The following is a 288358-nucleotide window of genomic DNA, read 5'->3' as shown; positions in this document are numbered from 1 at the left end:
TACAATTAGTCAAGCCAACCACAAAACTATAATAGAAATAAAGCTTTCTATCTTATTTTTTTTTTCTTCCTCTTGTTTTTTTGAAATGGTGTGTTGGGCAGGCTTAATAGAAGGGCCATGGATGCCTGGTGGTTTATCAAGAGGTTGTCTTTTCCTTTTTCTGATTTTTTCTTCTCAAAACCATCCTTACTGTCCTCCCTTCAGTTGAAGTGGCTATCCTGGAGGGTATTTAGCCTTGCATGGTGTATCGGCTCCTCCATGTTGACCAGTTTTTCCGTCTTTTTACTATAGTCTATGGATATCATCAATCACTTTTATTATTATTCTGTACATATTGTTTTTGTTTTAATTCTTGTTAATCTAGTTTTTAAGTATGATGTCTCTTTTTTATTTCTATTAATTCTTATGCTGTCTGGAGACATTGAGCAAAATCCGGGACCAGTACGTCCTAGATTTCGTCAATGTCGTCTTCTGTATTGCAATATTCGTGGTCTTCATGCAAATATCCGAGACCTTACAGTTGCGTCCAGACAGTATGATATTCTTTTGTGCTCAGAAACTTTGGTTTCTAATATGAGGCACTCATCTGAGCTCCTTATAACTGGTTTTAAGAAGCCAATAATGCTGAAACGTGATTCCATTCCTAGGGCCAGGGGAATGGCGGTGTATATTAGGACCGTGTACCCTGCTTCTCATAAGTCCTGCTATCAATGTGGATGTCATGAGATTCAGGTAATAAAAGTTTGTGGCAGGCATAACAACTTTTATTTGTGTTCAATCTACCGGAATCCAGACATGGATGATTCTATCTTTGATTGTCTTCTTACCATTATGGCTAAGATACAAGAAGATGATAGAAAGGCTTCGTTTGTCTTTGTTGGTGATTTTAATGCTCACCATAGGGAGTGGTTGAGTTCTATCTCTCCTACCGATCGTCATGGCTTAAGAGCTTTAGACTTTGCCTCAGAATCAGGCTGTGAGCAAATCATAAATGAAGCTACTCACAGGTCTGGTAATTGCTTGGACCTCGTATACACTGACTCCCCTGGCGTTATAACTAGTAAGGTTGGTTCTCCAGTCGGGACTTCTGATCATGCCTTGATTTCATTATTAGTGAAGACTGAGCAGCCTGTCCCTGATATATCATATTCTTGTAAAATTTATATGAAATCTCAAGCAGACTGGAATGGGATTTTGCATGATCTTTTGTGCTTGAATTGGTCACAATTATATAATAGTGTAGATCCTGTTGTCCCTTTGAATGAGAATCTAGTCAACATAATTGATAGGCGTATCCCTTCTCGTGTGCTAAGGTACCGAATGAAGGACAAACCGTGGTTCAATGATGATTGTAGACGTGCTTATTTGGAGAAGCAGGAGGCCTATCACCTTTGGAAGGGTAACAGATCAGATTTGAACTGGAACAACTATACTCAGCTTCGAGCTTTTGCTCAGAGAGTTTATGCCTCAACTGAAAAGGAGTACAATTTAATCATAAAAGAAACCCTCTCTGGTACAACTCAGGAACATAAATGGTGGTCTACCCTTAAATCTGCACTCTTTGGTGTAGATGCAACAGTTCCTCCTTTACTTAAACCAGATGGCTCAGTCACTCACTGTCCAAAGGAAAAGGCAACCCTTTTGGCTGATGTTTTTGACAGAAAACAGAGTAATGAAAAACTTGAACTTCCTCATTCCTGTTTTCCTGAGGCTAAACTAACTAGTTTAGCTTTTCGATCTCGTGAGATTAAAGCTCTGTTGATGGACCTTGATGCTTATGGAGGTGTAGACCCTAATGGTATTTTTCCTTTGTTTTTTATAAAGACAGCAGATTTCTTAGCTCCAAAGTTATCTGTTATTTTACGCAAGTTAGCAAGAAGAGGAGCTTTTAGCACTTGTTGGAGAATTGGTAATGTTACTCCTCTATGTAAATGTGTTTGTGGTAGCTCAAGTCCCACTGATTACCGCCCAATTTCCATAACTCCCATATTATCTAAAGTTTTTGAACGTCTTCTGGCAAAACGTCTTAATAGGTTTGCTGAAGGTAATCATCTATTCCCTAGTTTGCAATTTGGTTTTCGGAAAGGCCTTGGAGCATGTGATGCCCTTCTTACAATCTCCAATGCAGTACAGAAATCCCTTGATTGTGGTCGGGAAGTTCGTATGATTGGCCTTGATTTTAGTGCTGCCTTTGACCGTGTTAATCATGAGGCCCTTGTTTTCAAACTGAAACAGTTGGGAGTGGGTGGGTCGTTTCTTAGCATTATTATTGATTTTTTAAGTAGTAGATCTCAAAGAGTTGTTGTTGATGGGCACCATAGTGAGTATAGGAATGTGATATCCGGTGTTCCACAGGGTAGTGTTCTTGGCCCATTACTTTTCATACTATATACACATGACATGTGGTTCGGCCTAGAAAATAAGCTTGTTGCATATGCAGATGATGCTACTCTCTTTGCATCAATTCCATCCCCTGAATGTAGATCTGGGGTTGGTGAATCCCTTAATAGAGATTTAGCTAAAATTAGTGCATGGTGCAAATTATGGGGTATGAAGTTGAATCCTAACAAAACTCAAAGTATGATTGTAAGTAGGTCAAGGACGGTGGCTCCTCAACATCCGGATCTCAGTATTGATAATGTTTCTTTAAATTTGTATGACTCTTTCAAAATTTTAGGCGTGATTCTTGACAGCAAATTTATTTTTGAGAAACATATAAGGTCTGTGTCTTCTTCAATTGCACAAAAAATTGGCTTATTGAGAAAGTCTTTTAAGATATTCGGTGATCAATCTATTCTGAAGAAGTGTTTTAATTCTTTTATTCTACCTTGTTTTGAGTATTGTTCTCCTGTCTGGTCTTCAGCTGCTGATTCTCATCTTAATTTGTTGGACAGAAACTTACGGTCTATTAAATTTCTTATTCCTGATCTAGATATTAATCTCTGGCACCGTCGATCAATTAGTTCATTATGCATGTTGCATAAGATTTTTCATAACTCTGACCATCCTTTACATTCAGATCTCCCTGGACAATTCTATCCTGTTCGTAATACTAGGCAGGCAGTTAATTCTAATAGCCAGGCCTTCTCCATCATAAGACTCAATACTACGCAGTACTCTAGAAGTTTTATTCCAGCTGTTACCAAGTTGTGGAATGATCTTCCTAATCGGGTTGTTGAATCAGTAGTACTTCAAAAGTTCAAAGTTGGAGCAAATGCTTTTTTGTTGACCAGACGGACATGAGTCTTTTTATAGTTTATATATGACATTTTTGTTGTTGACGTTGTTAATAGTTTATATATGATATATCTCTTTTGACATTACTTTTTTAGAATGATTTATTGTTAATTTGTTCTCTTCAGTTATTTATTTCCTTATTTCCTTTCCTCACTGGGCTATTTTTCCCTATTGGAGCCCCTGGGCTTATAGCATCTTGCTTTTCCAATTAGGGTTGTAGCTTGGATAGTAATAATAATAATAATAATAAAACAATAAATTAACTGCAAAAGAAGTTATTTCAAGAAGCTATGAGTAAATTAGCTTCTAAATCCTCCATTGAAAGGTTTTTTTATTAGGTGTAACAATGAGCACAAAAGAGGCCATTATAGTCTATAACAGTGGTTCTCAAACTTTTTCATGAGCGACCCTATTTGAAACATTTCATTCCTTCGCGACCCAGAGTAAAGTGAAGAGAAAGAAAACATGCAATGATATATACACTTTATTTTGGAAAAAAAATAATGTGTACAGCTTTTGATACAGGAGTCTTTCCTGTCAGAGACACCATTACATGGGGCCCAGGAGGAGGGAGGTGGGGGGAAGATGAACATACATAACAAAAGTAATTTGTGGTTAAAGAAGAATAATTCAATTAAGCAACTGAAATACACTGAAACACTGAAAGCATGATAATGTTCCTGTGTCCCTGCGACCCATCAAAATTGATCTCGCGACCCAACTTTGGGTCGCGACCCATAGTTTGAGAACCACTGGTCTATAACAAGGTTAGGTGACTGATTAGTCTTTTACAAGTCAAAACATCCTGAGGTATTGAAGACTTAAGGACTAAACGAAACTAGAATTTACAATTGAACAGATTTAGCAAATCTTTATACCAAGCACCCATTCTTAGTAATAGTGATAACCATTTAAAAACTCTTATCCTCAACGAAACGAAGATACAATACCTTGCCTTAAAAAAATTATAAGTTAGGTTTATCATAAGATTTTAGGCACGCATAACACACTTATTGTTTACAAGTGGGTATGTCAGTGTCACGTTAGTGCTGAGCATATGTTGAGGCTCATGGAAAAAAGGCATAGCCTATGTAACAGCACGTCCAAAGTAATGGCAATGTATTATTTGTGAAGTAAGTTTTTAACTACTGTATAGTTCTTCACTTAACACAAATAACTAGCTAAAATATTTAATTCTCATTTATTACCTGATTCGTAAGGGTAATAAAACACTTGTTAAAATTTACTCCACTAAAGTAAACCCATGATGAGCTAGTGACCGAGCTTACAAGCGAAAGACAACACAGTCCTCCAGAACAGGATACAATAGACTAGCTTTAACTGATACATCATCAACAATAAAATAAGATATGAGCATCTACAATATGAAACCCCATCACCGTAATTAGAAATTATGTTTATAAATGCTTTAACAAGAGGAGGAATATAAGCATTTTCAGCCTTGCAATCTATGTGAAATGAATGTCTAAAAAGAGTGATTCGGGATATGGAACTGCAAGGGTTTAGCTGCTGGACTAATGTAATTAAGAGATTTCAAGACCCTACAAGAGGAACTCGACTCTGTAAGGAATAATGAATGTTTAGAAGCCTTACTAAAGGAATACTTTAATTATGACCACTAGATCCAACTATGGAAGTTGGTTTAGTGTAAGCAACCGGCCAGGTAAGTCAGATTTACCGCCTATAAGAGAAGGCTTGCTGGCCTTCTGAGATTAACAATGGAAGTTAAATAAGTTAGGAACTATAAAAGCTCATCACTTCCATGCAATTCCCCATTGAACTAAATATCACTTTCTCTCCCTGGCCGTATTGAGAATCAAACAGCAGTCATTCTGTTTACTATGTAGGAGCTTTAAACCTGAGCAGTGTATACTCCCCAGTTCCATAACACTAACTTGAAACATATTTTCCATGAGAGGAACCGTAAGAAATCATACTTCTCATAATAGTTGTTTAAAACTGCGCTTTCCCTTTGCAGAAATGCTGACATTTCAGCAGGTAACATAACTTGAAACCCAATGAGCACTTATCACAATCTGGAAGGCTGATATGTCTTGGCGAAACCTCTGTGACTGGAAACTAAAGAACGGGAAATTACTGGCTTCTTACTTACCATTAACTGTTAGAATGTTTTATTACTCTATTGGGGCTATTATCTCTTGAAAGGAAAAAAAAAAGAATTTTTTTTTTTTTTTTTTATAAATTTTGTGGGTAAAGGTTGATAAACCAAGCTTCTGAAGAAGAAGTAATATGAACATCAGGGTTGGTTCGTAGAAATAACGAGGGTATAATACTTCGGAGAAAGGGTTTAACCAACAGTGAACTGGAGAATCATGTCATTTTACGATATTTTACTGCTCCTGTAACTTAATGGTTGCAAAAATAAATTTCTCTTATGTTGAATTTAATTTTAATATTTTTATTAGTGTTTCTTCTTATTCAAATATTACTTTCTTATTTTTTGGTAATGATACTCTATAATTTACAGTAAAGGAAATTACTGTACTCATTTTGATAAAAATATATTGGAACAAATTTTCATTTCACATTTCTTATCTTTCAGATTTCTTGTATCAAGAAGCCTTTTTAACAACGTACCGTACTTTCATTTCACCTGGACTCCTTATTGAAACACTTTTAACTCGTTATCACAAATTTATAAAGACTTCAGACATGGAAAGACAAAAAGCTGCCCGTAATGCATTTTCCCTTTTGGTACGAGTTGTGGATGATTTGGCTATAACAGATTTAAGTATGGAAACATTGGAAACCCTAACAAATTTTGAATACAACTTGCTGTGTCGTGGTGAATTACTTCTTGCAAGAGCCCTCAGGAAAAAAATTGTAGAAAAACTGGAAGCCAGGAAAAGATATCATGCTCCAAAGGAAAGCCTTTGTATAGCATCTTTAGGTATTACAACGAAACAAGCAAATTTGTTAGACTTCAAGTCCCGAGAAATTGCAGAACAAATGACTTTACTCGATGCAGAACTGTTTGATGTCATGGAAATACCTGAAGTTTTGCTCTGGGCACAGGAGCAGAATGAAGAAAAGTCTCCAAATCTCACTACCTTCACAGAACACTTCAATAAAATGTCATACTGGGCACGTTCTCGAATCCTGCAGCAGGAAGATGCTAGAGAGCGAGAAAAATGTGTCATGAAGTTCATAAAGATTATGAAACACTTACGTAATGTGAATAATTTCAACTCTTATTTAGCCATCCTATCTGCATTAGATTCTGCCCCTATCAGAAGACTGGAGTGGCAGAAAAACATTACTGATGGTTTAAAGGAATACTGTGCTTTGATAGATTCTTCTTGTGCATTCAGAGCTTATAGACAGGCACTTTCAGAAACTTCACCTCCATGCATTCCTTATATGTAAGTTTCTTTTGGTTTTAAAAGTAGTTTTAACAATAAGGAGTAATTTCAGAGGATTTTTAAGTCTTCAAGGGATAATTTTAGAGGATAGAATTATATATTTTTTTTATTTTTACTTTACTTGAAGTCTTTTAGTGTACAGTAGAGGAAAAGCTTGGGGGAATGTAAAATGATGTGCTTCTAAAACATTTTGCAAGCCTTTATACTATTTACAGTTTGTAATATAGGATACCAATATGACATTTAAAGTCTAGTTTTAGCATTATAGTTGAAGTTGTCACTAAGATTTACAAGACCTTCAGGCCAAACCCATAAAAGTAGAAACGAGACTCATAGCTTTAGTTGAATAACTTTTTAAAATAGCAATAGTAAAGTTGAATTGTATTAGCTATCAGTATACAGTAATAATTTGTTTGTACACACTTCATGAATCTGTTTATCGACCTCCTAAATGCTCAAGATAATTTTGTAATAATGTTAGTTCGATGTACAAGTGAGAAACCTGAAAATTCATTTTGGGTAAAAAAAATTTATTGTACCATTGAGATTGCTGGTCTCCTCTGTTTATTACTTGATGAATTTAGTTATAAATCAAGTATTTTCACCCATAAGAAATCACAATAAAGAAGTTTCATTTTACAAGTACTGTACACTTTTTTTTTTTAATTATTAAGATGTTTGGCTAGTTAGGGAGTCCATTAAAATTTCCATAAATTTACATACTGTTCATTTCAAGTAATTATGGTGACAGATACTTCATTACCAACTTTGATTTCTTGTAACTAAATCATTTTATTAACAGAACAACTTGCAATATCACTGACTTCAAAGTATAGTTTGGAATTAATATGAATTCATTTATGCCTATACTTTTACAGTGGGCTGATTCTGCAAGACTTGACATTTGTTAATATAGGAAACACCCAGTTTATGCAAGATGGGAATGTTAACTTCTCAAAACGGTGGCAGCAGTACAATATTCTGGACAATATGAAACGTTTCAAGAAATGGTATGTATCACAAATTCATTCTTATGTATTTCAATCTTTTTACACTATATACCCTACATTTTTCTTATGTTACAGTACTCCTCTTCTCTTTCCATTGGTTATTATTGTTTTAAGTCAATTATTTATCTTTCACTTACATCGTTCTTTTTTCTTTTTTTTTCTTTTTCTTTTTTTATGCAAGTTGCTCAAAATTTTGCGTAACATTGTAATTCCTGTTTTATCTACCCAATATTTTTTCAAAAGAGGAAACTCAAAGTAAATTAACAGATTCATGTACAAAAATTAATTTGAAGAGGTAAGTACTCAAACATAAATACCAAGGATTAAGTTTGTGTACCTGACTACTTTTAAGGGGTTGCTAGACAAATGAAAATTTTTTCATAACATTTAATATTGTTCAAAGACTTAATAAATTGGGGGAAAATTGAAGGCTTCCTTCATATTATTAATGTCAGAAATATTGCACGTCTATTATCTTCTGTGATGACAAATTTAATTGGAATATAACCGAAATACAGTATTCCTGGAAAGCTGTCATGGAGTAAAGTAGATATGATGTGGATGTGGTTTGAATAATTACTGTACATAGTAAGTTTATAAGTATTTTATGAATATTGAGATAAAACTTTAATGAATAACCCATAAATGTTCAGGGGTTACAGGACTCTCTCTACCTCTATTCCACCTTATTTATCAACAATTTGAACTAATTTGAAGATAGTAATTTTGTTTTATTAATTGTATGCTAGTACATTTTGCCGAGTCTCTTATATCATCTTGCTTTTACAACTAGGGTTGTAGCTTGGCTAATAGTAATAATAATAATAATAATAATAATAATAATAATAGTAATAATAATAATAATAATTGAGGAAATGTAGATGGTATTGCTGTGAAATAAGTTTCATTTTCCATGTCAGATAAGTTGGCTAACTTTATTCTACTTCTTTAAGGGTAAATAGATTTTCAAAATGCCTTTTATTCAAAATTGTTTATCATGTCCTATGGAAAATATATAAAATTTTAAATGTAGAAGCAACAAAAATAAAAATATTAAGCTCTCAGACAAATTATGAGGGATTTTAAGTTATAATTCTTTTTTGGAGGTAGCCATGTTTACATCTTTTGAGATAAAATATAAACAAATAATATTTGTTTCTACATGAATGAAAACTCTCATCCTTTAATACGAATATGCTTTTAGCTTGGCTGGAATTTCGGTTGTCGAAATTTGTAACGCGGTGTTGATAGGTGCTAGAGGATGGTGGAATGCCCTGTTCACAGCCATTACACTGAAGTAGCCACTTTTTTTTAGCCGCTGGAGAATAACAGACATACTCCAGGCACCTTAACTGGCCGTGTAAATTTTGTTAATTTGTTAGTAGCTAGTTTTGTGCGAGTGAATGTAAGGAAGGTTAAAGGATTTGCAGTTTTCTCTATGACTGTAACTGACTGAGTTTGTGTAACCTGCCGATATACACTGTTCGTTCCTGTTAGCAGCATTCCTGATGCTGGAGATTCCCTCACTAGTGAGTACTAGTGACAACGATATCATTGTGAAACGTCATTGTATACCAACGATAGAAGAACATTTCAATTTATCCCTTCACCTGTGCTGCACCTTCGTCTATTAGCGCTAACAGTGAATCCTTGTATTCTTTGTACTTATAACTTACTGCTGGTTGGAAGAAAAATAGGCACCACCCTTTCTCCCCCCTCCCTAACATTTTTGGACAATAAACTTTCAAGACAGAATGATAGGAGCTACTTATAAATGACTCCTACAGTTTCTCTCCCCATGGGAAAAAGTGTGTGTTATCTAATCTTTCACCAAGAACAAAGAGATGACGAGATCACTTGCTTTGCGCGTAGCCATTATTGCTCTACTATGGATTAGCACGTTACTAAATGCTCGTGTGCTTATAAGGGAGAACCACCTTATCTGTTCATGATACTGCACTCCTATGGGAGAGTCATCTTACCTATTTGCAATTGCATGCTCATACAGGAGCGCCATCTTACCTTTTCAAGCATCCATGAGAGCGCTACTATGCGTTAGCATGCTTCTGTGTGCTTGCATGATTATAGGAGAGGTCTACCTCATATATTACAGTGAACCTTCGTTTATCGCGGTAGATAGGTTCCAAACCCGGCCGCGATAGCTGAAAATCCGCGAAGTAGGGACACCATATTTACGTATTTATTTAACATGTATATTCAGACTTTTAAAACTTTCCCTTTACATAGTACTGTTAACAAACTACCCTTTAATGTACAGAACACTTAATGCATGTACTACAGTACCCTAAACTAAAACAGGCACAAATATAAAGATTTTATATCATGCGTTTCCTAAACACGCCAAAAAGCACGATAAAAAATGACAACCAATGTTTTGTTTACGTTTATCTCTGATCATAATGAAGAAACAGACGCATTTACACATCTGTGTATAGGTTATTTTTTGCATCGACAGCAATCTTACCAAGTATTGATTATATGTTGATTTTGTTATTACCAATGTTTTACTTAATTTTTCTTAGGACTTCCAAATAAATTAAATGAATGCCATTTATATAATGTTTCTCTTTATGATACCGCCTGAAACGGAAACCTTCCATTCCTTTACTGTACGCTCCATCTTCGATCGTAATAAACAAACGAAGGCATTAAACGCGCATGATGAAAGTGATAAATAATGATATTAAAAGCTTTTAGTAAATATGTTATTACAAATATTATTTACCATATCCATATAAAATCCTACATACGTAGCAAAGCAGGAAAACCATTTTTTTTCTTTTTTTTTCTGGCGTTTAATCAACAATAACAAACTGCCGCTAATGACCGAATGATAATTTACGATAATTCTAAACTGTTACTAAAGATGATTCTCCATTCCATATCCGAAATACTTTTCCTAACTTCAGTTATAAGTAAACTTGTACCCTCCTCAATTATGAAACCATCTAAAAAAAAAAAAAGTAAGAGAAGAAGCAAGTACTAGGCCGATTTTTAAAGTTGTCGAACAATTAAGTTACCGCTATAACGTTCGATGTGACATAGTGCGAGATTGGAGAAAGTAAGGAAAATTGAATCATTATTGATTTTCAATATAAATGAAACTTTGTGAAGCAACAAAGATTTCATTTGTTAGTGAGATAGAGGTAAGGAATGAGAGTGAGTGAGTGAGTGAGTTCGAGTTCTTTTAGAGGTCGCAGCGTGAAGAATTGAATGAAAAAGAGGGAGATGAGGAGGAACTTAAAGTTTGCCTTTTAAAGGGGTCATTCAAGCCAATGATGACACTCCCACAGGGAAGAGGTGACAAGGGCTCTATGAAGACACAGCAATAGCAGTTGATATGCTTTTTAGCATGTATTCAGGGTTGGGAAGAACCTAAAAGCAGAAGGATGGCACCCCTCCCCGTGACACTCTGTGGCAGTAAACTTCCTACTTCCGATAGAGCAATTGAAATGTCTAGGAAATGCCAACGTCTTTAGATTGTCGTCGTTGTAAAGCCACAGTTGGGAGAGATGGCAGCAACAGACATGCTGGCCAACAGGAAGAAGTATATTGTGAATAACAGCAGGTTTGCACAGAAAACAGTCACACATTTACAGTTTGTCTGGAAAAGTGCAGCCTATCCTTGTCTTCTTCCTTTAATACACAATGATCAACTTTCACATTTATTCAATCTAAAGAAAACCAAAAGATTAAAATTGCCAGACATGGCAGAAAACAGTATGTCTGTACTAGCTTGCAGCCAAAAGTAAAGTGAAGGCGGCAATTATTGTCAGGCGGGAGGGGCTACCCCTCTATCCTTCACCAACTACAATTACCTTGTTAAAAATTAAAATGGCAGATTCCAGCTTCGCTGAAATCTTACTCTTATTAAAGGCAATGGTTTGTATTTGTGTAGGAACAAATATAAAGTTATGTTTGTTGAATGATTAAGGAAAAACTTTCAGATAAGAAATTGAAAATTATTATAATACAAAATTGACAGTTCTCAGTATGATACATTAGCTTATTTACATGGAAAGTCTTGCTATGTTGATCAGTGTAACTATAAAATAAATATATCAACAGACCAAATTAAATATTTATGCTAACATAAAAACCATACTAAAATTAATAGATCAGGAATTCTAAAGGTTAGTTAAACCAAATGGAAGTTGTTGCCTTTCTGTATTATTTTTGGCCAGCATTTAATACTAATTCTCAATATTTTATTGAGAAATTTGAATGTGTTTTAATTGGATTTTCCAAGTACTGTATTATCATAATTTCAAGCAACATTGGTTATGTTTGATCAAAGTTATTCTAAGTTGCAGTATAGACCACACAATCTTTCTTTTATAATATTATGTAGTGAATATGGTTAATGTTTTTTTTTTCAATTTCAGTCAATATCAATTCAAGAAAAATGAAAAAATTATCGCCTTCTTCAATAACTTTGATGACTATCTAAACGAAGAAGCACTCTGGCACATCTCTGAATCCATAAAACCACGAGGTGGTAAGAAAAAGTGAATTAAAGTTTATTTGATATTTATGTTTAGATTTCATCAAACTTTCAAGATGATAATCAGTAGTTTCCTGTTTGCAAAGTCAATGCAAAATTTATAGGAATGATTACCATACTGGAAGATGGTACCATAGGAAAACTATGTTATAAATAGTAAGCCTGTGGTAACGATACATGGTCGTCCTAGGCAAAGTCTTTTTATGTAAAGAATTGCAGTTGGATCAAGGTTTATTTTCTGACGATTTCAGAATCGGTCTTTAAAGAAAGTTTCTGTATAACATAGCATATTCCCTATACTACTAGCCATTTGTATTATGTCTGTGTAGTTCAGTCAGATATAAAGGTGCTTAAAGTGAAGCCTCATCAGCTTCTCATAAACTTTGTGACCACAGTGTGTGTATGTGTGTGTGCGTGGAAAGTGCCAATAGTACTTGTACAGGCACTCAAGTTTGTATTTCTCTTTCTTGCCAGTATGAGCAATAATAAATACTTTATGCAAATATATTACCACCTTAGAAATCAAGAGAAACAAGATTTTAGCATGTATGAAATTTTTGAAAAGCTACTTCCTGTATAGGTTTCAAAGCTGTCATCAAGAGATTTGAGATCTTGATTTCAAAATAAGCAGTGTAATATTTAATTTTTTAAATGAGCTTAGTAGATTGGGTGTCTGTTAAAGTACTGGAGCACTTCCTAATGTACAGTAATTATGTAGTAGTACATTTTTGACTGTGTAGGAACTTTTTAATTGGTACTACAGAGTATGCTGCAGATTTTTATGATACAAGATGCAAATAAAAAATCAAATAGTTTTTTTTTTTTTGGGTAGGCCAACATTGTAAATATTTGTACAGTATATTCATATGAATTATGTTGCATTTTTTTTGCATTATGCTAAGGTTTACAGTCAAAAGATAGCCAACTTGTGTTCTCAGTCAAGCAATTATGTTCAACTGATGTGATTCCATCTGTAATAATGAAAGCTTGTTCCATGTAGGTCACAGGTAGTTACAGATTTCACATTTGTTCTCTTTTTAGATATTAATGGTGTAATGGAGTTCATGTAGGCTAGTCAAAGCACAACGCATAAACATTTATGTTGCAGTACGATATGTTTTCAATTCCAATGGCTATGACTGCCATATAATCATCTGCTTTTAGTATTGTATGGCTTGTCTATGTTCTTATGGCAATACTAGACATTAGATTTCAGAGGTAGTATCATGATACATTATCATGACTACTAGTTTATTTCCCTTTGATGAGGTATTCATGAAATATTATTCAAGCTGGATTTATTTGTTAAAAGTTAAAAATTTTGTATGTACTATTAAGGTGAAAAATAGTTAAATAGGGTCAACATTTATAAGCCACCCTTCTCAATAGAGAAGTGTATGTAGTCTACCTGTGCTCTAAATTACACCATTGTAAGCCAAAGACGTAGCCCCAAGGCTACACTTAAGAGTATCAGTCCAAAGATTATTCCTGATTACTTGTTCATTTGGTGATGGTAGGAAGTACTTTTGTATTGGGGTACTAACTGAAATGTGAGTTCGATACTGACAAGACTTGATCATCCCTGGGGTTGTTACTGTTTAGTCACAATGTAAGCAAAGGTCACAAGTCAATTCATCCATATGTTTTGGATTATTATTTAATAGTTTAACACAAGTCAAGGTTTTAAACCCTCATATTCTTCAAGTTTTAGGATGTCCCATTCACTAATTCCCACCCAGTGCTTTATGATTGGTGCATCAGCATTTGGATGAGACCATGGGATTATCTTGAAGATTAATCGTCATTTTATATTTCATTTTGTGTCGTACTGATTTATTTTGTAATCAGTTTTTTTAATCCAAATCGAAAGTATTTTGGTAATGATAATTTTATTCCTTGTATAGTACTGTCTTTCTTATGTTATACTCTATTGCAAACCAGTAGCTTTTTGCTATTATTAAGTAGTTTAACCTGACCACTAAGTTTATGAAACTATTTTAAGTTTTGCTTTTGGTTTTTACGTACTTTATTTTTTAGCCATGATATTGTAATCTCCCAGAGCAGGAAATTGGTTCCTGGTATTGTTTAGCTCAAATCCCCCATATGGGAAATACACCACTTAGTATAGATACATTAACTTGTACACTATATATTTGTATATTGCCTGGTTTGTCCTGTCAGCTTGACTGAAAATGATTTTGTACATGTCAGTTGTCAAAAGCTGATGGAGGAAGTTTGCATGGAAGAAGAATGCGTTTAATATATTGTGCATTTGTACATACAATATAATCTATATATACAGAAGTTTATTTTTACATAAAAATTTTACCATTTTGGGTAATTGCAATATTTTGCACACAATACATTGAAAGTTTTCAGCCTTTTTTGTAATTTTGATGTAAATGTTTAGTTTCCTAATTGCTAATAATAATGGACACTCGCCAGAGAACTATTGCCTTCCTTATGTGTCGCAACACTAGTGCTAATTATATACTGGTACTATTATGCATATCAAAATGAAGTCTCATGATATAGGTGAAGTCTGAATTGACTACATTTTTTATTGAATTTGACTCAACCTAAATTCAGTATAAACTCTTCTATATTCAAAACATGCTTTTCTTTTTGTAAAAATTTTTCAAGGTCAGATTATGCATAGTGAGTGTTGAATGTAACAACTTTGTGCATAGAATTGTTCTTAATATTGAGTTTATATATGGGCTGGTTTGTATTGCTATCTTTTATTAGTGTGCACACTAAGTAAGTGGAATATTTTGAAAGGAGATAAAGTAAACAGTGATGCGAAGAGCTGAAGTTTAGGGGACAAAATTTTATCTTCAGACACTAGATTTCCCAAGGATATTGTAACTTATTTGAATGTGCAATATTTTTTTGTTAAGGAAATTATAATAATCATTCATAAAAGAAAACAGATGGAGTAGACTGAACAAAATAGAATATATGTCAATTCTACATTTCAGAGTCAAAACATAAAAAGAGGTGAACAGTTTCCATCTCTTTGATACAGCTGGGATACTCTGTTGTTGCAATATAAAGTTTCATTTCTTCCCAGTGTAATGCTGATCATAATTTTCTTTATTCATGGAATAATGATAAAGCCAAGCTGCTATGCTGTACAGATTTTAATTGCCTTTTATTAATGCTTGTACATAATTGTAAAAATTAATTCCTCTAAGTGTATCCGTGCTCATTAACTCCCTTACAGTATGGAGACGCTTAAGTTTCTCTCTTTTTATACTATGGTAAGGAATGTGAAAACTAAGTGTTAATGGTAATTTATGCAAGAATGCCCAACTTTTTTCAATCAGGTGACATATTGTCTTATAATAAGATTTATCAAATGAAAATTTAAAATTTCTGATAACCGATGACAGAGCAAAAGTGAAAACCTTATTTTTCTCTTTGATTCTTATTTAGAAGTGGTAATGGATTTTTTTTGTGTGATTATCCGTGCCATCACTTTATTTTATAAGAATGAATGATTTGCCTTGAACAGAACAGTATACATTTAAAATGAGAGGGAAACCCAGAGCTTACATTTCTGAAATTGTACACAGGTACCCTTAGACTTTTAAAATGTGATAAATTTTAACCCTTCCGGCACCAACCTGTCGCCAAATTATTTACGAGCCTTGGGCTCTTTTTATGAACATTTAATTTAACAACGAAAAATATACAAAGTTGACTTAATTATGTTTGTATAGTTAATTAAATTTCCTTCCCAACATTTTGTAAAATTTTCATATACGTAAATATTAAGAGAAAAAAACTGGTAATTACTGGACATAAAGTACGTCCAGTAGCGCTGAAGGTAATGAAAATATTGTACATAAAATACATTCAATGGCAAGGATTAATTACATTTTGAGGAAATTGCATTGAATACCATATAGTTAAAAAGAACATTTGTGGAAATAATTTAAAAGATTAACCTAAATAACACTATGGTAACAGTGACAATGTATAAAGTTACTTTTAAAGTCTGGAAAGTCAGGTGTCGATAGGTTTCAACCTCTGGATAGTAAAGTACCTTTGATTTATAATAGCAGTTATAACATTCATGTTCATAGAACTGACATACATGCATCATAAAGAAATTAATTTGAAAAGTTTTCTCTTGTATGTATTTTCTTTCTATGGGATGAATGGTTCCAGGTATGGGTTTGGTTGTGTAATAACTGCAAGCTTAGTTAGGATTATTTTGGTACAAATAGCTGATGTCTTTAGATACATGTGTGATGTAGTTCACACCCATCCTCCCGTCACAAACATTTTCATGCATTTCCTACTATTTAAGATTCTTCTTGTTTTGCCAATTATCTATTATCTTTCACTATTTTTATGTGCACCTCACCCATGTGACCATAAGTAATATGCTTGCTGTTGTTGATGAAGTGAATAAATTTTCCTCAAATGTACAGTCTATTGTAATATAGAAAATATACAGAAAATATGTAAAATAGTTTTCAAGGTAGAGAAAAAGGTAACTAGTAAGGTTATTATGTCAGGAATCCTCTCACTTGAGGTACAAACAAGGAATCAGAGGCTATGTTAAAGTACTTGGCCCCTTTTTCTAGTCATTCATATAAGTCAGTTTGCACCAAGAGATTTATTTACTTTTTGGACTGTTAAATATAGAATGAATAGGACTATTTTAATGCAGTACATGTGTAAGTTGCTATAATGTAATGGTTTGTATTGTGTCATGTAATTTTGTAATAAAAAAGAAAACTATGTCTCAAATGCACTTTGTTATAACCTAATTCATGTCAGCTGACTTGATATTTTAATTTTATAATATGCTAAGTTTGCAGCGGAGTACAATGAGAGATTCATATGAATAAGGAAGTAGAGGATATACGTGCTGTTCAAAGGCTGAAAATAGACAGGGTCTCAAAATTCGAGATGGTTTGAACCTTTGTTGAGAAGGGATTAAAAGCAGTTAGTCATAAAAGCTGTAAATGATATTCATTGACAAGAAAATTGGGGCATAGTTCCAGAAAATCATAGGAAAGGGATATAAGTTATGACCTAGACCTGACTGGAATTGTAGTATAAATAGAACAGGAGAGGGAAGTTCGAGTTCATGTCTAACTGGAGTTAAAACCGGATAAAAACAAATATGTTTTGTATTTTTCTTGCTATACAAACTCATAATAGGAGATGAGTTCTGAGTGTTAGCCGGAACAGCTGTTGAATTGTTAACAAGGTAGCCTATTAATATTAATGACAGGCATGCAAGGGGGACGCCAAACCCAAAAGACACTTGTTTGTATAGCTAGGATAACTAAAAATTACTTCTAAGATTTGATTTTTTTTGTGCAAATATAAACCCTCCATCCTATAATAGGAGACTCGCTTTTTGGTAGAAGGCAACCCGCTAAAATTAAATTAAAAAATCCTTTTATTGTTTTTTTTATTCATGGATATGTCATTCTCCTTTCTTCCATACACGAGCAAGGAAGACGACTCAAAAACAACCCCCTACCAGTTCCACATAAGAGATGTAGATGCTCTTAGGGCCTTGGCCAGTACTAGGTCACAGAAAACCAATCTCCTTAAAAGAGAGACAAACTCAGTTGTCAACCCAGGCATGTCTAGACGTAGTCAACAAGAAAGCCACTTCATATGGTAATCACAAGCATCAGACATCCAATCCAACCAGTGTGGGAAGGTTGTAGTAACTGCATCCCCTTGAGAGGGGAACAAGAAAGAGGTAGAACAGCTAGTCATTCAACCTTTCCTCGATACAGTACTTACGAAGAACACATTATCTTAGATAAATTGCATACTTGTCCCATGAGAGAGCTAGGAGAGTGACTCAACTAATGAGCAGCCAACTGAGGTAAAGAGAGCCGAAGGTGGACCGAAACCTTCTCACACAACCAGCTCCAAGTACACCAACATGTAAACTGGAAAGCTACTGATAAAGCTAATCTTGTGAGTTCTTCTCTGAAATACCAAAGGTTCACACTAAATACAATCTGCCCTTCACTAAAGAACACAACAAAATACCTAGCAATTCACATTTAAACCATTTAAAATCTTTTTAAAGTACTTCCACTGCACAAGAGAGAACTTGCTAAAATAAACTTGAAAACCCAATGAAAGAAAGATCTAACGGGGAAAATTTTAAAAATAATTTGTATTTCTCCCAAATATACAAACCTGAGTTTTAATAAGAGTATGAATTCAGCAAAGCTTGAAGTCATTTAAGCTATTAATGAGGTAAATTATTTGGTGGAGTAGGTAAGCCCCTGCCCACTCACCAGGAAGAGAAACATTCCCCTTGTTAACCTAAGACTTGTGAGGTAGTTGAGGCAAGCAATGTAATTGGAAGGACTAGGAAAAACTTAAATCACCTTTAGGTAGCGGTCGTAAAAGATTTTATGTCTGTAAGGATATGTTGCCTTGAATGTATTGTCATTATGAGAAATGGGTTTGCATACATTTCGTTCACGCTCCCCCCCCCCCCTCCCCCTCATCTAAGAGGGAGAGAAGATACATCTATACCAGTCTAATACACTGGGAAAGATGGACGGAACAAAGTAGATGCTAGAAGTTCTTTGACAAGAAAGTCATTGAAGAACAAGAGTAAGGAATCCAATTACGAAGTGTTTGATTGGGTGGTGCCCGATTGCACTGTGACCAAAAGCCTTACATGTGGTAGATAGCTCCTCTAGTGACTGGTCACACCAAGACCACAAAAGTGGTGACTAAGAAAAAGGAGACCTGGAGCATGGAAACCGATCAGGTGACGACAGATTGCGGGGAGACCAGGCGCTATGGAGAGTCACTCAAGACTCGGGGCTGCCATCGTCTTAAAAGAGATCTTCTCTTGTACCTTGAACGCGCAGGAGAACAGCTGAAAAAGCATTAAGTCTTCCCCGACTGACGGACTGGTGTGTTCTGTTCCCCATGACTAATGATTATTAATATTATTACAAGCGAGGCTATATCCTTAGCTGGAAAAGCAAGATGCTATAAGCCCAAGGGCTCCAACAGGAAAAAATAACCCAGTGAGGAAAGAAAAGAAGGAAATATATAAACTACAAGAGAAGTAAAAACATTCAAATTATAAAATATTTCAAGAACAGTAAGAACATTAAACTAGATCCTTCACAAAAAAAAGGAAAAAGAAAAAAAAGAGGAAGAGAAATACAATAGAACAGCATGACCTAGTGTACACCGAGGCAAGAGAACTCTAATCCATGACAATAAAGGCTATGTTACAGAGGCTATGGCACTACTCGAGACACGAGAACAATTGTTTAATTTTGGAGTGTCCTTCTCCTTAGAGGAGCTTCTTGCCATATATATTCTCTCTTCTACTCTCAGGAAGAGGAAAGTAGCTACTGAACAATTACATTGCAGTAGTTAACTCCTTGAGCAAAGAAGAATTGATTGGCAATCTCAGTGTTGTCAGATGTATGAGGACAGAGGAGAATGTGGTAAGAATAGGCGAGACTATTTGGTATATGAGTTGGCAAAGACAAAATGAGCCCTAACTAGAGAGAGGGATTCAATGTAGTACTGTTTGGCCAGTCAAAGGAGCCAATAAGTCTCTAGCAGTAGTACCTCAACGGGTGGCTGGTACCCTGGCCAACCTACTACCTAGAAACCTAGTAGTAAACAGGCTAATGCCTGTATCATGTATTGGAATGTAATCTCAAGGATGGAACGTTCCTAACACGTAACATCTCGCCTCCTAGGATAGTCTTCATGAGTGGAAACGTTCTTGGCATGCACTGTTCCTCGCATTCGAGTAAACGTTCTCGGCAGGTAATGTTCCTCACGCACGTAAGCGGGTAGAGATAGATCAGTCTTCATGGACTTCAAACACTCGCTTGTCGTCTCTGGAACTCTAAAGAAGGAAAGGGATGAGGGCAGCGTCTTATATTTTGCACGAGGGTTTACAATGCACATGCTCCGAGCACTGGTACCAGGCATGTGAACACCTTTACAGTGTACCAAAACGTATACTTGAGGATGGAAACATTTCAGATACTGTACGTAACCCCCCACCTCGAGTACTAGGTGAGAACATACCAGGATCACCCTCCTAAATTGATGCGTTGTGTGTGTACACTCAACAACTTCTTTGCCAGAGGTAGCAGAGTTTGTAGATGTGGCCAAGGACAAGGTACCTGGTACGAAACCATGTTATGCATGCTGACATTTCTTCCCGCTGCAGCAGTGGGATAATTTTCAGCACTTACATCCCTAAGCACACTACTACTAAATAATGTACAGCAATCCTTCACCATATCGCGGTTCTCCTATTGCGCCCTTAGTACATTATGGATTTATAAAAATATTACATATAATATACATCTCCGAATCATCTTTGTATAGCGGGGTTTCTGTGGGCAGGTAAGCCTTATATTTTTTCTAATTTTGATTAATTTTTAAGAAATTTTTGGGCCTAAATTCTAATAAAGTACACTATACAGTATATCATTTAGTTTTTAGAATAGGCATTTGTCAAAAAAATATTAGGCATGGGTCCTTGGTAAATTTTTTTTTAACCTATTGTCCTACATATGGACAGGCAAAAGCCGTTAGGGACTTTGTAGAAAGGAAAATGGTTGAAAGCTTTCAAGTTAAGAAAATGAAAAAGGACAATGTTAGGGTAATTATGGTTTGAAGTTCAGAAAAAACTTGTCTGTACAGGTAGGTTACACTACACAAGCTGGCGAGACCAGCTAAAATATGTACAATGGGCAGCCCATCACTTGGGTACACTGGCAGTTGGGATTACTGCATTCTCAATGGTTGTCCATAGGGCAATTATCTCCTGACAATGTGCCAAGCTAGGAATCTCAACAAACAGGGTGGCCTTAATTCAGTCACCTATCACCACAGCCACAACAGCACATATGTGGATCATCATGCAAGTACGAGAAACGACTCTTGACGCCCTTCATGGGTTTGCACATGACCAGGAGGGATTGTTGCCGTGTATGTACAGTACTATATACAGTTGCTTTAGTTTGTCAGCAAGAAAATTAGTTTCACCAGTGCTTCATCCCTGACGTCAAGCTTATCTTGCTGAGAAAGGCATTGATTTTAAAGTGCTTCTTCTAATGGACAATACTGGAGGCCAAATAATCAACATGTATTGAGGGCACACAGGTAGAATTCTTACCAATGAACAATAAACCGCGGAGTCAGCCCATGAAACAGGAGTTAAATGTGCATTCAAGGCACTTCATGTGCAAAACTCCCTGCAATATCTGGTCAAATCTATGGATGCAGATGATAACTTCTCGCTCAAGGAGTACTGGTGTAGATACACCATTGCAAATTGTCTCCAAAATGTCCATTAGGCCATAAAGGGTATGAAGAAAGAAACACTTGATGATTGCTGGAAGAAATTGTGACCATAAGTGGTCAAGGACTACAAAGGATTCTATCCTGACCAAATCCACCACTCGGCAGCAGATAAGGCGTTGAGGCAGGCAAAATTGCTATGAGGAGATGGGAGATGGCTTCAAAAATATGGCTATCAACAACATAAATGATGTTATCGAGGCCCACTCCGATCCGTTAACAGATGAAGATCTAACAGAGCTGATGAAGTCTGCAAGTGAGGACGAAGATGTAAAGCAAGATCCCAGGGAAGAAGAGGAAGTTGGCCTAACACTAGAATGCCTCTCAACTTTAGCAAAACATTTTAAACATCTAGACAAGTTTCCTGAGTAACTTCTTGGTCTCCCTTATGCTGCATCTCCTCCAGCTCCATCAAATCTTCATTTGCCAGCTCCTCAAAGAACTCTTCCCCTAGACCCAGATGAAGTTTCTCACAAAGGCCAATTAAAATGGTGATAATGATATTTGGATCCTCCTCTTCTGAGTACTGTATAACGATAAGTGGTGCCCATCTCTGCCTCGTTTTTAATTAACATCACCTGTATCAGATTTACCCCTTTCTAGCTAATTACTATATTGTGGTTTGCATAGGTATTGTAGCATTACAATAATCCATAATACAGTCTTTGTTTTTGTAGTTCGTATCAAACGAAGGATTCATATTGTACGAACGGGCCACATTCACCATGTTTTCACTACTATCTAATTTCTTAATCAGAGATTACTTGGCGATTCTTAGCACTGCCATAATCATCACTTGCCATATGCTATCCAATAGCCATTAGGGATAGGATAATTTTATAAAAAAAAATCACAAATTTTATAAGCAATTTGTATTTTTCCTAGCTATACAAACCCGAGTCCTTCAATAAGAGAAAGATTTAGGCGCAGCTGGAACTCGGTAGTCAAAGACTTATAATGAGGTGTCAGCAGTAGCCAGCAATTACAGACAGGTGGCGTGGAAGCCCCACCCCTCTTGCCAGTACACTGAAGAGTTATTTTGATTATGTCTGGGACTTATGGGGGAGGTGAGGGTAAGAAGTAGAGTTAAAGGACTCAGTTTTTTTAAAATTCCGGGATTGCTAATCTCTGACCTGATAAGAAGCAGAGAATTGCATCCTTGACACCTTGCAAACCTAGGTCAAAAGTAACATTAGGTTCACGAGTCAGGTAACCAAGGCTGTTGTGAAAGTAAATTGCTTTCATAGAGTAAGTCGTCTGTCAAATAAGCCAAAAACATGTAAATATCCGTCCTCCAATTCGTATGAACGATGTGGAATGAACACTTCTATTTAACAGTAATAGAAAAACTCATATTTAAAGGAGAGCTTAACCAGTATCTATGTCTGCCCAGCTACACAGATTTCTAACAGTCCTATCCCAAGAAAAGGGGAAGAAGAGAGAAAAAGGGCCAGACATTCACTCTCAACCCAGAGTAACGAGATATTTTCAGTCCTGTAAAGGAGCTAAGGTCACTACACCATATGCTGGGCAACAATCACAGGTCCGAGTGAAAATGTCTTAAGACTTGAAAGTGCATTCCTGCAAATAATGCGCAGTATAGGTAGTCTGATGCCTCCATACTCCAGCATATAAACTTGAGCAACCAATTTTTTCTTAAAGGCTAGATTAGCACAAACTCCTCTGATTTCATGGGCACACATCTAAACTTGATCTGATGTGCTGGGGTATCTAGGGTGTAACCCTCTGTTGATACTGTAGTCTCCGGCTACCAAAGGGGAAATGCATTTTTGGTGACTGGTTTTCACCCTATCAGAGCTTATGAACAGTTTATGTAACCTGGGTCTGGCACTCTGGATTTTCCTAAGGTATAACCAAGTACTGTACCCATACAGGACACAAAAGTAACTAATCCGGATCATCGATTACTTCCCTAAGCGATGAAACTGTTAAGAATGAAAACCTGGAATCAAGGTTTGACAGATTTTAAGTTTCCTCTACAAAATCAAGACCAAGAGATAGAAAGACCTACCTCCAGTGCTCCGAATGAGAGAAAAAATGCAGGAGTCAAAGCTAAAGCAAGTAGAAAATTGTTTTCAGGGTAAGGTCTTTATCTGAGGCTTGCCTCAACGGTTTGAAAGCTCTCCTCAAACACCGCAAACCCTAGTTAATCCCAAGAGGAATGTCGCATCTTACGGGGAGGACAAGTCTGCTACATACTCCTCACAAGGATACATAGTTCCCAGGAAGAGGGTAATAATTTTTTACATCAATTAATTGAAAAATGATAAAAATGATAAAAAACAAATAAAAACAATTGTAAAAATGTATTATGAAGAAAAAGCATGATGGAAAATGCCATAGGCCGTAGGCTGACGCTGCACCGAGACTGTGTATATTGTTTGTGTTGCTTACATGAGATCGTACACCACACACTATTGGTTAACAGATGAGTCAACCAATCAAGGCAAAGTAATCTGTATTCTGGCAGGTGATTGGTCCACAGAGTGAAGCATCATCCAAGAAAATGATGCTAGGCCTGGCAGCATCTCCCATTGTCATGTTCCACTTTGCGTTTCGTGAGCCGTACGTCTACAAGCGTTACTTTATAATCTTGTATTTTGCCATAGTTTCGTTAAAGTTTTTACTTTAATCACTTTCAATCAAAGCCTATGATGGCACTTACGATTGTCTATGCAGTGAATATCATCATCATCATCATTTACTGTACAGCTAATTCATTGTCATCATTCAAGTTTTATTGGAGTGAGTGCCTTAGGCAAGTACCCCATACAGAATTAATTAAAATTATTAAATTATTTAAGAATAAGATTAGATATGTATAGTTAAATATTTTTATTTAAACACAAGAATTTCAGAGAAATGTTCCATGTACCGCAGCCTTTCATTACGTACTAACGTTTTAGAGAAATTCTCCGTGTCCTGTAGCCTTAAAATATTCTACAGTAAATAGTGCTGTACGTATATAGTAGTGAACATGCATAGCACAACGTATTCCAGTCTCATACCCATAAGCTAGGCTAGACTAGTCTAACCTAACATGTATTGTATACGGCAGTACAATTATATATAAAGAAAAAATTGTGTACAGTATAACTAAAGTGTTTATCAGAGTGTGGGAAAGGTTTTTAACAGTGAGGGGAGGGTTTATAAAGGCTTAAAATGCCTGTAAACAGTGAAAATTAGGATTCTCAACTTCGTGAAATTTTGCTATTTGCAGGATGGAGGCACCTGGAACTTATTCCTTACACAAAGTGGGGAATGACTGTACCCGGCTCAAGGTCAAACAATACCCTTTTACCCTTTCTTTCTTAGGTAAGCTAAAAAGTCTGCTACTAGTGGAAAAGAAGCTCTGGAGAGTAGAAAAATTCTGCCAACAGCAGTCACCACAAAGGATAGCCTACTTTCCCTGGTACGTCAGTGGAGAATTTCCCGAGTTATTGAGATGTCTTGCGAGAAAAGCCTCTCTCCTGGAACAGGCACTGGACAACCTCAACCTATGAAGTAAAAGGGATTTCACAAGTTGTGAAACTTCTGCGGGTCCAAGAACCATTCTGCTTGAGGCTATTTCTAAGCTACTAGAGTCAAGTTTGGGTTTTGGGATGAAAACACCTTGTTAGTCACCCTTCAAAGAAGGTATAAGGGTGGAAAAGCATAGAAGTCATGACCATCCCAGGGATAATGGAATGCGTTCCTGAGCACTGCTGGCTGATCTGGTACTGGTAAACAATAGACTGGCAGCTTTCTATTAAAGCTTGTAGCAAACAAAGCCATTATCAGGGAACCTCACAAAGTCAATAGCGTCGTTGCTGCTTAGGGATGTAAAAACCCTTCTGATACAATTACAGTATCTGACCCTTCTGACTCTACTTGTTCACTATAACATTCTTCTTGCTGAGAATGAATCAAGCTAAGAGGACTACCACGTTGCGAACTACCCATTCGTGTACCAACGCAGCTAGCTAACAGACAAGCTGAGAGACTTCCTTGCTGACACATGCCACTAGGGTTGCATTGTTGTTCAGTTCATCAATGCAACCAAGTGACTGTCGAACTCCAAAACATTGATATGATGAGACTTGTCCTTGTGTGACCATTGTCCTGATGCCCGATGGCACAGGAGATGGACACCCCACCCTCTCCTTGATGCATCTATAAAAATAAAATCTAGAGGGGAACATTCTAAACGAGGCCCCCAAAACCGATTCACCTCCTCTAACCACCAAAGTAGGTCGGGTTTTATCTTGCTCAATTGGTAGCAGAGCAACAGGAGAGTTAGTGGTCTGTAACCAGTCTCTCTTTAGATATCATTGCAACAATCGTAAGTGGACACAACCGTGAAGAACAAATCTCTCTAATGAGCTCAAGTGGCTTAGTAGCAGTGACCATTGTTGGGTTGGTAACTGTGATTGAGGAAGGAGAGGATAAGCTACCTTTCCAAACCAGGTTATTCTGTCTTGGGATGGATAAATTTCCTTATTACTGTACCTGTGATCCCTGCACAGGTATACAATCTTTGTGTGGGAGAGCTTGGACTTCTCCACATTTGTCATCATCCCCAGCTCGTGACCAAACGTGAGTGACGGAGTATTAGCAGTCATCTACATACTAGATTAGACAAATCCCACTGGCATGAGACCACTATGAACCAATTTTAGCTAGTCATTTAGATACTGGATTAAATTTTGTTGGTATGAGCCTAAGCTGAAACGTAAACAATCAATGACTACTTGGGGAGCCATGGGCAGCCCGAAACATAAAAACGAACTGAAAGACTTTGCTCTCAAAGACAAATAATAGATATTTCTATGCAGGTATCTACTGGAACTTAGAAAGTTATTCATAGAATTCAGGCCATATGGCTCAGCACTGGATGTGGAGGCTGCTCAGCACTGAAGTGCAACATATGCAAAATCCCTATGTTTCACTGTTGAAATAAAAGTTGAGATGTTGGACAGCCTGCTGGAAGAAGCAAAGTGGGAATAGAGATAAAATAAGAGAGTAAATGGCCAAAGGGATGCTACTGATGGTACTACCACCACCCCCAACCAGGGCACTGGACACGGGTAAGAACTAGTTAAAGTACGCAGCTAATACTCAAGCTTGAACCCAAGCAGGCAGGGGCTGGCAAGAGCGTGGAACTCTTCCTAGTGCTGACTGGTTTTGAAGACTTAAGACTTAAAGGCCTGAAACAGGATTTTAAGAGAAATTTGTTGGGACACATCTAGAGTAGGAGGCAAGCAAAAATTAGGAAACAAAACTTGTCCAAGCAAGGAAAACAATGTTGCTTGGAAATGGAAGCAGATAAAATTTGTAAATATGTAACTTCAACGGCTTTGCAATTAGGTTTGCTGTAGCTTTTAAGAAACCTTACTTTACACAGCTTTGTCACATTGCTGTAGTTGCCCCTCCTTGTTCGTGGGGAAGTATCAGTGACAGACGGGAAAAGCAGGAATCCGCAAATGGTTGCTGCCCTAGGGTGGGTCAAATCATAACTTACCAACTCACCGACCATTACCTACCTCCGGTTGACTAACACACTATAGTCTATTTTTTTTAGTGTTGCATATCTGCACTGATTCACACGGGTGCCCTTTTAGCTCGGAAAGGTTCCTGATACCTGATTGGTCGGAAGTATTTATATCCGAACACCTTCATTGTTCTCAAATAATTACCTAGTAATGTGAATAGAAACTTATTTACTAACCTATATTTCTCCATCATATATATGTTTTGTCAATAAACAATGTGAAAGAATTAATATATTACAAGGTATCGTCATGTTAAGTCTCAATTCAATAACACAATCCGCCGAAGTCAACGACAGCAGCTTATTTTCGGATGCATGCTTTGTAATTTTGTAATTTTTCACATATTCTAACACAAATTGGGATAAATTACACTCAGTATTAGTTAAACATGTTATTATAAACTTTCCTTGAATACCATGCCTTCAAGTGCTTTATTAATATCTGCATCCATTGTCAGTTAGATGAAGGGAGGCTTGACCTGTACCTGGGGCACAACCGCGTTGGATTGGGCCTTAGGGAACAGAAGGCACCTCATAGCTTCATTAGGTAGGTAAGGTCCCGGAGAGTTCTTCTGGAACCCTCTTACCCACCTGCCTCCGAAGAGTTTCTCTTGCTGTATCCCTTGACTCTGTAGTGTCAGGGATATCTTCTCCAAATCCCTCGGTCATCAGAGCCGAGGAGATGGCCCAATCCTTCGGGTCCCATTACTTCAGGGACTCAGATACGATGAAGCAGGGGCATGAGACCTGCACATCGTATGCCCACAAAAGTCCTTACTCTTATGGTTGCAGAACACGACTGCACACTTCACCGTTAGCTCCTCCTCTAAGGAAAAAAAAAGGTGAAATGAGTACAGGGTTATTTATCTCATTGATATAAATGCATATATTTAAAAATAGTATTGCTTACTATTATATTTAATAACTTAGGATAGTAAGCTAGAAAGGAAATACGAAAGACACATACAGTATCTGTGTTTCCTCTCCAGGCAATTGCTGTGACCTCCGTCAATATTAATATTTTAATTTTCCTACGAGGGAAAATACAGAGTACAGTAGAATAACTCCCGTACGTAGAGCTGGAGTCGGTGAATATTTACACTAACTCCTCCACTTGTAGAATATTACTACTGAATCGGTGATTTATAAGTCCCGATGATCCAAGGATTCATCAGAATATTGAAGGAATACTTCACCTCAACATTTTATTAGGTCCCAACAATAGACTGTGAAAGGATACACGGAGTATGTTAGAATTACTGTACTTGTACTACTGTATCATTATACACTGTAGTTTTCTAACTGCTGTATTATTATACTGCAGAAATACTGATTACTATATTGTCATATACTGTAGTTTTACCGGTATAATACCGGGGTTAGGCTATTGCCTGGCGGCACTAACTGATAGGGAGAGAGAAAGAATGGAAAGGAGGATTCCGTATTATTATAGTTTAGTACAATAATTGGAAGTGTGGGGGTGCTAGTGCCTCCTACAGCCTCCTTCCCAGAATGAGATTTCTAATGGAAGGGAAGGAATGCATTTGATTCTAGCTTCCATCCAGCCACAAATTCTGCTGCCGGCTGTATTGCCGGTTGGGAGGTTTTGTGGATGGCAGTCCAAGAAAGGACTGAAGAATTCTCAACAGTATAATGGGTTTCCCACTGGTGGCCGTCAGGGCCAGCTCAGCCTTTCCCCAGGGGCATTCGCTTCCGTTAGGGAAGGACATAAGGGGGAGCTGGTGAAGGTGGTAACCTAACTGCAGCTTGTAGGAACCCGGCTGGCAACTCAGTCAGCCCGGCAAGCGGGGATGATTGTAGAATACCAGCCAAAGGAAATTTGTGACTGCTAGGCCAACACTAAAAGACAGAAGGGAGAGGGAAAAGGGTATTATAGTTTACACGGGAGAAAGGCGACGGCAAGTATGCCGTCCACTTTCGGCTGTAAACCAAGGAGGCATGGCTTCCTGAGTCAACGCCGTCGTGGGCGGCAGGGGAATAAGAATTCCCCTGCCGGCGACATTGTCGGTTATAAGACATGTCTTATAGTCTACAAGGGAGAAAGGCGACGGCAATTATGCCGCCTACTTTCGGTTGTAAACTAGAGAAGCATAGCTTCCTTTGCCGACAACGTCATGGCCGGCAGAGGAATCACGATTCCCCTGTCGATGACATTGTTGGCTGCAAGATAATACACCCTAAGTTACTGTCATACTTCAAAGCCGGGATACTCGGCGGCAAAGAAGATCAACGGTAAAACACTATCCAAGTCAAGCCAGAGTTAACTACTTGTTGGCGATGACGGAAGATAGGGTTGCCGCTTAGGATAGCGGCATTCAAAGGGGGAAGAAGGGTTTATCCTCTTTTCTCTAAAAGAGAAGCGTATCGAATTATACCAATAATTCTAGGGGATATATATATCCCCGACCGAATTAATAGAAATGATACTAGAGGTTTAACAATGGGATTAACATTACTAACGTACTGTATACCAAACGGTTTAGGCTAGCCTAACTCGAGTGGGGACCGTGGCTACAAGTGATACCACATGGGTCCTATCATATACGAAAGAAACATATTTTTGAAGAGGAAATATTATATATGTACAGTATATATGATCTTCACTAGTATAATTTTGCCTAACTAGCTAGAAACTTTCTTTATAGCTAAATACCGAGAACGTCGCACTACAGTACCACTAAATAATTGCCTTTATGATGTGCGACAGCGGTCTCAAAATGGCCGCCCCAGGAGATGGCAGTGTTCCACTCAATACACCTAGATTATGTTAATTTTACTGGGAGAAGGGAGCTGTAAATTATACACAGGAAAGATTAAATACAGTACTCAACTTTCCAGAGGCAGAAGATGTTGGAGATTGCATGATAATATTCCAGAAAACAGTAACAAAACCGAGAGAAACGTGGGAGGGCACCTAGCTTAGATGCTGCGTTCAAAGGAATAATGGGCCGTAGTAGTACAGGGAGGGGGTCCACCGGGTACCTTGATAATGGCTGCCCTTCATTCGCCACTCTTCCCCCTCAAAGAGTAATATCTATTCGGGATAAGACTGCTATGTGTCATATCAAAAAGTACGTCCCCTGATATTATGCGATATCCTTAAAGATGTATTAAGGATACTTGCGCCAGGAGTTAGAATTCTGGAGACCTATGGTTAATTCTCTGGGAGTATCACTGTAGCAAAATATCCCTCAGAAAACTACTTTAAGGAACCTTCCATCAGGACGACATGGCTGAGCCAAAAAATTTCATTTTCAAATAAGAAAGTTACTAATAATTTTATATAAACTTCAATCTACTTATTTTTCTTAATTTAAATAACAATCCTTCTAACAGAAAATTATTCATGTGTAGGCTCCTTAATTAAATAAAAATAATCCAATTTAAAAATCTTTGCATTTTTGAGAGAGAGAGAGAGAGAGAGAGAGAGAGAGAGAGAGAGAGAGAGAGAGAGAGAGAGAGAATCTTTTTTTTAACAGTAATGTATATTTATATTTTTCATTAGCATCATATTTTACATATACAGCACAAGAAATATTATAGTACAATACTTGAACAAAATTCATGTATGAACTTACTTGATAAAAAATTGTACAAGAAATATACAAAGGGTTTATCACTGAATAGGTTACATGTGTTACCTATAAAGTTGGACAGTTCTGCTTTACGTGGTTGGTTTAAAAATGCCAGCCTTCGAGTGTTATTGCGAAACCGCAAATGTGATTTTTATTTAATGTTATGCAGTTTTCTGTATCACGAATGACTGAATCCACGAGGATCGAACCAGCGAATACGGTGGGCCAATTGTATGCTATATGTAGTTAGGAAATATGTTATTTTTATTAGTAAAATAAATTTTTGAATATACTTACCCGATAATCATGTAGCTGTCAACTCTGTTGCCCGACAGAATTCTATGGAGGGATACGCCAGCTATCACAATACTAGAAGGGGGTGTACTTACCAGCGCCACCTGTGGCCAGGTACTCAAGTACTTCTTGTTGACACCTCCTCAATTATTCCTCGGTCCCACTGGTTCTCTATGGGGAGGAAGGGAGGGTCAATTAAATCATGATTATCGGGTAAGTATATTCAAAAATTTATTTTACTAATAAAAATAACATTTTTCAATATTAAACTTACCCGATAATCATGTAGCTGATTCACACCCAGGGGGGTGGGTGAAAACCAGTGTACAAGATTAAAGGATAGCTAAGTATCCCATATTTCATATAACAGTTATCTCAAATAACAATGAAATAATAAGTACCTGGTAAGGAAGTCGAATTGAACCGTTACTCTGTCTCTTTTTTAAGTTCGTCTTCCTTACTGAGCGCAGCGTTCCTCTTGGAGGCTGAATCAACCCAAAGGTGCTAAAGTATACAGGGCTGCAACCCATACTAAAGGACCTCATCACAACCTTTAACCTCGGCGCTTCTCAAGAAAGAATTGACCACCCGCCAAATCAACAAGGATGTGGAAGGCTTCTTAGCCGACCGAACAACCCATAAAAAGTATTCAAGAGAAAGGTTAAAAAGTTATGGAATTATGGGAATGTAGTGGCTGAGCCCTCGCCTACTACTGCATTCGTTGCTACGAATGGACCCAGGGTGTAGCAGTACTCGTAAAGAGACTGGACATCTTTGAGATGGAATGATGCGAACACTGACTTGTTTCTCCAATAGGTTGCATCCATAACACTCTGCAGAGAACGGTTCTGTTTGAAGGCCACTGAAGTAGCCACAGCTCTCACTTCATGTGTCCTTACCTTCAGCAAAGCAAGGTCTTCTTCCTTCAGATGAGAATTTGCTTCTCTAATCAGAAGCCTGATGTAGTAAGAAACTGAGTTCTTAGACATTGGTAGAGAAGGCTTCTTGATAGCACACCATAAGGCTTCTGATTGTCCTCGTAATGGTTTTGACCTTCTTAGATAGTACTTAAGAGCTCTAACAGGGCAAAGTACTCTCTCTAGTTCGTTCCCCACCATGTTGGACAGGCTTGGGATCTCGAACGACTTAGGGCAAGGACGGGAAGGAAGCTCGTTTTAGCCAAAAAAACCGAGCCGCAAGGAACATGTAGCCGTTTCAGATGTGAAACCTATGTTCCTGCTGAAGGCGTGGATCTCACTTACTCTTTTACCTGTTGCTAAGCACACGAGGAAAAGAGTTTCTAATGTGAGGTCCTTAAAAGAGGCTGATTGGAACGGTTCAAATCCTGATGACATTAGGAACCTTAGGACCACGTCTAGATTCCAGCCTGGAGTGGACAACCGACGTTCCTTTGAGGTCTCAAAAGACCTAAGGAGGTCCTGTAGATCTTTGTTGGAGGAAAGATCCAAGCCTCTGTGGCGGAAAACCGCTGCCAACATACTTCTGTAACCCTTGATCGAAGGAGCTGATAGGGATTTTACGTTCCTTAGATGTAACAGGAAGTCAGCAATCTGGGTTACAGTGGTACTGGTTGAGGAAAACTGCATTGGCCTTGCACCAGCTTCGGAAGACTTCCCATTAAGACTGATAGACTCTGAGAGTGGATGTCGTCCTTGCTCTGGCAATCGTTCTGGCTGCCTCCTTCGAAAAGCCTCTAGTTCTTGAGAGACTTTCGATAGTCTGAAGGCAGTCAGACGAAGAGCGTGGAGGTTTGGGTGTACCTTCTTTACGTGAGGTTGACGCAGAAGGTCCACTCTAGGAGGAAGAGTCCTGGGAACGTCGACCAGCCATTGCAGTACCTCGGTGAACCCTTCTCTCGCGGGTCAGAGGGGAGCAACCAACGTCAACCGTGTCCCTTTGTGAGAGGCGAACTTCTGAAGTACCCTGTTGACAATCTTGAACGGCGGGAATGCATACAGGTTGAGATGGGACCAATCCAGCAGAAAGGCATCCACGCGAACTGCTGCTGGGTCTGGAATCGGAGAACAATACAAGAGGAGCTTCTTGGTCATCGAGGTAGCGAATAGAACTATGGTTGGCTGACCCCACAGGGCCCAAAGTCTGCTGCAAACATTCTTGTGAAGGGTCCACTCTGTGGGGAAGACCTGACCCTTACGGCTGAGGCGATCTGCCATGACATTCATATCGCCCTGAATGAGCCTCGTTACCAGCGTGAGCTTTCGATCTTTGACCAAATGAGGAGGTCCCTTGCGATCTTGAACAACTTCCTCGAATGAGTCCCTCTCTGCTTGGAGATGTAAGCCAAGGCTGTGGTGTAGTCGGAGTTCACCTCCACCACCTTGTTAAGCTGGAGGGACTTGAAGTTTATCAAGGCCAGATGAACTGCCAACAACTCCTTGCAATAGATGTGAAGTGTCCTTTGCCCCTGATTCCATGTTCCCGAGCATTCCTGTCCGTCCAGTGTCGCACCCCAGCCCGTGTCCGATGCGTCCGAGAAGAGACGGTGGTCGGGGGTCTGAACAGCCAAAGGTAGACCTTCCTTGAGAAGAATGCTGTTCTTCCACCACGTTAGAGTAGACCTCATCTCTTCGGAGACAGGAACTGAGCCCGTCTCTAGCGTCATGTCCTTTATCCAGTGAGCAGCTAGATGATACTGAAGGGGGCGGAGGTGGAGTCTCCCTAACTCGATGAACAGGGCCAGCGATGAAAGTGTCCCTGTTAGACTCATCCCCTGCCTGACTAAGCATCGGTTCCTTCTCAGCATGCTCTGGATGCATTCTAGGGCTTGGAAGATCCTTGGGGCCGACGGACAAGTCCGAAAAGCTCGACTCTGAAGATCCATACCCAAGGAAACAATAGTCTGGGATGGAACGAGCTGAGACTCCTCAAAATTGACCAGGAGGCCCAGTTCCTTGGTCAGAACCATAGTCCATTTGAAAATCTCCAGACAGCGACGACTTGTGGGAGCTCTTAAAAGCCAGTCGTCTGACGGAGCCGGACACAAGATCATGATACTGCTGCACAGTCTGTAAACTGTCAATCATGGGCAAGCGAGGAAGTACAGTGACAACCCGAATCTGTCTAGACTATCTGGGTCGTACAGACAACTCCTTAACGGGTTGCTGAGGTTGCCGCACTGCGTCACAACAAGTCCCTTCTGTTGGTTGTTGAACGTCTTCCCCGTGACACATTGACTCCGTAAACAAAAAATCCTCTAACAAGGACTAAGCTTGGACTGCATGTCATGCAACACAGCTCAAGGTCTATGGGAGCAGGTGTGGTAACAGACGGGATTAGCGGCTGAAGTGGAACCATTACCTTCCCTGTAAGCATGATATGCTTAAATAAAAGTCCATAAGAGGTTATGCAGCTAAAGGCTCCCTCCAAATGACAGAGTCCTCAAGGGAATATCAGAAGGAGGGAGAAAAGAACTTTCTCATCTACAGGGACCTTATCCTAGAAAAGCTAAGTTCTCTGAGTGAGGGTTCACTGGTGCAAAAGCAGCAGACTAGAAGGCAACGTTATGAAACTGCTTGACAGTCTAGTGAGTTGGCAACAACCCAAGATATGTTGAGAAGCATGCGGTAAGGTATGCAGAGTATGATGAATGCAGAGTATGCTGTATGCAGAGCATGCTGTATGTAGAGCATGTTGTATGCAGAGCATGCTGAATGCAGAGCATGCTGTATGCAGAGCATGTTGTATGCAGAGCATGCTGAATGCAGAGCATGCTGAATGCTGAGCATGTAGTAAGCAGAGCCTGCTGTAAGCAGAGCCTGCTGTAAGGAAAGCAGAGCGTGTGCATGGCGTTTAACATTCTCAGAAATTCCATGACCAGTGCTAGAGTGCTTTATGCATGCTTGCATGAGGTTTAAAAATCAACATAATGTTTACCTTACATTCATAACTCATGATTCATATTTTTGCCATGGTTTGAAAATGGAGGTAAGGTATGCTGAACAGCAGAGTCAGAACGAGCTGGAACAACAACAGTGGAAGGTGCAGAAAGTTCCTGTTCCTGTGGTATGAGTGGAGCGTGAAGAGACCGAGGTTGCGCAGAACAAGGTAAAGTTCCCGCAAGCAGAGGTGTCTGAGGCGCAGGATCAGGGTGCACGGGTTGAGCTCGGTGCAGCAGCTGAGGAGACTGACTCACAGGTGGAAGAGGTTGTACCTCCACCGAGAGTTGCACCACCGGTGGAGCAGCCAGGGGAGGAGGAGGAAGAGTGGAGTAATCCTCCTGATCCCAAACCAAAGGTTGCCTTAAAGAAGGCTGAGGCTGAACAACACTGGGAACAGCGAACACAGAAAGAGGTTCAACATCGTACGCCTGGCAGATGGTGCTGCGACTGGGTGCAGCGAGTGCAGGCGGGTTGAGCACAGGCTGAACGGGTGCAGGTGGAGGTGCAACACTCTCAGCCCGACACTCACGCAACAGGTCCGGAAGCTGTGCTTGCATGGACTGTAGTAGAGTCCACAACATCGTACGCCTGGCAGATGGTGCTGCGACTGGGTGCAGCGAGTGCAGGCGGGTTGAGCACAGGCTGAAAGGGTGCAGGTGGAGGTGCAACACTCTCAGCCCGACACTCACGCAACAGGTCCGAAAGCTGTGCTTGCATGGACTGTAGTAGAGTCCACAACATCGTACGCCTGGCAGATGGTGCTGCGACTGGGTGCAGCGAGTGCAGGCGGGTGCAGCACAGGCTGAACGGGTGCAGCCGGTTGGTGCACCACCGGTGCAGGCGGGTGCAGCACAGGCTGAACGGGTGCAGGCGGTTGGTGCACCACCGGTGCAGGAGGAGGAGGAGGTGCAACACTCTCAGCACGACACTCACGCATCAGGTCCGAAAGCTGTGCTTGCATGGACTGTAGTAGAGTCCACAACATCGTACGCCTGGCAGGTGGTACAAAATTAAGAAAGAGAGTCTATACTCTCTTAGACACCAACACTTCCGTCTAAGGGAAGGGTCGGCCATTGAAAGGTGAACGAGAGTTCATACTCTCTTCGTCACCAAAATTAATCAAATTAATTCCAAAAGCTAACTAAGCTAAAATAGAAGTTTCCAGTAAAGCGACAGCCGAAATCAAAGAGAAATACTTCACCAAAGTCGTGAAAATACTCCAAGAACATAAGCGTATCCCAGAACGTCTTGTCAGAAGCACGACAGAGGAATAATTGAGGAGGTGTCAACAAGAAGTACTTGAGTACCTGGCCACAGGTGGCGCTGGTAAGTACACCCCCTTCTAGTATTGTGATAGCTGGCGTATCCCTCCATAGAATTCTGTCGGGCAACAGAGTTGACAGCTACATGATTATCGGGTAAGTTTAATATTGAAAATCTTCATTTTCTTAATTACTTTCTTATTCTACCTAAACCATTAAGAAATTTTTCTGGACTCCCTTTTATTATAAAGAGCAATGTGGGACAGCAGTGTCCCATCAGCCAACTGATTCACTGTATGTGCTGTCAACTGGTGATGCAGGCATCAACTTGTTACCAAATGTCCAAGGATCTACAAAATATGGTTGTATCTTTATAAATGAAAATGCCTATTTTTCAGAATCAAATCTCATTACAGATTAGGAACAATTTACAATTGAACATATAGAATATTGTAGATTACTTGACATTGTAAAATGACAAATTTAAAAATAATTTGTATTTTACTAACAATACAAACCTTGAGCTCTTTATCAGGGATATACTTTCGGTGAAGTTGGAAGACTAGCCATAAGACTATTAGCAAGGTGGAACTACCCAACTGCTAGTTAGTGGGGGTAGGGGGCTACCCCGCTCATACACAACGGTGTTGTCTCGTCACTTTTGATTGCAGGCAGAACTTACACGGGGATAGATAATAGCAGCCAAATGTGCATACAGTAGAGGTCAAGGGTTGTATCGTTAGGAAAAAATAAAAATATTTTTAAATTTGTCATTTGTTCTAACACTAAATGCAAAACCTTTCGCTCTTTATTAGGGATGGCTCCCCTGTCAGGTGGGTGGATGTTACGATCTTAAAATCGTTACAGGTTCTTTTAATAAGTAAAATAAATGTCAACAACCAATGGGAAATGAATATAAAAAGAAACTCACGAAAAAACACAACACGTTTATTCACAAACTTGTATAAAGAAAACCAACGATACTAATTCCTTTACTTTAACTGACAAATCAAATCAATCAAACACCAATAGAATAGGGGAACAGTCAGTAAGGTAGAAATACTTAAGGAATAGTTTTCTGCAGCTGCTGAGACGATACTGGTACGGAGACTTCAGGCTTGAGAACGTTGCAGAAGGGGGCTGAAGTTCAGATGACATTGGCACGATGACCGGATTTGAAGACGTCACAAAAAGGTTGGCATCAAGAAGGGACATCACAGGTCTTCTTCCAAGAACTTGATGATACTGTTGAAGTAAGGCTTGAGAACGTTGCAAAAGGGCGGCCTGAAGTTTAGATGAAACTGGCACGATGACCAGATTCGAAGACGTCACAAAAAGGGACATCACAGGTCTTCTTCCAAGAATTTGGTGATAGTGTTGAACTAAGGCAGGCTGCAGGCAGTGTTGGCTACTTCTCATCACAAACAGGGATGGCTGGTTGCTTCAATTTGTCTCTTCTTCTCGACCATAACAGGATCTTTTGGAGATATGTCTTTGTTGTCTGAAGGGAAGGTTAGAATCTGGCTCTCTCAGACTTCTCATCTTCTGTTTCTTATCTCGTTAGGACTTGGACTCATCTTCTGCTTCTTATCTCGTTAGGACTTGGATCTTATCTGCTTCAGACATAGTTCCTCTCTTGTCTTATGTCCTGTCCTATCTCTCTTGGACAATCTCTTCTTGAAGTTTATATACCCACGTATGGGCGGAGTTAATTACAGCGGAGAGTGGTCATTTCCATAGAAGGCAATCTTTTTAACAATTCTGCATCTCTATTGGTTTCCTCAAAAACGCCCACTTCGATCACACATTGGAAGCTTCTAGGAAGAAGTTTCTGATACAATCTGGACCACATGTTAAGTCGTAACAAAAGGGCAGCACATGTCCTTCCATGATATCATATATCATAAACACAGATTTCCTTCAGGCTCAGTTTCTCAAAATATGCTGACTCCACTAATAAAGACAATGACATCTTGGTCAAAACAGGACAGTTCCCTTATCACGGCAGGCGCTCCCGGCAAGGCTTGGTTTACTTCCAAAATGCTGACTATAGTGAAGTGATGACAGGTTTCACCAAACAGGGTCGTCGTCGAATCTCATCTCGCCTCGCTGCTCACACTGTGGGAATAGATATTTTTGTCTTTTAACACATATCCCTTTAAAAGTATTGTATCTACCCATGACAGTGGATGTCCGAACCAATAGGCTGGTTTTTGACCCAGGTTTTCCCGGAGAAACCCTGACACTCCGGTAACTGTACAAGCACGGCATGGTACAGCAGCCTGAGTAATTTTTGTGAATACTAGCAATGTGACTTATCTAGGGAAGAATTCTCAGAAGCATAGGAATCTTAGAATCAACCATAAACTTTACCCAATCCCACCTCACCATGGGGTAAGGGGATGCAACAAATATTATTTCTATATCAGGTTACACAAGGGAAATGGTTTTACCTGCAGACAGAGGAGGCTAGCTGGCAGAGGATTGTAGGTGCTGTTCCCCAATACAAAAGAAGATGAAGGAAATAGCCAGTCATTCTTAAACATTTATCCCAGACTAATCCTGGGTAACCTCTACCCTCAACCATCTGCTACTTGGTCATCAAGGAGCCTGAGGTATTTAAACCCCTTGTTGTGCAGTCACCACAGGATCAATGGAGAATGTGTCCATGTTCCTGTGGGTCACGTCCTAAAGGTAGTAGGCAGTAAAGGTTGTCTGACACTTCCACACACCCGCTTGTAAGACCTACACCACAAAGTAGTTTTTCTTGAACGTTAGGGACATGCTTATACCCCTAACGTCATGAGATCTGGGTCGTCATGTCTGTGGAGAGGGATCGGGATTCAATGCTTGGTCTATGACCTTGTGAATCCAAGCAGGGATGGTGTTCTTCGTGATCCTTCTCTTGACCTTTCCCGTGCTGACACTCATTGGCGAGCTGCTACTGTTCTTTCGAGATGGTACCTCAAACTCCTCACTAGACACAGTAAAAGTTGATCTGGAGTATCGGTTGCATTACGAAAATTCCCAATACGGATGGGCCTGAATCTAGGATCCCCTACTCCTGGATTTTGAGTCTTGGCGATAAACTCAGGGATGAAGCCCTCATCCCCTTGAAAGGGAGACGTCATAGGAAAACCATGGAGTTCAATAACACTCTTGGCCAAAGCCAAAGCAAGTAGGAAAACCATCTTCAAAGTTAGGTGAAGATTGGATGCCTGGTGTACTGGTTCGTAGGGAGTACCATTCACGGATCTTTACAACCTGCTGCGAAAAGCCTCTATGAGAGAAGAGATACTGGAATAGTCTCCAGGCGTGAAGTCGTAGGGATTCCACGACTTTTTGAAAGATGTCCACATGTGGTTGTCTGAATAGATTGTCACGGAGGTAATTCTCTTGTAACTTCCGCCAGGAGCTGAAAAAGGTTCAGAAATCATTCTGCATAATGCAACAGCAGAGCAATGGGGGTCATTGACTGGTTTACAGATGATCTTGTCTTGCTAAGCCCCCTTCTCATCAGACAATATGGGATGTTGTCCCACCATTGTTGGAATGCCTCTTACTAGAGAGCCTGGGGATCCGGGACTGGTGAACAGTAGAGCGGAAGCTAGCCTTTTGTTCAGGGACGTTGTGAAACGATCCACTGTCGGGGATCCTCCCAGAGTCAGGACTCGGTTGGCTACTAGATGATTCAAAGACCACTCGGAGCCTACTATCTGAGTCGCTCTGCTCAGATTGACCATGGGCACATTCCTTTTGTCTGGAATGAAGTGAGCTGATAGGGACACCAATTTGTCTCCTGACCATCTTAGCATCTTCACTGCTAAATGGCAAAGGGGATGTGAAAAGGTACCACCTTGCTTGTAAGCCACTACCGTGGTGTTGTCACTCATCAACACCGAGTGACCTGCCAGGAACTATTGAAGGGCTATGAAAGCTGCCCTCATCTCTAGGTTTAATTGCTGGTACCTTTCGGACTCTGACCAGGGCCCAGAGGCCATATGGTGCAGCATGTGGTGCCCTCCTTCATATGACGCTTCTGAAAAGAGCATCAATTAGGGGGGGAGACGAGAAGATCGAACCCTTGGTGGAGATTCTTGTCGGCCACCAACCATCATATGTCTGCCTGCTGCTCAGGTCCTATTGAGACCAGTGTATCCAGAGAGTCCTCATGCTGGACCCATCTGGATTTCAGCTGCCACTGTAGAGATCAAATTTGTAGATGGCTGTTGCGAACTAAATGGACCAGGGATGTTAGATGACCTATGAGACTTAACCACCTCTGGGTCGCGAGAGCTTCTCGTATGAGGAAGGGATATGTCACCTTCTCCCGCCTCTCAATTCTGTCGTCCGATGGAAAGACTTTCTGCTGGAGTGTCGATGATCATTACCAGGTATACCAGTCTCTGTGATGGAAGCAGGGATGACTTCTTGAGATCTACAGTACTACGATCGCCGGATCGCGGCAAAATTTGAGGAGTCTGTCTTGGTGTTTAAGAAGGGTCACCACCAAGTCTGCAAGAATCAGCCAGTTGTCCAGGTATCTTAGGAGACAGATGCCGATTCTGTGGGCCAAGGTCGACATTAAGATAAAAACTTTCAAAAAGACCTGAGGTGCTGTTGAAAGACCAAAACACAGAGCCTTGAACTGGTATTTCATGTTGTCATGGATGACCCTTAGATACTTTCTTGAGACCGGATGGGCATCTTTAAAGTCCTGTGGTCTTACAGCTTGTCTGCCGTCTCCATTCTGAACGGAGTATTCAGACAAACTTGTTCAGAGCCGAGAGATCTATGACTGATCTTCAGCCTCCAGACGTCTTCTTTACAAGAAAGAGTCGACTGCAGAAACCTGGGGACCTGTTGAGGACCTCCTGGAGAGCATCCTTCTCCAATATAGTCTAGACTTCAGACCGGAAGGCCAACTCCTTCACATATCCCTTCATGTAGGAGCTTGATAGAAGTGGCCTCTGAGTCCACGGGGGGGGAGAGATTGCCTGAATGGGACGCGATACCCCGAATGAATCACAGAGATTGTCCAGGGATCAGTCGCTGCAGCTACCTCTACCACCTGTGTTGGAGGCATTCCCCCACAGGTGGACAAGAGGGAGGATTGCCCTTCGTAGAAAAATCGGTCTCAACAGATACGTCTACCTCAGTTGCCTCCTCGACTCAACTGGTTGCTCTTCTGGTCTCCGGCAAGAAAGGGCTTCTTTGACGAGCTTTTGGAAGAGCTTGTGTTCTTGCTGGATTGCGGTCGGGACATTTACGGCTTCCGTAGAGAGGAGCTGTCCCACAGGAACTAGACGTCACGGCCCTCTGGAGCAGAGAATCTTGGTTGGATTTCCTCCATCGCTCCAATGTTAGTTCAACATCATCCCTGTTGAACAGGGAGGGTCCTTCTACTGTAGCGTCTCGTAGCCTGGTCACTTCCGTCTTAGGAACCTGATGATGGAATTTCTCAGTTACCAAATCGCATCGTCTAAGGATCAGATTTGCCCACAGTTTAATAACCTGGTAGGCGAGGAACTCTACGGTTCGGGTACCCGATAATAGTAAAGTCGCTATCGACTTCCTCGTGCTCTCATTGAACCAGTCCTCAGTCTTAATGAGGTGTCCAACTGAATCCAATCATAGATGCAACCATGAGGTTGCCTGCATTGCTAACTTCACGACCTCCTCCATGTTGAGAGTCTCTGCAGATAAGAAGGTGACCAGAAGGCTTGAAAGCCTGTTACAAGAGACCTCTCATGTCAGGGCCTCGATAGCATGATCTAGAGGTAACACCGAGGGTGTTTTGTCTAAAACCTTATACAGTAGTAATTCCTCTGTTGTACAAAAAGTGGTGGGAGAAGTTTCGAGGATGAGCCTGCGTGAAGAGAGCGCGTCATACCTGCTATCTGGGCAAAAGCCATCTTCCTGGCCCCATTCAACCCTTGGGATCAGGGCAAAGCTGCTCTGGCCTTCGGGGGTCTCTGGGTGCTGTAAATGTGGTTGAGGACCGTGTCCTTGCCCTCTTAAGGGGCAACCGCTGTATCACCAAGGCCATTAATAGCTCTTATACAGTCCAAGACTTGCCAAAAGGCATAGTCAGACTCTCTCTCCTCGGCTTCGAAGTACTTGGGACTAGCCGCCCTCAGAAGATAGTACTCGTTGCCGGAGTCCTGATCCTCAGCCACCCAGGAGCTCTGGGTCGTAGTTAGAATCATACTTGAAGAGACATCGGAACGTCTCTTGTTGACGACACTGCTGTCAAAGTCCCTACATCATGCGTCTTCTCCTGGGCCTACTGGGAAGAAGGCTGCACTGTTTTTTTGAACCGTTTTGGAGTCCTTGCTCTTCCATTCAGGAGGAAGTAACTCCTCAAGCAGGGAAGGTCTTCAGTACTCCCTGCACCTGCTAGACTACAGAATCTTTTTTGGAGAGGAAGTTGACCCTGGCTGGTCCGAAGACGAAGAGATGGGCCTCTGCTCAGGTGGAACACCCTCTATTGGGGAGAGATCTCCCTAGGAGACCGTGAACCCCTGCTTGTACGAGGGTGAAGGTTATCCACCGGGGGAGGAGTCAGGTTCTGCTGTCTCCTCTTTGTGGGCATGACTGAAGTCCTTTGGAGCACTCTGCTCTCAGCCGATGAAGTCGCGATCTTCTGGTTTCCCCTAGGGGAACAGCGAGCACTCCTGGACTATGGAAAAGGTTAGGCAAGGGCGGGTGATGAACTCTTAGGGAGCGAGGAACCTCCACAGGCAAACCACGCTCTAACAGACTGGAGAAAAGTGGAGGAGAAGCAGGACGTCATCTAGAAGACCCTTGTGGTGGAGACAATTCCGGGGAGGACCTAACCCACGAACGGGGAAGGTGACCACTCAATGGAACAGGAACGTATCTTGGACTTCACCCCACCCCCCCAGCTGAGTAAACTCAGGAGAAAGAGAAGCTCGGTCGTCAGCGGCAGGTGAAGGTAGCGAAATCGGGACTAGCAACACAGCACTGGCAGCAGAAGCAAGGAAGCTTTCAGAGAAGGATCCAACTCGACCTCTGATTAAGCTGGTGTTCGCTTCCTCTCTGCTCCCAACTGCAGCAACTCGACAAGAATTTCCTTTGACAGGGTACCAGCAACACCCAGAGAAGGCCAAATATGTAATAGATCATTCATAGAAAAGGACTCCCCTAATGAGAAGGGCGGCGAAGCTTCGCTAGGGGAAGCGGCAGCGTCCTTTGAACCTAAGGGTTGCCCTGGTATTAAACGGTCAATAATCCTGTTCAATCGATCTGCTGGGGAGATAGAGTAAGTAGGAACTTCAGAAAGAGATCGAGGGGTTCAAGAAGTCCAAGGTTTCTTAAACTTAGAGGATGACCCCAAAGGAGAAGAGTCCATCTTAAGACTTCTTGTGCTGCCATGGATGACCCCAAAGGAGAAGAATCCATCTTAAGACTTCTTGTGCTGCCATGGATGACCCCAAAGGAGAAGAATCCATCTTAAGACTTCTTGTGCTGCCGTCCAAATCTCTCCCACTGGGAGGAAGACCACTCCAGTGTCATCCTGCATATAGGGTTGTCCTGGACAAATCTGCATGATGACTGGAAGAAGTCACACTCACACCTGAAAAGGAGAAAAGAAACAATTACCGTATATTTCCGCGTATAAGACGACCCTATATTCCAAAATTTAACTATCAAAAATGGGGGGTCGTCTTATACTACCGTTATAAAAATCACACCTTGAATTCTATGTCAGGTTTATAAGTAGGCTAGCCCAGGTTGAGGTGCGATAACCACCGACACACATGAAATGATTTACATTAAGATATAAATGTATAATAAAAGTAATAAAACCATTTTTTACCGTATATATTATTGGCATATCTACAAAAATGGCATAAATAATAAATTCGAGGAATAATTCCATATCAGAAACCAACTTTTAACCATACGAGCACAGTTGAAAAAATGTAAACATCGAGTATTGGTTGCATTGTTAGTAACGTTTCCTCTCGCTATCTTTCAGTAATTTTAATGTTAGTGATAATTACGATAGTAATAAAATATAGGATATTATATTTATTCATTTAAAAATTATTATTTCTAGCTCTAAATAACAATTTTGGATTACAAACGGTACAACCTTTAATTCTCAATAAAAATTACGGCACATTACAGTATTGCATTTTAAACTTAAAAATTTTAAAAACTTTATTTCCAATCAATATTAAACATCAAACCTGCAACATGTATATTAACCCTTCCATCCCCAAAGGACGTACCAGTACGTTCTTGCAAACCACTCGAAATTTAACCTTATGGTGGGGGTAAAAGGGTTAATACATCAGGTTTCTAATTGTTCAGAACTGTGACGGTGCCGAGTGAGGGTTGTGAACTCAAAGGCAGGATGCAATCAACTGAGTTATATTATTATAGAACACTCTCCTTTATATACAAAACCTCAAGGCAACAGGACATAACATGTTCACAAGACAGACAATGTTACAGAGGAAACCGGAGACATGAATTTTCATGTTCGTTTTAGTGTGAGGGAAGAGCGAAGATACAAGCATAATATACAACAGAAATTATGTACAATTGTGTGACACACGGTTGGTACATGGCTCCCCCTCTAAAAATGACATACTGAACATGATAAATAGGTGCCCTGAATCTGGAGAGGTAGTAAAAACTGCGCCGATTAGCGGCAGTGAGTGGCTGTAGAAGTCGTTGGTTGGGGTGCGAGCGAGTGGTGGATAATGGTTGGCTGTGTCAAGGTCTTAATCTATAGACCTTGGGCTGTGTTGCCGCTCCGGCTCGTCACGGGGTAGGCGAGTGTGTCCTACAGCATTCATAGGCGTGTGTGTCCTACGGTATTCATAGGCGTGTGTCCTACGGCATTCACGTCAGCTTCAGTTGAAGTTGAATAGGTGTCCTCTTCGTCACGAGTGGAGGCGTTGATGGAGGTTTGAAAGTCATGAAGTTGGTTCACATCACGAGGAGAGCCGTCTGCGGCAGGTTGCAGGCGAGTGATACTGGTCATTTTCCCGAGGGTGAGCGAAGCCCTTTGGTCCCCCCAACGGTTGTTGAGAGAGCTGAAAAGGCATTGCTATACGGGCGGCTGGCGACGGCGAGTACTGCTGCAGAAGGTATGCGTTGACGGCGTCATAGTAACGGTGAGAGGTGTAGGGGGGATGGGGAGGCGGGAGGAGCGAGTCACTCCGGGGTCACCAATGTGACGGTGCCGAGTGAGGGTTGTGAACTCAAAGGCAGGATGCAATCAACTGAGTTATATTATTATAGAACACTCTCCTTTATATACAAAACCTCAAGGCAACAGGACATAACATATTCACAAGACAGACAATGTTACAGAGGAAACCGGAGACATGAATTTTCATGTTCGTTTTAGTGCGAGGGAAGAGCGAAGATACAAGCATAATATATACAACAGGAATTATGTACAATTGTGTGATACACGGTTGGTACAGAACAATTCAGTCATACAAACATAACATAATAAGTCATTATCGTATTATTGGCGGTTGTTTTAAGAAAGAAGAAGAATCAGTAAAAGAAGAAGAAAAAGAGGAGGAACGGGCATTTCGTACGTGAGCAGCTGATAAGCGTAACCAAAACAATGCAGGCTAGGTGACGTGTGTTCTAGGAAAACAATGATAAAGGATTTGCTTTATTTCATTTATTTTGAATTTATAAGGATACAGTGAGTAATATTATCATCTTTACAAAACCTATATTTCATAAGACACCTGGTGTTGCAAAAGCTAGCCTGGGCTATACACAGATGGTTTTATGATTGAGCAGTTGTCTTATACTACCGATATGAGATAAATTCATAAAAATTTGCTCTAATTTTTTACTTTGTCTTATATAAAGGTCGCCTTATACGCGGAAATATACGGTAGTCAATATTGGGGTCATATGGGGGTCAAGTTGAAAGGCAAAGAGAGACAAACGTCCGCTCTTGGACAAGCCAAAGGAAAAAGTGATGAGACAACGAGGGTGTGTGTACCCCTTAACTAGTGATGGGGTAGTTACACCTCACTAAAAGTCTCATGGCTAGTCATTCAGCTTCACCGAAGTATAGCCCTAATAAACAGTGAAAGGGTTTATATTCAGTGTCAGAACAATTGCAGTTTCAGATTTTGTAAAAGAAAAATATTTCCTTCAATAACAACATTGATATTTACATGAACCAACTGCTCCAGATATATTATTTAAATCAGAAATTCTTTTCAAGGATTAAAAGAGAAAAAACATTAAACATATTTTATTACATATCATCATAAAGTATTATCACAGTACTGTGATTATGTTAAATGGTGTCAAAAAAGGTGTTTAAACATAAACACCACACCAAGAACTGTAACTACCATAGGTTAACATATAAAAAACTCTTGGCTAATTTTGGTGTCAACTCTATTTCTGAGATTTTAAGGAAGATCATTTTATGAAGGAAAGCTATGTTGCTGGCTAATCTTCCATAATTCATTAGCAAGGTGGATTACCAATACTACAAATTGGCAAAACAAGGTAATCTTCATAACTAATAAGTAAAATGGCAAACAATCAGTCCCTCATAACAGGTTTTTTCTCCATGCTACAAATATGCACTGAACACTTTCTTCAGAACATAAGTATTCAGAAAAATTGTAGACTCCTTAAACATTGTTATCAACATTCATTAAGCCACAATAAGTTAGTAATGAAAATTATGTAACAGTTCATCACCAAAAATAATCTGCGAATTTTTTACATAAAAGAGTAACTTCCTTTTTACCTTTTTTACTCCCTGAGTATTATGAAAAGAACCAATACTCAAAAAAATAAGCAATAAAAAGTTACCAAGTTATAAAAATGAGAACATATTTAAGTAGATATATTATTAATTCCCAAAGAAACCGTTAAGTGCAACTAATATCATCATCACGGAAATCCTCCTAGTTTACTTTATTTGAGCAACAGTAATAAATAATGGAAAGTTGAAAGTTCAAATAGAATGAACAGCAAAGAGCGCCTAAAAAAAGCAGTGCACATATCATACCATAAACCATTTTAGAGCAAATACAAACTACTCAACAAAATGTCCTATCTCTTTTAGCAACAGCAACACAAGATAATACTGTTATTCAAGAATAAAAGGACAAGAAGTCGTAGAGGAACGAAAAAAGTTTCAATAAGAATAGCCATTTAAAGATCATATACCATAACCTCTTATATTAAGCAATTCATCCACCTGCATAAACTGCACAGCTACTTTTCAGAATCTACCAGATCTGAATTAGTTGTACATTAATCATTATACTTGATTATCTTGATATTTGTTAAAATAGGATATCCAAGCATTGTTCCATTTGAATTAAAAATTGGATTTAATAGTTTAGTACCACACTACGTCAGTACAATAACTTTATCACAATATTTTCTATAAGCAGTTTACCGTTCACTGCAAATTATAAATAATATTGCGTAATTGTAATTATGCAAAATCAGTGATGCAAAATTATTCAAAATATATCAAAATATTGAATTAAGTATACAGTTCATGTTTTAATAATGATGAAACCAAGATGTAATCATTAATGTTTCTCGCTGCTAAATTCAATGTTTACTGTTACAGTGGCATGAAAACTTTTGTTTTGAATGCAATAATTCACAACAAAATTTCCTACCAGAAAAAAAAAGTTATGGTAAATCACCTCCATTACTTTTAGGTAGACAGACCTTGAACCAAAGGTAGCACCATAATAACTACTACGTACACTATCATAAGCAACCCAACTTGCTGAAAATGTTACAAAAGATTCCTAATTTACAAATTCTTCAAAGAATTAATTTCTCCAAATATGTGAGGGATAAACATTATTAATTCCATAAATCTCACAGGAAAATAAAAATCAATCCTCATCTAGGTTCTAAACATCAGTTTACCAAAATAATACTGACTAATGATGTCCTCAATCCTACTTTTACCTGTATATTATTTCATGTGTTGGAAATAAAACTAAAATGTTCTCCATTATCTTAAAAACTCTGGAAACTGCTTTTGTTGTTGTTTTCCTAAAATGTTCTTTAAAGAAATGCTACATTAAATCTACCAAGAGAATCCTTGAAAACACCAATAAAAGACATGGTTAAACTTGAAAAAAATCTAAGTAATTGTTGAGATACTAGAAAAAGACTCAAAACCAAACAAAAAATAAAACTTATAAACATGGAAAAATGTCCAATAAATAAAGGCCTATCATATTATTCTAATAAAGTATGTTTCATGCTAAAGCAAGGAAATGATAAGATAATGATAAGCATTTGTGAAAGATTAACTAATAAAATATGACGTGATACTGTAAAATTCTGAAATAACACAATGAACTCTAAATGAAGATGACTGACATAATGACAAAAGCCCTATTGTAGCTAAACTATGGTAATAAATTAAAAAAAATTATTGACTGATGGTTTGAATTTGCTAATAAACTTCAGTTATAGCATAAATACTCGGTACCTTTCCTTGAATCAGTATCTGCATATTGTACAGAACTTTTCACCAATGATTCAACAAATTGCACTGGATTTAACAATCCATTGAATGATAAATGCACTGTAGAGAATAATAAATCTTTTTATTTAAAAAATCAAACATGAAAAATTTCCCAGTTGCAAACAATGATACATGATCTTGAAAACTCATCTACTGCATAAAATCACTTTGAACTTCCACTTAATGCAATGAACACATAAATTTCTAGTACCCTTTCCTATACAGTACTGTACTTAAAATTTACAGTTCTGAAGGAAATGTCTTAATTTTGGCTAGCCAACAAAAAGTTAAGTTTCAAATTATCTGTATTTTCTTCTAAAGTAATACAGCTGAAAGATGTTTTTTCTCTTATTAAAAACATAAGCATGGGCACTACAGTAAACAGTATTTCTTTGTAAATGCATCATTAGTCAAGCCATCTTTGAAAGGTAACTTCAGCAAATGATCTGGAAACTAGTAAAAAAATGATCCCATCCAGTAAATAAGACTGTTGTTATGGATTAATAGGTGTAAGGTTGCCAGCTATGTGTAATTTTTTAAAAATATAACACATGGAAATGTTGCTACACTTCCCAAAACCTGAATAAATAAATGGTTTGTGGTTAAAATTATGGATTACAAGGCAAAAATACAGAAAACTTTACTCTTTAATTTGTGAGTAAAGTATACTGCATCTTGATATGGTCCTCAACAAGAGGAACTAATTACCCATGAAAAGGGTTTTGACACCAAAAGCTATATAAATATTGTTTGACTTCTACAGTGCATAAAATAGTGTAAATCAAAACAGGAATGTGTTTAAACAACTGACAGTGTTACTCTAAAACAACAAACTTTTGAACGAGGGTGAAAGATAAAACACTGTAAACAAATCAACACATTGTGCTAATAAAATATCAATAAGGGGAGCTAAAATATTCAGTCATCTTACTTCTTATTCCTTAGTTCGTGTACTCCCCTATGAATCCTAACAACAACTAAAGAAAATAGTTTCTGCATTAACGACACCACAACTGTATGATCACCACTTAAAAACAAAGTATCCAAAACAAGAATGATACATAGCTATTACTCTCCACTAGTCAAGATTTGTATCTCCTAAAAATTTCATCTCTCTCTCTCTCTCTGCAAAGAGATGAGGTGCAAACCTTATGCAATTTTTATGTAGCAAATATAACTTTTATTTTCAAGAATCTTGAAGAAAACTGAGGAATGATAAGTCACATTCCTTTCACTGCCATTAAAATTCTTTTCTAAATTATAACAAGATATGCAATTTTAAATATCTCTGCAAAATTCAGTTCAACAACTCTATGAGTCTTTAATCGTATCTTGGTACTATTTCTTCACTAATATAATTTTTGTATAAAAATATAAAATCTGTAAATTTAAAAATAAATAATGCATTATGAAACATAATGTAACAGACATTAAAAAAGTCTGCACTTTAGCTACTATACAAAGTACAAAATATTTCCAAGTCCCTAAATATATGTGGAAGGGAATTTCAAAGGATTCTGACACAAGAGTTTTGGGAAGAATTTCATTCAATCCTCATCAGTTAACAATTTTCTTGCAAAAGGAAACTAGACATATGATTTTTGTAATTACTAATCTGCATTTCGAACTTCAATTCTCACAACAAATTAAAAGACATACAAGCATTGGCACTTCTTAAGGTTTCTTTTCAGGTATTTTCATGTTCTGATGTTTTACTTCTTCATATAAACAAGAGTTATTAACGCCATCTTCCCCCAGGAAAAACAAAAAACAAAAAAACAGATCTTCAAAACACATTCAGGTATTATAAAAAATAAATTTCCCTCCAAAATGTTCATCACTAATGCTAATGTTTAATGTTATTTAACAGTTTCTGATCCACCGTACAACATACTTAGCAAATAATATATTACCTAATTACAGAGTATATAAAGTACTACTACTTATGGGTCTACACTTTGAGAGTAGTTTTGGGGTATACTTTCCAAAGTATAGTACTATAAATCAGCCCAAAGTGACATAGGATTCCTCAACTAAGCCTATCAACAGACTAGTTGAGGTTTCTGTAACTGTTGAAATGGGCAGAGACAATGCCAAAAGTACTACACTACACTCCCGCTCTGCAATGAGCCAAAGCTTAATCAAACACAAGATGTTAATGTTCATGACCCATCTCTTCTAGATGAGCAATGACCATCATGAGAGCAACACCTCCAAGAAGAGCCAGAATTTCAAATACAGACTGCCATACCCGGGAACTTTCTAAAAGTTCAGGGATTACAGATACGGTAGCAATGTAGATGAATCCACCAGCAGTAAATGGGAGGATCCAAGCAATTGAGGAGTCATCTGTAAATAAAGGAGAAATCACAACCCTACAAATTGCAAATTCTGCATCTTCCTTAAAATATGTGTCCAAGTCTTTCATATGGATTAGCTTTCACATAGAAAGTAACCTATATAAAATACCAGGGTTTGTATACTTGTCAGAGCAACTGCATAATGTACTAGAAGTTGAAGCAATAAAAAATCTTCAATTCCTAATTCAGTTCCAGAAGGAAATTTAATCAAAAGCCCTTATTCATTAAATTTGAAATTCTTACCATCATTAATTTACCAGACTAATGATATCAAACCATACACAGGGTTGGCCAAATTAATAATACCTTAAATATCTATTTAGAATATATTCCTAAACCTCAAATATATATTTTTCTAAACTTATTTTTTTTTTTTCATAACAAACCCATTACAGGACTTATAAATAGTATTTTTGTTTATCAAAATAGTATCAGGTGCATCAGTTCATTCAAAGGAAAAGAGAGAATGGAAGTAAACCAGATAACTGACATATGAAGGCCATTCATCTGAGTATGCGGGAGAATATCATCCTGTGAGTGAGCTAAAAAATGCTGGAATGACAGCCTATAACCGAACTCTTCACATGTATTGTACTTATCAATTGGCCAGAACCTCCATTCAAATAGGAAAGATCCAAGATAATGAACAGCATAAAATTGTTTAATTTGGACTTCAGGATTCAAATTGTTCATCAAAATTGAAATTTAAATATTAAAACTAGGGCATTTCTCTGGAAATGAGAAGCTATGGTAAGTAAATGTAACTAAAAAAAAAAAACCATGTAATCTTGAGTCATTATGTATACTATACACACATCAAGGAATGTTTGGCCTAAAAAACAAGCTTGTTACATATGCTACTCTCTTTGCATCAATTCCATCTCCTGAATGTATATCTGGGGATGCTGAATTAGCTAAAATTAGTGCATGGCACAAATTATGGGGTATGAGGTTAAAACCTAACAAAACTCAAAGTATGATTGTAAGTAGGTCAAGGACAGTGGCTCCTCAACATCCGGATCTCTGCATTGATAATGCTTCTAGAACTCTGTATGACTTAAAATTTTAGGTGTGATTTTCGACAGCAAATTTACTTTTGAGAAACATTAGATCTGTGTCTTCTTCAATTGCACAAAAAATTGGCATATTAATTAAGTCTTTGAAGATTTTTGGTGATCAATCTATTCTGAAGAAGTGATTTAATTCTTTCATTTTACATTGTTTTAAGTATTGTTGTCCTGTCTGGTCTTCAGCTACTGACTCTCATCTTAATTTGTTGGACAGGAACTTCCGGTCTATTAAATTTCTTATTCCTAGTCTAGATGTTAATCTCTAGCACCGTCGTTCAATTAGTTCATTATGCATGTTGCATAAGTTTTTATAATTCTGACCATCCTTCACATTCAGATCTTCCCGGACAGTTCCATCCTGTTCATAATACTAGGCATGCAGTTATTTCTAATAGTCAGGCACTCTCCATCATGAGGTTCAATAGCTGAAATTTAGCCCTGAATTTTTAGGCGAGGTGTTAACAACCCTCCACTAGTTAGTTGGGGTAATGAGTGGTAAACCGGCCACCCAGTTACATATGCAACTTTTTATTAAAGGCTGGACTTTTTGGGGAACAGATGATGGCAGGACAGGTATGAGTAAAGAGCTCAGGGAGGTATAGCCAAGAAAAATACAAATTACTTCAAGTTTTGTAATTTTTTCCTAAATAAATACAGTAGGATCCTTGGCTCTTTACCATGGAGACTCACCCTTAGGTGGGTGGCAGTCCGAACCCCAAATGGCTGGGAAACTTGACCTGGGGTACAGCGCTGAGCTAGTTAGAGCATAAGCGAGGTATCCTGACACTTCGTGAATGAGTGAAAAATAAGCACTGTGACTTGACCAGGTAAGAATAAAGAGTGATAAACACTTCTTCATACTTGAACCTATGCATTGCCTGACTCCCCCTCGCAGGGAAATCGGGGACATAACAAAATATATAAAATATTTGGACCACACCATGGAAATGGTTGTTACCTGCAGTTGAAGGTAGGCTAGCTTGCAAAGTTCTCCGGATGTTGTGCACCCAGTGAGGGGAAGATGAAGGAAGAAAACGAGAGACAATCTGTCCATTCATCTCAGATTAACACCGAGTAACATCTGCCCTCAACCAACTTCTTGTCTTGTAAGGGAGCTGAGGTAACTTACACCACTTGTTAAGCAGCCACCACTGGTCCCAGAGAGAATGTATCCAGGTTTCTGTGGGTTCATCTTCCAGGTAGTGGGCAGTGAATGATGTCTGTCGTTGCCAGACGTCCCCTTATAGAAACTGCGCCACAGAGAAATTTCCCTTACGCCCCTAACATCATAAGATCTAGGTCTATGATCTCGTTGAGGAGAGCCAGAATTCAGGGCACTATTAATGACCTGCTGAATCCATGCAGAGATCGTATTCTTCTTGACTCAATGCTTGACCCTCCTCATGCTTACAAACAAACGTTTGACGTGTGGGCGAGCTCCAAATGAAAGAAGACTTCTTGAAATTTATGCCAAGCCTCAGATCGTGACAAAAAGTGAGAGGTCTGTCCCAGTGTAGGATAAGGGTTTCCACTGAGTCTACAAGAATCAACCGATCGTCCAAATAATGCCATATAACGAAGGAGACAAATGCTGTTGGCATCGGCTCAGGTTGAGACTAACGTGAACACACTAGTGAACACTTGAGGTGCCGAGGACAGACCAAAGCAGAGAACCTGAAACTGGTAAATTACCTTATGTAGAATAAATCATAAGAACTCCCTTCACACTGGATGGATAGGGAGCTGGAAGTAAGCATCTTTGAGATCCAGTGTGATCAGGAAGTTCTTTGGTCTGACAGCTGTCTGACTGTTTCTGCGGTCCCCATCTTGAACAGAGTCTGATGGACAAACTCGTTCCGAGTCGAGAGGTTGATGACTGGTCTCCAGCCTCCACACGCCTTCTCAACAAGAAAGAGACAACTGTAGAAGCCTGGGGACCTGCTGAGGACCTCTCGGAGGGTGCCCTTCTCCATCATGGTCTGGACTTCTTCCTGAAAGGGAAGGTCCTTCGCTGATCCCTTCGCAATGGAATACATCATCCCTGAACGCTTGAATAAAACGAGGGTGAGAGAGTGAACGGGATGTGACACCCCACTCAGGGGATTGAGACTGTTCAAGGTTTGGCCCTGAGGATCTCCCATCTATGCTACATGTGCTTCAGGCATCCTTCCACCAGTAGTCAGGCAGAGAAATGGGCTCCCTAGTGGGAGTGCTCATGTGTTCCAGTTCTACCTCCTTTACCCCTAGCACCTTTGCCAGGAATGGGTTGCTTGGAATTCTGATTCTTGGTATTGGACTGCATCAAAGCTACTAACAACTTTTTGTGACCTTGCCTGTGAAAAGGGGACAACTTATGTGCAGAAGGCACCAAAGATTGGGGGCGAGTATCACCACCCTGTGGAGAAGCAAGTCATGACTTGCTTTCCTCCAGCACTCCACAATTGCATTGAATTTCTTATGAGCAAAATAAGGAAAGACCCTCCTCCATTGATGAGTTACGTAACTTCCACCAATGAATGACGGTTAGATAACCAATGGAGCAAAACTGGTAGTCTATCCAAGAAGTGGCCTGTAAAGTAGCCTTTGAAACCCACTCCATGTTCGCAGCTTCTGCAGCCAAGAATGTCACCTGCTCTACCACCAATTTGACCTTAGGCATATTGTGTGCCAAAGCCGAGACTGCTGGGGCCAGTGGCAATGGATCATCGTGAAGGATGTCATAATACGTCCTTTCCAGAACAAACAACACAAGAAGTAAACAGGATGAGTTGCTAGCCCTCAGAGCATTACTTTTACCAGCAATTTGGGATCCCCCTTCACCATCCTAGAACAAGGATACTAGAATCAGGTTTCTCTAGCTGTGGGACCTGACAAAAGAAGTTCAGGACCTAAAGGGAGTGCCCAATCCACTGATTTTCCTTATGCAAGCCAACACCTGCAGAAAGAAACGGTATGACTCTCTTTGGTTGATGGCAGTCGTCTTAGGGCTAGCTGACACGGGCAGCACACCAACAAGAGTTGTCCGATTTGTCGTATTTTGACTCGTCAAACTCTATACTCACATCCATAGAAGCCTGGGGTGGATTAGGTTTGTCAACTGCTACCCCTACAGGGGAATGAGACCTAAAGGGGAGGCTCTGCACCACGGATAATGACGAGGCAGGTACCGTACCATGAGAGCCCTTTTATCACTCTGGGTCATCGAGTACTTTTGAAGCCCCGTACTTCTGAAGAGTTTTTGCATCCTACTGCTTCCATGGCTTAGCCACAAAGGAGGCTAGGAGACTGGCTGTCTCCTCCTGAGGGTGCCCCACTGGCAGCAAAGCCTGCGGAGGCACCACAGGAGCAGCTCCAGGCTCCAGGGGCAAAGCGGTTGGCACGGTACAAATGAACTCGACCGGCGATAGCCAATAGCTGTCCCTAAACAAGATCTCCCTTGCAGACCTCAAATCCTTGCTGGTTCTCGGGCGAAAGGTATCCCCTGTGGAAGGCGTTCCTACCTCTGTCTCCTACGTCTCTTGGTCACTTTAACTGGGATAATATACAGTTTCTCCTACAGGGGATCAGGCTTCTCATGGGCAGCCTTGAAGTCTAGAAATCGCTGATATCTAAACGAGTGACCTTCAACTGAAGGTCACTCCAATAATGGAGGAGGAGCATGCTTGGAAGCAGAACTCCTGCACCTGAGGTTCACAGGTGGACTGGAACTTCTAAGGGATCCTGACACCAATAGAGGGATGGCTACGGGTTGGTTAAAAGCCCCTGACGATCAAGCTAGAGCAGGGCCGGTGACAGTGTGTTTTACAGCCTTCATAATCTCTTTGAAGCATGGCACATCCTTCGTGAACTAAAGAGACTAGCATGGTTACAAACACAATCAGGTCGACAGGTACACGCAGCACTCTATTTGAATTGGGTAACTCCCTCCAAAGGCAGAGAAACTACCACAGAGAGAGATGACTCATCCTCTTCCAGACCAAAAGAGGAAGAGCAACACTCAAAAGGGGAGGGGTGCTGCTTACAATCACCCCTTCACAAAGATACACAACACATGAGATTTCAAAAGTTTGTATCCATGTAGACACAACCTTTAGATGCCCTTCTGCTTACAACAGAGAACGCTCACAAAAAATAAAAAACCAACACATGTCACAAGGGATATAACAGTTGATTGATTGATTGATTGATTTAAATTTTTCAGGCATCCTGACATCTAAGGTCATTGATGCCAATATCTTTTATTCTATATAAAAAATAAAAGAATACTCAATTAAAACCATAAAAGTTGAATGTCATTATAGAAGTTAAATAGTTTTCAGAGGACCTGCTTCTGAGTTGAATCTAAAAAATGCCACTCGCATAGTAGGATTTATTTCAGAAGCCGGGCCTCTGAAAACTATCTAACTTCTATAATGACATTCAACTTTTATGGTTTTAATTGAATATTCTTTTTATTTTCTATATAAAATAAATGATATTGGCGTCAATGACCTTAGATGTCAGGATGCCTGAAAACTTTAAATCAATCAATCAACTACTTCTTTGTAAACATCGACTTCACATAAAGGTGGGAAAAGATGCAGACAAAGAAGAAGATAGTAGGCCACATTATGTCCAAGAATCTTGGCAAGGATGAACCTGCCATCCTCACGTCGAGCCTCAAACAGGTATCTATTTCTTAAGTTATTATAATTAAGACATTCAGCAAACTCGTGTGTCAACCGAGTATGACCAATACGGAGACGGCAAAGAGACGTCTCTCATTTTCAGGGCTTCATGTTATACCTCCAAGGAGATATGACATTTGTTACTTCTCTCATTTCATTGCTATCTAGACTATCCCAGTGCTGTTGCCATTTATTGCAAAACAATTTCTTGATATTTGGTAGGAAATCATTACAGGGAATTGGATACCTTCTCGGCAGCAACTTGAATGCAGCATTCTTTGCCAGTGAATCTGCATTCTCATTACCAGACACATCTACATGTGCTGGAACCCAACAAAATAGAACCATTATACCTCTAAGTCCAATAATAAAAAGCCATTCTAAAATCTTTAAAACTAGAGGGTTACTAAAATTAAAAACTTCTAAAGCTTGAAGGACACTCCTTACATCACTAAAAATGGTAAAATTACCCTCCTTTTCCAATGTTTTTTTTTCTCAGCAGCGGTTAGTATGTCATACAGTTCAGCAGTAAATATGGAAGCTGTTAGAGGAAGTGCACCTCTACAATTAAAACAATTACTATGTACTCCAAATCCAACGCCAGCATCAGAATTGGAGCCATCAGTATATATAAAAGTTGATCCCCTATGTTCTACAACATGTTCCATAAAAAGAGACCTGGATTTTAAGTCAGTCATATTCTTAACTCCAATAAAGTACAGTATTTACAAAAAGATACCTCTGGTAATTTCCATGGAGGCGTTGATGATACCTTAAATGGAAGCCCCTTAATTCTAATTATATCAAGACTGTTTAATAATTGTTTCCCCCAAAAGCCATAAGGTTGAGGAGATTTTGGGTGCAACTCAAAGTATGTTGAGTGCCTTACAGGGCTTGCAGTCTGAAAGGCTAAAGAATTAGGGAGTCTTTGCAATCTAAACCAATACCAAATAATAGAAGACATTCAGTAAAGGTATAGAGGTAACTCTCCAACATCAACAAGGAGACTTGGGATAGGTGAGGTTCTAAACACTCCTGTGGACAATCTAATACCAGCACGATGTATTGAATCCAATATCTTTAACCGGCTTGGGGTAGCTGAGGAGTATATTTCACATCCATAACTAATTTTGGAAAAAATCAAGGCCTTGTATAATTTTAAAATAATATAGCGGTCTGGACCCCATGATGTATGGGACAATACTTTTAAAATATTCAGAGCCTTGAGACATTTAGCTTTTAATGCTCTTAAGTGAGAAACCCATGTAAGCCTACAATCAAATATCAAACCTAAAAATTTAGCTTCACTTATACATGGGATCCGTTGACCTTTAATGCATATATCCTGGTCTGGATGTACTCCCCGGATACAACAAAAATGGACAATAGTAGTTTTACTTGTTGAGAACTTGAATCCATTCATATTGGCCCACTGGATAATTTTGTCAATAGAGTTGTATTTTTCTCCCAACCATTGCAATTCTAGCCCCAGCAAATGATATTGAGAGATCATCCACAAATAATGTTGAGAGAACATCCCGGGGTGAGTGACAGTACATGTGTACCCATTGTAGCATAAGGAAAAATGAGGCAGGGCTTCCTCTTATGCCACCTGTTGTTAACCTACAACCTCAACTAACGTTTCAATGTCGCTAAACACATCCATGTTTCAAAGGACAAAAGGTTTGTATGTGCCTAGGAACAACTCTACATTTAAAACTATACTGCATCATCATTAGGAAAGGCCTTTTATACCCAAAAAAGCATATGATTAAGTTTAAATCATTAACCATATCTATAGTATATAACCTATGTGCATATATGCATTCATGAGAAGATTATCATGTTTGGATTAAACAATAATCATAACACAACTCATAAAAGAAATTCAGCCAGACTATCAAGTCATTTCTAGAACTTTGCACAATTGGTTCATAGACCTTGCTTTGATGCACATTGAAAATCAATAATAGACAAAAGATAAAGAGGTTGAGCAGCTATGTATGCAAAGAACAAGAAGAAAAAGAATGATAATTTCACAAGTAGCCAACACTAGATATAGTAGTAATAGTGCCCTTCAAGAAATAAGCTGCTTGAGTCTACTGGACGCTAACAGTACATTGCACAGTAATATGTAATAAAGATTAACATTGCACAGTAATATGTAATAAAGATTAACATTGCACAGTAATATGTAATAAAGATTAACACTCACCTGCACCCTCTGCTAGCAGGGATATCAATGTACCTGTCAATGCACCCAAAGCTGTAACTAGCTGAAGCATCATTGCCTGAAGGATAAAACAAGCAGTATGGTAGCTATTTATTTAATTATGAAGATATTTTGTCTGTAACAAAACCAGATCAATATTACTTAAATACTAAACTGTAGAAATTACTGCTGACTTTGAAAATCTATTAAATACATTATGACTTACCAGGACAAGGACCTACACTACATAGCATACCACCACATCTTTTGACAGATACATTTTTTGACATAAAACACATGACAAAAACTGAGTGTAGTACAGACAAGCCACTTGTGCATACCATATAGGGGATATATTCCAGGAAACATTTACAGTACATTGATTTCTATACCACTTTAACATGAATTTTGTAACTTTTGTGCATACCTTGGAGGAAAATTGGTTGTAGTAAATAGGATGAATTTCATAAAAAGAAATACTACTCTTGGTGCCGAAGCGCACCCACTGCACCTCGTTCCAGGACTCGCACTCCGGACACGTGGCTGTAGGAGAACATAAGCTGCCCCTACACGACGAACAGAGGAGAAGGGTAGGAAAGGGTATAGAATGAACACAATGGGTCCACGTGGGGACCGCGTGAGACACAAAGGGTCGCACTGGGTAAGGAGAGAGCGTCGAGATGTTATCTCAACGCGACCAGAGAACTTACTGGAGATCGAGACCTGAGCAAGCATGCTCTCTGACCCGGGGTTAGCCTCAGGGCGCGTATCACTCCCCCTGAGGTTACCCCTCATAGAAAACGGGACTAGGGTAAACTACACAAAACTCTGGTCGGTTGGGAGGAGATCCCAGATACTCCTAAGAAAGTAGTTCGAGGTAAGTACTCCGTGTTGGAACAAACTACAATTTTACTGTTACACAGCAAGCAAACCAATTATTTTATATAGATAAGAACACCATTTACAACCATCTTTATCATCATTACATTTTGCTAGGTTGCATCCCCAGGCGCATACAAGTTACAAAGAAAATTCGTACAAGAGTATAGAAAAACCTTGGCTCCTTGGAAGGATAAGACTGCATTTTAAAGTATCCTGCCATAGCTGATATGAAGCAATGAAATTGGTAGACACTTGTCCATCTTTTCCCTTGTTATAAGGAGGGTGGAGTAGTTTATAAAACAGGCTCGGACTGTTAGAACTAGTACTCAGGAATGTACAGTAGCTTACTTGCATTAGTAAAACGGTTCAACACTTAATAGTAAAACGCTACTTAAGACCAAAGATGAGATGCTTCTGTCCTTGGGGGAGCTGGGAGAATTACACAGCCTGTTGTGCAACCCCCAGAAGAAAAAAATTTGTGAGCCACCCCCTGAAGATAAAAGACAGTGAAGGTGGTGAATGTTGTTTGACGCTTCCACATGTCCACTTGTAGGACCTGCGTCACAGTGGAGTTTTTCTTAAACCCTAGGGATATTCTCATACCACTAAAGTCATGAGCTCTAGGTCTCCTCCGCTGAGGAGAAGGACCAGGATTCAATGCCCGGTCCATGACCTTGCGAATTCATGCATAAAACGTGTTCTTGGTGATCCTTCTCTTGACCTTTCCCAAGCTGACGAAGAGTGCTGTCACTCGGGGGTGAGCTCCTGTAGTTCTCTTGAGGTAGCATCTCTTGATCCTCCCTGGCAAAGTAGTGGTTGATCTGGATTACTGGTTAAGCTACGAGGACTCCCAATCCGGAAGGGTTCAAGTCTAGGATCCATTGCTGCTGGGTTGTTAGGTCTGGAGATATAACCAGGAATGAAATTGAGTATTACCTCTCCCCATCGCCTTGAGAGGGAGACGTCATAGAAAAGATCATGGAGTTCACCGACTTTCTTGGCCGAAGCCAGCATGAGCGGGAAAAACGTCTTCAAGGTTAGATAAGGTCTGATGCTTAAGAGTCCTGGATCGTAGTGGGCACCCTTCAGGAAACAAAGGACGCGAACCATTCTCCATGGAGGGGGTCTAACTTCTGACTGACGATGAGTAGGCTCGAAACTCCGAATGAGGAGAAACAATACCAACGAAGAGGAAATGATAACTTCTCTAGCCTAAAGTTGAGACTCAAGGACGAACAGTAGTTTTTCACCACCGAGACCAAGAGGTGTTTCCCTCCCGAAGGTATCCAAGGAATTCTGCAATAGCTGGAAAGTGGCATCAAGGGAGAGAGATCCCATCCATGACGCCAACCACCAAAGGCAGTCCACTTAGCCAGGTAAACAGCAGCTGACAATTTTAGGAGGTATCCGGAACATCCTATGTGCAACTTGCTGCAAAAAGCCTCTCCATGTAAGGAGATGCTGGATAACCTCTAGTAAGGATCCTATGGCTTTGTGAAAGATGTTCATGGGTGGTTGTCTGAGTAGATTGTATCATGGAGATAGTTCTCTCGGGACTTCTATAAGCAGCTGTAGAAGGTTCAGGAACCATTCTGCATGATGCCATAGCAGAGCTATGTAGGTCATTGCTAGATTGCAGATGATCTTGCCTTATTTAGCACACTTCTCATCAGGCAGAAGGGGGGGAGGGTAAATGTCAATGTCATCCCACCGTTGCTGGAATTCAACCAGCCATAGGGCCTGGGGATCCGGGACTGATGAACAGTATAGCAGGAGCCCATTGTTCAGGGTGTTGTGAACAGGTCCACTATTAGGGAACCCCTACAAAATCAGGACTTTGTTGGCAACTGGATGATTCAAAGACCACCTTTTGTGAGTTTGAAGACCCACAAGATGGAGAAGGGAGAGGCAGGTAATCCTCCCCTGTCTAAGCTACAACAGTGACAGTTGATGCTCATAATCCCTTAACCTACAGTAGCCCCTGGTGGCAGATCTTAAACCTTAGAGGGAATGAGGACAAAGCCATGTCTCTAGTAGACTAAGCTACGGTATTGGTCACCAGTTGAGCACCTTTAATACTCCAAGAGGAGGAAGATTGCTAAAAGGGTGATGATCTTCTTTGACTTCTCTTTCTTCTTTCAATGAGAAGAGTCAAAAGAATAAGAGAAAGAGTATGGAAAGCTAGAACCAGAAAAGGACAACTAAAAGGAGTGAGTCTGCTGCTTCTTTCCCATGCTAGACAAACGCTTCACTACCATCCAAGTTGTTAAGGTTAGAAGAGTAAATGACATCAGTGCTCCCTCAAAGGGGGAAGCAGCAAGGAAATCACACAAGGAACCATAATAACAGGGATCACACATACAGGAGGAGTGTTGGGAACACTCACTAGAGGCACTGATACTGGGAAAGTCCTCAACAAAGCTAGAGCTTCTATCAAAGAACTCAAAGGTGTTCCTGAAATGCCCAAAGGGGCCCACAAACTCGATAAACATACATCATCAATGGCAACAGACAAATTGGGTAAAGACATATCTTGCCAAAGCAAGAAGATATTCACACCAAAGCAACCATAACCATATGCTGAGCAACGGTTACAGTCTTCTTAATCCCCTTGCTTACTCCCAGAGTATCAAACCCGAGAGGTAACCTCAGGAGATAGTGGATTAAAGTTGGTAGGATGAGATTAAAGAACCAAAATGTTCTTTAGCACCAACAGGGGAATACTCCCAAATGAGAATGCCATGAAAAGCTTCTTAACCTTCCTCTTCTTCCTGCCAGATCTTTCCCACACTGCAAGAAAACACTCATCCCGAGGGAACTCTACACAGAGGAGTGCCACCAACAAAATGAAGAGAGAGAGAGTGAGAATATACAGACACGTCTGATATAAATCTAAACATACACTTCAGCTTCTTTACCAAGACACTTCTTCATATCAGCAGCCTTACATTCAGTCCTCAAGAAGATGTCTAAAACAAGCAATCAATAGTCAAAGGGAAACTTTTAACCGACAAGGCGTTGAATGAAGAGCAGTGCATATCCTCACTTCATCAGCCCAGAAAAAAGAGGCTAGGTTCAATCAGACAGGGCATTAGTGGATCCCCTCACCCATCTATCATAACTGAACTACCTGTACCATGTTAATGATCCAATAGTGATTACAGTCTGGGCAGGACAACACTCCTAATTAAAAAACTATGTATTAGTGTAATAAAAAATAAAGTACAGAAAACAAAAAGTACAGCAAGGTAGGTTGGAGCATGTGCCCAGAATTCCTCAGATACCAACGGTTAAGTCACTCTAGTGTGTCTGCTTACTAACCACAGTTCCCAAAGTTTCTCAATCTTTTGTAAGCATTCAGAAAAAAAAGATGGTTAAGTGATTCATAGTCCTGGCAGTTTGTATCTAAGCTATATAATCTAAGGCAATTTCCTTCCCATTTTTCAAGTGAATGACCAGCTTGTATGTCTGAATCTTGCTGACTCAGTGAGCAGCAACAAAATCTAAAGGATTACTATCTTCAAGGAAAAATGATATTTTGATTATAAAATAAATTTTTGAATATACTTACCCGGTGAATATATAATAGCCGACGTCTCCGGCGGCTCGACAGAAAAACACAAAAACTCGCGAGCGATCGCCATGAAGGTTGCGGGTGTGCCCACCAGCGCCAACTATCGGCCAGATACCGCATATACATGTAAACAGCTCCAGTTCTTCTCATCCCGCTGGGTCTCTATCGGGGAGGAAGGGGGGGCCTTTAATTTATATATTCACCGGGTAAGTATATTCAAAAATTTATTTTATAATCAAAATATCATTTTTAAATATTAAACTTAGCCGGTGAATATATAATAGCTGATTCACACCCATGGTGGTGGGTAGAGACCAGTATTAATACAGTTTACAGCGTATATGCTTAGAGTTTTTGACAGTTATATCATAACAAAACCCAAATATATATAGGTACCTGGTAAGGAAGATGACTTTGACGATTACTCTGCCTTGTTAGTCTTGTCTTCCTCACGAAGCCCAGCCATCCTCTTAGGATGCTGAAAGACTCCCAGGAGCTGAAGTATCAAGGGCGGCAACCCATACAACAGGACCTCATCAAACCCCTAATCAGGGCGCTCTCAAGAAATGACATTTGACTACCCGCCAAATCAACCAGGATGCGAAAGGCTTCTAACATTCCGTACAACCCAAAAACAAGATTAAAAACATTTCAAGAGACAGATTAAAAGGATATTGGAATTAAGGGAATGTAGTGGTAGAACCCTCACCCACTACTGCACTCGCTGCAACGAATGGACCCAGTGTGTAGCAGTCCTCATAAAGAGTCTGGACATCTTTTAAGTAAAATGACGCGAATACCGACTTGCTTCTCCAAAAGGTCGCGTCCATAATACTTCGCAGAGATCTATTTTGCTTAAAGGCCACGGAAGTTGCTATAGCTCTTACTTCGTGTGTCTTAACTTTAAGCAAGCATCAGTCTGTTTCATTCAAGTGAGAATGAGCCTCTCGGATTAAATATCTGATAAAATATGACAAAGCATTCTTTGACATAGGTAATGATGGCTTCTTAACTGAGCACCATAAGGCCTCAGATCCACCTCGTAAGGGCTTAGTACGAGCTAAGTAGAACTTAAGAGCTCTAACTGGACACAGTACTCTTTCAAGTTCGTTGCCTACGATCTCTGACAGGCAAGGTATATCAAATGACTTAGGCCAAGGACGAGAAGGCAGTTCATTTTTGGCCAGGAAACCAAGTTGAAGTGAACATGTGGCCTTATCTGTGGAAAAGCCGATGTTCTTACTGAAGGCATGAATTTCACTGACCCTTTTAGCCGAAGCCAAGCACACTAGGAAAAGCGTCTTGAGGGTGAGATCCTTCAGGGAGGCTGAATGTAATGGCTCAAACCTGTCTGACATCAGGAACCTTAGGACCACGTCTAAGTTCCATCCAGGAGTTGCCATACGACGTTCCTTAGAGGTCTCGAAAGACTTAAGGAGATCTTGGAGATCTTTATTGTTGGAAAGATCTAAGCCTCTATGTCGAAAGACCAAAGCCAACATGCTCCTGTAGCCCTTAATAGTGGGTGCTGAGAGGGAGCGAACATTTCTCAGATGTAAAAGAAAATCTGCGATTTGGGCTACAGAGGTACTGGAAGAGGACACAGATGCTGACTTGCACCAGTCTCGAAAGACTTCCCACTTCGACTGGTATACTTTGATGGTAGAAGCTCTCCTAGCTCTCGCAATCGCACTGGCTGCCTCCTTCGAAAAGCCTCGAGCTCTTGAGAGTCTTTCGATAGTCTGAAGGCAGTCAGACGAAGCGCGGGGAGACTTTGATGAACATCCTTTACGTGGGGCTGACGTAAGAGATCTACCCTTAGAGGAAGACTCCTTGGAATGTCTACCAGCCATTGAAGTACCTCGGTGAACCACTCTCTCGTGGGCCAGAGGGGAGCAACCAACGTCAACCTTGTCCCTTCGTGAGAGGAGAACTTCTGCAGTACCTTGTTGACTATCTTGAATGGTGGGAATGCATACAAATCCTGGTGAGACCAGTCCAGTAGAAACGCGTCTATGTGGATCGCCTCTGGATCTGGGACTGGTGAGCAATAGATTGGGAGCCTTTTGGTCAACGAGGTGGCAAAGAGGTCTATGGTGGGTTGACCCCAAGTCGCCCAAAGACTCTTGCACACGTCCTTGTGGAGGGTCCATTCCGTGGGTATCACCTGACCCCTCCGACTGAGACAGTCTGCCAAGACGTTCAAGTCCCCCTGGATGAACCTTGTCAACAGGGAGATGCCTCGATTTTTTGACCATATGAGGAGGTCCCTTGCGATCACGTACAGCGTGTGGGAGTGGTGAGTGCCTCCTTGCTTGGAGATGTATGCCAAAGCTGTGGTGTTGTCTGAATTGACCTCTACCACTTTGTTTCGAAGAATGTTCTCGAAATTCATCAAGGCCAAGTGGACTGCCAATAGCTCCTTGCCGTTGATGTGCATGCTCTTCTGAACTGAGGTCCACAGACCCGAACATTCCCAACCGTCCAGGGTCGCACCCCAACCCAAATCCGACGCGTCTGAGAACAACACGTGGTTTGGGTTCTTGACTGCTAGGGACAGGCCCTCTCTCAGACTGATATTGCTGTCCCACCAGTTCAGGCATGCTTTTACTGGTTCGGAGACCGGGATTGATACCGTCTCTAAAGTTTTGCCCTTGTTCCAGTGAGAGGCTAAATGGAACTGGAGAGGCCGAAGGTGCAGTCTCCCTAGCGAGACAAACTGCTCCAGGGATGAGAGAGTCCCTACGAGACTCATCCAACTCCTTACTGAACAACGTTCTCTTTTCAGTATTAGTTGGACTTTGAGCAGGGCTTGTTCTATTCGGGTGGCAGACGGAAAAGCCCGAAAAACTAGACTGCGAATCTCCATCCCCAAATATAGAATAGTCTGGGATGGGATCAGTTGGGACTTTTCTAAGTTGACCAAAAGTCCCAACTCCTTGGCCAGACCCAACGTCCAATGTAGATCCTGCAGACAGCGATGACTGGACGATGCTCTGAGAAGCCAGTCGTCCAAGTACAGGGAGGCTCGGATTCCCGATAGATGAAGGAATTTTGCCACATTCCTCATGAGCCTCGTAAACACGAGAGGAGCAGGACTGAGGCCAAAGCACAGTGCTCGAAACTGGTACACCACATTCCTGTAAACAAACCTCAGAAACGGTTGGGAATCCGGGTGTATAGGAATGTGGAAGTACGCATCTCGCAGGTCGAGAGAGACCATCCAGTCTCCCTCTCTGACCGCTGCTAAGACGGACTTCGTGGTCTCCATCGAAAATTTTGTTTTCGTAACAAAAACGTTGAGCGCACTGACGTCTAGCACTGGCCTCCAACCTCCTGTATGCTTTGGGACTAGGAAGAGACGGTTGTAAAACCCCGGTGATTGAAGGTCCGAGACTTTCACCACCGCTCCCTTCTCTAGCAACAGACACACTTCTTGATTTAGGGCTTGTCTCTTTGACTCCTCTCGATACCTGGGAGAGAGGTCTATGGGAGTTGTTACTAGAGGAGGTTTGCGTACAAACGGTATTTTGTACCCCTCTTTGAGCAACAGAACAGACTCTTGGTCTGCACCCCTCTTCTCCCAGGCCTGCCAGAAGCTGTTCAATCTGGCCCCTACCGCTGTCTGAGGCTGTGGGCAGTCAGACTCTGCCACGGGAGGACTTGGCTCCTCTCTTCTTACCTCTCTTTCCCTCGGCACGAGAGCCTCCCCTGCTGGGAGCTCTGCCACGAAAGGGCGGGATAAATCTAGACGCAGGAGTCTCGATCCTGGGTCTCGCTACAAAGGATGAAGAAGGAGCTCCCTTGCGAGCAGAGGACGCCATCAGGTCATGTGTGTCCTTCTGCACAAGCGAAGCAGCTATATCCTTAACCAGCTGTTGTGGAAACAAGGCAGCCGATAAGGGAGCAAAGAGCAGTTCCGATCTCTGACAGGGAGTAACTCCTGCTGAAAGGAAAGAGCAAAGGGTTTCTCTCTTCTTCAAGACTCCCGACGTAAAGGTGGAGGCGAGCTCATTGGAGCCATCGCGGATGGCTTTGTCCATACAGGACATGATAAGTAAGGATACATCTTGGTCAGCAGACGAGATCTTCCTACTTAATGCTCCTAAAGACCAATCAAGAAAGTTAAAAACTTCAAAGGCCCTGTATACGCCTTTAAGTAGATGGTCAAGGTCCGAGGAGGACCAACAAATCTTCGAGCGTCTCATGGCCAGGCGACGGGGAGAGTCTACGAGGCTTGAGAAGTCACCCTGGGCAGAGGCAGGGACTCCCAAGCCGAGAACTTCTCCCGTGTCATACCAGACGCTCGATCTAGAAGCAAGCTTAGAAGGTGGGAAGGCAAAGGCCGTCTTCCCCAAACTCCTCCTGGTATCCAACCAGTCGCCTAGAAGACGTAAAGCCCTCTTAGAAGAGCGAGAAAGCACTAGCTTAGTAAAGGCAGGCTTGGTAGCAGCTAAGCCTAGAGCAAACTCAGACGGAGGCGAACGAGGAGCAACAGCAACAAAATGATCTGGAAAAAGATCCTTGAAAATCATCATGATCTTTTTAAAATCCATCGAAGGTTGAACAGCCTTAGGTTCTTCTACATCTGACAAAACGTCCAAAGGATTATCATCAGGATGAGGATCAGCAACGTCCTCATCTGAAGGAACCTCGTCCGACAACTGATAAGTCTCAAGCAAGGGAGAGACCTGCCTTGGTGGCAATGCTTGACAAGCAGAGTCCACACGCACAGGAGCATCAGTAGCAGTCCAGGACGCTACGTCATGTAACTGCTTAACGGACTGACTAGCAACAACAACAGGAGCGGGAGGACGCTCGACGTCAACTCGAGACTGCCTTGACTGCCTAGACTGAGCAGTTAAAACAACTCTTGACTGCGGTGCTTGACGCTCAACGTCAAAACAAGTCAACTTAGCTGGTTGGCGAACGTCCTGAACGTCAACACGAGCATGCGGCAGCGGCTGAACGTCCACAAGCGGCTGAAAATCAACACGGGACTGCATCGAGTGAGGCTCTACGTCACGTGACTGACGTGACTTTGTAACGTCAACGTCAACAGGACGAGCAAAGGCTCGTTTGGGCGGCTGACGGCCAGGATCTCGATCAGCTAAACGGCGAGGATCATCGTGAACCTGCTCAGCAGTATACTCCTCCATAAGAGAGGCAAGCTTATTCTGCATATCCTGCAGTACAACCCATTTAGGATCAACGGGAGTGGGTGCGGTTCAAGACGAGGGTAACGTCTGTGACTGCAAAACATTGCCTACACTAAGACTCTCGGAGCCTGTGTTACGCTTCTGTTTAGGCGGCGAGCAGTCTTCCGATGACTGCACAGGGTCAGAGCTGTCCCAATGGCTACAACCAGGACGCTGGACCTGTCCTGAAGGGACTGACTTCCGCTTTAAGGGTCTCGAAACCTTGCTCCACGGTTTCTTACGCGAGAAGCCTTCGGATGACGAGGAGAAAACCGCCTCGCTCGTCTTATGGTAGGGGCGGTCTTGACGAGACACGCCCGAAACCACAGAGGGAACGTCTGTTCGTTGGTTAAAGCCTCTCGTACCCATAAGTCCTACGACATTACTTCTCCCTGGTGCATGGGAGCTTGCAAGAGGTCTCGGACTAGGCGAACGACAGGCATGAACAGACGAACCCTCGGTCGCAACACTGATAACACTTTGCGCACTAATCACTTTATCCCCACGATTTTCTAATGTGGCACTCTGACACTTTAACTCTTTTACATCCGCCATGAGTTGATTACGGTCCGTAGCTAAAGATTCAACTCTCGCCCAAAGCTTGAATGGCACGTAACATATCCCGCATTGATGGTTCATGAGTGCTAGTAGAAGGTTCAGGCACAACTACTACTGGGGAAGGATTAGGTTCAGGGGCATGGGAGGAGGAAAATTCTAATGATCTAGAGGAACTTCTCCTCACCCTATCTCTCTCTAGCTTACGAGAATACTTATCAAACGCTAGCCAGTCGAATTCCGAAAGTAACACGCACTCATCACACCGATCTCCTAATTGACAGGTTTTACCCCGACAATTAGAACACACAGTATGTGGGTCGAGAGAGGCCTTTGGAAGACGTTTGTTACAATCCCTAGCATTACATTTACGAAATTTAGGAATTGGAGAAGGGTCAGCCATTTTGAAAAGTCAAAGAAAGTCCAAAAACAATCCAAAGTCATCAACAATTAAATCTATCCAAAAAAGAGTTCAAGAGTTTAAATTGAAGATAAAAACACCTGCACTGCGAAAGTTCAAAACCAAAAAGAAGTACTTCACCAAGACTTGAAAAACTCCAGGTTAACAGCGAGTAATGGAATCAACTTGTCGACAAGACCGACAGAGAAGAACTGGAGCTGTTTACATGTATATGCGGTATCTGGCCGATAGTTGGCGCTGGTGGGCACACCCGCAACCTTCATGGCGATCGCTCGCGAGTTTTTGTGTTTTTCTGTCGAGCCGCCGGAGACGTCAGCTATTATATATTCACCGGCTAAGTTTAATATTTAAAAATCATCTAATAGACTTGATCCAGAAGCTTAAAAGGAGACCCAGTCGTATTCTTCAAAAAGAAAAATATTCCATAAGGGCAATTCATAGCCCTCAGAGGAACTTCCAGCATTAATTCGGAAAAAAGAATCATGAGAAATAGCTATAATTTACCAATGTCAGGTAGGGTCAAAGTTTACCCTACACTATTCATCAAAACAATATACTGTAGCTTCTATTTCATCTTCATTCTTATATCTATACAAATGTGTGTTTTCAAGTAAAGTTATTGGCACTTGATATCTGGAAAGTGTCTTCAACAGCCTATATCTCAAGAATAAGCTCTTGGGAACTATACTCCTAGCTTTCAGCGAATTGTGAAGGTAAAATAATACATCATTGGAAATGAGCAGAAAGGTATTTATATTGTTTAATGAGTAGTTTCTAATTTTACAGATAATTTATAAATTAACTTACACCCTTGACAATGATAAATTTATGTTATATAGCTGTAAACAAGAAACCATAGCCAATAAAATTTACTTAAGTTATAAGGATTATCTAGATATAAATATCTTCCAAACCCTAATTACCTTTACAAATAAATACTTCCTAGTTATGAGATTTTGGAGGACATTCTGAAAAGAATACTTACTAGTGATTTAAAATCATAAAATGTTGAAACTAAATGAAGCCCTGCATTTTTTTAAACCATGCCAGTATAGTAGAATAGTATACAGAATGTTATGCCTTACCTTTCTACGACTACATCCAGACTGTAGAAGTATTGCGAAATCACCTATTTCATGTGGAATTTCATGAAGAAATATAGTTACAGTTGTTACAATTCCAACATTCTTTCCAGCTAAGAATGAAGCACCAATGGCAAGGCCATCAGTTAAGTTATGAGTAAAATCAGCTGCCAAATTCAGATAGCCTGCTACCTTAATATCACCTGTAAAAGAAACAGAAAAAACATAATAGAATTTCCTCAATATAATCTTTAAAAAAAACTAAGAATAATGCAAACCTCAAAAGATTAAAGAAAATTTACAGAGAAAGGAATGTTCACAAAATTATTTATCAAAATGCTTGAATTACAACTATTGTACTTGTATATACAGTATGACAAAATTTTGAATACTGTACTATAATTTTTATTTTTCACAGATACAAAAGCTTGTCTTTAATCTGGAAGTGTATCTTAACAAGAGATGGAAATGGTTGTTGATGCTTGGTAACAAAGAGGATTAACAGCTGTCAGGCAAGGGTACCAGGAAGGAAAGCCTACCTGCCTGACATAACCTTGCTTCTTTTTCTTTTGACCTGGGATTATGGACAGGTTAATGGGATGGATTTGTAACAAATCTAAGGAAAATCAACAGTGTTATTAATAGGTTTGTCTTAAAGCTAAGGTAGTGCAATCAACCTGACATTGTGAGCTCTCACAAGTCCCATGATCATCAATATTACCTGAAGAATCATAGTCATTTCTTTGTCTCAAATACCCAAAGGATAATGCCTATGTCTTCTTTAACATCTACCTGTGCAAGCCAGCTTAAATGAAATGGGGCCAGTACTCAGGCATGAGACTTCAGGTCTAATCCAAAGGCTTTCATGAGGCACAGAAGCCTATCATGATCCCCATCTATAAAGTCCCAGAATGCAGGAAACAAAAGGCGCTCGAATCTCTCGTCACACCACAAACTCTGACATGAATGAGACTAAGTGAGACCCCCACCTTTCTAAGTAGTGAGCCATTATTTCTAGCTAAGATACAACCCTGGTTAGAAAAAAATATTACAGGCCCTAGGTCGCCAACACAGAAACCGGCCCAGTGCGGAAAGAAAACAAGGAAATGGCAAATAAACTTAAGGAATTCTCTACAGCCGAGATCTGCTTATTACTAAAGTCCTAAGTGTCTTTAGCCTGGTCCAATAACAGGACATCAAACTTGTAGTGAGCATTTTGTGGTCCTGGGAAGAAATCGGGCAAGGTCTTCCCATTACTTGGTGATGAGGTGGTTCACCCAATCCATCGATACAGTGTATAAGACTCATGATTTTTAGGAAGTGAGATAACTTCCCTGGTTCTGATGATGGTACCTCTAGAGGAGCGATATACGCTTCTGATGCCGTTTCGGCTCTGTTTGGGGAGTCCTCAATAACAATCAGATCAAGATTTTGGGATCTGGGTGTAGAACAGGCCTCTTGTTTTGGAAAAGGTCTAGAGCTATTAACTTTCTCTTGAATGTCTTTCTTCTCTCGCCTTGCTCCTAATACACGCGTGGGAGCTAAGGTGAAAGAACAGCTATAAACTCTCTTATGAGCTAGTGACTTGTGTCTATAATGTGGAGATGGGAGGAAAGGCTTCATCTACCTCTCTGATATCAAATACTGTGGTGATAATCCATATCTCTCATGCGTACCACACCATTCCCTATACCTGTAGGCAGAATATTAGGGGGGAATCGGATCTCTGTTTGTTAAAGGATTTTTGATCCTGATATGCAGGGGGGGGGGGGCTTCCACGAGCAAATGGCAGATATGGTTCTGCAGCCCTTTTTCTATTACAGGTATTTAGAATTGATGGTTTTACCTGTAAATGGGAGAAATCCTTAGTAATTCAAGGATTAGACCTAAACATTGATTTACCATTTTCTTCTCTAGGCATATCTGAAATATGTTATTTTGATAATAAAATAAATTTTTGAATATACTTACCCGGTGATTATAATAGCTGCAACTCTGTTGCTCGACAGAAAACTCTAAGGTAAAATTCGCCAGTGATCGCTACACAGGTTGCGGGTGTGCCTAACAGCGCCATCTGTCGTACAGATACCCAGTACTCAATGTAAACAAAGAACTCAATTTTCTCCTCGCTCCACTGCGTCTCTATTGGGGAGGAAGGGAGGGTCCTTTAATTTATAATCACCGGGTAAGTATATTCAAAAATTTATTTTATTATCAAAATAACATTTTTCAATATTTAACTTAGCCGGTGATTATAATAGCTGATTCACACCCAGGGGGGTGGGTAGAGACCAGCACTATATGTTTACATTATTATGAGCTAAGAATTTTTATTTCATTTTAGAAGTTATCAAAATAACAAAAACAAAATAAATAGGTACCTGGTAAGGAAGTCGACTTGAACAATTACTCTGCCTTTTTAAGTACGTCTTCCTTACGGAGCCTCGCGATCCTCTCAGGATGCTGATCGACCCCTAGGATCTGAAGTATCAAGGGTTGCAACCCATACAACAGGACCTCATCAAAACCTCTAATCTAGGCGCTTCTCAAGAAATGACTCTGACCACCCGCTAAATCAACCAGGATGCGAAAGGCTTCTTAGCCTTCCGGACAACCCAAAAACAACAATAAAAACATTTCAAGAGAAAGATTAAAAAGGTTATGGAATTAGGGAATTGTAGTGGTTGAGCCCTCACCCACTACTGCACTCGCTGCTACGAATGGTCCCAGAGTGTGGCAGTCCTCGTAAAGAGACTGGACATCCTTAAGATAAAAAGACGCGAACACTGACTTGCTTCTCCAATAGGTTGCGTCCATTATACTTCGCAGAGATCTATTTTGTTTAAAGGCCACGGAAGTTGCGACAGCTCTAACTTCGTGTGTCCTTACCTTCAGCAAAGCTTGGTCTTCCTCACTCAGATGGGAATGAGCTTCTCGTATTAACAGTCTGATAAAATAGGATAAAGCATTCTTTGACATAGGCAAAGATGGTTTCTTAACTGAACACCATAAAGCTTCAGACGGGCCTCGTAAAGGTTTAGTTCGTTTTAAATAGAACTTAAGAGCTCTTACAGGGCATAAGACTCTTTCTAGTTCATTTTCACCCATATTCGATAAGCTTGGAATATCGAACGATTTTGGCCAAGGTCGAGAAGGCAGCTCGTTTTTGGCTAGAAAACCAAGTTGTAGAGAACATGTAGCAGTTTCTGATGAGAATCCGATGTTCTTGCTGAAGGCATGAATCTCACTGACTCTTTTAGCTGTGGCTAAGCATACCAGGAAAAGAGTCTTTAAGGTGAGATCTTTCAGGGAGGCTGATTGTAGCGGCTCGAACCTGTCTGACATAAGGAATCTTAGTACCACGTCTAAATTCCAACCAGGTGTAACCAAACGACGCTCCTTCGTGGTCTCAAAAGACTTAAGGAGGTCCTGTAGATCTTTATTGTTGGAAAGATCTAAGCCTCTGTGACGGCAGACTGATGCCAACATGCTTCTGTAACCCTTGATAGTGGGAGCTGAAAGAGATCGTTCTTTCCTCAGATATAAGAGGAAGTCAGCTATTTGAGTTACAGAGGTACTGGTCGAGGATACGGATACTGACTTGCACCAGTTTCGGAAGATTTCCCACTTCGATTGGTAGACTCTAAGGGTGGATGTTCTCCTTGCTCTAGCAATCGCTCTGGCTGCCTCCTTCGAAAAGCCTCTAGCTCTCGAGAGTCTTTCGATAGTCTGAAGGCAGTCAGACGAAGAGCGTGGAGGCCTTGGTGTACCTTCTTTACGTGTGGCTGACGTAGAAGGTCCACCCTTAGGGGAAGTGTTCTGGGAACGTCTACTAGCCATTGCAGTACCTCGGTGAACCATTCTCTCGCGGGCCAGAGGGGAGCAACTAGCGTCAACCTTGTCCCTTCGTGAGAGGCGAACTTCTGCAGTACCTTGTTGACAATCTTGAACGGAGGGAATGCATATAGATCTAGATGTGACCAATCTAGGAGAAAGGCATCTATATGAACTGCTGCTGGGTCCGGGATTGGTGAGCAATAGATTGGGAGCCTCTTGGTCATCGAGGTTGCGAAGAGATCTATGGTTGGCTGGCCCCAGGTGGCCCAAAGTCTCTTGCATACATCCTTGTGGAGGGTCCATTCTGTTGGAATTATTTGTCCCTTCCGACTGAGACAATCTGCCATGACATTCAAGTTGCCTTGGATGAACCTCGTTACTAGTGATATGTTTAGACCTTTTGACCAGGTGAGGAGGTCCCTTGCGATCTCGTACAACGTCAGAGAGTAGGTCCCTCCTTGCTTGGAGATGTACGCCAAAGCCGTGGTGTTGTCCAAGTTCACCTCCACCACTTTGCCTTGAAGGAGAGACCTGAAGCTTTTCAAGGCCAGATGTACTGCCAGTAGCTCCTTGCAGTTGATATGCATTGTCCTTTGACTCGAGTTCCATATTCCCGAGCATTCCCGACCGTCTAATGTCGCACCCCAGCCTACGTCCGATGCGTCCGAGAAGAGAACGTGGTTGGGAGTCTGAACAGCCAGGGGAAGACCCTCTCTTAGGTTGATATTGTCCTTCCACCAAGTCAGACAAGACTTTATCTTTTCGGAAACCGGAATCGAGACCGCTTCTAGCGTCTTGTCCTTTTTCCAGTGAAAAGCTAGATGGTATTGAAGAGGACGGAGGTGTAGTCTTCCTAGTGACACAAATTGTTTCACGGATGACAGCGTCCCTACCAGACTCATCCACAGCCTGACTGAGCAGCGTTCCTTCTTCAGCATCTTCTGGATGGATAGCAGGGCTTGATCTATTCTGGGGGCTGATCGTCTTGTTGTTCAGCAACGTCCTCATCAGAGGGTTCCTCATCCGAAAACTGATGAGGAAACGGCAACGGAGTGGGCAACGTCTGGCTCGCTGAGTCCGGTCGCACTGGTGGATGCGTGACGGAGCCGGACGCAATATCATGGAACTGCTGCACAGTCTGTGAACTGTCAACAACCATGGGTGCGCGAGGAAGCACAGCGTCAACCCGAGACTGTCTAGACCGTCTGGGTTGTGCAGTCAACACCCTACCGGGTTGCTGAGGTTGACGCACTGCGTCAAAACAAGTCACCTCTGCTGGTTGTTGAACGTCCTGAACGTCAACAACCACCTCCGAGCGTCGCTTAACGTCAACGTGTGGCTGGCAACCCACACTAGGTCGCATCGGTGGAGGAACCACCTCAACTGGCAGACGCGAGTAGGTTACCTCAGCGTCAACAGGGCGCACAACCGACCGGTTGGAAGGTTGTTGGCCAGAAGGTTCGGTAGCAACCTTCTCCGCATCAAAGTCCTCTATCAAGGACGCAAGCTTGGACTGCATGTCTTGCAGCAAAGCCCATTTAGGGTCTACGGGAGCAGGTGTGGCAACAGACGGGGTTAGCGACTGAGGCGGTACCGTTTACCATCCCTGAAAGCCTTGTTATGCGTGACATAATTGTACAGCAAAACTTCAAAGGCTCGAAAACAGCTGTGAAGTTGACCTGTAAACAACTTGGAGCGTCTCCTGGCTAGGCGCCAGGGAGAGTCTACGAGAATTGAGAAGTCTACCTGGGCAGAGGCATGAACTCCCAAGCCGAGAACTTCTCTCGTGTCATATCAGACTCTCGCTCTATAAACCAGTTTAAAAGAAGGGAAAGCAAAGGCTGTATCCCCCAAACTCCTCCTGGTGAAAAACTAGTCGCCTAGCCAACGTAACGCTCTCTAGGAGAGCGAGAGAGCACTAGCTTAAAAACAACGGCTTCGAAGTAGCTAGGCCTAGTGTAAGCTCTGACGTTTAGGCGAACGAGGAGCAGCAGTTACAAAAAGATCCGGACAAAGATCCTTAAAAAAAAAAATCATCATGATTTAATTAAAGTCCATAGGAGGCTAAGCAGCTTTAGGCTCCTCTCCATCTGACAGAGTCCTCAAGGGAATATCAGTAGGAGGGAGAACAGCAACTTCCTCATCTACAGGAACCTTGTCCGATAAAAGCTGAGTCTCAAGCAAGGGAGAGACCTACCGTGGTGGCAATGCTTTACAAGCAGAGTCCACACTCACTGGTGCATTAGTAGCGGACCAGAACGCAACGTCATGTAACTGCTTGACAGTCTGTGAACTGTCAACAACAACAGGTGCGTGAGGACGCACAGCGTCCACTCGAGACTGCTTTGACTGCCTAGACTGAGCAGTCAAAACAACTCTAGAATGCGGAGGTTGACGCACAGCGTCAAAACAAGTCAACTCCGATTGTTAGTGAACGTCTTGAACGTCAACAGGAGCATCAGCAAGTGGCCTAACGTCCAAATGCGGCTGAAAAACCACACGAGACCGCATCGAGTGTGGTTCTAAACAACCTGACTGACGTGACTAAGCTACGCCAACGTCAACAGTAAGCACAAAGGAACGTTAGGTTGGCTGAAAGCCAGGATATCGATGAGATAAACGGCTAGACTCAACGGACTAATCGGTAGAATAGTCTTCCATAAGGGAGGCAAGCATATACTGCATGTCTTGCCATACAACCCATTAAGGATCAACGGAAATGGTTGTGGTAAGAGACGAGGGTAACGTCTGTGACCGCAACACTTTGCCTACAAAAAAAGACTCTCGGAGTCTGTGTTACGCTTTTGTTAGGCGGCGAGCAGTTATCCGATGACTGCATAGGGTCAGAGCTGTCCTAATGGTTGTAACCAGGACGCTGGACCTGTCCTGAAAGGACTGACTTTCGCTTAAGGGCTTCGAAACCTTGTGACAGGTTTCTTATGCGAAAAGCCTTCGGATGACGAGGAGAAACAACGTCTCTCTCGTCTTATGGTAGGGGAGATCTTGGTAAGATACACCCGATACCATAGAGGGAAAAACGTCTGTTCGTTGGTCAAGGCCTCTCGAACCCATAAGTCGTTTGACATTACTTCTCCCCTGGGCTTGGGAGCATGTAAGAGGTCCCGGACTAGGTGAACGACAGGCACGAACAGACGAACACTCGGACGCAACACTGTAACACTTTGCGCCTCAGACGCAACACTGTAACACTTTGCGCATATCACTTTATCACTTCGATTTTCTGTTTTGCACTTATTCTACCTGAAACACGCAATTCTACCCTTCATTAAAAGTTAGTAATTGCGAAATCAGTCGTATAATGCAAGCTCATTAATACCAGCAAAAAACAGAAAACATATTTTAAGATAAAAAAATCAGTGGCTGGGAAAGAGACTAAACACTAGTTCATATAAACTACGTTTTCAATCTCTCACCGCACATAGCCTGGGGACGAGAATAAAAACCTAAAAACGTTTTATCCTTCCTCCCCGTACAGCGACCAGGGACGCGAGTAACACGAGAACAACGTTACCCGCTTGAACGGAACGTTTTCTCTCCTCTCTCTCCCTCCGTCTCTATCTCTCTCTCTCTTTCTCTCTTGATTTTGCACCTAAGAGAAGAGCCCAATTATATTTCGTCAAAAAAAACAAAAAAAAAAACATGTTATTTGACTAAAGGAAAAAACAAAGGTTTTTCAAATAAAAAGTTCCTTTAAATTAGAATTTAAAACATTTAAGCTAAGAAAGAATGAACAAAACGTCAGAATCGATTTACTCTTACTGCAAAGTGAAACCGTGATACAGTCTCTCTCAATCGTAACGATAGAGCGCATGTTGAACGTCCTGAACGTCAAACTGCGTAGCATAAAAAACTAAACGTTAGTTCATCTTTGAAAACAGTACGAAGACTATCAAAGAAATTCTTTCATAAAATATTACATTTAAAAAGTTTTAAATCCTTAGCTCTTTAAAAGCTAATTATGATATAAAGGGCTCAACGTTGATTAACTTCGGTTTCCAAGTTAGGACCGCCTACTCTCAGGAAAGGTCTATATAAACAAAACATTAATCGAAGAGGCCTAATAAAGGCGGAGAGATATAAAATATATAGAGGAAAATCTATAACGTGATAAGATATTTACTAAAAGCCTAAACACACTTCCGTCTAAGGGAAGGGTCGGCCATTTAAAAGTGAAAGAAAGTCCATACTCTCTTTGTCACCATAATTAAATCTATCCAAAACGAGTTCAAGATTTAAGATGAAGATAAAACACCTGCATAGCGAAAGCTCAAAACTAGAATAAAGTACTTCACCAATTAGTTGTGAAAAAACTCCAGTTTAGCAACAGCGAGTAAGAGCGTCTTGTCGATAGCTCGACAGAGAGAAAATTGAGTTCTTTGTTTACATTGAGTACTGGGTATCTGTACGACAGATGGCGCTGTTAGGCACACCCGCAACCTGTGTAGCGATCGCTGGCGAATTTTACCTTAGAGTTTTCTGTCGAGCAACAGAGTTGCAGCTATTATAATCACCGGCTAAGTTAAATATTGAAAAAGAAAACATTGATCTAGTCGATTGATGGGGAGTTTGTCACATACATGTTTGCATGTGCTATTGACATTCTTGGAATGGTGGCCCCGTATTTGACGTGCAGGTGCAAATTGTTAGAGGAACGTTCTGCTGCCACGTTAATTGTGGGACAAGTGCTTGTAGTAGCATCTTCATACACAGCATATGACCCTGCTTGTGCATTTCTGTTTAGTGCCATAATTGGTGGATGCAGGGAAAGATTTGCACTGGCCATGTAAGACTAACATTTCTATTCCTTTTGAACTTTAGGCGAAGCTGAAATGACTAGCCATTAAAATTTAGCGAGGGTTAACTACCCACACGGCTAGTTAGCGGGAGTAGCTTGCTACCACTCCCACTCACACACCAATGATTTAGCTCACTTTGCTTGGAGGTATGACTTCAAAGGGGGATAGAGCTGGCTGGCAAGTTTGTATAAATAGCTAAGGTTTGTACAGTTAAGAAAAATGTTATTTTTATTAATAAAATAAATTTTTGAATATACTTACCCGGTGATCATATAAGCTGTCAGCTCTGCTGCCCGACAGAAAAACCTAAGGACAAAATACGCCAGCGATCGCTATACAGGTGGGGGTGTACATCAACAGCGCCATCTGTCGAGCAGGTACTCAAGTACTCCATGTAAACACAGAACCAATTTTCTCCTCGGTCCACTGGGTCTCTATTGGGGAGGAAGGGAGGGTCCTTTAATATATGATCACCGGGTAAGTATATTCAAAAATTTATTTTATTATCAAAATAACATTTTTCAATATTTAACTTAGCCGGTGATCATATAAGCTGATTCACACCCAGGGGGGTGGGTAGAGACCAGCATTACATGTTTACATTATTAAGAGCTAAGTATTTTGTATTTCATTTTAGCAGTTATTCAAAATAACAAACATAAAATAAATAAGTACCTGGTAAGGAAGTCGACTTGAACAATTACTCTGCCTTTTTAAGTACGTCTTCCTTACTGAGCCTCGCGATCCTCATAGGATGCTGTGCGACTCCTAGGAGCTGAAGTATCAAGGGTTGCAACCCATACTAAAGGACCTCATCAAAACCTCTAATCTAGGCGCTTCTCAAGAAAAGAATTTGACCACCCGCCAAATCAACCAGGATGCGAAAGGCTTCTTAGCCTTCCGGACAACCCAAAAACAACAATAAAAAACATTTCAAGAGAAAGATTAAAAAGGTTATGGAATTAGGGGAATGTAGTGGTTGAGCCCTCACCCACTACTGCACTCGCTGCTACGAATGGTCCCAGGGTGTAGCAGTTCTCGTAAAGAGACTGGACATCTTTAAGATAAAAAGACGCGAACACTGACTTGCTTCTCCAATAGGTTGCGTCCATTATACTCTGCAGAGATCTGTTTTGTTTGAAGGCCACTGAAGTTGCGACAGCTCTAACTTCATGTGTCCTTACCTTCAGCAAAGTATGGTCTTCCTCATTCAGATGGGAATGAGCTTCTCGTATCAACAGTCTAATATAATAGGAAACTGCATTCTTCGACATAGGTAAAGAAGGTTTCTTAATAGCACACCATAAAGCTTCTGACTGTCCTCGTAAAGGTTTAGTTCGTTTTAAATAGAACTTAAGAGCTCTAACAGGGCACAAGGCTCTTTCTAGTTCATTTCCAACCAAATTAGAAAGGCTTGGAATATCGAACGATTTCGGCCAAGGACGAGAAGGTAGTTCGTTTTTGGCTAGAAAACCAAGCTGCAAAGAACATGTAGCCGTCTCAGATGAAAATCCGATGTTCCTGCTGAAGGCGTGTATCTCACTGACTCTTTTAGCTGTAGCTAAGCAGACGAGGAAAAGAGTCTTTAAAGTGAGATCTTTAAAGGAGGCTGATTGTAGCGGCTCGAACCTTTCTGACATAAGGAATCTTAGTACCACGTCTAAATTCCAACCTGGTGTGGCCAAATGACGCTCCTTCGAGGTCTCAAAAGACTTAAGGAGGTCCTGTAGATCTTTGTTGTTGGAAAGATCTAAGCCTCTGTGACTGAAGACTGCTGCCAACATGCTTCTGTAACCCTTGATCGTGGGAGCTGAAAGAGATCTTTCCTTCCTCAGATATAAAAGGAAGTCAGCTATTTGAGTTACAGAGGTACTGGTTGAGGATACTGATACCGACTTGCACCAGCTTCGGAAGACTTCCCACTTCGACTGGTAGACTCTAAGAGTGGATGTCCTCCTTGCTCTAGCAATCGCCCTGGCTGCCTCCTTCGAAAAGCCTCTAGCTCTCGAGAGTCTTTCGATAGTCTGAAGGCAGTCAGACGAAGAGCGTGGAGGCTTGGGTGTACCTTCTTTACGTGTGGCTGACGTAGAAGGTCCACTCTTAGCGGAAGAGTTCTGGGAACGTCCACTAGCCATTGCAGTACCTCGGTGAACCATTCTCTCGCGGGCCAGAGGGGAGCAACCAACGTCAACCTTGTCCCTTCGTGAGAGGCGAACTTCTGCAGTACCTTGTTGACAATCTTGAACGGGGGGAATGCATAAAGGTCTAGATGGGACCAATCCAGTAGAAAGGCATCTATATGAACTGCTGCTGGGTCCGGGATTGGCGAGCAATAATTTGGGAGTCTCTTGGTCATTGAGGTTGCAAAGAGATCTATGGTAGGTTGGCCCCATGTGGCCCAAAGTCTCTTGCATACATTCTTGTGAAGGGTCCATTCTGTTGGGATGATTTGACCCTTCCGACTGAGGCGGTCCGCCATGACATTCATGTTGCCTTGAATGAACCTCGTTACTAGAGACAGGTTTAGATCTCTTGACCAGGTGAGGAGGTCCCTTGCGATCTCGTACAACTTCAGAGAATGGGTCCCTCCTTGCTTGGAGATGTACGCCAAGGCCGTGGTGTTGTCGGAGTTCACCTCCACCACCTTGCCTAGAAGGAGGGACTTGAAGCTTTTCAAGGCCAGATGAACTGCCAGTAGCTCCTTGCAGTTGATATGTAACGCTCTTTGCTCCGAGTTCCAGGTGCCCGAGCATTCCCGACCGTCTAATGTCGCACCCCAGCCTACGTCCGATGCGTCCGAGAAGAGAACGTGGTTGGGGGTCTGAACAGTCAGTGGCAGACCCTCTCTGAGGTTGATGTTGTCCTTCCACCAGGTCAGTGATGACTTCATCTTCTCGGAAATAGGGATCGAGACCGCTTCTAGCGTCTTGTCCTTTCTCCAGTGAACAACCAGGTGAAATTGAAGGGGACGGAGGTGGTCTCCCTAACGCAATGAACTGGTCCAGTGATGAAAGCGTCCCTATCAGACTCATCCACTGTCTGACTGAACATCGGTCCTTCATTAGCATGTTCTGGATGCATCCTTGGGCTTGACTTATTCTGGGGGCCGACGGAAAAGCCCGAAAAGCTTGACTGTGAATCTCCATCCCTAGGTACACTATAGTTTGGGATGGGACCAGTTGGGACTTTTCCATATTGACCAGGAGACCCAATTCCTTGGTCAGATCTAGAGTCCACTTTAGATTCTCCAGACAGCGACGACTGGACGAAGCTCTTAAAAGCCAGTCGTCCAAATAGAGGGAGGCTCTGATGTCTGCTAAATGCAGGAATTTGGCAATATTCCTCATCAGTTTCGTAAAGACAAGAGGCGCCGTGCTTAGGCCAAAGCACAGGGCTTGAAATTGGTAGACAACCTTCCCGTAAACGAACCTTAGAAGAGGTTGGGAATCTGGGTGGATGGGGACGTGAAAGTAAGCGTCCTTGAGGTCTAAAGAGACCATCCAGTCTTCCTTCCTGACCGCTGCTAGAACAGACTTTGTCGTCTCCATGGCGAACGTCTGCTTGGTGACAAAGACATTCAGAGCACTGACGTCTAGCACCGGTCTCCACCCTCCTGTCTTCTTTACCACTAAGAAGAGACGGTTGTAGAAGCCCGGGGATTGATGGTCCCGGACTTTGACTACCGCTCCCTTTTCTAGTAAGAGAGACACCTCTTGCTTCAATGCTAGTCGCTTGTCCTCCTCTCTGTACCTGGGAGAGAGGTCGATGGGAGTCGTTGCTAGAGGGGGCTTGCGCAAGAATGGGATCTTGTACCCCTCTCTGAGCAACTTCACAGATTGTGCATATGCGCCCCTGTTCTCCCAGGACTGCCAGTAGTTCTTGAGTCTGGCTCCCACTGCTGTCTGAAGAAGGTGGCAGTCAGACTCTGCCTCTAAAGGACTTGGTACCTTTCTTCTTGCTCCCACGTTTCCCTTCGGCACGAGCACTTCCTCTGCTGGAGGCTCTGCCACGAAAGGGCGGAATAAATCTTGACGCTGGAGTATCCATCCTGGGTCTAGACACGGAAGGCAAAGGGGTGGCTTTGCGTGCAGATGACGCAACTAGGTCATGCGTGTCTTTTTGAATCAAGGAGGCAGCAATCTCCTTGATCAACTCCTCTGGGAAAAGGCACTTCGAGAGAGGAGCAAACATAAGCTCCGACCTCTGACATTGTGTTACTCCAGCTGACAAGAAGGAGCAAAGGTTTTCTCGTTTCTTGAGGACCCCGGAAACGAACGAAGCCGCAAGCTCACTGGAACCGTCCCGTATGGCCTTGTCCATGCAGGACATAATGAGCATGGAAGTTTCCTTGTCAGAAGGGGAGGTCTTCCTGCTCAACGCTCCCAAACACCAATCCAAAAAGTTAAACACTTCGAACGCTCTGAACACTCCTTTCATCAGATGATCTAAATCTGAAGGAGTCCAACAAATCTTGGAGCGTCTCATGGCCAGCCTGCGGGGAGAGTCTACTAGACTTGAGAAGTCGCCCTGGGCAGAGGCAGGAACTCCCAAGCCGAGAACTTCTCCCGTGGCATACCAGACGCTCGATCTGGAAGCGAGTTTCGCAGGGGGAAACAAGAATGCTGTCTTCCCCAGGTGCTTTTTGGACTGCGTCCAATCTCCCAACACCCTTAAAGCTCTCTTGGACGAGCGGGCGAGGACGAGCTTCGTAAAGGCAGGCGCGGATGACTGCGTGCCTAAAGCGAACTCAGATGGAGGTGAGCGTGGGGCCGCAGAAACAAACTGATCGGGATACAAATCCTTGAACAGTGCAAGAACTTTTCTAAAGTCCAAGGAGGGAGGCGTGGTCTTGGGTTCGTCGATGTCCGTGTGCGGGTCGTCAAGGTGTGCAGCGTCGTCATCATCAGAGAGTCCATCGTCTGAATGCTGAAGAGGAAGCGGCAAAGGAGTAGGCATTGGCTGGTCAGCTGAGTCATGGAACTGTTGGTCAGTCTGTGAGCAGGCAACAACCATAGCTGCGCGGGAGCGCAAAGCGTCTACTCCCGACTGTCTAGTCTGCTGTGGGCGAGTAGGGGTAACCACAGTGGGTTGCGGAGGTTGACGCACCGCGTCAAAACAAAACAACTTAGGTTGTTGTTGTTGTAACTCGCGAACGTCAACGGAGGGTTCCGTGCGTCGGCGAACGTCAACATGCGGCTGGCAGGGTACAGTGCGCATGGGTGGCGGGACTCTCACAGCTGGAGTGCGGGAGAAGGTAGCCTCAGCGTCAACTGGACGCACAACCGTGGTTGGTTGTAGGCTAACGGGTGCAGCGTCAACCTTCTCCGCACGAAAGTCCTGCATTAAAGATGACAACTGTGTCTGCATGGTCTGCAGCAAAGCCCACTTAGGGTCTACAGTAGCAGGTGCGGCAACAGACTGTGTTACTGCCTGTTGCGGTACCGCTTTGCCTCTCTTAGGAGGTGTGCAGTCATCTGAAGACTGCAGCGAGTCCGAACTGACCCAGTGGCTACAACTGGGCCGTTGGACTTGCGCGGAAGGGACCTTGCGTTTGAGAGGTCGTGAGACCTTGGTCCATTGTTTCTTCCGAGAAACATCTTCCGCAGAAGAGGAATAAATGGGCTCTCTCGTCTTCTTGTGGGTGGGGCGATCTTGGCAAGATACGTCCGAAACCACGGAGGGAACGTCTGTCCGCTGATTAAAGCCTGTCGAACCCTTTGGTCGTACGACATTGCTTCTCCCCTGGGCTTGGGAGCTTGCAAGAGGTCCCGGACTGGGAGGACGACAGGCCCGAACAGACGCACCCTCAAGCGCAACACTAACACTTTTCACAACACTTCCACTCACTAGATCACTACCCACTGCACTCTTACCCTTCAACTCCCTGACGTCTGCCATGAGTTGGTTACGGTCACTCGCCAATGACTCGACTCTCTCACCCAGAGCCTGGATGGCACGCATCATATCTGCCATCGAAGGTTGTTGAGTGCTAGAAGGGGGATCAGGAGCAACCACTACAGGGGAAGGAATAGGTTGTGGGGCATGGGGAGAGGAAAAATCAACTGAGCGAGATGAACTCCTCCTGACTCTATCTCTCTCTAGCCTACGTGAATATTTAAGGAATTCGAGAAAATCGAATTCCGAAAGCCCAACGCATTCCTCACATCGATCTTCCAATTGACAGGTTTTACCCCGACAATTGGAACAAATGGTGTGCGGATCGATAGAGGCCTTCGGAAGACGCCTTGAACAGTCCCTAGCACTACACTTCCTGTATTTAGGGACTTGAGAAGGGTCAGCCATCTTGAATTAGTCAAAGGGGAATTCAAAATCTATCCAAGTCGTCAACAAATAATCCAAAATTCAATCAAAGAATGCAAGGAAGTATTGAAGATAACCTCTGCAAAGCGAAAGCTAATAACTAGAAATGAGTACTTCACCAAAATCTGTGAAAATCAATCCAGTAAGCAACAGCGTATTTAGTAGGTCTTGCCGGTGGCACGACAGAGAGAAAATTGGTTCTGTGTTTACATGGAGTACTTGAGTACCTGCTCGACAGATGGCGCTGTTGATGTACACCCCCACCTGTATAGCGATCGCTGGCGTATTTTGTCCTTAGGTTTTTCTGTCGGGCAGCAGAGCTGACAGCTTATATGATCACCGGCTAAGTTTAATATTGAAAAATACAAATTATCTATGAATTTGTCATTTGTTCTGTAACTGGAATACAAACCTATGCTATTTATTTAGGGGTGACTCACCTATTAGGATGGGTGGACGCCCCTGCCAATCTGGCTTTTGGCTTTTACCCGAGGTCTCCTTATCTGAGTATGTTAGTACTCAAAAATAAGGGGTCCCTGCGCCTCGCTAAAACCTTGCTACGCAAGCTGTGTGTTGAAATATTTAGAAGTGTGATCGTCCAGATAAAGTTATTCCAAGACTTTTAGTAGGAACAACTGTTGTAATCAAGACTTTCCAAATAACACCTTGCCACGGTATGGGGACGCAACAGTATTAGCTTGATACTAGGTACACAAGGGAGCATGGTCTACCTGCAGTGGTTTAAGGTCAGCCTGTGCAGAGAACCCACAAGAAGGGAGGATGAAGAAAAGAATAAGAGCCAGTCAAACCTTTGAATTCACACAGACTAAAACAGGGTAACAGTGCCCCAACCTTCTGCTACTTGTCCAATAAGGAGTTTGAGGTATCATAATAGCTGTTGTGCAGCCACCACAGGACCGATAGAAAACGCATCGAGCCTCCTGTGGGTCACGTCTTACAGGTAGTGGGATGTGAAAGTAGTTTGTCGTTTCCACACCCCAGCCTGAAGAACCTGTGTCATTGAGAAGTTCCTCTTGAATGCCAGGGACGTAGTTACACCCGACATCATGAACTCTGGGGCGGCGTGAAGGAGGAGGGTTTGGATTCAGTGTATGATCTATGACCTTGCGAATCCATGATGAGATTGTGTTCTTGGTGACCCTCCTCCTGGTCCTTCTATGCTGACGAAGAGTGCAAATACACGAGGATGGGCTGCGGCTGTTCTCTTAACGTACAGCCTCAAACTCCTCACTGGGCACAGTAAGAGATGATCAAGGTCATCTGTTACAGAACGAAGACTCGAATTGAGGATCCGCTACTTCCGGGTTCTGAATCTTGGCAATTAACTCAGGGACGAAGCTGAACGTTACCTCTCCCCATCCCCTTGAATGGACAATGTCGTATGAGCGACCATGAAGTTCACTAACTTGCTTGGCCGAAGCCAAAGCTAGCAGGAACATCGTCTTCCAAGTTAGGTGGCGATCTGTTGCCTGGCTTAATGGTTCATGGAGAGGTCTCTTAAGAGACCTGAGAACATTCCATGGGGGGGGAGGTCTCTAGACTGAGGACAGGTAAGGTCTTAACTCCATAAGAGTAAGGAAAGTTCTAGCGACGAAGAAATGTCCATTCCGTTTAGTCTAAAGGAGAGGCTTAAGGCTGAGCGATAGCCTTTTACCGCCGAGTCTGACAGACACATTTCTTCCCACAAATACACAAGTTTGTATAGGAGATATTTATTCTGATGTTGTTACTGTTCTTAGAGTTTTATATTTTTTTTGTTTCCTTTCCCCTCTGAGGTATTTTCCCTGTTGGCGCCCCTGGGCTTGTAACATCCTGCTTTTCCAACTAGGGTTGTAGCTTGGCAATAAATAATAATAATAATAATAATAATAATAATAATAATAATAATATTGCTGGAATAGTGGTAACGAAAGGAGAGATACCCCTTCCACGACACCAACCACAGAAGACCTTCCACTTTGCCTGGTAGACTGCTGCTGATGACTTTCACAGGTATCCATACATCCTGATTGCAACTTGTTACGAAAATCCCCTCTAAGGCTGCGTTTACATCAAGCGAATCGAATCGATTCAATTCATGGAGAATCATCCCAATTCATGATTCGTCATGATTCGCCACGTTAAATTCAATGGAATCGTTTACACCAAGCGAATCGAGTCAATTCAAATCATGGAGATTCATGGCGATTCAGAATCACTGATGCGCGTGGTCCCATTTTTTCATCAGTCAAGGCGAGTCAGGTCGAATTGCAAGACGGTAATTGGTATTCTGCTTCTTGATGGAGGGTCCCATCAACTCAACCAACATCTTAAATTGTTCTGTGGTCATCCTAAAGAAGTCAAAACTTCTCCGGATTATTGACCAAATCTGGGAACAAATGTCCAAAGCTCCCAAATTCAGGTCTTGTGGAATTTATTGGATGCACCCATATTCGTTGCCTCCGCCTCCGTCTACGCTTTCTCAGCCACAGCAACAATGCTATTTCTGCAACAGCAAAGACGTCCATACTCCTCGAAGGCTGCCTTGGTACTGAATGATGTGTTAATCAGATTCGGTAGGTTGGAACTATACCGATTCAAAATGACTCGAGTCAAATGATTCTCCATGAATTGAATCGATTCGATTCGCTTGGTGTAAACGCAGCCTAAGAGAGATGCTGGATAGTCTCCAGGCGTGAAGTCATAGTGAAGCTACGGCTTTGTGGAATATGTTGACGTGGCTGTTTGAGTAGATCGTGTCGTGGAGGGAGTTCTCTTGAAGACTCCGTCAGGAATTGCAGAAGGTCTGGAAACCATTCTGAGTGATGCCATAGCAGAGCTTTGAGGGTCCTTGAGAGGTTGACCAATGTTCTGGCTTTGTTGAGTACCCTCATCATCAGACAGAATGTGGGAAAGGAGTAAACATCGATGTTGTCCCATTGTTGTTGGAATGAATCTTGCCAGAGAGCCTTGGGGTCTGGGACTGGGGAACAGTACAACGGGAGCCTGAAGTTCAGGGGTGTTGCGAAGAGGTTCACAGTCGGAGAACCCTACAAAGTCAGGACTCTAACCACTCAGTACTCACTATCTGAGATGCTCTGCTCAGGTTGTCGGCGAGCACATTCCTCTGGCCAGGAATGAAGCGTGCCGATAGTGGTATCGAGTGAATCTCGGCCCATCTTATTATTTCTACTGCTAGATGGGATAGGGGCTCCGAAAATGTACCTCCTTGCTTGTTAATGTATGCCACTACTGTGGTGTTGTCACTCATCACCACAACTGAGTGGCCCACCAGGAACTGGGGGAACTGTTGATGGGCCAGAAAGATGGCCTTCATCTCTAAGAAATTTATGTGGAGGTATTCTTCTGACTCTGACCAGAGGCCTGAAGTTGTGTAGTGCAGGAGGTGGGTCCCAACCCTTATTTTGAAGCGTCTGAGAACAGCATCAAATCTGGGGGGAGGACGAGAATATCCACTCCCTTTCGTAGGTTCTTGTCTAACACCCATCATTCAAGGTCCGTCTGTTCTGCTGATCCCATGAGGATCCAAATGTCCGGGGAATCGATGGTCTGATTCCACCTGGACTTGAGTCGTCACTGGAGAGATCGAATCCGGAGGCGACCGTTGGAAACTAGACGGGCTAGTGATGAAAGGTGACCGAAGAGACGTAACCTGATCTGAGCTGAAGTTCTTCTCATCTGAGAAAGGTTCTTGCGACCTTTCTCAGCCTTGCTAATCTTCCGTCTGATGGGAAGGCTTTGTATACCAGTCTATGCGTAGGAAGCAGGGAGGACTTCTAATGGTTTACCATGATCCCCAGATCTTAGCAAAGCCTCAGAAGTTTGTCTCGATGTTGAAGAAGGATTGACACCGAGTCTGCTATGATTAGCCACGCGTCTAGATAACGAAGGATACAGATACCAATCCTGTGTGCAAGATAACACAAGAGCATACGCTCTGGTGAAGACTTGAGGTGCTGTGGAAAGACCGAAGCACAGCACCTTGAACTGGTATTTCCTGTTGTCTAGGTTGAATCATAAGTACTTCCTTGAAGACGGATGGATTGGGATCTGGAAGTACGCGTCCTTTAGGTCCAGTGTGCATAACATGAAGTCCTGTGGTCTTACCGCTAGTCTGACCGTGTCTGCCGTCTCCATGGTGAAAGGAGATTGTTTGACAAACTTGTTCAGAGCTGAGGTCAATGACTGGTTTCTAGCCTACAGACGCCTTTTTCACAAGAAAAAGTCGACTGAAACCATCAAGGACTTCCTGGAGAGCGCCCTTCTTCAACAGGGTCTGGACTTCTGCCCGGAGGGCTAGCCCCTTTGCTGACCCCATAGCAAAGGAGTTTGTTGGCACTGGATTCCTGGTCAGGGGAGGGAGAGATGTTATGAACGGGACGCAATACCCTAGACGAATCACAGAGATTGTCCATTATTGCTTCCACCTGTCCCAGCAACTTTGTAGGCATCCCCCTACTGGTGGACAAGCAGGGGGAGTGACTATCCTAGCATTTGCTGCCTTGGCCGCTCCCTCTAGGATATTTTCCTCTCCAGGATATCTTAGTGCCTTTCCTGTTCTTGGCAGGAAAGGGCTTCTTAGACACAATGGTCTTTGCTGCTGACTTGTTTTTCATGGCCTTGGCTGGACTGGCCTGCTGAGGAGCTGGTGGTTTATAGGGCTTGGAAGTCAAAGCCCTATGGAGGAGGAAGTCCTGATGGGACTTCCTCCATCTCTCAGCAGCATGTTCCATGTCCTTAGGCTCAAATAGATGGGCTCCCTCTAGAGAGGAATACCTGAGCCTAGCGATCTCGCCATTTGGGACTTTTTGGAGGAATCACTCAGACACCGCGTCAGGACGTTTCAGGATGGTATTCGCCCACAACTTCAAAACTTGGTGAACAAGAAACTTGATCGTGTGAGTACCTGAGAGCAGGAAAGTCACCATTGACTTTCTGGTACGTTCTTTGAAAATATCCTCAGTCCATACCAGGATTCCCAAGGTCCCTAACCAGACATTAAGCCATGAAGTAGCATGCATGGCGTACTTCATGACCTTTTTCTGGTTAAGGATCTCAGTTGCCGAGAAAGAGACCTGTCGACTGGAGTTTCTCTCTATAGAGACTCCCTTGGTGAGCTCTTCCAAGAAGTGACGGAGAGGAATAGCTGGACAATGGTCATCCAAAATGACAAATTCGTAGATATGTATTTTTCCTAACTATACAAACCTTAGCTATTTACACGGGGTAATTACTTCGGCGTAGCTGAATGACGAGCCATAAGAGTTTTAACGAGGGTTTACTACCCCGCCGCTAGTTAGCGGGGGGTAGCTAGGTAACCCCCCCTCACACACACGTGAATGCTTCACTTTGCTTAGAGGTAGGACTTATCCCGGGGGACAGGGCTGCCGGGCAAATATGTGTAAATAGCTAAGGTTTGTAGAGTTAGGAAAAATACAAATTATCTACGAATTTGTCATTTGTTCCATAACTGAAATACAAACCACGCTATTTACATGGGGCGACTCAACCCTTAGGGAGGTAAGTCCCTGCCATACTGGCTTTGGCTTGCCCAGGGACTCCAAATTTGAGTGTGTAAGTACTCAAGAAATAAGGGGTCCCTGCTCCTCGCTGGCATGCTGTGAAACTGCTGCGGCCTACATAAGCTGTGTGTGAAGGTGAGAAGTGACTCGTCCTAGGATGCTAACCTGGAGTTCTTCAGATGGAAATCTAGGCTAGGACTCTCCCAAAACCACCTCGTCAGGGTATGGGGACGTGACAGTATTACACTTAATACTAGGAACACAAAGGAGCATGGCTTACCTGAAGAGGTTCGAGGTCAGCTGTGCAGAGAACCCAGGATGCTGCTTTCTCCAAGGGAGGAGAGGATGAAAAGAATAAGGGCCAGACAGATCTTTTCATTCATGCAGACTAAAACCGGGTAACAATGCCCTCAACCTTCTGCTACTTGTCCATTAAGGAGCCTGAGGTTAGACCAGCTGTTGTGCAGCCACCACAGGGCCGATAGAGAACGTATCGAGCCTCCTGTGTGTCATGTCTTGCAGGTAGTGGGCCTTGAAGGTGGTCTGACGCTTCCACACCCCAGCTTGAAGGACCTGCGTCACTGAATAATTTTTCTTGAAGGCCAGGGACGTAGCTATGCCCCTGACATCATGCGCTCTAGGGCGACATGACGGAGAAGGGTCAGGACTCAAGGCCAGATGTATCACCTTGCGAATCCAGCCCGAGATGGTATTCCTGGTGACCCTCCTCTTCGTCTTCCCGGTGCTCACGAACAGGGCTCGCACCTGGGGACGAACTGCAGCTGTTCTTTTAAGATACAACCTCAGACTCCTCACTGGGCACAGTAGGAGATGGTCTGGGTCATCTGTTACAGAACGGAGACTCGAAACCTGGAAAGAGTCGAACCTAGGGTCCGGCACTCCCGGATTCTGAGTCTTGGCAACAAACTCAGGGACGAACCTGAACGTTACCTCCCACCATCCCCTTGAATGGGCGATGTCGTACGAGAGACCATATAGCTCACTGACTCGCTTGGCCGAGGCCAAAGCTAGCATGAAAACCGTCTTCCAGGTAAGGTGGCGATCTAAAGCCTGGCGTAATGGTTCGTAGGGAGGTCTCTTCAGAGACCTGAGAACTCGAACCACGTTCCATGGAGGAGGTCTCACTTCCGACTGAGGGCAGGTAAGTTCATAACTCCGTATGAGAAGGGAAAGTTCCAGCGAGGAAGAAATGTCCATTCCTTTAAGCCTGAAGGCAAGACTTAAGGCTGAGCTGCCGAGATTGAAAGGCGCATTTCCTCCCGCAAATACACGAGGAACTCCGCTATTGCTGGAATAGTGGCATCGAGGGGAGAGATACCCCTCCCACGACACCAACCACAGAAGACTCGCCACTTCGCCTGGTAGACCCCTGCGGATGACTTGCGCAGGTGACCAGACATCCTGTTCGAAAATCCTCTCTCCGTGAGGAGATGCTGGATAGTCTCCAGGCGTGAAGTCGAAGCAAAGCTACGGCTTTGTGGAAGATGTTGGCGTGTGGTTGTTTGAGTAGCTCGTGACGTGGAGGGAGTTCTCTCGGAACCTCCGTGAGGAGTTGCAGAAGGTCCGGGAACCATTCTGCGTGATGCCACAGCGGAGCTATCAGGGTCATCGACAGGTTGACCGATATTCTGGTCTTGTTGAGCACCCTCCTCATCAGACAGATCAGGGGAAAGATGTACACATCGACGTTGTCCCACCGTTGTTGGAAGGCATCCTGCCAGAGAGCCTTGGGGTCTGGGACCGGGGAGCAGTACAGCGGGAGCTTGAAATTCAGCGCTGTAGCGAACAGATCCACAGTCGGGGAACCCCACAATGTCAGAACTTTGTTGGCTACTTGAGGATCCAAAGACCACTCGGTACTCACTATCTGCGTCGCTCTGCTCAGACTGTCGGCGAGCACATTCCTTTTGCCTGGAATGAAGCGAGCCGCTAGCGAGATTGAGTGGACTTCAGACCATCTCAGAATCTCTACTGCAAGATGGGATAGCTGTTCTCAAAAGGTACCTCCCTGCTTGTTGATATAAGCCACCACTGTGGTGTTGTCGCTCATCACCACCACAGAGTGGCCCGCCAGGACTTGGTGGAACTTCTGAAGTGCCAGGAACACGGCCTTCATCTCTAGCAGGTTTATGTGAAGGTACTTTTCTGATTCTGACCACAGGCCTGAGGTCCTGTGGTTCAGAACGTGGGCCCCCCACCCTTTCTTTGATGCGTCCGAGAACATCATCAAATCGGGGGAAAGGACGAGAAGATCCACTCCCTTTCGTAGTCGTCCGCCACCCACCACTGGAGGTCCGTCCGTTCCGCAGGACCCACAGGGACCAAAGTGTCCGGGAATCGTGACCTTGATTCCACCGCGACTTGAGTCGCCACTGGAGGGATCTCATTCTGAGGCGACCGTTGGGAACGAGACGGGCCAGGGTGGAGAGGTGGCCTAGGAGACGCAGCCACGATTGGGCTGGGAGTTCTTCTCGATTGAGGAAAGGCCTCGCGGCCTTCCTCAGCCTTGCTATCCTGTCGTCTGATGGGAAGGCTTTGTGGAGATTGGTGTCTATGACCATGCCTAGATATCAGTTTCTGAGAGGGCTGCAGACAGGACTTCTCGAGATTTACCATGATCCCTAGATCCTGGCAAACTTTGAGGAGCTTGTCTCGGTGGCGAAGAAAGGTTGCCTCCGAGTCCGCTAGGATCAGCCAGACGTCCAGATAACGAAGGAGACGGATGCCGATCCTGTGAGCCCACGAAGAGATCAGGGTGAACACTCTGGTGAACACCTGAGGGGCTGTGGAGAGACCGAAACACAGCACCTGAACTGGTAGATCTTGTTGTCTAGGCAAAATCTTAGGTACTTCCTTGAAGACGGATGGACTGGGATCTGGAAGTACGCGTCCTTCAGGTCCAGTGTACACATGAAGTCTTGTGTTCTCACTGCGAGTCTGACCGTGTCTGCCGTCTCCATACTGAACGGAGTCTGTTTGACAAACCCGTTCAGGGTTGAGAGGTCGATGACTGGTCTCTGTGTGTGATACTGCCACATACATCCATGCAATAAATGGAATGGAGGGTGACAAGTTAAACCAGTAGGTTCTTTAAAATCTTGTATAGTGAAGATAAACGGACATAAATGTGACAAGCAGCGGGAAGCAGGTCCATGCTTGTCGATACAGTGACCACTGAACGACAACTGACTACTATATGCACATGGCGGAAAGAAAAGCAGTGTTGACACATATAATTACATTGTTGCCACGATGCATAATGAAAAACTGGTCTTACAGTATATGTAATGAAAAGATAAATGGAAATAAATATCATTCTTCTACAAAATAGTAATAAAGCAAATGTACATAAATGTTCATAAACTGTACGTAATGTAAATAATATACAGCATAATATTAGATATCTATACAGTGTCCAGCCTCCAGACGCCTTTCTCACAAGAAAGTCGACTGTAGAAGCCTGGGGACCCGTCTACGACCTCCTGGAGAGCGTCCTTCTTCAACATGGTCTGGACTTCTGCCCAAAGGGCTTGCCCTCTTGCCGATCCCATGGCAAGAGAGCTCAACGACACTGGATTCGGTGTCAGGGGAGGTAGAGAAGCTGTGAACGGGACGCGATAACCCTGACCGATCACGGAAATCGTCCAGGTATCTGCCCCGAGTTGCTGCCACCTTGTCGCGCAACTTTGTAGGCATCCCCCCACTGGTGGACATGCAGGGGGACTGCCAACCCTAGCGTTTACGGCCTCGGCCGTTTCCTCTGGGGTTCTTGCCTCTCCTGGAGGACTTCTTGCTCCTGCTCTTGGCAGGAAAGGGCTTAGACACCTTCGGCTTTGCTGCAGTGGTCTTCTTCGTGTCCTTAGCCGGACGGGGCTGTTGAGCCGCTGGAGGTTTGTAGGGCCTCGATGTCAGGGCCCTACGGATGAGGGAATCCTTGTTGGACTTCCTCCACCTCTCAGCGGTAAGCTCCACGTCCTTAGGCTCAAACAAACTCTTACCGAACACGGAAGAGTGTCTGAGCCTGCTAACCTCCGAACTGGAAACCTTCTGGTGGAACCTTTCAGCCACAGCATCCTGTCGTTTGAGAATCGTATTGGCCCACAAGCTCGAGACTTGGTGGGCCAGAAACTCAATGGTCCGCGTGCCTGAGACCAAGAAAGTCTCCAGTGCCTTCCTGGTGCTTTCTTTGGAGAGGTCCTCAGACCGCACCAGGATGCCCAGAGACCCCAGCCAGATGTCAAGCCACGAAGTTGCCTGCATGGCACACTTAGCGACCTTCTCCTGGCTTAGGATCTCAGTAGCTGAGTAGGACACGTGCCGGTTGGAGTCTCTCTCTAGAGGGACTCCCCCGGTGAGTTCTTCCACGGAGTGGTGAATCGGAAGACCCAAACAAGACTCCTCAAGGATCTCAAAGTACCTCCTCTGATGGACTCGAGGAGGAGGGAGGAGCTTGTTACCGGCGCTGGATCTGCTGGAGGAGGCAAGCTGAGAGAGCTGGCCCTCGACCTTGTTCCTGGCACTCTTCATCCCCTGAGACCAGGGCAAAGCTGCACTGGCCCTAGAGGGTTTCTGGGTGCCGTAGACGTGGTCCAAGACCGTGTCCTTACCTTCACGAGGAGGAATCTCAGGGTCTGGGATCCCGTTGAGGTTCCTCATGAGGGTCAGGACTTGACAGAACGTGTGTTCTAACTCTTGGTGCTCTCCTCCTGAAGGACTGGCAGCAAAGTCTCCCGTCCCCAGTGGCTCTTCCTGGGGGGACACGTGGACATCCTCGGAAGGTCTAGATGGCTCCTGCCTGATCCTTGTTGACAATTTAAGGATCGTCTTAGAGTCCTTCGGTTCCCTCCTGGGCGGGATACAGGACTCGAGTAACGGTGGGTGCAGGCTCTTTTCCACCCCTGGGCGAGAAGACTTCTCAGGGAGAGGCGGAGTTTCCCCCATTGGTGCTATGGGGGAACGGTCCGGCTCGTCCGACTCTCCTGAGGATGGGTAATCCTCATCCGCAGGTGAGGGAGAGAAAGTCTGGGGGGGGGGAGGAGCCTTGTGCAAGGATTTGCGAGGAGACAAAATAGGCCTTGGAGGTGTTTCCACGGGAGAGACTCCTCTCTTCCTCTTCAGGGGGGAGGAAGCTGCCACTGATTTGTGACCCAAGTCAGAGAGGGCGGGCTTCATCGCCTGCACCAGAGCTCTGACCAGGGTCCCGAACCAGGGCTGCTGGCTGACAGTCGCACTGTCAGACACTCCCTCTGGAGGGAAGGGGATCGTTCGATCCCTTGGAGGAGTCGACAAATGCGGGTTCGCCTGAGAAGCTGAAACGAAAGAGTCCTTAGACCTGTCCGGGAATCGCCCCTCCTCCGGCGAGCGCGCTTTTCTGTGCTTGCCGGGAGGGGAACGAGACGAAGAACTATCCGCCTGGCGACGCTCGCGCTGGAGGTCGCGTGATGGGCCCTGATCAGGGTCGCGCGCGAAAGGATCGCGTGATACAGGAATCTTGCGCGGGCGCGCGGACATGGGCGTGGCCGAGAGAGGTTGGTGGAGCGGGCGTGAGGGCGCGGTGGCGCGTAGGCGAGGCCACAGGCGCGTAGGCGATGGTGTGGGCGCGTGGGAGCGCAGGAGCTGGAGAGGGCGCGCGTAGATGGCGAGGGCGTGTGGCGCGCAGGAGCCGGAACAGGAGGAGGCCGGATACGAGGACGCGCAGCATCCTGATGCGGCACTGGTGGGCGCGAGAGGGCAGTGGCGCATGGGCGCCTATCTGGAAGAACCGGGCGAGGGCGCGAGAGCGCAGGTTCAGGATAGCGCGAGGGATGGTTGACGCATTGGAGCGTAGGTAGGTGCTGGTCCGAAAGAACTTGCATACTGGCCTGTGGGTGTGCTGGGCTCGCAGGTGATCGTGGGCGCGCATCAGGATGTGGACGCACTGGGGTGCGCTGCTGCGGTGGGCGAGCAGGATGCGCGGTTGGATTAGGGGGCACAGGTGTGCGCTGGAAGGTTGCATGGGGCGCCTTGAGAACTGGAAATGGGCGAGCAACCGGAGCGTCGCGCGCTGCTGGAACGCGTGCAGGATCGCGCGGTCTGGAAGGAGAGCCCTGGGGTGCCTGTGAGCGCCCGTGCGCTAGCTTAGGCGCCTCCTGGGTAGCGCGCTGCGATGTGGAAGCGCGCTGGCGCATTGGCAAGCACGTGAGCGCTGTAACTGGAACTGCGTGTGGGCGCGCTTCGCGCATAACTCCAGACAGGCGCTGCGAGTCCAGAGGAACCTGTGAGCGCCTGTGTGCTAACGTAGGAACCTCTCGAACTGCGCGCGACGAGGCAGGAACCGGGGATTGCTGGGGTGCAGGTGGGCGCTGGCGCGCTGGAACAGGAACTGCTGGCGGGCGCCGGGGCGCAGAAGGATGTGGGCGCGCAGTGGAACCCTGGCGCGTAACAGGAACAGGGGCGCGCAGGTGAGCGCTGTGGCACTAAGACAGGAACAGCAGCAGCAGCAGGAGGGCGCACAGGAAGAACTTGGCGCTTAAGGGCAAGAGGCGCGGATTTGCGTTCAAGGCCCTTCAGCCCCGGAAGCCCCGGTGCCTGCGCAGTGGCAGGATCAGGTGGCACGTAACGCGCATCCGCAACGTCGAAAGGTGACGGCAGGTCAGCAGGTCTGGAAGGAGACTGGTCACAGAGTCCCGAAGGAAGACCATCATCCGAAGGGGATCGCGAACGATCCCCGGAGAGGTCTAAGGTGGTAGCTGGCAGGATCGGCGAACGGCGAGTCGTCTCCTCTGCAGAGGACTGTGGTGACGACGAGCCGAAGAGGCACCTCCTAACTCCCTTATGAGGCGAAGGAAGGCCTCTACGGCAAAGGGGAGGACGAGCCTTCCGCCTTATATGCCCACGAGGGGCCGTGGGATCAGCAGGCTGACCATCATAGGGCCTCCGCAGAGGAGTCTCTGTAAGTGAACTCCCCCGTGGGGGAGAATCACCGGCAGGAGAGACCGTGGGACTTAGATCCTCCCTCGAAAGGTGTTCGGAGGGGGAATCTAAGCCTTCAGCTACCTCAGCAACAGGAACGGGGGTTTGACTAGACCCACGAGATGTCTCCGTCACAACAACGTCAACCACAGACAGAGGATCTATCCCTGCTGTAGTTGGCGATTGTTTGACAGCTGCACCAAATTTGATCATGTCAAACAGGGCTTCCTTGGAGGGCGAACCCTGCAGCCCCAAGGAAGCCCAAAGCTGCAACAAATCATGATTAGACATATTCAAATCCTCCTCCGGGGGAGGAGGAGCAGCCGCCTCGCTATGAGAGGCGACTACCTCTCCCACACCCCTGGATCGGTCAACAGCTGTACGGTCTACGCTACCACTCGCCGGCCTCTCGGAAGAGACCGCTCGAGGGGGAGCTTCGGAGGAGGAAAGGGCTATGGAAGAAGTCCTGGAATTTTCTCTCTTCAAAGAAGCCTCTGAAGGAGAAAGATCCCTTTTAGACTTTTTCTTCCGGCGCCGGGCAAACCTCTCCCACTGGGAGGTAGACCACTCCCTACATTCAATACAAACATTACCACTATAACACCGCTGGCCCCTACAGTGAGGACATAAGGTGTGGGGATCGGTGTCGACCGCCGACATAAAGGTCCCACAAGGGCGGCCGGGAAGTCCAGGGCATGTACGCATAGTCAGTAGAGGCCAACTTCAAACACACTGGAAAAGAAAAACCAAAAACAGATTAAATATGGCAGTCAAAGCGAGGGAGAGAGCAGACAGGTCTGTTCTCTGCTCGAGCCAAAAGTAAAGTGAAGCAATCACCGGTGTGTGTGAGGGGGGGGATAGCTAGCCACCCTTCCCTACCCCCCGCTAACTGGCGGCGGGGTAGTAAACCCTCGTTAAAACTCTTTTGGCTCGTCATTCAGCTACGCCGAAGTAATTACCCCATGTAAATAGCGCGGTTTGTATTTCAGTTACGGAACAAATCTCAAAATACCTCCTCTGTTGGACACGAGGAGGTGGAAGAAGCTTGTTGGTAGAGCCGGAACGTTGGGAGGAGGCATGTTCGGAGAGCTGTAAGGTAATCTTAGCCCTGGCACCTTTCAGGTATTTGAGGGGTTCTGGTTGCCAAAGACACTGTCTAAGACCGTGTCTTTTCCCTCTCGTGGGGGTATCATGGGGTCGATAAACTCATCAAGAACCCTTATGAGAGTCAAAACCTGCCAGAATGCATGTTCTGACTCTTTTTGCTCTCCTTACGACGTTGGACTTGCAGCCAAGTCTCCTTCTTCCATCCCCGAGAGCCTTCTCGGGGTAGGTCGCGGGCATCCCTCGAGTGACCGGCTGTTTCTGTAGACTTAGAAGTCCTAGAAGAGGGCTTTGGAAAAGTCTTGGAGTCCTTGGACTCCTTCTGAGGAAGGAGATAGGACTCCAGCATCGAAGGCCGAGATGTCGTGAGCCTCTTGAATTCCGTTGGTGGTGGAGAACTTTCCGCGTGATAGGAGGCTTCCTCCGAAGGTGGAAGGGAGGAGGTCCTTTCCTCACACAACTCCCTTGGCAGAGGTGAGGTACAAGAGTATCTAGAGGAAGATGCAGGAGGAACAGGCCTTGATGGTTGAACAGGAGTCAACTTTACCCTCTGGGAAAGTGACCGCGTCTACGACTCCTCTCTTCCTCTTCAGGGGAGAAGAAACCATGGTTCCTTGCATAAGGTCTGATGGAACTGTAGGATGCTCCGAAGAGCAGCCAGATAGAGCAGGATTGAAGGCCTGTACCACTACCCTGAACCATGGCTGCTGAATAACCGATGCACAGTTAGACGGATCCCCTGAAAGGAAAGGCACCGAAGGTTTCCTAGTTAATATAGGAGATAGTTATTTCAAAGTTACTCTTCTTAATATACTTGATTTTTCCTAGTTTCCTTTCCTCACTGGGCTATTTTCCCTGTTAGAGCCCCTGGGCTTATATAGCATCCTACTTTTCCAACTAGGGTTGTAGCTTAGGAAGTAATAATAATAATAATAATAATACAGTAATATGACAAATTCGGAGATAATTTGTATTTTTCCTAACCATACAAACATTAGCTACTTACATGGGGTATTACTTTCGGCGTAGCTGAAATGACGAGCCATTAGATTTTTAACGAGGGTTAACTACCCTCTCGCTAGTTAGCGAGGGGGTAGGGGAAGGGTAGCTAGCTACCCCTCCCCCCTCACACACCGGTGAACTGATTCACTTCGCTTAGAGGTAGGACTTCACGAGGGACAGGGCTGGCGGGCAAATATGTGTAAATAGCTAAGGTTTGTATGGTTAGGAAAAATACAAATCATCTCCGAATTTGTCATTTGTTCCGTAACCGAAATACAAACCACGCTATTTACATGGGGTGACTTAACCCTTAGGTAGTGTGGAAAGTCCCAGCCTTACTGGCTTTGGCTTTGCCCGGGGACTCAGAATCCGAGTGAGCAGCACTCGAGAAAAAGTCCCTGCACCTCGCAAATTCCTTGCTCCGCAAGGAACGTGCGGCCTATATAAGCTTGTGTGTGAAGGAAAGAAGTGTGACTCATCCTAGGAAGTTGACCTGAAGTCCTTTAGATGGAAATCTAGGTTAGGACGTTCCCAGTACCACCTCGTCAGGGTACGGGGGATGCGACAGTATTATACTTAATACTAGGAGCACAAGGAAGCATGGTTTACCTGCAGTGGTTTGAGGTCAGCTATGCAGGGAACCCAGGATGCTGCTTTCCCAAAGAGAGGAGGATTAAGAAAAGAGTAAGGGCCAGACATACTTTTTCATTCATGCAGTCTAAAACCGGGTAACAATGCCCTCAACCTTCTGCTACCTGTCCATTAAGGAGCCTGAGGTTAGACCAGCTGTTTTGCAGCCACCACAGGGCCGATAGAGAACGTATCGAGGCTCCTGTGGGTCACGTCCTGCAGGTAGTGGGCTGTGAAGGTCGTTTGACGCTTCCAGACCCCAGCTTGTAGCACCTGCGTCACAGAGAAGTTTCTCTTGAATGCCAGGGACGTTGCGATGCCTCTGGCATCGTGTGCTCTAGGGCGACGTGACAGAGGAGGGTCTGGATTCAGGGAATGATGGATGACCCTTCGAATCCAAGCTGAAATGGTATTCTTGGTGACCCTCCTCTTCGTCCTTCCCGTGCTCACAAACAGGGCTTGCACGCGAGGACAGACTGCAGCTGTTCTTTTAAGATAACGACTCAGACTCCTTACTAGGCATAGTAGGAGATGGTCTGGGTCATCTGTTACAGAACGAAGACTCGAAACCCTGAAGGAGTCGAACCGTGGGTCCGGAACCCCAGGATTTTGAGTCTTGGCAACAAACGTTACCTCCCCCCCATCCCCTTGAATGGGCAATGTCGTACGAGAGACCATGAAGTTCACTGACACGCTTGGCAGAAGCTAGAGCGAGCAGGAACACCGTCTTCCAAATCAGGTGACGATCAGAAGCCTGGCGTAATTGTTCGAACGGAGGTCTCTTAAGAGCCCTCAGAACCCGAACCACATTCCATGGAGGAGGACTCACTTCTGACTGAGGGCAGGTAAGTTCGTAGCTTCGTATGAGCAAAGAAAGTTCCAGCGAAGAAGAAATGTCCAATCCTTTCAGCCTGAAGGCCAGGCTTAAGGCTGAGCGATAGCCTTTCACCGCCGAGACCGAAAGGCCCATTTCCTCCCGCAGATAAACAAGAAACTCCGCTATTGTTGGAATAGTGGCATCGAGGGGAGATATACCCCTCCCACGACACCAACCACTTCGCCTGGTAGACCCCTGCAGATGACTTTCGCAGGTGTCGAAGCCGAAGCGAAGCTACGGCCTTGTGGAAGATGTTGCAGTGTCGTGGGGGAAGTTCTTTCGGGAGTTCCGTCAGGAGCTGCAGAAGCTCCGGGAACAACTCTGCATGATGCCATAGCAGAGCTATCAAGGTCATCGACAGGTTGACCAATAGTCTGGTCTTGTTGAGCACCCTTCTCATCAGACAGAACGGTGGGAAGGCGTAGACGTCGATGTTGTCCCACCGTTGTTGGAAGGCATCTTGCCAGATTGCCTTGGGGTCCGGGACTGGGGAGCAGTACAGCGGCAGCTTGAAATTCAAGGCTGTCGCGAAGAAGTCCACTGTCGGGGAACCCCACAAAGTCAGGACTTTGTTGGCTACTTGAGGATCCAAAGACCACTCGGTACTCACTATCTGCGAAGCTCTGCTCAGACTGTCGGCGAGCACATTCCTTTTGCCTGGAATGAAGCGAGCTGATAGTGGTATCGAGCGGACTTCGGCCCATCTCAAAATCTACTGCAAGATGGGATAGCTGTTGTGAAAAGATACCTCCCTGCTTGTTGATATAAGCCACTACAGTGAACCCTCGCTACTTCGCGGTTCGACCATCGCGGATTCACCACTTCGCGGATTTTTTCCATAACCCATATATATACAGTAACATATATACATATATATGTATGCATGTATTTATGTATATATGTATGTATGTATATATGTAGGTATGTATATGTGTATACATATACATATAAATATATATATATATATATATATATATATATATATATATATATATATATATATGTATATATATATATATATATATATATATATATATATATATATATATATATATATATATATATATATATATATATATATATATATATATATATACACACACATATATATATATATATATATATATCTAAAGTAGGAAGATGTGATGTAGTTCTAAGGGAATAGTATGGGAAATATGTCTGGGTGATAAGCAAAGCTCTACCTCCAGTTTGTTTCTTCATTATGATCAGAGATAAATGTAAACAAAACATTGGTTGCCATTTTTTAACGTGCTTTTTAGCGTGTTTAGGAAACGCATGATATAAAATTGCCTTTAATATTTGTGCCTGTTTTAGTTTAGGGTACTGTAGTACATGCATTAAGTGTTCTGTACATTAAAGGGTAGTTTGTTAACAGTACTACGTACAAGGGAAGGTTTTAAAAGTCTGAATATACATGTTGAATAAATAGGTAAATATGGTGTCACTACTTCGCGGATTTTCACCTATCGCGGCCGCGTCTGGAACCTATCTACCGCGATAAACGAGGGTTCACTGTACTGTGGTGTTGTCGCTCATCACCACCACAGAGTGCCCCACCAGGGTCTGTTGGAACTGTTGAAGGGCCAGATATACGGCCTTCATCTCTAGCAGATTGATGTGGAGGTACTTTCCTGATTCTGACCACCGGCCTGAGGCCCTCTGGTTCAGAACGTGGGCCCCCCACCCTTCTTTTGACGCGTCCGAGAACAGCATCAAATCCGGGGGGAGGACGAGAAGATTCACTCCCTTTCGAAAGTTTCCGTCAGTCAACCACCACTGGAGGTCCGTCCGTTCCGCAGGCCCTATGGGGACCAGAAAGTCCGGGGAATCGTGGCCTTGACTCCACCGGGACTTGAGCCGCCATTGTAGGGATCTCATCCTGAGGCGGCCATTTGGAACTAGACGGGCCAGGGAGGACAGGTGACCTAGAAGACGTAACCAAGATTGGGCTGGAAGCTCTTCCCGTCTGAGGAAAGGTTCTACGACCCTCCTCAGCCTTGCTATCCTGTCGTCTGATGGAAAGGCTTTGTGGAGATCGGTGTCCAATATCATGCCTAGATACAGTATACCAGTCGTTGAGATGGAAGCAGAGAAGACTTCTCCAGATTTACCATGATCCCTAGATCTTGGCAAAGTCCCAGAAGCTTGTCTCGGTGTCGAAGAAGGGTCGACTCCGAGTCTGCCAGGATCAGCCAGTCGTCCAGATAGCGAAGGAGACGGATGCCGATCCTGTGTGCCCATAAAGATATAAGGGTGAACACTCTGGTGAACACCTGTGGTGCTGTGGAGAGACCGAAACACAGCACCTTGAACTGGTAGATCTTGTTGTTTAGGCTGAATCTCAAGTACTTCCTGGAAGACGGATGGATTGGGATCTGGAAGTACGCGTCCTTTAGATCCAGTGTGCACATGAAGTCTTGCGGTCTCACTGCAAGTCTGACCGTCTCTGCTGTCTCCATGCTGAACGGAGTTTGTTTGACAAACTTGTTCAGGGCTGATAGGTCGATGACGGGTCTCCAGCCTCCAGACGCCTTCTTTACAAGAAAGAGTCAACTGAAGAAGCCTGGGGAGCCGTCGACGACCTCTTGGAGAGCATCCTTCTTGAGCATGGTCTCGACTTCTGGCCGAAGGGCTAGCCCCTTTGCCGATCCCATGGCATAGGAGCTCAACGACACTGGATTTGCTGTCAGGGGAGGAAGAGATGTCGTGAACGGGACGCGATATCCTTGGCTGCTCACAGAGATCGTCCAGGAATCGGCCCCGAGTTGCTGCCACCTGAACGCGCAACTCTGCAGGCATCCCCCCACTGGTGGACACGCAGGGGGATTGCCAATCCTAGTGTTTGCGGGCTCGGCCGCTCCCTCTAGGATTCTTGCCTCCCCTGGAGGACTTCCCGCCCTTCCTGTCCTTGACGGGAAAGGGCTGCTGTTTGGACACCTTTGCCTTTGCTGCCGGAGCCGGTTTCGATGTCCTAGACAGACGAGGCTGTTGTTGTTGAGGTGCTGGAGCCTTGTAGGGTCTGGATGTAAGAGCCCTTTGGAGGAGAGAATCGTGATTCGACTTCCTCCACCTCTCAGCTGTCCGTTCCACATCCTTGGGCTCAAACAGGCTCTTTCCAAAGATGGAAGAGTGGAACCTCTCGGTCACCGCATCATGACGCTTCAAGATCGAGTTTGCCCACAAGTTCGAAACTTGGTGAGCCAGAAACTCGATGGTGCGCGTGCCCGAGAGGAGAAAAGTCTCCAAGGCCTTCCTGGTGCTCTCCTTGGACAAGTCCTCGGATCGCAACAGAATGCCCAGAGACCCCAGCCAGACATCCAGCCACGAAGTGGCCTGCATGGCACACTTTGCAACCTTCTCCTGGCTCAAGATCTCTGTAGCCGAGAATGTCACCTGCCGGGCGGAGAGTTTCTCGAGAGAAATTCCCCTGGAGAGCTCTTCCACAGAATGGTGGAGAGGAAGAGCTAAACAAGACTCCCCCATGATCTCGAAGTACCTCCTTTGCTGCACGCGAGGAGGTGGGAGGAGTTTGTTGCCGGCAGGGGAACGGCTGGCGGAGGCGAGTTTGGAGAGCTGGCTCTCAACCTTGTCTCTGACGCTCTTAACCCCCTGGAACCAGGGCAGAGCCGCACTGGCCTTCGGAGGTGTTTGAGTGCCATAGACTTGGTCCAGAACCGTATCCTTGCCTTCGCGAGGGGCGGTCTCCGGGTCCTAGAACCTGTTGAGTTGCCTCTCAGACTCAGGACCTGCCGAAAGGCATGCTCCGACTCGTGCAGCTCTCCTCCTTGTGGACTGGCAGCAAAGTCTCCTGTCCCCAGCTGCTCTACTTGGGGGGACACGCGGATGTTCTCCTGGGGTCTAGCTGGCTCTGGTCGAATCCGAGATGAAGACTTAGGGACAGTCTTTGAGTCCTTGGGCTCCCTCCTAGGAAAGATACAGGACTCCAGTAAAGAAGTCTGAGGGCTCCTCGCTGCTCCCACACGAGACTATTCTCCTACTCGAGGTGGGGTTCCTCCCATTGGTGCCATGGGAGAATGTCCCACCTCGCTGAACTCTCCTGAGGACGGATAGGCTTTGTCCACAGGGGAAGGAGAAACCGTCTGAGGGGGGGGAAGGGGCCTTCCTGACGGACTTCTTGGGAGCCAGTTTGACCCTAGGAGAAGTTACCACTCCTCTCCTTCTCTTCAGCGGGGACGAGGCTGCCGTTGGTTTGAGGCCTAGATCAACGAGGGCCGGCTTAACAGCCTGCACGACCGCTTTGATCAGAGACCCGAACCAAGGCTGACGGCTGACAGACTCGGTGTCAGCGACTCCCGCTGGAGGGAAGGGGATCGGGCAATCCTTATAAGTGGATACCACAGGGCCTGCCTGAAAAGAAGAAGGGTGTTGCCTAGACCTCTCTGAAGAATCTTCCTCCTCCTGCAAGAGTGCTGCTCTGCGCTTACGCGGTGGAGGTCGTGACGATGATCTGGAAGTACGCGGGCGAACGTTGGCGCGTGGAGATGAAAGCACGTGGCCGAGGGGGCGCGGGCGAGAGCGCGCGTGGGCGAGTGAGCGCGTGGGCGAGTGAGCGCGTGGGCGCGCAGGTGAAGGTGCGCGTGGGCGCGCAGGTGAGGGTGCGCGCGGTTGTAGGGGAGAGCGCTGGCGGTTGGGAGAACGACGGCGTGCAGGGGAGCGATGGCGCGTTGGCGAGCAATGGCGCGTAGGCCGAGAAGGCGATCGGCTGCGCACAGGCGAGTTAGCGCGTGGGCGCGCAGGAGACCTTCGCGCAGGCGAAGGATCGCACGGGCGCGCGGGAGATTGCTGACGCATAGTGGCGTGGTCGGGAGCTATCAGATGGGCTGCAGAACCAGAAGGTGAAGTGGCGGTAGGGGCGAACGCTCGCGGGCTTGCACCGGAGACTTCTCGTGGGCGCACGGGCGTGCAGGAGCTCGACCAGGTCTAGAAGAGCGCACAGGAGAGTGCACGCGATGGCGCACAGGCAAAGGCTGGCGCGTGGGCGGGGTCTGCGGGCGCGTAGGAGATCGACGGCGAGGGGGCAAAGGAGCAGCCTCCTTGCCTGCACCCAGATCCGGAGATCGTGGGCACGCGGGCGAACGTTGGCGCGCATCTGGACCAGGGCGCGCAGATGTGCGCTGGCGAGCAGGTGATCGTGGGCGCTCAGGAGTACGTGGGCGCGCAGCAGGAACGGGGCGCGCAGATGTGCGCTGGCGAGCAGGAGAGAGCTGGCGCACAAGAGATCCCTGACGAGCAGGCGAGCAGGAGATCTACGGAGAGATGTGGGGCGTGAAGAGTCTGAAGGGTCCACAGCAGGCGAGCGCTTGCGTGCTACAACGCGCGAGCGCGCGCGCAGGTAACACCTGGCGCTTAAAGGACTTAGTCTCAGTGGGAGACAAGCCCCTGTGCCCCAAAGGGACCGGTGCCCGCTGGAAAACGGGGTGCGTAGGCGCCCACAGCGCATCTGCATCCTCAAACGGAGAAGGAAGGCTAGCAGGTCTGGCAGGCGTCGGTGATCGCGAACGATCAGCCGAGAGGTCTAGCGATGCAGCTGTAAAGGTCTGCTCACGTCGAGGAGGCTCCTCTGCGGGAGACGTCGAAGGCGAAGAACCAAAGAGGAGCCTCCTAACCCCCTTGTAAGGGGAAAGAAGGCCTCGACGGCGAAGAGGAGGGCGAGCCTTACGGCGAAGACGACCTCGAGGGGCAGCAACACCATCGTCGGTCCTCCGAATAGGAGTCCCCGTCACTGAACTCCCCCGGGGGGGAGAATCATCCGCAGGAGAGACCGTTGGACCCAGCTCCTCCCTCGAAGGATGTACGGAGGGGGGAACTGAGCCTTCAGCAACATCAGCAACAATGGCAGGGGTTTGGCCCGACCCGTCGGAAGCCTCTGCCACAACGTCGATAATAGACAGAGTAACTACCACTGCTATTACCGGCGACTGTTTGACAGCTGCACCCAACTGGATCAGGTCAAACAGGGCTTCCCTGGAGGGCGAGCCCTTAAGCCCCAAGGAAGCCCAAAGCTGCAAAAGATCATTGCTAGACACAGAATCATCAAAATCCTCCCCCGGAGGTGGAGGAGGAGGAGCTGCCTCGCTATGGGAGGCAACTCCCTCCCCCGAACCCCGAGGTTGGTCAACAACAGAAAGGCCTACGCTACCACTCGACGGCCCCTCGTGAGAGACCGATCGAGTGGGAGCTTTGGAGGAAGTTCGGGCAACAGAAGAAGTGTCTGGAACCTTCCTTCTTCAAGGCAGCCCTTGAAGGAGAAAGGTCACGCTTAGACTTCTTACGTCGCCTGGAAAACCTCTCCCACTGGGAGGTAGACCACTCCCTGCACTCACTACAAGTTTTGTTCATTTCACACCGTTGACCTCGGCAGTATGGACATAAGGAGTGAGGGTCGGTCTCGACCGCCGACATGAACGTTCCACAAGGGCGGTCGGGAAATCCAGGGCACTTCCGCATGATGGATGGAGGCCAACTTCCAAGAACACAAGCTGTAAGAAAAAGCAAACAAATTAAGGCTGTCAAAAATGCGAGGGTGAGACAGACAGGTCTGATCATCACCCGGGCCAAAAGTGAAGTGAATCAGTTCACCGGTGTGTGAGGGGGGAGGCCCCTACCCCCTCGCTAATTAGCGAGAGGGTAATTAACCCTCATTAAAAATCCAATGGCTCGTCATTTCAGCTACGCCGAAAGTAATACACCATGTAAATAGCGTGGTTTGTAATTCGGTTACGGAACAAAACAATAATATGAGGGCCTCTGCTGTAGGTGGGTCCGCCTTAAAGGAAGGCAGTTTCGGAATCCTAAACCCTTCTGTAAAAGCCCGTTTCCCTTTCCCCGGCGGACGCGTAAAAAGGCGTTTGCGGGGAGGGGAACGAGGCGATGGTGACCTGACAATATGATGTTCCTTAGCCTGGAGAATCTGTTGCTGGTCACTGCGCGAGTCTGCAGGTGAGTGCTGGTGCATTGGCGAGCGCTGAAACCGTGAGCGCAAGTGCGCAGTAAGGCAGTGTGCAGAGAGTTGCACAGTTTCTCTAGAATGCGCAGTAGGGCTCGGGAGCGCAGGAGAGCGTTGGCGCACAGCAAGCCGCTGCACAGGGTGATACGCAGTTCCTTTAGAATGTGCAGAAGAACACGGGCACGCAGGAGACTTGACGCGCGGTAAGATCATAAGCAGGGTGTTGTGCAGTCCCCTTAGACTGCGCAGGAGAGCAGCTATAAGAGAGCGTTGGCGAGCCGGAGACTGAAGTTGCATGCTGAGGTTTCGGTGAGTGCTGGCGAGCGTGGGGTGGAGAGCGCGGTTACGCTGGCGAGTACTGGCTAGCTGGTAAACGTTGCTCTCTATGGTGAGGTTGCGCTGGAGAGCACCGGCGATCTGGAAAGCGCCAGCGATCGGGAGATTGCTGGGCCATTGGAAGGTGCTGAGAACGAGTAGGCGAAGGCTGTGTGCCCAACGAACACCGAAGTGTTGTAGAGCGCTGACGAAATGTTGGTGAGCGCTGGTGCACTGCAGGGCGCTGGTGAACTAGAGAGCGTTGGCGCACAGCTGCACGCTTAGGTAGGGCCTCAGGAGGCTCTACCGGAGACAAGAACGATGATAGTAGGTCGGCAGGTAGGAAGCACAGGAACAGGGATGTTCCCTTTGGAAGGGCGAAAACCCACCGATGGAGACCACAAACGATCTACAGAAGAGTCCAGGATCGAAGTCCGTGGAGTAGCAGCAGCGTCATCGGGAGAAGGTCCAGGAACAGGCGAAGGTCAAGGGCCAGGAGACGACTGAAGCGGCAATGACGAGGCGCCTTTTCACCGATGGTGAAGGACGACCTATGCAACGGAGACGCCCTCTAGGGGCTGGGGGATCAACAAGCTGACCATGAGCAGCAGCAGTCCTCAGAAGAGGAGTCTCCATGACAGAACTCCCCCGAGGGGGAGGAACACTTGCAGGAGAGATAGACGTAGGACTAAGTTTCACCTTTGGGGTCTCGGACTGGGGAGCAGTACAACAGGAGCCTGAAGTTCAGGGCCGTTACGAACAGATCCACAGTCGGAGAATCCCAGAAAGTCAGGACTTTGCTAGCAACTAGATGATTCAGAGACCACTCAGTACTTACTATACAAGATGCTCTGCTCAGGTTGTCGGCGAGCACATTCATCTTGCCCGGAATGAAGCGTGCCGAAAGTGGTATCGAGTGAATCTTGGCCCATCTCAGTATCCCTACAACTAGATGGGATAAGGGCAGCAAAAAAGTACCTCTAGTTTGTTGATGTAAGCCACTACTATGGTGTTGTCGTTCATCACCACCACTGAGTAGCCCGCCAGGAAAGGGGCCTTCATCTCTAGAAGATTTATGTGGAGGTATTCTTCTGGCTCTGACCAGAGGCCTGAGGTCATGTGGTGCAGCACGTGGGGCCCCCACCCTTTTTTTTGAAGCATCTGAGAACAGCATCAAATCTGGGGATGGGCGAAAAGATCCACTCCATTTCGTAGATTCTCGTTTCACACCCACAATTCCAGGTTCGTCTGTTACGCTGGTCCTATGGAAATCAGGATGTCCGGGGAGTCGAAGGCCTGATTCCAACTGGACTTGAGTCGTCATTCAAGAGATCCAATCCTGGGGCAACCGTTGGGACCTAGATGGGCCAGAGATGAAAGGTGCCAAGAGACGTAGCCATGTCTAGGCTAGAAGATCTTCTCGTCCGAGAAATTTGTGCGACCTTTTTCACCCTCATTATTCTGTCATCTGATGGGAAGGCTTTGTGGAGATTGGTGTCTATGATCATGACTAAGTATACCAGTCTCTGAGTAGGAAGCAGAGAGGACTTCTCGAGATTTACTATGATCCCCAGATCCTGGCAAAGTCTCAAAAGTTTGTCTCGGTGTTGAAGAAGAGTTCTGCTAGGATTAGCCAGTTGTCCAAATAACGGAGGAGACGGATGCCAATCCTGTGTGCCCAAGATGACACAAGGGTAAACACTGGTGAAGACTTGTGGTGCTGTGGAAAGACCGAAGCACAGCACCTTGAACTGGTACTTTCTGTTGTCTAAGCTGAATCTTACGTACTTCCTTGAAGACGGATGGACTGGGATCTGGAAGTACGCATCCTTTATGTCCAGTGTATGCATGAAGTCTTGCAGTCTTACTGCTAGTCTGACCATGTCTGCCGTCTCCATGCTGAACGGAGTTTGGTTGACAAACTTGTTCAGGGCTGAGAGGTTGATGACTGGTCTCCAGCCTCCAGACGCCTTTCTTACAAGAAAGAGTCGACTTAAGAAGCCTGGGGATCCGTTGAGGACCTCTTGGAGAGCGCCCTTCTTTAACAGGGTCTGGACTTCTGCCCGAAAGGCTCGCCCCTTGCCGATCCCATGGCAAGGGAGTTCAATGACACTGGATTCCTGGTCAGGGGCGGTAGAGATGTTATGAAAGGGACGCGATATCCTAGACGGATCACAGAGATTGTCCAGGAATCGGCCCCGAGTTGCTTCTACCTGTCTGAGCACTTTTTGTCTTTCCTGTCTTTGACAAGAAAGGGCTTAGGCACCACTGTCTTCGCTGCTGATTTCGTCGTCATTGCAGTCTTGGTCGGACGGGACTGCTGGGATGCTGGAGGTTTATAGAGTTTAGATTTACAGCCCTATGGAGGAGGGAGTCTTGATGAGACATCCTCCACCTCTCAGCAGCAAGTTCCACATCCTTAAGCTCAAACAGATGGGACCCCTCTAGGGAGGAATGTCTGAGCCTGTTTATCTCGACGCTAGGGACCTTCCGGTGGAACCTCTCAGACACTGCATCTCGACGTTTCAAGATGCTGTTTGACCACAAGTTCAAGACTTGGTGGGCTCGATCGTACGAGTGCCTCACAGTAGGAAGGTTTCCATAGCTTTTCTGGTACGTTTCTTGGAAAAATCCTTGGATCGTATCAGGATACCTAAGGTCCCTAACCAGATGTCCAGCCAAGAAGTAGCTTGCATAGCATACTTGGTGACCTCCTGATTAAGGATCTCGGTTGCCGAGAACGAGACCTGCCGGTTGGAGTGTCTCTCAAGAGGGATTCCCCTGGTTAGCTCTTCCAGAGAGTGGTGAAAAGGAAGAGCTGAACTGGGTTCCTCCAGGATCTCGAAGTACCTCCTCTGCTGTACGCAAGGAGGTGGGAGGAGCTTGTTCGTGGTACCGGCTGGAGGAGGCAAAGTCAGAGAGCTGCTGGGAGATCTTGTCCCTGGGAGATCTTCACCCCTTGAGACCAGGGCAGGGCTGCACTGGTCTTTGAGGGTTTCTATGTACCAAAGACGCGGTCTAAGACCGTGTCTTTGCCCTCTCGAGGAGATATCTCTGGGTGGGAAAACCCACTGAGAACCCTCATTAGAGTTAGAACCTGCCAGAATGCATGCTCTGACTCTTGCTGGTCTCCTGCTGTAGGACTTGCAGCGAAGTCTCCTTCTATCCCCAAAGGCTCTTCTTGGGATGAGTCGCGGACATTGCGAGTGGCTGGCTGTTTCCATTCTAGCCCTAGTGGAGGACTTTGGCAGTGTTTTGGAGTCTTTGGATTCCTTCCGAGGAAGGAGGTAAGACTCCAACATCGATGACCTGTGTAGTATGTCCCTCCTGATCTCAGATTGCGGCGAACTCTCGGCATGAAGAGAGGTTTCCTCCATTGGTGCGATGGAGGAGTCTCTCCTCGCACGGTTCCCTTGGTGTCGGAAGGTCTTTGTCCGACTGGGATGGAGAATCTCTCTGAGAAACAGGAGGAACTTGTCTCGATGGTCTGCATGGAGTCAGCTTCGCCTTAGGGGAAGTGACCGCGTCAGTAACTCCTCTTTTCCTCTTCAAAGGGGTAGAGGAAGCCATGGTTCTGTGCCTTAGGTCTAGAGCTATAGGTCGCTCTGATGAGGGATCAGACAGGACAGGCTTGAAAGCCTGTGTTACAGCTCTAACTAAGGCACTGAACCAGGGCTGCTGGCTGACGGATGCACTGTCAGACAGATCCCCTAAAGAGAAAGGGACCGAAGGTTCCCTACGAGGAGTCACTGTGATGGGTGGGCCTGCCTTAGAAGGCAGTTTAGGGATCCTGAATCCCTCTGCTAGAAAGTGTTTCCCTTTTCCCGCAGTGTGCGTTTGCAGGGAGGGGAATGAGGCGATGGTGACTTTGCTGGATGGCGCATCTGTGCTCGTGCCTGTTGGTGAGCGTGCTCGCACGCAGGAGAATACTGGCACTCGCACGAGGGAGAATATTGGCGCTCGCGCGTGGGATAATATTGGCGCTCACGCGCAGGAGAATCTTGGCGCGTGAGCGCGTTGGCGCGCGGGCACATGGTGGCGCGTGCGCACAGGAGATAGTTGGCGCGCAGGTGAGCGCTGGCGAAAGTTGGCACATAAGTGAGGGCGGCAGCGTGGTTGTCGTCTCACCTACAGACTTGGGCGCTGGAGAGTGATGGTGCGCAGGTATTTGGCGCGAGGGCAATGAAGGGCGCACATATTGGCGTGAAGGAGAGTGCTGGCACGTAGGAGAGTATTGGCGCGCAGGTGAACTCTGGCGAGCAGGAGAGTCCTGACGCATAAGCCAGCGTTGGCGCGCAGGTGGGCACTAGCGAGTAAGAGATCGTGGGCGCGCAGGAGAACGCAAGTGCACTGTGGTGTGGTGGCGCGTAGGCGACCCTGGGCGTGTGCGCAGGTGATCGTGGGTGCGTGGCGCGCAGGAGAGCGCTGACGTGTAGGTGAATGTTGGCGCGCAAGCACGTGAGGGTGCTGCCGTCTGTGAGGGCTAGCAGGTTGAGGGGCGCGCCAAAGTGCTGTAGAGTGACGAGTTGCTGGTGAGCGCTGAAGGTCTGGGCGCGTGGCGCACAGGGCGAGCGTGTTGGCGTGCAGCTGCGCACTTTCGTGGAGCTACGGTGGGCTCTACAGGTGACAGGAATGGTGATGGAAGGTCGACAGGTCTGGAGGATGGATGGTCGGTGTGTCCTTTGTAAGGATGACCATCCACCGAAGGAGATCGTGAACGATCTGCAGAGAGGTCCAGGACCGAAGTCACAAGACTGGTTGCAGGTGCAGTGATGAATGATGTAAGGAGGTCTGACGGGGCCTCCTCTGCAGGGGACTGCAATGATGACGTTGAACCAAAGAGGCCCCTCTTCACCGCTGGTGAAGGGAAACCTCTAAGGTGAAGAGGATGGCGAGCCTTCCGACGGATGCACCTTCTGGGGGCCGTTGGATCAGCAAGCTGACCGTCAGCAGTCCTCCAAAGAAGTCTCTCTATAAGTGAACTCCCCCGAGGGGGAGAAACACTAGCAGGAGAGACAGACGTTGAACTTAGCTTTCCCCTCGGAGGATGGTCAGGAACGGGGGAAACTAAGTCGGCAACAACAGCTGTAGAGTCTGGAGTGGCTGAGTAGATGGATGAAACCGCATGAGACACCTCTGACACAACAACGTCGACAAGGGCCAGAAAATCTACCTCTGACGGCGACGATGATTGCTTAACAGAAACACCCACGTGCATGAATTGCAGCAGGGCTTCCTTGGAGGGCGGACCCGTAAGCCCCAAGGAAGACCAAATCTGTAAGAGGGGAGTTAGTGACAAGGCCTCACCCGGCGGAGGAGGTGGGGCTGCTTCGCTAGGGGAAGCAACATCATCTCTCGAGACCCGGGGGGGGAGAGGTGGGGTTGCTTCGCTAAGGGGAAGCAAAATCATCTCTCGAGACCCAGGGTTGGTCGATAATAACTTGGTCTATGCTACTACTCGACGGTCTCTCGTAAGAGACCGAACGAGTAGGAGCTTCAGAGGAGGGTTGGGCGACGGAAGAAGAGGCCTTGGGTTTTTCTCCATTTAAAGCAACCTTTAAAGGAGAAATATCCCGCTTGGACTTCTTCTTCCGCCGTCGCGCAAACCTCTCCCACTGGGAGGAAGACCACTCCCTGCACTCACTACACTTATTAACACTATCATACCATTGACCTCTGCAGTAAGGACAAAGGGGATGAGGATCAGTCTCGACCGCCGACATATATGTTCCACAAGGGCGGCCGGAGAGTCCAGGGCAGGTGCGCATGGTCGCAGAAGTCAACTTCACACACACTAAGAGAAAGAGAGAAAACAAAATGACGTTAATGGCTGCCAATAGTCGGCGAGGATGAAGAGCGGCAACGTTCATTCTCCATCCGAGCCGAAAGCAAAGTGAGCTCAATCACAGGTGTGTGAGGGGGAGAGGTAGCAAGCTACCCTCCCTATCCCCCACTAACTAGCGGTGTGGGTAGTAGTTAACCCTCGTTAAAAATTAATGGCTCGTCATTTCAGCTACGCCGAAAGTAATACCCCTATTAAATAGCATGGTTTGTATTCCAGTTACGGAATAATTAAACAATAACTTTGTTCACAAAATCATGGGTAATTGTTTACAACACCAGGCTCTCCATTTACTTCAAAATAATTCTGGGAAAGCAATAATTATTAAGATATGTTGACGAAGGGGGAAGGGGTTATAAAAAGAAAATAGCTCAGTTTCCTCACTAAATGACTTGGAACTGACATGTCAACATAGTCAAGTCAACCAAACAGAATTCGTGATGCCAGCGTACATAAACAGAAGTTCGAGATGTCAGCGTACATTTGATATACTGTATATTCAAAATTTACTGGCTTACCAGTAATCAAAAATTGAGTGATTACTCAAAAGTGTCACTACTGTATTTGTAAATTGCATATTTTATGGATACTTTCGAGTAACATGATATTTTCATTAATAAAATAAATTTTTGAACATACTTACCCGGTAGTTATATATATAGCTTACGTCCTGACGTCAACGGCAGAAAATTCGAAACTCGCGCCAACCGCCAGTTGGATAGCCAGGTGTACCACCCCTGCACCCTAGCGAGGTACCTGGGAACCATTCCAGTGACCCTCATATATTCCATGCCTCTAGTCTCTAGAGGGGAGGAGGGTGGGACTAAAATTATATATAACTACCGGGTAAGTATGTTCAAAAATTTATTTTATTAATGAAAATATAATTTTTAAACAAGACTTACCCGGTAGTTATATATATAGCTGATTAACACCTTTGGTGTAGGGTTAGAGACAGCTAGCATAACTGGAATTCTACTTAAGAGTTAATTAAAACAAAACTTAAGGGTTCGTACCTGATAAGGAAGCTGACTTCTATGATACTCTGCCTCATTATGTCTGCTAGCCTTATGAGATCCAGCGATCCTCCCAGGGGGCTGAAGATCTCGAAGGGACTGTCAAACCGGTGTCAAAACATCATCATGACAGAACCTCCTCCAATAACCAAATCCGGGTGCTCTCATGGCACAAACATGACCACCTGACAAAATCAATGATTGTGGAAGACTGACACAATCTCCACAAACAACCATAAAAACAATTAAAAGTACCAAGAGAAAAAAAGGTTATTGGGATTATGGGAACATAGTGGTGGATCCTTCACCCACTATTGCACTCGCTGCTACGAATGGACCCAGAGTGAAACAGTCCTCGTAACAAGTCTGAACACCTTTCAAATAATACGACGCGAACACGGATTTGCTTCTCCAGAAGGTCGTGTCCATTATGCTTTGCAGAGATCTGTTCTGCCTGAAAGCAGCCGACGTTGCCACCGCTCTGACCTCATGCGACTTGACCTTTAAAAGCCCAAGGTCTGATTCATTACAATGAATATGAGCTTCCCTAATTAAAAGCCTGACAAAATAAGACAGGGCGTTTTTAGACATCTATAAAGAGGGCTTCCTGACTGAACACCACAAAGATTCAGACTTGCCTCGTAAATCTCTTGTTCTCTCCAAGTAGCATCTTAGAGCTCTCACTGGGCACAAGACTCTTTCTACCTCATCTCCAACCAGATCCGTAAGATTTGGAATCTCGAACGCTTTAGGCCAAGGTTGAGAAGGGCGTTCGTTTTTGGCAAGAAAGCCTAACTGCAAGGAACAGACAGCTTTGCCATTACGAAATCCGACGTTTTTGCTAAACGCATGGATCTCGCTCACTCTTTTGGCCGTCGCAAGACTGACCAAAAATAAAGTCTTCATAGAGAGGTCTTTCAAGGAAGTTGAACCCAGTGGCTCAAACCTGTCGCTCATGAGAAATTTCAAAACAATATCCAGATTCCAGGCTGGAGAATCTTGGATCCGACGTTTTGAAGTCTCGAAAGACTTGAGAAGCTCTTGTAGATCCTTATTGTCAGAGAGGTCAAGGCTTCTATGCCTAAACACAGTAGCTAACATACTCCTATAGCCTTTGATAGTAGAGGAGGAGAAATTGCATTTCCTTCGAAGGTAAAGCAGAAAATCTGCAATTTGAGCTACAGAGGTACTGGATGAGGAAAGAGAGTTGACTCTACACCACTCTCTGAAAACCTTCCACTTAGATTGATAGACCTTGATGGTCGAAGTCCTTCTTGCTCTCGCAATAGCTTGAGCTGCCTCCTTCGAAAAGCTTCTAGATCTAGCGAGTCTCTCGATAGTCTGAAGGCAGTCAGCTGTAGAGCATGGAGATTTTGATGCAATCTTTCCAAGTGGGGTTGTCTGAGAAGATCTGCTCTTAGAGGAAGAATTCTTGGGGTGTCTATCACCCATTCCAGTACCTCTGTGAACCATACTCTTGACGGCCAATAGGGAGCCACAAGGGTCATCCTGGTTCCTTTGGATGTCACAAATTTCTGTATTACCCTGTACAGGATCTTGTAAGGAGGGAATGCATAGAGATCTAGATTGGACCAGTCCAAAAGAAACGCGTCTATGTGGACTGCTTCTGGATCTGGAACAGGGGAGCAATAAGCCTCTAGCCTCTTCGTCTTTGAGGTTGCGAAGAGGTCTATGCAAGGACGACCCCAAAGACGCCACAGGCTCTTGCACACCTGAAGGTTGAGGGTCCACTCTGTTGGAAGGATCTGATTCCGTCTGCTGAGACTGTCTGCCATAACGTTTTTCTCCCCTTGAATGAAACGCGTGAGAAGAATAATATTTCTCTCCCTTGCCCACATCAGGAGAGTTCTTGACGTCTCGTACAGAGAAATCGAGTGCGTTCCCCCTTGTTTCGAGATGTACGCCAATGCTGTCGTGTTGTCCGAATTGACCTGAACTACTTTGTTGGTGACTAAAGCCTCGAAACCTCTGAGGGCTAAAAGCACTGCCAATAACTCCTTGTGGTTGATATACAAAGATTTCTGGGGTTCTGTCCAAAGACCCAAGACTTCTAATTTGTCTAGAGTCGCTCCCCATCCCATGTCCGAGGCGTCGGAGCATAACACAAGATCTGGGCTTTTCATTGACAAATCGAGGCCCTCCTGGAACTTGTCTGATTCCTCCCACCACCGAAGGCAGACTTTGATGGGGTTCGTGATAGGAATGGGAATGGAATCTAAGTCCCTCTCCTTGTCCCAATGGCTGTTGAGATGGAACTGGAGAGGACGAAGGTTCAGCCTTCCCAGTGGAACGAACTGCTCCAAGGAGGAGAGGGTTCCAATCAGACTCATCCATTTCCTTGCTGAGCAAACTTGCTTGCTTTGAAACGAACTCAATTTCAACTTGGCTTGCTCTATCCTTGAGGGAGACGGAAAAGCCCGAAAAATCTGACTCCGTATCGTCATCCCCAAATATAGAATCTCTTGAGATGGAACCAAGAGAGACTTTTCCTTGTTTACCAGGAGACCAAGTTCTTCCGCAAGGTCCAAGGTCGTCTGAAGATCCTTCAGGCAGTGATCGTAAGAGTGCGCTCAGAGAAGCCAGTCGTCGAGATACAGAGAGGCTCTTATGCCCCTTGAATGTAAGATCTTTGCTACATTCAGCATGAGCTTCGTAAAGATCTGAGGTGCTGTGCAAAGACCGAAGCATAGAGCTCTGAATTGGAAGACGTCTCCCATGAAAGCGAACCTGAGGTAGGGTCTGAAGTTCGGATGGATGGGGATGTGGAAGTAGGCGTCCCGAAGGTCCAATGAGACTATCCAGTCGTCCCTCCTTACTGCTGCTAACACTGACTTTGAAGTCTCCATGGTGAACTTCGTTTTGATGATGAACCTGTTCAGCGCACTCACGTCCAGAACTGGACGCCATCCCCCCGAGTTCTTGGGTACCAGGAATAGCCGATTGTAGAAACCAGGTGAACGGATATCCTGAACCTTCTCTATGGCCCCTTTCTCTAACATAAGCAACACTTGGTTCGAAAGAGCTTGTCTCTTTGCCTCCTCCCTGTATCTGGGAGAAAGATCCACGGGCACTGAGACCAGGGGAGGGCTCCCTAGAAAGGGGATCTTGTAACCCTCCCTCAAGATCTGAATAGACCATTGGTCTGCCCCTCTCTTCTCCCACGCTTGCCAGAATTTGAGGAGTCTGGCACCCACTGCCTGAAGGCGAAAGCAGTCAGACTCTGCTTCGCCCTGCCCTGAAACCTCTTCTCTTACTCCTTCTAGCATCAGGTCTGGAGCTACCCCTACTAGAAGATCTTCCTCGAAAGGGCTGGGAAAACTTAGGAAAAGTATCTTCCTTAGACTTGCGGCTGACAAAAGAGGAAGGTAAAGCCTTTCTAGCGGACTTGGGGACAAGATCCTGAGTGGCCTTCTGAGCTAAAGCTGCAGAGATCTCCCTGATAAGCTCTTGCGGGAACAGTAACGGAGAAAGAGGAGCATATAAGAGTTCGGACTTCTGGAAGGGAGTCACCCCCGGCTAAAGAAAAGAGCAAAGTTGGTCTCTTTTCTTAAGGATGCCAGCGGAAAACAGAGCTACAAGCTCATTAGCGCCATCCCTTAAGGCCTTGTCCATGCACGACATCAAATGGACCAGGGCAGAGGTATCCCCCTCTTTAAAAGCCTCAACTTTCTTACCCAAGGCCCCCAGCGTCCAGTCTAGGAAGTTAAAAACCTCAAAGGCCCTAAAAACTCCTTTGAGAAGGTGGTCCATCTCTGAAGTGGACCAAAAAATTTTGGTCTTCCTCATGGCCGACCGACGAGGAGCGTCTACGAGGCTTGAGAAATCTCCCTGGGCAGAGGCAGGAATCCCCAAGCCGAGAACTTCTCCCGTCTCGTACCAGATGCTCGACCTCGAAGCCAGTCTAGCTGGAGGAAAGGAAAAAGACGTCTTTCCTAAGGCCTTCTTAGACTGTAACCAGTCACCAATTAATTTCAGAGCTCTCTTGGACGAACGTGACAGAACCATCTTCGTAAAACGGGCTTTCTTAGAGGCTTTCCCTAAAGTAAACTCAGAAGGAGGAGAGCGCTGAGCTATAGGCACAAAAAAGTCCGAAAACTCTTCCGTAAAAACTTTCATAAGTTTTTTAAGATCAGCCGAATGACGGAAAGAAACAGAGTCCTCGTCTTCTGAAACGTCATCAAACTCCAAAGGAGAAAGCTGCGCTTCTACTTCCTTCTCCAGCGACGTTCCTCCGGGAGCAGAAGGGTTAAGAGCGGTATCAATATCAGAAAAAATCTGAGTGCCAACCGCAACAGAAACAGTTTCATTGCGAACAGTAACAGGCGGCAGAGTCGCGTGTCGCTCAACCGAACGCTCGCGATCAGTCCGATCGGAGGCGAGAAGTTCCTGTACATGAACCGCATCAATGTCTTGAAAAGGATAAGGCTCCTCCTCGTAGTCCAAACTAACGTCCGAGATATGACCAGGGAAAGGACGTTCAGGATCATATTCAGAAACACGCTTGCCGTCAACCACTGGCAAGCAATCGGAACTACGAATCGCTTGTTGTTCAGCGACTCGTTCAACTGTAACCATCCCAGAAAAGCAACCTGAAGGACGCTCACTAAAGTAATTGGCAGAGAGGGAAACTTCCTGAAGGACAGGACGCTTGGCAGCCTGTTTACAAGGACGTTCGGTAGCCTGTTTGCAAGGACGTTCGGCAGTCTGAACCTGAGGATCGGCAGCCTGTTCAGGAGGAAGTTCAGGAGCCTGAGTCGAAGGGCGATCAAAAACCTGTTTAACAGGACGTCCGACATCCTTCTTAGAAGAACGCACAGGCACACAGTCTCGAACACGTTCAATAGAAGAACCGTGGACCGCGGACTTAGGAAAACGATCACGATCGCTTCCTAAAGGCAGTTCGAAGCGGCTAGCAGGAAGCTTCGAACCCCGAGTACGAGGCCGCTCGGAAACACGACCTGGCTCACTTCTCCGATCACGATCGCTGATACAAGATTTGTCGTTACGCTGGTATGATTGCATAAAGGAAGAGAGCCTGCTTTGCATGTCTTGAAGAAAAACAAAGTCAGGATCCGAACGTTGTGAAATCGGCGATGAGGTCATAACGTTCTCCTCACCTCTAAACGGAATAGAGCCAGAAGGATCCTTGGAAACGTCCAGAGTCCTAAAAGGACGTTTGATCGGGGGGCTTTCAAAAGGCTCTGGAGAATCCCAATGACTGCATCCAGGCTTAGAACTAACAGGACGTCGATAGGCCGTATCATAGGATCTCTTAAGAGGCCCGGAAGCGAGCTTCCGACCTCTTTTAGGCAAGGGGTCATCCGAAGACGACAAAAAACACTTAACCTCACCTTTCCGATGGTAAGGGCGAACGTCCTGGGAGGCGCCCACAGGTACGTTCGAGGGGACGTCTGCTCGTTTGTTAAAGCCTCTCGACTCCTTTCGCCTTTCGACATTCCTTCTCCCAGGGGTTGGGGAGCTTGGAAGAGGTCTAGGACTAGGAGGACGACAGACACGAGCAGGCGCACCCTCCACTGCACTTAACTTCACAGCACTTGCACCTTCACCTTTCAAAAGACGCACATTGGACATCAACTGTGTCCTGTCCGCAGCCAAAGATTCAACTTCAGCGCCAAGAGCTTGAATGGCCACTAACATATCCTTAAGGGAAGGTTCATTAGCAATTGCAATAGTGGGATCAGGATCTACCACTACAGGTGAAGGAATAGGATCAATGACATGGGAGGAGGAAATATCCCTAGAAGAGCGAGAAGAACTACGCCTCAATCTATCCCTTTTAAGTTTACGCCTGTATTTATCAAAATTAATCCATTCATGCTCTGACAACAAAACACATTCGTCACAGCGATCACACTCTTTACCCCTACAAGCAACACAGAGAGAATGGGGGTCAAGAGAGGCTTTAGCTAAATGGGTATTACACCCACTAGTCACACATAACCTAAAAGTAATAGGGGGGGTGGCCATTTTGAAAATTTAAAGAGAATTAAGACAAGCAAAGGTCAAAAATCATCTAATTCCACAAAACCAAGAAATATCCAAAGCGAGATAAAAAACAAGCGGGAGTCAATAACCAAAGATTTGTACTTCACCAAAAAACCGATCAGTAATGACGGAGTAGAATTCACGTGTCGCCGCTAGCGATGGCAGGGAATATATCAGGGTCACTGGAATGGTTCCCAGGTACCTCGCTAGGGTGCAGGGGTGGTACACCTGTCTATCCAACTGGCGGTTGGCGCGAGTTTCGAATTTTCTGCCGTTGACGTCAGGACGTAAGCTATACATATAACTACCGGGTAAGTCTTGTGTTTAAAATAATCCATTTTTAATTAAGTATATTTTGAATATACAGTATATCAAATGTACGCTGGCATCACGAACTTCTGTTTATGTACGCTGGCATCATGAATTCTGTTTGGTTGACATGTCAGTTCCAAGTCGCTTAGTGAGGAAACCGAGCTATTTTCTTTTTATAACCCCTTCCCCCTTCCTCATTATATCTTACTAATTATTGCTTTCCCAGAATTTAAATAACCACCTAATTACTGTGCAAGAAGATGAGAACTGCAGTATTACATTATTTTGGAGTAAATGGAGAGCGTGGTGTTGTAAACAATTACCAAATCATGATCATAAAAATACGTAAATTACATTATGAGGCTTTTGATACTTTGTAAAAAATCTTTCCTGACTATTAAGAAGAATTTGAACAGTTTTTATTCCATACAAGTTTCCGATAGAGTTGAAAATATGGGGACCGTCATCATACATACAGGTGGCAGCTTTTATACATACATCCCCTTACCTGTGCCATCTGTTGTTGCAACCTCTTGAGTCTTCTCATCCTTTTTGACATCTATATCTTTTTTCTCTTCTGAATCATCCTTTTCGTCAGATTTACTTTCTTCCTTTGCATTTGCTTCATCCTCCGTCACTGGGACAACATGCGAGTGGGAATGAGAATGACCTCCCTTGAAGACCCGAACAAATTTCTCTACGACGAGGAATGCAATAATACCTGCTAGAACAGCGAGGCCGATAGTCATATCATGACCGTGACCACCTCCATTTTCAGTGTCATGGGAATGGTCATGGGAATGGGCATGGGAATGTGAATGGGAATGGCTTCCTCCATTTTTGAGAGCTTCTTGAGCCATTAAGGCGTGTGGGATTAAATGCAGGAAGGCATCTCCTAACAAACCACCTGACGCAAAAGCCAAAAGGATCTTGAGGTAAGGCTGGTGTTCGACACTGTTCGTGACAGGTATAACGAAGAGGATTAAGTAAGGTGCGATACTTATGCCCAAAGTGGCCACAATGGCCTCGAACCACACGCTCGACTTAGGTGAAGGGGGAACTGCTTTCGCTTCTTCATGGTGATGGGCAGCTTCTACTTCCTCTTCTACGTAAGGTTCATTCGCTTGTTTACTCCACTTAAATGCTGGAGGTTCTTCGTGCACATGACCGTCGTGGCTATGACCGTGGTGGTGATGTCCATGTCCATGGTGGTCATGACTATGTCCATGATGGTCATGACTATGTCCGTGTCCACAAACTAACGGAAGAGACAGAAATATGCATACTACAAACACAATAGGTATCACTACATTCGTTATGAAACGCGTTACAGAATTGGTCGCCATCTGTGTTTGTTTGGGTTATGCTCCTGACGAAGGGCCGCAACAACTTCTTCTGCTGGGCTGCCACGTCGTCGTAGATGACATCCATAACAATGAATTTACAACCTGTCAAAGGGTGACCTGGAATAATTTTGAAGGGTTTCTTAGAATTTCACCGGGTTATACAAAGAGTACTGTTTCTCACTAACGCAATTGATTTCAATTTCTTTTTCTTATTGATAAAATTACTATAGAATACAGTTGTAATTATATGATAATAATTTAATGGCTCTAAGTTTTGCGTTTGAAATTATATAAAAACTCCTAAATACCACTGAACAAAGCAATCGCAAATTGACTAACATTTTTGGTGAGAATAAAATAATTTGGCTTTTACCAGTTGTCTTTGTTAAAATGATGTTCGTGTTTCATATGAAGTATACAATTTAGAAAACACATATCTATAATAACAAGTTATCGTATGTTGTCAAAATCTTAGCGTATTGATTATCATTTTACTTTACTATCTATTTTCCGCAAAAAAAAAAAAAATTATAAGCGTATAATAATTTTAAGATCATTGAAATATAATTGTGCCATAGTTTCACATATAAAGCAGCAGTATTCACGTTATTCTTATTTACATAAAGTACTTAAAGGACGAATAATGACTCACTTTCTATGAATAAATTACTTTCGAACCCTAATAAAAATAACCATGTACTCATGACAAGAACTCCTACAAGTTCCAACGTCTATAATAGCACTAAAAGATTTATCATTCACTTGTTATTGCAAACACATCACGTTGTAACTTTGCTCGGATCACGCATTTTCCAAAGCACATTCACTAAGATAATCACTAGAATTGATTGTATATCTCTGAAGTGGATTTTCGTCACAAGTGTTCATCTATTTTGGTCATCAGGTGTTTGTGACAGTTACAGGTTTAATCTCACTTATAAATGATGTTATGAAATTTCCATTCGATGACAAATTACTCCCTTAATGAATTTCGAGCAATATATTTATATATTATATATATATATATATATATATATATATATATATATATATATATATATATATATATATATATATATATATATATATATATATATATATATATATATATACTGTATATATATCATCACCAGCTCCTACTACGTCTATTAACGCAAAGGGCCTCGGTTAGATTTCGCCAGTCGTCTGTATCTTGAGCTTTTAATTCAATTCTTCTCCATTCATCATCTCCTACTTCGCGCTTCATAGTCCTCAGCCATGAAGGTCTGGGTCTTCCAGTTCTTCTAGTGCCTCGTGGAGTAAAACTGAATGTTTGGTAAACTAATCTCTCTTGGGGAGTACGAAGAGAATGCCCAAACCATCTCCATCTACCCCTCACCATGATCTTATCCACTTATGGCACTCGAATAATCTATCTTATAGTTTCATTTCTTATCTTGTCCTGCCATTTAACTCCCATTATCCTTCTGAGAGCTTTGTTCTCAAATCTACTAAATCTATTGGAGATTGTTTCATTGTCATACCATGACTCATGCCCATACAGTAACACCGATCTCACTAAACTGATATATAGCCTGATTTTTTTATGTGTAATTTCAGGCGATTTGATTTCCAAATTTTACTTAATCTAGCCATTGTTTGATTTGCTTTTTTCAATCTTTCACTAAACTCTAATTCTAAAGACCCTTTATTAGAGATCATAGTTCCTAAATACTTAAATGATTCTACTTCATTAGTCCTTTCTCCTTCCAATGATATTTCATCTTCCATTGCATACTCCGTTCTCATCATACCTGTCTTTCTTCTGTTTATATTCAGCCCAACCTCGTGTGATATTTCATTTATTCTGGTAAGCAAGCATCGCCAATCCTGTTGTGTTCTGCTAACAAGGACAGCATCATCAGCATACTCTAGGTTTGCTAAATTCCTATCACCAATCCAGTCCAATCCTTCTTCACCATCTCCGACTGTTCTTCGCCTTACTGGAAATACATTTGATAAGACTCCTTTAACATTAACTTTGCATTTGCTATGCTTATATATATATATGTGTGTATATGTATACACACACACACACACACACATATATATATATATATATATATATATATATATATATATATATATATATATATATATATATATATATATATATGTATATATATATATATATATATATATATATATATATATATATATATATGTGTGTGTGTGTGTGTGTATGTATACATATGTATGTATGTGCAGCCAGTGTATTTCAATTAGAATGGGGATAATCCTTTCTCGGGGGGGGGGGTACTTTTTATTAACCTTATTCCTCTGTTTGATATGTTTCATTAATTTCTTAACTTGCACTTTGGGTAGATAAATAGAGTTACAGTAGTCATTCCTAGTAATAACACTGTTAATCACAAGTTTCTTTACAGAATATTCACCCAAACGCTTCTTTACAAAATCAGTGTTTCTAAGGTGATGCCCAGTGATTCTTACTACATTATTTACCTAAGCATTGAGAGACAAATCAGTCAAGTGATACACATAGGTCATGAACTCCACTAGATATCGGGACAAAATTATCATTAATATTTATTTGAATGCCACCTAAGTTTTTTTAAGTTGTTTTCATTTCCTACTACCATAAACTTAGGGTTATTTTAATTTAGTTTTGGTTGTTTAATTGTCATTCATTCCTTAATTCTAGTAAGAACGTGGTTTAAATTCTCAATGTCATTTATGGAGAAGTAAAGCTGTGTCATCTGCAAATAGCTTGAACTCCACTTTGTGCCTCTATAGTACTTTTGATAGACCTATAGTATAGATGCAAAATAAGAGTGTGCCTAGTACACTTCCATGGGGATACCCCTCAGTTTAAGTAGTGATATGATGAGTGGAGTTTTCAATTCGTACACAGCAGTTTCTGTCACCCAAGTGACATGGAGTTTGGGCTTTTGGAGATCGGAATCAAGATGGTAAAAGGGTTATGGACTTTGCTGTAGCCTTTGATCTGGCAGTAATCATCACTTTCTTAAAAAAACAACCAAAGTATCTTACAACGTATAAAAGTGGTGGGCAAGAATCCCAAATTGATTTTGAATTAAAAGATATAAGAAACTGTAAAAATATTCCCAGGAGAAACTGTGACCCCCCCCCCCCCCCGCCCCCGCATAGACTCTTGACAGGAGACTGGGATAGGAAGAGAAAAATAAGAGGTAGGCAAGAAATGATTCCAAAGATAAGATGGTGGAAGCTGAAAGAACCAGAAGATGGGTTTAGTCGAGTTTGGCATATGAAATTATGAGGATGTGGATGATTGGTGGGAACAGAACAGCAGTATTTTAAAAAGAAAAGGCCAAGACGTTTTAGGAATGTCAGCAGGAAAAGGATCAATAGACAAAGAAACTTAGTGGGAATAGTTGTGTACAAGAGAAAATCAAGAAAAAGTGAAATGCTAAGAAAATATATGATGAAACAGGCATTGAAGAAGATAAGGAGAGAAGTAGATTAGCAAAGAAAGAGGCAAAAGTGGCGGTGGCACAATCAAAACAACAAGTATTGGATAATGTATATGAAGATTTGGACACAAAGGAGGATCAAAAGAAGATTTTCAAGATTGCTAAAGGCATAAATAAAGCGACCAAAGATATTACCCACATTAAGCAGATGAAGAAGGAGTATGGAGTGATTATGTGTAGCTTAGGTGATATAATGGGAAGGTGGAGGCAGTATTTTGAAAGACTATTAAATGAAGGAAATCAAAGATCTATAATTGCAGATGGAAATCCAAATTTAGGAATAGTAAGATATATACCCGAAATCTAACCGAGGTCCTTTGCGCCAATAGGCGTAGGAGGAGACGATGATGATGAAGAGATATAGATAGAGAAGAAAATAAGGTTACCCTCAGCAAGATGAAAAATGGAAAATCTACGGGACCTGATGGAAATGCTTGGGGGAATTTGGAGTGGATATGCTGTGGGATCTGATGAAAAAGATACACCGGAAAGAAAAGATACCCAGAATGTGGAGGAATAGCTTTTAATACTTAAAGAAAAAGGTGATGTACAAAATTGTAATAATCATAGGGCAATCAAACTCCTCCCACATACTATGAAGCTGTGGGAAAGGTTTATAGAGTGTAAGATAAGGGAAGAGACCAAGATTGGAGAAGAGCAGTTTGGACTTATGCCAGGCAGAAGCACGACGGGTGCAATGCTTGTACTAAGACAGTTGATGAAAAAATATAGAGAATGTCAAAAGGAATTACATATAGTATTTATTGACCTGGTTGGGTTACACCAAGGGTCGTAATTAAGCCCCTACTTGTTTAATATAGTAATGGATGTAATTACTGAAAGAGTGAGGGAACAGTCACCATGGACTATGCTGTTTGCAGATTATATAATTCTGTGGGATTAAACCAGAGAAGGATTGGAGGGGAAGCTAGAGAGATGGAGAGGCATTGGAGAGCAGAGGGTTAAAGATCAGTAGAACAAAAACAGTATAAGTGCTGCAACCCGCAGAACCAATTGAATGACATACATTTGCTGGGGAAAATAATAAAGAGGACAGAAAAATTCAAGTACCTGATGTCATATGTGGAGGAAACAGCAGAGCTCCAAATGGAAGTGAACAGTAGAATTCAAGCTGGATGGAATAATAGGAAAAGAGTGTCGGGAGTGTTGTGTGATCGAAGGATAAACTTAAAAGTTAAAGGGAAAGGTACATAAAACTTTAGTGAGACCTGCCATGACATATGGTGCAGAGACCTGGGCCATGAAAAAGATCTTTGAGAAGAAAATGGATGTTACAGAGATGAGAATGCTAAGATGGATGGCTGGGATCACGAGACTGGATAAGGTTAGGAATGACTTGGTAAGGGGAACAACAAAAGTTACAGAGGTGTCAAAGAAAATCCAAGAAAAGAGACTCCACTGGTATGGGCACACAGTGAGGAGAGACCAGGAGCATGTTAGGAGGAGGTTCTTGGAGATGGGTGTTCCAGGTAGGAGGAGGAGGAAGGGGAGACCAAAGAGAAGATGGGTGGAGTGTGTAACAGCAGATATGGAGGAGAAAGATATCATAGTGGAGGACATCGGAGACAGAAGAAATTGGAAACAGCTTTTAAGAAATAGCGACCGTGCATAGCGGGAAAAGCTTTAGTCGAAGATGTTTCTGTCACCCAAGTAGTTAATTCTTGCTAAATGGCTAACTACTAGTTGTTCATGAGTTTCATATTCAGCCACTTTTGATATGAATGATAGATATGAAATAGGTATGTATAAACTCAAGTCCTGATAGTCAAGAGCAATTTTCAAAACTGGTAGACATACCTATAGCCACTTTCTCAGATTTAGGAAGCTTACATTTAACAATAATAGTATTTAATATCCTTAAAATTATGTCACAAGACTAAAACGTTTGTTTTTTACTCCAATCACAGTACTTCGGATACTGATATTGGATCAATCGCACGATTTGTTTTCTTTGCCCCCTTAAAAACCCTGATGACTTCATCCTTTGTTATATTTTTAAATCTCTTTAATCTTATCTGTGTCTCTGGTACAGCACCAACCTGATATGGAATATCTGTAAAAAACCCATTTCTATAAATTCATTAGCCAGTGCTTGGTCGTTATACTCACCGAAAACCTTTTATTATTTACATTTCCTATTACATCATTCAAGAGAGTATATAACTTATTTGTGCCTGTTGCTTCTTCCTGGATTTTTTTCCTAAATTATTCAGTTTATCCGCCTTAATAGGTAATTGCATTTGCACTTTACGGTTTTGTATTTCTTCCATGCACTTTCAGTTTTTAACCAGCTCCACTTTCGGTTCTTATATCTTTTTCCTCCTTTCTCTCTAAAGTCTCCCTTTCAAACGAGGGAGAATCTATCATTTACAATTATAGTCTTTCTTCATCAATGGACACATTTTATCATATTCATTTCATTCACCCAATTGTATACAGTTATAAGGTATTCAACACGTACAGAGCCTAATGAACGTTGGTTGCCATGACCACAGGGAATATTGATAACATCCTTAACTTCTTTGTAACTTCATTGATAAATACACAAGGAGAGAAATTTAATTTATTTATTAAGCTTATTTTCTTTAGCACTGCATGTTTCTGTAAAGGTAACTTAAAAGTTACAAGCTTGTGCACTAGAGAAATATTGCATTTCTCTTCCACATTAATATCTAATAGAATATTATTCATTCCACCATTAGCCTACGTCCAATGTGTGCCAAGTGAAAGTTGCCACACAGTCAACATTATTAACCAATTAATATGATTTCAATAGTTCAGTAAAGGCTGCAGCAGCCCGATTTTCCTCAATATTTTGGTCCATCAAGATTTTGAAGTACTAATTGAATTGGTTTAATTTTCTTCGGTAGTGAAGATTATTTGCTTTTGGGTCAGTAGTCGATGGTTAAAATCCGCCGAGTTAACAGCAACACTCCCAATGCTTTATTCCAATTCAGCAATATTTGCTTCATGTTCCCGGCCTAATGAGATTTTCGTGATTTTCATGATTTTTTCCCATTGCAATTTGAATTTTTTGCTACATACTTAGGAAAGAGCCATTGCATTTTGTATACAGTTGCGTAATTGATGTTAGTATCTATAAATACACTCCTCTTGTGGTAGTAACCTCCACGAAATTTGCATCCTATCCAATTTTTTGAAATTTCCCTTTCCATATCCAAACGAGAGGCAATTTCCGTCATGATGTAGTTTTATTTTCATTTATATTCCTCCATAAGAACATTAATATTTCACACACACACACATACAGAGAGAGAGAGAGAGAGAGAGAGAGAGAGAGAGAGAGAGAGAGAGAGAGAGAGAGAGAGAGAGAGAGAGAGAGAGAGAGAGAGTACACTAAAAGTAATTGTATGGTGAATTCTAAATTATGCAAATATTTGGATGTGGAGTTAGAGAGTATCATTAAATACGAATGACATTTTTAGATTGTATCAAGGGAAATAGAAAAATTTACTCTAATTTGTGGAGGATATATCACACATATTCTAACTTTTATTTTTCCGTTGTCAATTCTAATACACTGTAACTCATGGACGTAGTTTTGAATTTTACTTTCAACTAACACACATGATAATTATCCTTTAATTGCCATCAACACTCATCTTCCATCAGCTTTTTCTATTATTGTTAGAGACTTTGTAGGCATCCATCTCAATTTTTATCTTTGTCCTTCAAGTGAGTCTCTGTAATGTAAATAATTATCAGTTCCACTTTTTAAATAATCCTCAGTGAGTCAGGCTCTGATTTCATGCTCTCGCTATTAACATAATATACTCTACATGGCTTACAGAATCTCTCATTTGACAACAAATACGTTTTTTCCCCAACGCAAATGAGTGAAAGATAAGGAGCCGTTGCAAACTATTAGTTTTATCAATGCATCTACCATCATAGGCTGGAGACAGTCTTTATAAAAATGTACTGAAGGATGTATGTGAATAGTAATAAAATGACCAAATGATATAGCTATATAAAGGAACTTAATTTAATAGTCAGAAAATATATATGTTTATCTAAAATAGTAAAGATATTTAATGCTTATGTACATAAAAAGAACAATACTTGCAACGTAATTCATGTCGAACGCATCTTAATTTGTTTACTACAAGAGGCTGGAGACTTTTCCATCTTGTCAAATTACCGAAGTAAGACACAGCTTAATTTGATAAATATCACTTATAGCTCAATCGCCTAAAGCAAATATGAATCATGAATTGGATACAACAAATTCAGGCAGAGGTGTATGGCTAGTAAAGGTAGGTAATTTGAATTTGTATTTTTATGAATTAGTAAATGGCTGCCTGATCCTAAGATTGAGCCAACCTCATGCATGTTTCGTGGTTTTTTTTTTTTTTTAGGAAGGTCATTTATTAATCTAATTCTATGAAATAATACGATATTTTAACTTCGTGCATTGTTTATGGTATTGCTGAAGAGTTATTTTCTTCTTGGTAAAGTTTTACTGTATTACAGATTCACATTTCGAACAGAAAATACATGTTTTCCTGTAGAAAATAATTTAACCGGTTTTCACCTTCATTTCATTCGTAATAACAGCAACCAGTTCGGCTACTTAAAGTTAGTCGAATTGGTTGTTCGGAGCCTTTGTAGTTTATGGGGACAGGCCTTTGACTGGCCGAAAATCGAGTAAAAAAAGTCCGAAATCGGCTTTTTACGGGAATGATCACGGAATTAAATAATATTAATTTCACTAGTTTTGTAATTGCTTGTCCCAACAATCTACATACTAGGACCACTCTGGTCATGGCTGTCGGAAACAATAAAAAAAAAAAAAGTTCGAAATCTGCTCTTTTTCGCGGGAATGATCACGGAATGAAATATTAAATTCACTAGTTTTGTAAATGCTTGTCCCAACAATCTACATACTAGGACCATTCTGGTCATGGATGTCGGAAACGTGCGAGAAAAATGGACAACTAACCCAAAATTCCCCTCCTAACCTGACCTACAAGACATGTCCTTACCTTCCTCGTGAACTAACCCGGGGGGCTAACGCCCCCCTGCGACCCCCCAAACACTGTCGCTAACATACAAACCCCACAAACCAAACCTAACCGAACCTAGTAGTTCCCAGGTCACTACCCCTCCCCGGGGGCAAGCCCCCGGACCCCCTTCGTAAGTCTCTCTCCTACACAAAAAAAAGGTATGGGCAGCACTCAAAATTATATGTTCACTACATTGTCATAATAAAAAAGTACTCAGGCTTACCTTAACATTCGATGTCGCAACATCAATTGTACACTTCTCACATGGACCCCTAAAATCCCCTAAGAGGCCTTCTCGAAATAAATAATGAAAGAATTCAGGGTAACTCGAGTAAAATCACGTAGGTGTATACTGTATACCTTAGTCTTAATCGAATCAATTTGATCAATATGAGTGATAAACTCAACAATATCGCTCAAAGAGTAACTGTACAAAACATGTCTATCCATTACGGCGGTTAGAGTTGGAAAGGGTCGACTCCAGGTCAATCTCGGGTCATGTGGGGGGGGGGGGGTTAAAAATTTGAAATCACGCGGCCAACGAAAGGTTTAGTTCGGTTGCTATGTTTGACACTGGCTTTATCTACCGAAATATCTTAACTAGATGTTGGCTAGCCTAACCTTTGGTTGTATATAAAAAAAAATAGTATTCTGCATAATTTTAAGATGTGTCCCAACGAAATAACAATCTTAACAAGAGGTTAAAAATGAAGATTGTTGGAATTAGCGAAAACATAAGTCTGAACATCGATAACTGTTCAAGCTTGCGCCACCAGCTGATAGGCGAAACGAGCGCCGCCAAACGAGTGTTATTATAGTCAGGCAGGAAACAATGCTTGCGGGAAATTTTACGATCGAGTGTTGGCCGTGGCTTCAGCGGACGACGCATTGTAACGACCTTTTCCTAACCTAACAATTCATGATAATTATCATAGCAGTATCAAATATCACTATAAATGACGTGTCCCTAAAAACTACAAACTTAACGAGGGAGTAGATATGTAGATTGACGGGACAGTATTAAATTGTAAAAACGAACGTTTCTTAGACTGGGATGACACGGGCTCTATCTATCGGGAAAGTTGGAAACTAAGCAGGAGCTACCCGTGACTTGCGTTTGGACCGTGCTGAACTTAGAAAATATTGCCGTGGTAAAGGTAAATTATGATATTATTCAAAATGATAAAACGGATTTTGAGCGAAGCGAAAAATCTATTTTTGGGCTCAAGCCATGTCGTCCAGATGGAAATTCCTATAGGGTAGCTTCCTAGGGTATATTACAACTACGGCGATATTCCCAGAGAATTTACCTTAAGGTACCAGAATTCTAACTCCTGGAGCGAGTATCCCTCGTGAAAGGGATATCGCGACATATCAGAGGACGTATTCTTGACACGCCGCATGGCAATCTACACCCCGAACAGAGATTACGTATCGCAGGGGTCAATTGGCAAGAAACGAAATCGGGAAAGAAAAAGGGGGAGCCGCTCCCAAGGCTCCCTATCTCCCGTTTCGTAAGCGTGCCTGGCGCCAATCCTGGCGCCATCTGTATTCCTTGTAGCGTACACGAGGTGCTACAGATACTGTATGTAGGGAGGGGTCCTACAGCCCTTTTTAGAAAGGGAAGGGCGGGTCCATCAGGACGACATGGCCATCTCACCCAAAAATAGATTTTTCGCTTCGCTCAAAATCCGTTTTTTGGGCTCAAGCCATGTCGTCCTGATGGAAGTGTACCAGAGCATTACTGTATCTGTGGATTCTCAGAACGTGCCGTACTCCCCGGAAGTAATTTTTCCCCGGTCGACTAGACCTAGAGACCTAAGATGTTACCGTTATACATCTTTTCAGCTAACTATAAACCATGTTAGAGCTTCCTGCCCCCTACAGGGAAGAGTCCTACTGGGCTCTGGGAAAGTCTCGAAGAGTACATATACCTATGTATGAATACCAGGCAAGCTAATATAGTGGTCTCACCCTATATTAAGTAAAGCATAGTTTGTAAAGAACCACTGCGTCAATATGAAATATCGACCAGTTATCCGCACAATACTTGTATTGGACAAAGGTTTATATCCGCATAGGAAGAAACTAGTAAAACCGCCCTCGTCCCCTTATGGGACGGAGTCCTCCCGTTAAGGGAATCATAAACCAATGCAACATAGCTTGCATAAAGGAACAATTCTATTAGAATTATCCCAGATAAGGTACATAGAATGAATGCTCAATTATACCAATAAATTGACACAGGTGAAAGAGACGCAAGGTTCTCAAGAGCAAGTTTATTGACAGACAATAAATAGACAGGTTAACAACAATTATATATATATATATATATATATATATATATATATATATATATATATATATATATATATATATATATATATATATATATATATAGAAGAGGATAACCCAAAACTTTAAGCATAAGTATGATAGTAAACAGAACTTTTTTATCTGAAAGAAAAAACATTAAATGCCACTTTTTAAGATACCGAGGTATCAAAGTCATAAAAGTCTGTATTACAAATCAATCACATTAGCGTTAGAAACGCTCGGCACACATGTCTGCACTTATGCTAGGTTCACCTTTGGAAATGGAACAGTCTATATGGGCAACTCCGTGCCCTCATTTAGTTTGTAGTACAGTATGTAACTACACACTCACCCTGGAATTATTCGTCCCAATTAAAACCACTGTTCCTCGCAGAGTTAAACAGTAGGGTTAACGACGCGACCCACTGCTACCACAGATCTCTTTAGTTCCTCTACTTGCTTCGCATAGTGGCGAAAGAACACTCTGGAAGACTTCCAGCCAGTGTATGAACGGAGATGTTCAAAATCCATACAATTAAAGAAATTTAAGGATGAGGCAACTTTCCTCGGATCGTGACCTGCGGGTGTACTGTCAGGATCCGCTCTGCTAATAAAATATGTGATTTTCGCTCTGAGTTGATTCAGAGATAAATTTGAGCCTGATGTTTCTCCCCTGAATAGTTGACCACCCCTGAAGTCTGAAGTTCTATGAAGATAGACCTTTAGGCATTCTACTGGACATAGAGATGCATCTTCTTTCAGAGGGCAGATTCTCCAGGGACCCCACCTGTTGGTGGGTAACTCATTCTTGGCGAGAAGCGTAGGATCCGGAAACAGGTTCAGTTCTCCCCCATCCAGGAACTGAACACGACCTGCCTCTCTCGAGAGGGCTACGATCTCACTAACCCTGGCCCCGGACGCGAGTGCAAATAGGAAAATAACTTTTTGTGTCAAATCCTTTAACGCACACTCTTCATTGCTCAACAGAGAAGCGAAATGAAGAACTTTGTCTAAAGACCATGAAATGGGCTTTGGAGGTGCTGAAGGTCTGAGCCTAGCGCAGGCTTTCGGAACTTTATTAAAGATCTCGTTACCTAGGTCGACCTGGAAGGCATATAGAATGGGTCTTGTCAAAGCAGACTTACACGCTGAAATCGTGTTAGCTGCCAACCCTTGACCATGGAGGTGGATGAAGAAAGATAAGCAGAAGTCTGTCGAGATCTCCTGCGGATTCTTCGCCTTGACAAAGGCCACCCATTTTCTCCAAGATGACTCATATTGCCTTCTAGTAGATTTGCACTTATATTCCTCTAGGAAGTCTATGCTGGCTTTCGAAATCCCGAAACGCTTTCTCACCGCTAGGGAGAGAAAATCATGAGCTGCAGGGTCCGGGTTTTCTGTAATGAAGCGCAGACAGTCGACTTCTGGACTCGCTGGGTCAGAACTGGATCTGGTAGCGGTACAAACTTCAGCTGTAGTTCCAATGCCAAGGGGAACCATACGCTGTTCGGCCACTTGTGGGCCACTATTGCCGCTACCCCCTTGAAGGATCTCAGTTTGTTGAGGACCCTCAACAGAAGGTTGTGAGGAGGGAACAGATAAATCCTGGACCATCTGTTCCAGTCGAGGGACATCGCGTCCACTGCTTCCGCTAAGGGGTCCTCGTACGGGGACACGTACAGGGGCAACTTCTTGTTATCTTTCGTCGCAAAGAGGTCTATCTGCAGTTCTGGGACTTGATTCAGAATGAAGGAGAATGATCCTGCGTCTAAGGACCATTCCGACTCTATCGGTGTGAACCTGGATAGAGCGTCCGCTGTCACGTTGCGGACTCCTTGAAGGTGAACTGCCGACAGGTACCACTTCTTCTTTTCCGCCAATCGGAAAATGGCCAACATCACCTGGTTGAGAGGTGGTGACCTCGATCCTTGTCGATTCAAGCATCTCACAACTACCTCGCTGTCCATCACCAACCTTATGTGGATCGAGTGACGCGGGGAGACTTTCTTTAAGGTAAGGAGCACTGCCATAGCTTCTAGAAAGTTTATGTGAAAGGTCTTGAATAGCTTGGACCAAGTCCCCTGGACTTTTTTCCGATGAGAGTGACCTCCCCATCCCTCCTTTGAGGCGTCTGAGTGAATCGTCACCGACGGGGGAGGTGGCTGAAGAAGAACCGACTTCTTTAGATGTCTGGCTTGGGACCAAGGCCTGAGAAGAGTATGTAGCCGAAGCGGAACTGGTCTTCTCAGATCTCTTCGCGCGTTTGATGCATAACTTCTCCAAACTCCGGTTGCATCCTTTAGCTGTGCTCTTAGCACTGGGTCTGTCACCGAAGCAAACTGGAGAGAGCCCAGTACCCTCTCCTGTTCGCGTCTTGATATCCTTTCGGAATCTAGAAGTCTCTTGACAGAACCCGCTATCTCCTTCCTTTTCTTCGCCGGGATGGAGAAACGGTGTGACAAAAGGTCCCAGTGGATTCCCAGCCACTGGAACTTTTGAGATGGAGAAAGTCGAGACTTTTTCTGTTGATCTTGAAGCCTAGGTACTCTAGGAACTGGATCACTTGACTGGAAGCTTGCAAGCATTCTGTCTCGGATGCTGCCCACACCAACCAGTCGTCCAGGTAGGCTACTACCTGAATTCCCTTTAGGCGTAATTGTTTGAGAGCTGCGCTCGCAAGCTTCGTGAAAATCCTTGGGGCTATGTTTAGCCCGAATGGCATGGCTCTGAAGGCGTATAGTCTTCGTTGTAGCCTGAACCCTAGGTAGGGGGAGAGTCTAGACGGCTGATTGGGATGTGCCAATAGGCGTCTGACAAGTCTATAGAGACGGAATATACCCTCTTGGGCAGTAAGGTCCTTATGTGTTGCAGTGTTAGCATTTTGAATTTGCAATTCACTATGAACTTGTTGAGTGGCGACAAGTCCAGAATGACTCTGAGCTTTTCCGAGTCTTTCTTGGGAACACAAAACAGCCCAGTCCATTCTTGAGTAGGCTGTGGGCCCAGGGATCGAAGGTCCATCGATCCCAAAATTTCAGAAGTCTCCCTCCTACCGGTATCATCTCACTTGGACTGCCGTCCTGAGGTCTTGCCTCCCTGACCACGACCACCCCTGAATCCCCTTCCCCTTGAGGGGCGCCTAGACGAGCCTCTGGCTGCTCCTCTAGGCTTTGCTCGAAAGGAAGAAGACTGCCCTTCGAACGTTGGGGTGAATGCCGTGGACTGTGTCGACACAGCCTGGGGTACCCACTGAAAAGTGGTCGGGGTTTGTGCCACCATCTGGGGCACTGGAGGCAATGGCAATTGCAGTTGCTGTTGCTGTCTAAAAGGCTTGGCTGGCCGAGACGGTAGCCTAGTCCTTATAGTCTTCCTCTTTGGTTGAGGACCCTCATCCGGGGAAGACTTTCTTTTGATAGCCAGGCCCCACTTCTGGAGAAGGTTTCTATTCTCCAAGGCGGCCTTATCAACAACTTCTTTGACCAAATCGGTAGGGAAAAGGTCTTTTCCCCAAATGTTGGAGGAGATTAGTTTCCTTGGCTCGTGCCTCACCGTAGCCGAGGTGAACACGAACTCCCTACAAGCTCTCCTCGCCTTGACGAAGCCATAAAGGTCCTTCGTCACTGTGGCCAGATGAGTCTTGGCCACCACCATGAACATTTCATGGACCTTGGGGTCACTTGCCATCGTCTCAAGAGTAGTCTGAAGAGACATTGAGGCAGCCAGTCTTTCTTTTGTCTCGAACTCTCTTCGCAAAAGAAAGTCAGACAGCTTAGGGAAGTCCTCGCCGAACTGACGTCCGGCAATATCAGCCTCCAACTTTCCAACTGAGAACGTAAGATGGACGTCCTTCCAGTCTTTGTGGTCCATAGGCAGGGCCAGCGACAAGGGTTTACACTCCTCCAGGGAGGGGCAAGGCTTGCCGGCCTCGACTGCTTTTAGTACAGCCGCAAACCCTTTCTGTAAAAAGGGGAAGGCTCTAGCAGGAGAGGACACAAAGGAAGGGAGCTTCTTGCTCAATGCAGCTACCTTTGAGTTAGAGAAGCCCCTCTCTTTCATCGAGGATGAAAGTAGAGCTTGAGCCTTAGCATGGTCCATCACTATGACCTCCTTCGGCTCTGTCTCCTCCTTTGAAGCTGGTTCCTTCCTCAGCCGGACATAACAGTCCGGATATGATGCCTTGTTGGGCCAGAATTCCACCTCCTCTAGGGGAACTGAGCCCAGCTTATCCGAGATGACGATCTTTCCAGTCGTCATCGGCATGTGCTCAGCATACCTCCATGGGTTAGCATCTGAGCACAAGGGAAGGTCTTTCACATTGAGCCTTTTCTGGGGCCCATGTGATTCTGCAAGGCACTGCATCCGCAGTTCCATTGCAGCCGCCTTCTCCTGATTCTCCTTCTGCATTTGTTGGATCATTCCAACAATAGAAGAGAGGGCCTGTCCCAGCTCTACTGGGAGACCGGCCGATGTTGAGGGAATAGGCTCCGGAATCTGAACCGGAGTAGCCGACACCTCGTCGACCTCTTCCTCTACAACGTCTGGGGCTTGAACTTCATCCTGGGCTTCTGCCAGGAGGTCTTCCTCCAGACGCTCGTCCACGTCAGACATCCTGTCATCTAACTGGATGTCTTGCATCGCGACCGCGACTTCAGCATCCACCTGGATCTGAACTTGGGGGATCTCCTCTTGAGGCTGGGGAATCACTGCATCAGCTGATGCCTTAGGGAAAAGATACGCCCTCATCTTCTCACTTGGAAGATAAGGTCCAGAGGTGTTCTTTTGGAAGCCCCTTACCCAGGTACGAAGCTTCTCCCTTGCTATATCCCTTGATTCCGCCGTCCTAGGGGAATCAAAGGCCTCAGTAATCAGGTTAGTGCACACAGTACATACCTGAGGGTCCCAATACCGGAGATCATCCTTGGAGACAGCGCATGCTGCGTGTCTCCTACAAAACTCATGTCCGCAGAGGTTCTTGCTGCGGACGTTGCAGAAAACACTTCCGCACTTCGGAGGGTCCTCCTGTAAAGAGAAGAAATTTCCATGAGTATCAAGTGAACTATGTATCACTGGATATGCATAGTATAGCATAACAATTCAGAAAGGAAAGACACACACTTGTGTTTCCCTCACAACCCATTGTTGCAGCCTTCCAGATAATAAAATCGAATGGTTAATCTCTTCTAGAATAACCAATGCAAAGTTTCCAGAGGAAACAGGTGGAGCTCACACCTAAGCAATGATTTTAAAATCCTGGATAATAGACAGGAAAGAACTCACTTTCCTATCTGTAGGGCAACAGCAAAGGGCTGTGCAGGAAAACACAAAAGTGTTAGAACACAGTGCTGTACCAAAACCCATACTATAGTTTTTTTCTTACAGTATATGTTATACTGAAGAATACTGGTACAGTATAGGAGGTTATGTGCCGGCACACACCATAACTAGCTTTAAAGTATACTACTTAACAGCTATAAGGCGGCAGAACGCTGGTTCAAATGCATGTGCCGGCCGGCAGTAACTGCCGGCCGGCAACAGCCAATGTCGGTCGGCAATGATTGCTGACCGACCACTACACAAGGTAGTACCCGGCTGCCGGCCACACTCTTGGTGACCGGCAGACAAGGGCTGACGTTAGCCGGCCGGCAAAGGTACAGGACCGATGCCAGCCGGCAGCAAAAGAACCAGAGGACTACAACCGCCCGGCTGCCGGCCTCATAGGCCGGCAGCCGGGTCGGGTACAGCACTAGAAGAAAAACAGAATGGATGCCGGGATAAGAGTGTACACTACCTCCAAGCCCGGCAATCCGAAAGAGTGCATATAAGGAAGGGGAGAATCTAATTCAGGCTTCCTGACCAATGCCGTCTGACTCTGCAGGCAGGCATGGATGAGGGACCAAGGGAGGTCCGGGCAGCACTCAAAACAGAAGACCCTTGCCGGCCGGCAAGGGACTGAGTCAATTCCACATCCTAACCTATTCTAGGTCCAGATGTAGAATGACGTACAGAACTGTAATGGCTAGGCCATTACGGAGATAAAGGGGGAAGGGACAAAAGAGGGTCCTACCAACCTTGCTTTAGTGACGGATCACCCGCAGCCAAGAAACTCATCTTAGCCTAAGGGAGATCCAAGGGGGGAGGCCAGCAATACTTGCCAGCTCCCAGAGCACCAAAGCAAGGAAGGTGTTGCTACTCCCAGGGAAAGAAACTTATCCTCCCCCGAGAACAGCAACAAGGACTAGTCTGGTAGATCACAAAAGAAGGAATCATCTCGTACAGAAACCTTCAGTTGTGACCTAAGGAGGCTAAGCCTCCTATGTCTGTGTCAGGCCAGCGAGGGAGACTCTACCCCAAGCCAGACAAACACAGACTCAGACTAAAAAACTCTGTTGTTCTGTCCCTCTTTGAACCAGACTTACTGGAACAGGAAGGTACAGTAACACCCCAGTATAGTTTTATCGAAAATTAATTCAGATAAACCACTTAGGGATAAGCCCAAGGCTTAAACAGAGGGAAAGGGATTGCATACCTTCTCCGAAGAAAAGAAAGCAACCGGGGAGTATGAGAAAGTATACTAAGGCTCCATAAGCAACTTAGCCTAGGCACCAAGAGAATCGATTACCTAAATCACCGAAACTCACTCGTATACTATCTTGGAAATATTCAACATAATCTTAAATGTATAAAACATAGCCTAAAGCTTCAATAAAATTTTAATACACTCGGAAAAACCAAAATCATGCATGAAGTACTAGGACCAAACGACTAGGCTACATGGCCTAGCGTAGGCCAGAATTGGCGAATACTTCGCCAAAATAATACTAAAGCACGAAAGGAAATCCTATGTAACGCTAAATAGCTAAAATTTATTGAAGCAAAACAACCGGGAATGTCGCTCTGACTAACTAAACTTATACCTAGCGAGCGACAGCGTCCATGACGCCTCCGGTAGGCTACGGCTCTTGTAACAAAGATTAAACCTATTAATCACTTTAAAAATTACCAAGAGCCTACATTTATACTTAAAAGACATGGTACTCAACTTATCAGAGGCCGACGAAGTTGGAGAAGCCATGAAAAGCAGAATAAATCCAAGATTTGCGAGAAACACAGGAAAAAACACCGAGTTGTTAAGCTACGCAAAAAGGAATGCAGATGGCGCCAGGATTGGCGCCAGGCACGCTTACGAAACGGGAGATAGGGAGCCTTGGGAGCGGCTCCCCCTTTTTCTTTCCCGATTTCGTTTCTTGCCAATTGACCCCTGCGATACGTAATCTCTGTTCGGGGTGTAGATTGCCATGCGGCGTGTCAAGAATACGTCCTCTGATATGTCGCGATATCCCTTTCACGAGGGATACTCGCTCCAGGAGTTAGAATTCTGGTACCTTAAGGTAAATTCTCTGGGAATATCGCCGTAGTTGTAATATACCCTAGGAAGCTACCCTATAGGAACTTCCATCAGGACGACATGGCTTGAGCCCAAAAAATATGATAAAATAACATCATATTATGGTATGTTGGATCATTGTAAAGAACATCTTCCCCATAATGAAAAACAATTTGGCTAGTAATAAGAAAGATATTGCCCTGTCCCCAAAAACTACAGACACCCCTTCTGTTGAAATGTTTAAACATAATGTCTTAGGTTATATATATTTTGTTAAAATGTTTAAATATAATGACGTTCAAATTCCGTGTCACTTCACTCACCTATGTACTGCGAACGCTAACATTAGCAATGTTACACAGCGTTACCAACATTAATAATAGCATGTGTATTTTAAAGCATTATTCCATATACCCTTTACACAATATATAAAAAGGTACAAAAAGGGTAGAGAACCTAACAAACCCACCTAACCTAACCTAACCTAGAAGTTCATAAAACTAGCAACACTATATTTAATGGTTCTTGTTCCGCCGCTGGCTCGCTTACGCTCGCATGAAAATAAAACATCAAGCTCGTATGTACTGGCAAGCGGTAATGTTGAGCTGCCCATGCTAACATTAGCAATGTTACGATAACATTAGCAACGCTAAATATAATGGATCTTGTTCTGCCACTGGCTTGCTTACACTCGCAGGAAAATAAAACATCAAGCTCGTATGCACTGGCAAGTGGTAATGTTGAGCTGCGCACGCTAACAAAATAGTAAAACTAACACATTAAAATTAAAGAAATTAATAACTTACTTTTATGACTGCGACGACGAAACTTTTGGGTCACCGGGGTGTTGTGACTGTGAGTCTGTAACGTCTTAACTTGTTTGTCTTAGTTTAGTACTGCACATGAACACTGTAAACGTTGGGCTATTACATTAGAAGATTTAAGAAAATTATCAACATTGGGATTCACCGAAATACTTTCAAGTATGGATTACTGCAGTCGTTACAAGTTTCTAAAACTTCCATTGTAAAATACGCAAAAAGACGTCACTTGAACTAACAAAGATCTGACTTGGACAAAGGTTTCCACGTAAAAGGGTTTGTTGGAAGGTGGGGGTTGGGAAATATTAACCCCGCCCCCCGTGCAAACTTTCCATACGTATGGGTTCGTGATTGGTTAACGGAACAGCAACGGAGTATAGAGAGTAAACATGAATGAACCAGAATGGGAAACTTGTCCAGAGCAAGTATTTATGTGAAATCTGGGCCTTAGATGACCGCGGAGGTAGCAGCAGTAGGGGATTCAGCATTATGGAGCTTCATCTGTGGTGGAAATGTGGGAGGGTGGGCTGTGGCACCCTAGCAGTACCAGCTGAACTCGGTTGAGTCCCTGTTTAGGCTGGAGGAACGTAGAGAGTAGAGGTCCCATTTTTTGTTTTGTTTCTTTTGTTTATGTCGGCTACCCCCCAAAATTGGGGGAAGTGCCCTGGTATATGTATGTATGTATAAAAGTAATATAGCAAGATAAAATGGAGTGTATGATAAATATTTAATGGGAATATAAAATGAGGTGATTTTATAAGATATCAGATAATAAAACAAATAATTCTTGGGTCAAACGTAATATGTATATGAGGGTATTACATAAAAGGAATGGTATAGCTGTACTGAATCAATTAAAATCCTTGAATAAAGCGGGTGAAGTCGAATAGTTGAATGATTTGGTTAAAATGACGTAGGGGAAAATGGGGAGGGGTTATAAGAGAAGAAGTAATCCCATTGGTGGAGGGGGAGTTTATGCGCAGACGGTTGAAACTTGCTATGTCCATATGAACGAACGAGAGCGACTACAACCGACCCGTAGAATGTCAACAAATAAATGAAAAACACTGCTAATGTTAGCATGTTACACTAACATTGCTAATGGCAGTTCAATATTACCGTATTTTTTCATCGGTTTATTATACATCCAAGAAGGTAATGTATAGAGAAGAAAAGGCTTGTTTTTAAACATCTGACTTACCCGGTAGTTATATATATAGCTTACGTCCCTGACGTCACGGCAGAAATTTCAAAACTCGCGGCAATCGCCGATTGGGTAGCCAGGTGTACCACCAGTGCGCCCTCTAGCCAGGTACCTGGATCCATTCCAGTGATTCCTCAGATCTTCCCTGCCGCCGCACCGGCGACGTCGTTGGATATTTCACTCGTTGTTAACCTGAATTATTGCAGTTATCTTGGTGATGTACTATTTGGTTATTGGCTCTCGCTCGTTTGGATTTACTTTTGGATTTTCTTGAACCTCTATTGGACTTTGGTTATTTTGACCCTTGCTCGTTTGATCTCTTCTAAATAATCAAAATGGCTGACCCTCCTAAATCTTATAGAATGTGTATGAGAGGTTGTAAGACCTGGCTTGCTAAAGCCTCTATTGATCCCCACTCCATTTGTAATAAATGTAGATGTAAAGTTTGTGAGTTGGGGGATCGTTGTGATGAATGTACTTTGTTGTCTGAGAGTGAGTGGTTGGAATTTGACCACTACACTCGTAAACTTGAGAGAGATAGGATTAGACGAAGTTCTTCACGTTCTTCTAGAGATTATTCTTCTTCCCGTGTCATTGAACCTAGTGATTCCCCTGTAGTGGTAGTTACAGATCCGACTACTGTTACTGCTGATGAACCATATCTAAAGGACATGTTGGTAGCCATTCAAGCCCTGGGCGTGAGAGTTGAATCGCTTGCTGCGGACAGAACCCAGTTAATGTCCGATGTTAATAAATTAAAAAGTGCTAGTGTCAGTGCTAAAAGTGCAGTTAATTAGTTTAGTGCAGTGGAGGGTGCGTTTGCTCGGACCTGTTGTTCTCCTAGCCTTAGACCTCTTCCAAGCTCCCCAACCCCTGGGAGAAGGAATGTTGATCGGCGGAAGGAAACGAGAGGCGTTAACGCCCGAGCAGACGTCCCCTCGAGCTTACCTGTTGACGCTTCACGGGACGCTCGCCCTCGCCGTGGGAAAGGTGAGGTGAAAGTTTTTTCATCATCTTCGGATGACGCAGTGCCCAGACGGGGCTGGAGTCAAGCTTCCAGACCTCTGAAGAGGAAGATGGATACTATCGATCAGCGTCGTGACATGACGCCGCAAGCTCCTGGTTGTAGTCACTGTAGTAGTCCAGAGCGTTTTCCTTCTTCCGAAGAAGGCTCTCCTGCCAAGCGTCCTGTAAGGATGTTGGATACTGCCATGCGGTTCATGCTCCTGCCCCACCTTCAGATTTGTTGTCATCCTCTGAACGCTCTACGCTTTCCTTGAGTGATGTAGAGAGTGAGCTTGTAGTAGAAGTAACGTCTCCTGTTTTGCCACAAGAAGTTGACCCTAAGTTTAGTATGCTGCAAGATATGCAGCAGAAACTCTCTTCTCTCTTGCAAGTCTATCAACATGTGGACAAGAGAGTGGCTCGCCAAGACCCCGAGCATCAGAAAGGTTCTCGCCTTGACGCCAAGTGTCAGAAGGCTATAAAGTAAGAGGCTCTTGATGACGGACATCTTTCTAAGCGTCGAGAGCATAGTAGTCATGACGCCAAGCGTCAAGCAATCAAACAACACCGAACGACGTAATAAGGATCCTCCTGTTAAACGTCGAGAGACTGATCCGCATGACACCGAGCGTCAAGCAGCCAGACGTGACGCCGAGCGTCAAGCAACCAGACTTGACGCCGAGCGTCAAGCAGTCAAGCGTGACGTCGAGCGTTAAGCAGCCAGACGTGACGCCGAGCGTCAAGCAGGACGTGATGTCGAGCGTCAAGCAGCCAGTCGTGACGCCGAGCGTCAAGCAGCCAATCGTGACGCCGAGCGTCAAGCAGGACGTGACGTCGAGCGTCAAGCAGCCAGTCGTGACGCCGAGCGTCAAGCAGCCAGTCGTGACGCCGAGCGTCAAGCAGGATGTGACGTCGAGCGTCAAGCAGCCAGACGTGACGCCAAGCGTCAAGCAGGACGTGACGCCGAGCGTCAAGCAGTCAAATGTGACGCCGACCATAAGAGCCTTGGACGTCGTGAGGACGCCAGTCGAACTGAGCGTGGAGATCCTGGACGCCTTAGTTCCGATCGTAAGGAGTTGACTCCTGATATCCAAGACGTCTCTACTTCAGTTAGAGCTTTGTCAGAGGAAAAGATTGACGATCATCTTTCCCCTACTGAACTGTTTGAGGAATTCTCGGAAGGAGAAGATCCTAAGACCTTCCATCCTTCGGTTGACCTTAAGAAGCTCATGAGAGTCTTTACGGAAGAGTTTCCTGATTATTTTGTACGTGTTGCAGCCCGTTTACCACCTTCAGAATTTACGCTAGGGAAGCTGTCGAAGGAGTCTCTTTTTACAAGAATGGTTCTATCTAGGTCATCAAAGAGAGCTTTGAGGATGTTGGGAGACTGGATGCAGTCCAGAAGGGACCAGGGAAAGACGGCTTTCTCTTTTCCCCCGGCTAGACTGTCCTTCAGGTCTAGTGTATGGTACGAGACGGGAGAAGTTCTCAGCTTGGGAGTTCCTGCCTCTGCCCAAGGAGACTTTTCAAGTCAGGTAGACGCTCCTCGTCGGACGGCCATGAGAAGGACCAAAATTCTATGATCAACTGCAGAACTTGATCATCTTCTCGAAGGCGTCTTCAGAGCCTTCGAGGTATTCAATTTCCTTGATTGGAATCTGCGAGCCTTGGGGAAAAAGGTGTCTGCCTTAAAGGATGTTGACACTGCTAGTATCATCCACATCATGTCATGCATGGATAAGGCTGTAAGGGACAGATCCAATGAGTTGGCAGCCTTTTTCTCGGCAGGGGTCCTTAAGAAAAGAGCCAAAATGTTTTCTTTTCTATCCATTGGGATTACCCCTGGTATGCTACGCTCTGACTCTTTCCTGTCGGTTTCCTCTGGAATCTGTATGGGTAAGAGTGGTGGCCCTTTAACTCTAGGACAAACTTCGGGGCCAGAAGACCTTCCAGTTTCCCCTTGCAAAACAGGAGGGCCTCTACCCGGGCAGGAGTCTTTTTAGCAGATTGATGATGCCCTGCATGTTTTTTGTCCCTCCTTGAGACTGCAAGGTCCTCCTTCAAAGAAGTAGTTAGTGGAAGTACCTGCTTCAAAGGCACCGCAGGAGAACATTGCTGCTCCTGCAGAGATGTCAGCTGCTTGTCTCCCTTGAGAGCTGAGTTCTCAGGGTCATGCCTCCGAAGCAGACTGCCTCCACCTCAGTCTCTTGACCACCTTTTCAGATCGCCAAAGGAGACATGTCTATTAAGCGCCCTTACTGTAGGAAGAGCACTTCTACAACAGACCCTGGTGTTGGTGGGCATGTCTCCTAACACACGTCGCTTTCACCTGGTTGTGCCAGCTCTTTGGAGCAAGCATGCACACACAGCTCCCTCTTGTGTATTGCAGGCGAGGACACGTGCCTTCGACTGAGCACCCTAGCTCTGCGAAGTAACTTCGAGATATGCGACAAACATGCAGCTTCAAGTATGCGCTATTGTCTGACTACTTGCTGAGTTGCCATCAATCTCGCAAAGGGAGAAGCGCACTCACACCTGAGCGCCTTAACTCATCTGAGTGCACGTAAAGTTGCTCACTTGCCTCTGAATGAGCCCTCCTAGCTGAACTTGAGGAGCTAGCATGCATTGCAATGCGTGCTATCCAACCATGCGCTACGTTGTACATTGACATGTAGTCTGCCATCTACAGAGGAACAGGTGAATAACATGTGATCAACCCAAATGCTCCTCCCCTCTCGCGCTTCACCCAGAAGCCCACCAGTAAGAAGGGATTTGCCATTGTGCAGAATACCCTTGGAAGTGACAAAGTACCCTAGAGTTATTCCTAGGAGGCAAAATTCTCTGTGGAATCATCAAAATCATCCTATGGTAGGTTCTACTCCATGAGGTACTTTTTTACCTCAGGAGCAAAAACCTAATTGACCCATTCCACAAACAAAATGCAAGTAACCTAAGCCTTGTTGTTTGACCTTAATTTTCATTTGCTTCTTCTGTACCTTGTACTTTTTAAAGGCTTGTAGATTTTACGAGTGATACATTAGGAGAGGCATGATTTTGTATTTCCTGCTGACATTAGCACAGAACAGAAGGGTTAGACAGTCTTTCATGTGCTCGTGACTAGTAATTGCCTTTTCTTCTGCAGTAAAGAAGGTCCTCCTGGGCATTTTCTTCAAGAACAGAGTGGTCTCCTCACAATTGAACACTTGCTGCGGCAAGACTCCCCAAACTTTTAAACTTCAGAAACAAATGCCTCTGCTGCCTTAACTTTGGAGCTTGCAGCCTCACCATGTTACACAACACTATGGATGCCAGTTCTCTTGAAACTTTCAAACCAGCCATGCCACCTCTTGAATGTTTCTTTTTCTTTATCTGCTGACAAACTTAGCTCCTTTTTAGCAAAGTCAGCATAAAAAAAAAAAAAAAAAAAATTTCACATACAGTATAACATTCTCAGTAATTTATCTTCTGCCATCTGCTTCTCTTTGACCCAGATGAGCAGCAAATTTTTTTATGTTATCAAGAACACATAGCTGTTGTAATGTCAACACTCCTTGATTTTTTATTTCTTGAAAATCATACAGTCAGACCTCCTACTTCACAAGGGTTAAGTAACAGAGACAGGCACGAAAAGCGAGAATCACGAATGCTTGGTGCCCTAGGGTGGGATAACTCCTAACCTAACAACTCACTGCCATTGCCTACGCTCGGATAATTAACCCACTAAAGGGATTTTGACGAAGGAAAAATCTATTTCTGGGCGAGGGACCTGTGTCGCTCCATAAAATGCTCCTTAAAGCACCATTTCTAAGGTATAAATACTGCTAAAAATACCAGAGAAAAAGTTGCATGGAATGCCAGGAATAAACCCAGCTCGCTCACTCTAAAAGAGTGTCGGTATAGTAACTGGGGCGTGTTAAAACCACTACCAGAGGTCCCTTACCAATTAGTCCTCTCTTTCCTCAATATCCCCCGATACTACGAGGTGCCGTTCTACATCCAACTACTGCCCTCTACTACGACTACCCCCCCCACCCCTACCACTACCCACGCTTCTACCCTCATTCCTTATCTAGCACCAGTGAGATTCGGACGTGTTATTTTCATAGCTTTGTGTTTCGGTGTTTTTAAAGATGTCAGACGTTTTGGAGATCCCTGCTCCCAAGTTGAGTATTATAATTGTCTGTTTTGATAATTCTGGGTAGCGACACACGTTAATTTTTATAATCTTATTCGTTTTAGTCTCAGCCGCTTTGCATGATGCCTTCCTTTATGGGTATATTGGCGGCCATTTCGGCGTCGCTACCTCCTGATCTCTTTGTTATGTGCGACCTTCAATTAGTTCGTCATACCAATTGTGGTCTTATTTAGTTGTTTTTAGACATCTTATACAGTATTTTGGCATGGTTATTGACAGTTATTTAGGCTTTTTGGATGCTCAGTTCGTTACCCTACCCGACCAGGCAGTACGCGGCTTCGGTCGTTAACCTACCCCGTGAATCATATACTGTAGTTTGTGGTTAAGTAAAATAAAAATAAGAATTAATTTTATCATTACAGTAAAAACATTCATTTTGGACAACTAGGAATGTTTACATTTTTGCCCAAAAATAGTATGTTTACTTTCTTGAAACTCACAAATTGTTTTATTATTTTACTATCTTAAATAGAAATACAGCTTATTTTTATAAACTAAAAACATAAATATCTTGGTAATAATCGTTTCTTTTAGAAAATATGAAATATCCTTCGGTAACATACCTTGATAAGAAGGGAGTTATTTGATCCGAAAATTAAGGTTACTGACGGCGGACCACGGTGGGTTAATCAACTGATTTGGAAAGTATAAATGTAAACGATGGAGAAGATTATAATTCGCTATGGTTTTATTTACAAATACGATACTTAAATGTGAATATTACATGCATTATTATTGGATACAGTTAAGTGAAACACCAGTTTAATCAAAATCCAGTTTATTTCAGATATTGTTGTAATTATTTTACTACAGTGAATGGATATACTGCGTATAGCAAGAGCTGGGTGGAAAGAGATTTAAGTGGTAGGAAGCATACCTGTGAAAAGGAGTGCGGGCTATTTGAAATCATTACGTCAAGAAAGTTTTTATTGTGAATATGTGAATTTTTATTCGTGTGTAAGTGAAATCGCGAAGGCAAAACTTGCATAAAAAGAGGCCTAACTACAAATTGTTGATATTGTACAATTGTAAATTTTTACCAGGTCTGCCACATACTGTACATACCTTGTTCATATTGCTCGGTAATTTCTGTTTTTTAAATATTTAACTTAGCCGGTGAATATATAGCTGCAACTCTGTTGCTCGACAGACAAACTCTACGGAAAAACTCGCCAGCGATCGCTACACAGGTTGCGGGTGTGCCCAACAGCGCCATCTGTCGACCAGATACCCAGCTCTTATGTAAACAAAGACTCAATTTTCTCTCTGTCGACGTGTCGACAAGACGTACTTTACTCGCTGTTGCTAAACTGGAGTTTTTCACATCTAATTGGTGAAGTACTATATTCTGGTTTTGAGCTTTCGCTGTGCAGGGTTTTTCTTCAAACAAATCCTTGAACTCTTTTTTGTATCGGATTCTTTGTTGATGACTTAGATCGTTTTTTGGAATTTTCCCTTGACCAATTCAAAATGGCTGACCCTTCACAAGTTCCCAAATTTAGGAAATGCAATGCTAGGGACTGTTCTAGGCGTCTTCCGAAGGCTTCTATCGACCCTCACACTGTTTGTTCCAATTGTCGGGGTAAAACCTGTCAATTGGAAGATCGGTGTGAGGAGTGCGTTGGCCTTTCGGAATTCGATTTTATCGAATTTCAAAAGTACACACGTAGGCTAGAGAGAGATAGAGTTAGGAGAAGTTCTTCTCGATCTATTGATGTATCCTCTCCTCATGCCCCACAACCTATTCCTTCCCCTGTAGTGGTTGTTCCTAACCCCCCTCCTAGCACTCAGGAACCATCGATGGCTGACATGATGCGTGCCATCCAGGCTCTGGGTGAGAGAGTTGAGTCCCTTGCAAGTGACCGCAATCAGCTCATGGCGGATGTTAAGGAGCTTAAGTGCCAAAGTGCAGTGGGAAGTGCTAAAGTGCCAAGTGATAGTGTTGTGGACAGTGTTGCGCTTGAGGGTTCGTCTGTTCGTGCCTGTCGTCCTCCTAGTCCGGGACATCTTGCAAGCTCCCAAGTCCAGGGGAGAAGCAATGTCGTACGACGCATGGGTTCGAGAGGCTTTAATCAGCGAACAGACGTTCCCTCCGTGGTATCGGGCGTATCTCCCCAAGATCGCCCCTACCTACCTAAGACGAGAGAGCCCATTTATACCTCGTCGTCTGAAGGTGTTTCTCGCAAGAAACTTTGGACCAAGGTCTCGCGACCGTTAAAACGTAAATCGGTCCCTTCAGGACAAGTCCAACGGCCCAGTTGTAGCCACTGGGTCAGTTCGGACTCGTTGCCGTCATCCGATGACTGCTCACCGCCTAAGAGAGGCAAACCGGTACCGCTTCAGACACTAACACCGTCTGTCGCCGCACCTGCTCCCGTAGACCCTAAGTGGTCTTTACTGCAAGACATGCAGTCTAAGCTTACGTCTCTGATGCAGGACTTTCATGCGGAGAAGGTTGCTGCCGTACCAGCTAGTGCAGTACCTAGCCTACAACCCTCCAAGCGATCGGTTGTGCGTCCTGTGGACGCTGAGGTAACCTTCTCACGTACACCAGTTGAGAGAGTTCCTCCACCCATGCGTTCCAGTGTGGGCTGCCAGCCGCATGTTGACGTTAAGCGACGCACGGAGGTTGGCTTTGACGTTCTGGATGTTCAACAACCATCAGAGTTGCCTTGTTTTGACGCGGTGCGTCAACCTCCGCAACCCAGTGTGGTTTCCACTGCGCAACCCAGTCAGTCTAGACAATCTCGGGTAGACGCTGTGCGTCCTCGCGCTACCATGGTTGTTGACAGCTCACAGGCTGTGCAGCAGTTCCATGACGTTGCGTCCGGCTCAGTCACGCATGCACCAGTGCGACCGGACTCAGCGAACCAGCCGTTACCCACTCCGTTGCCGTTTCCTCATCAGTTGTCGGATGAGGAACTTTCTGATGATGATGTTGCTGCACATCAAGATGAACAACAATCAGAATTGGACGAGCCTAAGTCTACTCAACCCTCTTTGGACTTTAGAAAAGTTTTGGCTATTTTCAAAGAGCTGTTTCCTGACCAGTTTGTTTCTGTGGCTCCTCGTTCTCCTTGTTTTAGGCATGCCTTCTACCGCACCTGCCTTTACTAGACTCGTCCTCGCACGCTCGTCCAAGAGAGCTTTGCGGGTGATAGGAGACTGGTTACAGTCCAAGAAGAGTTTAGGGAAGACAGCTTTTGCTTTTCCCCCTGCTAGACTCTCTTCAAGATCGAGCGTCTGGTATGCCACGGGAGAAGTTCTCGGCTTGGGAGTTCCTGCCTCTGCCCAGGGTGACTTCTCAAGCCTTGTAGACTCTCCCCGCCGCCTTGCCATGAGACGCTCAAAGATTTGTTGGTCATCATCGGACCTGGACCACCTTTTGAAAGGAATCTTTAGGGCTTTTGAAGTTTTTAACTTCTTAGACTGGTGCCTAGGAGCCCTAAGCAGGAAGATCTCTTTGACAGATAAAGAGACTTCTTTGCTCATTATGTCCTGCATGGACAAGGCCGTCCGTGATGGGTCTAATGAGCTTGCTGCATCCTTTGTGTCCGGAGTCCTGAAAAAGCGAGAATCTCTCTGCTCATTCCTTTCTGCTGGAGTTACACCGTGCCAGAGATCTGAGCTTCTCTTTGCTCCTCTTTCCAAGTGCCTATTTCCAGAAGTCCTGATAAAGGAAATAGCCGCTTCGTTAGTGCAGAAGGACACTCACGATCTTGTTGCGTCCTCAGCTCGCAAAGCTCCCCCTTTGCCTACCTTGTCAGCTAGACCAAGGATGGACACTCCAGCGTCTCGCTTTATTCCGCCCTTTCGTGGCAGAGCCTCCAACAGAGGAGGTGCTCGTGCCGAAGGGAAGCGAGGGAAGAAGAAAGGATCCAAGTCCTTTAAGGGCAGAGTCTGACTGCCCGCAACTTCAGACAGCAGTGGGAGCCAGACTCAAGAACTTCTGGCAGGCCTGGGAGAAGAGAGGCGCAGATGCACAATCTGTGAAGTTGCTCAGAGAGGGGTACAAGATCCCTTTTGTACGAAAACCCCCTCTAGCAACGTCTCCCATCGATCTCTCTCCCAGGTACAGAGAGGAAGAAAAGAGACGAGCCTTGAAACGGGAAGTGTCTCTTTTGCTAGAGAAGGGAGCGGTGGTCAAAGTCTCGGACCTTCAATCTCCGGGATTCTACATCCGCCTCTTCTTGGTTTCAAAGAAGACAGGAGGGTGGAGGCCGGTGCTAGACGTCAGTGCTCTGAATGTCTTTGTCACAAAGACGAAGTTCTCCATGGAGACCACAAAGGTCAGAAGGGAAGACTGGATGGTCTCTTTAGACCTAAGGGACGCCTACTTCCACGTCCCCATCCACCCAGACTCCCAACCTTTTCTGAGATTCGTTTTCGAAAAGGTGGTCTACCAGTTTCGGGCCCTGTGCTTTGGCCTAAGCACAGCTCCTCTTGTGTTTACGAGGCTGATGAGGAATGTTGCCAAATTCCTCCATTTATCGGACATCCGAGCCTCCCTTTATTTGGACGACTGGCTTCTCAGAGCCTCTTCCAGTCGTCGCTGTCTGAAGGATCTAAAGTGGACTCTAGATCTGACCAAGGAATTGGGACTCCTGGTCAATTTGGAAAAGTCGCAACTGGTCCCATCCCAAACTATTGTGTATTTAGGGATGGAGATTCACAGTCTAGCTTTTCGGGCTTTTCCGTCGGCCCCCAGAATAAGTCAAGCCCTGTTATTCATCCAGAACATGCTGAAGAAGGAACGCTGCTCAGTCAGGAAGTGGATGAGTCTGGTAGGGACGCTATCATCCCTGGAACAATTTGTGTCATTAGGAAGACTACACCTCCGTCCGCTTCAATACCATCTAGCTTTTCACTGGAAAAAGGACAAGACGCTAGAAGCGGTCTCGATCCCGATTTCCGAAAAGATGAAGTCTTGTCTGACTTGGTGGAAGGACAATATCAACTTAAGAGAGGGTCTTCCCCTGGCTGTTCAGACTCCCAACCACGTTCTCTTCTCGGACGCATCGGACGTGGGCTGGGGCGCGACATTAGACGGTCGGGAATGCTCAGGACTGTGGAACTCGAGTCAGAGGAACATGCATATCAACTGCAAGGAGCTGTTGGCAGTACATCTGGCCTTGAAAAACTTCAGGTCTCTCCTTCGAGGCAAAGTGGTGGAAGTGAACTCAGACAACACCACTGCCTTGGCGTACATCTCCAAGCAAGGAGGGACCCACTCACTGACGTTGTACGAGATCGCAAGGGACCTGCTCATCTGGTCAAAAGGTCAAGACATCTCACTAGTAACGAGGTTCATCCAAGGCAACTTGAATGTCATGGCAGATTGTCTCAGTCGGAAAGGGCAAGTAATTCCAACAGAATGGACCCTCCACAAGGATGTATGCAAGAGACTGGGCCACTTGGGGCCAACCAACCATAGATCTCTTTGCAACCTCGCTGACCAAGAGGCTTCCCATTTATTGCTCACCAGTCCCGGACCCAGCAGCAATACATATAGATGCCTTTCTCCTAGATTGGTCACATCTAGATCTCTACGCATTCCCACCGTTCAAGATTGTCAACAAGGTACTGCAGAAGTTCGCCTCTCACGAAGGGACAAGGTTGACGCTAGTTGCTCCCCTCTGGCCCGCGAGAGAATGGTTCACCGAGGTACTTCGATGGCTAGTAGACGTTCCCAGAAGTCTTCCTCTAAGGGTGGACCTTCTACGTCAGCCACACGTCAAGAAGGTACACCAAAGCCTCCTCGCTCTTCGTCTGACTGCCTTCAGACTATCGAAAGACTCTCAAGAGCTAGAGGCTTTTCGAAGGAGGCAGCCAGTGCGATTGCTAGAGCAGGGAGAGCATCCACCCTTAGAGTCTACCAATCGAAGTGGGAAGTCTTCCAAGACTGGTGCAAGTCAGTCTCTGTATCCTCAACCAGTACCTCTGTAGCTCAGATAGCTGACTTTCTCTTATACCTGAGAAAAGGACGATCCCTTTCAGCTCCCATTATCAAGGGCTACAGAAGCATGTTGGCATCGGTCTTCCGGCATAGAGGCTTAGATCTTTCCAACAATAAAGATCTTCAAGACCTCCTTAAGTCTTTTGAGACCACTAAGGAGCGTCGTTTGGTTACACCTGGTTGGAATTTAGACGTGGTACTAAGATTCCTCATGTCAGACAGGTTTGAGCCGCTACAATCAGCCTCCCTGAAAGATCTCACTTTAAAGACACTTTTCCTGGTATGCTTAGCCTCAGCTAAAAGAGTCAGTGAGATTCATGCCTTCAGCAAGAACATCGGATTTTCGTCAGAAAAAGCCACATGTTCGCTACAACTTGGTTTTCTAGCCAAAAATGAGCTGCCTTCTCGACCTTGGCCTAAATCGTTCGATATTCCCAGCTTATCGGAGATTGTAGGCAATGAACTAGAAAGAGTCTTATGCCCTGTGAGAGCTCTTAAGTTCTATTTAAAGCGCACTAAACCTTTACGAGGCCAATCTGAAGCTTTATGGTGTTCAGTTAAGAAACCATCTTTGCCTATGTCAAAGAATGCTTTATCCTACTTTATCAGACTGTTAATACGAGAAGCTCATTCACATCTGAGTGAGGAAGACCAAGCTTTGCTTAAGGTGAGGACACACGAAGTTAGAGCTGTTGCAACTTCTGTGGCCTTTAAGCAAAATAGATCTCTGCGAAGTATAATGGACGCAACCTATTGGAGAAGCAAGTCAGTGTTCGCGTCTTTTTATCTAAAGGATGTCCAGACTCTTTACGAGGACTGCTACACACTGGGACCATTTGTAGCAGCGAGTGCAGTAGTGGGTGAGGGCTCAACCACTACAATTCCCTAATTCCATACCCTTTTAATCTTTCTCTTGAAATGTTTTTAATGTTGTTTTTATGGGTTGTCCGGAAGGCTAAGAAGCCTTTCGCATCCTGGTTGATTTGGCGGGTGGTCAAAGTCATTTCTTGAGAGCGCCTAGATTAGGGGTTTGATGAGGTCCTGTTGTATGGGTTGCAACCCTTGATACTTCAGCTCCTAGGGGTCGATCAGCATCCTAAGAGGATCGCGAGGCTCCGTAAGGAAGACGTACTTAAAAGGCAGAGTAATTGTTCAAGTCGACTTCCTTACCAGGTACCTATTTATTTTGTTTTTGTTATTTTGATAACTTCTAAAATGAAATAAAAAACTCTTAGCTCATAAAATGTAAACATATATTACTGGTCTCTACCCACCATCCTGGGTGTGAATCAGCTATATATTCACCGGCTAAGTTAAATATTTAAAAATGATATTTTGATTATAAAATAAATTTTTGAATATACTTACCCGGTGAATATATAAATTAAATGACCCTCCCTTCCTCCCCAATAGAGACGCAGTGGGACGAGGAGAAAATTGAGTCTTTGTTTACATAAGAGCTGGGTATCTGGTCGACAGATGGCGCTGTTGGGCACACCCGCAACCTGTGTAGCGATCGCTGGCGAGTTTTTCCGTAGAGTTTGTCTGTCGAGCAACAGAGTTGCAGCTATATATTCACCGGGTAAGTATATTCAAAAATTTATTTTATTATCAAAATATCACTTTTACTCGAAGTTAATATCTTAATGTCTTTCATATTCATCTTGGGGCCATTGTCTAGATACTATAATAAAAGTAATCAAAATTCGATAAAGAGCACACTGTCAACTCTACAAAGAACAGTTCCAAAGATGCTTTCACAGGACAGGTATATAGTACTACTGTATACAGTACAGTAGATAACGCTGCTAAAATTGCTGCTCAGAGAGTGGAATTGTTAAGGTCTGAGCAAGGACAGGGGATGCAAGCTAAGACAAAATAGAATGGTGTAAAAATCATGTGAATACTGCATGGTTGGCATATGGCCACCTCACGCCTTCCCTCTGCACATCACGCCTTCCCTCTGCACATCACGTGCTAGTCTTGTTAGTACTTCTCCACAAAAACTGTGCATACAGATGGAAATTTTTGCTCGCAGACCAATACAGTACTTCTAAACTGATTTGAAGTTTTATGGTTGTACTGTATACTGATTTACTCATATTCAAAGTTACTCATAAACCAAGTTACAGCAATACTGTACATGTATTTCAAATTAAGCATTACGTAGGATTTTAACTTGGTTTTAGGAGTCTCATGATTTTTCTTAGCCAAACAATTTTAACTTGATTCTCCATGTACCGGTAATTATTTGTCATACGATGTATGACATCATGTCTTAAATTTTTTGTTATGATCTAAAAATCTTTTCACAGTTGATATTGATAAAGTACTATTGGCTTACTATACTACTGTATACTGTATTTTCAGATTTTGGTTATACAGTATTTCCAACATATATGACCTTTTATTAAGTCCTTTATTGTATTACAAGATGGTGAAATGTATTTTAATTTTTAAAATAAATTTCGCACTTAGTATTACTTTATTATTTTGCTTTGCTAATCTTTTATGGTCCTTATAATTCTAATACTGTATAATATTTGCTTTTCTTCCTACAGTTTATATGATGAATGTTTACTTTATATCTTATAATATTTGCTTAATTTTACTTATTCAACATTATTTTCAGATCCCAAAATACATGCGACAAAAATGGGGTGAAAACCCTGGAAATAGTGCTGAGGTTGGGAAGCTTAAAATTCAGAAGTAAGTTTATCAGAACCTTTTGTAGATAAATATGAGTAATAATGTAGTAGTAAAGTTAAATATATTTTGTTTCTACATGAATACAAACCATCGTTTTACTATAGAAGAAGGATTACAGCAAGGCGGGAAATATGGCAGCTAAAAGTTTTAACAAGGTGTAAAACAATAGGTAGGGTACTTGCCCTGCCAGCCACAGGGGAGCTACAGCTACCCCTTCAGCTCACTCTAACCTCAATTGAATTTCAGCTGCCATAGATTGAACTTGTTCCTTTAGCTGAAAATATTTTGGCAGTTTATGCTTAGCATTAACTTTATCTTTTCTTTTTCTCCAGCTGTATGAATGTGTGTTAGCGGTATGCTTCATCATGTGAACATGTTTTGGTATCCCACCAAAGCCCTGCTGGACATTTAGGAGCAAAGTGAAAGTAGATCCTCATCACTTGTGCTTTATGTACCAGGAGCATGTATGCTCTGAGGTCTCACCTTGTTAGGAGTGTAAGGAATGTCCCTTCCTTCCTTGTGCTATATTATGAATTTGTTTTTGTTCCAACACGGAGTACTTGCCTCGAACTACTTTCTTAGGAGTATCTGGGATCTCCTCCCATCCGACCAGAGTTTGTTTCGTAACCGAAATACAAACCACGCTATTTAAATAGGGTATTACTTTCGGCGTAGCTGAAATGACGAGTCATTAGAATTTTAACGAGGGTTCACTACCCCCTCACTAGTTAGCGAGGGGGTAGGGGAGGGGTAGCTAGCTACCCCTCCCCCCTCACACACCGGTGAACTAGTTAACTTTGCTTTTGGCTCGGGTGATGAACAGACGTGTCTGCTCTCACCCTCGCGTATTGACAGCCCTAATCTTTTTTGCTTTTTCTTTCAGTTGTGTTTGGAAGTTGGCCTCTCTCTTTATCATGCGGAAGTGCCCTGGGTTACCAGACCGCCCTTGTGGGACATATATGTTGGCAGTCGAGACGGACCCTCACACCTTGTGTCTGTTCTGCAGGGGCCAACGGTGTGATAAGGATAAAGTTTGTAGTGAGTGCAGGGAGTGGTCTACCTCCCAGTGGGAGAGGTTTTCCCAGCGCCGAAAGAAGTCCAAGCGGGATCTTTCTCCTACAACGATCTCCTTGAAGAAGAAAATCTCCAAGGACTCTTCTTTCGTTGCCCGAAGCTCCCACTCGATCGGTCTCTCCCGAGAGGCCGTCGAGTGGTAGCGTAGGCAGTACTTTTGTTGACCGACCTCGGGGTTCGGGAGAGGGAGTTGCCTCCCATAGCGAGGCAGCTCCTCCTCCTCCTCCAGGGGAGGATTTATCTATGAATGTTGCTAATGATGATTTATTGCAGCTTTGGGCTTCCTTGGGGCTTAAGGGTTCTCCCTCCAGGGAAGCCCTGTTTGACTTGATCCAGTTGGGCACAGCTGTCAAACAGTCGCCGGTGATAGCGGAGGTTGACCCTCTGTCAATCGTCGTCGTTGTTGTGGCAGAGGCTTCCGGCGAGTTGGGTCAAACCTCTGCCTTGGGTGCTGAAGGCTTGATTCCCCCCTCCGAACATCCTTCGAGGGAGGGGCCAAGTCCAACGGTCTCTCCTGCGGGTGATCCTCCCCCTCGGGGGAGTTCACTAACAGAGACTCCTCTACGAAGGACTGACGATGGTGTTCCTGATGCCCCCAGAGGACGTTTCCGACGCAAGGCTCGTCTTCCTTTTCGCCGTAGAGGCCTTAGGAGGCGCCTTTTCGGCTCCTCACCCTCTCAGTCCCCCGCAGAGGATCCTCCTCACCGTGCTTTGGCCGTTGCAGCTGCATCACTGGACCTCTCTGCAGATCGTTCGCGATCTCCTTTGCATGCCAGACCTGCTGACCTTCCTTCTCCGTTCCTGGCAGCTGACGCGCTGTGGGCGCCCACGCACCCCGTTATCCAATGGGCACCGGTCCCTTCGGGGCAAAAGGGGCTTTCTCACAATGTGAGCAAGTCCCTTAAGTGCCAGGTATCCCCTGCGCGCCCACGCTCTGAGGATCTGAGGATCTGAGGATCTGTCCAAAGAAAGCACCAGGAAGGCACTGGAGACATTCTTGCTCTTAGGCACGTGGACCATCGAGTTTCTGGCCCACCAAGTCTTGAGCTTGTGAGCCAACACGATTCTCAAACGACGGGACGCAGTGGCTGAGAGATTCCACCAGAAGGTCCCCAGTTCCGACGTTAGCAGGCTCAGACACTCTTCCGTGCTCGATAAGAGTTTGTTTGAGCCTAAGGATGTGGAGCTAAGCGCTGAGAGGTGGAGGAAGTCCAACCGGGACTCCCTCATCCATAGGGCCCTGACATCGAGGCCCTACAAACCTCCAGCAGCCCAACAGCCCCGTCCAGCTAAGGACACAAAGAAGACGACAGCAGAAAAGCCGAAGGTGTCTAAGCCCTTTCCTGCCAAGAGCAGAAGGAGCAAAAAGTCCTCTAGGGGAGGTAAAAATCCTAGAGGAAACGGCTGAGGCCGTAGACGCTAGGATTGGCAGTCCCCCTGCATGTCCACCAGTGGGGGGATGCCTACAAAATTGCGCGACAAGGTGGCAGCAACTTGGGGCAGATACCTGGACGATTTCCGTGATCGGTCAGGGTTATCGCGTCCCGTTCATAGCTTCTCTACCTCCCCTGACAGCGAATCCAGTGTCATTGAGCTCCCTTACTTTGGGATCAGTAAGGGGGCAGGCCCTCCGGGCAGAAGTCGAGACCATGTTGAAGAAGGATGCTCTCCAAGAGCTAGTGGACGGGTCCCCAGGCTTCTACAGTCGACTCTTTCTTGTAAAGAAGGCGTCTGGAGGCTGGAGACCAGTCATCGACCTCTCAACCCTAAACGGGTTTGTCAAACAGACTCCGTTCAGTATGGAGACGGCAGACACGGTCAGACTTGCAGTGAGACCACAAGACTTCATGTGTACACTGGACCTGAAGGACGCGTACTTCCAGATCCCAGTCCATCCGTCTTCAAGGAAGTACTTAAGATTTTGCCTAGACGACAAGATCTACCAGTTCAAGGTGCTGTGCTTCGGTCTCTCCACAGCCTCTCAGGTGTTCACCAGAGTGTTCACCCTGATATCATCGTGGGCTCACAGGATCGGCATCCGTCTCCTTCGTTATCTGGACAACTGGCTGATCCTAGCGGACTCGGAGGCAACCCTTCTTCGCCACCGAGACAAGCTTCTCGAACTTTGCCAGGATCTAGGGATCATGGTAAATTTCGAGAAGTCCTCTTTGCAGCCCTCTCAGAAACTGGTATACCTAGGCATGGTCATAGACACCAATCTCCACAAAGCCTTCCCATCAGACGACAGGATAGCAAGGCTGAGGAAGGTCGCAAGGCCTTTCCTCAAACGAGAAGAACTTCCAGCCCAAGCGTGGTTACGTCTCCTCGGCCACCTCTCCTCCCTGGCCCGTCTGGTTCCCAACGGTTGCCTCAGAATGAGATCTCTCCAGTGGCGACTCAAGTCCCGGTGGAATCAAGGACATGATTCCCCGGACACTTTGATCCCCGTGGGTCATGCGGAACAGACAGACCTCCAGTGGTGGGTGGCAGACGAGAACCTACGAAAGGGAGTGGATCTTCTCGTACTTCCCCCGGATTTGATGTTGTTCTCGGATGCATCAAAGAAAGGGTGGGGGGCCCTCGTTCTGAACCACAGGACCTCAGGCCTGTGGTCAGAATCAGAAAAGTACCTTCACATAAACCTGCTAGAAATGAAGGCCGTGTTCCTGGCTCTTCAGAAGTTCCACCAAGTCCTGGCAGGCCACTCAGTGGTGGTGATGAGCGACAACACCACGATGGTGGCTTATATCAACAAGCAGGGAGGTACCTTTTCAGAACAGCTATCCCATCTTGCAGTAGAGATTCTGAGATGGTCCAAAGTCCACTCGATCACACTGGCGGCTCGCTTCATTCCAGGCAGAAGGAATGTGCTCGCCGACAGTCTGAGCAGAGCGACGCAGATAGTGAGTACCGAGTGGTCTTTGGATCCTCAAGTAGCCAACAAAGTCCTGACTTTGTGGGGTTCCCCGACTGTGGATCTGTTCGCTACAGCATTGAACTTCAAGCTCCCGCTGTACTGCTCCCCAGTCCCGGACCCCAAGGCTCTCTGGCAAGATGCCCTCCAACAACAGTGGGACGACATCGATGTGTACGCCTTTCCCCTGTTCTGTCTGATGAGGAGGGTGCTCAACAAGACCAGAATATCGGTCAATCTATCAATGACCCTGATAGCTCCGCTATGGCATCACGCACAATGGTTCCCGGACCTTCTGCAACTCCTTACGGAGATTCCGAGAGAACTCCCTCCACGTCACGAGCTACTCAAACAACCACACGCCAACATCTTCCACAAAGCCGTAGCTTCGCTTCGACTTCACGCCTGGAGACTATCCAGCATCTCCTCACTGAGAGAGGATTTTCGCAACAAGTTGCGAATAGGATGTCTGGACACCTGCGCAAGTCATCCGCAGGGGTCTACCAGGCGAAGTGGCGAGTCTTCTGTGGTTGGTGTCGTGGAAGGGGTATCTCTCCACTCGATGCCACTATTCCAGCAATAGCGAAGTTCCTCTTGTATTTGCGGGAGGAAATGCGCCTTTCAGTCTCGGCAGTGAAAGGCTATCGCTCAGCCTTAAGTCTTGCCTTCAGGCTTAAAGGAGTGGACATTTCTTCCTCGCTGGAACTTTCTCTTCTCATACGAAGTTATGAACTTACCTGCCCTCAGTCGGAAGTGAGACCACCTCCATGGAACGTGGTTCGAGTTCTCAGGTCTCTGAAGAGACCTCCCGACGAACCATTACGCCAGGCTTCAGATCGCCACCTTATCTGGAAGACGGTGTTCCTGCTAGCGTTGGCCTCGGCCAAGCGAGTCAGCGAATTGCATGGTCTCTCATACGACATCGCCCATTCAAGGGGATGGGGGGAGGTAACGTTCAGGTTCGTCCCTGAGTTTGTTGCCAAGACTCAGAATCCGGGAGTGCCGGACCCTCTTTCCAGGTTTCGAGTCTTCGTTCTGTAACAGATGACCCAGACCATCTCCTACTGTGCCCAGTAAGGAGTCTGAGGTTGTATCTTAAAAGAACAGCTGCAGTTCGTCCCCAGGTGCAAGCCTTGTTCGTGAGCACTGGGAAAACGAAGAGGAGGGTCACCAGGAATACTATCTCGGCCTGGATTCACAAGGTAATACACCTGGCCTTGAATCCTGACCCTTCTCCGTCACGTCGCCCTAGAGCACATGATGTCAGGGGCATAGCTACGTCCCTGGCCTTCAAGAAAAATTATTCAGTGACGCAGGTCCTGCAAGCTGGGGTGTGGAAGCGTCAGACCACCTTCACAGCCCACTACCTGAAAGACGTGACACACAGGAGGCTCGATACGTTCTCTATTGGCCATATGGTGGCTGCACAACAGCCACCACATGGACAAGTAATGGAAAAGTAGCAGAAGGTTGAGGGCATTGTTACCCGGTTTTAGTCTGCGTGAATGAAAAGATCTGTCTGGCCCTTATTCTTTTCTTCATCCTCTCCTCCCTTGGAGAAAGCAGCATCCTGGGTTCTCTGCACAGCTGACCTCAAACCACTGCAGGTAAACCATGCTTTCTTGTGTTCCTAGTATTAAGTGTAATACTGTCATGTCCCCATACCCTGACAAGGTGGTATTGGGAGAGTACTAGCCTAGAATTCCATCTGAAGAACTCCAGGTCAACTTCCTAGGACGAGTCACTTCTTCACCTTCACACACAGCTTATGTAGGCTGCAGCAGTTTCACAGCATGCTAGCGAGGTGCAGGGACTCCTTATTTCCTGAGTACTTAAACACTCGAATATGGAGTCCCCGGGCAAAGCCAAAGTCAGTATGGCAGGGACTTACCGCCCTTCCTAAGGGTTGAGTCATCCCATGTAAATAGCGTGGTTTGTATTTCAGTTATGGAACAAATGACAAATTCGTAGATAATTTGTATTTTTCCTAAATATACAAACTTTAGCTATTTACACATATTTGCCCGGCAGCCCTGTCCCCCGGGATAAGTCCTACCTCCAAGCAAAGTGACTAAATCACAGGTATGTGAACGGGAGTGGTAGCAAGCTACCACCCCCTACCCCCGCTAACTAGCAGTGTGGGTAGTTAACCCTCGTTAAAATTCTAATGGCTCGTCATTCAGCTACGCTGAAGTAATTACCCCATGTAAATAGCTAAGGTTTGTATAGTTAGGAAAAATACAAATTATCTACGAATTTGTCATGTTAATCAGATTCAGTAGGTTGGAACTATCGATTCAAAATGACTCGAGTCAAATGATTCTCCATGAATTGAATCGATTCGATTCGCTTGGTGTAAACGCAGCCTTAGTGATGTACTGTATAGCCATTTTACTTTAAGTACGACATTGATATTTCTTCAGTGCTGTGCCATATGATTTTCTTACTGATTATGTATTAATGTATCTTAATTATAGGTCCCTTTGTTCATTTTTATATTTTTGTTCCAGAATTCCTGGTAGGCTTCCCCAAGTAACTTTTTCATGTGGTGAACAGTATTTGAATGATGAAGAGATTCCAAGGGAGCACAAGTTTATTTTGCACCCCATAAAGGAGATGACATTGGGCGTTTTCTCACATGTTCCAGGTGAGCTGTAATTTTGTTTTTATAGTATTACCAGTGTTTGCATACAGTACACAATCCCTTTCTTTTTCTCACCAGTTGCAGTTTAGTGCTGTCAGTATACTTTCAGTTTAGGCATCACTTACAGGTCTTTACAGTGTTCCTTTTTGCCCCTAGCTGATGTCAGGATGCCAGAGAACTTCAAATCATTCATTTATTGCCCCTAGTGCCGCTTGCGTTGTGTCTGTACTTAGGTTCTGAATGGCCTCATAGGCCCCAGAACCCAGCTATATTACCCAGATTTAGAATCCTTTCTTTTCTCACCACAAAGGGTGCCCTGTATCCTATAGTTATAGATCATCTCTCATCTCATTGCAAGTGTTGGCTAACTGCAGTTTATCTAAATTATTTAATTTTATCCTATACATCAGTAGGTTAAAGATTTGTTTGCTGTACTACAATCTGCACAACTACAGCATGTTTGGCATTGTAGTCAAATATAATTATTGGAACTATTTTCTGATGTTTTTCCAGATAATCTCCAAGTTCCGAATGCAGTTTTCAATTATTTTGCAATATGGAGATTTGCATATAATGCTCATTTACAGCATGTGTTATATTTTAGGGCATTATGCATGACATTGGAAAAAAATAAAAAGTAATTTTTTATATATTTATCTCAATCCGTTTCCAGTGATGATAAACAATGGATACATAATCAATTAAATTGTATGATACTGTATAAACTTTTCCCATCTGTGCTTTTTCCATTAGATACATAATTTCAAGATTTTTTATTTATGCAAATTAATCTAATGAGAATTAGTTAGGAAAGCAGTCTATGAAGCATAGTAAATAGGCCTGGTATAAATTTAGCCACAGCTTAATCAACTTTTTTATATCTTATTTGTTATCCTTGCACTATAAAAAGTCATTATAAATAGTGACAACGGAGTTGGGTTTTTAAATTTCTATTTCTATTGTGTTTGGAATATACTGTAGTAAAACTTTAAAACAATTCTAAAGTTTAACTTGTACAAACCCTTAGCTCAAAGTTGGTAACTGTATTCCTATTTAGCAATGAAGATAGTTGTGTTTCTTATCTCTCAAGTTCATCATAAACTTTTACTGTGGAATTAATGCTTATAAAATATTATATTCCTACCAAGCAAAGATTGGCTTTCAATGGTGATTATCTTTATTATTGGGAACATATTTAAGTGTTTTATGAAAGCTATCAGATTGTGACTGAAACATCTTCAGGTAAGAAGATACTATATCCAGTTGGTGAATTGAAGGTTTTGGTAAGAATTGATTTGATAAATCATTATTTTAATGATTTAGAGGAGCCATGTAATGATGTTTTTATTTAAATCACTTGTAAAAGCCAAAATTTATACACCCATACATCTTGTTTATGACTTAAAGACATTCATATTAATACATCCTTCTGCAGGTGCAAGTTTACAAACTGGTCCATATTGTATTTGAAAATGAGTTGTAAGGAAACAGTAATACTTCACATCAATAATAGTTAAGAACAGGTGGATGTTGTAGAAGTATTACAATTGTTTTTGGTTGAATATAACTTGTGAGCTACACAAGTATTTCAGAATATAGAATACATATATCATAACGGGAATTTTCAGGAGCATGCCTTAGAAATACGTAACTAGAACTCTATTATTTTGTTACTTTCAGCAAGTGGAAGTAGTGATGGAGGAGGAGCAGAAGTTGAAAAGCTATACATGGAAGGCCAGGTTATTCAAAAATTCGAATGTCAACCAGTAGGTGAGTTTAGAGGAATTTTATCTCTAGAAGATTTTATTGTGCTTTCTTCAATAATCATTGTTTTTATACGTTCTCAACATTAAATAAGTGGCACAGTATGATACTGAAAAAGAATAAATGGGTTGTAAAGTATTATAAATGCTATACAGTTGCCTATTTCAAGAAAACAAGTTGAATTTGCAAGTTTTCAATATTTAACTTAGCCGGTGATTATAATAGCTGCAACTCTGTTGCTCGACAGAAAACTCTAAGGTAAAACTCGCCAGCGATCGCTACACAGGTAGCGGGTGTGCCCAACAGCGCCATCTGTCGTCCAGATACCCAGTACTCAATGTAAACAAAGACTCAATTTTCTCTCTGTCGTGCTATCGACAAGACGTACTTACTCGCTGTTGCTAAACTGGAGTTTTTTCACAACTAATTGGTGAAGTACATTATTCTAGTTTTGAGCTTTCGCTGTGCAGGGTTTCTCTTCACACAAATCCTTGAACTCTTTTTGATAACGGATTCTTTGTTGATGACTTTTTGATAGTTTTTTTAATTCCCCTTTGACCAATTCAAAATGGCTGACCCTTCACAAGTCCCAAAATTTAGGAAGTGCAATGCTAGGGACTGTTCAAGGCGTCTTCCGAAGGCTTCTATCGACCCTCACACTGTTTGTTCCAATTGTCGGGATAAAACCTGTCAATTGGAAGATCGGTGTGAGGAGTGCGTTGGGCTTTCGGAATTCGATTTTATCGAATTCCAAAAGTATACACGTAGGCTAGAGAGAGATAGAGTTAGGAGAAGTTCCTCTCGTTCTATCGATATTTCCTCTCCTCATGCCCCACAACCTATTCCTTCCCCTGTAGTGGTTGCTCCTAATCCCCCTTCTGGCACTCAGGAACCTTCGATGGCTGATATGATGCGTGCCATCCAGGCTCTGGGTGAGAGAGTTGAGTCCCTTGCTAGTGACCGTAATCAACTTATGGCGGATGTGAAGGAGCTGAAGTGCAAAAGTGCAGTGGGAAGTGTTAAAGTGAGTGATAGTGTTGTGGATAGTGTTGCGCTTGAGGGTTCGTCTGTTCGTGCCTGTCGTCCTCCTAGTCCGGGACCTCTTGCAAGCTCCCAAGTCCAGGGGAGAAGCAATGTCGTACGACGCATGGGTTCGAGAGGCTTTAATCAGCGAACAGACGTTCCCTCCGTGGTATCGGGCGTATTTACCCAAGATCGCCCCTGCCTAACTAAGACGAGAGAGCCCATTTATACCTCGTCTTCGGAAGGTGTTTCTCGCAAGAAACCCTGGACCAAGGTCTCACGACCGTTAAAGCGCAAGTCGGTCCCTTCCGCACAAGTCCAACGGCCCAGTTGTAGCCACTGGGTCAGTTCGGACTCGCTGCAGTCATCCGATGACTGCTCACCTCCTAAGAGAGGCAAAGCGGTACCGCTTCAGACAGTTACACCGTCTGTCGCCGCACCTGCTCCTGTAGACCCTAAGTGGTCTCTACTGCAAGACATGCAGTCTAAACTAACGTCTCTTATGCAGGACTTTCGTGCGGAGAAGGTTGCTGCCGCACCAGCTAGTGCAGCTCCTTGCCTACAACCGCCCACACGATCGGTTGTGCGTCCGGTGGACGCTGAGGTAACCTTCTCACGCACACCAGTTGAGAGAGTTCCGCCACCCATGCGTTCCAGTGTGATCTGCCAGCCGCATGTTGACGTTCAGCGACGCACGGAGGTCTCCGTTGACGTTCGTGAGGTTCAACAACCGTCAGAGTTGTTTTGTTTTGACGCGGTGCGTCAACCTCCGCAACCCAGTGTGGTTGCCACTGCTCACCCACATCAGTCCAGACAGTCTGGAGTAGACGCTGTGCGTCCCCGCGCTGCTATGGTTGTTGCCAGCTCACAGACTGGGCAACAGTTCCATGACGTTGCGTTCGGCTCAGTCACGCATGCACCCGTGCGACCGGACTCAGCTAACCAGCCATTACCCACTCCGTTGCCGTTCCCTCATCAGTTATCGGATGAGGGACTTTCTGATGATGATGTTGCTGCACACGTAGATGAACCGCATTCAGAACTGGACGAGCCTAAGTCTACGCAACCCTCTTTGGACTTTAGGAAAGTTTTGGCCCTGTTCAAAGAGATGTTTCCGGACCAGTTTGTTTCTGTGGCTCCGCGTTCTCCTCCGTCAGAGTTTGTGTTAGGCATGCCGTCATCCACTCCTGCCTTTACTAGACTCGTCCTCGCACGCTCGTCCAAGAGAGCTTTGCGTGTGATAGGAGAATGGCTGCAGTCCAAGAAGAGTTTAGGGAAGACAGCTTTTACGTTTCCCCCTGCTAGACTCTCTTCTAGATCGAGCGTCTGGTATGCCACGGGAGAAGTTCTCGGCTTGGGAGTTCCTGCCTCTGCCCAGGGCGACTTCTCAAGTCTCGTAGACTCTCCCCGCCGCCTTGCCATGAGACGCTCAAAGATATGTTGGTCATCTTCGGACCTGGACCACCTGTTGAAAGGTATCTTTAGAGCCTTCGAAGTTTTTAACTTCTTAGACTGGTGTCTAGGAGCTCTAAGCAGAAAGATCTCTCCGACAGAGAAGGAGACTTCCTTGCTCATTATGTCCTGCATGGACAAGGCCGTACGTGATGGGTCTAATGAGCTTGCTGCATCATTTGTGTCCGGAGTCCTTAAGAAGCGTGAAAACCTATGCTCATTCCTTTCAGCTGGAGTTACACCATGCCAGAGATCCGAACTTCTGTTTGCTCCTCTTTCCAAGTGCCTTTTTCCAGAAGACCTGATTAAGGAAATTGCCGCTTCTTTGATACAGAAGGACACTCACGATCTTGTTGCGTCCTCCGCTCGCAAAGCCACCCCCCTTTGCCTACCTTGTCAGCTAGACCAAGGATAGACACTCCAGCGTCCCGTTTTATTCCGCCCTTTCGTGGCAGAGCCTCCAGCAGAGGAGGTGCTCGTACCGAAGGGAAACGAGGAAAGAAGAAAGGAACCAAGTCCTTTAAGGGCAGAGTCTGACTGCCAGCTTCTTCAGACAGCAGTGGGAGCCAGACTCAAGAACTTCTGGCAGACCTGGGAAAAGAGAGGCGCAGATGCACAATCTGTGAAGTTGCTCAGAGAGGGGTACAAGATCCCGTTTGTACGGAAACCCCCTCTAGCAACGTCTCCCATCGATCTCTCTCCCAGGTACAGAGAGGAAGACAAGAGACGAGCCTTGAAACAGGAAGTGTCTCTTTTACTAGAGAAGGGAGCGGTGGTCAAAGTCTCAGACCATCAAACCCCGGGATTCTACAACCGACTCTTCTTGGTGTCAAAGAAGACAGGAGGGTGGAGGCCGGTGCTAGACGTCAGTGCTCTGAATGTCTTTGTCACAAAGCAGACGTTCTCCATGGAGACCACAAAGTCGTTTCTAGCAGCGGTCAGAAGGGAAGACTGGATGGTCTCTTTAGACCTAAGGGACGCCTACTTCCACGTCCCCATCCACCCGGACTCCCAACCTTTTCTGAGATTTGTTTTCGAAAAGGTTGTCTACCAGTTTCAAGCCCTGTGCTTTGGCCTAAGCACAGCTCCTCTTGTGTTTACGAAGCTGATGAGGAATGTAGCCAAATTCCTTCATTTAGCGGACATCCGAGCCTCCCTCTATTTGGACGACTGGCTTCTCAGAGCTTCTTCCAGTCGTCGCTGTCTGAAGGATCTAAAGTGGACTCTAGATCTGACCAAGGAATTGGGTCTCCTTGTCAATATGGAAAAGTCACAAGTGGTCCCATCCCAAACTATTGTGTATTTAGGGATGGAGATTCACAGTCTAGCTTTTCGGGCTTTTCCGTCGGCCCCCAGAACAAGCCAAGCCCAGTTATGCATCCAGAACATGCTGAAGAAGGAACGATGTTCAGTCAGGAAGTGGATGAGTCTGATAGGGACGCTATCATCCCTGGAACAGTTTGTGTCATTAGGAAGACTACACCTCCGTCCTCTTCAATATCACCTAGCATTTCACTGGAAAAAGGACAAGACGCTAGAAGCAGTCTCGATCCCCACCCATTTCCGAGAAGATGAAGTCTTGCCTGACTTGGTGGAAGGACAGTATCAGCCTCAGAGAGGGTCTGCCCCTGGCTGTTCAGACTCCCAACCACGTTCTCTTCTCGGACGCATCGGACGTAGGCTGGGGCGCGACATTAGACGGTCGGGAATGTTCGGGATTATGGAACTCGAGTCAAAGGACAATGCATATCAACTGCAAGGAGCTACTGGCAGTACATCTGGCCTTGAAAAGCTTCAGGTCTCTCCTTCAAGGCAAAGTGGTGGAGGTGAACTCGGACAACACCACTGCTTTGGCGTACATCTCCAAGCAAGGAGGGACCCACTCACTGACGTTGTACGAGATAGCAAGGGACCTGCTCATCTGGTCAAGAGGTCAAAACATATCGCTAGTAACGAGGTTCATCCAAGGCAACTTGAATGTCATGGCAGATTGTCTCAGTCGGAAGGGACAAGTAATTCCAACAGAATGGACCCTCCACAAGGATGTATGCAAGAGACTTTGGGCCACTTGGGGCCAACCAACCATAGATCTCTTTGCAACCTCGGTGACCAAGAGGCTCCCAATATATTGCTCACCAATCCCGGACCCAGCAGCAGTTCATATAGATGCCTTTCTCCTAGATTGGTCACATCTAGATCTATATGCATTCCCACCGTTCAAGATTGTCAACAAGGTACTGCAGAAGTTCGCCTCTCACGAAGGGACAAGGTTGACGCTAGTTGCTCCCCTCTGGCCCGCGAGAGAATGGTTCACCGAGGTACTTCGATGGCTAGTAGACGTTCCCAGAACTCTTCCTCTAAGGGTGGACCTTCTACGTCAGCCACACGTAAAGAAGGTACACCAAAGCCTCCACGCTCTTCGTCTGACTGCCTTCAGACTATCGAAAGACTCTCGAGAGCTAGAGGCTTTTCGAAGGAGGCAGCCAGTGCGATTGCAAGAGCAAGGAGAACATCCACCCTTAGAGTCTACCCATCGAAGTGGGAGATCTTCCGAAACTGGTGCAAGTCAGTATCTATATCTTCGACCAGTACCTCTGTAACTCAAATAGCTGACTTCCTCTTATACCTGAGGAAAGAACGATCACTTTCAGCTCCCACTATCAAGGGTTACAGAAGCATGTTGGCATCAGTCTTCCGTCACAGAGGCTTAGATCTTTCCAACAATAAAGATTTACAGGACCTCCTTAAGTCTTTTGAGACCACGAAGGAGCGTCGTTTGGTTACACCTGGTTGGAATTTAGACGTGGTACTAAGATTCCTTATGTCAGACAGGTTCGAGCCGCTACAATCAGCCTCCCTGAAAGATCTCACCTTAAAGACTTTTCCTGGTATGTTTAGTCACAGCTAAAAGAGTCAGTGAGATTCATGCCTTCAGCAAGAACATCGGATTTTCATCAGAAAAGGCTACATGTTCACTACAACTTGGTTTTCTAGCCAAAAACGAGCTACCTTGTCGACCTTGGCCGAAATCGTTCGATATTCCCAGCTTATCGAATATGGTAGGCAATGAACTGGAAAGAGTCTTATGCCCTGTGAGAGCTCTTAAGTTCTATTTAAAACGAACTAAACCTTTACGAGGCCTTTCTGAAGCTTTATGGTGTTCTGTTAAGAAACCATCTTTGCCTATGTCAAAGAATGCTTTATCCTATTTTGTCAGACTGTTAATACGAGAAGCTCATTCCCATCTGAGTGAGGAAGACCAAGCTTTGCTGAAGGTAAGGACACACGAAGTTAGAGCTGTCGCAACTTCCGTGGCCTTTAAACAAAATAGATCTCTGCGAAGTATAATGGACGCAACCTATTGGAGAAGCAAGTCAGTGTTCGCGTCTTTTTATCTTAAGGATGTCCAGTCTCTTTACGAGGACTGCTACACACTGGGACCATTCGTAGCAGCGAGTGCAGTAGTGGGTGAGGGCTCAACCACTACAATTCCCTAATTCCATAACCTTTTAATCTTTCTCTTGAAATGTTTTTATTGTTGTTTTTTGGGCTGTCCGGAAGGCTAAGAAGCCTTTCGCATCCTGGTTGATTTGGCGGGTGGTCAAAGTCATTTCTTGAGAGCGCCTAGATTAGGGGTTTTGATGAGGTCCTGTTGTATGGGTTGCAACCCTTGATACTTCAGATCCTAGGGGTCGATCAGCATCCTAAGAGGATCGCGAGGCTCCGTAAGGAAGACGTACTTAAAAAGGCAGAGTAATTGTTCAAGTCGACTTCCTTACCAGGTACCTATTTATTTTGTTTTTGTTATTTTGATAACTTCTAAAATGAAATAAAAACTCTTAGCTCATAATAATGTAAACATATTTTGCTGGTCTCTACCCACCCCCTTTCTCACCTTTCTCACCAGACGCCAGGTAGGCCTCCAGGCCTGTCAGTCGTCCTGCTTCAAGAACTGTCTCCATTCTTGGCGATCCTCATAGAGCCTCATCTCATCAACTTCCCGCAAACTGAAGCCTCTCCTCTCTACTCCTCTCTCTATGTTTTGTAGCCATCTCAGTTTTGGTCTTCCTACCGGTCTCCTTCCTTCTGGTGTCCATTCCAAAAACCTTACAGGATATCGCTCTTCCTCCATTCTTTTGACATGTCCAAACCATCTAAGCTGTCCTCTCTCCACAAAATCCAGAATCCCCTCCACTCCCAGTTCTCTTCTAATATCTTCATTTCGTAGTCTATCCAGTCTTGTCACACCTTTTATGAGTCTTAAGGCTTTCATTTCAGCTGCTTGGAGTTGGCTTCTAGTTCTTGATGTTAATGTCCATGATTCATGGCCATAAGTCAATATTGGTCTTAAAATAGCTAGGTATATTATGGTTTTCACTTTGCGAGGTATGTTTCTGTCTTTCATTAGTGGGTAGAGCAGATACAAATTGTTACTAAATTTCTGAACTCGGGTAGTTATTTCCAGTTTTGGATCGTTTTGGTCACAAAACTCCACTCCTAAGTATTTGAAATTTCTACACTGTTTCAATGTATGACCTTCTAATTCTACATCTACGTTGTTTGGTGTTCGTGATAGGTGCATAATCTCTGTCTTATCCTTGTTGATCCGCATTCCATTTGCTGTTAAGATCGCATTCCAGTTGTTGACGTTTTCTTGGAGAGCTTCTGCGTTGGGGGCTATCATTGCGTGGTCATCTGCATACAGAAGGTTGATGATCATATCTTCGGCTTCGTCCTCGCCTCGTTCCCTCATACATTTGTCTAGGAACAATATAAAAAGAAGTGGAGAAAGGACGCTGCCCTGTCTTACTCCTGATTTAATTTCAAACCAATCTTCATTCTCTTGATTTGTTTTTACTCTGGATTTGATGTTTTGATAGGTGTTATAAATTGCTCTTATAAGTTTCTCAGGGATTCCATAGTAAGGGTCTTTTAGGGCATCCCATATTTTCATTCTTGGTACTCTATCAAAAGCCTTTTCTAGGTCTATAAAAGCAATATATCTGTCCCTGTTCCATTCCCAGCTTTTCTCGAATATCATCTTGAGTGAAAAAATCATATCCGTTGTCCCTCTTCCTTGCCGAAAACCACTTTGCCATTCCCCCAGCTTTGGTTCAACATATCCTCTCAATCTGGTTTCAAGTATTCTTTCATATACTTTAAAAGTGTGTGACATTAGGGATATTCCTCTATAATTGCTGCAATTTGTCTTGTCACCTTTTTTATAGATTGGGCATATTAGATCTCTTCTCCAGTCTTCAGGTGGTATTTGTCCATTCCAGAGTATGTCGATTAGTTCCAGCAGCCAAATGACTCCATCCTCACCCATGTTTTTAAGGAGCTCTGCAGGTATTGTATCCACTCCAGGGGCCTTACCATTTCTCATCCTCTTGAGGGCACTTTTTACTTCCTGTGTCGTTATGTCAGGTTCTGCATCCCCAACCACATCAAATTCTACATGTTCTTCAAGGTCATCATTTTCATTGTTTAGTAGTGTTTCAAAGTGATGCTTCCATCCTAATTCAATTTCTCGGGGTTCGGTTAAAATTGTCCCATCCATAGGGTCTTTGATTACATAAGTGGGTGGTTGGCTTCCCTTTCTATAGTTTTTAGCAGTGCTATATATGAGTTTTCTAGTACCTTGGAGATCATTTCCTAGGTCTTCTCCTATTCTTTCCCACGTTTCTCTTTTTGTTTGAGCTTTTATTCTTTCTGTTTCTCTCAAGGCTTCTTTATAATTATTGTGATCTTCCAAGCTCAAAGTTTTCATCCATTTTCTGAAAAGTTTCATTTTATTTGTAACAGCGGACTTAAGTGTGGGAGTCCACCAAGCAGTTTGTTTTTTCCTCCTACCTCGAACTCTTTTCTTCTGCACTGTATTATTAGCAGCGCCTACTACAGCCATCTTAAAGTGTCTCCATTTTTCATTTGGGTCGTTGCTCTCCTGTTGCATTTGTTTAGCTCTACTGATTTCGTTTTGATATCTAACTAAGCATTCCTCTTCTCTCATATTCTCTAGGATAAATCTTTCTCTCACTTGGCTTTTAATTGGTTTAGGTTTCACTGTCTTTAATTTAATTAAGAGAAGCCTGTGATCTGAATCAAATGACACAGAGGGAATACTTTTTACATCTCTTACCATATTTTTGTTATTTGTTATTGCCAAGTCAATCATTGATTTTTCAGTGTATACTCCTAAGGCCGAGTTCCACCGATACCATGTCCACTTGTGGCTGTCTCTATGATTATAGAAAGAGTTCATTATGGACATCTGGTTCTGCATGCAGAAATCAATTATGTTTTCTCCTTCTCTATTTCTGTCTCCAATGCTAAACGCTCCTAATATTCTCTCTATGCCTGTCCTGTCTTGCCCAATATGTCCATTCATGTCTCCAATTATTAATACATTCTCTACATATGGGACAGAATCTTTTACTTCCTGCAGATCTCTGTAGAATTCTTCCTTTTCTTCTTGAGGGCGGCCCTGCTGTGGTGCATACACCTGAATTATACTGGCTTTAAACATTCCCAACTTAAAGGAAAAGCCAATAATCCTATTACTCTTGTAATTTACATGACTAATTTTTCCAGCTAGCTCTTCCCTCACAATAAAGCCTACTCCGTGTCGTGCAGCTCTTCCACCTTTGTAAAGTAATTGGTAATTGTTATGCAATAATTTTGTTCCTTCTCCTGGTAAACGGGTTTCACACAGTCCCAAAATGTCTATATTTCTCTCCTCCATCATCATGATTACCTCCTCCTCCTTACCTCGCAAAGTACTTAGATTAATTGTTCCCAATCTCAAAGCTCCACTTCCTTGTCCATGTCCAATAACATTCCGAGTCAGGATGTGCCCGGGCATCCTTTGATCAATGGGTCCGTCCTGAAGCAAGTCGTGCGGTTCATGAGCAATTTATAGCGGCTCACCGGCTTGCTAGGCCTGTCGTGAGCCCTCAGAGCTGTTAATTCGTACCATCCATAAGCCTTTTGCTTCCTAATAGGTCACAGAGGTTCCAACATAACCCCCAAGCAGTCTTATGGTAGGCTTAAGCCACTGCACCTCTACAAGGTTACACAGCTCCTTTTCCCAATGTATGTTGGCCTTGGGACCGCAGTGGATCGGCTAAGTTAAATATTGAAAAATGTTATTTTGATAATAAAATAAATTTTTGAATATACTTACCCGGTGATTATAAATTAAAGGACCCTCCCTTCCTCCCCAATAGAGACGCAGTGGAACGAGGAGAAAATTGAGTCTTTGTTTACATTGAGTACTGGGTATCTGGACGACAGATGGCGCTGTTGGGCACACCCGCTACCTGTGTAGCGATCGCTGGCGAGTTTTACCTTAGAGTTTTCTGTCGAGCAACAGAGTTGCAGCTATTATAATCACCGGGTAAGTATATTCAAAAATTTATTTTATTATCAAAATAACATATTAATAAGGTTATACTGTATATTCAAAAGTTTAGGTTTGTAAAAATTTATCTTTTTTAGTATTTTAAATCTGCCTTTTATTATTTATCTATACCTTCATGCATGCGGTAACCTTATCTCATTCCAGAATAAATCCTTTGGATGAGTCCAGTGGCTAATCTTAAGAATGTGGCACACTGGTCTCGTAAAACTAATCTATGGTATATTAAAAAAAGAGTACAGTAGTTACGATTTGCCTGTATTCATCGAGATCATGGCTGCATTCGGTTTTGCTATTGCCAGTTACAGCAACTGATGAGACTTGTCTCAATTTAACAATAAAGTGGTAGTCAGCAGAATTTGTAACAATTATTTTGTTTACTTGTGATGCCATAATTGTTACAACTTATTTTCTAAATTGTTTAATCTAATTTACTAAGTGTTTCAAAATTGCAATTTTTTACCCAAAAAAGATTTTCAGTATTACAGCATACAGTATTTGGGTTTCTGATTGCTTGTGATGAGCATAATTAAAAAAAAAAAAATAATAATAATGAGTACAGTATATTCCCTCCATATCCATCCAACAATGATAGAGGTTCAAATGGAGAAGGTGTTTCTTTAAAATGTGAAATGAAAAAAACTGAAATAAAAATGCCCATAAAATATATACTGTACATCCAAACACAACCTTCACTAACATAAAGGATGGTGTCTTGCCTGGCCGTAGGAGGAGTGGTGATGCAGGATTCCCCCACCCTTTTCACTATTCCTTACCTAAAAATTTGGTAATTGGTGAATGTTCTAATTTTGAAAAGGCAAACAGGTACCCACAGACTAAATGGGGCTGAATAAGACAGTAATAAAAATTCCAACAACCATGTTATAACTCTAGCGTCATACAAATATATTGATGACTGCATTTGCAGTGGAAATATATTGAAGAAAAGATGATGGAATAAGAAAATAGAATTATAGGGCATTTGTGAAATAGTGCATAAGTTACCATCAAATTAATCTTCAATTTGATTTGATAAAAAACTGATTTGATGAAATTGTTGCTATCTAGTCTTCAAATGGACCCTTTCCATGATAATTAGCTGGGAAGTACACATTTATTATAAATAAGGCATTTACTCCACATGAATCACCAGAAAATAGAATGCTATGTGGAAGGATTGATTGGTTTATTGTAACTTCTTTTTCAATGTGTAAAATTTATATTTCAGACAATTATATTCAGCTAATTTTTCACTTACATTTACAGTGGATAGATACTATATGAATCAGAAGAAGGCTGCTGTGATCAAAGCAGCACAACCAAACAGGAAAGCTGGTTTCATAGACAGGCCTGTGAATTCCTACAGACCCACTTCAAAACATGCACATACAGTAAGTATGCAATTGTATATTTGCTTATAATTTCTTTGTATATAAGGAAATGTCCATGTAAAACATATACATAATTTTTTATGCTTTCATCCTTAATTTTTTACTTGAGGATAATCTACAATTATTTATCATACAGTGCCAGAATGCCATGTTTTATTTTTTTAGAAAATGTAATCATTACTTAGTTTCATGTTATCAGGGCAATTATTGTCATTATTTCCTCTCATCAGGTTGAACTCGAAGAAAGAAAAAAACAGGAGGGTAAGAAAGCAAGAGATGACAAAGAGAGAGTTATGGAGATGTTATTTACTGCCTTTGAAAAACATCAATATTACAACATCAAGGACCTGCAAAAGCTTACTCGTCAACCCATTGTAAGAGCCAAGTATTGTGGTTTAACTTTTTACTTTACTTATTTTTTTAACAACTGAACTTTATTACTGTATTATTATTATATTATTTGAAATTTTCAATGGAGAAGGAAGAATACAAACAGATGGTGGGATGAATAATAACATGTTATAGTTTAATCGGTGTTGGAGATTCTTACTTGCTGCCCATTGTACTGAAAATTGATTTTGTGGGTTGAACATAAAGTTTGGATGCCTAATTGTGAGACTGGATGGCGGTATCACACAGTAGTGTAATTACTGTACTTTGATAGTCTCATTTATGAAAATGAAATTTAACTCTCTCAACATATGAATGTGTTGAGGTGGTTTGCCCATGTTGAGAGAATGGAAAATGGCTGTCTGCTAAAGAGGGTGATGAGTGCAAGAATTGATGGGAGAAGTATGAGAGGAAGGCCAAGGTTTGAATGGATGGTTGGAGGGAAATTAGCTCTGGGTGATAGGAGGATAGATGTGAGAGAGGCAAGAGAGCATGCTAGAAATAGGAATGAATGGCGAGCGATTGTGACGCAGTTCCAGAAGGCCCTGCTGCTTCCTCCGGTCGCCTTGGATGACTGCGGAGGTAGCAGCAGTAGGGGATTCAGCGTTTTGAAGCTTCATCTAGGGTGGATAACGGGGAGAGTGGGCTGTGGCACCCCTAGCAGTACCAGCCGAACTCGGTTGAGTCCCTCGTCAGGCTAGGAGGAGCGTAGAGAGGAAAGGTCCCCTTTTTTTTTTCATTTGTTTGATGTCGGCTACCCCCAAAAATTGGGGGAATTGCCTTGGTATATGCATGTATAAGTAGTTTTTGTGGTTTCTATTAAATTTTAGATAATGTTAAAGAATATGATACAAATCCTTGAAAGTAATTCCTCTCTTAAGATTTTTAGAGAAATAAGGATATTGTAAACTTACCGTATATTTCCGCGTACAAGGCGACCTTTATATAAGACGAAGTACAAAATTACAGCAAATTTTTATGAATTTATCTCATATCAGTAGTATAAGATGACTGCTCAATCATAAAACCATCTGTGTATAGCCTAGGCTAGCTTTTGCAACACCAGGTATCTTATGAAATATAGGTTATGTAAAGATGATGATACAGGTAGTCGCTGACTTACGACAGAGATTGGGACCGAGAGATTGGGATAAGTCGATTTCGTCATGTCAAACTAAAAAAGTGAAGTTTCCGTAGATTTATTATGATGCGTTATGATTCGGCAATCATCTCTATCATATTTTATCAATATTTTCTTACTGTCTATCATTATTCCATTTTGTTTCATAGGATATCATATGCTCTATTAATGCATTTATGTATTCTAGTTTTCAATTTTGGAAGCATTTTACCGATCGAGAAGTACTTAATATTTTGTCTACCTTTGGTTGATAAGCTGATCTGAAAGTGCCGCTACCTACTGTATCAAAATATGGCGTACATACGTATGGCATATTTTTTTTTTCTTTTAGAATTTCTTAACTTATTAGAAATGTCTTCATGAATATTACATTAGCGCCAATATGTTCCAGGAAATCAGTTTCCATACAGTTCGTCTAATCATTAGGTATAATGCGAAATAGTTGTACAGTAGCTCTTTCTCTGTGCGTCTGTGTGTGCTTGCTCTCGCAATCGCATACGGGTAGTTCATTTTTAAAGCTTCATATAGTATTCAATTTTTAGTTCAATATTAAGCCTTCATGTTTCATTAGACATTATTGTGTTTTATTAAACCACGTTTATATTATATTTTTCAATTTCTTGATCATATCAATAATCAACAAATACTTTTGATTTACTTTCGGTTGGCATCAGCTGATCTCAAGGTCACGCTGCCATATTACGATTATGCGCACATATAGTACGAATAACACTGATTTATATAATTTTCTTGACTTTCGAAATCCCTTCATAATGAATATTATATCAGTGCCAATATGTTATAGGGTATCACATTCTCCATACATTTCTTTTATAGACCTTATTATTAGTTATAAAAGGAATATGCATCTCTCTCTCAAAGAAGAAGAAAATCACTTGATTTGCCTCTCGCCTTCTCCCAGAAATATGACACATCAGACTTTTTTCTTAGATTTATGGTAAGTTGTACTAATCTCAGAACTAATGATACAGACCACTAAAACACTTGATATCGTTACTCGGTGTTTCAATGATGGGAATGCTGTAATAAGATAACTCTGTAACATACATACATACATATACCATGGCACTTCCCCCAATTTTGGGGGGTAGCCGACATCAACAAAGAAACAAAAACAAAAAGGGGACCTCTACTCTCTACGTTCCTCCCAGCCTAACAAGGGACTCAACCGAGTTCAGCTGGTACTGCTAGGGTGTCACAGCCCACCCTCCCACATTATCCACCACAGATGAAGCTTCATAATGCTGAATCCCCTACTGCTGCTACCTCCGCGGTCATCTAAGGCATCGGAGGCAGCAGCAGGGCCTACCGGAACTGCGTCACAATCGCTCGCCATTCATTCCTATTTCTAGCACGCTCTCTTGCCTCGCTCACATCTATCTTCCTATCACCCAGAGCTTCCTTCACTCCATCCATCCACCCAAACCTTGGCCTTCCTCTAGTACTTCTCCCATCAACTCTTGCATTCATCACCTTCTTTAGCAGACATCCATGTTCCATTCTCTCAACATGGCCAAACCACCTCAACACATTCATATCCACTCTAGCTGCTAACTCATTTCTTACACCCGTTCTCACTCTCACCACTTCGTTCCTAACCCTATCTACTCGAGATACACCAGCCATACTCCTCAGACACTTCATCTCAAACACATTCAATTTCTGTCTCTCCATCACTTTCATTCCCCAAAACTCCGATCCATACATCACAGTTGGTACAATCACTTTCTCATATAGAACTCTCTTTACATTCATGCCCAACCCTCTATTTTTTACTACTCCCTTAACTGCCCCCAACACTTTGCAACCTTCATTCACTCTCTGACGTACATCTGCTTCCACTCCACCATTTGCTGCAACAACAGACCCCAAGTACTTAAACTGATCCACCTCCTCAAGTAACTCTCCATTCAACATGACATTCAACCTTGCACCACCTTCCCTTCTCGTACATCTCATAACCTTACTCTTACCCACATTAACTCTAAACTTCCTTCTCTCACACACTCTTCCAAATTCTGTCACTAATCGTCCAAGCTTCTCTTCTGTGCCTGCAACCAGTACAGTATCATCCGCAAACAACAACTGATTTACCTCCCATTCATGGTCATTCTCGTCTACCAGTTTTAATCCTCGTCCAAGCACTCGAGCATTCACCTCTCTCACACATCCCTGTCTCAGCCCCACTCTCACCGGAAACCAATCACTCACTTCATTTCCTATCCTAACACATGCTTTACTACCTTTGTAGAAACTTTTCACTGCTTGCAACAACCTTCCACCAACTCCATATAGCCTCATCACATTCCACATTGCTTCCCTATCAACTCTATCATACGCTTTCTCCAGATCCATAAACGCAACATACACCTCCTTACCTTTTGCTAAATATTTCTCGCATATCTGCCTAACTGTAAAAATCTGATTCATACAACCCCTACCTCTTCTAAAACCACCCTGTATTTCCAAGATTGCATTCTCTGTTTTATCCTTGATCCTATTAATCAATACTCTACCATACACTTTTCCAATTACGCTTAACAAACTAATACCTCTTGAATTACAACACTCATGCACATCTCCCTTACCCTTATATAGTGGTACAATACATGCACAAACCCAATCTACTGGTACCATTGACAACACAAAACACATATTAAACAATCTCACCAACCATTCAAGTACAGTCACACCCCCCTCCTTCAACATCTCAGCTCTCACGCCATCCATACCAGATGCTTTTCCTACTCTCGTTTCATCTAGTGCTCTCCTCACTTCATCTATTGTAATCTCTCTCTCATTCTCATCTCCCATCACTGGCACCTCAACACCTGCAACAGCAATTGTATCTGCCTCCCTATTATCCTCAACATTCAGTAAACTTTCAAAATATTCTGCCCATCTTTTCCTTGCCTCCTCTCCTTTAACAACCTTCCATTTCCATCTTTCACTGTCTCTTCCATTCTTGAGCCAGCCTTCCTTACTCTCTTCACTTCTTTCCAAAACTTCTTCTTATTCTCTTCTTATGAATGACCTAATCCCTGACCCCACCTCAGGTCAGCTGCCCTCTTTGCCTCACGTACCTTGCGCTTTACTTCCACATTTTTCTCTCTATATCTTTCATACTTCTCTACATTATTACTCTGCAGCCATTCTTCAAAAGCCCTCTTTTTCTCTTCCACTTTTACCTTCACTCCTTCATTCCACCATTCATTGCCCTTCCTCATGCTGCCTCCAACAAACTTCTTGCCACACACATCACTTGCAATCCCAACAAACTTTTCTTTTACTAACTTCCACTCCTCCTCTAAATTACCCGTTTCTCTTACTTTCACTTCGTCATATGCCATTTTCAACCTTTCTTGATATTTACTTTTTACCCCCGGTTTTATTAGCTCTTCAACCCTCACTACCTCCCTTTTACATCCACCTACTCTATTCCCCATTCTTTTGCTACAACTAATTTTCCTTCCACCAAAAAATGATCAGACATACCGTTAACCATACCCCTAAACACGTGCATGTCTTTCAATCTTCCAAACATTCTTTTAGTTATCAACACATAATCCATTAATGCCCTTTCTACTACTCTTCCATTTGCCACTCTTACCCATGTATACTTATTTTTCTTTCTTTTTGAAAAAGCTATTACTAATCACCATCTCTTGCTCAACACACATATCTACCAGTCTCTCACCACTCTCATTTTCACCTGGTACGCCATACTTCCCAATGACACCTTCTACCTCTCCAGCGCCCACTCTAGCATTTAAGTCACCCATGACAACTACATAATTCCTTCTACCCAGTCCTTCTACACACCTAGTTAATTCATTCCAGAACTCATTCCGCTCTTCTTCACTTTTCTCACTACCTGGCCCATACGCACTGACAAACGCCCAACATTCCCTACCCAACCTAACCCTTACCCACATTAACCTAGATGATATCTCCTTCCATTCCACTACTTTACCTGTCATCCATTCACTCAGCAATAAAGCCACACCCTCTCTCGCTCTTCCCCTTTCAATCCCAGACACTCTACCAGACATTTCACCAAACATCACTTCACCCTTTCCTTTTATCTTCGTCTCACCCTTCTATTCCTAAACATACTTCCAATTTCACATCTTTTACTCTCTATCGTACTACATCCACGCACATTCAAACACCCCAAAACTAGAGTAACATAATGAAAGGAAATCATTTGGTTTGTCAGCCTGCTTCCGCCAGATACATAACATCACAAGATACGTGGCGTAAACTCTACGAAGAATGACTTGCAAAATATGTAAATTCATTTTCTCTTTTCTTGCAAGAAATGAAAAGAAAATACTAACTTACCAAATAAAAGTATTTAATTTTTATAATGTAAAAAGAAATATATTTTCCAGAAAATATTTGTCCTACTCGTATACTTTCTTTAGATAAACATCAATCTATTATCAGAGATTAAATATAATTAGCGTACAGTCAAATCTACGCTACATAGTACTCATGACAACCGATACAGACCCACAAAACAGATTTTGAAGCAAAGCGAAAAATCTGTTTTTGGGTGAGATGGCCATGTCGTCCTGATGGAAGCTTCTTATAGACAGCTTTCTAAGGGATATTTGGCTACAGTGATACTCCCAGAGAATTGACCATAGGTCTCCAGAATTTTAACTCTTGGCGCGAGTATCCTTAAAATTTCTCTTAAGGATATCGCATAATATCAGGGGACGTATATCTTGATACGACACATGGCAATCTTCACCCCGAATAGCGTTTTCGCTTCGAGGGGGAAGAGTGGCGAAATTGAAGGGGAGCCGTTATTAAGGTTACCCTTCCTCCCCTACTATTACAGGGCTCCAAGATGGCGCTCAATCCTTGTAGTATTAAGCATGGTGCTACAGATATAGTATTTTTGGGAGGGATTATTACCTAAGCCTTTTCTTAGAAAAGGAGGGTGGGTCCATCAGGACGACATGGCCATCTCACCCAAAAATAGATTTTTCGCTTTGCTTCAGTCTGTTTTTTGGGCTCAAGCCATGTTGTCCTGATGGAAGTTTACCAGAGAATTACTTGAGAGTACTGTGTCTGTGGATTTGTATAAGTGCCTCAACCTTGGGACAGTTTATATATGGTCATCCAGACCATTGAGAAATATGACGTTACCGTTATACGTCATTACCACTAATCATGGAACAATGTTAGGGCTTCCTGCCCCCTGCAGGGAAGTGTCTTGCTAGACAGTAAAAAAGGCTCAAGGTTTGTATACGTGTAGGAACAAATATAAATATCAACTAGATCTATTTGTTTCTATATATCAGTACAATAAGTATAAGTTTTACTTAGGAAAATAAGTAAAAGAACTCTGGCTACGTTTTATTTTGCTACTTGCGGGGCGAAATAAGATGCAATTACAGTGAACCCTCGTTTATCGCGGTAGATAGGTTCCAGACGCGGCCGTGATAGGTGAAAATCCGCGAAGTAGTGACACCATATTTACCTATTTATTCAACATGTATATTCAGACTTTTAAAACCTTCCCTTGTACGTAGTACTGTTAACAAACTACCCTTTAATGTACAGAACACTTAATGCATGTACTACAGTATCCTAAACTAAAACAGGCACAAATATTAAAGGCAATTTTATATCATGCGTTTCCTAAACACGCTAAAAAGCACGATGAAAAATGGCAACCAATGTTTTGTTTACATTTATCTCTGATCATAATGAAGAAACAAACTGGAGGTAGAGCTTTGCTTATTACCCAGACATATTTCCCATACTTTTCCCTTAGAACTACATCACATCTTCCTACTTTAGATATATATATATATATATATATATATATATATATATATATATATATATATATATATATATATATATATATATATATATACAGTAGGGTCCCGAATTATGCGAGAATTTGGTCGATGAAAGGCCTCGTGTAATTGGAAATTCGTATATTTCGAAACACATCATGGCGGCAAACAGCAACCTACCCGTCAATTTTTTTTTCACTCCATTTCTAGCTTTCTAGCTATATATATACTGTATATACACTGTGTGTGTGTATGTATGTGTGTATATATATATATATATATATATATATATATATATATATATATATATATATATATATATATATATATATATATATATATATATATATATATATATATATATATATATATATATATATATATATATATACTGTAGCTTTTTCAATATTAAACTTACCCGATAATCATGTAGCTGTCAACTCCGTTGCCCGACAGAATTCTATGGAGGGATACGCCAGCTATCACAATACTAGAAGGGGGTGTATTTACCAGCGCCACCTGTGGCCAGGTACTCAAGTACTTCTTGTTGACACCTCCTCAATTATTCCTCTGTCGTGCTTCCGGCAAGACGTTCTGGGATACGCTTATGTTCTTGGAGTATTTTCACGACTTTGGTGAAGTATTTCTCTTTGATTTCGGCTGTCGCTTTACTGGAAACTTCTATATTAGATTAGTTAGCTTTTGGAATTAATTTGTTTAATTATGGTGACGAGAGAGTATGAACTCTCGTTCACCTTTCAATGGCCGACCCTTCCCTTAGACGGAAGTGTTGGTGTCTAAGAGAGTATAGACTCTCTTTCTTAATTTTGCTTAACAAAGTTATAGATTTATTTTATATCTCTCCGCCTCTTATAGGCCTCTTCGATTAACTTCCTTTTATTATAAACTCATTAAAATTAATTTTTATATTTGTTTATATTCGACCTTCCTAATAGTAGGCGGTCTTTTACCGAAGTTAATTAACTTTGAGCCCGTCATTTCGGTTTTACCTGTTAACATATTATGCTATTTCCGCCACAGAGTTTGAAAGAATTTCTTTGATAGTCTCGTACTTTTTTCAAAGTTGAACTAACGTTTTGTTTTGTCTCTGCAGTTGTTGACGTTCAGAACGTTCAACTTGCACTCTATCGTTACGATAGAGAAAGAATGTTCACGGTTTCACGTTGCAGTAAGAGTAACCGTGTCTAGCGTTTTGTTCATTCTTTCTTAACTTAATGGTTTTGATCCTATAAAGGAACTTTTCAGTTTTTTCCTTTAACAATAATATGTTTTAACGATATATATGATTGGGCTCTTCTCTCAGGTTCTAAGTCAAGAGAGAGAGAGAGAGAGAGAGATAGAGACGGAGGGAGAAAGAGGATAAACGTTTCATTCAAGCCTGCCAGGCGTACGAGTAACGTCGTTATCGTTTTTGCTCTTCTCCCTAGTCTCTTTAGGGGAAGAAACTAAACGTTTCTAGAGTGATCTAGTGTTTAGTCTCTTTCCAGCCACTGAATTATCTTTCATTAGATTTTTCTGTTACTTTGTAATTCTGTTTTCGCAATTACTAACTTTGAGAAAGGATAGAATTGCGTATTTCAGGTACAAACCACTTAAAGTTTCGAGTTCAGTGAAATAAGTGCAAACAGAAATCAAAGTGATAAGTGATTAGTGCGTGAGGGTACTTTTGTGCGCGCCAGTCGTCCTCCCAGTCCGGGACCTCTTGCAAGCTCCCAAGCCCAGGGGAGAAGCAATGTCGAAGGGCATAAGGGTTCAGCAGGCCTTGATCGGCGCACAGAAGTATCCTCGGTGGTTGTGGGCGTGTCTTACCGAGACCGTCACTCCCACCCGCAGACGATTGAGCCCTTATTTTGCTCGTCTGCAGAAGAGATTAGAGAAAATAAAGGCAGAGTAACGCTGGTCTCAGGTCTAAAGACCTCTTAAACGTTAAGTCCAGACCTATGCCAGACGTACGAAGTTAAAGTTCACAACCCGAATGCAGTCATTGGGTTAGCTCTGACTCTCCTCAGTCATCAGTTGATTACACTCCGCCTAAGAGGAGTAAGGTTCTGCCGCAACAGATCTCTGCTGTTAAGGCTTTACCTCAGCAGACCTTAGTGTCTGCCGACCCCAAGTTGACTCTACTGCAGTCCATACATTCACAACTTTCGGTCTTGATGCGTGAGTGTCGGGCTGAGAGTGTTGCGCCTCCGCCTCCGCCTATGATCGCTCCGCCTGATCGCAGTACCACCTGCCAGGCGTACGATGTTGTGAACTCTACTACAGTCCATGCAAGCACAGCTTTCGGACTTGATGCGTGAGTGTCGGGCTGAGAGTGTTGCTCCTCCGCCTCCGCCTACACTCCCTCCACCTACACTCGCTCCGCCTGATCGCAGTACCATCTGCCAGGCGTACGATGTTGTGGACTCTACTACAGTCCATGCAAGCACAGCTTTCGGACTTGATGCGTGAGTGTCGGGCTGAGAGTGTTGCTCCTCCGCCTACACTCCCTCCACCTACACTCGCTCCGCCTGATCGCAGTACCACCTGCCAGGCGTACGATGTTGTGGACTCTACTACAGTCCATGCAAGCACAGCTTTCGGACTTAATGCGTGAGTGTCGGGCTGAGAGTGTTACTCCTCCGCCTCTGCCTACACTCCCTCCGCCTACGCTCGCTCCGCCTGATCGCAGTACCACCTGCCAGGCGTACGATGTTGAGCCACGTGCTGAGTTTGCTGTTCCCTGTGGTGTTCAGCCTCCGCCTTCCTTAAGGCAACCTTTACAATGGGATCAGGAGGATTATACCTCTCTTCCTCCGCCTCCACTTGCTGCTCCACCAGTGATGCAACACTCGGTTGAGGTACAACAACCTCTCCCGTCCATGAGTCAGTCTCCTCAGCTCTCGCTGCAGCGAGCTCAACCCTCCACAAGGCAAGCACCACTACACCTTAGCCTTGCGCCTCAGGAGCCTCAGCTTGCGAGACATTTACCTTGTTCTGCGCAGCCTCTTCCTCATCGCGCTCCGCTCACACCACAGGAACTGGAACTTGCTACTCCGCTTCCGCCAACCGCTCAGCAAGCGCAACCCTTGGGTTCAACCACTCATGCTAGGAGTCAGCCTCCTCCACCCATGCGCCTTCCTTCTGCTTGTCTTTTATTCAGCCTTTGCAGACTGAGCCTCAGGTGTTCCCTCAACGGAGTCTTGAAGAGGAAACCACAACTATTGTTGTTCCAGCTCGTTCTGACTCTGCTATTCAGCATACCTTACCTCCATTTTCATACCATGGTTTAAACCCCATGCAAGCATGCATAAAGCACTCTAGCACTGGTCATGGAATTTCTGAGAAATGTTAAACGCCATGCACACGCTCTGCTTTCCTTACAGCAGGCTCTGCTTACAGCAGGCTCTGCTTACTACATGCTCAGCATACAGCATGCTCTGCATTCAGCATGCTCTGCATACAACATGCTCTGCATACAGCATGCTCTGCATTCAGCATGCTCTGCATACAACATGCTCTACATACAGCATGCTCTGCATACAGCATACTCTGCATACATCATGCTCTGCATACCTTACCGCATGCTTCTCAACACATCTTGGGTTGTTGCCAACTCACTAGACTGTCAAGCAGTTTCATAACGTTGCCTTCTAGTCTGCTGCTTTTGCACCAGTGAACCCTCACTCAGAGAACTTAGCTTTTCTAGGATAAGGTCCCTGTAGATGAGAAAGTTCTTTTCTCCCTCCTTCTGATATTCCCTTGAGGACTCTGTCATTTGGAGGGAGCCTTTAGCTGCATAACCTCTTATGGACTTTTATTTAAGCATAACATGCTTACAGGGAAGGTAATGGTTCCACTTCAGTCGCTAATCCCGTCTGTTACCACACCTGCTCCCATAGACCTTGAGCTGTGTTGCATGACATGCAGTCCAAGCTTAGTCCTTGTTAGAGGATTTTTTGTTTACGGAGTCAATGTGTCACGGGGAAGACGTTCAACAACCAACAGAAGTGACTTGTTGTGACGCAGTGCGGCAACCTCAGCAACCCGTTAAGGAGTTGTCTGTACGACCCAGACAGTCTAGACAGATTCGGGTTGTCACTGTACTTCCTCGCTTGCCCATGATTGACAATTTACAGACTGTGCAGCAGTATCATGATCTTGTGTCCGGCTCCGTCAGACGACTGGCTTTTAAGAGCTCCCACAAGTCGTCGCTGTCTGGAGATTTTCAAATGGACTATGGATCTGACCAAGGAACTGGGCCTCCTGGTCAATTTTGAGGAGTCTCAGCTCGTTCCATCCCAGACCATTGTCTCCTTGGGTATGGATCTTCAGAGTCGAGCTTTTCGGACTTGTCCGTCGGCCCCAAGGATCTTCCAAGCCCTAGAATGCATCCAGAGCATGCTGAGAAGGAACCGATGCTTAGTCAGGCAGTGGATGAGTCTAACAGGGACACTTTCATCGCTGGCCCTGTTCATCGAGTTAGGGAGACTCCACCTCCGCCCCCTTCAGTATCATCTAGCTGCTCACTGGATAAAGGACATGACGCTAGAGACGGTCTCAGTTCCTGTTTCCGAAGAGATGAGGTCTACTCTAACGTGGTGGAAGAACAGCATTCTTCTCAAGGAAGGTCTACCATTGGCTGTTCAGACCCCCGACCACCGTCTCTTCTCGGACGCATCGGACACGGGCTGGGGTGCGACACTGGACGGACAGGAATGCTCGGGAACATGGAATCAGGAGCAAAGGACACTTCACATCTATTGCAAGGAGTTGTTGGCAGTTCATCTGGCCTTGATAAACTTCAAGTCCCTCCAGCTAAACAAGGTGGTGGAGGTGAACTCCGACAACACCACAGCCTTGGCTTACATCTCCAAGCAGGGAGGGACTCATTCGAGGAAGTTGTTCGAGATCGCAGGGGACCTCCTCATTTGGTCAAAAGATCGAAAGCTCACGCTGGTAACGAGGCTCATTCAGGGCGATATGAATGTCATGGCAGATCGCCTCAGCCGGAAGGGTCAGGTCTTCCCCACAGAGTGGACCCTTCACAAGAATGTTTGCAGCAGACTTTGGGCCCTGTGGGGTCAGCCAACCATAGATCTATTCGCTACCTCGATGACCAAGAGGCTCCTCTTGTATTGTTCTCCGATTCCAGACCCAGCAGCAGTTCGCGTGGATGCCTTTCTGCTGGATTGGTCCCATCTCGACCTGTATGCATTCCCGCCGTTCAAGATTGTCAACAGGGTACTTCAGAAGTTCACCTCTCACAAAGGGACACGGCTGACGTTGGTTGCTCCCCTCTGGCCCGCGAGAGAATGGTTCACCGAGGTACTGCAATGGCTGGTCGACGTTCCCAGGACTCTTCCTCTAAGAGTGGACCTTCTGCGTCAACCTCACGTAAAGAAGGTACACCCAAACCTCCACGCTCTTCGTCTGACTGCCTTCAGACTATCGAAAGACTCTCAAGAGCTAGAGGCTTTTCGAAGGAGGCAGCCAGAGCGATTGCCAGAGCAAGGACGACATCCACTCTCAGAGTCTATCAGTCTAAATGGGAAGTCTTCCGAAGCTGGTGCAAGGCCAATGCAGTTTCCTCAACCAGTACCACTGTAACCCAGATTGCTGACTTCCTGTTACATCTAAGGAACGTAAGATCCCTATCAGCTCCTACGATCAAGGGTTACAGAAGTATGTTGGCAGCGGTTTTCCGCCACAGAGGCTTGGATCTTTCCTCCAACAAAGATCTACAGGACCTCCTTAGGTCTTTTGAGACCTCAAAGGAACGTCGGTTGTCCACTCCAGGCTGGAATCTAGACGTGGTCCTAAGGTTCCTAATGTCATCAGGATTTGAACCGCTCCAATCAGCCTCTTTTAAGGACCTCACATTAAAAACTCTTTTCCTCGTGTGCTTAGCAACAGGTAAAAGAGTAAGTGAGATCCACGCCTTCAGCAGGAACATAGGTTTCACATCTGAAACGGCTACATGTTCCTTGCAGCTAGGTTTTTTGGCTAAAAACGAGCTTCCTTCCCGTCCTTGGCCTAAGTCGTTCGAGATCCCAAGCCTGTCCAACATGGTGGGGAACGAACTGGAGAGAGTACTTTGCCCAGTTAGAGCTCTTAAGTACTATCTAAGAAGGTCAAAACCATTACGAGGACAATCAGAAGCCTTATGGTGTGCTATCAAGAAGCCTTCTCTACCAATGTCTAAGAACGCAGTTTCTTACTACATCAGGCTTCTGATTAGAGAAGCAAATTCTCATCTGAAGGAAGAAGACCTTGCTTTGCTGAAGGTAAGGACACATGAAGTGAGAGCTGTGGCTACTTCAGTGGCCTTCAAACAGAACCGTTCTCTGCAGAGTGTTATGGATGCAACCTATTGGAGAAGCAAGTCAGTGTTCGCATCATTCTATCTCAAAGATGTCCAGTCTCTTTACGAGTACTGCTACACCCTGGGACCATTCGTAGCAACGAATGCAGTAGTAGGCGAGGGCTCAGCCACTACATTCCCATAATCCCATAACTTTTTAACCTTTCTCTTGAATACTTTTTATGGGTTGTATGGTCGGCTAAGAAGCCTTCCACATCCTTGTTGATTTGGCGGGTGGTCAATTCTTTCTTGAGAAGCGCCGAGGTTAAAGGTTGTGATGAGGTCCTTTAGTATGGGTTGCAGCCCTGTATACTTTAGCACCTTTGAGTTGATTCAGCCTCCCAAGAGGAACGCTGCGCTCAGTAAGGAAGACGATCTTATTAAAGGCAGAGTAACGGTTCAAGTCGACTTCCTTACCAGGTACTTATTATTTCATTGTTATTGTGGATAACTGATTATATGAAATACGGGATACTTAGCTATCCTTTAGTCTTGTACACTGGTTTTTCACCCACCCCCCTGGGTGTGAATCAGCTACATGATTATCGGGTAAGTTTAATATTGAAAAATGTTATTTTTATTAATAAAATAAATTTTTGAATATACTTACCCGATAATCATGATTTAATCGACCCTCCCTTCCTCCCCATAGAGAACCAGTGGACCGAGGAATAATTGAGGAGGTGTCAACAAGAAGTACTTGAGTACCTGGCCACAGGTGGCGCTGGTAAATACACCCCCTTCTAGTATTGTGATAGCTGGCGTATCCCTCCATAGAATTCTGTCGGGCAACGGAGTTGACAGCTACATGATTATCGGGTAAGTATATTCAAAAATTTATTTTATTAATAAAAATAACATTTTATCTTAACAATACTGTAAGAAATCCTTCTTATAGATTTTTTTTATAAAATACTGTACAAAATTTCTTTTATGGATAAATAAAACAATAAAAAGTTGTTAAAGTTTTGATAATTTTCTATGACTGTAGTATTTACTACTGTACTATGCATAGCTTACTGTTTTCAGTATTTTCCGAATGATGTAGAATTATTTCCTATAGATACAAAAAACAAAAAAGGGTTTTCAAGGTTTGATACAGTACGTATCTAGCAATAGTTAAAAATTACAGTATAGTACTGTATATCCATGATGACACTCCCACACGTAAACACGGCCACTAGGCGCAAGTGTGCACTAGGCTGCTGTACGATAATCACGCTTTTTTTGCCCTGAGCGGTCATTTCACTAATGATAATTTTTCAAAGTTAATATAATTTCTTTATGCTTATAATTCGTAATTATAGTTAAAAGTAGGGATATTAATTAAATGGTTGAGTAAAAAAAACAATTAATACTACTATTATTTAATTTCAAATGGCTACATAATACTGAATATTCTAATGGGTTCTTTTTATCTTCAATCGTAAATCTTACGCCTGGATAAGCAACAAAAGGAAAGGAATAGGTCTCTCTCTCTCTCTCTCTCTCTCTCTCTCTCTCTCTCTCTCTCTCTCTCTCTTCATATCGTTTCCTGTATAGTTTTCAAATATGTTCGTCATACATTTGTACATTATTTATCCACTTTATTCTCTCTCTCTCTCTCTCTCTCTCTCTCTCTCTCTCTCTCTCTCTCTCTCTCTCTCTCTCTCTCTCTCTCTCGGCGTTTCCTTTCCCTTTATAGTTTTGTGAAATTTCGTTGTCCAGTCATTCGGTAATGAGAAGTCATTTTCGCTTTCGACATCGAAAGAAAACTTTGTTTCTTCAATATACTCATCACTGGAGGATTCAGAACTTGTGCTCTCATTATCAAACAGGTTATCATTATCAAAATCCACAACAAGAATATCATTTATTTCATCTAAAGAAATAACCTTCCTCTTTAGACCTTTCATTACAAAAGGAACAACAAATAACCACTTATGCATGAACGCCCGAGCGCACTGATAGGAAACCAGTTCAAACCACAGTTTTGTAACATCAAGCTACCTTCAGAAAAATAGTTGCCAGACATCATATAAGTTTCTATTCACAGTCCCCATATGCTGAGAGTGTTGCCAAGTGGTGATCCTATACTTACTATACGAGTAAAGTAACATCACGAGACTGACGGCTTGTAAAAGGCAATTAAAGTCATGAACGGAATATACAGTTGAAGGCGGTACCGAGTAGATCGTGGTGAACGGTTTATCACGTGGGTGACGCTTAACAGGTTAAAAAAAAACATTTTATATAGTTCGGTATTTTCTCTATCCATCCTCTCCCAGAAAACCTTCAAATGTGAATTATCGGAATGTGTGCAGATCTTGGCAGTGCGATAACTAGTTAGCGACTGAGAATAAAAAAAAATAAAAAGCCCGATTGACGAATGACGATGCTGATGAAGAGGATATCGAATACCGATTTTTCCCTAATTGATTTTTTCTACGTTCTGTCTAATCCAATGTACAGTACATTCTTATGTAAAGGGCGAACCCCAACATTTTTTGATGCTGCTACACTTTAATTATAGATATTTTACCACCAATTTATAATCTTTATTTATAATAACATCTTTAGTAAAAGCTCTTCAATATCACTTTCAGGAGTAAATGCGTTTATGATCGACGATGAAACGTAAAAAAAAACGTTTTCCTTTTAAGAAGGCGTTTTTTTAGGGGAAAAAAAACAACACGAAATAAAATTGCTCATATTTCATATATTTTGATTTTCTAAGGATAAATAAAACATTAATTATAACATTATTATTACATAGTACCTGGTAAGATATCTTTTGCCGCAAAAGTTAACCTATAGACAGATGTTAAAATTGGTTAGCGAGTTCGTTATGATCAGCGATGGAACGTACTAAACAAAGTAATGGGTTTGGTTGTGGTGACATGTTTGGCAGTAGCATGATATAAAATAGTCTTTATTTTGATGGTTTTTAATTTAAAGTTTAATGAATAAGGATTTTTCACCATAATCACAACATAAGTATAAAAATTAATTAGTACAAATATGGAATATTATACATATAGGTGTTGGACAGTTAGGCTAGGCCTAGCGACAAGTTCACACAACAGATGGGCAAACCTTAACATTTTTCATCCAAAACTAGTCTTAAAATGTTTGAACAGAAATCTTTCTCTCACATTCTCCCCCCCCCTTCTCAGACATCGGGGAACCATCAACCCCCCCCCCAATACAATTAAGAAAACAATAGATTTCCTACGCTTCGCGGTGCTTGACTCGCGGATTTAGAATGCTCCTCGCAAATACAGGAAAATTAATTTTTAAAAACTATCGATCGCGTAATTGAGGAATCGCGTAATTAGAACACGTGTAATTCGGGACCCTACTGTATATATATGTGTGTGTGTGTATATATATATATATATATATATATATATATATATATATATATATATATATATATATATTTATATGTATACACATATACATACCTACATATATACATAGGCCTACATACATATATACATAAATACATGCATATATATATATATATATATATATATATATATTACTATATATATATGGGTTATGGAAAAAATCCGCGAAGTGGTGAATCCGCGATGGTCGAACCGCGAAGTAGTGAGGGTTCACTGTACACTCTTTTATTCATTTATTTAGGCTAAATGAGTAAATGGAATAACATGTGTAATAAACATAAAAGAGAATTATACATTCAATATATACAGACAATGTTTTTCTACATGAAAGAGAAGAAAAGGGTTAATGCCACTCATGATAATTGAAAAAATTTTCAATGTAAGTTTTTCTGTAAATGTTGGATACTATCAACACTGTGTACAATTTACACATGGCACAAGTGTCATTTGTATAATTCTGCACCTGAAAACTTGAACAGTCCTAGTGTCACCAGGGTGACACTCGCATAAAAGGATATTGCACGAGAAGGTGTCAACATCTTTTCACCCAAATTGAGAGTCCCAATCAGTTCACTGTTCATCGCAGCACTAGACGACAGGTCTTACTACACTATCTGCCGCCACCACACAACGTTTGATTTCGTGCACTTGCTTCGCATAATGTTTGTAAAACACTCTGGATGAGCGAAGGCGCTCAAAGTCCATATACTGAAAAAAGTTCAGTGAGGAAGCAGTTTTTCTTGGATCATGACCTGTGGGTGTACCGCAGGATCCGCTCAGCGAATGAAGTAGGTGAGCTTCGCCCTCAGTTGTTTTAGGGATAAGTTTGATCCTGAGGTTTCTCCTTTGAAGAGCTGTCCTTCCCTGAAGTCTGAAGTTCTTCGAAGATAGACCTTTAGACATTCTACTGGACATAGAGAGACATCTTCCTTCAGAGGGCAGATTCTCCAGGGACCCCCATCTTTTGGTGGGTAGCTCGTTCTTGGCGAGAAAGGTAGGATCAGGAAATAGATTCAGTTCTCCCGCTTCTGTGAACTGAATATGGCCCTTGTCTCTTGATAGGGCTACTATTTCAATGACTCTAGTCCCTGAGGCTATAGCGAACAGAAAAATCACTTTTTGGGATAGATCCTTAAGAGAACAATCTTCATTGTTCAAGGTTGAAGCATAGTGTAAGACCTTGTCCAGGGACCATGAAATGGGCTTCGGAGGGGCTGCAGGTCTAAGTCTAGCGCATGCCTTCGGGATCTTGTTAAAGACTTCGTTCGCCAGGTCCACCTGGAAGGCGTATAGAAGAGGTCTAGTCAAGGTTGACTTGCCCGTAGTTATCATGCTGGCAGCCAAGCCTTGTTCATGAAGGTGGATGATGACAGACAGGCAGAAGTCTATTGAGATTTCTTTCGGCCTTTTTGCTTTAACGAAAGCAACCCACTTTTTCCAAGACGATTTGTATTGTCTTCTGGTTGACTTTGACTTGCACAGTATTCTTCTAAGAAGTCTATACTGCTTTTTGAGACCCCAAATCTTTTCTTTACTGTTAAGGCGAGAAAATCATGAGATGAAGGTTTTGGGTTCTCTGTGATGAAGCGAAGACAGTCGACTTCTGAACCAGTTGAGATAGAGCTGGCTTCAGTAGAGGGACCAGCCTCGGCTTCAGTTACATCACCAGAGGGAACCAATTGCTCTTGGGCCACTTGGGGGCCACTAGAGCTGCAGTTCCCTTGAAGGATCTCAGCTTGTTGAGGACCTTCAGCAGAAGATTGGTTGGAGGGAACAGGTAAATCCGGGTCCACTTGTTCCAATCGAGGGACATGGCGTCCGTCGCCTCTGCCAGAGGGTCCTCGTATGGGGCTACATATCGAGGTAGTTTCTTGTTGTCGCTCGTCACGAAGAGGTCGATCTGCAGTTCCGAGACTTGTTCCAAGATGAAGGAGAATGAGTCTGCGTCTAGGGACCATTCCGACTCTCTCGGCTTTAGCCTGGATAGAGCGTCCGCTGTTACATTGCGGAACCCTTGTAGGTGAACTGCTGATAAGTGCCATCTCTTCTTTTTCGCTAAACGAAAGATGGCTAACATCACATGGTTGATGTGGGGCAATCTCGAGCCTTGTCGGTTCAGACATCTCACTATCACTTCGCTGTCCAAGACCAGCCTGATGTGGGCTGATCTGTGAGGGAGTAGTTTCTTCAGCGTCAAGAGGACTGCCATGGCCTCCAAAATATTGATGTGAAAGGTCTTGAACAGGGATGACCAAGTCCCTTGGGCTTTCCTTTGATGGGAGTGACCTCCCCCTCCTTCCGTCGAGGCATCCGTGTGGATAGTCACCGATGGGGGAGGTGGTTGCAAGGGAACGGTCCTCGTTAGGCTCTTGACCTTCAACCACAGCTTGAGAAGTGATCGTAGTAAGGTTGGTACCGGTCTTTGTAGATCTGTTTGAGCGTTTGATGCGTATCTTCTCCAGACTCCTGATGCATCTTTCAGCTGTGCTCTTAGCACTGGGTCTGTTACTGCTGCAAACTGGAGAGAGCCCAGTACTCTTTCCTGTTGGTGTCTTGAGATCCTGTCGGATTTCAGTAGTCTCTTGACAGGTCTAAGTCTAGCGCATGCCTTCGGGATCTTGCAAACTGGAGAGAGCCCAGTACTCTTTCCTGTTGGTGTCTCTCCTCTTCCTTGGAGGAATGGAGAGGCGGTGTGACTTCAAGTTCCAATGGATTCCCAGCCATTGAAACTCTTGAGCTGGAGATAGTCAAGACTTCTTGAAGTTGATCTTGAATCCCAGATGTTCCAGGAACTGGATCACTTTCTTGGATGCTTGCAGATAAGCAGTCTTGAATGCTGCCCACACCAGCCAGTCGTCCTGGTATGCTGCTACCTGAACACCTTCTAGGCGTAGTTGTTGTACGACTGCGTATGCAAGTTTCGTGAAGATCCTTGGGGCTATGTTTAGTCCGAAGGGCATGGCTCTGAAGATATACTTTTTCTTCCGTAACTTGAATCCTAGGTAGGAGGAGAGGGGGCGGCTGACTGGGTGTTGTCAATAATCATCTGCCAGGTCTATTGAGACTGTGTACGCCCTTTTGGCTAACAGGGCCCTTATGTGTTGAAGGGTTAACATCATGAACTTGTTGAGTGCGACAAGTCCAGAATGACTCTGAGTTTGTCCGAGTCCTTGGGAACACAAAACAGTCTTCCCTGGAATTTGATGGACTTTGCTTTCCTTATAACCTTTTTGCTCAAGAGTTCTAAGGTATATTCTTCCAGTAAGGGGGTGGAGTGTTGGAAGAATTGAGGGAATGAATGTGGAGACTTGTTCCATTTCCATCCTAGTCCATTCTTGATTAGGCTGTGGGCCCAGGGATCGAAGGTCCAATGATCTCGAAAGTGTTGGAACCTCCCTCCTACCTGAAGCATCTCATTGCTTAGGTTGTCCAGAGGGTTTGCCACCCTGACCACGTCCTCCCCTGCCTCGGGAGGGGTGTCTTGAGGAGCCCCTTCGAGAACCCCTTCCTTTCGGACGAAAGGTGGTGGTTTGCCTCTCAAACCCTGGGTTGAAAGCTGGTGACTGGGCAACCAGCTGTTGAGGTACCAATTGGAATGTGGTCTGTGGCTGAGCAACCACTTGGGGCATCACGGTCATGGTGACTGTGGGATGTTGCTGGGCAGGCCGAGAAGGTAGTCTTGGCTTCTTTGACTTTCATTTAGGTTGGGGACCCGCATCCAGGGAAGACTTCCTCTTTGAAGAGATGCCCCACTTCTGGAGAAGGTTCCTATTCTCTGTGGCGGCTTTCTCGACTACCTCTTTGACCCCTTCACTTGGGAAGAGGTCTTTACCCCAGATGCTGGAAGAAATCAGCTTCCTGGGTTTGTGTTTTACTGTTGCAGCAGCAAACACAAACTCCCCGCAGGCTCTCCTAGCCTTCATGAAGGCGTACAGGTCCTTCACTAAGGTGGCCATATGCATTTTGGCTAGGACCGTGAGAATGTCTGGGGTGCTTTTGTGGCCTGCACACATCTCGATGCAGTTCTGTAGGGACAGGGAGGCGGCAAGCCTCTCTTTCGTCTCTTGTTCCCTACGCAAGAGAAAGTCTGACAGCTTAGGGAAATTCTCGCTGAACTGCCGTCCTGCGATATCTGCATCTAGCTTCCCTACTGAGGAGGTTAGGTGGACTTCCTTCCATTCCTTCTCATCTATGGGCAGGGCTAACGACAGAGGCCTACACTACTCTAGTGCAGGGCATGGTTTGCCTGCCTCAACTGCCTTGGCAACAGCCTGGAATGCCTTCGACGTAAAGGGGAAGGCTCTGGAAGTAGGAGCAAGAAAGGTAGGGTGTTTCTTGCTCAATGCAGACACTTTCGAGTTGATATAACCTGCCTTCTTCAGGCTGCTCGACAAGAGAGCCTGTGCCTTGTCGTGGTCGAAAACCATGACCTCCTTCGGTTCTGTCTCCTCCTTTGACGCTGGCTCATGCTTCAGTCGAAGAAAGTAGTCAGGGTAGGCGTTGAAGCTCGGCCAGAACTGAATGTCGTCAAGGGGGACGGCTCCCATCTTCTCTGAGATGTAGAGTTTGCCGTTAGTAATCGGCATATTACTCCGCGTACCTCCAGGGATTAGTCTCTGAGCAGGATGGCAGGTCTTAAACTCTGGGTCGCTTGTAAGACCCTCGGGTGGCGGTGATCCGTGCTTAACGGAGCTCTCTTTCGAGCTTCGTTTCCCTTGCTTCGCCTTCTTTGTGAAGATTCTCCATTAGTGTAGTGTAGTGATATGAGCCAAAACTGCCTGGCTCATGGCATCCAATGGAGGGGTAGGAGCTGAAGATGTAGATGGTGTAGCTCTAGTGCTGGCACGGGTGGAAGGGACTTCCCCACTTCTTCTTACCCCTCCTTCGGGAGGTAGAGTGGACTCTTCCCCAGGATCGTCCCTAAGGAGATCCTTCTCTGTGTCTGTAGACACTTCAGACATCCTTTCCTCCTGGTGGATGTCCATGCCTTGCATCGCCTCACTGACGTCCACCTCAATTGCAATCTGGACGCAGGGACGTCCGGGTCATGTTTGGGGCACGACAGCTTCATTACCCGCTTTGGGGAACAGCAAGCTACGTATCCTATCGTTGGGCAGGTACAGTCGAGGAGAGTTCTTCTGGAACCCTCGTACCCATTTGCGCAGCTTTTCTCGTGCTGAATCCCTCGACTCCACTGACTTGGGGTCGTTGAAACCTTCGACCACCATGGCCGAGCAGATGTTGCAGTTCTGGGGGTCCCAGTACCGCAAGGTTTCAGTGGTAATGGCACAGATGGCATGAGTCCTGCACATAGTGTGACCACAAAAGTTCCTACTCTTGTGGTTGCAGTTATATCGCCTCGCACTTCATTTTGGGCTCCTATAAAGAAAGGAAATATAAATGAGTATGCGGTTATTTATCACTCGATAAACAGGTTACATGCAATAAATATATTGGTATTTTAGCCATTATAGCTTAGGATAGTAAGCTAGAAAGGAAATAGGAAAGACACATACCTGTGTCTCCTGTCCAGCCAATTGCTGTGACCTCCCCCTATATTACTGTAAGAATTTCCTCATTAAGGGAAACTCAAGAGAGAAGGGTTCTTACCTCTAGGGACAGAATTAGTGTATACTAACACTAGTCCTTCCATAAAAGAATTAATATTGTGGGGTAAGTTATAAACTGATGACTTTATCAATGTACTGAAGGAATACTTCACTTCAATGTAAAATTGGTCTCAACAATAGACTGAAAGGACACAGAGTATGTTGGAAATATAAACTACTGTATAATATATACTATAGTTTTCCATCTGCAGTATATACTATACTGCAAATATACTGGCTACTGTATAATCATATATTGTAGTTCAGCCGGCGTGTTGCCGGCTAGGCTAGCACCTGGCGGCACCAGTCCAGCCGGCTGGGTTTAGTACCTGACGGCACTAGCCGACAGAAAGAGAGAAATTAGGAGCAAAGGGCTACCTTAATAATGTAGTTTTGTACAATGAATAAGGGTGTAAGTATATTAATCCTACTGCCTTCCTCCAGAATGAGGGTTCAAATGGAAGGGGAGAATGAATCATTCAAGCTTCCATCCAGCCACAAGATCTGTTGCCGGTCGCTGCCAGTTTCAGGGATGTGGATGGCAGTCCAAGGGAGGACTGAAGAACACTCAAAGGCAAAAAGGGTCTCCCACCGACAGCCGTCACAGCCTTTCCTGGAGCCTTGCATCCTTAGGGGAAAGTCGGAGCGGCTATCAAGCCGTCTATGTAGGAGCCCGGCCGGCGCCACGATCTACCCGGCAAGCGGGGAGAATGTAGGACGACGACCACAAATATGCGATGGCTAGGCAATCGCTAAAGGACAGAGAGGGGCAGGGAAAGGGTCTTGTATGTTGTGTTAGGAGAAGGCGGCAGGATTGCCGCCATTTCCAAACAAGGGTGAAACTTCGTTTCAATATCGGCGCCATCCTAGGCGGCAGAAGAATATCTATTCTTCAGCCTAGGATCTGCCGAAACAAGACTTGTCTTCTAGACCGCAGTAGAGAAGGTGGCGGCATTATACTATCACTTCAGGTGCGGCCTAGGGAAGCTAAGCTTCCTATGCCTACAACTGTAAGCCGGCAGGGGAGTGACTACTCACCCGGCAGCTGAGCCGTCGGCATAAAGACTGTCGAAAACCCAAGCCAGGATACTCACCGGCAAGGGGGGGGGGGAGACAGAAAACACTAGCTTAGTCAAGCTGGAGTGTACTACTCTATGGCAATACCAAGATAGGGTTGTCGCCGATGGCGGCACTCGGAGGGAAGGAGGGATTACCCTTAAATCTCCGCAGGAGATGAGTATCGAGTTATATAAATAATTCTAGGAGATATACTATCTCCTGTTGAATTGATAAAACGATACAAGAGGGTAAACGGGGATAATATATTAAAGTATACTAAAGCGCATAGGCTAGGTAGCCTAGCGCAGGGCGAGATCTCGGCTACCTATATCACTGAGATTCTAACGTATATGATCGACACATGTAGGAAGAGGAAAATTGTATGCATGATCATATCTTCACTAGTATAATTTTGCCTAAATAGCTATAATTCATTAAAGCTAAATACCAGGATTGTCATTCTGCTGACTAAATAAAGCATGCATGACAAACGACAGCGCCCAAATTGGCGCCTCCGGTGACCGGCCACTCTCCATAAAGCACATTAAATTATACTAATTTCACTGTGAAGCAGGAGCTAAAAATTATACACTAAAGATAAAATACTCAACTTTCCAGAGGCACAAGATGCTGGAGAATGCGTGATAAATCCTCTAAAGAAACGATCTAGAACGCTAGATGAACAGGGAGAGCACCGTGCGAAATCGCTACCAAAATAGGAATGAGCGCCATCTTGGAACCCTGTAATAGTAGGGGAGGAAGGGTAACCTTGATAACGGCTTCCCTTCAATTTTGCCACTCTTCCCCCTCGAAGCGAAAACGCTATTCGGGGTGAAGATTGCCATGTGTCTTATCAAAATATACGTCCCCTGATATTATGCGATATCCTTGATATAAATTTTAAGGATACTCGCGCCAGGAGTTAGAATTCTGGAGACCTATGGTCAATTCTGTGGAGTATCACTGCAGCCAAATATCCCTTAGAAAGCTGTCTATAGGAAGCTTCCATCAGGACGACATGGCTTGAGCCCAAAAAGTACTTTGTATCGTTACTTAATATTTCCATAATGGGAATACTAATATTAATCGTTAGCCTATTGGAAGTAAATTACTGTATTGCCTGGTCGCTTTCCACCGGTGATGTGACATCACCAGACATATAATATGAACTCGACAGATATTAAAACTTTTCTTAATGTATTTTTTTACTGAAAATAGATACCGAATATTAACAATAATAGAAAATAATAATTTAACAAGATAAATTAGTTTATTTTTATACAATAGATTATTTTCACGGAAATATTCATCCTATTTTTGATAGACTTGTGACGTCATCACCCTGAAAAAAATCGTCGTAAAGTCGAATCGTCATAAGTCGCATAGGTCGTAAGTCGAGCATTACCTGTATTACTTACTGTATCCTTATAAATTCAAAATAAATGAAATAACAAAGCAAATCCTTTATCAATGTTTTCCTAGAACACACATCACCTAGCCTGCATTGCTTTGTTTACGCTTAACAGCTGCTCACGTACGAAATGCACGTTCCTCCTCCTCTTCTTCTTTTACTGATTCTTCTTCTTTCTCAAAACAATCGTCAACAATATGATACAGTAGTGACATTAATAATTTTTAAATAAATTAATATTGTGACATCCTATATGTTATTACTATCGTAATTAAAATTACTGAAAGGTTAGAAAGAGAAAAAGTTGCTAACAACGCTCGTATGGTTAAAAGTTGGTATCTGATATGGAATTATTCATCAAATTTAATATTTATGCCTTTTATGTAGATATGCCAATAACATAATACAGTAAAAATTGTTTTATTACTTTTATTATACATTTATATCTTAATGTGGCCGCGGGGGCATAAAAAACAATTAGAACAGCGCCAACGTATCCCTGTGTCGTAAGAGGCGACTAAAAGGGACGGAACGAGGGGGCTGGGAACCCCCTCTCCTGTATTATAATCCTGTGAGACATCAAAGAAGTGTAGCTGGGGGGAGAGTGACTGCTCCCCGCACTCTAGTTTTGGGGTGTTTGAATGTGCGTGGATGTAGTACGATATAGAGTAAAAGATGTGAGATTGGAAGTATGTTTAGGATTAGAAGGATGGATATATTGGCTTTATGTGAAACAAAGATAAAAGGGAAAGGTGAAGTGATGTATGGTGAAATGTCTGGTAGAGTGTCTGGGATTGAAAGGGGAAGAGCAAGAGAAGGTGTGGCTTTATTGCTGAGTGAATGGATGACAGGTAAAGTAGTGGAATGGAAGGAGATATCATCTAGGTTAATGTGGGTAAGGGTTAGGTTGGGTAGGGAATGTTGGGCTTTTGTCAGTGCGTATGGGCCAGGTTGTGAGAAAAGTGAAGAAGAGCGGAATGAGTTCTGGAATGAATTAACTAGGTGTATAGAAGGACTGGGTAGAAGGAATTATGTAGTTGTCATGGGTGACTTAAATGCTAGAGTGGGCACTGGAGAGGTAGAAGGTGTCATTGGGAAGTATAGCGTACCAGGTGAAAATGAGAGTGGTGAGAGACTGGTAGATATGTGTGTTGAGCAAGAGATGGTGATAAGTTCTAGCTTTTTGAAAAAGAATGATAAAAATAAGTATACATGGGTAAGAGTGGTAAATGGAAGAGTGGTAGAAAGGGCATTAATGGATTATGTGTTGATAACTAAAAGAATGTTTGGAAGATTGAAAGACATGCACGTGTTTAGGGGTATGGCTAACGGTATGTCTGATCATTTTCTGGTGGAAGGATAATTATTTGTAGCAAAAGAGTGGGGGAATAGAGTAGGTGGATGTAAAAGGAAGCTAGTGAGGGTTGAAGAGCTAATAAAACCTGGGGTAAAAAGTAAATATCAAGAAAGGTTGAAAATGGCATATGACGAAGTGAAAGTAAGAGAAACGGGTAATTTAGAGGAGGAGTGGAAGTTAGTAAAAGAAAAGTTTGTTGGGATTGCAAGTGATGTGTGTGGCAAGAAGTTTGTTGGAGGCAGCATGAGGAAGGGCAATGAATGGTGGAATGAAGGAGTGAAGGTAAAAGTGGAAGAGAAAAAGAGGGCTTTTGAAGAATGGCTGCAGAGTAATAATGTAGAGAAGTATGAAAGATATAGAGAGAAAAATGTGGAAGTAAAGCGCAAGGTACGTGAGGCAAAGAGGGCAGCTGACCTGAGGTGGGGTCAGGGATTGGGTCATTCATATGAAGAGAATAAGAAGAAGTTTTGGAAAGTGAAGAGAGTAAGGAAGGCTGGTTCAAGAATTGAAGACAGTGAAAGATGGAAATGGAAGGTTGCTAAAAGGAGAGGAGGCAAGGAAAAGGTGAGCGAAATATTTTGAAAGTTTACTGAATGTTGAGGATAATAGGGAGGCAGATATAATTGCTGTTGCAGGTGTTGAGGTGCCAGTGATGGGAGATGAGAATAGAGAGATTACAAGAGAGGAAGTGAGGAGAGCACTAGATGAAACGAGAGTAGGAAAAGCATCTGGTATGGATGGTGTGAGGGCTGAGATGTTGAAGGAAAGGGGTGTGACTGTACTTGAATGATTGGTGAGATTGTTTAATATGTGTTTTGTGTTGTCAATGGTACCAGTAGATTGGGTTTGTGCGTGTATTGTACCACTATATAAGAGTAAGGGAGATGTGCACAAGTGTTGTAATTCAAGGGGTTTTAGTTAGTTGAGTTTGGTGGGAAAAGTGTATGATAGAGTACTGATTAAGAGCATTGAGGATAAAACAGAGAATGCAATCTTAGAAGTACAGGGTGGTTTTAGAAGAGGTAGGGGTTGTATGAATAAGATTTTTAATTAGGCAGATATGCAAGAAATATTTAGCAAAAGGTAAGGAGGTGCATGTTGCGTTTATGGATCTGGAGAAAGCGTATGATAGAATTGATAGGGAAGCAATGTGGAATGTGATGAGGTTATATGGAGTTGGTGGAAGTTTGTTGCAAGCAGTGAAAAGTTTCTACAAAGGTAGTAAAGCATGTGTTAGGATAGGAAATGAAGTGAGCGATCGGTTTCCGGTGAGAGCGAGGCTGAGACAGGGATGTGTGATGTCGCCGTGGTTGTTTAACTTGTATGTTGATGGAGTGGTGAGAGAGGTGAATGCTCGAGTGCTTGGACGAGGATTGAAACTGGTAGACGAGAATGACCATGAATGGGAGGTAAATCAGTTGTTTGCGGATGATACTGTACTGGTTGCAGACGTGGAAGAGAAGCTAGGCCGATTAGTGACAGAATTTGGAAGGGTGTGTGAGAGAAGGAAGTTGAGAGTTAATGTGGGTAAGAGTAAGGTTATGAGATATACGAGAAGGGAGGGTGATGCAAGGTTAAATGTCATGTTGAATGGAGAGTTACTTGAGGAGTTGGATCAGTTTAAGTACTTGGGGTCACTTGTTGCAGCAAATGGTGGAGAACAAGCAGATGTACGTCAGAGAGAGAATGAAGGATGCAAAGTGTTGGGGGCAGTTAAGGGAGTAGTAAAAAATAGAGGGTTGGGCATGAATGTAAAGAGAGTTCTGTATAAGAAAGTGATTGTACCAACTGTGATGTATGGATCGAAGTTGTGGGGAATGAAAGTGACAGAGAGATAGAAATTGAATGTTTTGAGGTGAAATGTCTAAGGAGTATGGCTGGTGTATCTCGAGTAGATAGGGTTAGGAACGAAGTAGTGAGAGTGAGAATGGGTGTAAGAAATGAGTTAGCAGCTAGAATGGATATGAATGTGTTGAGGTGGTTTGGCCATGTTGGGAGAATGGAAAATGGCTGTCTGCTAAAGAAGGTGATGAGTGCAAGAGTTGATGGGAGAAGTACAAGAGGAAGGCCAAGGTTTGGGTGGATGGATGGAGTGAAGGATAGATGTGAGAGAGGCACGAGAGCGTGCCAGAAATATGAATGAATGGCGAGCGATTGTGACGCAGTTCCGGTAGGCTCTGCTACTTCCTCCGGTGCCTTGGAAGACCGCGGAGGTAGCAGCAGTAGGGGATTCAGTGTTATGAAGCTTCATCTGTGGTGGATAACGGGGGAGGGTCGGCTGTGGCACCCCTAGCAGTACCAGCCGAACTCGGTTGAGTCCCTTGTCGGGCTGGGAGGAACGTAGAGAGGAGAGGTCCCATATTCTGTTTCATTTGTTTGACGTTGGCTATCCCCCAAAATTGGGGGAAGTTCTTTGGTATATGTATGTATGTATCTTAATGTAAATCATTTCATGTGTCGGTGGTTATCGCACCACAACTTAGGCTAGCCTACTGATAAACCTGACAGAATTCAAGGTGTGATTTTTATAACGGTAGTATAATACGACCCCCTTTTTTCAATGGTTAAATTTTCGAATGTAGGGTTGTCTGGTCGTCTTATACGCAGAAATATATGGTACATCTTCGTTCTCAGTATAATAAAATAAAAATAATATGGGTAAAGTTCAAATTGCTGAAGGTGAATATCCTACTAACTTAGGATAGGCTAATCACACTGCTGTCTTACCTGATTAATACTGAATTAACTTTTACTGTCCTTTTTTCATTGATATTTCCTTAATTATCCTATTTTTGAGAATTTTCTCATCTCTACGCCCATGGAAGTGTTTCTTTACTTAATTCTCTCCATCTTCAGGGCTGTAGATAAATCATTTGTCTGTAATGTTGTTTTTACTGCAAGGGAGCTACTGCAGGGATTTAAATAGTATATCACTTCAGACTAAGCTGGCGATCATATTGAATTGTTAACAAGGTAGTTACTATAGTTGAAGGCAGGTAGGTGAGGGAGAGCCACCTGTTTCAAAGTTGAAAAGCTCTCGCATCTGAGATATCAGCAATGTGACCTAAAGATAAGCATCAAAATAAATAATTCTAAAATTTCTATTTTCCTTCCAGACATATTTGAAGGAAATTCTAAAGGAAGTCTGTGACTACAATGTGAAGAATCCACATAAAAATACATGGGAACTTAAACCAGAATATCGTCACTATAAGAAAGATGAAGCCGAGGCTGCAGATGATCCTGGTAGTGATTAACAAAACCATACAATATCGTTCAGTTTCTGTTTATAACCTTTTGTTATGATGAATAGTAGGGACAATTCTGTCTTTCGTACGTGATTATTAATTATTGTCTACTTTCCAAGTTTTATTTTAGGAGGAGACAAGGTACTTTGTGTATGCACATGAACAGCCAGTCCTAGTGTTCTTATAATCCTATTAATTCCAAGACGAACAGGTTACTGTAGCTTTCCTTACTACATATATCTTTCATTTTCTCATGGATGTAATTTCATTCATTGTCATAAGTTGTTTTGTCACTAGCAGTTATAATACATCTAAAAACTTGTTTAGTAATTTTACTATGGGATGGAAAAATAAAATTTACCTTTTGTAATTTGATGTTTTATTACTCAAGGTATACTAAGATATGAATCTATGAAAGCATAAGAAAATGGTTATAAAAATAAAATTGATATGTACATGGTAGTCTATTTAATTAGTGGAAGTCAAACGCAGTTTTCTTTCATTTTCCAAGATTTTAACACTTCTCCAAACATCTGAAGTAAGGTTTTTTTCACCACAGCTTACAGTTACCAATCTGTAATAAACAAATAATTCATATAAGCAGGTTACTGATAAAAACACTATCAAGAATACTTCACTAATGAATTAAAGGATAAATTTGATCACTAGAGATACCAAAGTATTCCCAAAACATAAGTACTAGTGGCACCAAATGATTATGCAAATTATATACTTTATCTGTCCTCCTCTGTATGTAGAAATTATAATCTATGAAAGATTGCCTTGCAAGTTGAGGCTGATTAGTGCTATTCCACTTATAAAAAAAACCTTTGAATCCTTTCCCAGGGACAGACTGACTGACTATGTCTGCATGACACTACAACATCAAAGGTCATAGATTATGAAATAACTGGTTGTTTGGGTTTTTTTGTTTCATTTAGTAACATGCAGAGCCTATATAATGTTTTTAGTGATTCCATATGGCGTTGAATGGCCCTAGTCCCAGTGCTGAGCAATGAAATACAAATTCCATAAATCAAATTAACAACTTCTTCAAACATTTATTAAACATTGAATGAAAACAATCATGTTATAAATTGGAGCATATTCTCTCAACACAATTTCACCTTACATCGTGGGTCATATGGCATTAGCATGTCCCTTAAATATTGTAAATAATTCAAAAGAATAAAAAGAAGAAAACTTACCTGGCAATTATAAGAAGGTTGTGAAGATCTTCAGCACTTATACTATTATCACTTCTTCGACTTTCGACAAAGTCATCTTGCACCATCTGAAAATATAAAAATGCATTTTATATTTCCAAAATATAAAAAATATATTTCTTAAACAAGAACATTACAGTTCTTTAAAACAAAAAAAATTGCAAAATTTGTCTGCTTAAAAAAAGTATGGTATTACAATCAAAGTACTTTACATAGTATTTACAAATGATTACAGTATACAACATAACACAAATGTTCACTTCTAGCTAAAATACAAATATGATCCGTGACAACTAAATATTCTGTTGACATGAATCAACTCAAAATATATCTTTTAAAAGGTGCAAGGGAGTAGAACTGAAAATACCTTATGAACCAAGGAGGAGAAAATTCTATTCTTAGAGTAATTGTAAATCATATGGTTGCTTGGTATAAGTGGAGATAGGAGTGATACAACACTACTAACTAGAAATGGTTAATTTTGAGACGACTTCTAAACTTGAAAAGCAGCTTTTGAGTACAATGCTGCAATTTCAACAAACTAGCCTATATGTACTATACGGTACTGACTAACTGCTCTTCTTTCAAAAAAAAAATATTTAAGAAAAATTCTCAATACTAAATAACTATTTCTTTTAACCTTTAGTTTCTCATCTCATTCTACCTCATCATTTCTCTTGTCTCTGAAAAGCACTTCAGATACTGTTTGTGAAAAGTGCATCTATTTTACAATTAACAGTTCCAATAATACTTCCTTAAAACACCAATAAACTTCCTCCATATCTTCTCTTTTTATTTGAAGATACAGTACCTGTACATCCTATTCAAAAGGAAAGGCTTGATGACCTCTTAGAATTCCATATGACTATTTACCACTTTTGAATAAACATTGATATTACTTTTGCTATTATTATATTGTATGAATCAGATTTCTACAGTTAGCCAGATATGCAAGAAATATTTAGCAAAAGGTAAGGAGGTGTATGTTGCATTTATGGATCTGGAGAGAGCGTATGATAGAGTTGATAGAGAAGGAAGGTGATGAGGTTATATGGAGTTGGTGGAAGGTTGTTGCTTGCAACCAGTGAAAAGTTTCTACAAAGGTAGTAAAGCATGTGTTAGGATAGGAAATGAAGTGAGCGATCGGTTTCCGGTGAGAGCGAGGCTGAGACAGGGATGTGTGATGTCGCCGTGGTTGTTTAACTTGTATGTTGATGGAGTGGTGAGAGAGTTGAATGCTCGAGTGCTTGGACGAGGATTAAAACTGGTAGACGAGAATGACCATGAATGGGAGGTAAATCAGTTGTTGTTTGTGGATAATACTGTACTGGTTGTGGACGCAGAAGAGAAGCTTGGCCGATTAGTGACAGAATTTGGAAGGGTGTGTGAAAGAAGGAAGTTGAGAGTTAATGTGGGTAAGAGTAAGGTTATGAGATGTACGAGAAGGAAAGGTGGTGCGAGGTTGAATGTCATGTTGAATGGAGAGTTACTTGAGGAGGTGGATCAGTTTAAGTACTTGGGGTCTGTTGTTGCAGCAATTGGTTGAATGGAAGCAGATGATGTCAGAGAGGATACAAAGTGTTGGGGGCAGTTAAGGGAGTAGTAAACAATAGAGGGTTGGGCATGAATGTAAAGAGAGTTCTGTATAAGAAAGTGATTGTACCAACTGTGATGTATGAATTGGAGTTGTGGGAAATGAAAGTGACGGAGAGACAGAAATTGAGTGTTTGAGATGAAGTGTCTAAGGAGTATGGCTGGTGTATCTCAAGTAGATAGGGCTAGGAACGAAGTAGTGAGGGTGAGAATGGGTGTAAGAAATGAGTTAGCAGCTAGAGTGGATATGAATGTGTTGAGGTGGTTTGGCCATGTTGAGAGAATGGAAAATGGCTGTCTGTTAAAGAAGGTGATGAATGCAAGAGTTGATGGGAAAAATACAAGAGGAAGGCCAAGGTTTGGGTGGTTGGATGGAGTGAAGGAAGCTCTGGGTGATAGGAGGATAGATGTGAGAGAGGCAAGAGAGCGTGCTAGAAATAGGAATGAATGGCGAGCGATTGTGACACAGTTCCGGTAGGCCCTGCTGCTTCCTCCGGTGCCTTGGTTGACTGCGGAGGTAGCAGCAGTAGGGGATTTAGCGTTATGAAACTTCATTTGTGGTGGATAATGGGGGAGGGTGTGCTGAGGCACCCTAGCAATACCAGCCGAACTCGGTCGAGTCCCTTGTCAGGCTGGGAGGAATGTAGAGAGGAGAGGTCCCCTTTTTTGTTTCAATTGTTTGATGTCGGCTACCCCCCCAAAATTGGGGGAAATGCCTTGGTATATGTATGTATTATCATATCATTACTACTATTATTGTGATGTTTACACAAAAAGATTACAGAGTATAAAGGAGAGAACTCGCAGGTCTGATCCTACAGAGGTAAAAATTGATGTAATATCCAATGTGATGACGATTATCATATGATATCCCACAGTTATTTAGCAGATTTCATAATACAAATTTATAGACTCCTGTAGTGATGGCCTATGGGTTTTTTTTTTTTTCAAATGCTGTAGAGGGTGTAAACAAAAAGTTAAAGAAGCTGGGAGCTAGATCATAAGAAACCAATGGGAGAATATAGAATGATGTACCTTATCAAATAATAAAAAAAAAAAAATTGTCAAAAAAAAAAAAGTGCACAGAGGTGAAGTTGCTGAAAGTCTTAAGCACAAATCCAGATGTTTTATCCTTTGAAATAGGCAGGGAAACTACAAATCACTTATAAGATTTGTTCACAAGTGAAGGGGCCAGATTTGTAGAGTTAAGAAGGAAAATTACAAACTACATTAAAAATTTGAAATTTCAAAGCAAGTGTTATGTATGGAGTATCATACATGAAAATTTAATGATCTCATCCAAGGTCCATAAATCTTGATAAGACAGTTCAAAAGGTGTAGACTACTTCGATCTGCTGGAGGCCCCTGGTATCACATAGCATTGCAAGTGTTAGCTTAATTAATTGACAATGAAATATTTGCTAACGAAGCTTAGAATTATGTGCATTTCAGCATTCCTAATTTAAGTGAATTACATGGATATAACAAGTTAATTACCATGAAGAAGTGTAAATTATATGCTACATAAACTTATTTTCTTTCTGAATTTGCATTCCATTATGATACTGTTTTCTCTACTACTTAAATTCATAGGTTCATCTTCAACATGATGACTGGTATAACTATACAGTATACTATGCTGTACATGATAACAAAACTATATAACCTCATATCAGTGGGGCTGTGGCATTTATTACTTCTGGTTTCAACCAAATTTAGTATAAAGAAAGGTCTAGAGATATGTATTGGTATCTATTATGGTTATATAATCGATAGTTGTAGTTACTATTAGCTCTAAAGTAATCTGAGGTATTCTTAGTCTAGCCTACTGACTCCGCATCACCAAAACAACTAATTGCTAGAAGCAGAGCCTAAGCTAGTCTGTGTGCTTATCAAATGCCAAATTCTTAAAGGCCCAAATTATACTTAAATATTACATACATATACCAAGGCTACCCGCCAAAATTGGGGGGAATGCCTTGGTATATGTATGTATATATTAAAATTTGAGGTATTTAGAGATATTATTCCACACAAATATGTTAGAACAACTCTGTAAAGCACAAATTTTATAAATGAAATACCATATTTCCCGTGTCATAAGACGCACCTTTTTTCCTGAAAAATTACCCCAAAAATTACCCTGTCTTAACACTAGGAAAAATTTGTATATGGAAGTTTGACAACCCTCAAACACCCAACTAATCACTTACAAATACTCACTCAACAGACATAAAATATAAACCACCAATTATCATTCATATGTAATAAAAAAAAAATTCATATTATGCTTTGTCAATTATTGTGCAATAACAAGTTATTTGTTTTAGTAATCAGCTGATGACTCCCTTCTACAAGCAAACAACTAGTGTAGTGGTCTCCTAGCAGACAACATTATTACAGTACATAATAATTGTCTATGCAGTATTTATCTATTTTCTCATATTTTGATGATATTTTGTAATAAAGCAATATTTTGATAAGGACTGTTGCCTGAGTTCCGAAATAATACAAACAAACAGTTGCTGAATACCACCTTGGAAAAAAAATACATTTCACAGTTGGTTAAGTGCAGTATTACCAAGTTAGCAGAAAACTAGACCTAGAGTCACATACAGTAGCAAAAGTAGTCCACCTAGAGGAATTTCTAGACTTCTTTGATCACTAATTAAATTTGTGAGAAAATGTGTAGGCTATATGATAAATTTGGAAAATGTTACTGGAATTTTACTTCTTTACCAAAATTTGATTAACAACATTTGGCAACACTGCTTTTATGTAAACAACACTTGGAACACTAAACAAGTAGTTGTTGTGGTAACTACGACTGATTTCAGTGGTTTCTTCTATTAATATGTAAATCAATTGGGATAACTGGTGTTCAACTAATTAATATTAACTTAAGCATTTGCCAATATACCTAAAATACAAAAATTTACTGTGCTAGGCAAATTCTCACTAGAGTTTCGGACCAGGAATTGCTGCTAGGAATTGTAAAATCTCAATTTTTTTTCCCCAAAAATTCTTTGATAATTTAAGGGTGAGTCTTACCACTTGTAGCGTCTTATGACACGGGAAATACGGTAATTGATAAATATTATAGTGCTGTTATAATACTTTTAATGGAACTTGATTAACCTTATATGAAGTACAGCAGTAAAGATTATTGGCATAGCTGCATTTCTTAGGCCTTTTACTTATCATCAATGCCACTGTTTGCTTCTCATTCAGCTGTGCAACCTGTTCAACTTCACTTTGTTCCATTTGAGTGTGCAGTATGGATTCAGTAATGTAACTCACTAGTCTACTTAAAATATTTCATAACAACAATACAGTGATAATAATATTCAGGTCAAGAACTTACCTTTTGCATATCTTCTGAAAGTTCATAGTCAATGAGTCTAGCAGCTGTCAAATAAACTCTTATTTTTCTCAAAACATCTGGAGTCAATTTTGATTCAACACGACAAAAGGCGGCGGATACATCAGTATGCGTGGGATTTAATCGAATTTGTGCATCACTGAAATTCACAATGCATTATTAGGCAGAGTTATCTTAAACAGGGGAATTTCAAGATTAATCTAAGAAGCTCAAACTTGCAGTCAATAAACTACTGACACAATTTGATGATTGATATTAACCATTCACAAAATTCACTTCCTCACCAGGTAAGTTACCTACAAATATACAAAGCAAATATAAAGTTAATTACACCAGCTTAATTTTATACAAATTAGTTTAGTTATAAAAAATCATATGCAGGAAAATTGCAAACTTAATTTCATTGACTATAAGTATTTACTCCATTATGAAAGTTTACAGCTATTTTTAAAACAGGTTTAGCTACTAATATCATTATAAATCATTTTAACAAGTATCAATCAGTGATCATGGCAATACAGTTATGTATGGTGTGCAGTAGTAATATTAAAAACAAATAAGTGCAGGATGAGACCCTAAATGAAGTCTTATAATGTCCTTCCTGAATAGGCTACTTGATACAGATTACACAAAAATCTAAATTACAATGCCTCTTCAGAATATTATTTTTGTATGATAAAGCACAGGAAAATTTAAAGATAAGAATGGTAGTAGTAACAAATGTTATTAATAAAAAATGTTCAAGGTACAGGTACTTCCATTTTAATTGCAAGTGTAAAATTACAACAAATTTGAGAGAAATGAATAAAGAGAACCAAATATATGAAATTCCACAAATTGTGGATAACAGATACAGTACAGTACTTTAAAATATATTTTTCAAACTATTTACACAAGATATGGGTGATACACTATAAAATCAAAAGATTTGTGTCCAAATATTACATACCTTGTTATCATAGACTTTCCTTCTGATAAGATGAGTACAGGAATGTTGGTGTGTTGTTCTAATGGGTGATACTGAAAGTCATAATCAATTTTCTGCCAGTTAATGACATTACCCAAAGCTGTCAGATTCTGAACCCCTTTTGAATCTAACTGACCAGCTGTGAGGGCAGTTTCATCCACAACAAAATGGGTGTGTTTACCCAACTGAAGAATTCCACTAACAAGACGGTTAGCTTTGTAGTCCTGAAAATACATAACTATGTCAATAGAACAAATATAAAAAGGTATTTTTATTTTTCTATATAAGAAATTTAAACGGTAATTTGCCATTTTTGTAGCTAAACAAAGCAGCATCCTTTAAAATATGTCTTCAGTGGCACAGGAATGGCTGTTAACAAGGTCGTTAGTTAACAATAGGTGGAAGAAGAGTTAAATCCCAATCACTAACCTGTCACTGAATAACCACTTTTCTCCTAAGCCTAGGACTATGAGGGGTTGTTGAGGTGGAATATTTAATTTAAAGGAATCTGGTTTACATAGCTAGGAAAAATACAAATTACTTTCAAAGTTGTTAATTGCTCCTATGCATACACAAAACTTTCATCTTTTAAATAGACAAGACTCATTCAACCAAACTGGAGGGTTCTTTTCTTCTCTGGACAGGTCATTCCTGGTCCTTTACGAGAGCAAGGAAGGTTGCTCCAAACTCCTCCTAACAGCTAATCATAGGCATGTAAAACCTGTTAGAGCCTCAGCAAGTACGGGCTTGAAACAAAGCAGCTGGTAATAGGACATTGAAAACATATCTCTTTTACAGTGAGATAGCATCAAAAGCATCAAGCCGGGTACATCATGAGAAATGTTTACCAAGTCAACAACCTTTCCTTCCCTTACCAGGAGGATGAAGGAGTTACTTCTTGGTATATGTAGTCTTATAAAAAGGTGCTAACTTTGGTGGCAGCTATTGCCACATACTTTGACATGAGAGGTACTGAGGGAAATGAAGCTTCGGTTCTTTAATACGTTAAACTAACAGCACCGCCTAGCCATGTGGTAGTGCATTAATTTGCCATCTTTATTTACAATATTCACTTGGGATTTGGTGATACTCTTTTTTTAATAATTTTGTGCCTTTCTTTGCTTTACATCATGTCAGGAAAGAGTAAGGAAGACTCTTCTGGTAGAACTGTATCAAAGAAGAGAAAAACCATTGCAATAAAATGCCAAAGTGGATATAGTGAATCGAAACAAAAAAGGGAATAAAGGTAAGAAATTGTTATATGAATTACTTGTTGTCTACTAGTACTGAATTTGTGTAGGTACATTACTGTATACTGTACATGTATCTGTATGTATAAGGTATAGTAATCTATTATTAGTAAGATTGCTTCCTTTTTTCAAAAGTACAGTATTCATATACAGTATGTGTCTATATACGTACAGTATGATATTTATAAAGAATCTTACTTACAAAGCATCGTAAGAACAGATCTTGTTTGTAACTCGATGACCCCCAGCAGATCTGATCAGTACTGGCGATTGAAGAAACTGAGACAGCAAATAGTGCATGTTTATTGAAGGGAAGAAAATGGAAAAAAATTCAGAATTTTACTAGTAAAGGCCAATTAAACTGAGCTTCTGGAGAAGCAATATGAACATCAGGTGAGTATAGAAAGAAATAGAAATTTTATTATTAATTCTTTTTTTTTTCGTAGTACATCAGTACTGACAGAATATGTACAGGAATAAGATTATATTTTGCTCACCATGGTTTTCCTAATATTTTGTCCATTTGCATGCAAAAGTTATACAACAGAAAAACTGGGAGGGTTGAAGACAGAACTTGCTTACTTGATAATTTTCTTAAGCATCTACATGAATTGTTTACATAGCTTTGTTCATCTCTTATCCATAAGTTATAAGTATTTTACATTTACTGTACTTTACTTTCTAGAGAAAAGTATGGATGGGATGAGTGACAGGAAGAGAAAAATACCTGTAGAAATTATTCACTGAGCAAGATGTGACAACTTCGTAGATAATTTGTATTTTTCCTAACTATACAAACCTTAGCTATTTATTAGGGGTTATACTTTCGGCGGAGCTGAAATGACGAGCCATTAAAATTTAGCGAGGGTTAACTACCCACACCGCTAGTTAGGGGGTGTAGGGGGGGGGGGGTAGCTTACTACCACTCCCGTTCACACACCTGTAATTTAGTCACTTTGCTTGGAGGTAGGACTTCAAGGGGGATAGGGATGGCGGGCAAGTTTGTATAAATAACTAAGGTTTGTATAGTTAGGAAAAATACAAAGTATCTACGAATTTTTCATTTGTTCCATAACTGGAATACAAACCACGCTATTTATTAGGGGTGATTCACACATTAGGAAGGGTGGACGTCCCTGCCAATCTGGCTTTTGGCTTTGCCTGGGGGCTCCTTATCTGAGTATGTTAGTACTCAAAAATAAGGAGTCCCTGCCCTCGCTTAACGTTGCTACACAAGGTTCGCGGCCTACGCAAGCTGTGTGTTGAGACGTGCCGAAGTGTGACTGTCTAGGTAAAGTTATTCCGAGTCTATGTAGGAAAAACCTGATGTAACCAAGACTTCCCAATACCACCTCGCCAGGGTATGAGGACGCAACAGTATTAGCTTAATACTAGGTACACAAGGGAGCATGGTTTACTTGCAGTGGTTTGAGCTCAGCTTATGCAGAGAACCCAGGATGCAGCTTTCCCCACGAGAGGGTAGAATGAAGAAAAGAATAAGAGCCAGTCAAATCTTTTCATTCACAGACTAAAACCGGGTAACAGTGCCCTCAACCTTCTGCTACTTGTCCAATAAGGAGCTTGAGGTATACAACCAGCTGTTGTGCAGCCATCAGTGACTGGTTGCGCAAGGGCGGGTGCATTTGCGCGAGTACTACGCGGAGACTGCTGGCGCCCCCGTGCGGAAGACCATCAGTGCCCGCGCACAGAAGACCGTTGGCGCGCGCGGAAGGCTGCGTGCGCACAAGATCACTGGCACGTGTGCGTGTAGAAGGCCAACGGGTGCTCGCGCGGGAGACCTTTGGTGCCTGCGTGTGGAATGCCGTTGGCGCGTGGACGCGCGGAAGGCCGTCGGCGCGCGCGGGAGACCATTGGGGCACGCACAAAGGTAGCACTAGTAGGTTGGCAGGTCAGCTGGCTGGACGATCAGGAACTGGGATGTGCCCTTTGAAAGGGCGAGCATCCATCGATGGGGACCGTAAAAAGGTCCGCGTTAGAATCCAGGACCGAAGTCCAAAGGACTATGTTGCAGTGCAAGGTTGCGCTGGTAGATCGGTAGGTCAGCTGGCAGGACGATCAGGAACTGGGATGTGCCCTTTGGAAGGGCGAGCATCCACTGATGGGGACCGTAAAAAGGTCCGCGTTAGAATCCAGGACCGAAGTCCAAAGGACTACGTTGCAGCGCAAGGTTGCGTGGTAGATCGGTTGGTCCTGGTAGGTCTACTGCGCTGGTAGGTCTACTTGATCCTCCGAAGAGGTGTCTCTATGAGTGGCCTCTCTCGTTCGAATACTTCGTAGAAGAGACTTGAAGACACCCATGAGGGCCGGTGGATCAGCAAGCTGACCTTTAATAGTAGCGATCCTACGAAGATTAGTCTCTATGAGTGGCCTCTCTCACGAACGAGAGAGGTGAACATTTTGTAGAAGAGACTAGAAGACGCCCATTGAGGGCCGGTGGATCAGCAAGCTGACCTTTAACAGTAGCGATCCTCCGAAGAGGAGTCTCTATGAGTGGCCTCTCTCGCGAACGAGAGAGGTAAACACTTTGTAGAAGAGACCAGAAGATGCCCATTGAGGTCCGGTGGATCAGCAAGTTGACCTTTAATAGTAGCGATCTTCCAAAGATTAGTCTCTATGAGCGGCCTCTCTCGCGAACGAGAGGGGTAAGCACTTCGTAGAAGAGACGCGCCAAGACCGTGGTCCGCCCCTGAAGGAAGAGAAACTCAGCAAGGGGGAAGAGAAATCTGGGCGAAGGCAGCAACAGAAGTCGGAGACAATGAATTTATTAAAATGTGGGATGTTCTCCCTCTGAAGGGAGAAACAACCTCACACCTGGGGAGGAAACTTCCCTCGGAAGGGAAGTTGTCCAACCCCTGGAGGCGAACCTCCTTTAGCATTCTAAGATGATCTGAAGTGCTGGTCATGTTGTCATGGGAGTACTTCTAAGAGAAGGGATGACGCCCATGACGACGTCCTCTGAGGGATGGCAGTGACAGCAGATTCCCCACACATGAACAGAACAGCTCTGCTTCGTCGGCACTCTTAGTCGAACGAAGAAAAACTGCATAGTTAACAGGGAAAAAATAAAATTAATTATTCAACAGAAATTCCCTAGGGAGGAACTCTGAAGAGGAACCCCGAGGGAACAACATAAAATAAGTATTGCGCCAACAAAAAAATTAATTATTTAACAAATTCCCTACAGAGGAACTCCGAAGAGGAACCCCGAGGGAACAACATAAAATTAAGTTTTGCGCCCTTCCTTCCCCAGTCGACAACCACGGGAGAAGGGGGGAGCGGAGTAACTGTAATAAAAACAGAATTACAATTATTTAAATCAGCTAAGAATATTCACTAATAGTGGGAACCACTGACCCTTCGAAGGGAAGTGTTCCCCACGGAGAAAAGCTGAAAAGTTAAAATACAGTTATATTTTCACTAAAAATAATTGAGACAAACAATCGGATGAGCAACCTAACCCGTGCACGGGAAAGGAGCTTCCCCAATAGTACACTGATGTTGTAAAGGTGAACGACCTCGAGAAGAGAAAGACCGTAGTCAATCTTTGAGAGGCCACATTCCCTTCGCTCAGAAATCCATGTTTCCCGTAGGAAAAAGGAAAAGGCGAAGACAATAGTTGAATGAAGAGCGTCCAGGCGATGACAATTCCCCTGCGGCGGCCAAGTTAACGGTTATATGCCGACGGGAAGACCGATGGACCAGAGAGGGAGAGGTCGTTCCCCACGAAGTGGAACTGTGCTGGCCTTGCTAATGTACGCAAGTGCCGTTGTCATAAATGTATCGCACACACAGCACAAACACTGAAAAGGAAACTTATCACATTTCTATACACATATATATACATAAACATTAAGAATGTTTACATATATATACAAGTATCAGAAAAAGTAAGTTAAAAGACAAAAATTAGTGGCAGTCCAGAATAGGCGAGGAGGGAGAGAGGAAACAATCCCTCTCGATCCGAGCCAAAAGTAAAGTGACTAAATCACAGGTGTGTGAACGGGAGTGGTAGCAAGCTACCCCCCCTACCCCCGCTAACTAGTGGTGTGGGTAGTTAACCCTCGCTAAATTTTAATGGCTCGTCATTTCAGCTCCCCCGAAAGTATAACCCCTAATAAATAGCGTGGTTTGTATCCCAGTTACAGAACAAAATAAAGATGGGAGGAATGTCATATCACCTGTTATGCAAAACAGGCAGACAAAAGAATAAATGTATTCACAAATTCATTTCTTGTTAAATGGACATAAAGTTCTACAAAAAATACAAATAATGTATCAATAATACTTCTAAGACTTTTTCAGCGATTTCTAAAGAAGTCTCTTAGAATGTGCTCCCACAGACTAAATAGAGTTAAGATAGTTATAAACCAATTTGGATTGGGAAGGTATGTTAGTTAAAATTCCATGGAGAATTGGCCAACTGGCTGGTCTTTACCACCAAAGTACGAAAGAAGACAGACCTTTTCAAAGAATCCATGCATAAATAAAAAAATTAAAAAAAACCAACTAAAATACCATGTTCACAAAGTTGATAATCATTATTGAAGCAAAAGCTTCAGACAAAGTATATTAAACAAAGGTGAAACGGTTACCAATTACCTTTTTAGGAATGAATGTAGTCGTATTCATATTTGCTAGTGTCATTGAGAGAAAATGTGACTGAGTTACCAAGGTACTGAGGAACTGATATAAACGTGTTGTATACTGCTGCTCTAGTAGTTCCTTGTTTATGCCAGACACATTGACACTGTATTTTCCAACAGCAACGACATCCTGTGGAGATGATAATACAATACATTTAATTTATATCTTATGAAAACAGTACATCTATTGTCATATACTATATATATATATATATATATATATATATATATATATATATATATATATATATATATATAATTTTTGCCACAGTACCACGTCCTAACAATATCAATTAAAGAATTTTAGGAGAATCAATGCATGAACAGCAGGAAATTTGTGCCATAATTCTAATGTTTCAACTAAAGTTAATACTTCTTTGATGGCAAAAAGATATTTACCTGCCTGATATAAACTGAAGACATTAGATGTGCAATCATTAGTTCTGCTGCAAGTGCATCACCCATGAAAGCCTCCTGCAGTATTTGCCGTAAATCTTCGCGAGTCTCTCTCATGTCCCCAATAACATTTCCAGCGTCAGCGCTAGTGTGAGGATCAGGTGGCAAAAGAGGGTTGGTGTGCTTCAGGGAATGTACTGTTAAAGCATGTATTCTGTAGAGTAGAGAAAAAATTTCACAAATAAGCAAAAGCAAATAGCCAGTGTATGAAATCTTAACAATTAAAACATTTTAGAACAATAAAATTCAGTCATAACATAATCGTAAAACTTTGCAATATTGGCACTACTCACTACAAATGGGCTGTAATGCTTCTCAGAGCACATTTAGAATGTATACTGTACAATACACAATTTATCTTTTATACCTTCTGGTGATTAATAGTGAGCCTACCTAGGAACTAATGAAGGAGGAGGGCAGTGTGCAGCTTCTTCCTCTATATCCATGGCACTCATACAATCCTCAGATCCCTCTTGCTCAGGAGTAGCAGCAAGTGCAGGATCTACTGATAATATCCCAACTACTTCAATAATTTCATTCAAGGGAAGACTCTGGTCACCATATATCTGGAATGAAGTTCCACATGTATACATATATATAAATAACTATAGAATATGCAAAATTCTAAAATTTCAAAATTAACTTTTGTTTTTCCTAGTTATAAAAACCTGAGTCCTTTAAAATAGGGATAAATCTTATATGGAGCAGGCATAGCCATTGAATCGTTAATGTGGTAGTTGTTTAAGGACTGGTGGCACAAGAGGGAAGAGCAGACTACCAGTCTCTCACAGAATAGCCACTTTTGTCCCTAGGCCTAGCACTGAGAGGAAAGGTTGAGATGAGAAATTTAATCTAAAGGCCTCAGGTTTCTATAGCTAGGAAAAATATTAGTTACTTTTAAAATATTTCATTTTTACTATTATGTACACAAATCCTTCATTCTTTGAAATAGGGAGACACTCCCACTGGAGGGAGTAACCCCTTAAAACCAACTGGAAAGTTCTTTCCTGGATACATCATCCTTTCTGGTCCCATACAGGAGCAAGGAAGGTGATTCAAACAACCCCCTAACAGCAAAATATAGTTATGTATAAGCTATTAGGGCCTCGACCAGTACTGGTTTTACAGCTAGCTAATACTAGGACATGGAAAACCTATCTCTCTAACATGGAGATGATGTCCAGTGTTAAACAAGGCACTTTGAGAGAAAGATTTGGTAAAATACTAACCATCCTCCCCATTGCCTGAAGGATGGAGTTGCTTCTTGGCAGACTTAATCTACAGGGAAGGCGCTCCCCCATGTAACCTAAGTCAGACATTCAACCAGCGTATAAAGTTTGCAACTACAGCATCCCCTTGAGAGGGGAACACGAAAGAGGTAGAAGAGGCAGTCATGCTACTTCTCCTTATCTCGCTACCTTCAATGAGATGGATACTAAGACCCATGAGGAGGTCGGGATTGTTACACAAATATTGAAAAATCACCTCAGAACCAAAGAAAGGGGATCCAAGGGCTTTGTAAAGTACAAAGGTGCAAAGTTGGTCTGAAACTTCAGGTCCAAATATGCCAACAGGTAAACTGGAAGGCTACTGACAGGGCTAGTCTTGAGTTCTTCCTTGAGATGGCGAAGTATGCACTGACCAAAGTTGCATCTGCAAGCAAGCAGTCTCACCAAGCCTGAAGGAAGCGTCCGGACACTTTCTTCCTATTCCTGCTAGGGGTAACAAGACTACTGCATTACTAAAATATGAGGTGTCAAGACCTTCATAAGAAGCACTGCAGTGCCTGACATGACACCAAGCATCTTCACGGAGAGATAAGATCAAGAGAGTCAAGAACTGGTGCATCGAGACAGACTGGTACTAGGTCTGTGAGACAATTAGGAAGACAGAACTACCCCCATACCACATAAGACTGACATGATGAAGGATATGCAACTCTCCTATTCTCTTGCAGTGCAGAGAAAAGAGACAGTCTTGAGGAAAATATCTCTACAATACCCTCCCCAGGTTAGCAGAATAGACGAGTGCTTGGAAGTCCCTTCAAGCATGGACCAGTCCCCATAGGAAGAGGAATCCACACACTACCAAGAGCCTTTCCTCCAATTCTCTTGCCAAAGCAAGAGCTATGACACCCTCCTCAAGTTAGGATTGATTGATTCATAGATTTAGAATTCTCTGGTATCCTGACATCAAAGGATACTGATGCCAGTTAGGAGGAGACGAGTGTGCCTGTACCAGGAGGATAAGGATCATTCCAAACTGGGACAGTAAGTAAGACTGCTCAAAGCTCACTTCACGCATGGACCACTTCCCCAAGGAGGAGGAATCCAAACTCTATCAAGGAACTCTCTAGGCAGAAACAGGCAAGAAAGTTTGTTATCTTCTAAAAGTGCTATGCCCAGACAACTATACAACCCCCTATCGTAAAAAGTGACTCTTGGAACTTACACGAGAGCTTGCAGAACGGGACACCATCCAACTTAAGGCCGCTCCAGTGAGTCCCATAGAAGGAGGGGCTTCCCCCTTGTTTCAACTATCATTATCAATTGCCATGTTAACAATTCAATGGCCGTTCAAGTTATTTAAAAGGACAAAAGGTATGTATACACATATGAACAACTAATTATATCACTCCTAAGGAGAATTTAGACATTAAATAAAGTGTTTCAACATAAACAATAGATGAAAAAGCCTTGTGATATCAAGCCAATAGCATGAGGTCATTACCTTGAGCAAGCATGGAGTTCCTTTCATGTCAGGAAGAGGGAAATTCATATTTGTAGTGCTGTCTGGGGCAGTACCCTGATTACTTGTACTCGCCCCACCATTCTGGCTGTTTTCATTACTTCCTGTTCTGATGCGCTTGTTGTCACCTGATGCACTACTTGCTTCTGCTTCCATGCTGCAGAATGTAAAAAGGAAACTTGCAATCTACAACAAATTCCTAATGTTTTTATTGAACGATTGTATTTTGCAACTATAAAAATAATAAGTGTACTTCAATAATGGTTGTACAGTATGTGATTTAGAGCCAGTGCAATAAATGACTGAATACAGTATGTACTCTATTGTCAATTAAACCCTAACTACGCTAAAACTTTCATTAAAGGACTTGGGTTGATCTTGGTAACCAATACAGTAAACAATACAAAATTAAGAATTCTACTGACCAACGACTTTATCCTCAATGTTCCAGTAAGAACTTGAAAAGTTTTCAGACCTAAAATTAGTAGCGCATATAAAAGAAAAATGATATTTTGATTATAAAATAAATTTTTGAATATACTTACCCGGTGAATATATAGCTGCAACTCTGTTGCTCGACAGACAACTCTACGGAAAAACTCGCCAGCGATCGCTACACAGGTTGCGGGTGTGCCCAACAGCACCATCTGTCGACCAGATACCCAGCTCTCATGTAAACAAAGACTCAATTTTCTCCTCGTCCCACTGCGTCTCTATTGGGGAGGAAGGGAGGGTCATTTAATTTATATATTCACCGGGTAAGTATATTCAAAAATTTATTTTATAATCAAAATATCATTTTTAAATATTTAACTTAGCCGGTGAATATATAGCTGATTCACACCCAGGATGGTGGGTAGAGACCAGTAATATATGTTTACATTTTATGAGCTAAGAGTTTTTTATTTCATTTTAGAAGTTATCAAAATAACAAAAACAAAATAAATAGGTACCTGGTAAGGAAGTCGACTTGAACAATTACTCTGCCTTTTAAGTACGTCTTCCTTACGGAGCCTCGCGATCCTCTTAGGATGCTGATCGACCCCTAGGAGCTGAAGTATCAAGGGTTGCAACCCATACAACAGGACCTCATCAAACCCCTAATCTAGGCGCTCTCAAGAAATGACTTTGACCACCCGCCAAATCAACCAGGATGCGAAAGGCTTCTTAGCCTTCCGGACAACCCAAAAAACAACATTAAAAACATTTCAAGAGAAAGATTAAAAGGGTATGGAATTAGGGAATTGTAGTGGTTGAGCCTTCACCCACTACTGCACTCGCTGCTACGAATGGTCCCAGTGTGTAGCAGTCCTCGTAAAGAGACTGGACATCCTTTAGATAAAAAGACGCGAACACTGACTTGCTTCTCCAATAGGTTGCGTCCATTATACTTCGCAGAGATCTGTTTTGCTTAAAGGCCACGGAAGTTGCAACAGCTCTAACTTCGTGTGTCCTTACCTTAAGCAAAGCTTGGTCTTCCTCACTCAGATGTGAATGAGCTTCTCGTATTAACAGTCTGATAAAGTAGGATAAAGCATTCTTTGACATAGGCAAAGATGGTTTCTTAACTGAACACCATAAAGCTTAAGATTGGCCTCGTAAAGGTTTAGTGTGCTTTAAATAGAACTTAAGAGCTCTCACAGGGCATAAGACTCTTTCTAGTTCATTGCCTACAATCTCCGATAAGCTGGGAATATCGAACGATTTAGGCCAAGGTCGAGAAGGCAGCTCATTTTTGGCTAGAAAGCCAAGTTGTAGCGAACATGTGGCTTTTTCTGACGAAAATCCGATGTTCTTGCTGAAGGCATGAATCTCACTGACTCTTTTAGCTGAGGCTAAGCATACCAGGAAAAGTGTCTTTAAAGTGAGATCTTTCAGGGAGGCTGATTGTAGCGGCTCAAACCTGTCTGACATGAGGAATATTAGTACCACGTCTAAATTCCAACCAGGTGTAACCAAACGACGCTCCTTAGTGGTCTCAAAAGACTTAAGGAGGTCCTGAAGATCTTTATTGTTGGAAAGATCTAAGCCTCTATGCCGGAAGACCGTTGCCAACATGCTTCTGTAGCCCTTGATAGTGGGAGCTGAAAGGGATCTTCCTTTTCTCAGATATAAGAGAAAGTCAGCTATTTGAGCTACAGAGGTACTGGTCGAGGATACAGAGACTGACTTGCACCAGTCTCGGAAGACTTCCCACTTCGATTGGTAGACTCTAAGGGTGGATGCTCTCCTTGCTCTAGCAATCGCACTGGCTGCCTCCTTCGAAAAGCCTCTAGCTCTCGAGAGTCTTTCGATAGTCTGAAGGCAGTCAGACGAAGAGCGTGGAGGCCTTGGTGTACCTTCTTTACGTGTGGCTGACGTAGAAGGTCCACCCTTAGAGGAAGACTTCTGGGAACGTCTACTAGCCATCGAAGTACCTCGGTGAACCATTCTCTCGCGGGCCAGAGGGGAGCAACTAGCGTCAACCTTGTCCCTTCGTGAGAGGCGAACTTCTGCAGTACCTTGTTGACAATCTTGAACGGTGGGAATGCGTAGAGATCTAGATGTGACCAATCTAGGAGAAAGGCATCTATATGTATCGCTGCTGGGTCCGGGACTGGTGAGCAATAAATTGGGAGCCTCTTGGTCAGCGAGGTTGCAAAGAGATCTATGGTTGGTTGGCCCCAAGTGGCCCAAAGTCTCTTGCATACATCCTTGTGGAGGGTCCATTCTGTTGGAATTACTTGCCCTTTCCGACTGAGACAATCTGCCATGACATTCAAGTTGCCTTGGATGAACCTCGTTACTAGTGAGATGTCTTGACCTTTTGACCAGATGAACAGGTCCCTTGCGATCTCGTACAACGTCAGTGAGTGGGTCCCTCCTTGCTTGGAGATGTACGCCAAGGCAGTGGTGTTGTCTGAGTTCACTTCCACCACTTTGCCTCGAAGGAGAGACCCGAAGCTTTTCAAGGCCAGATGTACTGCCAACAGCTCCTTGCAGTTGATATGCATGATCCTCTGACTCGAGTTCCACAGTCCTGAACATTCCCGACCGTCTAATGTCGCGCCCCAGCCCACGTCCGATGCGTCCGAGAAGAGAACGTGGTTGGGAGTCTGAACAGCCAGGGGAAGACCCTCTCTTAAGTTGATACTGTCCTTCCACCAAGTCAGACAAGACTTCATCTTTTCGGAAATCGGGATCGAGACCGCTTCTAGCGTCTTGTCCTTTTTCCAGTGAAAAGCTAGATGGTATTGAAGCGGACGGAGGTGTAGTCTTCCTAATGACACAAATTGTTCCAGGGATGATAGCGTCCCTACCAGACTCATCCACAGCCTGACTGAGCAGCGTTCCTTCTTCAGCATGTTTTGGATGCATAACAGGGCTTGACTTATTCTGGGGGCCGACGGAAAAGCCCGAAAAGCTAGACTGTGAATCTCCATCCCTAAATACACAATAGTTTGGGATGGGACCAGTTGCGACTTTTCCAAATTGACAAGGAGACCCAATTCCTTGGTCAGATCTAGAGTCCACTTTAGATCCTTCAGACAGCGACGACTGGAAGAGGCTCTGAGAAGCCAGTCGTCCAAATAAAGGGAGGCTCGGATGTCCGATAAATGGAGGAATTTGGCTACATTCCTCATCAGCCTCGTAAACACGAGAGGAGCTGTGCTTAGGCCAAAGCACAGGGCCCGAAACTGGTAGACCACCTTTTCGAAAACGAATCTCAGAAAAGGTTGGGAGTCTGGGTGGATGGGGACGTGGAAGTAGGCGTCCCTTAGGTCTAAAGAGACCATCCAGTCTTCCCTTCTGACCGCTGCTAAGACTGACTTTGTGGTCTCCATGGAGAACGTCGTCTTTGTGACAAAGACATGCAGAGCACTGACGTCTAGCACCGGCCTCCACCCTCCTGTCTTCTTTGAAACCAAGAAGAGGCGGTTGAAGAATCCCGGAGATTGAAGGTCCGAGACTTTGACCACCGCTCCCTTCTCTAGCAAAAGAGACACTTCCCGTTTCAAGGCTCGTCTCTTTTCTTCCTCTCTGTACCTGGGAGAGAGATCGATGGGAGACGTTGCTAGAGGGGGTTTTCGTACAAAAGGGATCTTGTACCCCTCTCTGAGCAACTTCACAGATTGTGCATCTGCGCCTCTCTTCTCCCAGGCCTGCCAGAAGTTCTTGAGTCTGGCTCCCACTGCTGTCTGAAGTTGCGGGCAGTCAGACTCTGCCCTTAAAGGACTTGGATCCTTTCTTCTTCCCTCGCTTCCCTTCGGCACGAGCACCTCCTCTGCTGGAGGCTCTGCCACGAAAGGGCGGAATGAAGCGAGACGCTGGAGTGTCCATCCTTGGTCTAGCTGACAAGGTAGGCAAAGGGGGAGCTTTGCGAGCTGAGGACGCAACAAGATCGTGAGTGTCCTTCTGCACTAACGAAGCGGCTATTTCCTTTATCAGGACTTCTGGAAATAGGCACTTGGAAAGAGGAGCAAAGAGAAGCTCAGATCTCTGGCACGGTGTAACTCCAGCAGAAAGGAATGAGCAGAGAGATTCTCGCTTTTTTAGGACTCCGGACACAAATGATGCAGCAAGCTCATTAGACCCATCACGGACGGCCTTGTCCATGCAGGACATAATGAGCAAAGAAGTCTCTTTGTCTGTCGAAGAGATCTTCCTGCTTAGGGCTCCTAGGCACCAGTCTAAGAAGTTAAAAACTTCAAAGGCCCTAAAGATTCCTTTCAAAAGGTGGTCCAGGTCCGATGATGACCAACAAATCTTTGAGCGTCTCATGGCAAGGCGGCGGGGAGAGTCTACAAGACTTGAGAAGTCGCCCTGGGCAGAGGCAGGAACTCCCAAGCCGAGAACTTCTCCCGTGGCATACCAGACGCTCGATCTAGAAGAGAGTCTAGCAGGGGGAAAAGCAAATGCTGTCTTCCCTAAACTCTTCTTGGACTGTAACCAGTCTCCTATCACCCGCAAAGCTCTCTTGGACGAGCGTGCGAGGACGAGTCTAGTAAAGGCAGGAGTGGTAGAAGGCATGCCTAAAACAAACTCTGAAGGCGGAGAACGAGGAGCCACAGAAACAAACTGGTCAGGAAACAGCTCTTTGAAAATAGCCAAAACTTTTCTAAAGTCCAAAGAAGGTTGAGTAGACTTAGGCTCGTCCAATTCTGATTGTGGTTCATCTATATGTGCAGCAACATCATCATCAGAAAGTTCCTCATCCGACAACTGATGAGGAAACGGCAACGGAGTGGGTAACGGCTGGTTCGCTGAGTCCGGTCGCACTGGTGCATGCGTGACTGAGCCGGACGCAACGTCATGGAACTGCTGCCCAGTCTGTGAGCTGGCAACAACCATGGTAGCGCGGGGACGCACAGCGTCTACCCCAGACTGTCTAGACTGATTGGGTTGCGCAGTGGAAACCACACTGGGTTGCGGAGGTTGACGCACCGCGTCAAAACAAGGCAACTCTGAAGGTTGTTGAACATCCAGAACGTCAAAGGCAACCTCCGTGCGTCGCTTAACGTCAACATGCGGCTGGCAGACCACACTGGAACGCATGGGTGGAGGAATTCTCTCAACTGGTGTGCGTGAGAAGGTTACCTCAGCGTCCACAGGACGCACAACCGATCGCTTGGAGGGTTGTAGGCTAGGTACTGCACTAGCTGGTACGGCAGCAACCTTCTCCGCATGAAAGTCCTGCATCAGAGACGTAAGCTTAGACAGCATGTCTTGCAGTAGAGACCACTTAGGGTCTACGGGAGCAGGTGCGGCGACAGACGGTGTTAGTGTCTGAAGCGGTACCGCTTTGCCTCTCTTAGGCGGTGAGCAGTCATCGGATGACGGCAACGAGTCCGAACTGACCCAGTGGCTACAACCGGGCCGTTGGACTTGTGCTGAAGGGACCGATTTACGTTTTAACGGTCGCGAGACCTTGGTCCAAAGTTTCTTGCGAGAAACACCTTCAGACGACGAGGTATAAATGGGCTCTCTCGTCTTAGGTAGGTAGGAGCGATCTTGGGGAGATACGCCTGATACCACGGAGGGAACGTCTGTTCGCTGATTAAAGCCTCTCGAACCCATGCGTCGTACGACATTGCTTCTCCCCTGGACTTGGGAGCTTGCAAGAGGTCCCGGACTAGGAGGACGACAGGCACGAACAGACGAACCCTCAAGCGCAACACTGTCCACAACACTATCGCTTGGCACTTTAGCACTTCCCACTGCACTTTGGCACTCAAGCTCCTTAACATCCGCCATGAGCTGATTACGGTCACTAGCAAGGGACTCAACTCTCTCACCCAGAGCCTGGATGGCACGCATCATGTCAGCCATCGATGGTTCCTGAGTGCCAGGAGGGGGGTTAGGAGCAACCACTACAGGGGAAGGAATAGGTTGTGGGGCATGAGGAGAGGATACATCAATAGAACGAGAAGAACTTCTCCTAACTCTATCTCTCTCTAGCCTACGTGTGTACTTTTGAAATTCGATAAAATCGAATTCCGAAAGGCCAACGCACTCCTCACACCGATCTTCCAATTGACAGGTTTTATCCCGACAATTGGAACAAACAGTGTGAGGGTCGATAGAAGCCTTCGGAAGACGCCTAGAACAGTCCCTAGCATTGCATTTCCTAAATTTGGGAACTTGTGAAGGGTCAGCCATTTTGAATTGGTCAAGGGAAATTCCAAAAAACGATCAATAAGTCATCAACAAAGAATCCGATATAAAAAAAAGAGTTCAAGGATTTGTGTGAAGAAAAACCCTGCACAGCAAAAGCTCAAAACTAGAATATAGTACTTCACCAATTAGATGTGAAAAACTCCAGTTTAGCAACAGCGAGTAAAGTACGTCTTGTCGACACGTTGACAGAGAGAAAATTGAGTCTTTGTTTACATGAGAGCTGGGTATCTGGTCGACAGATGGCGCTGTTGGGCACACCCGCAACCTGTGTAGCGATCGCTGGCGAGTTTTTCCGTAGAGTTGTCTGTCGAGCAACAGAGTTGCAGCTATATATTCACCGGCTAAGTTAAATATTTAAGAAATCAAAATTAAAACTAGACATAAAAAGGGATTGCATAAAAGGGTTAAAAAATCAGATAAACTAAGAAAATGGAAATATTTTCATTGAATCTGCTATACAAGGGATCAGCTAAAATTATCAAACAATTTGTAAAGACAATCATATGCCATACAGTATTAAAAGCTACACTCAGTGCTGTAACTTGAAAGAATAAGAGTTGAAAATAATGTAATACCTTTCAGCCTGGTCCTCAGCCGTCTGTCCAGTACCAGAGGCCCCCTGACAGTTTTCTGCATTTTCTTCTTCATTACCCATGTAGCGTTTTAATCTTGAGCTGCCTGCAGATGTGCTTCCCTCATCAAGACAAGGATTTCTTTCTTTGTAAATCTGCAGAAAAAAAAGTCAATATATCTTCAAAAATAATTTGTGTTAGACAAATTTTTTAAAAAATGTTATTTTCCTTAGTAAAATAAATTTTTGAATATACTTACCCGATGATCATATAGCTGCATCCCTGCTGCCCGACAGAAAAAACCTACGGGCGGAATACGCCAGCGATCGCTATACAGGTGGGGGTGTACATCAACAGCGCCATCTGTCAAGTAGGTACTCAAGTACTCGATGTCAACAAAGAACCAATTTTCTCCTCTGTCCCACTGGTTCTCTATTGGGGAGGAAGGGTGGGTCCTTTAATTTATGATCATCGGGTAAGTATATTCAAAAATTTATTTTACTAAGGAAAATAACATTTTTCAATATCAAACTTACCCGATGATCATAAAGCTGATTCACACCCAGGGGGGTGGGTAGAGACCAGCAATACAAGTTGACATTATGAGCTAAGTATTCCGTATTTCATTTTAGCAGTTATTCAAAATAACAAGCATAAAATAAATAAGTACCTGGTAAGGAAGACGACTTGAACAATTACTCTGCCTTTTTAAGTACGTCTTCCTTACTGAGCCTCGCGATCCTCATAGGATGCTGAGCGACTCCTAGGAGCTGAAGTATGAAGGGTTGCAACCCATACTAAAGGTCCTCATCAAAACCTCTAATCTAGGCGCTTCTCAAGAAATGATTTTGACCACCCGCCAAATCAAGTAGGATGCGAAAGGCTTCTTAGCCTTCCGGACAACCCAAAAATATTTCAAGAGAAAGATTAAAAAGGTTCTGGAATTAGGGAATTGTAGTGGTGGAGCCCCCACCACTACTGCACTCGTTGCTACGAATGGTCCCAGAGTGTAGCAGTTCTCGTAAAGAGAATGGACATTCTTAAGATAAAAGACGCGAACACTGACTTGCTTTTCCAATAGGTTGCGTCGAATATATTTTGCAGAGATCTATTTTGTTTAAAGGCCACGGAAGTTGTGACAGATCTAACTTCGTGTGTCCTTACCTTCAGCCAAGCTTGGTCTTCCTCATTCAGAAGGGAATGAGCTTCTCGTATTAACAGTCTGATAAAATAGGATAAAGAATTCTCTGACATAGGCAAAGATGGATTCTTAACTGAACACCATAAAGCTTCAGACGGGCCTCGTAAAGGTTTTAAAATAGAACTTAAGAGCTCTTACAGGACATAAGACTCTTTCTAGTTCATTTCCAACCATACGATAAGTTTGGAATATCGAACGATATTGGTCAAGGCCGAGAAGGCAGCTCGTGTTTGGCTAGAAAACCAAGATGTAGAACATGTAGCCGTTTCGGATGAGAATCCGATGTTCTTGCTGAAGGCATGAATCTCACTGACTCTTTTAGCTGTGGTTAAGCATATCAGGAAAAGAGTCTTAAAGGTGAGATCTTTCAGGGAGGCTGATTGAAGTGGTTCGAACCTGTCTGACATAAGGAATCTTAGAACCACGTCTAAATTCCAACCAGGTGTAACCAAACGACGCTCCTTCGTGGTCTCAAAAGACTTAAGGAGGTCCTGTAGATCTTTATTGTTGGAAAGATCTAAGCCTCTGTGACGGAAGACTGATGCCAAAAGATCTAAGCCTCTGTGACGGAAGACTGATGCCAACATGCTTCTGTAACCCTTGATAGTGGGAGCTGAAAGAGATCGCTCTTTCCTCAGATATAAGAGGAAGTCAGCTATTTGAGTTACAGAGGTACTGGTCGAGGATACGGATACTGACTTGCACCAGTTTCGGAAGATTTCCCACTTCGATTGGTAGACTCTAAGGGTGGATGTTCTCCTTGCTCTAGCAATCGCCCTGGTTGCCTCCTTCGAAAAACCTCTAGTTCTCGAGAGTCTTTCGATATTCTGAAGGCAGTCAGACGAAGAGCGTGGAGGCCTTGGAGTACCTTCTTTACGCGTGACAGACGTAGCAGGTCCACCCTTAGGGGAAGTGTTCTGGGAACGTCTACTAGCCATCGAAGTACCTCGGTAAGTTATTCTCTCGCGGGCCAGAGGGAAGCAACTAGCGTCAACTTTGTCCCTTCGTGAGAGGCGAACTTCTGCAGTACCTTGTTGACAATCTAGAACGGAGGGAATGCATATAGATCTAGATGAGACCAATCTAGTAGAAAGGCATCTATAAGAACTACTGCTGGGTCCGGGATAGGTGAGCAAAGTATTGGGAGCCTCTTGGACATCGAGGTTGCGAAGAGATCTATGGTTGGCTGGCCCCAGGTGACCCAAAGTGTCTTGCATACATCCTTGAGGAGGGTCCAATATGTTGGAATTATTGTCCCTTCCTACTGAGACAATCTGCTATGACATTCAAGTTGCCTTGGATGAAACTCGTTACTAGTGAAAAGTCTAGACCTGTTGAACAGGAGAGGAGGTCACTTGCGAACTCGTACCATGTCAGAGAGTAGGTCCCTCCTTGCTAGGAGATGTACATCAAAGCAGGGAGTTGACTGTGTTCACCTCCACCACTTTGCCTTGAAGGAGAGACCTGAAGCTTTTCCAGGTCAGACGTACTGCCAGAAGCTTCTTGCAGTTGAAATGCATTGTTCTTTGACTCGAGTTCCATAATCCCGAGCATTCCCTACCGCCTAAGGTCGCACCCCAGCCTACGTCCGATGCGTCTGAGAAGAGAACGTGGTTGGGAGTCTGAACAGTCAGGGAAAGACCCTTTCAAAGGTTGATAAAGACCCTTTCAAAGGTTGATAAAGTCCTTTCATCAAGTCAGACCAGACTTATCTTTCCGGAAACCGGGATCGAGACCGCCCGCTTCTAGCGTCTTGTCCTTTCCAGTGAAGAGCTAGATGATACCGAAGAGGACGGAGGTGTAGTCTTCCAAGTGACACCAATTGAACCACGGATGACAGTGTCCTAACCAGACTCATCCACAGCCTGACAGGGCCGTGTTCCTTCTTCAGCATCTTCTGAATGGATAGCAGGGCTGGGGGTTGATCGTCTTGTTCAGCCATGTCCTCATCAGAGGGTTCCTCATCCGAAACTGATGAGGAAACGGCAACGGAGTGGGCAACGTCTGACTCGCTGAATCCGGTCGCACTGGTGGATGCGTGACGGAGCCGGACACAAGATCATGGTACTGCTGCACAGTCTGTGAACTGTCAACCATGGGGACGCGAGGAAGTACAGCGACAACCCGAAACTGTCTAGACTGTCTGGGTTGTGCAGACAACCCCCTACCGGGTTGCTGAGGTTGCCGCACTGCGTCACAACAAGTCACCTCTGCTGGTTGTTGAACGTCTTCCTAGTGACACACTGAACGTCCACAACCACCTCCGAGAGTCGCTTAACGTCAACGTGCGACTGGCAACCCACACTGGGTCGCACCGGTGGAGGAACCATCTCAACTGGCGGACGTGAGTAGGATACCTCAGCGTCAACAGGGCGTACAACCAACCGGTAGGAAGGTTGTTGGCTAGAAGGTTCTTCTCCGTAAAAAATCCTCTATCAAGGACTAAGCTTGGACTGCATGTCTTGCAACAAAGCCCATTAGGGTCTATGGGAGCAGGTGTGGCAACAGACGGGGTTAGCGACTGAAGCGGAACCATTTACCATCCCTGGAAGCATGTTATGCTTTAAGAAAAGTCCATAGGAGGCTAAGCAGCTTAAGGCTCCTCTCCAAATGACAGAGTCCTCAAGGGAATATCAGAAGGAGGGAGAACAGCACTTTCTCATCTACAGGAACCATGTCCGAGAAAAGCTAGGTTATCTCAGTGAGGGTTTCACTGGTGCATAAGCAGCAGACCAGAAGGCAACGTTATGTAACTGCTTGACAGTCTGTGAACTGTCAACCACAACAGGTGCGTGAGGACATACAGCACTGGTGCATTAGCAGCAGACCAGAAGGCAACGTTATGTAACTGCCTGACAGTCTGTGAACTGTCAAAAAACTGAACTGTCAACCACAACAGGTGCGTGAGGTAATTCATGTAACTGCTTGACAGTCTGTGAGCTGGCAACAACCAAAGCTGTGTGGGGAAGCCTCAACTCCTGACTGACTAGTCTGCTGCGGGCGAGAGGCGGTAACCACAGTGGGTTGCGGAGGCTGACACACCGTGTCAAAACACGGCAGCTTGTGGTAGCTCACGCACGGCAACGGAGTGCTCCGTGTGTCTGTGGGAGTCAGCATGCGTCTGGCAGGGTCGACTGCGCATGGGTGGAGGAGCTCTCACAACAAGAGTGTGGGAGCAGGCAGCCATGCTGGGCGCACAACCGTGGCAGGCTGTAGGCCAACGGGTGCATCATCAACCTTCTCCGCAGTCGGAGTGTGGGAGCAGGCAACAACCAAAGCGGAGTGGTGGTGCGTGGTGGGGACTGCCGTGGGTTGCGGAAACTAACGCATCGCGTCAAAACACGGCAGCTTGACTCCACCTTCCCACTGCTGATGCGGTAGCTCACGCATGTTAACGGAGGGAGCCGCACGTCGGCTAACGTTAACATGCGTCTGGCAGGGTCGATCGCGCATCGGAGGTGGAGCTCTCCGCAGCTGGAGTGTGGGAGCAGGCAGCCTCAGCGTGAGCTAGGCGCACAACCGTGGCAGGTTGTAGGCTAACGAGAGCAGTGTAAACCTTCTCCGCACGAAACTCCAGCATAACCGCAGCTAACTGAGTCTGCATAGACTGCAGTAAAGACCACTAGGGTCTACAAAAAACGGCAACAAACGGAGCTACTGTCCGTTGTGACTGAGGGTCTAAAACAGCTGGTGCGGCAACAGACGGAGTTACTGCCTGTTGCGGTACCACCTTGCCTCTCTTGGGAGGTGTGCAGTCGTCGGATGACTGCAGCGAGTCCGAACTGACCCAGTGGCTACACCTAGGCCGTTGGACTTGCGCGGAAGGGACCGACTTGCACTTAAAAAGCTGCAAGATTTGGTCCACGGTTTCTACGAGAAACCTCTTCCGCAGACGAGGAATAAATGGGCTCTCTCGTCTTTGTGTGGGTGGGGCGATCACGTCGGCAACGTGTGTAGATACACCCGAAACCACGGAGGGAAACGTCTGTTCGTCGATCAAGGCCTGTGGAACCCATAAGTCGTTCGACATTACTTCTCCCCTGGGCTTGGGAGCTTGTAAGAGGTCCCGGACTAGGTGAACAACTGGCACGAACAGACGAACCCTCGAACGCAACACTGTAACACTTTGCGCATATCACTTTATCACTTTTGATTTTCTGTTTGCACTTATTTCACTGAAATCGAAACTTTAACTGATTTCTACCTGAAACACGCAATCCTATCCTTCATTAAAAGGTTGTAATTGCGAAAACAGTATTACAATGCAACAGAAAAACATAATTAAAGATAAAGAATTCAGTGGCTGGAAAAGAGACTAAACACTAGATCAAATAAACTACGTTTAAAATCTCTCACCGCATAAAGCCTGGGAACAAGAATAAAACTCTAGAAACGTTTTACCTTCTTCCCCTACAGCGACTAGGGAGAAGAGTAAAAAACGAGAACAACGTTACCCGCTTGAACGAAACGTTTATTCTCCTCTCTCTCCCTCCGTCTCTATCTCTCTCTCTCTTCTCTCTTGACTTAGAACCTGAGAGAAGAGCCCAATTATATATCGTTAAAACATATTATTTGCTAAAGGAAAAAACTGAAAGGTTTCCCAAATAAAAAGTTCCTTTATTTAGAATTCAAACCATTTAAGCTAAGAAAGAATGAACGAAACGCTAGAATCGGTTTACTCTTACTGCAACGTGAAACCGTGAAATACTCTCTCTCTATCGTAACGATAGAGCGCATGTTGAACGTTCTGAACGTCAACAACTGCGGAGACTAAACAAAACGTTAGTTCATCTTTGAAAACAGTACGAGACTATCAAAGAAATTCTTTCATAAAACATTAAAATTAAAAAAGTATTAAATTCTTAAAAGGTAAATACGATATGACGGGCTCAATGTTAATTAACTTCGGTTCCAAGTAAGGACCGCCTACTATTAGGAAAGGTCGCATATAAACAAACATAAAAATTAATTTTTATAAGTTTATAATAAATGGAAAGTTAATCGAAGAGGCCTATAAAGGCGGAGAGATATAAAATAACTTGTTAAGCAAAATTACCAAAAACCTAAACACACTTCCGTCTAAGGGAAGGGTCGGCCATTTAAAAGTGAAAGAGAGTCCATACTCTCTTCGTCACCAACACTTCCGTCTAAGGGAAGGGTCGGCCATTTAAAAGTGAAAGAGAGTTCATATTCTCTTCGTCACCATAATTAAATCTATCCAAAACGAGTTCAAGTTTTGAAATGAAGATAAAACCCCTGCATAGCGAAAGCTCAAAACTGGAATAGTGTACTTCACCAAATCGTTGTGAAAACAAATCCAGTTAGGGACGGCGTATTTAGTAGGTCTTGCCAGTGGCACGACAGAGGGAAAATTGGTTCTTTGTTGACATCGAGTACTTGAGTACCTACTTGACAGATGGCGCTGTTGATGTACACCCCCACCTGTATAGCGATCGCTGGCGTATTCCGCCCGTAGGTTTTTTCTGTCGGGCAGCAGGGATGCAGCTATATGATCATCGGGTAAGTTTGATATTGAAAAATCTACATTATGTAGAAGGAACTGAACATTTTTCGCTTCTTGTCACCTTCAAATGATAATTTTGTATGTGGCTGCACCATCTACCTGTAGGCAGGTTTCAGATAAACAGGATCCAATATTTTATAAATGGAATTATGAATATATAAAATGAATATTTAGTACAAAGACAATTTAAAATCTAATGGGAGCAGATAAATTCAATAAAAGAAATTCTCAACAGGTTTAAAAATAAAGCATACATTTCAATTCAATTTCAGCAATGAAGCAAAAATCTAACTAAACTTCTTCATAATTTATGATTAAAAAATGCAAGTTACTCCCATAAACAGATCGTTAAATTAATGAATTACCAAATAAATCAAATTGACCCTTTGATGACCTAATGATGCATTTCTGAACCAATAAAAGTTTTGCCATAAGTGCTCATGATACATTTGGTGCACAGTATCATAGAATACCTATTTCGCTGAAATATTCTCTAAATATCCCTATGTAGGCCAAGGAAAATAAGATTTGCATCAAGTGAGGACAGGTGCTGGGCCTAGTTAAAAATGTGTACAGAAAACAGATAGAAACCACACATACATAGGACTCGCAAGCCAATGTTCAGTACCTAGAGATCATTCACCGTGTTTATAAAAGTGTCAGGAGCTGTCCACATTAACTTTTTTTGGTGCTAGTGTAGCTTGTATCCTACACATACTTGTTCCTACCAAGTGTAGCTTATATTCTACCCAAGTTTTGGCTGGGAGAAAATTTACGGGGGAATCGATAAATACTGTAATGGTAAAACTAACCTTTTCTTCTCTATACATTATTCTCTGGGATGATTAATATATCCATGGAAAATTATACAATATATTGGTATCCTATGCTCCTGAGATATTTTTCATTTGTTTGTCAACATTCTACGACTTGCACGTATTCAATCCTGTTCGTCTTTGACCTGGGAAAGGGGGTCCGGGGGCTTGGCCCCAGTTAGGTCTCTGACTTGGGAACTAATAGTTAGGTTAGGTTAGGTGGGTGTGTTAGGTTTTGTGCCCTTTTGAATGTATGCCAAAATTTATATAACACAATAATATGTTTTTCACCTTTTCCAATCCAAAGAAGTACTCTTTATATAAAAAAAATTTATGCACTATATTAGTCATCTTTTCCCACCTAACTCCTTGGTAGGATACAAGGTTTATTCCGAATATCCTGGTAGGACATAGCTACATTAGTACCCTTTTTTCTTACGGCATACTGAAGGTGATCAGAATGTCCTCTTTCATTTTTGTTCATAAAAGAAGATTTTAACACAATTTCCATATACAGTACGTAAAATAACGCCCTCTAACATAAATACTACAGAATATTGTTTATAAATATCTTTTAAAATTATCTTAAGTTTGTCATGCTTCATTGCAAAGATATTCTGCTTACATCATGGAAAAATCCTAACATTCCTCAACATAATGCAATAAACCTGTTCATATGTTATAGTTTGACCATTCCGGGGTGCATAAAAAAAGTTCCTCTGTCAGTGTATAAATTTTGCCCCAAATCAAAAAGTTATTGTATAATGACAAATTAAAAATATGTCTCAATAAAGAAAAGCAAAGGCTTTGAGTGGATTTCCAGGAGTCTTCATTGGCTCTGTTATATACATGAAGCAACCTCCCCTCTGGCCATAAAATTCCAAATTCCCATGGCGAGGCCTCCAATGTTATTCCTACCCCCATTACAAGAGAGCAAACAAATAGGAAATCGCCTTGGCATAGGGGTGTGTGGATACGATGTTCATAAAACATGACATCTTGCTTTCAGTAATAATCTCTCATAAATATGATAAAGAGTAAGTAACCGCCTAAAAATTCTGGGAGGAAAGGTTGTGCATGTGTATTTGAGGTCCTCATTTTACTCTCATAATTTTTTTAATCATTTTTATTGATGGTATGTGTTCTTGTCTTTCTTATATATTCTGTTCATATAATAGTGAAATATGAAAATGTTATTTTTATAATAAAATAAATTTTTGAATATACTTACCCGGTGATTATATAAGCTGCAACTCTGTTGCTCGACAGAAAACTCTACGTAAAAAATCCGCCAGCGATCGCTATGCAGGTAGGGGGTGTACTTCAACAGCGCCATCTGTCGTGCAGGTACTCAGTGCTCAATGTAAACACAGAACTCAATTTTCTCCTCGGTCCACTGGGTCTCTATTGGGGAGGAAGGGAGGGTCCTTTAATATATAATCACCGGGTAAGTATATTCAAAAATTTATTTTATTATAAAAATAACATTTTTCAATATTAAACTTAGCCGGTGATTATATAAGCTGAATCACACCCAGGGGGGTGGGTAGAGACCAGCAATAATTGTTTACATTATTATGAGCTAATGATTTTTTATTTCATTTTAGCAGTTATTCAAAATAACAAACATAAAATAAATAAGTACCTGGTAAGGAAGTCGACTTAAACAATTACTCTGCCTTTTTAAGTACGTCTTCCTTACGGAGCCTCGCGATCCTCTTAGGATGCTGAGCGACCCCTAGGAGCTGAAGTATCAAGGGTTGCAACCCATACAACAGGACCTCATCAAAACCTCTAATCTAGGCGCTTCTCAAGAAATGACTTTGACCACCCGCCAAATCAAGTAGGATGCGAAAGGCTTCTTAGCCTTCCGGACAACCCAAAAACAATAATAAAACATTTCAAGAGAAAGATTAAAAAGGTTATGGAATTAGGGAATTGTAGTGGTTGAGCCCTCACCCACTACTGCACTCGTTGCTACGAATGGTCCCAGAGTGTAGCAGTTCTCGTAAAGAGACTGGACATTCTTAAGATAAAAAAGACGCGAACACTGACTTGCTTTTCCAATAGGTTGCGTCGATTATACTTTGCAGAGATCTATTTTGTTTAAAGGCCACGGAAGTTGCGACAGCTCTAACTTCGTGTGTCCTTACCTTCAGCAAAGCTTGGTCTTCCTCATTCAGATGGGAATGAGCTTCTCGTATTAACAGTCTGATAAAATAGGATAAAGCATTCTTTGACATAGGCAAAGATGGTTTCTTAACTGAACACCATTAAAGCTTCAGACGGGCCTCGTAAAGGTTTAGTTCGTTTTAAATAGAACTTAAGAGCTCTTACAGGACATAAGACTCTTTCTAGTTCATTTCCAACCATACGATAAGTTTGGAATATCGAACGATATTGGCCAAGGCCGAGAAGGCAGCTCGTTTTTGGCTAGAAAACCAAGTTGTAGAACATGTAGCCGTTTCGGATGAGAATCCGATGTTCTTGCTGAAGGCATGAATCTCACTGACTCTTTTAGCTGTGGCTAAGCATACCAGGAAAAGAGTCTTTAAGGTGAGATCTTTCAGGGAGGCTGATTGTAGCGGTTCGAACCTGTCTGACATAAGGAATCTTAGTACCACTTCTAAATTCCAACCAGGTGTAACCAAACGACGCTCCTTCGTGGTCTCAAAAGACTTAAGGAGGTCCTGTAGATCTTTATTGTTGGAAAGATCTAAGCCTCTGTGACGGAAGACTGATGCCAACATGCTTCTGTAACCCTTGATAGTGGGAGCTGAAAGAGATCGTTCTTTCCTCAGATATAAGAGGAAGTCAGCTATTTGAGTTACAGAGGTATTGGTCGAGGAAACGGATACTGACTTGCACCCGTTTCGGAAGATTTCCCACTTCGATTGGTAGACTCTAAGGGTGGATGTTCTCCTTGCTCTAGCAATCGCTCTGGCTGCCTACTTCGAAAAGCCTCTAGCTCTCGAGAGTCTTTCGATAGTCTGAAGGCAGTCAGACGAAGAGCGTGGAGGCCTTGGTGTACCTTCTTTACGTGTGGCTGACGTAGAAGGTCCACCCTTAGGGGAAGTGTTCTGGGAACGTCTACTAGCCATCGAAGTACCTCGGTGAACCATTCTCTCACGGGCCAGAGGGAAGCAACTAGCGTCAACCTTGTCCCTTCGTGAGAGGCGAACTTCTGCAGTACCTTGTTGACAATCTTGAACGGAGGGAATGCATATAGATCTAGATGTGACCAATCTAGGAGAAAGGCATCTATATGAACTGCTACTGGGTCCGGGATTGGTGAGCAAAATATTGGGAGCCTCTTGGTCATCGAGGTTGCGAAGAGATCTATGGTTGGCTGGCCTCAGGTGGCCCAAAGTCTCTTGCATACATCCTTGTGGAGGGTCCATTCTGTTAGAATTATTTGTCCCTTCCGACTGAGACAATCTGCCATGACATTCAAGTTGCCTTGGATGAACCTCGTTACTAGTGATATGTCTAGACCTTTTGACCAGGTGAGGAGGTCCCTTGCGATCTCGTACAACGTCAGAGAGTAGGTCCCTCCTTGCTTGGAGATGTACGCCAAAGCCGTGGTGTTGTCCGAGTTCACCTCCACCACTTTGCCTTGAAGGAGAGACCTGAAGCTTTTCCAGGCCAGACGTACTGCCAGTAGCTCCTTGCAGTTGAAATGCATTGTCCTTTGACTCGAGTTCCATAATCCCGAGCATTCCCGACCGTCTAATATCGTACCCCAGCCTACGTCCGATGCGTCCGAGAAGAGAACGTGGTTGGGAGTCTGAACAGTCAGGGGAAGACCCTCTCTTAGGTTGATATAGTCCTTTCACCAAGTCAGACAAGACTTTATCTTTTCGGAAACCGGGATCGAGACCGCTTGTAGCGTCTTGTCCTTTTCCAGTGAAAAGCTAGATGGTATAGAAGAGGACGGAGGTGTAGTCTTCCTAGTGACACAAATTGATCCACGGATGACAGCGTCCCTACCAGACTCATCCACAGCCTGACTGAGCAGCGTTCCTTCTTCAGCATCTTCTGGATGGATAGCAGGGCTGAGGGCTGATCGTCTTGTTCAGCAACGTCCTCATCAGAGGGTTCCTCATCCGAAACTGATGAGGAAACGGCAACGGAGTGGGCAACGTCTGACTCGCTGAATCCCGTCGCACTGGTGGATGCGTGACGGAGCCGGACGCAATATCATGGAACTGCTGCACAGTCTGTGAACTGTCAACAACCATGGGTGCGCGAGGAAGTACAGTGTCAACCCGAAACTGTCTAGACCGTCTGGGTTGTGCAGTCAACACCCTACCGGGTTGCTGAGGTTGACGCACTGCGTCACAACAAGTCACCTCTGCTGGTTGTTGAACGTCCTGAACGTCAACAACCACCTCCGAGCGTCGCTTAACGTCAACGTGCGGCTGGCAACCCACACTGGGTCGCATCGGTGGAGGAACCACCTCAACTGGCAGACGCGAGTAGGTTACCTCAGCGTCAACAGGGCGCACAACCGACCGGTTGGAAGGTTGTTGGCCAGAAGGAGGAACCACCTCAACTGGCAGACGCGAGTAGGTTACCTCAGCGTCAACAGGGCGCACAACCGACCGGTTGGAAGGTTGTTGGCCAGAAGGTTCTTCTCCGCATTTAAGTCCTCTATCAAGGACGCAAGCTTGGACTGCATGTCTTGCAGCAAAGCCCATTTAGGGTCTACGGGAGCAGGTGTGGCAACAGACGGGGTTAGCGACTGAGGCGGAACCGTTTACCATCCCTGAAAGCCTTGTTATGTGTGACATAATAGTATAGCAAAACTTCAAAGGCTCGACAAAAGCTGAGAAGTTGACCTGTAAACAACTTGGAGCGTCTCCTGGCTAGGCGCCAGGGAGAGTCTACCAGAATTGAGAAGTCTATCTGGGCAGAGGCATGAACTCTCAAGCCGAGAACTTCTCTCGTGTCATATCAGACTCTCGCTCTATAAGCCAGTTTAAAATAAGGGAAATCAAAGGCTGTATCCCCCAAACTCCTCCTGGTGAAAAAACCAGTCGCCTAGCCAACGTAACGCTCTCTAGGAGAGCGAGAGAGCACTAGCTTAAAAACAACGGCTTCGAAGTAGCTAGGCCTAGTGTAAGTTCTGACGTTTAGGCGAACGAGGAGCAGCAGTTACAAGATCCGGACGAAGATCCTTAAAAAAAATCATCATGATTTAATTAAAGTCCATAGGAGGCTAAGCAGCTTATGGCTCCTCTCCATCTGACAGAGTCCTCAAGGGAATATCAGTAGGAGGGAGAACAGCAACTTCCTCATCTACAGGAACCTTGTCCGATAAAAGCTGAGTCCCTCACTGGTGCATTAGTAGCGGACCAGAACGCAACGTCATGTAACTGCTTGACAGTCTGTGAACTGTCAACAACTGAACTGTCAACCACAACAGGTGCGTGAGGACGTACAGCGTCCACTCGAGACTGCTTTGACTGTCTAGACTGAGCAGTCAAAACAACTCTAGAATGCGGAGGTTGACGCACCACGTCAAAACAAAACAACTTAGACTGTTGTTGTACCTCGCGAACGTCAACGGAAGGTTCCGTGCGTCGCTGAACGTCAACATGCGGCTGGCAGGGTACACTGGAACGCATGGGTGGCGGGACTCTCTCAGCTGGAGTGCGGCAGAAGGTCGCCTCAGCGTCCACAGGACGCACAACCGTGGTTGGTTGTAGGCTAGAGGTTGGTGCAGTGTCAACCTTCTCCGCACGAAAGTCCTGCATCAATGACGTTAACTGAGACTGCATGGTCTGCAGCAAAGACCACTTAGGGTCTACAGGAGCAGGTGCGGCAACAGACGGTGTGACTGCCTGATGCGGTACCGCTTTGCCTCTCTTAGGAGGTGAGCAGTCGTCGGAAGACTGCAGCGAGTCCGAACTGACCCAGTGGCTACAACTGGGCCGTTGGACTTGCGCTTAATAAGCCGCGAGACCTTGGTCCATGGTTTCTTACGAGAAACCTCTTCCGCAGACGAGGAATAAATGGGCTCTCTCGTCTTTGTGTGGGTGGGGCGATCTTGGGTAGATACGCCCGAAACCACGGAGGGAAACGTCTGTTCGTTGATCAAGGCCTCTCGAACTCATAAGTCGTTCGACATTACTTCTCCCCTGGGCTTGGGAGCTTGCAAGAGGTCCCGGACTAGGTGAACGACAGGCACGAACAGACGAACCCTCGGACGCAACACTGTAACACTTTGCGCATATCACTTTATCGATTTTCTGTTTTGCACTTATTTCACTGAAATCGAAACTTTTACTGATTTCTACCTGAAACACGCAATTCTACCCTTCATTAAAAGGTAGTAATTGCGAAATCAGTCGTATAATGCAGCTCATTAATACCAGCAAAAAACAGAAAACATATATTAAGATAAAAAATTCAGTGGCTGGGAAAGAGACTAAACACTAGTTCATATAAACTACGTTTTCAATCTCTCACCGCACATAGCCTGGGGACGAGAATAAAAACCTAAAAACGTTTTACCTTCCTCCCCGTACAGAGACTAGGGACGAGAGTAACACGAGAACAACGTTACCCGCTTGAACGGAACGTTTTCTCTCCTCTCTCTCCCTCCGTCTCTATCTCTCTCTCTCTTACTCTCTTGATTTCGCACCTAAGAGAAGAGCCCAATTATATATCGTCAAAAAAACATGTTATTTGACTAAAGGAAAAAACTGAAAGGTTTTCCAAATAAAAAGTTCCTTTAAATTAGAATTTAAAACATTTAAGCTAAGAAAGAATGAACAAAACGTCAGAATCGATTTACTCTTACTGCAAAGTGAAACCGTGATACACTCTCTCTCTATCGTAACGATAGAGCGCATGTTGAACGTCCTGAACGTCAACAACTGCGTAGCCTAAAAAACTAAACGTTAGTTCATCTTTGAAAACAGTACGAAGACTATCAAAGAAATTCTTTCATAAAACATTACATTTAAAAAGTTTTAAATTCTTTAAAGGCTAAATACGATATACAGTAACGGGCTCAACATTGATTAACTTCGGTTCCAAGTTAGGACCGCCTACTATCAGGAAAGGTCGCATATAAACAAAACATTAAAATTTATTTTATATGTTTATAATAAATGGAAAGTTAATCGAAGAGGCCTAATAAAGGCGGAGAGATATAAAATATATAGATCTATAACGTGATAAGAAAAATTACTAAAAACCTAAACACACTTCCGTCTAAGGGAAGGGTCGGCCATTTAAAAGTGAAAGAGAGTCCATACTCTCTTTGTCACCATAATTAAATCTATCCAAAACGAGTTCAAGTTTTGAGATGAAGATAAAACACCTGCATAGCGAAAGCTCAAAACTAGAATAGTGTACTTCACCAAATAGTTGTGAAAACAAATCCAGTTAGTAACAGCGAATTAGTAGGTCTTGCCGGTAGCCCGACAGAGAGAAAATTGAGTTCTGTGTTTACATTGAGTACTGAGTACCTGCACGACAGATGGCGCTGTTGAAGTACACCCCCTACCTGCATAGCGATCGCTGGCGGATTTTTTACGTAAAGTTTTCTGTCGAGCAACAGAGTTGCAGCTTATATAATCACCGGCTAAGTTTAATATTGAAAAATTTCCATTTCATTTCTTATATTTTTTGTCTTGTTTATTTATGTTTCCTATAACATGTGAAAGGGTATTCTTAGGTTATTCACAGGGTATACAGAAAAATGTAATAATAAAGCAAAAAACCCTAATTGTAAGATTGACTTCCATAACTCAAATCTTTCACTACCAAATGTATAACAAGATCACATTTATAGCTCTAGACTCACCAAGCTAGTTCAAAGAATTTCTTCTAACATCATCTTTTAGTATTTTAGAGAATACAATGTAGTACTACATGGAAGAAAACAAAGTGAATATATACAAAATAAGACGGAAAACAATAACAACCCCCTCAAAACAATCACTCTTAATCTTTCCCATCCCTGCATTCATTCGCATGTCTCGATAAGTGCTATAAAATATGAGGGGGTAAACTTTATCAAATTTGATATATTTCTGCTTAGAAAGACATACTTCTATGCAACACAACTCTTTGGAATATATTCCTTACTCAGAAACAATGGGCACAAAAATTCTTAAGATTACCATAACAATACAAAGGGTACAACCATTAAAACTACTGTAGGATATACCAAACAATACTCACATCCTTAACCCACTGGCTTTCTCCTGGAACTGGTACACAATAGTATGTCAGTCGATCTCCTGCTTCACAACGAGGAGAATCCATTATCAGTTCTTCCCCAACCTAAAGATAATTTAAAGTTAAGTTGTCTTGAAATATTTAATTACTTTACACAACGTAAAATAATATTCAATATTACAAATCTGAGTCCTCTGACAGACGTATGCTTTCGGCGAACCTGAATACAGTCGTTAAAATTTAACGAGGTGGTGGGTAACTGCCACTCACCCCACATGCCACTGAGGTCTCACTTTGACCTTAAGCCTAGGACTTGCAGGGTGGTTGAAATCAGAAGTGTAAATTAAAACACTCAGGCTTGTATAGTTACGAAAAATAAAAATGACTTATCCTTTACAGAGAGTAATTCCCTATAACCAACTGGCTGGTATACTTTCTTTTTAGGGAAATGTCAAAGCAGCTTAATCCTGTATTGGAATACAAGTGATGACTGGTCAACCTCCTAACCTGGGCATGAAGATGAGGTAGGCATTAGCCTAGGTCACTATTATTATTTTTCTTGTTACTTGCTAAGCTACAACCCTAGTTGGAAAAGTACGATGCTATAAGCCCAGGGGCTCCAACAGGGAAAATACCCCAGTGACTAAAGGAAACAAGGGAAAATAAAATATTTAAAGAACAGTAACAACATTAAATAGTTCCTACATGAACTATAAAAACTTTAACAAAACAAGAGGAAGAGAAATTAGATAGAATAGTGTGCCCGAGTGTACCCTAAAGCAAGAGAACTCTAACCCAAGACAGTGGAAGACCATGGTACAAAGGCTATGGTACTACCCAAGACTAAAGAACAATGGTTTGATTTTGGAGTGTCCTCCTAGAAGAGCTGCTTACCATAGCTAGTCTCTTCTACCCTTACCAAGAGGAAAGTAGCTACTGACCAATTACAGTACAGCAGTTAACCCCTTGGGTGGAGAAGAATTGTTTGATAATCTCAGTGTTGTAAGGTGTATGAGGACAGAGGAGAATTTGTAAAGAATATACCACACTATTCAGTGTATGTGTAGGCAAAGGGAACGTGAACCGTAACTAGAGAGAAAGATCCAATGTAATACTATCTGGCCAGTCAAAGGACCCCATGATTCTCTAGCGGTAGTAAATCAACGGGTGGCTGGTGCCCTGGCCAACCTACTACCGTATATCAGTGTGGAGAATATGTCAGAATGTATAGTTATCTATGAGAAAGGGGTTTGAAGTTATTTGGCCATCATCCCTCTCGTCTTGAGAGGATGGAGGAGATACTTCTAAATAATAACTTGGTCGTTGAGAAAAATTGCTTGAATATGTGGTTTACCTGAATCTAGTGTGTGATACAGCAAGTAATAGTGACTGCTGCACTCCTAAAAAGGGACAGAAAGAGGAAGCAAAAGGGCAAGTCAATCTTACAGCTAATACTAAACTTACGTCATGACCACGATCTTATACGAGATATCCCTTGCCCTGTGAAGGGGCTACACATGCTACATGATCTGCTGAGTAACTACCATTGGGCCAAGGATCCAGTTATTCACAGACCTATGGGTATACACCCGTACGTCATAAGCAGAGAAAATTGTCGGTTGTTTTCTGATTCTAAGCTTCAAGAACTGTGCCCCTGTATTCCTGAGAGCTAGGGTAGATCCTAATTGTCTGATTTTGTGGGCTCAAATCCAAAATGGTCCTTTTATCTCCTTCCTATTAGGAAAGCATGTCTGATTGTTCCATGAAGCCAGAAAGAAAGTATTTTAGTTAGGATCTCATCTCTTATTTTTTCTAATGCTGCAGAAAGAGATGTAATATCATTTCAGGACATGAAGGCCAGTTATCCTGGTCTCCGCTAATCACTTCTTGTAGGGAGGGGATGAAGGACTTAAAAGTCCTGAATGGCTGAATTCTAGATCCCAACCATGAACTCCTGACCAAGGTTAGGGAGGTCTTCTGTCTTTCAGAATGACTTTTAACACCAATAAGATATGCCATTGTTGCTTACTTCATCAGGGCTAAGCTAGTATAGGACAGTACCGAGGGTCAAACACACATCTGACGCCCATCCTACAAGTTCAAGTGGGGTGGCTTAAGAGACCTGCAAACTCACTAAACATTCCAAACAGCTTGAGCTCTCTAAGAGCTCCTCATGAGCCTTGTTAAGTGTCACAAGAAGTCCAGACATAAGACCTAGTTGAAACTTGGATCGAGGTCTGAGCGGTACCTTTCACCATGAAGATTCAGGAGCTTCCCTGATGAAAGATAGAAAATAGATGATCCGGATACCGCACGGCATGAGGACGATTGGGAGCTACCAGGGTCATGCAAAGTCTCAATGCCATCAACCAACTGTTGAATATTCCACAAAATGGGAAAATGGGAGAAAATGAGGAAGTGTCAAGAATTCCTACAGATGTTGGGAGGTATCCTCAAATATTGTGGACGGAATATGACTGAGGAGCAGAATACTGGAAGCACCTTGTCCAACTGAATAGCACGCCAGTCGAGCAATGGTGAAAACCTGAAACAAGAAGCCTTTCTGCCACATCATGATGTAGGGATCAAAATTGACACTTACATCAAGTCCTTGTCAACCGAGCGTGTTACTCAAACATTCCCCTGCCTGGAAGACCCCTGCAAACAATTCTAGCATGTTATTGACTTCCTGAGCCCCTTGTTGACATGATTCATGAACAGAACTATCACCATTCACCAACACTATCAAGTGCTTCACCAAACTCCTTTGGAAAGCTTGCACAGTAACTATGCTGCAAACCAAGTAGATTGAAAAGCAGGTGCATTTCTTCCATGGATATTTCCAAGATGGACATGATACTCGAGTAGGCATTCCATCCTTTTTAGATATGTCTCTATACTGTAGATTCCCCGGAGGAGAGTTTCCTCTATGAGAATCATAATGCAACTACCAAGGTAGATTGTCCTGTATTCCAGCTAAAACAAAACCAGAAGATAAGGAAAACTTCAGTTGCTGAAGAGTAATATTTCAGGAACTACTGGAGCAATCACTGGGGAGCTCCACATGAGGAACTAACCTAACTCATAAACAAGTGCAAAGACCTTGGTAATCGTGGATTAAGTCCCGAAGATATCTGACTTAGTAGCTAACGGGTTAAAGTCAGGTGTTGTAGGAGCAATGGTTTTCTTGTCATTCTTTGGAGAATCCCTTGAAAGAGTAGCTAGTTGAACAGTGAACAGAATGGAATGAAAGCCTGTAGGGGAAAAAGAGGTAAATGAGCATCTTCTATGTCATTGAAATTGCAGATCTCAATCTTAAAGCTGGCAGACATGGTGGGATAAAGTGAAGTTTTAGAAAAAAATTGATATAAACTTTACAAGATGAATCCCAAAGAACAGCCAATGGTTGACACTGAAGAATCAGATAAGAGCACCTACAAAAAAGAAGTAAAAGTAGGAGAGGAGAAGATACTGTTTCATGGAAACCTTTATCATCACAATAGAGGCAATGACATTGGAAAGATGTTGGACCAAAAGAAAGAAAATAGACCTGGCGAAACACAGAATTCGAGGAGACACCAATCAGAAAGTAAGGAAGCATCCAGAGTTTATAAATATGCCTTCGTGGGAGACCCTGAAGCAGCAACTCTGGCAAGCATCCATGAATATTTGTGCAATTAAGTGTCAAAAAGAAGGAAAGACAAGTCCCACAATAAGTTCTTTACAAGAACTGCAGCAAATATGGACTACTCCAGGGAAGGAGGGCAGAGAAGCATCCACGGAAAGCCGCTAGGTGGGATACACAAACAACCTCCTGTCAACATCCAGTTGGGAGGTCGTGAACGGCAGACGCCCGAATAAGAAACTGCCTAGGCAAAAGCAATTCAGGAATGGAGCCTGCCATAAATGTGGCAGGGTAGCAGTTCACAAGGAATTGTCCTCATCCCAAAAGGACACCATTACAATACTCCAATGGAAAACAGGGACACTACGCTGATTGCAGGACCGCCCGTTCCTCCACTGAGGAAGCACAAGCACTACAACTCGCCATCAAAGGGCTAGGACCCACATATTGACCCCCATATATCATCAGCAGCAGTCTTGGGAGACACAGCGTAGCCAAGGAAATCAAGGACAACCCCACGCCTTGGAAGCACCCTAAGGCAAAAACACCAATAATTGAACTGCTTCTGGCTATCATACTCCGAGGCTAAGGGGCACTAAGTGCATTAGCCTTTGGAAAGCCAACAGGAGAGCACCACACTGCACGAGCACCTGTTTTTGGCTGGAGAGGAAGCTTGGAGACAATCATGCGAGCACAATATGGCTTCTCGGTGCTTGTACGAATGCCGAGATTGGACTTAAGAAGACATCTATTCCAAACCCTATCACAAAAACGGATTGGAATATTTTGGCATGTGGTAAAATCTCAAGAGCATGGGAAGAACTCATGTCCTGGACCGGTCTCCGAGGATGGGAAGATGTCTTGGAAAAGTCTCAGAGCATAACATCTAGAGCAGTAAAAGATTTCGAGTTACAATATCTCTTAGTTGGAAGCGCTTGAAAGAAAGAACAGGCATCAGGCGTACTTGTTCCCTAGTGACTCGAAAGTAACAATCCCTCGAAGAACGATTAAAAACACTGATCGTGCAGTTTGCATTAGGAAAGCTGAAGTGATACCTCACACAAAGAGATTGGTGATGATATAGAAGGCTAGGATCGTGGAGACAACATGTGCAAGGACTGTGCCCGTGCCTTGGGATAAGTCAGATGCGATGAAAATATCTGCTAAGGTCAATACGCTCGTGCTGATTACCAAACGTACTCTCCACCACACTACAATACTACTGTTGGGTTATCGTCTCTGGAGCCCTCCAAAGAGGAAAGGGGCATGACGGTAGCACATATCATCCCGCAGAACAGTGCAAGAGTTCAGTTGTATGAGACCGAGCGGTGGTAGAAGACGTTTGAATACCTATTCGCGGGGAAGGAAGCGTTACCCATACAAACCTCTCACCTAGTGTATGAAGCGAGAACAGACCTGGATTGTACGATACATATCGGAGGCTTGTGTCACAGATGCTTCCCGGGAATGTCCTGGCAAAGGAATTACAAGGCCAGCTGCTAATGTTCTGACCAGTAGTCCTTGTATTTAGTCTTGTGTGAAACCAACTCAAGCAATAGTAGCACATGAGCGTTCAGCTTGAGCAAGAGTTCTGGTTGCCTCCGACCAACACTACGAGCGTTCAGCTTGAACAAGAGTTCTGATTGCCAATGTTTCTTCCCGCTACAAGTCTTGGCACTGACTCCTCCCAGAACGAGACCTAGTACAGGTAAAGGTGTGTGAATAACCCTACCAAGTACTCAGACACCTCCCCATAGTTGAGTGTGCCGAGGTTTCTTCCCGCTATGAGACAACTAGGCACTTAAATAAAGATGGAAGGTTCCTGGTACAGCACTGTCACTACCACAAGGGGAGAAATGGTAGGAGTCATACGTACACAACTCCTATAGATCGGTCTCCATGGGCTTCTTCAATGACTCCCTGATGAAGATGAAGCAGAGGAGGAGGAACTGGAAGTTTGCCTTCTACAACACTCTCACGGGGGAAAGAAAACACAGGAACTCTAGGAAGTGACAGCACAACCAGGTGGTAAATCCTTAGCTCCTTTCCAGGAATGGTAATACACTGATGGTATGAAGGGCAGTGCCCTTTGCCTTCATCCTCAGGGGCGGCGAAACCTTCTTCCTCCAATTGTACACATCGTTGTCTAAGGATTACCAACCTCCTTGACATTGAACTAACGAACTAATAATAATGATAATTACTATCATAATAAGTGAGGGATATCGTAAAAGTAGCTACTAAATTAGATACAAGTAACCATGCCATTACAGTGTCAGTTGGTAACAGTGCTTTTGTTTACATTTTGGATTCAGAACAGATGTGAATAGCCCAAGCCTTTGACTGTGGTTCCATTTATCAGATACTACTAATTATTGTTATTCAACAGGTAATAACTATCATCATTTACATTGTAAACTATTAAACTCTCATACTGTTATACGTATTACTACTATATTTTCATATTAACTATTAATTAAGCTTAACCTTATGACTAATTGTTATGGTTGCCAATGTACTTAACTTCTGTAAATGAAGTATTACTATCATTATTTGATTATGGGTCATTATCATTATACAATTATATTTGTATATTATATTTGTTATTACAGGTTGCACCTGGTTAAGGAATTTAGATCAATAAAGCCTACATGTAGGCCAATGGTTTAATTATCACAATTATCAAATCAACTTTCATATCGAGGGAATAAACAGCAAATAGGAATGCTGTCAAACAGGAACAAGAATGTGGGTATTGGCAGGTTTGCATAGAAAATTGTTACACAGCTACAGTTATTGAGAAACCACTGCAAATCTTTCCTTCCTACTAAATATCCCAGTACATGAAGATTTGCCAACACAATTGTAAAAAGAGGGCCAGAAGAGACTGCTAGAAATGTCTACTATCCAGTGGCTGAAAGCAAGGCAAGCGCTAAGTGACTGGTCATGTGGGTGAGGCTTACCCGCCACCCTTGCAGCTAACTACCACCAACTCGTAAAGTTTTAACAGCCATATCCAACTTCAATGAAAGCATACTCCTATTAAAGAACAAAGGTTTGTATTCATGCAGAAACAAACCAAGTTTGGCATGCAATCTTTTGTATTTTACCTAAATTAGTCACACGCAGTTTATTAACCTCACTTAAAAAACATGGTAAAACCACAAGTGCTGATGGTTTATCAACTTAAATATTTTCAAGTTTACAATACAATATCAGAATATGACAAATTCGAAGATAATTTGTATTTTTCCTAACCATACAAACCTTAGCTATTTACAAAGGGTTATTACTTTTAGCGTAGCTGAAATGGCGAGCCATTAGAATTTAACGAGGGTGTATTACCCCCGCGCTAGTTAGCGGGGGGGTAGGGGAGTGGTAGCTAGCTACCCCTCCTCCCCCTCACACACAGGTGAATACTCACTTTCACTTAGAGGTAGGACTTGTCTTGGGGGACAGGGCTGGCGGGCAAATATGTGTAAATAGCTAAGGTTTGTATGGTTAGGAAAAATACAAATTATCTTCGAATTTGTCATTTGTTCCGTAACCGAAATACAAACCACGCTATTTACAAAGGGTGACTTATCCCTTAGGAAGGGTGGAAAGTCCCCAGCCATACTGGCTTTGGCTTTACCCGGGGACTCAGAATCCGAGTGAGTCGCACTCGAGAAAAGGAGTCCCTGCACCTCACAAGTTCCTTGCACCGCAAGGAACCATGTGGCCTACGTAAGCTTGTGTGTGAAGGAAGAAGTGTGACCCGTCTTAGGCAGTTGACCTGGAGTTCCAGAAGGAACTCTGGGTTAAGACGTTCCCAATACCACCTCGTCAGGGTATGGGGGACGCGACAGTATTGACTCAATACTCGGAACACAAGGAAGCATGGTTTACCTGCAGAGGTTCGAGGTCAGCTATGCAGAGACCAGGATGCTGCTTCCCCGTAGAGGGGATGATGAAGAAAGAAGTAAGGGCCAGACATACTTCTTTCGTTCATGCAGACTAAAACCTGATAACAATGCCCTCAACCTTCTGCTACCTGTCCAAAAAGGAGCCTGAGGTTAGACCAGCTGTTGTGTAGCCACCACAGAGCGATAGAAAACGTATCGAGACTCCTGTGGGTCACGCCCTGCAGGAAGCGGGCTGCGAAGGTCATCAGACGCTTCCAGACTCCAGCTTGTAGCACCTGCGTCACAGAGTAGTATTACTCGAAGGCGAGGGACGTTGCGATGTATCCAACATCGTGCTGTAGGGCGACGTGACGGGGGAGGGTCTGAAGACAGGTCGAGATGAATGTCCTTGAGTCCGGGCTGAAGAGGTATACTGGTGACTCTCCCCCCATGTCCTCCTTGTGTTCCCAAATCGGCTGCAACTGAGGCCAAACTGCAGCTGTTCCCAGCGCTAACCTCTCGATTCCTGTACTGGCAAGAAAGAGAAGGTCTTGGGACATCAGACACAGAATGGAGACTCAAAATCTTGAATGAATCGGACCGAAGGGTCGGGACCCTCAGATTCTGAGTCTAGCCAACAACTCAGGAGCGAGCCTGAATGTTGCCTTCCCCTCTTCCTTAGAAAGGGGGGGAGTAGTAAGAGACCAAGAAGATTGCTTACACACTGGCCGTGGCCAGAGTGAGCAGAAGACCCAGGGCGGAATACAATCCGAGGCCTGTCGTAAAAGGGTCTTGAGAAGATCTCTTAAAGGACTAAAAGTCCGAGCCATGCTCCAAGTTGGAGGTCTTCCTCCGACTAGGGCAGGGACGATCGTAGCTTCGCATGAGCGAGGATAGATCCAGCGGGCAGGAAAAAGTTATTCCTTTAAGCCTGAAGGTCAGGGAAAGGCTGAGCGACAGGCTTCATTGCCAAGAGCGGAAAGGAGTTTCCTCCCGCCGAAAGGCAATAAGACCGTTATTGCTGGAGAAGAGGCCTCACGGGAAGAGGTATATCTCCCACGGCACCAACCACCTTAGACTCTTCACTTTGCCTGGGAGACCCCTGTGGATGACTATCGCAGATGACGCGACCTCCGTACCGCGACTGTAGCGGGTTGTCTCTTCTAGAGGAGGAAGCGTAGTGTCTCCAGGCATGAAGCCGAAGCGACGCCCCGGTTCGTGAGAGATGTCGCAGTGTGGTTGCTTGAGTAGTCTGCGCCGTGGGAGAAGCTCTCCCGGGAGTTCCGTCAGGGGAAGCAGAGGGTCCAGAAACCGTTCTGCACATAGTCCCAGTGGAGCTCTCCCATTGAAAGGTTGACAGACAACCTGGTTTTGTTGAGACCCATTGTCCGCAGACAAAAAGGAGGGAAGACGCAGGCGTCGAAGTTGTCCCACCATCACCGGAATGCATCTTGCCAGAGTCTCGGGGTCTGAGACTGGGGGGAAAACTAGCGGAAGCTTGAGGTTCCAAGCTGTCGCGATCAGGTCCCCCAGACCAGCACTTGCTGGGTACCCAAGGTCAAAGACCCCTAGGTACACTCTCTCTATGAGGCTCTGCTCGGATAGTCTGAGAGAAACATTCCCCTGCCTGGAATGAGAGAGCCGATGGTGGAATTGAGAGAATCTCAATCATCCCGATATCTCTACTGCAAGATGTGAAGGTGTGAAAATGCGTCCCCTGCTGGTTAGCATGAAGTCGACACGCAACGGGGCGACTTGGCAGGAGCGGTAGGATCTGAAGAGGGGCCCGACTAAGGCCCTTAAGCCTGCCTGAATGATGGAGAGGTATCCTTCAGGTCTTGACCATAGGCCTGGACCGGAACATGCCCCCCCCCCTTTCCTTTGACGAGTCCGAGAACCGCATCAAGAATGTGGGGAAAGGACGAGAATATCCACTACCATCAAGAGGCTCCATAGGTCAACACCCATTGCAGGTTTAATAGTTCCGCTGGTCCCATAGGGCCAGGGAGTCCGGTTAAACATTGCCTGAAGCCACCGGAACTTGGATCGCCCCACATGGAACTTATCCTGAGGCGACCGTTCGGACTATAAACGGGTCAATGAGGAAAGAAGAACTAGGAAATGTTCCAAGGTAGGGCTGAAAACTCTGCTTGACTGAGAACAGGTACTGCGACTCTCCTCAGTCTTGCCACGGTGAACCGAAAGGAAGGCTCGGAGGATGTGGTAACAGAATCTGGCGTCCCCAGGTGGTCACCCATCCAAGTACCGACGTTGCTTAACCTCGCTGGACGGACGAGAAGCGGGGTTTCCAACGTGGTAAGGCGGTTGACTCAATATCATGGCCAGATACTCCAGATGTTGAGGCAGAGGAAGAGAAGGCTCCAAGCAAAATACCATGAGCCCACACTCATGGTCAGCATTCGGAAGCTTTTCCCGGCGCTGAAGAAGGTCGAAACCCGAGCCTACCGGAGTTGACCAGCCCTCCAAACAGCAGAGGAGGCGGAAGTCTGCACCTGAGCGGCCAAGAGGAAGGCAGGGAGAGTTCTCTGGGGAAACAAACCTGCTATGCCACGGCGGGATAGCCACACTGCATCATAAGCAGGAATACTTGCAGTTTAGGCTGAATTCGACGAGCACCCTGGAAGATGGATGGAATGGAAACTGAAAGTACCCGTCCTTCCGATCCAGGGTTAAAGGAGTCCTGTCGCCTCGTTACCAGTCTGATCGATTCTGCTGGTCTACGCTGGCCGAAGTTTGTTCGACAAACTTGATCAGGGCTGAGAGGTCGACTATGGACATCCCCTCTCAGATCCTTCCTTACAAGAAAGGATCGACTGAGGGGGCCGGGGGTGAAGCCGTAGATGATCCTAAGGAAGACCTTCGCCTAAGGTATGGATCATTCTGCCCAACCGGGCAACTCTGCTGATGCTATGGCATAGAGGTTCAGAGACACTGAATTCGCTGACAGAGACGGCAGGCGCGATATCCTTGGCTACTCACAGAGATTGTGCGGGAATGGGCATCGGGAAGCTGTCATTCGGATGAGTAACCTTAAGCATCCTCCCAGCGAAAAAACCTGCAATCCTAGAGTTCGTGAACTCCTTTTAGGACTATGCCCCCCCGGGGGAGTCTCCCGTGCCATCTGTTCCTGACAGGAGGAAACTGCAATTGGACACCTTGTCCCAGTTGTCGTAGCCGATAACTTAGGCCGACGTGGTTGAAAGAAAAGGGAGCTGGAGCCCTGCAGAGTCTGGAAGAAAGCGCCTTGGAGGAGTGAAACCGGAAGTCGATTTACTCCTCACAGCAGATGTTTAAGTCTCTGTCCTTGGGCAAAGACAAAACTCTTCTCAAGGATGGAAGGGTGTCTGAGGTCGTTGACCTCCACAGATGAGACACCCGAAGGAAGCCTTCAGTCAGTGCGTCCAGATGGTACAACATCGAGCTTGTCCGCAAGTAGATACTTAACGACGAAAGGCCAAGGTGCCTGAGCTCGAGAGGAGGAAAGTACCCTTGATCTTCCTGTAGCTTCCTTGAACCAAACCTCGGGCCGTAACCGAGGAGGGAAAGAACCTGGTAAGCTCCCAGAGGAAGAGGTAAGCAGTCACCCCTTGTCCGATGGAGAAATCTTCAACGGAAAGCCCCCCCGCCAAAAATCCTTCCAAGGCGGGAGAAGGAGAGAGTACTCGTGCAGGAGAGGGGACCCTCGAGACCGACCTCTTGGGAACCAACTTCGCCCTGGGGGAAGTCACCACGAAGTCCACTCCTCTCTTTCTCTTCAGCGTAGGAGAGACAGCCGCTGGTTTGTTACCCTGGCCGGTGAGTGCTGGTTTCATAAACCTCATTAACGCCCGTGCCAGCGGATCAAACCATGTCTGCTGCTCCAAGGACACAGAGTCCGAAATCCTCGCTAAGGTGAAAGGGATCGGGCGATCCTTTGGAGAGGACACGACGGTTCCTGCCTGAAAAGAAGGTGGGAAGAATGCTGTACTGACCTGTCTTCGTCCTGCACTACCAACCTGTGCTTGGATGGAGGTGATCCCGAGTGCCGCCTAGGAGCACGCGTCCCTGCTGCTACCACCGGCTGTGGAATTCGCCGCGAACTATGGTCGCGTGAGGGCGAACGGTCGCGCAAAGGCGAATGGTCGCGCGGGCGCACAGGCGAGTGGTCGCGCGGGCGCGCAGGCGAGCGGTCGCGAGGGCGCGCAGGCGAGCGATCGCGCGGGCGCGCAGGCGAGCGATCGCGCGGGCGCGCAGGCGAGCGATCGCGCGGGCGCGCAGGCGAGCGATCGCGCGGGCGCGCAGGCGAGCGATCGCGCGGGCGCGCAGGCGAATGGGCGTGACGGCGAGGGATCGTGCTGCCGCGTAGGTGAAGAAGATCGCTGGCGGTAAGCGATGGCGAGCAGCATGTGTAGGTGAATGATCGCGTGATAGGGTGCGATGGTGATCAGCATCCGCAAGAGGGCGAGCGTTCAGGGTTGTGCGATGAGGAGCAGCATGCGTAAGCGGGCAATCGTTCAGGGTTGTGCGATGGCGAGCAGCATGCGCAGGTGAATGATCGCGTGAAAGGGTGCGATGGTGATCAGCATCCGCAAGAGGGCGATCGTTCAGGGTTGTGCGATGAGGAGCAGCATGCGTAAGCGGGCAATCGTTCAGGGTTGTGCGATGGCGAGCAGCATGCGCAGGTGAATGATCGCGTGAAAGGGTGCGATGGTGATCAGCATCCGCAAGAGGGCGATCGTTCAGGGTTGTGCGATGAGGAGCAGCATGCGTAAGCGGGCGATCCTGCAGGGTCGTGCGATCAGCATCCGCAGTTGAGGGTTGCGCGATGGCGATAAGCATCCGCAGTTGAGGGTCGCGCGATGGCGATCAGCATCCGCAGTTGAGGGTCGCGCGATGGCGATCAGCATCCGCAGTTGAGGGTCGCGCGATGGCGATCAGCATCCGCAGTTGAGGGTCGCGCGATGGCGATCAGCATCCGCAGTTGAGGGTCGCGCGATGGCGATCAGCATCCGCAGTTGAGGGTCGCGCGATGGCGATCAGCATCCGCAGTTGAGGGTCGCGCGATGGCGATCAGCATCCGCAGTTGAGGGTCGCGCGATGGCGATCAGCATCCGCAGTTGAGGGTCGCGCGATGGCGATCAGCATCCGCAGTTGAGGGTCGCGCGATGGCGATCAGCATCCGCAGTTGAGCTAGTAGCTGGCGAACCATGTTCCTTCAGAAGTGTTGGAGAACGTTGGCGTGCCAGCTGTAACACACGTGGGCGATCCGGAGATCGCTGGCGAGCTGACGATCGCTGGCGAGCTGATGATCGCTGACGAGCTGATGATCGCTGACGAGCTGATGATCGCTGACGAGCAGAAGGCTACGTGGAAGCCTGCGCAAAGAAGAAGAGTCCTTGACCCCGACCTGAACCGAAGTTCTAGATCGCGAGGGCGAACGTGGGCGCACAGGGCACGTAACAGGAACCGCAGGGAAGATCATCTTGAAAGCGCTGACGAACAGGAGAGCGCTGACGAACAGAAGGGCGCGCAGGGAAACCCTGACACACAAGGGAAGAACACCCGTGGGGGCAACCCTTTGCCCCGAAGGGATCGTTGTCCGCCGGGAGACTGATGTCCGTCGGAAGACCGCTGTCCGTCGGGAAGACCGTTGTCCGTCGGGAAGACCGTTGCCCGTCGGAAGACGAGATTAGACTGCTGTCCATCTGCACCAAGACGGAAGATCGAGAAAAAGAAGTTGTAGGCTGCAAACGGAGATTCAAAAAGGCGCCTCAAGCACCCTTATAGGGAGATGAGAGGCCCTTACGACGAGGCGGACGGAGGGCCTTACGGCGAGGGAGGCCAACAGCAACAGAAGAAACCTCCGAAGAGGAGTCTCTATGAGTGTACTCTCTCGCGAACGAAAGAGAAACACTTCGTGGAAGAGACTGGTCAGCCAGTGACCTAAAAGGGGCAATCCTCCGAAGAGGAGCTCCTGCAGTTGCCCAGCCCCTTGAGCGAAACTGCAGGTGCGACCGCTCAGCACCAAGAGCATAGTCGCACGAAAAAAAGGCAAGAGAAGAACCCCCCAAAAGAGGAAAAGCTCAAGCCTGGACAGGAAAAAAACTTCCCTCGGAAGGAAAGTTATCCGCCCAAGGAGGCAAGCCTCCTGACTGTTCTAAAATGAACTGGAGAGCTGTCCGTCGACACGGGAGTACTACCAGTAGAAGGAGACACGCCCCTGACGACAATACAAGGGGGGAGGCAGCAACAGCCGAATCCCCAGGACTCAACCAGACAGCTCACACCGTTGCTATATTACAGAAACGAACTAGATCGGTAACTGTAAAAAAATAAAACAAATAATATTAGTACACATTCATTCCCCCGGGAAGGCTCCGAAGAGGAATCCCGAGGAAAAGGAACAAGAATTACACAACAGGCACGTGCCCTCACAACCACTTACACTCGCGGAAGGAGAGCTGTAACCAAAACAGAATTATAACAATTATAATTATGTAACTATGTAATTATGTAATTTAAAAATGAATGAACACTAAAGAAAAAACGAAAACCCCGAAAGGAATCGTTCTACAAGCTGAAAAATTAACAACTACAATTAGATTCATAAACTAATTGAGACAAAATGTACGGCGTAGCAACCCCACCCACACGGGAAGGAAGCTACAAGGGCGTAGTAAAACATAGTAAAAGGGTGAACGACCTCAAGAGAGAGAGAGAGAGAAAGACCGAAGTCAAACTCGATCGCAACCCATAAAATTAGGCCGTGGTGGCCTAACTGCCGAGGCCTCCACGTAGATATCGTACACTACACACACACATCTGAAAAGGAAACTTACTTATTTCTATACTCAAATATATATACAAACATGAAAACATGTTTACATATATATTGAGTAAAAGAAAAGTAAGCGATTAAGTAAAGACAAAACAGACAATGGCTGCCAAGCGAGGACCAAGACAGAGACGTCTGTCACAGTCCGAGCCAAAAGTGAAAGTGGGTATTCACCTGTGTGTGAGGGGGAGGAGGGGTAGCTAGCTACCACTCCCCTACCCCCCCGCTAACTAGCGCGGGGGTAATACACCCTCGTTAAATTCTAATGGCTCGCCATTTCAGCTACGCTAAAAGTAATAACCCTTTGTAAATAGCGTGGTTTGTATTTCGGTTACGGAACAAATATGAGTTTTCCTTCAATCATCATCAACAAAATTTTTAAGTTAGCTCTTCCCATTGGGAAATCAGACATGAAGGAAAGTTTTTCCATTCACTCAATAATTAACCAATTCACATTTTGCCTATATATCATATACTGTATGCCATAACAGTTGATGAATCATAGGTAAAATAAAGTTTTAAACAGTACAGTATGGGAAACCTTCATTAACTAATACAAAAACACAAAAAAATGAAAAAATTATACGTACCCCACATTCTGCAATATCCTTGTAACGCCCAGGACGCAGACGAACTGCTCCCGTTTTTGTATCCTTCACTTCATACTTATCCAAATAAAACTCGTTATCAAACATATCCTGCACCATTCCTCTGAATCGCACCACTTGATTTGACCTCAGATGATGTAAAGGTGTTTCATTAACCCATGGTAGCTACATCACAATTGGAAAGAAAAAGTTTCTACATTAGAGATGGTAAAGTACTGAATGGTCAATTAAAAATCAAAAATTTAAATGCAGAGCTCTGGTCCATATAAAATTATTAAACCGAACAGTATACAGTATTAATTACCTTAGCTTTACTATATTAGTTTTTCAAAGGACAGGGTTTCTTAATCCACCTATGTAATGACGTACTCCAGGTAAGAGGGAATTTATTGTCATGATTCTGATCACTGCTAAAAATAAATAACTGTGAAGACAAGAAGCACTTTGACAGTTAATATATAATCCATAGACAAGGTAAAGACGAGGCTCTCCCTTTAATGTAATAGTAGGCAAATACCTGGATTTATCTTAGATTACGATTTAAAATAACTTTGTTCTTCATTTAAAGCATTACTATGCCTAGCAATCTCATATTTCAGGTGTTGAATAATTTACAATAAGATCCTTGTCTATTGTATAGACAAAACCAAGAATCTTTTTTCATTTCTCTCCATAATATGCAATTAAAATTTTGAGAAATTACCCTAGCTAACATAGAGAGAGAAAAACCAAGCCGATACCCAAGACAGATGGATTTGGTTTATATAGCCTGGGGCTGGGGCCTGTGAGGCAATTCAGTGCTCAAGTCCAAAAAAGGTAAAACCCTAGAGTTACACTATCAGGTATGTCAGGCAGTTAATTCTAATAGCCAGGCCTTCTCCATCACGAGGCTCAATACTACGCAGTACTCTAGAAGTTTTATTCCAGCTGTTACCAAGTTGTGGAATGATCTTCCTAATCGAGTGGTTGAATCAGTAGAACTTCAAAAGTTCAAAGTTGGAGCAAATGCTTTTTTGTTGACCAGGCGGACATGAGTCTTTATTGTTTATTTATGACATATTTGTTTTTGATGTTGTTAATAGTTTATATATGACATGTCTGTTTTGACGTTACTTATTTTAGAATGATTTATTGTTAATTTGTTCTCTTCATTTATTTATTTCCTTATTTCCTTTCCTCACTGGGCTATTTTTCCCTGTTGGAGCCCCTGGGCTTATAGCATCTTGCTTTTCCAACTAGGGTTGTAGCTTGGATAGTAATAATAATAATAATAAGAGGTTGGATGGCAAGATGAAAGAAGGAAAGCAGGAATGGAGGTATAATAGGATATGACGGATGTGCAGCTAGGGGACAAAGGAAGGCTGAAAAGTTCCTTAATTAAGGCCTATAGTGCAGGAGGTGTACTAATGACACTACCCCCACTGGATTATCTAAGAAGAGCTACTGTAAAACAAGCCCTTCAATTTACAAATAAAAATAAAACCTTATTTCTATAAGCTAAACCACTGTTATCTATTAATAGTAAGGAGGACAGTTAAGCTAAGTTTCAAGATGTAAATTGTAAAAATAACTTAAACATGACTGTTAACAATAAGCTTACCCGTTTTAGAACACTCGGCTTGCTGGCTTCATTTTCAAAAAATTCCTGGGATTTTTGCTTCCACTCTCCAGTTGGGCCACATTCCTCTGTTGTTGCAAATGACAAAACTTGTTAGTAGAGTAATATGCTGCACCAAAACTTACAGCAACAATTTAATTACATCCTATTTTATGAAATTACAGTACAGTACAGTACTGTACTTGAAAATCTATAACACGCAGTTCTCGTTCTCTTACCAGTCATGAAAGTTTGCACTCATATTTCTTTGTTTTCCTGAGCATACAATTACAATACTTCTGTTGATGCTATTAAAAAAAAAAAAAAAAAAAAAAAAACTCACTCGCACATACTCTCTGACTTGTGACTGTCATAATTGTTAGAATAAAGATGAGGAAAACAGTAAAACAAGTGATTTGCATCAAATAACAATAGTAATAAAATGGATCAAACATGATATGAAATCAGAAAAATGTAAGGTTCATGCACAGTATTTGGTAAAAATCGATTACCATATTATCACCATCTTAAATTTCATATACAGTACACGACATGCCATGAATTTTGAGGGAAAATAGGGATAATATTTCTTGGACTCCTCAGTATCACTTATACATCTCCATTTAGTATTTCAACAGTACTGGATCTAGGATAGAGAGACTATCTAATAATGGGTCTTAGTTTGTTTAAACAAACAATGTAGCCTAAATATTTTAAAATCTACATTGAGTCAAACTGAGACACTCTAATAATGTGTTTAAACAAACAATGTAAAGATTTTAAAATCTACATCGAGTTCAAAAATATAGCTTACCTTATAATTTCTTATATCAATCTAATGATTTTAGCATGAAATTATTTGGTTTATTCACTATACTGTATATCCCTTATGGTTAAAACTAATGGGGAGGGGTGTAAATGGGGAAACTGGGGTTTTTGTAAAAGAAAGGAATACTGTATGTCCTAATCTGCGCAAGAGGAATGGGTCTACCTAATGGGGTGACTGAAGCCAATCCCCTACCTAATCTGACCTAGGACTTGATAAGTCAAGTTACAGGTTTAAATAACAGTATGAATTCAAACCTAAACTCTTCAAAATACAGGCAAGGACATCCAACCATAGGTTCTACCCACTGCAACCAACAACCTAACAAATTCTTGAAATATCTACAAAACTCATAACATAACCACAAGGTAGACAATGACAGGAATCAAATAGCTGTTTTACACAAGAGGTGTACAGTAAATGCAAAAACAAAATACAAATTACAGCATATGTGTACCAGATAGACTAAGTGTCTTTTACAGTTATACAGAATATGGCAAAAACCCAAACAAAAGAAGTATTAGTAAATATCAACCATTAGTGTGGCACTAGTACAGTATACTGTATAACAAAACCTCAGGTGCCTTCGTAACCCAACGTAGGACACAGAGTCCTTAAACATTTTACATCACAGTATCTTTGACAAACAACAGAGAAAATGATTAGCAACTTCTGCACTCAATCCTTATCTCATCTGCTAACAGCCAACTTTGTCACAATTTTGGAACACTAAGCTTTTAAGAATTTTGTTGAAATAAGCTACTATACTTAGTGCATAAATATATTTAGCCGAAGTTATATAGGACCATATGTTTAAGTATAACATAAGAATCCTGTAACTATATCTTCTCAGGCCATGACTGGACCACTGATCCACATAGATCCTGTATCACATTCCAGTAATGAGCAGAGACAGAGCATCCTAGGAACCAGAAACACTAGGACAGCTTAGGTTCCTGATGGCAAAGCCTTACTCAGTAAAGACTGTGTCCCAGGTTCAGTTAAAGAATGCAAGGTTTGGATGCTCAAGTGCCAGAGATGGGATACACATTTACTAATTGGGACTACCACATATATAATGTAGTTTAACAGACAGATTGCATATTTCCTCATTTCCCTCCCTAATGGAAAATTTAATGGAATAAAAGTTACACAGCATATATCGAAAACCTTGGAAATGGTTTTACTTGATGTTATTCATAAATCAAATTTTACATTAATATTTTCCCCATACGAAAAACAAACCTAAGAAGAGGAAGCATCAAATTTAGAAATACTGCTACATGGTGAATGAAGGAGGTTGCACTCCCCCAGGTAAATAAGGACATAGCTATCTAAAACTGGCCATACACGCAGAGGACTGACCGTACGGTTTGTCCTTAAGGACTGGAGCGACGCTCCAATCCAATGAGAAATGCCCACACATGCTACGGACTAGCCTGCTTAGTTCAAGAGGAATGGGCACCCAGGATAGGCGCACATAATAACGTTTTTTGTACTTGTTAACTAAATTTGGTGTTACTGGGTATCAAGTACAATTGGTAGCCTACATCTAATTTTGAAAATGCCAAATTTTGGTACATTTTACTTTCTCGATATTTTATATAATATAAATCTATGAAATCTGACTTGAAATAATCATATGAAGGAACGTAAAAGGCATTCTCTATCGGTTTCTTCGTGGTGGTGATTTGTCCGCTAAGGTATTAATGTACAGTACTTATATCTCTTGAAGTCATTATAGGTTTACCTTTTCCGTTTATCCCCATTAATCCGAGAGTCCAAGTGTCTCCTGGCTCATGCTGAAGCACTACTACTCTTTTAATTAGGTGTACTTGTTTTCGCATTAATTTATAGAAATTTTAAAACGATTGCGTTGATATAGGCAGAGAGAAAATGTGAGAGAGATATACATAAGTTAGTAGAATTATCAGTAGCTACTTAATTTATCCTCTATCCATATTTTACACCTTCGTTTTTTCCTATGAAGAGAATTCATAAAACTTAATCAGAATATTAATTTTTTTCCTTTTGTTTCAATATCGGTTTACAGTATTATCAGAATACAGTACAAGATACTATTGCATGAATAAGACAGAATACTGTGTGGTTTTAAAGATGAAATATACTATGAAAAAGGAGAGGGAATTTAAGGTAATCATAACTTGGTGAATGAAAATTTGAGGGGAAAACCTAAAATAAAGAGCAATGAAATGCATAATATTACAAACTTGTGAAAGGCAACCAGTTCAACTTTATACTGTAATATAAAAAGTGCTCCGATCAAGGGACGAAGTATGGAATACTGTACATGGCAAAATATGTTATTTTTATTAGTAAAATAAATTTTTGAATATACTTACCCGATAATCATGTAGCTGTCAACTCCGTTGCCCGACAGAATCCTATGGAGGGATACGCCAGCTATCACAATACTAGAAGGGGGTGTACTTACCAGCGCCACCTGTGGCCAGGTACTCAAGTACTTCTTGTTGACACCTCCTCAATTATTCCTCGGTCCACTGGTTCTCTATGGGGAGGAAGGGAGGGTCGATTAAATCATGATTATCGGGTAAGTATATTCAAAAATTTATTTTACTAATAAAAATAACATTTTTCAATATTAAACTTACCCGATAATCATGTAGCTGATTCACACCCAGGGGGTTGGGTGAAAAACCAGTGTACAAGACTAAAGGATAGCTAAGTATCCCGTATTTCATATAATCAGTTATCCACAATAACAATGAAATAATAAGTACCTGGTAAGGAAGTCGACTTGAACCGTTACTCTGCCTTTAATAAGATCGTCTTCCTTACTGAGCGCAGCGTTCCTCTTGGGAGGCTGAATCAACTCAAAGGTGCTAAAGTATACAGGGCTGCAACCCATACTAAAGGACCTCATCACAACCTTTAACCTCGGCGCTTCTCAAGAAAGAATTGACCACCCGCCAAATCAACAAGGATGTGGAAGGCTTCTTAGCCGACCGTACAACCCATAAAAAGTATTCAAGAGAAAGGTTAAAAGGTTATGGGATTATGGGAATGTAGTGGCTGAGCCCTCGCCTACTACTGCATTCGTTGCCACGAATGGTCCCAGGGTGTAGCAGTACTCGTAAAGAGACTGGACATCTTTGAGATAGAATGATGCGAACACTGACTTGCTTCTCCAATAGGTTGCATCCATAACACTCTGCAGAGAATGGTTCTGTTTGAAGGCCACTGAAGTAGCCACAGCTCCCACTTCAAGTGTCCTTACCTTCAGCAAAGCAAGGTCTTCTTCCTTCAGATGAGAATGTGTTTCTCTAATCAGAAGCCTGAATAGTAAGAAACTGAGTTCTTAGAACTTGGAAAAGAAGGTTTCTTGATAGCACACTATAAGGCTTCTGATTGTCCTTGTAAAGGTTAAGACCTTTTTAGATAGTACCTAAGAGCTCTAACTGGGCAAAGTACTCTCTTCAGATCATTCCCCACCAAGTCGGACAGGCTTGGGATCTCGAACGACTTAGGCCAAGGACGTGAAGGAAGCTCGTTTAGCAAAAACCGAGCTGCAAGGAACATGTAGCCGTTTCAGATGTGAAAACAATGATCCTGCTGAAGGCGTGGATCTCACTTACTCTTTTAGCTGTTGTCAAGCACACGAGGAAAAGAGTTTTTAAAGTGAGGTCCTAAAAAGAGGCTGATTGGAGAGGTTCAAATCTTGATGACATAAGGAACCTTAGGACCACGTCTAGATTCCAGCCTGGAGTGGACAACCGACGTTCCTTTGAGGTCTCAAAAGACCTAGGGAGGTCCTGTAGATCTTTGTTGGTGGAAAGATCCAAGCCTCTGTGGCGGAAAACCGCTGCCAACATACTTCTGTAACCCTTGATCGTAGGAGCTGAAAGGGATCTTACTTTCCTTAGATATAACAGGAAGTCAGCAATCTGGGTTACAGTGGTACTGGTTGAGGAAACTGCATTGGTCTTGTACCAGCTACGGAAGACTTCCCCTTGAGACTGATAGATTCTGAGAGTGGATGTTCTCCTTGCTTTGGCAATCGCTCTGGCTGCCTCCTTCGAAAAGCCCCTAGGTCTTGAGAGTCTTTCGAAAGTCTGAAGGCAGTCAGACGAAGAGCGTGGAGGATTGGGTGTACCTTCTTTACGTGAGGTAGACTTAGAAGGTTCACTCCTAGAGGAAGAGTCCTGGGAATGTCGACCAGCCATTGCAGTACCTCTAAGAACCATTCTCTCGCGGACCAGAGCGGAGCCAACCAACGTCAGCCGTGTCCCTTTGTGAGAGGAGAACTTCTGAAGTACCCTGTTGACAATCTTGAACGGCGGGAATGCATACAGGTCGAGATGGAACCAATCCAGCAGAAAAGCATCCACGTGAACTGCTGCTGGGTCTGGAATCGGAGAACAATACAACAGGAGTCTCTAGGTTATCGAGGTAGTGAACAGATCTATGGTTGGCTGACCCCACAGGGCCCAAAGTCTGTTGCAAACATTCTTGAGAAGGGTCCACTCTGTGGGGATGACCTGACCCTTCCGTCTGAGGTGATCTGCCATGACATTCATACCGCCCTGAATGAACCTCGTTACCAGTTAGCTTTCGATCTTTAGACCAGATGAGTAGGTCCCTTGCGATCTAGAACAACTTCCACGAAAGAGTCCCTCCCTGCTTGAAGATGTAAGCCAGGGCTGTGGTGTTGTCAGAGTCCACCTCCACCACTTTGTTAAGCTGGAGGGACTTGAAGTTTATCAAGGCCAGAATAACCGCCAACAACTCCTTGCAAAGATGTGAAGTGTCCTTTGCTCCTGATTCCATGTTCCCGAGCATTCTTGTCCGTCCAAAGTCGCACCCCAGCCCGTGTCTGATGCGTCCGAGAGGAGACGGCGGTCGTGTTTCTGAACAGCCAAAGGTAGACTTCCTTGAGAAGAAAGCTGTTCTTACACCACGCGAGAGAAGACCTCCTCTCTTCGGAAACAGGAACTGAGACCGTCTCTAGCGTCATGTCCTTTATCCAGTGAGCAGCTAGATGATACTGAAGGGGGGGGAGGTGGAGTCTCCCTAACACGATGAACAGGGCCAGCGATGAAAGTGTCCCTGTTAGACTCATCCACTACCTGACTGAGCATCGGTTCCTTCTCAGCATGCTCTGGATGCATTCTAGGGCTTGGAAGATCCTTGGGGCCGACGGAAAAGTCCGAAAAGCTCGACTCTGAAGATCCATACCCAAGGAGACAATGGTCTGGGATGGAACGAGCTGAGACTCCTCAAACTTGACCAGGAGGCCCAGTTCCTTGGTCAGATCCATAGTCCATTTGAAAATCTCCAGACAGCGACGACTTGTGGGAGCTCTTAAAAGCCAGTCGTCTGACGGAGCCGGACACAAGATCATGGTACTGCTGCACAGTCTGTGAACTGTCAATCATGGGCAAGCGAGGAAGTACAGTGACAACCCGAATCTGTCTAGACTGTCTGGGTCGTACAGACAACTCCTTATCGGGTTGCTGAGGTTGCCGCACTGCGTCACAACAAGTCACTTCTGTTGGTTGTTGAACGTCTTCCCCGTGACACATTGACTCCGTAAACAAAAAATCCTCTAACAAGGACTAAGCTTGGACTGCATGTCTTGCAACACAGCTCAAGGTCTATGGGAGCAGGTGTGGTAACAGACGGGATTAGCGACTGAAGTGGAACCATTACCTTCCCTGGAAGCATGTTACGCTTAAATAAAAGTCCATAGGAGGCTATGCAGCTAAAGGCTCCCTCCAAATGACAGAGTCCTCAAGGGAATATCAGAAGGAGGGAGAAAAGAACTTTCTCATCTACAGGGACCATATCCTAGAAAAGCTAAGTTCTCTCAGTGAGGGTTCACTGGTGCAAAAGCAGCAGACTAGAAGGCAACGTTATGAAACTGCTTGACAGTCTAGTGAGTTGGCAACAACCAAAGATGTGTGACTGAGAAGCATGCGGTAAGGTATGCAGAGCATGTTGTATGCAGAGTATGCTGTATGCAGAGCATGCTGAATGTAGAGCATGTTGTATGCAGAGCATGCTGAATGCAGAGCATGCTGTATGCAGAGCATGTTGTATGCAGAGCATGCTGAATGCAGAGCATGCTGTATGCAGAGCATGTTGTATGCAGAGCATGCTGTATGCAGAGCATGCTGTATGTAGAGCATGTTGTATGCAGAGCATGCTGAATGCAGAGCATGCTGTATGCAGAGCATGTAGTATGCAGAGCATGCTGTAAGCAGAGCATGCTGTATGTAGAGCATGCTGTAAGGTAAGCAGAGCGTGTGCATGGCGTTTAACATTTCTCAGAAATTCCATGACCAGTGCTAGAGTGCTTTATGCATGCTTGCATGGGGTTTAAATATCAACATAATATTTACCTTACATTCATAACTCATGATTCATATTTTTTGCCATATTCTGCGATATTGTTAAAAATATATTGCAAGGAATACAAATATATTTTTATAAGTAATACAAATAACCTCCATTATCATAAGGTTTGAAAATGGAGGTAAGGTATGCTGAACAGCAGAGTCAGAACGAGCTGGAACAACAATAGTTGTGGTTTCCTCTTCAAGACTCTGTTGAGGGAACACCTGAGGCTCAGTCTGCAAAGGCTGATCAAAGGAAGTAGCAGAAGGTAGGCGCATGGGTGGAGGAGGCTGACTCCTGGCATGAGTGGCTGAACCCAAGGGTTGCGCTTGCTGAGCGGTTGGCGGAAGCGGAGTAGCAAGTTCCTGTTCCTGTGGTGTGAGCGGAGCGCGATGAGGTAGAGGCTGCGCAGAACAAGGTAAATGTCTCGCAAGCTGAGGCTCCTGAGGCGCAAGGCTAAGGTGTAGTGGTGCTTGCCTTGTGGAGGATTGAGCTCGCTGCAGCGAGAGCTGAGGAGACTGACTCAAGGACGGGAGAGGTTGTTGTACCTCAACCGAGTGTTGCATCACTGGTGGAGCAGCAAGTGGAGGCGGAGGAAGAGAGGTATAATCCTCCTGATCCCATTGTAAAGGTTGCCTTAAAGAAGGCGGAGGCTGAGCACCACTGGGAACAGCCAACTCAGAACGTGGCTCAACATCGTACGCCTGGCAGGTGGTACTGCGATCAGGCGGAGCGAGCGCAGGCGGAGGCGGAGGCGCAACACTCTCAGCCCGACACTCACGCATCAAGACCGAAAGTTGTGACTGCATGGACTGCAGTAGAGTCAACTTGGGGTCGGCAGACACTAAGGTCTGCTGAGGTAAAGCCTAAACAGCAGAGATCTGTTGCGGCAGAACCTTACTCCTCTTAGGCGGAGTGCATTCAACTGATGACTGAGGAGAGTCAGAGCTAACCCAATGACTGCATCCGGGTTGTTGAACTCTAACTTCGTACGTCTGGCATAGGTCTGGACTTTATGTTTAAGAGGTCTTGAGACCTGAGACCAGCGTTTTCTCCCCTAAATTTCTTCTGCAGACGAGCAAAATAAGGGCTCAATCGTCTGCGGGTGGGAGTGACGGTCTCGGTAAGACACGCCCACAACCACCGAGGATACTTCTGTGCGCCGATCAAGGCCTGCTGAACCCTTTTGTCCTTCGACATTGCTTCTCCCCTGGGCTTGGGAGCTTGCAAGAGGTCCCGGACTGGGAGAACGACTGGCGCGCACAGAAGTACCCTCACGCACAACACTGACACACTTTGCGCTAATCACTTATCATTTTGATTTTCTGTTTGCACTTATTTCACTGAACTCGAAACTTTAAGTGGTTTGTACCTGAAACACGCAATTCTATCCTTTCTCAAAAGTTAGTAATTGCGAAAACAGAATTACAATGTAACAGAAAAATCTAATGAAAGATAAATAATTCAGTGGCTGGAAAGAGACTAAACACTAGATCACTCTAGAAACGTTTACTTTCTTCCCCTAAAGAGACTAGGGAGAAGAGCAAAAACGATAGCAACGTTACTCGTACGCCTGGCAGGCTTGAATGAAACGTTTATCCTCCTCTTTCTCCCTCCGTCTCTATCTCTCTCTCTCTCTCTCTCTTGACTTAGAACCTGAGAGAAGAGCCCAATCATATATATCGTTAAAACATATTATTGTTAAAGGAAAAAACTGAAATATTCCCAAAATGAAAAGTTCCTTTATTAGGATTAAAACCATTAAGTTAAGAAAGAATGAACAAAACGCTAGACACGGTTACTCTTACTGCAATGTGAAACCGTGAAAATTCTTTCTCTATCGTAACGATAGAGTGCAAGTTGAACGTTCTGAACGTCAACAACTGCAGAGACAAAACAAAACGTTAGTTCAACTTTGAAAACAGTACTAGACTATCAAAGAAATTCTTTCAAAGACATTAAAATAGCATAATATGTTAACAGGTAAAACCGAAATGACGGGCTCAATGTTAATTAACTTCGGTACCAAGAAAAGACCGCCTACTATTAGGAAGGTCGAATATAAACAAATATAAAAATTAATTTTAATAAGTTTATAAAAAAAGGAAGTTAATCGAAGAGGCCTATAAGAGGCGGAGAGATATAAAATAAATCTATAACTTTTGTTAAGCAAAATTAAGAAAGAGAGTCTATACTCTCTTAGACACCAACACTTCCGTCTAAGGGAAGGGTCGGCCATTAAAAAGGTGAAAGAGAGTTCATACTCTCTTCGTCACCATAATTAATCAAATTAATTCCAAAAGCTAACTAAGCTAATATAGAAGTTTCCAGTAAAGCGACAGCCGAAATCAAAGAGAAATACTTCACCAAAGTCGTGAAAATACTCCAAGAACATAAGCGTATCCCAGAACGTCTTGCCAGAAGCACGACAGAGGAATAATTGAGGAGGTGTCAACAAGAAGTACTTGAGTACCTGGCCACAGGTGGCGCTGGTAAGTACACCCCCTTCTAGTATTGTGATAGCTGGCGTATCCCTCCATAGGATTCTGTCGGGCAACGGAGTTGACAGCTACATGATTATCGGGTAAGTTTAATATTGAAAAAGGTGGATCAAGCCCATCAGAATGCTAAACCGAGCCCACACACGCACGAGACTGGAGGGCCATACTGCCAATCACGACGGGATTGGCCCATCCGGTCAAACATGCTGACAGGATGAGAGGACAGGCTAGTCGCGCCGGGTTTGTCTTGTTTACCCACCGCCACACATTAAGGATTGGCCCAAACGCTTAAGAAAGTTTGGCCTGCTTAAGTAAGTTTGGGAAAGAGGTACCCTTAGGTCTGGACGTACCTGTACCCTACCAATTCCATTAAATCAAAGCACAATAAGACAGTCAAAATAGAAGTGGAAAGAATTTCCCGTTATCTACCCATCCAATCGCAAACCTACATTTAAACCCTAATTGACAATAGGGTAGTAGGTTGGCCAGGCCACCAGCCACCCGTTGAGATACTACTGCGAGGGATATTGGGTCCTTTGACTGGCCAGACGTACTACACTGGATCCCTCTTCCTCGTTACGGCTCATTTTTTCCTTTGCCTACACACACACCGAATAGTATGACCTACAGTATTCTTACCACATTCTCCTTTATCCTCAAACACCTGACAACTCTGAGATTACTGTACCAAACAATTCTTCTTAACTCGAAGGGTTCATTACTGCATTGTAATTATTCAGTGGGTACTTTCCTCTTGGTATGGGAAGAAGGGACTCCAGCTATGGTAAGCAGCCCTTCTAGAAGGATACCATGGTCTTACACTGTCTTGGGGTAGAGTTCTCTTGCAAGGGTACACTTAGGCACACTATTCTATCTTATTTCTCTTCCTCTTGCTTATCAAGCTTTTAACCCAACATGTGCTGTGGGTCGGTTTTATCAATTATGAGCTGTTAAAGGACGACATCGATATTAGTGATGCTTCATTTTTCAAATTTCGCGGATTCAGACTCGGCCCTCCTGAGACTAGCTCAGTGACGTAGATATATTCTTTACCAATCAGTGGCAGCTGGAGGAAAGGGTTGTCAGATATTACATGGTTTTACATACAATAAAAGGGAAAAGGTAACATGAACTTCAGGGGCTGGGCGGAGCTATATAGGTATGTTTATGTCAGCGGCAAGAATGTTTCTCATTTCAAACACATTTTATCCTTTTCTGTTTTTATTCATTAGAATGGCCTCTCATGATGATAATGATTCTCCATCATATACTAGTGACAATGACAGTGATTGTGACATATCAAATGATGAAAGTCACAATTGTCCAAACGCAAGCGGTAAAATTTATGGGTACGAATGACTCTACCTGAAAAAGGATCTGAAAAGTATGTATAACACAAAATTGGGTTAATATATAATACTCTAATTTCTAGCGAAACTGGAATTCGCTATAAGATATGGACGAGTGCTGACTAGTTTGGTATTTTTCTCTATATGTTTAATAGGGGCTGGGGCATAATAATTTATGTATCGGTCTATTAAAATGTGAAGTAGTTTTTCACTTTAAGTACATTGTTTACATCTGAGAGACTGAAGGGCACTTATTATTTGAAGGGCACTTATTGCGCATGCGTTTTTTCCCATGGTTTGGGGAGCTTTCTGTGTATTTAAAATGAAGTATTTGTCAGGTTTTTTTTTTAAACCAATTAACAGCTTACAAGTACTTCTTCATAAGTTCCCAGATGTCGTTCTATAACAGCCATTTTTTTCCCACCTTCGCCTTCAGTTTTAAATTAACCACCATCTCGTAAAGATGTCTCTCCTACAGTGAACTCAAGGGAAGCACATCAATCTATTTCGAAATTTAGTATAATTTCGTTTATGTCGGCAATTGATTATGATGGAAATGCTCTCCGTTCACTGTACAGTAAAGCTATTGTTACTTATGTGAAATTAAAAAAATAACAGCAAAATAAGGCCTCAAAGGTCCGATTCCGACTTAATTTTCAGGGAAGGCCAGCACATTTTCTACTGCAAAGCTTCTGTAAAAATTGCCAAGAAAAAAAAAGGCGATGATGTCAATCATAACGTAAGGAATTAGTCGTGACTTACTTTTTCATAATGGAAGGATTTATTTGCTATTTTTTTTATCATCTAAGGATTTATTTGTGATATACTTTTAGTTTGTGACCTGGGAAGGGGGGGGGGGGGTCTGGCTGGCAGTTGTGAGCTGGGAAGAGGGGTCTGGGGGTCTTGCCCCGGCTAGGGGCTGTGACCTGGGAAGGGGGGTACGGGGGGGTTTGCCCCCAGCTGGGGGTTGTGACCTGGGAACTACTAGGTTAGGTTAGGTGAGTTTGTTAGGTTCTGTACCCTTCCACAAATCTCAAATGTTAAATAATCACGTTTTGGCCTATTTTCAGCCATTTACATGAACCACATTTTTTTTTCAACTGGTTATCTTGGGCTTATTTTACATTTCTGACCATCATTATTGCTGCAAATCACTCTTTTATGACATTTCCCCACCCAAAAAAACTTCGGTTTCCCACTGGGGTCCCCCAAAAATGTCTTTATTATAAGGGGGTCCAAAAACCATGGTCAGAAATGGTCAGAAATGCATAAAACACAAGATAGCGAGTAGGAAAAATATATGGTTCGTGTATTTGGCTAGAAATTAAAGTATCATATATTTACCCAAAATTGAAGTCTTTAAATGTGTAGTATCCTATATGAATAGGTTTTATATATATTTTTCACATATGCTTTTATTTTTTCTTGTTTCCTAAGGTAGGTAACAATAGTAGGCAATAGTAGTGTTGGCCGGAGTGTGCATATGCAAATACACACAAACACATCCATTAAACAAAAAATTATTTCTTGTCTATTTATTATAAATTTTCTCTTGATAGCTCACTAAATTTTCTAACATTCTGACATGCATAAAATCAAAATGCATCGAAAACTATTTTATCAAGCCATCAAAAATGAAAAAGTTCTTTACATGGGTTCATCATTTTATATTTTTGAATTTTTTTCAAAAATATACTGTTTACACTTCTGTTAGATTTAATCAATAGTTATTAATCTAAATTTCAAGGACATTCCTTTGATATATAAATATTTGGTAATTTAATTTGTAACGAGAAATTATTAGTTTTATGATAAAATCGCGACACATGATGCGGCCGTCGTCCTTTGATAGCAGCCCCCTAGCACTTCATGTGTTAATAGTTTACATATGAAAGATTTTAATGTTACCATTCTTAAAATATTCTACCATAATTGTTCATTACTTCTTTTGTAGTTTATTTACTTCCTTTCCTCACTGGAGTATTTTCCCTGTTGGAGCCTTAGGGGTTATGGTATCTTGCTTTTAGAACTAGGGTTGCAGCTTAGCTAGTAGTAGTAGTAGTAGTAGTAGTAGTAGTAGTAGTAGTAATAAACGGACTAGTCACTCACCCCTCAACCTTAATGCAATGTCTTGTATATTGCTTCGGATATCCTAGCCTACATCCAATTATCATTATCATTTTTACTTGCTATGCTACAACCCTAGTTAGAAAAGTAGAATGCTATAACCCCTAAGCCTCCATCAGAGAAAATTACCTAAAATGAAAATTATGCAAGTCGGTTGACTTGGGTACAACCAAATTTACGCATGAGCTGTGCTACTTATGAAGACTATGATAAGCAGTTCTCTGTCACGGTCAGTAGACAAACAAAATACTATAAAACTCAGCCTGAACTAAATCTAACGTGACTAATACGGCTATAATTGGCCTCACAGAATCCATCAACAATTCCATGTTGAGCACATCATGCATACTTACCGAAAAATCTATCAACAATTCTAAGTGGTGTTAGGGTCCAGTCGTCTATACCAGGCATAGTGAGTATTTAAAGTTGGATGGCAAACTCAATCAAATGTTAATTACGTGGCTGGGAAGTGAAACTCTTCTCAAGTTTCTTGAACGTGGAAGAGAGTGCAACTGCAACACAACACAACACATGTACGAGGAGCAGTGATACAAATGTCAGCAAGCCGTTCCGAAATCTGGGTGCTATATTTAAAAGAAACAGTTTATTAATTAGTATGATATTTGAACATTTATTTTTATTTAAAAGTTAATCATAACAAATACTATATACTAATGCAGTTATCAGTAGCATTAAGGAGTGATAAGCATCAAACAAATTAGATTTAATGTCTGTCCGAATATTAGCATATATCGCTTACATTAGCAAATTCAGAACTTGCAATACTGATAACTGATCCACTTGTTGTCGTCTGCTCTGTTTATGTCCGTCAGCCTTGTGGCTGGGTGTTTTTGGCGGGTAAGAACTATAGTAATAAAAATTATAACTAATGTAAAAATTTAAGTTAGACAATAATGCTATGAAAATTGCCAATATCTATAATTAATATATTAACTATTCTGAAAAAAATGAGTTTTGACTTAATCGCCAGGACGCTGATATGTTGACACTTGACAGCTTGGCGCCAAAATTTCAGTTGATGTCTGCATTGACATTAAGCTGAAGTGTTATAGGTCAGCTGAAGAATTTCGTCAATTTAAATATGGTAAGACTTTGTTGTTAAGTTTGGTAATTCCATCTGTGAATCTACTCACTTGGTCGTCATATGAAACAAGCTTAATAAGGAAATGTGTATGTCCTATTTAACTACCCATTGTTTTCCTTTTTTTTGTGGGGGAGGGGACAGAAATCATGGCATGTTATGATGTTAATGAGGCCAGCTACCATATGTGTTTTTGTAAGTGCATGAGATGTGTCTCATTTCTGATAGTCATTTCCAATATTTTCATTCTATGGATCGTAAATACGACCTGCGGACGGTTTAAAGATCATAGATATTATGGACATCTTTGTCTCTTTGGTACCGGTAAACATTGCTAGAATTTAGGCTATCACTGGACTTCAGATAATTAGAAATACAGATATAAGTACAGAAATATTTACGCAATTACGCCAAGTATCTCAGACAGCCCTTGTAGGGTAGAATTATATATATATATATATATATATATATATATATATATATATATATATATATATATATATATATATCAAGTTACATGGCATTGGTAATTTACCTCTGAGTGGGTGGTAGCAGTTCTCTTCAGACCATGGGTATCTCTCTTGAAACTTGAAAAGGACAAAAATTTTGTACCTCAATATGGCCGGAATGACATACCCTATGTTGTGTTTACATGAGAGGGAATTGGACTTTTTCAAAAAACTTAATTGAATATGTTATTGTTTGAGGTAATGATGTCAATAGAATAATTTTAAGTAAAAGGTAGAAAAATTACAAGCAACATATATTCCATATAGATTTAATAGTTTAAATGGTAATACACGTCTTTTGATGTATTTAATGCTGCACGTTCACAATGTTCAGTGCGTAGATATAAATGCACCACATATTTTTTATATTTTGCTTTCTTATTTGAGTATTAATTTGACCAACCATTTACGTGATTTAGAAAATGAGTATATACATTCATATATGTAGAATGGATTTGAGTAGGTGGTGTATTATGTATTTGATAGATTTGGGTTGATTTTGGCACTGTCGTTATCCTCGAAGGATAGTGTCGAGTAAGATTTGTGATTAGACGTTATTAACACTTACATAATGTTTACAGTAAACCAGGGGGTTTCAACCTGGGGTACGCGTAACCCCACTCAGAGATCTGTCAGGGAGTACGCCCTTTCTCACTGAAAAATCATAATGGCATATAAGGAATACTCTATCCATTTCAGTATCATTCAAACATTTACTAGAGCTAAAACTAATGTTATCCAGTCTCATTACAAGAATTAAATGAAAAGAATAATTGCTCTTTTTTCTTTTCTTTTTACTCGAAATTTACTTTTTTTCAGTTTGGTTCTTCAATGGTGTGTTTCTGCGCTGATTTATTTTTTATTTGTATCTTTTGGTCTTAGTTTTATGTACATTTATTCTTTTTCAAACGTTTTCGCTTTTAATTGTCATGTAATTTTATTATTTTTTTTAACTTGCGTTTATCTGTGATATGTGTAAATGTACTTGTGTATATAGGTGCCATAACATACATCATTGTAATATCCTGGATAGTTTTTTCTGTAATTTGGGGAATTTGGGAGCCAACTTTTTCGTTGTTATGGCGTTTTTTCTTTGTTTTAGCTTAAAGTAGATTTTGATAAGTTGGATTCTAATATAACCTGATAAATATAGTATATATATATATATATATATATATATATATATATATATATATATACTGTATATATATATATATATATATATATATATATATATACATATATATATATACATATGTCAACAAAGATTTCTGTGTATGCCTCCCTTCATATATTTTTCTGTATAATTGATTTTCATTGTTTTTATACTTTTTCTGTGGTAGGATGAAAAGCTATGTTTTAAACAATAGATTTGTTAAAATATTTCCCCTGACGAACCATATGTAGTGTGGATAAAGGCTTTGTTCTATGTAGACCTAGTATCAAACATTGCTTGTCTTGTCACGCAAACCGAAACGAATGTTCTATAAGTTAATAATAGACCAGTTGCCGCAAGAGAGGATGGTCGTGAAAAAATAAACCAGTTTTCAGTGACACATTCATGAGATATTTGTTCCACCGTTTGTGATGGCCGAGTGTCGTTGTCCAGCTCAGAGTCAAAACAGATATGACTCTGGTCCAGCTTAGTGTGCAGTATTGCGGAAGTGCCAGGCAATCTACAACGAGTTCAGGTGTTGGGCGGAGGTATTTTCATTGGTTAAACGCTATATTTTGTCTATGGGTAATATACTACTTTTAGGTTAGTTGTAGCTGATATTTATTTTTCATTTACTTTAAATTATGTGTTGTTGCCGAACCCCGTTTATTATAGGTCTTATATATATATATATCAAGATATTGCAAAGCAAAAATTTACGCTTTGCATTTTTTAAGAATTGATATTAAGTATTCCAAAGAATCATATATTTAAGATTGTCTGGAAAAAAAAACAAGATGTTAGCAGAAATTTTATGGTTGCTGTGACTTTGTCATGACAAAACTCCAAAGTATTTCGATTTGAGTCAAAGGTTTAAAAACTATAAATGTTTGTCTTGCATTTCAGGTAGCAGCTTATTTTAGATACTAAGTCTGCGTTATTATTAATTAAATTTAAATTTAGCAAAAGTAAATTTGAAGATTCTGATAAATTTTTGCATAGCCTACCTAACCAACGTTTTGAAGGTTTCAGAGCAATGAGAAGACTGCATTAGTTGAATTTGATAAGGCAGTACCTGAGCTTCACTTTATGACAAATTCCGTTCCATTTTCTGGTACCCAATCTACATTGCACCTGAAAAGCTATCGTATTGTTTGTATCAATGGTGAACCTGTAGAAACACTGCATTGCCAAAATGATCTGATTGCTTCAGGAAGCGGAGAACGTCTGGTGTTTGGGCTACATACGGTTGCAATGCCATTGGAATCATCTCTAAATCCGCCTAGTGCAGGATCACTACCTCCAGGAACTTGTAACATCCCAGTCTATCCCAGCGAGACAGTTAAAGAAACTGACTTACATCTGAATAGAGTACTTCCATATTCCGTGTCTCCGCTGGGCCAAGGACCGCACACATTCAGTGTAACCACTTCTACTCTTTCATTGGAAGGCATATCTACTCGCTCCAAACCCATGGAAGGCTTCTGGCCCTCACTGTCTGTTAACAAGACTCATAATGCTGAAACTGTACACTTGGATGCCGTCCAAAATATGACGTTTCCGTATGAACAAAGCACAACTTGGTGTTCAGGAATATTAAATAGCAACGATCTTCAATTAAACAGTCAACAGGTTGGTAGTATCGGCCACCAGATTTCTGGGTATCAAATTCCCCATGAGCAGGTATCATCTCAATACATTTGTGACAATCTGCCATACTTTGGCCGAGACTCTCTTCAGTTAGGAGGTCAGTATTTTTCAGACCTGTTTAGATGGTTTAATTTTTTTTTTTTTTTTTTGCATTTGATTGAATATATTGATGCCATAATGTTACTTCTTTAGTTTTTTAAGATTAATACTGGTAATTATTTTATGATGTACAGGTCATCAGGACTCAAAAATGTCTACAGATTCAAGAGAAACGCAAACAGAAGGTGGGGTTTTGAGCACAGGAATGGATGCTCTTGATCTCGCAAGGGAGAACTATTCCATGAATAATATCTGCTGCAACAAATCCAATGAAAACGGGATTGTCAGAGACCCTATTGCCGAACCATCACAGAAGCGGCTGCACATGGATATCCCATACAGTTACATCCAGGATAAACTCCCTTACGGTATGATATTTTCTTACCAAATCTGTAACTTACAATTTTCAATATACTTTTGCAATATTTTTTATATATAATTTCTCTTTGCAGATGCTTGAGGGTACATTCGGTCACAGTATTCTATCTTATTAATCTTATTGTTTTTTGGAAGTTTTACACTTTATATATTAAAGATCTATATTAATGTTGTTACTGTTCTCAAGATAGTTTATTTTAATGATTCATCACTTCTCTTGTAGTTTATTTATTTCCTTAATCCTTTCCTCACTGAGCTATTTTTTCCCTTTTGGGGCCCTTGGGCTTATAGTACTGTATTCTGCTTTTCAAAATAGTGTTGTAGCTTAACTATTAATACTAATATTAAAGGAATTAGGAGGAAAATTCTATATTTTAACTGTAATCATTTTTTTTTTTTTTCAGACCAAGAGCACGTAAGGAATGGTGAGACTGAAGTGTATGGAATTTCCATAGCACCGGCGCAGGATGGTGCAGTTGGCTGGGAAGCTTCTTCGCCAAGTAATAATGACTCCGGTTGCTTTGTTGAAGGATCTGCACTGTCACCAAACCCTGGCGTGTCTCATGAAGTCTTTGATGTGTTGGGTAAGTTATTTTGTATCGTTAATTTGGAGACAGCTATACGTAAATACTAATTTTTATTAGTCATACAGTACTCGCTTTTTAGATGTATATATTTTAGTCCAAGTAAAAACTTCAGACTATATAATGCAAGACTGGTATATTGTGAATATTTTTAATGAATATTCTTCCTTGCGTCTCACTTTGATATTTTAGGCTGTAACTCAAGCATGTGTATAATTCATAACTCCTTTATCTTTGTAAGAGACTGTACTGCAAGATAGGGTATCAGCTGAAGTGAAAATGTACACTGATTCCGTGAGGGAGATGCTGAAGAGCAGCCAACAGGCAGCTCATTGGTTAGTAGCATTGTTATGAATTATATGGTAGGTTTTATACATACTGTATTCATCATACCATCTTTTTTTTTAATCAGCCAACGTGACCTCTGAAAAGATCCAGTGAGTAAGTTCATTCATATCTTGATTTTTAGACATCGTTGATATTATTTCATACATGCAAGGAACGTGGCATTATTGTGACAAAAGATTGGCTCTGTCCAACAGACTCCCAGCTTGTGACCTTTCTCATCTCCGTTTACTCTGTTATGCCTTTATGTAAGAGTTAACATCTGTTGTTGATTACACTGCGTCTGATTTCTTGTTCATTTTGAGTGTTCCTCGGGGTCCTGTTCGTACAAGCTTTGACCGAAGATTAAATTTGTTTATTTTTTTCATTTACATCCCGGAACTTTGCTGATATTTACTGGCAGCTTTGAATTATTATTATTTTTTCTTTTTTTTATCATCTTGAACACTTATTCAATACTTAAGTCATGTTCAAGACCTTTCAAGACTGAATCTTTCAACAAAAATTTTTGCTGTTCAGATTACTGTCAATATGCCAACCATCTTTTATTTTGGTTGTTGCAAGTTTTACCTCTTTAATTAATCAAGTTTAATTGATTTTATTCCTTTATATTTTGATTATTTGATTTATTTTTTTATTTTTAGTTTACTCATTTGTTGTTTACTTTTAGATAAATACATTCAGTTCAATTTATTATTATTTTGATTATGTATACTTGGGAAATTTAAGCTATTCTCTTTATATGGGCACTCAATTCCAATAGAAGCTTATTCTGCAGGTTCATAGCCTTCTGGTTTCTCGTCTGAGCAAGATAAGATTGCACTTACCATTTCGAAATAAACCTCATCTCTTAACTGAGTGTTGTTCATTGTCTAAACTTCAATAATTGCTAGAGATGTATTTAATTGGAATTATTTGTTCTGAAATGTGGATATAAATGTGTGGGTAGTTATTCGCTGGGCCTTGGCTAGGTGATAATGCAGAGAAAATTGTGGCCGATATAGAGATAAAATAGTTTTTTTTTTTCTTTCTTTTTTTTGGGGGGAGGGGGGCTTCCATAATGGTTCTGAAGTTGTTATATATATATTATATATATATATATATATATATATATATATATATATATATATATATATATATATATATATATATATATATATATATTTCAATTTTAACCCAGAATTAGATGAGGAGCGATGAATACAACAATGAGTGTTGTGGTGTTTAAAAATTCGAACTGGCCACTCAACTTCTAGAAGCAGGCATGATATTCTATTATATGTACAACAAATGCAACTTTTTCTAGTCCACTGCAGGACAAAGGCCTCAGACATGCCAAATTCATGTCTCGGGGTTGGCCAGTTCTCATCACCACATTTTTATTTGTGTGCGCATGCGTTTTTAATATTAAATGATCCACCCGATTCATTATGAATTATCGGTATTTTTATTCACTGCCGTTTAAAGCAGTTGAGTTTAAAAAATCCCAGCATTTCCCGGTTCCTATTTTATTGCTGAAAATACTCTTCGACAAATGATTGTTGGGACAAATATGAAAACTGACAGCAGATTGCATCAGCTGACAATGTATCTTGCTTTTCAATTGCAGTACATGGCATTTGGCACACCAAGGCGGTGAAGCTTTGTAATATGTTTTGGGTAACTTTTCTTATGGTTGATATTATCATATTCAGTAGGGTCTTCATATTTGTCATACATTGCTTTGCTTTTTTATACTGATATGTCATATTCACTGGTACATTTTATTCATATTTCATGAGTTTTTTAGCTTAATAGATTATACTAGAATGATATAAAACTGCCGTCTCCCGGAGATCCTTCAAGATTTGATTTTTATTGGTTTTTAAAGATTGGAATAGAGTTATTTGACATGTTTTGTTTTCTTGAAGATTTAAAAAAGTAAGTACTAAAAGTTTAATTTGCCAATTGGACATTTCAGCGCAGATCTAGAGGAAGAAGTTTTCCACAGTCGATACCTCTTGAAGATGCACCAGCTGGCGGGCAAAATCAACCGTCTAATAGCAAGACAACCTTTCTCGCCTTGAATAACGGCAGCATAAATTTTGCAGCAAGGAGGACCCATTTTGTTTGGGACGTTCTTTACCCTGATATTTCTTCAAGAAGATATGTTGGCTCCCCGTCGATCTTTGGGTCAATTTGATAATTAATATGATAATAGAATTCTTATGAGGACCAATTCATGGATAGTTAGTAATAGCATGTAATTATGCATAATATTCTGTGCAACATTGTTAGCTCATGTAATCCATTCTAGTTTTCTATTTAGTCTTTATCAGCACTTTCTTGAACATCCTACTAAAGGTCTCTGCTGCACACTTGTTTAGTTCCTTTAGGTTTAAACTTGAGAAAGGGGATCGAGTCATATGTATTGTTTGGATTTGTTTTGCTAAATGACTTCTAAGAAGCAATGACAGAATTTTACGTTTTTTCCTTGTGGTTTGAATCAGAGAAAATATTTCGTGCTTGATTGTTTGGTGAAAAATGAAGATCTAAGAATATTATCAGTATCTTCCTAATTTATTAATTTATTTTGATGTATTTAGGATTTAGATTTTTTTATGAATGAAATGAAATATCGAATTATTTTTTTTTTTTTTTTGGTTAATACTTCTGTTACCAGTAAGTAGCATTTTGATATTTTAATGCCAATGAAAAGACAAAAAACAATTGTTAAATTTTTCTAGTTTTGGCATATATTCATTTCTATTTCTAGACTCATTGACCACATAAGTATGGAAAGAATACATTTCTTTGTGAAATTTCCTGGATACATAAGTACACATACAAAATTTAGCTCTCTGTCTTTGAACCTAATCTTTCAATGATTTTTTGTACGTGTTATTCATCAGTAGAAAATGGGAGCGAGTTAATGTAGGTATCACAAAGATGAGTTCAGCTTTTTGGTCTAGGTAATTATGGAGACGAAAAAATCAATTCATATATTGATGATTATATACTTTTGCAAAATATTTTCTTCAAGTTTGAACTTCATTTTATCTTTAATATTAATCTATTTTATACTGTTAACATTTGACTTGGACAAAATTCTTGTTAAAGATGAAAATGGGGAACAACTTATTGCTTTACAATAATTCCCACTTTTTTAATGAAAATTTTATATAAGTATATATACATACACATACATGAATAGTTTTTATACGGATTAGAATAAAACGTCTAGTTTCTGCAATCCCTTTGAGAAAAAATAATCGGTGCAAGTACATTTGTTAACCAAAATAAGGAAATAAATGATCGGTCAATTTCTAATGGATATAGTGCAACTACAAAAACTATTCACGAAAGTTTGGCATTTTGGGGGCCAACATAGTTCTAAGCTTGAGGCGAAAAAAAAAAAAAAACACTGAAAACCGATAATCAGAAAGAAGCATGTGTAAAATAACCTCTAGAGTAAAGAATATGATCTGTTTGGACCAAATTCAAGCAGTTTCGCATCAGGTGTAATATTTTCTCAAACTTCCTCAAATTTTTTTAAAGTAAATAATTCCGATGAACGATCCCTTGGAATTATTATCATTATTACGTGCTAAGCTACAGCCCTAGTTGGAAATGCAGGATGCTATAAGCCCTAGGGCTCCAACAGGGAAAGTAGCCCAGTGAGGAAAGGAAACAAGGTAAAATAAAATATTTTAAGGACAGTAACAACATCAAAATATATATTTCCCATAAAAACTAACAAATCAAGAGGAAGAGAAATAAGATGGAATAGTGTGCCGGAGTGTACCCCCAAGCAAGAGAACTCTAACCCAATGTACTGATAATTTTTTTAAGGGCTGCTTTTGGTCTTATACAGCACGCGAACCCTACTCTCTACAGGACCTTCGCAGTCCTTTTATCGTGTACATTCCAGGGCATTGAGCACTTCACGCCCCATATTGCTCGCTTATTGTCAAATCCACATTATCGAAGTCGCTTAGAAAACGAGTCTTCAGTTTCTTCTTTAAAGCCTTAATATCTTCAGTCTTTCGGATGTCTAGTGGGAGCGTATCGTTTACTGTGCTCTTGAGGCCGCATATTTAAAGGCTCTAGAGCAAACAGTAGACATCTAGGTTCCAATAATTTTAAACCATCTGTAACTATTCTCGTGTCAACACGATTCGTTGGCTGCACGATGTATGTGAGTTCTCTTAGATGTTTTGGACGTACGATTCTGATAACTTGATGGGTTATTGTACATATTTTAAACTACTCTAGCTTTAATATGCAACCAGTGTAAATCAATTAGCGTAGGAGTGATCCTTTTCTGAGGTGAGACTTTTTATCAGTCTTGCTCCCGTTTCTGTTATTTAAATTCCCAAGTTACACTTATTATTATTATTATTATTATTATTATTATTTTTATTATCATTATTATTATTATTATTATTACTAGCTTGCTACAACCCTAGTTGCAAAAGCAAGATGCTATATGCCCAAGGGCTCCAACAGGGAAAAATAGCCCAGTGAGGAAAGGAAATAAATAAACGATATTAGAAATAATGAACAATTAAGATAAAATATTTTTAAAACAGTCACATCTAAACATTTATTTCATATATAAACTATATAAGAGACTTATGTCAGCCTATTCAAAAAAAAAAAAATGCTGCAAGTTTGAACTTTTGAAGTTCTGCCGATTCAACTACGCAATTAGGAAGATCATTCCACAGCTTGGTCACATATGGAATAAAACTTCTAGTATACTGTGTAATATTGAGCCTCATGATGGAGAAGGCCTGACTTAGAATTAACTGCATGCCTGGTATTACGAGCAGGGTGGTACTGTCGAGGAAGATCTGAATGTAAAGGGTGGTCAGAATTTTGAAAAATCTCATGCAACATGCATAAAGAACTACTTGAACGACGGTGTCAGAGATTGATATCTAGATCAGGAATAAAAATATTTGATAGACCGTGAGTTCCTGTCCAACAAATTGAGATGAGAATCAACAGCAGAAGACCAGACAGGAGAACAATAATCGAAACAAGGTAGAATGAAAGAATTAAAATGCTTCTTCAGAATATATTGATCACCGAAAATCTCAAAAGACTTTCTCCTCAATAGGCCAATTTTTCGTGCAATTGAAGAAAGCCGGACCTAATATGTTTCTCAAAAGTAAATTTGCTGTCGAGAATCACGCCCAAAAATTTAAGAGTTATACCACTGCCGTCTCAATACAGAAGGCCTGGGCATGCCAGCCGTGTGAGGGCTATGACGTAATAGCCTGCGTCGGTTGGACGCGGCAAGCGTTCAAAACTTCAAAATCAGTCTGCAATCTGTCTTCATCCGAGCAATAGCCTCTGGTAATGCTCCTTTTGTGATTTGTGTTTTATCCTCTAATATTGGATTTCATGCTGGGTATTATGCAAGCTAAAAGTTACACATAGTTTACTCATTGGATTTACGGTAGTAAAATAAAGATTTTGTGTTTTATAACGGCTTTACCGGTCGGTTTATATACAAAAGCCGGTAATTCCAGCTTGGTATGTTTAAATATCTTGAGCAAATACCGTAAACTAAACTTATTGCATTGCTACTTCACTTGTTATATAGTCATTAATAACAAGATCTGTCATGAGAGGAACAGGATGTAAGGCAGTTTTTCACTGTAATGAAGTTTTAAACTGGGATGTGATAAAATTTTAAATTTACCGTCACTGTTTTGTATTTCTTGTGGCCGTACGAGAACGTGACAGTGTTCTTAATAATATAAAGGCAAAAAGCATAGGCAACAAATTTCCTATAATTCAACTCATTTTATTTTGTTTGATCGGTTACTAGTATTTTAAAGTTTGGATGAGGAATGTTTTCTCAAATTATATAACAATAACATTATCTGCCATAAAAGCAACAGGACGTAAACAGGGTGACGAGATTCTGAAAATTTAAATAGGGGACGCCTAAATCAATGGCGTAGGAAAATTTTTTCCGTTAGGAGGGGGGCGGCTGCGTTTGAAATGGCACTCTCGCAATTTCTGCGTATCTGACAGCAAATTGCAGCATAAAAAATGCAATTTTGGACTATTTTCATATGACCAATTGGAGTTTTTACACAACTACTATCAACACCGGTAGGCCTACTTGATTAATTTACCAAAAAACATACTGACGATGTTGATTCTTTGCTATAAACTCAATCATAATATCTATCAAGTCAAGGCTATCGCTTTTATAAGCATACTATGTTTTTTTTTTCTTACGATTTAGTAT

The 288358-nt window shown here is 43.2% G+C and overlaps 5 protein-coding genes across 12 annotated transcripts in view; 3 read left to right on the top strand and 2 right to left on the bottom strand.

Moving 5' to 3' along the window:
• Positions 1–16940, top strand: part of C3G (C3G guanyl-nucleotide exchange factor) — a 183346-nt gene extending 166406 nt beyond the window's left edge. For all 6 annotated transcript variants that reach the window (XM_068392314.1, XM_068392312.1, XM_068392311.1 and 3 more), the window contains 3 exons: positions 5822–6641; positions 7520–7651; positions 12058–16940. In XM_068392314.1, the coding sequence (XP_068248415.1) occupies positions 5822–6641; positions 7520–7651; positions 12058–12184 (1079 nt within the window). In that variant the 3' untranslated portion in view covers positions 12185–16940. The remainder of the gene's footprint in view (positions 1–5821; positions 6642–7519; positions 7652–12057) is intronic.
• A 29468-nt stretch (positions 16941–46408) lies between these two features.
• On the bottom strand, positions 46409–124456 carry LOC137657791 (protein catecholamines up-like). Its single transcript, XM_068392309.1, has 5 exons — positions 124317–124456; positions 122827–123781; positions 70719–70918; positions 59007–59082; positions 46409–51043 (listed from the first exon to the last, which is right to left on the bottom strand). Exons 2-5 carry the CDS (start codon positions 123662–123664, stop codon positions 50850–50852), a joined length of 1308 nt encoding a protein of 435 aa, XP_068248410.1. The 5' UTR covers positions 123665–123781; positions 124317–124456; the 3' UTR covers positions 46409–50849.
• Positions 124457–131307: 6851 nt separating this feature from the next.
• Positions 131308–207674, top strand: TfIIFbeta (transcription factor TFIIFbeta). The gene is made up of 7 exons (XM_068392308.1): positions 131308–131474; positions 157738–157814; positions 164313–164449; positions 166127–166216; positions 177369–177493; positions 177724–177867; positions 207173–207674. Exons 1-7 carry the CDS (start codon positions 131421–131423, stop codon positions 207311–207313), a joined length of 768 nt encoding a protein of 255 aa, XP_068248409.1. The 5' UTR covers positions 131308–131420; the 3' UTR covers positions 207314–207674.
• Positions 207667–276827, bottom strand: LOC137657789 (mini-chromosome maintenance complex-binding protein-like). The gene is made up of 13 exons (XM_068392307.1): positions 276639–276827; positions 263108–263193; positions 261490–261672; positions 246559–246660; positions 230823–230974; positions 223573–223747; positions 221236–221408; positions 220786–220996; positions 220343–220516; positions 214455–214696; positions 213488–213644; positions 208513–208598; positions 207667–207878 (listed from the first exon to the last, which is right to left on the bottom strand). The coding sequence occupies exons 1-13, from the start codon at positions 276694–276696 to the stop codon at positions 207773–207775; spliced, it is 1905 nt and encodes a 634-aa protein (XP_068248408.1). The 5' UTR covers positions 276697–276827; the 3' UTR covers positions 207667–207772.
• A 430-nt stretch (positions 276828–277257) lies between these two features.
• Positions 277258–284906, top strand: LOC137657054 (uncharacterized). 3 transcript variants are annotated; one of them, XM_068391421.1, is made up of 6 exons: positions 277258–277390; positions 280266–280799; positions 280936–281169; positions 281584–281763; positions 282005–282098; positions 284069–284905. In XM_068391421.1, exons 2-6 carry the CDS (start codon positions 280307–280309, stop codon positions 284172–284174), a joined length of 1107 nt encoding a protein of 368 aa, XP_068247522.1. In that variant the 5' UTR covers positions 277258–277390; positions 280266–280306; the 3' UTR covers positions 284175–284905. The 3 variants fall into 3 exon arrangements, with proteins under 3 accessions (XP_068247522.1, XP_068247521.1, XP_068247520.1); XM_068391420.1 differs by having other exon boundaries at positions 277276–277390; positions 280078–280799; positions 280963–281169; positions 284069–284906; XM_068391419.1 differs by having other exon boundaries at positions 277276–277390; positions 280078–280799; positions 284069–284904.
• Positions 284907–288358: the final 3452 nt, after the last annotated feature.

Source organism: Palaemon carinicauda, chromosome 18 (assembly GCF_036898095.1).
Source record: "Palaemon carinicauda isolate YSFRI2023 chromosome 18, ASM3689809v2, whole genome shotgun sequence".
Classification (NCBI taxonomy): domain Eukaryota; kingdom Metazoa; phylum Arthropoda; class Malacostraca; order Decapoda; family Palaemonidae; genus Palaemon; species Palaemon carinicauda.
The sequence above is the reverse complement of the archived record's forward strand: the minus strand, read 5'-3'. Positions and strand labels throughout refer to the sequence as shown.

Bases quoted from the DNA above. Each gene is read 5' to 3' on its own strand.
- TfIIFbeta (XM_068392308.1), top strand. From the start codon at position 131,421: ATGAATCATGAATTGGATACAACAAATTCAGGCAGAGGTGTATGGCTA. The intron at 164,450-166,126 runs GTGAGCTGTAAT...TGTTACTTTCAG, and splicing joins CGTTTTCTCACATGTTCCAG to CAAGTGGAAGTAGTGATGGA. The intron at 177,868-207,172 runs GTAAGAGCCAAG...TTTTCCTTCCAG, and splicing joins AGCTTACTCGTCAACCCATT to ACATATTTGAAGGAAATTCT.
- LOC137657054 (XM_068391419.1), top strand. From the start codon at position 280,142: ATGACAAATTCCGTTCCATTTTCTGGTACCCAATCTACATTGCACCTG. The intron at 280,800-280,935 runs GTCAGTATTTTT...TATGATGTACAG, and splicing joins AGACTCTCTTCAGTTAGGAG to GTCATCAGGACTCAAAAATG. The intron at 281,764-282,004 runs GTAAGTTATTTT...TATCTTTGTAAG, and splicing joins TGAAGTCTTTGATGTGTTGG to AGACTGTACTGCAAGATAGG.
- LOC137657791 (XM_068392309.1), bottom strand. From the start codon at position 123,664: ATGGCGACCAATTCTGTAACGCGTTTCATAACGAATGTAGTGATACCT. The intron at 70,919-122,826 runs GTAAGGGGATGT...TTTCTTTTACAG, and splicing joins TGCAACAACAGATGGCACAG to GTGATATTAAGGTAGCAGGC. The intron at 59,083-70,718 runs GTAAGGCATAAC...TTTATCCTTCAG, and splicing joins CTGGATGTAGTCGTAGAAAG to GCAATGATGCTTCAGCTAGT.
- LOC137657789 (XM_068392307.1), bottom strand. From the start codon at position 276,696: ATGCCTGGTATAGACGACTGGACCCTAACACCACTTAGAATTGTTGAT. The intron at 221,409-223,572 runs GTAATGACCTCA...ACTTCATTCCAG, and splicing joins GAACTCCATGCTTGCTCAAG to ATATATGGTGACCAGAGTCT. The intron at 213,645-214,454 runs GTATGTAATATT...TGTGAATTTCAG, and splicing joins GGAAAGTCTATGATAACAAG to TGATGCACAAATTCGATTAA.